At 43.6% G+C, this 217,942-nt stretch overlaps 2 protein-coding genes and 1 long non-coding RNA gene across 10 annotated transcripts in view; 2 read left to right on the top strand and 1 right to left on the bottom strand.

Moving 5' to 3' along the window:
* Nucleotides 1-211: 211 nt before the first annotated feature.
* HIPK2 (homeodomain interacting protein kinase 2) lies at nt 212-160,559 on the bottom strand. Of its 6 annotated transcripts, none has more exons than XM_083401341.1 (15): nt 159,767-160,559; nt 103,480-104,572; nt 41,254-41,377; nt 38,334-38,453; nt 37,036-37,122; nt 36,236-36,420; nt 33,924-34,086; nt 32,201-32,423; nt 27,319-27,440; nt 20,485-20,627; nt 17,507-17,686; nt 11,250-11,531; nt 4,198-4,445; nt 2,268-2,428; nt 212-1,219 (listed from the first exon to the last, which is right to left on the bottom strand). In XM_083401341.1, exons 1-15 carry the CDS (start codon nt 159,783-159,785, stop codon nt 755-757), a joined length of 3,615 nt encoding a protein of 1,204 aa, XP_083257467.1. In that variant the 5' UTR covers nt 159,786-160,559; the 3' UTR covers nt 212-754. The 6 variants fall into 6 exon arrangements, with proteins under 6 accessions (XP_083257467.1, XP_083257471.1, XP_083257470.1 ...); XM_083401345.1 differs by having other exon boundaries at nt 32,201-32,327; nt 159,767-160,409; XM_083401344.1 differs by having other exon boundaries at nt 4,198-4,361; nt 159,767-160,352.
* Nucleotides 145,054-159,836, top strand: LOC310658990. The gene is made up of 3 exons (XR_014502572.1): nt 145,054-145,099; nt 156,165-156,320; nt 159,697-159,836. It is a non-coding gene; the product is annotated as an uncharacterized lncRNA (long non-coding RNA).
* A 31,017-nt stretch (nt 160,560-191,576) lies between the features above and the next one.
* The window catches only part of TBXAS1 (thromboxane A synthase 1), a 210,556-nt gene continuing 184,190 nt past the window's right edge, over nt 191,577-217,942 (top strand). Inside the window, exons 1-2 of one of the 3 annotated variants that reach the window (XM_083401502.1) lie at nt 191,577-191,812; nt 202,537-202,731. In XM_083401502.1, the coding sequence (XP_083257628.1) occupies nt 202,628-202,731 (104 nt within the window). In that variant the 5' untranslated portion in view covers nt 191,577-191,812; nt 202,537-202,627. Of the gene's footprint in view, nt 191,813-197,376; nt 197,459-201,578; nt 201,599-202,536; nt 202,732-217,942 lie in introns of those variants that run through there. The other 2 variants (XM_083401503.1, XM_083401504.1) reach the window with 2 other exon arrangements.

The following is a 217,942-nucleotide window of genomic DNA, read 5'->3' as shown; positions in this document are numbered from 1 at the left end:
TATCCAGGGTGCTTAGAGTAAGAACAAATATTTCTGTTGCCCCTGATTTCACCCAATAGTGTTTTCTGCTTAGTGTGTGTGTGTGTGTGTTTGTGTGTGTGTGTTTTTCTCTAACCTGCCCCTGCTGCCAAGCCTGAGAATGAGGGAGCTGGAACAGTCCAAGCACCTCTCATCCTATGCTCGCCCCCTCCCAACAGAAAACACATCACACTTTTCATTGTTCCTTTATTTTGGGTTACAGCAACCAGTGCAAATGACAAAAGCGATAACCCTTTTGAAATTCTGGATAAATCCCTAATTTGTATGCTTCTTGGTTTTAATTTAAAAAATATATATACCCAAACACCTATGAAACCTTGTATTAGGAGGTTTTGAACAGCAAATTCCTAAACGTAGTCAGATGAAAATAATCTGTAAAAGTTCTACTGGGGAAGTTATCCAAAAACGGGACCAGGCAACGATGGCCCCTTCCACTTCTCCCACTATGTAGTTTGGTGCAGAATGTTTTATTTGTTTTTGTTTTTCATTTTATCTTTTTTCTGTTCTTTTTCCTTTTTTAAATAAAAAGCGCAGGACTGGCATCGACTCGACTCTCCTTCCGCCTCCTCAAAGCCTCCTCTGTTCAAGTTCCATTTGAGCCTCCCGTTGCATTGTTTGCTCGCCTGCGGTGTCCTTCACAACAAAAGCAGCCACGTTTCCCTCTCAGTGCGTGCCGCCGCAGTTTCCCCATCTGCCGCCCTCTCATTCCAGCGTTTTAGATGTAAGGGTACTGGTTGACCTTGGTTGGGCTCAAGGGGTATCCAGTGTAGACAGAGGCTGGAGACGCACTGATATAGGTCTGGTGGGCAAACTGAGCCTGGTACTGGCTTGGGTGGATGGTGGGCGAAGGAAGGACGCGAGGGCCCATGCTGACGGGAACCTGGTGGACGATGCTGGCTGGGTATGTGGTGTGCTGGACAGTGTGGCGGGCCGACCCCTGGGAAGCCACCAAGTGGGCCACCGTCCCCGTCGAGCCCAGAGCCGCCGGCGCAGTGTATGTGTAGAGATGAGGCTGCGTGGGGAGGTGAGCAGCTGCAGCCGCGGCCAGGTGGGGGTGGACCGTACCGTGGCTGGGGCTGTTGTGTGGGAAGGAATAGGGTGCCTGAGCAATTGTCGGAGTGATGTAGGCTTGCTGCCGCCGGTGACTCCCTGTGCGATCCGTCGTGATGTGCTGCTGGGCCTGTTCAGAGAGGAGCGCCAACAAAATGAGGGTGAAGTTTTAATCGCCACAGTTCTCAAGCACAACAGCATGCTCTTGGGAGGCTTAAATCTCAACCTATTTTCTATCCCTTTCCATCATGCACAGTTTCTGGGTTTCTGGCTTCCCTGGCGGTTGCAATCTCTCTCCTCTGCCTGGCAAACTGCATTTCCTGCAATGCTGCAAGCATCCGCTGGTCCCATTCCTGCAAGGAATATCTGAAAGGCCTGTATGAGTGCTCAGTTCCTAGCTGGGATGAACGAGCACCCTGGAATTGTCAAAAGAGAGGCTCCAGCATTCAAGATGGCAAGATGCTCTTCTTGGGAGGTGGACTGGCCACTGTCACTCTCGTCATTCTACCTGTGCCCCATCCCAACCCCCTTGCCAGCAGCTGGTTAAGATTTCTGGGCCTCACCAATGGTTGCAGGAGCCTGAACTTGGCACTCACTTTCATGAACATCCTTTGAAAAGATAGATTAGCTCTGTTCCCAACCTTACTTCCTAACTCTTGGGTAATCCAAAAAGCGGCAGCTTCAGGCTGAAGAACAAGAGAGGGGGAGAAGGAACACAAGGCTTTCCCACCTCGTCTGCTGAGAAACTCTCAAGCAGCAGCAGCAATTCTGTCGAGCTACCTGAACTGTTTCCCTCCCACCCAGTTGTTGCAATAGTCACTTTAATTACTAGTGGCTGGTTTCTTTCTTCCTCCACCCTCACCACCCTTTTTTTCCTTGCATGCCATGCCTTTTCAGAATGTAAGCCTGAGAGCAAGAAATGTCTTGCTCCTGCTTTGTTGTTGTTTTTTTATGCCACTCTAGGAACACATTCTTAGCTAAAGAGCATGGTGAAGATGCTTCAAATTAATAAAGAATCCCTGCGCTTGAAGCCAGATTAGCACAAAGAAATCTGCGAAAGCTGGTCTGAATGAAAATAGGCAGTCTCCTGTGGGTCGTGCCACTTCTTGGGCAGTCTTGGGAAGATTTTGCAGGAACCTCCTGCCTGCCTGTCCTCTCTCCACTCTCCCTTTGCTTACCTGGCTGAGATTAAGAGGCTGCTGCTGCTGGAAGTGTGGTCCTGGCCGCTGCTGCCTATAGGCAATGGCTCCAGACGAGCTCCCTGAAGAGTGACCGCTGGTGGAGGTCACGATGCTGGAGGACTTCGACTTGTAGGAGGACGAGTGGTGACTGGTGGTGACTGCAGCAGGGGAAAGAGTATGCATTTATGGTGTCATGCATGCCTAATGGTCATCAGAAGGCCATTCAAGACCTGAAGGGCAACTCTCTCCCAAGGCCATGCGTGGTACCTGACACACTGAGCTGGTTCACACAACACACTAACCACGAGAGCATGCAAACTCCCGGAAAGGAGCCTGTAGCCCCTACGCTCCTCTACAAGACTTTTTGCTGCTGCACGGTGGCAAGCTAAACCAAGGTTTGACTTACCACGCCGTGCCATCAGGAACTCATGGCTGAGATCTCTCCTCACTAAACATGAGCTGTAGCCAAGAACAAACGTTGGGTACAGCTTGTGGATTATACGGAGAGAACTTAAAACACTTTGCATTGCTAAGCCAAACCACAGTTTAGCCTCTCACATCTGCAAACAGGAGCAGGGAGAAGCAAAGCGTTTGCGAGTTCCCTTCCGGGATGTCTGCAGTGGAGTCTGCTAGGCATGAAATAACTGCTAGGGACTCACTCCCCCTCCAACCCCCCCCCAAAGTCCCTTGGTCTGTATAAAATGAAATACAGTGGTGCCTCGCAAGACGAAAAGAATCCGTTCCGCGAGTCTCTTCGTCTTGCGGTTTTTTCGTCTTGCGAAGCAAGCCCATTAGCGGATTAGCGCTATTAGCGGTTTAGCGGCTATTAGCGGCTATTAGCGGCTATTAAAGGCTTAAGGGATTAGCGGATTAGCTGCTAAAAGGCTATTAGCGGCTATTAAAGGCTTAAGGGATTAGCGGATTAGCTGCTAAAAGGCTATTAGCGGCTTAGATCAGCTGATAAGCGGCTTAGATCAGCGGCTTAGGGGCTTGGGAAAAAGGGGGGAGGGGAAAAAAAACCCAGGAATCGCAAGGCATTTTCATCTTGCGAAGCAAGCCCATAGCAAATTCGTCCTGCGAAGCACCTCCAAAACGGAAAACCCTTTCGTCTAGCGGGTTTTCCGTCTTGCAAGGCAATCGTCTTGCGGGGCACCACTGTATTTTTGTACCACAAAGATAGGAAACCTGTGGCCTCCCAGATGTTGTTGAACTCAAAGCCCAATCACCAATGACCATGGACCATGCCTGGGGCTAATGAAAGTTGGAGTCCGTGCAAGACTGTTGGACATTGTTCTTGTTGGTTTTACAGATGGATTTAATGTATTGTTATTGTATCTTGTTTTTACTTGTTTAGTATACCTCTGCGATATGTCTGAACCGAGAGTGATATAAAAATTCTTTAAATTCTAAATAGTATTAGGAACAACATCTGAAGAATCACAGGTTCCCCATCCCTGCTGTATGACATGAATGAAATGCAGCAAACCTGCTAATAATGGCCAAGCAGGGATGTGAAAGCATGGAAGACAGATCCTGAAGCAGAAGGAATTCTTCTCTAGGGTAATGGTTCACAACCGTTTTCCCCCCACTTGAAAACTGCTGAGGATCTTGGTGGAGCAATTAATGTTATTTCTGCCTGTTGCAACACTCGTAGTGTGCTGTGCTACATGCTGTATGATTTTAAATTGTATCATTCTTGCTTCTTTCATTGCAATGGAATTGAAATTGCAATGCAATAAAATATGACAGAAGGAATAAAAGCAGCAATAAAAGGACAATTAAAAAGCAGCATGAATATTTAATCCAGTGAATTTACCATCTCCCGTCTTCAACCGCAAATCCACAGACTCGCTGTGGAACTGCTGAATGAAGTGGGAACTCCTATTCTAAGGCCTTTGCTTTACACTGAGAGATGCTGCCAACCTACCTGGTACCAAGTTATCACATTCTACTAACACCTCGCTGGCCTGCGTTTTCAGTGGCGGCACGATGATCGTCCGAGGATTGCCGTTGCAATGCGTTTCCGGCGCTCCCTTCGTGTCGTAGCTGTTTCCGTTGTTGTTCCCTCCTCGGTGCTGCACTGCATAGGGGCTGTTGTTGCCGGAGGAATCAGAGTAGGGGGAGTCATGCACAGTTACACAGCTGATGACATTTTTCCTTTGCTTAGACAGGGGGCTGCAAAACAAAACCAGGCCCTTCCCGCGTTAGGCTTCCGCTTGCGCCAGTGCATAAATGCAAACTCAGGCTGTCCTTTCAATGGCGGCACTTGACATTTATTACATTCTCTTTATTTTGAAGGCTTGTGAGACACACAAACACACACACACACACACACACACAACCAGCTTTTAACCTAATGACTCTCAAAATGCGAATACATCTCAGAGCTGAGGTTATCAATGTGGTGCCCTCCAGATGCTGTTGGACTACAACTCCCATGATCCCACGCTGACTGGGGCTGATGGGAGTTGGAGGCCAACATCTGGAGGGCAGGACATTGGCTACCCTGAACTTAGACCAAATGTTGATTACAGGTAGGTAGCCATGTTGGTCTGCCGTAGTCGAAACAAAATAAAAAAATTCCTTCCAGTAGCACCTTAAAGACCAACTAAGTTTGTTATTGGTATGAGCTTTCGTGTGCATGCACACTTCTTCAGATACACTGAAATGCACACAAAAGCTCATACCAATAACAAACTTAGTTGGTCTCTAAGGTGCTACCGGAACAAATGTTGATTGTTTAGTTGATTTAAATTGAGTGTGTCTGGATATGATGCATTATCCCTCATTTTCTGCTTCTACATTCACTGTGTTGCCTCTCTCCCTAGGTTAGTGTGAACTCAGAAGGGCTAAGCAGTTTTTCAAGCTAATCTGCCTGCAACAATGTGAAAGAAATTATGAGAAACTAGCATCAACCTCCCTTGTGTAGTGCTAGAAGTTTGTGACACAAAACGCATTGGCCTTTTTGGATTCACACTACTCTTCGTGTCGAATGACACTGAGAATGTCCCACAGAACACCTTCCACATTTCTACCTACTTTAGAGAGTAGGCGACTGCAGAAATTTGCTCAAATGGCTCATCTTCTGAAAGACACACACACACACACAAGCCCGACTACGGAAAACAGCAGCGATGTTTTGCCAATTGCATTACGTTGTTATAGCAACTGCAATTTTTGTAAAATGACGACAAGAAACAGATCGTGTATATAAAGAACTTGGCAATTAGGTATGTTGGCGGAAGCCATCTCACGGGGAGGCAAACACTGTAAAGAATCCAAATGGGGTTTCCCCGAAGCTTTTCAGCGCTAAATTTTCGTATTCCCTCCATGCCTTTTGCTGCTGCTACTAAAAGGCTTAGTGTGATTTTTTTAAAAAAAGCTAGTTCAAGGGAAACAGCATTTTTGTTGAACTTTTAGTTAGTTGCTTGTTGCATTTATATTCTGCCTTTTTTTTTTGTCAAGGCAGTTCACAATTAAAAATGTTAATGAGTAGCGCTAAATAACCTCAGGCTGACTTCGGGAGCTGATGGCAGCAATTCCATAGCCTGGGCTTCCTAGCTTCTGCCTTCCCTCAGGGAACACAGGCCTTAAGTAGCCTCAGGGAAGGAGGGGGAGGTTTCGCCTTCCCTCACGGCACATAGGGCTTTCTTAATTAGCCCTAGGTAGCCCCAATAATTACCTCAGACCTTTGACTTTCCCTTCATGTGCTCCCTGGCCTGGGTTCCCTGGCATCTGCATTTCCTCAGGACGCAGGGCTTGAGGAACCCCAAGGTAGGTGGGGCTCACATGGCAAAGTGTAATTTTAAGTTGTTTAAAACTGTTTTTAACCATTGTGTTTTTATTGTTGTAACCTTTAGTGTTGGGACCTTAGGATGAAGTGTAGGGTAATAATAATAATAATAGTAGTAGTAGTAGTAGTAGTAGTAGTAGTAAATGCAGTTCCCACATGGGTTGGGAGAATTGAGTACAGAACCATTGTAAACCTAGAAATGTTACTACATTAACATTTATCAGCGCTCCTGGGGTTCCACAGGAGAGGAACAGTAGTTAAAAATCAAAACATTGTCAACGCATTGGACAGGTCCATCATCCCTAGCTACCAGAACCAGTGTTCAGAGATGGTGGGAGTTGTAGTTCAAAAACAGCTCGAGACCCAAGTTGGGGAAAGCCTGTTCTAGAGGCGGTTCCCTCATTGCGAGAAGCAAAGCTACAGGGAACCAGGCAGAGGGCCTTCTCGGTAGTGGCGCCCGCCCTGTGGAACGCCCTCCCATCAGATGTCAAAGCGATAAATAACTACCTGACATTTAGAAGACATCTTAAGGCAGCCCTGTTCAGGGAAGTTTTTAATCTGTGATATTTTACTGTATTTTTTGTTTCTATGGAAGCCGCCCAGAGTGGCTGGGGAAACCCAGCCAGATGGGTGGGGTACAAATAATAAATTATTATTATTATTATTATTATTATTATTATTATTATTATTATTATTATTATTATAGAGGGAGCTGTTAGCTATTTGCAGCTGTCAGAAGTAACCCAAAGGCCCAAACCAACCGTCCACCGTGACAGAGTGGATTTGCTTTCCCATGCCAGCCGCTTTCCTGAATTTGCAGAGATAAAACAACAGGACCTTTCTTGTGTTCCTTGTCTCTCATCCAACGCTGGGGAAGGAACCCTTGCAACTCTGCAAGGAAGCTATTGAAGCTATGTATATAAACACCAAATTTATTCAAAGCGGTTTGGGCTCTGCACTAGTGAGGCTATAGTCTTGGGTGCTGTTGTTTTATAGGCTGTGTATATTGGTTAAAAGTCTTAATTGAGTTTCGTGGAATTCTAGATGGAATTCTATTTTTGCTCTATTGTAATTTGATGCTTGTGTTCACTGCTTTGGAGGGGGGGTCCTGGTTCGGGTTAATAAGCAGGGTAGAGATTTGTTACGTAAATAAAAGTCAAGAATCGCCCTTCCACACATCTCCTGAAAGGGCAGGGAAAGCTCTATCCTTAACTGTACTCACTCATCCATTCTAAAAGATCGTGAGAAAATTATTGTTGAAGACCTAGCTGTCTTTTTTATAAGAGTGCTGTAATCCTCCGCTTAACTTTTATATTTCGCTTTCTAAGTTAGGCTAAGCTTTCTTTTCTGAAGAAGTAACATACAGAGTTTTCAAGCACAGAATACTGGTGAAAACCTCTGAACTGAAAGCCTAGTCACACATTAGTGATGTGGCGCTATGATAATATCACTTGAACAGCCAGCGCCTGTTGATTCCCGGGTCATTTATTTGGGCAAGAAATTGAACTATGCACTTGGCTAATTTTTAAAATTCATCTAATATAAATTCCACAGTATAGATGATCTTCAGTTTTACACACTTATCTATTGTCTCCACGAGGTGGCACTCTTTCATTACATTACACTCGAAGGCCCCTGGGTTTCTTATTGCATTCCTTGCTCTTGCTCATATCATGAGAATTGACAGCAAGTGTAAAACGCCTATTGATTTAAAAACTGTTACGCAAAATGCATGCATAAAAATAGCAGATCGAAATTCAACCTCTTCAGCACAATCCTATATGTTTAGTTTGGAGCAAGTTCCAATGTGTTCAATGAACCTATTCACAAGTAAGTGTACATATAATCTGGTGCACACTTAGCTGGGAATAAACTGTACTGACTATAATGGGATTTACTGTATTTTTTGCTCTATAAGACTCACTTTTTCCCTCCTAAAAAGTAAGGGGAAATGTGTGTGCGTCTTATGGACCGAATGCAGGCTGCGCAGCTATCCCAGAAGCCAGAACAGCAAGAGGGATTGCTGCTTTCACTGCGCAGCGATCCCTCTTGCTGTTCTGGCTTCTGAGATTCAGAATATTTTTTTTTCTTGTTTTCCTCCTCCAAAAACCAGGTGCATCCTGTTGTCTGGTGCATCTTATAGAGCGAAAAATATGGTACTTCGAATAAATATGACTGGGTTGCACTGTTAGCGAAGAAGTCATTTTTCTTAACCTTTTAAAAATGCTCCACGTATCTCATTATTATGTCACAGTAAACCATGGTTTACCATGCACATGCAGCTTACTCTTGCTTTGCTCCTCCCTGAGTGCAAGTGGCAGCAACAAACCACCATCCCTCACTTAGAATTCATGCAAACTGGGGGTCATGGGTTAATTCACTTCAACGAAACCAAGGCCCAAAGCCAAGGTTTGTTCTTGGCTTAACAACCATGGTTTGTCTGAGTGAAACAAACAATGACCTCCACTTCAGGCATAACACTAAGCTAGAGATCACACTGGGGAGCACCAAAGCAGGATCAATCTTCACATTTACAGTAAAGCATTAACTATGGTTTGCCAAAACTTGTGAACTGGGCCGTTTTCATTCACAGCTTGATTCTATGCCTGCTTAGATGGAAGTGTGTCCCACTAAATTCAATGGAGCTTACTTCCTAAAAAATACACTTTAGGGTTGCCATCTAAGAAAAGACTCTGCATTCAGAAAATCTTGGAACAGGACTAGATATTGTTTTATTTCAATGTGAGAAATTCTTCCCATATTGCGTGGCATTTGTCTGCATCCTTATTTATAATAGATTGTTTTTGATATGGAACAAACGTAGCCATATGAGCATCATCATTATGAAACCCAAAATTAAGATTTTCCTGTCCCTGTAGCGAAGTTTGGCATGCTTGACATTGTTGCAAGCCAGGGCCTAAAGGCCTGATCTGGATCCCATCTGGAGACTGAATTAATTTTCCAGGCACTCAAAGTATGTCCAGGATATTAATACAGTGACTTTGGGTTATTTCTGGAGCAAATTGGAGAGGGGGGGTGGGGAGAGAAAGAACTAATCCCTAATTATCTCTGAATAGGTTTCACAGCCACCAAGCAGCACTGTGCATTGCCTCTATGCATACACAGCCTAACCTAAACTGTAGAGCCTTCAGAATGCTGACATAGCTAAATGTTTACTGAACATAAATAATTAGGGTCTCAGGGTGTTAGTTTTTCAGAATAATGGAACTTTCAGACTAATGGAACTTTCCATAACATGGTTGGTTGTTCATACATCATGAGTCTGAGGCACCCCAAATGCATGAAACAGAGGACTATCTGTAACCAATTAGAGCCACACACACACAAAAACACAGCCTTATAAAATGCAATGCATCATTGCACTAATCCAGTGACTTGTGTGTGTTGTTATGAATATGAATTGGATGCATGAGAATTTCATCGAATCCAATTCCGCATTCGTTTGTTTATTAGTATTTCACATTTTATTTCATCCTTCCTCCATGAATCCCCCACCACGCTTACTCTCACAATGACCCTGTGAGGCAGGTTAGACTGAGAGACAGTCAGTTTTGAACTCAGATCTTCTTGCTCCAAGTCCAAAATACTTCAGCCACTACCCAGCATTGACCGGAACACATAGAAAGAATAGATGCTCAAGGTTGGCATGTTCCATTGAAATGAATGGAGAGGCAGTGTTGGATAGGGGAGCACCTGTGTGTAGGGGAGCCCCAATGCCTGGAACCAGATCAAGACATTTAATCTCAACTCATTCTTTACAGGCTTGATCTTGGCCACCAATTTCTATTGCTTTTAGTGACTTTTCCCATTTTGATATGAAAATGTGAATTTTCTTCTCCCAGGAAGACCATCACGACAAGAGGGAAATTACCCTGGGCCCATCCAGCAGCCGGAGAAACTGCAGGGAGCTATCTTCCCACCTCATTGGGAAGTTATAAAGTCCTTGTAAACATGGGCATAGCCAAGGTGGGGAAGGGAGGGGCAGTTGACCCCCTCAAAATCAATAAAAATCCATAGCTAACTGAGGTTCTGCCCCCCTAGCAAAAATCCTGGCTAGGCCCATGCTTGTAAATGCCTGAGTTGGCTAAGAACTAGTGTCTGATTTTCATTCTTCCCGTCTTCCCTCCTAATCCCTTTTCCTTTTGTGTCATGTTTTTTAGATGGTTAATATGAGCATAGAGCCCATCTTATTGCTAATAAGGGTAAGCAGATCTGGGAGCCTTTTTGGCTGAACAGTGGAGTGAAAAACACCACGCATTCAATTAAAAAAGTAAAAAAAAAAATAGTTCTAGCATTTGACATGTTTCACTAGATTTATGGTTAACCTATGAAATGTGTTTTGTAAGGTATAGTAAAGAGCAGGAACATCATGGGCCTTTCACACCTAGCACACACCAGTAAATTTGTTCTGGGTCCAGCAGGAGCCCTGCCTAACTGTGAAAATTTCCACCTTTAAAATAATATTAAGAGCTACAATTCTTAAAGAGTTCCCTGTGCAGAGTGACTGCTTGTTAAACAACTCTGAGAATTGTAGCTCTGGGGCTGCCTAAGAGCTCTCGGGATGCTCAAAGAACTACAGCTCCCAGAATTCTCTGGGAGAAGCCATGACTTTTGAAGGCACTTTAAAAGTAAAGGTAAAGGGACCCCTGACCATTAGGTCCAGTCGTGACCGACTCTGGGGTTGTGGTGCTCATCTCGCTTTATTGGCCAAGGGAGCCGGCGTACAGCTTCCGGGTCATGTGGCCAGCATGACTAAGGCGCTTCTGGTGAACCAGGGCAGCACACGGAAATGCCGTTTACCTTCCCGCTGGAGCGATACCTATTTATCTACTTGCACTTTGAAGTGCTTTCAAACTGCTAGGTTGGCAGGAGCAGGGACCAAGCAACGGGAGCTCATCCCGTCACGGGGATTCAAACCGCCAACATTCTGATCGGCAAGCCCTAGGCTCTGTGGTTTAACGCACAGCGCCACCCATGTCCCAAAAGCACTTTAAATGGCCATTTAAATTGATTCCAGTGAGTGATGTCAATGTAGACATGGTCTGACAGACCAGAGTTCTAAACCTCTCACTTCCTCTCTCTTGCATAGGCCAGCACATTCAGGCGCCCCCATGCGTGAGGACAATGTACCCACGCTCCAGCAAACACGCCCTATGCCTCCTCACCTGGTGGGTGCATGTTTCTGCTCCTCCTCCTCGTCCGTGTCACTGCTGATCGTGATAACGCTGACGGCGGGGCTGGGTGTGTCGGGGATGACAATCGTCTGCCGCTGCCGCTCCCGTGTGGTACTGGAAGCCCCATCACCCCACCCGCAGGTGACAGAGGTGCTGCAGGCAGGGCTGTTGTGCACCATGGCGCAGCGAGGGGGGGTGTTCTCCTTTACTCGCTTGGACCGCTGTGGGGAGCTGATCGTCTGAGACGAGGACACCTCGAAGTTGGATATATTTCTGAAGAGAGACGGAGAGACATTTACATGCATACAGTTCCGCCGCTGCAACATCTTTTCTCCACTTCTAGGTTATGTACACTTCTTCACAGCACAGTAAGAAACACAGAAATCTCTATATACAGAGTTAGGCCACTGGCTCACCCACCTCAGGTGAGGCAGTGGATGTGCTGGACTGTCATCTTGCCTGGATAATGGACTGGATGAGAGCCAGCAAACTAAAACTCAGTCCAGATAAGACAGAGGCACTGTTCGTGGGTGGTTCCCTAAATCGGATGGATGGGAGGTCGCCTGCTGTTGATGGTGTTACACTCTCTCTGAAGGAGCGGGCATGTAGCTTTGGGGTTCTTCTGGATACTTTGCTGTCACTTGAGGCTCAGGTGGCCTCAGTGGCATGAAGTGCCTTTCATCCACTTCAGCTGGTGGCCCAGCTGTGCCTCTATCTGGACAGGGATAATCTGACTTTCTTCTGGGAACCTCTAGGTTACATTACTGCAATGCATTATATACATAGGGCTGCCTCTGAAGTTCGGAAGCTTCAGGTGGTGTAGAATTCAGCAGCCTGGTTGCTCACCAGGGCATGAGAGTTTGAGCATATTAAAAGGTAAAGGTACCCCTGCCGGTACGGGCCAGTCTTGCCAGACTCTAGGGTTGTGCGCTCATCTCACTCTATAGGCCGGGAGCCAGCGCTGACCGCAGACATTTCCGGGTCACGTGGCCAGCGTGACAAGCTGCATCTGGCGAGCCAGCGCAGCACACGGAACACCGTTTACCTTCCCGCTGGTAAGCGGTCCCTATTTATCTACTTGCACCCAGAGGTGCTTTCGAACTGCTGGGTTGGCAGGCGCTGGGACCGAACGACGGGAGCGCACCCCGCCGCGGGGATTCGAACCGCCGACCATGCGATCGGCAAGTCCTAGGTGCTGAGGTTTTACCCACAGCGCCACCCGCGTCCCAAATGTGTTCAAGTGTTGTAACCCATCCTGGAACCTAAGAAGAAGAAGAAGAGTTTGGATTTGATATCCCGCTTTATCACTACCCAAAGGAGTCTCAAAGCGGCTAACATTCTCCTTTCCCTTCCTCCCCCACAACAAACACTCTGTGAGGTGAGTGGGGCTGAGAGACTTCAGGGAAGTGTGACTAGCCCAAGGTCACCCAGCAGCTGCATGTGGAGGAGCGGAGACGTGAACCTGGTTCACCAGATTACGAGACTACTGCTCTAACCACTACACCACACTGGCTCTCTTGAGCATATTACGCCAACTCAAAGTGGTGGTTTTGACCAAAAAATCCTAAAAGGGCTAAGGACTGCAATACCTCAAGGACCTCCTCTCTCGATATGAACCTACCGGGACCCCGAGATCATCCTCTGAGGCCCTTCTTCATGTGCCTCCTCCATGAGAGGTCTGGAGGATGGCAACATGAGAACGGGCCTCTTCTGCATGACTCCCCCGCTTGTGGAATGCTCTCCCCAGGACGTTTCGGCTGACGCATTCCTTATACTTCTTTAGGCGCCCAGGGGAAACATTTCCCATAAACCAAGGCATTTGGCTGATTAACATTCTACGGCTTTTTAAATGTGTTTGTGGGAGGGAAGTTACAGTGGTACCTCGGGTTACATACGCTTCAGGTTACAGACTCCGCTAACCCAGAAACAGTACCTCGGGTTAAGTACTTTGCTTCAGGATGAGAACAGAAATCATGTGGCAGCGGCGCAGCAGCAGCAGCGGGAGGCCCCGTTAGCTAAAGTGGTGCTTCAGGTTAAGAACAGTTTCAGGTTAAGAATGGACCTCCGGAACGAATTAAGTACGTAACCAGTGGTACCACTGTATTGTTTTGTGTTTGTTTTATTATGTATTTTGTGTTCTCTTCTTGTATTTTTATGTTGCGAACCACCCTGTGATCTTCGGATGAAGTGGAGGGGTATATAAATTTAATAGATGATGATGATACTGGCAATTGCTCACAGTTGCATAGGCCAGAGATCCCAGGCATTACTGTTATTATTGTTGTTATTGGTCCCTCTAACAGCAAAACATTACAAGTGTTCAAAGCAAGTCAAGTTTTGGTTCTGGAGGAAACACTCTGCAGCCAGGCTTTGTTTGAATTTTCAGTTCGGTCTGAGAGTGAACAAAGGGAGTAGCTGGAATGTATCAAAGGGAGGGAATTATGGACATATCACACTGCACTGAGTCCTTTGCATAACAAATGACTGCACAGTAGCATTCATGGTGCTTGCTGAATACCAATGAGAAATATAGAGCATTCTTCTCTCAAAAGAAGCATATCACTCACTGGGTTACAATAATGCAAAGTGGAGGCCGCGGGAATCGCACAGTCTGCAGGGGCCTGGTCTCCTCTCCTACTTCCCTGTGTAAACACTACAGATATGTAGGAGGGGGGTGTTTTGGTAGCCTGAAATGTGCTAGGAGAGCATGTTCCCTTTTCATTAACTAACCAGGCCTTTGCAGCCTCTGCTCTCCATTTCACGTGGGCACAGAAGGCTGGAATGCACCCAAAGTAAACGAAACAAGGGCAGCAGAGAAAGGAGGAGGATTTAAAGCAGCCGATTTGTACGGAGACAGGGACTGGCTGTAAATTCATTACAGGTCCTCTGGCCTCGGCCAGGGCAGAGCAGAAACGCACACTTCTGTGTTCTGCAAAGTGCAGATCCATTTCCACTCCCTCTCTTTCCCATGCTATTAAGAGGGATTTTAGTGTTCATTAAAAGCAATGTTTTGACAGATACGTCGATTAAATTCCACCCACAAAAGAGGCACAGCGTAGTCATGCAAATGGCTCAAACATCTGCCATGACAATGTGCCTCAACACCCACTTGGGAGGAGTTTGATTCAGTCTTGGGAGTGGCTTCAATACGTGCCCAGACATTTCGCCCATGCAGTTATATCTGCTGTGTCACAGGGCAGAACCTGGCTTGTGTTCTGGAGTGCAGAGAGCCAAACTAAGGGATCCGGCCAACTCTCTCATAATTTCTCCTTTTACGGATTTTGCATTTGTGGGAAATAACAACAGCCACCCTTCCAGTCGAAGGTATTATCCTTGCACCCGGCAGTCACCTGTTGCAAGCACAACTTAATGCATTAATTTAATGTTAAGTGTTTATAATCCACATTTCAACAAGGAGTTCCCAAAGCAATAAAATCATAAGCACTGTAAACAAATATGTTAAAAGCACACAATCTATATAATAATCCAATAAATGCAGCAACAGCAATAAGATACAGGCTGCATTTGCACATAGCATAGATTATTAATAGTGGAGAACAATCACATCTCTGACCGTAACGAAACCTGAAGCAAGGTTCATTACTGGACCTCAGGGAACGGGCAGACATATTGATTGATTGATTAAATATCCATTCCTACCCTTCCTCCTAAAGAAGCTATAGAACAGGGATGAGGAACCTGTGATTCTTCAGCTGTCGTTGGACAGCAACTCCCATCTTTTCCCTGGTCATTGGCCACGCTTGCTAGGAATGATGGGAATTACAGTTACGCAACATCTGGAGGGCCGAAGGGTCCTCACACCTGGACCACAACCTCCATCATCCTTGGCCACTTGCTGTGCTGGCTGGGGATACTAAAGGTTCACCATCCCTGTTATAGACTGGGACAGAGGAAGAACTGAGACATTTCTCACTCATTCAGTCAAAAAACATAGGCCAACCACATAAAGACAGAGACAGAGGATTCACTGGCAATCGTGATATTTCATCTATAATAGAAGGGGCCATAATTTTGAAGTTGAGGCAAGCCAGTCTTGATGCAGTGAGATTGCAGTGCTTTCATATACTTATATTTTATTTTATCATATTTTTTTAAAATTAGAGGTTCTCTCCAGCACAGGAGAGGGGAAGTGCACAGCAAAATGGTGTCGTGCCACAAAACAATCACAATAGGAATGGATGTGTTAACTGGGTGAACGATCTCATTTCCCCACACATAAGACTGGAGGTATCCAGGGGGTATTTCATAGTGTGGGTAATGGCTTCTGTTTGTTGGAATGTCACTAAAATCCCATCTTCTCAGAAGCCTATTCATAGTAGCAAGGTAAAGGACCCCTGCACGGTGAAGGCCAATCAAAGACGACTATGGGGTGCAGCGCTCATTTCGCTTTCAGGCTGAGGGAGCAGGCGTTTGTCCACAGACAACTTTCCAGGTTACGTGGCCAGCATGACTAAACTGCTTCTGGCGCAAAGGGACACCGTGACGGAAACCAGAGCGCATGGAAACACCGTTTTACCTTCCTGCTGCAGCGGCACCTATTTATCTACTTGCACTGGTGTGCTTTCAAACTGCTAGGTTGGCAGAAGCTGGGACAAAGCAACAGGAGCTTATCCCATAGTGCGGATTCGAACTGCCAACCTTCCGATCAGCAGGCCCAAGAGGCTCAGTGGTTTAGACCACAGAGCCACCTGTGCCCCAGTAGCTTTATATCCCCAGTTTAAACAAGGAGAGAAAGGAAAATAAATAATTAGAGACCATTAGCAGAATACCCTTGAAATTGAAAGATACTGATAACTTCCAAGTGTCATTAATCTGCGGTAGTTCGTATAATCCATTGACTCGTCTGCTTCTTATGAACGATACGATCATCTCAAACGTAAGGCATAAGGCATCCTCTGCCATCACACTGTCTATATTTAACTTGATCTGCTCTCTGTATGTCTGTGCATATGTGTACACACACACACACACACACACACACACACACACACACACACACACACACTCATTCACTGAAGCAGAAATAACAGGCCTTTAAAAGTGGTTCAATATTCTCCCATTTTGCCAAGACATCACTTTAATGGGTTTAAACAGGTCCAATTGCATAGGCTTCTGTCGGAGTGGCTTTCAAACTTCCTCATGGGAAACAGAGCAGAACCTTCTGCAGTGCATGTGGAGTATGCTAATACTTAATACTCAAGACCCATCAAAGAAATTCTAAGCCAGAGGGAAGGAACTGCTGATGCACCATTTGCACTCTTGTCCTCTCCCTCTGTGGCCATTCCAAAAAAGGTGGCACATCAGAAACTGTAACTGGGGCAAGTGGGACCTGAAACAAAATACCTCGGGGCAGGCTGCTCCTCTTTAGTGTTCCTCCCAGACACCACACCATCTTCCTTTGCACTTCATTCTCTTCTGCCTTGCCCCCCACTTCCCTCTCCCTAACAACAGAGTCTAAGCATTCTGGAGCTACTGACCATGCCTAGTCCATTGGGCGGTTGGGGTTTTGTTTTTTACACTCTGTTCACCCACCCCCTCAATATTTTCCCTACATCTGCAAACCTTGAGGTTCTACTGAGAAAGCTGGTTTTTAAAACTAAAAATTATTTTTTGCAAATCCACGAATTTACTTTGCAGCCTTTGTCAATTCCCTCTCAGACCTATTGCTTCGTCCATAAATAAGAATTACAGCAGCCTAAAGGGTCGTCCCAGGGCAGCGCCACCTCTTAATTTTATTTGTATACTGCCCTCCATCCATAGACTCCAGGTGCACAACACAAAAATGCAAGGTGAAAAGACACACACAAAAATAACACATAATGGAAACAAGAGCAAATGAAGAACGCCCACTCAACCCTGTTCCCACAGAACATTAATTTCCATGTTTTGGTAAAGGCAGCCTGATGTGCAGCAGGGTGGTGTGTGGGGTGCCTTTACTGAGGGTAAGAGGAAGCAGGTGGATTTAGGAGGGTCAGCAGCCCCATTCCTGATCTAGTCCAGGGAAAGGGAATCCCTCCAGATGTTGCTGGACTACAACTCCAACCAATCCTGATCACTGATCATCCTGGCTGGAACTGATGGGAGTTAGGAGTCGCAGCAACATCTGGAGGACCCCAGGTCTCCCACCCTGACCTAGTCTCTCACCTTAACCACAAGGCAGTGCAGCGAACAGAAGATAACTTCCTTGTCTCCCTTCTTTATATCATCCCCCCCTTTCCGGTGCATACCTTGCTGATGACTGGTGTTGTTTATTCTTCCGAGAGGAGGTGGTGCTGGTTGGCTGTTGCCTCATGACGTGAGCGACACCCACGTTTAAGGGCTGGGCTGCTGGAAGGGTGACGTGACTTGCTAAAAGTGCCGGCTGTTGCATGATGGGATTGTAGTGGCTTCCGTGAGCGTGTGTGCTCCTGCGAGAAAAACGGAGAGAAAGGCGTTTTGTACATTTCGAGAAGAATGCTCATGAATGAATGACAAACACAACAGCATGCCAGAAAGCTCAGTGTAGGGTACTTCAGCGCTGGCATCAGGCTTTTTTAGAAATACAGTCGTACCTTGGAAGTCGAACGGAATCCGTTCCGGAAGTCCATTTGACTTCCAAAACGTTAGGAAACCAAAGTGCAGCTTGTGGTTGGCTGCAGGAAGCTCTTGTAGCCAATCAGAAGATGCGGAAGCCCCATCAGACATTTGGCTTCCAAAAATAGTTTGCAAACCGGAAGAGTCACTTCTGGGTTTGCGGCGTTCATGAGCCAAAACGCTCAACTTGCAAGGTGTTCAGGATCCAAGGTACAACTGTATTGACTTGACCAATGGCTCACATGAGGTTTAGCCACAAGCTAGTATTCTTTTCAGTAAGACGCACTGCTCAGTGCTGCAGGTAGGTAAGTTTAGATTCTAATCAGCCTTATGGGGAGTGAATTACGGGCTCTTTAGATGGCAACACGTTTTCTTTCACTTACTGCAACATGTGGCATGGCAGCCCTGCTGCATATGGGGCCCATCCTGCTCATTCTGCTGCGTGGGTCCCTGGACATCTCCCCCAAAGTTCTGCCCCGATGGCCCCACTGACACGGCCTCTTGCACTGCCATAGTTCCTTTGATGCGCATTCGCATTACAAGGGCAAGGACTATTTCTGACAATGGATAGAGCAGAGGGAAGACAGCAATGTGGGAGGGATACCAAGGGAAGGGCGGAACTCCACCAGAATTCCATCTGCCTGCTGCAAGTTGCAAGCTTCCATTATTCGCCTCGGCACAAAGGCTTCAAAGAGGGCAATAAATAAGTATCAACTTCCCTCCACGATTCCATGGAAGCAGTTAGCGATCCAAGAACAAAACGGCAGAGAGCTTCTGCAGCGTGTGCCGACGTACAGAGGAGAGTCGTCCCTATACAGCTTTTAAGAAGCATTTAATGGGGGAAGCAAGCACGATGAAGCTCAAAGATCATAAAAGGGCTGCTGCCGGTTGCTCTTTCTGAGAAGTCATTTTGCTACAAGCACAGAGGCTCAGGAAGCACTCCTGGAGAAACGGGGGCTTTTATTAATGCCTTATTCTTAGCCTCTTGCAAAGATCAGATGGGTGCCGGATAGGAGAGGCAGTGCCAGCCATCTTAATGTTTTGTCTGCGAAACTATATTAAACGGTTTGTTTAATATAGTAATGCATCCCACAGTGTGTGACTTGTGAGAAATAACCTTTTCATTTCATTTCTTGTTCTTTTTTTAAGAGTTTATGCGCATGTTGACCCTAGCCCACGAGAGCTGATCATTTGCATCTAGTCCCATATTCAAGACTTGGCTTACAGCATGTTAAGGTAGCAGCAGGTTGAAGGCTGTTATGCACAAACTTTCCAAGTAAGCACCACGTACATTAGGTTGCTTTAGTGCTGCTGAAGCACTGCTTTTCTGCAGTTAGCTGAAAGCGTAATTAAAATGGAAGTTCTGCTCAAGCTCTTAATATAGTACTATATTATCCAGTAGCTTCCTTGCCCATTACTAATATTCTCCTATTATGACTATTCACAAGTTAAGTTCCACCCAGCAAAGATCCCCAGCAACATTAATTAAAAGCTTCCTCTTTGCAGGTCCTGCCTAACTTATGGCTACTTGCTGACTGCAGCTGGAGGATTTGTGATGAAGAACCTCTTGAATAGCCTATCTTAACTGCCCCAGCGTCAGTTTCTGTACCCACATGAAGGATTACCAATTTCTTCAAATTGCTTTTTCTTTTTCTTAAACAATAAAATAGACTCATTCTCTTCACATTCCACCAGGCCAATACTGTACTCTCCAATGAATTATGTCCAATATCTCAGCATTATTCCCAGAATATGGCAACACACTGGACATATGACTCTAGTTGTGGCATAGTCAATGTTGAGCAGAAATGGGCAAGCAAAGTACTACTAAAGCTTTTAAGGGCTCGTGTGCCTTTAATTAAACATTTTCTGTTTGCAGGTCTTGCCCAGGCAGATTGGTGCCACACCTGTGTTATTGTTGCAAAAATATTTGCCAAAACTCAGGCCTGAAAAGATACAAGACACTCCTGAAAACACTGCAATAAAACAAAACCGACAAGTTTGTCACTTGGTCACTACATAAAAAGAGAGCAAACAAATTTCGGGGGAAAGGGCTAGTGTAGAATTAACTTTCATTCGGTTCCCTGGGACAAAAAGTAGGGAAGAAATCAGAAGAGTTCAAGCCAGGGACGACTTTTTCACACAAGGTTATGGTCTTCGGAGTGAATCTTGCAATTTTCAAAGCAGTTTTCTTTATGGGAAACAGCTTCTGCTGTTTATATTTAAAATGTTATACATACACAGTAGCAAAAGGTGGGGTGGTGGCACTTAGCCGACCTTCCTGCAGTGGAGTCACTGTTGGTTATGAGGAGGGAGAGTGGCAGGGAGGTTGACACTGTGCAAACACGCCAGCAAGAGCAACATACTGGCTCCTGCTGGTGTGTTTGCACAGTGCCAACATCCCCACTGCATTGCCCCTCTCCCTCTCTGTAAGCAGCAGCGACTCCACTGTCAGGAGGTTGGATAAACATCACCACATCCTGCCATTCACTACCGTGCATACGAAACAAGCACCCGGGAGTTATGTGATTAGCTCATGGAGCCATTATGCAATGAAGATGGGATCACAGATACTGAGGCTCTCACAAAGTTGGTACCTTACAGACAGATACAAGTTTTCCTTCCTGTTTACCTCCAATCTGCCAGGGGCTGGGTCCCTGCCATGGTCTCCGGAATTACAGTTGCATGCTGGACTGAGGTGTGGGCGGCTACCCCAGTCAGCTGTTGCCAAGCTGGGGGGAGCAGGATCTGCTGAGTACCACTGGGCCAGGCTTGCTGTAGAACAGAACGATCACAAAATTCAGTGCCAACCCGTACTTTTTAAAGAAGAATGTTACAAACTATACCGCACAGAACAGATTCAATGTAAGTCGGCAGGGAAAAAATCCCATGGAACTAATTCAAAGGCAACAAGCGTAGCTCAGTCAGTTTTGGACAAGGCAAAGAGCAGCAATCTATAAAGTCGAGAGGACGTCAACCCAACTTTAAACCAAGGTCTTTTCAAAGACAGCTGTGAAGACAAAATTGCTGGTATTAAAAGCTTAAGTACAAATGCACGTTTCTTATCTGTTGCAGTGGAAGCAGCATAATCCTAGGCAACAGGACTTACTCTCTTGTAGGGGGTGCAATGCTAAGCAGACTTACTTTGGAGTAAGTAAGCTCTATTGAACTCAGTTAGCTTCTGAGTAAATATGCACAGAATCAGGCTGCAAGGGTGTTTAGGGCTGCACTCCGACCTCAAAGTCTGTGTTCAATGGGGCTTACGTTTGGGAAAGTATATACGGCACTGGATTTCACATGCACACCTACTAGGGAATATGCTTCACTGAACCCAATAGGACTTACTCCCAGGTAAGTGTGCACAAAATTGCAGCTATTCGCCCTAGCAGGCTTGCACAGGCAGCCATACACTTTTACTCAGAAGTCCAAATGAGTCCCAAGGGAGCTAGATCGGGCATGGCCCATCTAGCCCAACACCCTGTTCACACAGTGGCACCTAGATGCCCGTGGGAAACCCTCAAGCACAATGGCACCCTCCCCTCCTGTGGTTTCCAGCAACTGGTATTCAGAAGTGTTTCTGCCTCTGACTGTGGATCACTCCTGAGTGATCCTTCATAGGATCAGACTCTCCCCCCCCATCCTTTATTATTTTATTCACATAATATACATTCTTTACAACAGACAACTCCAAAATAAACAGACAACTCCAAAATAAAATCATATGTAACAAAACCATAAGTCTCGTGTTTTCATTTACACTGATCTCCTCTCCGATACCTTTACTTGATATTTCTTGCTGCTTTCTGCTTTCCTTATAGAATCTTTATGAAAATTTAAATCTCTTAAATCCTATACCAATCTTTAAGAGTTTCAATTAATCCCTTCACCTCCCTCCCTCACAGCCCAGTACTTCCCTCCACTATTCACTTTATTTGTTATTCCATCCTTAATATATTATTGTCCTATCTCCTTTTAAACGTTTGCATATTAATTTTTAAGCTCCAGCACCGACTTTTTTCATGTATTCCTTAACGCATTCCCACTCTTTGTTAATTTTTTGATTAGCGTAGCCTCTAATTGGTGCTGTTAATTTTGCCATCTCCGCGAATTCAAGAAATTAGATTCTCCATTCTAATAACTCTGGTATTTATTCTAATTTTTTGCCACAACGATTCTGGCTGCCGCGGTTGCGTAAAGGAATACATTCCTTTGACATAGGATCAGACTCTTGAGTGGGATATTTGAGATGTTGCAGTTTGACTTCGCCCCCAGAAAGCACACACTTCCATTTTCTCCCAAGCCGGATGAATGCCAACCAATACCCATTTGACACCAGTGACTTAAAAAATGTCGTGGGGACTTTTGAAGTAACATAGGCACTATATTATCAAGTAAGTGTTTGAATTGTGAAATGTTAGGTTCCATCAAACAGGTGGGAAGTCCTCTTTTCTTTTGGTATTTTCTTAAGTGGCTCTAGGCGGTGTCAAGGCCTGTTCCATGTGAGCAGCCTCACTGCCATGTAAGCATAATTCTGCACAGACTGTCACCTAAGACATGCGCAAGTGTCATCTTGCTCAAATGACTCAATTTTGGAGTCATATTATATTTTACAAGTAGGTCACATTCAGATTCCCCCTGCATGACACGGCAGGGCAACTTAATCCCTTCTGAGAACAGATTTAAGAAATGCATGTGCTAAAAGATTTGCTTGCTCCTGGAAACCAAGGGTGGCAGCTTAATACCCACAGCTGTGAGCACTCAACACTCCGAAGGCCGAAATTCTGCACAAAAGCACTTTGGATTTCACGCTCAGAAATAATGAATAATTTGTTTCAGGCGTTCAAGAATTGGGAGCAGGCTTTTTTTCCTAGCTGTTCGCATGGAAAAGCTTAACTGGGAGAATCCAGACCACTGGTTTGACTGGGGCACCATCCATTTCCATGGCTAAGCACTCATTTTGTCCTCAGAAAGCCACATAAAGACTTGATCCTATGCATGCTTAGTCAGCTTCCCTTAAAGCCAGCAGGACTTGCTTCTGAGTGAATATGTAGAGCAGAGATGGGGAACCTGTGGCCCTTTGGATGTTATTAGACTACAATTCCCATCAACCCTAGCCCTTGAGTTTGCTGGCTCAGGCTGATGGGAGTGGGAGTTCAACAACATTTAGAGGGCCACACGGTCCTCACCCCTTGTGTATGGTCTGCATGGTGTTTCTATCCAACAGTCAGCCCTAACGTTAGGCAACGTTTGGTGACCACCTCGGGTAGCTGACTCCGGGCATCATGAAAGGGGAGCACATTGTTATTCATTTGTTTTTATTATTATGCTTTTACTGCCAGTGACTTTCTCTCTCAGGTACCAAAATAACTTGGCTGGTCTTGGGTACTAAGCACCCTCACAGGGAGGGGAGGCGTTGCCTGCTCTGCCTAGGGCAGCAAAATGCCATTGTGGGCAGCATGGTAGGGTGCAGGTGTTACCTGACCTCCTGGCAGGTGAGTCGCTGCTACTTACCAGGAGGGGTGAAGCAGCAGTGAGGTCTGCAATGTTCAAACACGCTGGCTGAATGAAGTTGGCACTGCTGCTGGTGTGTTTGCATTACGCTGCCCTCCCTACAACCTCATTCCTCCTCCACTTGTAAAGTAGCCATGATTCACCTGCTGGGAGGTCAAGTAAGTGTCTCTGCCTTACCATACCACCCGTGAGTGGCAAAATGTATTGAGCTGGCATTAGTCTACATCCTCATGAAAAACCCTGATCTTGTGATCTCTCTGTGTGCGCGCGTGCACACACACACACTTCTTTTCCAATTTTTAAGGAAGAAATTCAGGTTCTCTAATTTTGAATTATGGTGCTGGAGGAGACTCTTGAGAGTCCCATGGACTGCAAGAAGATCAAACGTATCCATTCTTAAGGAAATCAGCCCTGAGTGCTCACTGGAAGGACAGATTCTGAAGCTGAGGCTCCAATACTTTGGCCACCTCATGAGAAGAGAAGACTCCCTGGAAAAGACCCTGAGGTTGGGAAATATGGAGGGCACAAGGAGAAGGGGATGGCAGAGGACGAGATGGTTGGATAGTGTTCTCGAAGCTACAAACATGAGTCTGACGAAACTGCGGGAGGTAGTGGAAGACAGGAGTGCCTGGCGTGCTCTGGGCCATGGGGTCACGAAGTGTCGAGCACAACTAAACGACTAAACAACAACAAATGCAATATTGATTCCCCTCCCCACCAAAAGGACAAGCCCTGACCAGGAATCATGGCGGTCCTACCTTAATAGGTCATATCTCTTTAAGAAGCTGCAGCTATGCTTACAAAGAGTGCAACCAGAGCTGCCTCTCACCTGTACAGTCAGGCAAACTGATATAGTTGCCTCATGTGGGTAAAAACAAATCCTAAAAGGTTGGATGTGATGACTGATTTTTCACCACCTGCTCCAGGAGTTGCATGCAGCACACTTCATCTGACTTGCATATCACATTTCCTGCAATCAACATCTCTGAAGATAATATACCAGCTTCAGCCCATCAGCCTTACCCTTCCAGTGATGTTGGACGTAAATATTTCACAGTATCGGGACCTTAAAGCAGGGTTGCTATTTCCCCCCTCCTGCCAAAATCTCAACAGGCACAGCTTTCTACCTACTGGGGACAGCTGCACCTTTTGAATTATTGTCTGTCATGTAGCTCTTAAATGCACAGCATCTCCAGCTAGGAAAGAAGGTGGCAACCTAGAAATGTTCTTCAAAGAGGTCAGTTTCTAAATTGAGAGCTGTGAGGGCTTAAGCATCCATAGATGTCACAGCCTGTGGGCCGGAAGCCCTTTTCCCAACTTGACGCCCCTTCAGATATTTTGGCCAAAAATTCCCATCATTCCTGAACGTTGGCCCATGCTGGCCAGGGCTGATGGAAGTTGAAGTCCAAAACACATGGAAGGCACCAGGTTGAGGCTGGCTGTTACCTGATAGTTTCATGTGTTACTTGGAATTTATTCCTTTGAACCTCTATATTAATTGTTTATTGCCGTGATGTTCTGAACCTCTAGATCCTTGCTGGGGGACTACCTGTTTCGTTCGAAAAGTTCAGGGTGGGGAACCTATGGCTCAACAAACGTTGCTGTACAACTACCCTTCTGTCACCTGTCACAACTATATACGATATATACGATATCTTTATTGTCACTGTCCCATGCAGAACAATGAAATTGAAAAACTACATAAAACTACATAAAACATTCAAAAACCCCTAAAAACTCTGAAACCTCATTTTAAATAATTCGTCCTAACAAACCCTGACTCCCCTCCAGGGAGCTCTCAGTCACAGCGTCTGCATGCGCCGCCATCTTGGACTTTCACCTAATCTTGGGAGTGGCCCTTTATGAAAGTGCAGGATTTGTTTTTTAATTTTTGGGGGCTCCTGAAGAATGTAAAAATCCCAGGCTGTGCTCACACTTCAATATTTAGCTACTGTTTAAGTGGTACCATGATTCTACGGACAGTCTCCACTACTCCCTTAGCGTTCGGCTTAGCCCCATGTTTTGAGTCTGTCTACTGGGATTGCCAGTTGTACTAAGGCCAACTGAGAAGTCTGGAATATGTTTGGGGTCTGAGTTTTGAAACTGTACACGCTCACAGCCAGACCATTTCACACGGTGCTTCGGTCCAAATATTTTACATATTTACGTTTGCAAAATTCACTTACTTTCTTTTAGCTTTGGGAGGAAACAAACCCTCCTCCTTTCTCGTTCGTCCTTTTGAATTGCTCCCATTTATTTTATTTTTAAATGAGATGGGTAGGTCTGTCTTTCCATCCTGCTCCCACCCCCCTTCCCCTCGAGTGGCCACTTGGAAAAGGATGGCGTGCTTTTCATGGAGGTGGACTTCATTCATGTCAAAGAGGCAGCTGCTTAACAAAGACTCTTCATGGGAACAGGAGGCACCACTCAGTTAATGAAAAGGAAATCAGGCAAGCTTCAAGTTCTTTTCCATACTGCCTTTCCCAGATAAGCTGGGCTGGCAGCAGGCAAAAGGAAAAGGACTGAACTAACACTCGCTGGAATGCTATCCAGGCAAGGCAACGCTTTGGCAGGATTTTGGAGTCTGCTGATGCCTGAGAACGCTGGAATGCTCTGGCATAGACAACGACATTCGCTCTGACGCACCGATTCAAATTGAATTAGTCTGGAATACAAGGGGGCTCATATAATGGGATGGTCAGAGTCCCCAAGGCTGCATACGCACGGCTACGTTGAAAGCACACGGCTTTCCCCAAAGAATTCTGGGAACTATAGTTTGCTATGGGTGCTGGGAACTGTAGCTCTGTGAAAGGTAAACTATAATCCCTGGGATTCTTTGGGGTGCTTTAAATGTAAGGTGCGTATGCAGCCTAAGTGTCTGGCAGCACAGCCTAAGTGTTTGGCAGCTGTGGTCGAATGCCCCGCACCCTGTATGGAGCTGCCTTATAAAGAGTCAGACCTTTGCTGCACCTGACCTAAAATGACCTCTGCTATATTACTAGTGCACCACGTTCAGTGATGTCATTATTAATATTTAGACTTTATTTCCCTAACATAATGAAGAGAAGATGTAGAACAGATCGTTCATCCTCAATGTCTTTTTTCCCCCCTTTGGGACAAGTGGATTTTTTAAGAATGGAGAGATACAAATTCTGTGAAACTGCATGGTGTTCTCAGGCGCCATTAGACTGAGTCCATAGACCACTTAATGAATATACAAATTTGTCACTGACTCCAGCCCAAATTCATAGGAATCTAAATGAAACAAAGTCAAGAAATATCAATATATAATCAACATTTTTAAATCGGCAATCACCATGAGTAGGAATCATTAAATGTGGGGGAAAAGGAATAGTGTTGTGTTGAAGAATCATCTTATTAAATGCAGATGTTCCTCACTGTATTTTCCTATGCCTTTTATTTTATGTCTCACACTCGTAAGTTTTTAATTAAAGTACTCACACTATACCTCGTAAACTTCTTCCCCACCCCTAGCCCTTTTTGAACCTTTTCTAACCCCTGGGTTTTTATTCACCCTGATCCCAGGGGGTCGATAGTGACAGCTTTGGGGGATCTGCATTAGTGAGATACTCTAGGGAATTAAAAGCTGGTGGGTAAAAAAACCTGCAGCATCATGAGCCCTTTAATAGTCAAAATCCAAATTAACATCTACACACGTGGCACTCTCCTAATTCATAAACTGAAAAAATAGTTGCTCTCTGCATCCAGTTCTTTGCGTTATGACTGGCAGCTTACAGTAAGAGCTGTTCGACAGTGGAACGGACTTCCTCGTAAGATGGTGGACTCTCCTTCCTTGGAGGTTTTTAAGCAGAGGTTGAGTGGCCATCTATCATGTACGATCAAGTTGAGATTCCTGCATTGCAGGAGATTGGACCAGATGACTCTCAGGGTCCCTTAAACAACTCTAAAATTCTACGGTTCTATTCAAATGTACCTGTGCTAAAAGTCCTGGCTGGATCTGAAGGGGCTGAGCCCCAGGAGCCTGAGTGACGATTGGAACAGCGTTCTCCATCCGGACTGAATACCCAGCATGCTTTGAAGGGGACGTCTGTAACCCTGTGCAATGAAAAGAAAAGATAAATAGTGTTAGCCATCATCAGTTGCTTTTCTAGGAACAAGCACCTTAAACTCTCCTGGGCAACTCTCCTTTCTGGCCAGGACTTTCTGGTTGACAATCATGCCATTTTATCACATCAAAACCTGCCATTTGAACATGTCTCTCCTCACATTCCATGCGATGGCCGAAGCGGATTACTCCTGGTTTAGGTGAATAAATTGTTATCACTCAGAACCATAGGCCAGAACGATTCAATACAAATAGAAACACAAAGCAAATACAGAAGCACAGGTCAACGTAACGTGTTCCACTAAACACGCATACAATAAAAGAATTGAACTATAAGGCTTCCCCACCCAAACATAGGGCCCACAGACCCTCCACATAGATTAATATATGGGTGCTACAAATACAAGGGAGAAGAAGAATACCTCGTTCACCCTACTAGGACTTTTTTTGAAGGTTGGCTCTGCTATTTCCAGCAGTACCTCAGGCAAATAATCATTAGAAAGGAAATTACTAGCTTTAGATTTCATAAAGCCTGAAACTGTAATTCTAGCATCATCACCACCACAGCTCAGATCTATCAATTTATTTCAGGAGAAATTTGATTTTCCACTAGCTAGCTTTTTCTTAGGCAGGAAGGAGTTTCTCCTTTGTATTATTCCACCTTATTGCTGACCAAACCGCGGGAGGCAGTGGAAGACAGGAGTGCCTGGCGTGCTCTGGTCCATGGGGTCACGAAGAGTCGGACACGACTAAACAACTAAACAACAACAACAACCTTATTGCTCTCCGCAATGTCTATACATGGTTATAATAATATGTCAACCTAGACTGGGCATTCAATTCCAGTTGTGGCCTAGCCAATGATAAGCAAATCTGGACCCACTAGGCCAGTTTTTAGCATCTCTGAAAATCAGGTTCTACAGTCCTGTGAATGTAGACTATACCTCAATCCAATAATTGAGGCTCTGTAGACTATACCTCAATCCAATAAAGGAGGCTCTTCTACCCAGATACTTTTTTGCTTCCCTCACCATTTGAGACAGTTCCTGCTTGGTGGTGGCACTCTTACTGTGGAATGCTCTCCCCAGGGAAACTTGCCTTGCACCTGCCTTGACATCATTTGGGAGCCAAGGAAACACGTTCTTCTTTTCATAGACTGCTTAAAATCCACTGTGAATTAATTTTATGCTGCTTTTACATCTGCAGACTCCTTTTATGCTACTTCTGCTGATTGTTTTAATGTTGCTGTTTTAATCTGCCTTATTGTAATTTAATATACGCAATAACACATTTCATACACCATACGCTCATAAAAAAGAGAGCTATACCCAACCTTACAAAGGCTTAGTGGTTTTAACTTTTTGTAAGTCACCCTGGGAAGCTGTTGGAGGGTGAGGTATAAATCCCTGTGATAAATTAAATTAAATAAACAGAAATGAGGACCTGCCAACTCAGAGCAAATATGCTGCATTCGGAAGGCTGAAAAGAGTATAGCGATAAGGATATAACTGAGTCAAATGATACTGAAACACTTTGTGAGCCTTCAAACTCTCTTGGTTGATCTTGAACTGTGATATAGGAACCACCAGCGGTCGCTTTGCCCTTTCAAGTCAACCCTGAAACCGCAATGACAGCAACAGAGGAAAGCCAGATGGTTGTGACGGTAACAGAGGAAAAGCCAAGTGATTCACTGAGCTTTCCATCACATACTGAAGAGGCCAGCTAGCTTCAGTGTAAATGTTAACACACAATCAGGTTGGCAAAGGCAGAGCTACATGTTTGTTGGGTGGGGTGGAGAAGTGTGGTACCTAGTTGAACACCAGGGGTTGGGAACCTGTGGGCCAAGACTGACCCACGAAGGGGTCCAATTTGGCCTGCAAGGTCAGTTCACCCAAACCACGACCACCCGCAGACACCACTGTGTGCAGTTACCAAAAAGAGTGCTGCTGGAATCAGCTAGTCCACCTTTTTGTCTCCTCCCCAAAATCACCAATCACCCTTCTCCCTGCCCCAGTCTGGGACATATAACCCACACAGGGTTTTGCCTCTTTGGAATGGACCACTGAGAAGTGGGAATGGTGGCTTGACTTCAAGAGAAATAAATTTAAACAATTAAAACCCCAAACAGCAACACTTCAAGACACAGGGCCTGGATATGAAAAAACAACAACAGCAAAACAAGGCAGAAGGAACAACAAAAAGGAGGTGCGTTTCCATTTCCTTCTGAAAAAGAGAAGAAATTCTGTGCTTGTGGTTTTTTTAATCTGTTTATGTTTTGTATTGCTTTGAATGGTTGCTACTGTCCTTGAGCCGTTGGGATGGGGTGGAGTAGGAATTAAACAGAGTCAATACATCTATTTTTGTGCCACTTCCCAATAGCTTCCCAATACAGGCGGGCTGAATGCCACAGCTGAAAAAGAGACATCTCCGTCTCCGGAGGAAGCGCCGCCTGTTGCTACACACAAGGGGAGAAATTAAGACTCCAGCAGCCTGTCATCCTTTCTGCCGTCCTGCCTTTTGAGCTGAAGAAATAATTGAGGATAAAAATTTGCCCAAAATAGTCAAAATGCCCTTTGTAGCTTTTGTAAATAAGACTCAGGGGACTTTTCAGGATTTCACCCTCGAGCTCTTTTATGTTATTTTAACCCCGCATAAAAAGGATAAAACGTCTGCTGCACAGCAGTGCGCCGAGACATCAATATCTGCAAAGAACTTTAATATCTTTGGATAAAAATGAGACAGAGAGAGAGAGAAGGAGCCAGGTGGCAGCAGCGCAGGCTGCCAGACGGCAGCAGAACCCAGATGTGTGCGAAGGCAGGGACAGCTCCTGGGCAGAAGAAATTGGTCTTTTCTTCAGTTTCCCTGTCCCAAATCCCACCAAGCAAACCCCCTCCCAAAAAACTGTCCATGGCTGTAGTGCATTGCAACCCAACCCATGCACATCAACCTCCACCCTTGTCCAAGACATCTGCCAAAGGTTAGGATCGCATCACACAGCAGTGTATTGGGTGCAGCTATACTGATGGGTCAGGGGAATTTTCCGTCTTAGGCAAAGCTTTGATTTACTGAGTCATGCTTTTCTAACCTGATGGCTTAGTCCTGGAACTTGCAGGGTTTCAACCCTGCCCAGATCTCATTCCTCAGGTGAGGGGCAAGAGGAGCAGAGCCCTCCAGAAGATCTCCACCCTGCTCATGATCTGCAGGAGCCATCAAATCTGGACATCCCTTTTCCCAGGACTAGAGGTCCCCACACCAACTAGCTAGGTCCCTAGCTCATGTGCATACCCACCCACCCTTTCTCCCAGGAACACAGGAGCAGAAGGTTCGGTGAGACAGGCACGGGCTTCAGAAATGGCCAGTTAGCTGCCCATGAGGCTACTCAGCATAGGAGGAAGCACATGAAAATACCTATTTGATCAGAGCCTGAATGAAAGCCAGGAACGGTAGAGGTTCCAGCTCTTATGTAGGCCTCCAGTCTAAGCTCTCACCCAAGCTCCGTCCTTCCTGACCTGAGGAAACAGGCAGTTATTCTACTCCTTTATGGGTCTGCCCAAAACCCATGTGGTTTCCCCTAATGGGGACAAAGAATAGCTTAGCTGCAGCAGCAGCACTATAAGCTTTTCTGAACCAATGCCCAGGCTGAATCTATGAAATTATCTGCAGGAGGATTATTTCTCAGTCGCGTTACTAGCCAGGAAAACGGAGTTAGTTAACATTCCAAGAGAGACTCATTTCAGACACCATACCCGTAAGGGCACCGAGCGGACCAGGTTGGCAATCAACCAAGCATTACTTTAACCCAAGCCTCACAGCACTCCAGCTACTAAACTACTGCAACATGCTCTGCATGACTTTCACCGACGACATTTCGGAAGCTGCAAAGGGCCAAGGAAGTCTTGCCTTCTCGTGCAGCTGCATCACCAGGAGCACATTTATGCTACCACTTCAGGAGATACATTTTGTCTCCCACAGACTTCTTGATTATTATTAAAATACAGTGGTACCTTGGTTCCTGAACGGCTTAGTTGTCGAACAAATCGGCTCCTGAATGCCACAAACCTGGAAGTGTTCTGGTTTGCAAACGTTTTTCAGAAGTTGATCGTCCGCCGAGGCTTCCGCTTGAGTGCAGGAAGGTCCTGCAACCGATCGGAAGCCGAGCCTTAGTTTTTGAATGGTTTCGGGAGTCGAACAGACTCCCGGAATGGATTAAGTTCGAGAATCAAGGTACCACTGTACTCAAATACTCTGCCGCGAAGCTCCAGTTCAGACTATACCAGATCTAATCTGTCTAGCCCAAGATCAACTACCCTGCTTGCCTGTGGTTCCTCAAGGAACCTCAGGAAGAGGCCTTTCCATCTTTTTACTGAGGCTCCTAAGGACTCAGCCTGGGTGGCCCTGAATGCAACACAGGTCCTCTTCTTCTGATTGGTGGCCCCTCCCTGGTTGATGCTGCCTCCACAGTCAGAGTCAGGGATGCCTCTGAACGCCACAGGAGGGGAGAGTGCTCTTGTCCTAGGGTCCTGCTTGCGGATTTCCCACGGGCATCTGGGTGGCTGGACTGGATGGGTCTTTGGCTAGCAGGGTCTTCTTAAGTTCTACCTGGGTTTCGTTTTTTGTTTCTGCCTGCCAAGCATATCTCCTTTGTCAACGCTAGGAGCATCCCAGAGAAATGCACGGGCCCGATAAGCAGAAAGGCTTCGAATGAGACAAGGGAATGGCAGGTTTGTAGCAGATCAGCAGCGTCTCTTACCTTGGAAGCCTGGAGGGCACACGATGAGGGCTTGCTGGAAGGGGTCGGGGCGAGCACATATCTGCGCCGTCCCCGTCTGCAGGGGGACGCTCCTCTGGGCCACCGCGGCCATGGAGGCTGCCGAGGGCTGGTAGAGTGCAGATTGGTAGTTTAGTATGGAGACTTCAGGGTTGGCTAAGGAAATAGTGGCACTGGTGGTGGAGGTGGGAGCCAGGGTAGTGGCCTAAAGGAGTGGTGGGATTTAAAATGGAATAAAAACATAATATGAAGGAGATGGCAATGTTGGAAAAAAGATAATAATAATAATAATAATAATAATAATAATAATAATAATAATGGAAGGTAATATAAATAAGGCAAGACAACAAGTTGCAAAAAGGAAAGGCAAACAACATAAAGAAGGGCAGCAGAAAGAGGGGAGGAGGGTATAAGTAAAAAGGTGGAAGCTAAGGATGAGTAAGGATGAATACTTTTCTAAGTGCCATTGCATGCACCACTGCTCTGCTCATGATTGAGAAATGACCAGAATACAACAACAATGGCAACAACTGGGGAACACTGAGCCTGCAGTCCCGTCCCCCCCCAAAGCAGCCAGTTGCATCAAGGTCAGGAATGTGTCACAGCCAACATCCCCTGCAGTGTGTGTGTGTTTTGTGTGTTTTCTACCAGTCCAATTCAATACATGTCTACTCTGAAGAAAGTACCACTACGTTCACTGAGACTTCATCTCGCGTAATCGGGCAAAAGAATGCAGCCTGCATTTCTTGTGTGTCTGTATATGAGAAAGAATGCAGGAGGGTAAGTGCACTGTTGTCATGCAGGTACAGAATGGCGCATATACGTTTCTGCCTATGAAAAGGAAGACTGGAAAATATTTTTATGTGTTTAATTCCTTAATCCTATAATGTGTGTGAATGACTTGATCCGCAGTTGGTGGCTTGGCTGACTTTGATGAGTTACCTGCTCGGCACACCGACTGTTTTCCGCTTTCTGAATGAGGTTTGTGGATTACATGACTCTGTATGGTCCTTATATTAGGTGTGGGTGACAGCAGGGTATTTGCAGGCATATGCAGTTACTAGATACTGGGAGAATTTTTGGTGTTTCTGCATACCAGATTTTTAAAAAAGATTTTAAAAATTATTTTTTCAAGAAACACGTATTCTGTTCAAGAATTTGGATTCTTTAAAACCAAGAACATCTGCTGAGGGTGAGTGGGAAGAAAAATATATATGCAAACCTGTCTTGTCCCTCGAAAGGCTATTTCCTTCTCCTCCACCTGTAGAGGTGGAATGACAAAGAAGGAAGTCTATCAGACTCTCCTCATGAAATTATGGACTGTTGAGGGCAGCTATGGAAGCTATGGAAGACTGAAATAATGGCCTTATAGTGAGTCAATTGATTGGTCTGTTTACTCTGACTGAGAGAAGCTCTCTTGGGCAGAGAGGGCTTTCTTTTAGGTAGAGCAGCCAGGAATTTATTGTGGGTCCCTTCGCTGACCTATCGCCCATCCTATAAATTGCAAGTGCCTTTCTTTTGCACCAAATGCCAAAATCTTGAGATCACACGGAGTGGGGAATATACAGATCCCTTTCCACTAATAAGAGTTAATCAAGAATCTGGTGAAGTCTTTGTGTGTGGAAAAGTTTCAAAGAGAGTTGGCCAAGCCTGCATACACACACGCAAACACACACAGAGACTGCATTATGATGGTTCCCCTCACCTGGTTATGAACTGTATTGAGCTGGTTGTTGAAGGTCATGGTAAGGTTGGTTGATGTGCTTGGGGCCACATGGGTGATGAATGGGGTCTTGCTCTGATTCACTGTGTCGTACATGTTCACCCGCCGCTTGCAAATCTCCATGTTCTGGAAACAGGACTTGACACTGTTTATGAGAAAGAGGGCATGAAGAAGCAAGAAAGCCAAAGGGATACTGCCCATTTCACCACTGATGTACATACACCACAAACTTAAATTGTTTGGTAGACATGACTTCTTTCTAGGAAATAAAGAGAACTGCCATTTTGGCACAGGAGTGACAAGAGGCAGCTAGTAGTCCCAACCCTATCAAACTCGCCACGCTACAGTTCCCGAGATTGTTTGAGAGCAGCTATGGAAGCTACTGTTACAAAACAGAAACAAGGATGTAATGTTGGTGTGTTCCAAGGCTCAAAAGCATCACAATGATCTGTACTATCTATGAAGCAAACATCTTGATCAGTTGTGAATCACGGCCTATTTTCTGTGCAGTTTACATTGTTGCTTGTTGTCCTCAATGCTTAAAACCATTCCAGCCCTGAAACCAAACCTCAGCAAGTTTAAATATTCTAGGAATGCCAGGAGAAGCCCCTGCTCTGAAACACACTACAGAGAGCAGTTCCAAAGCTGAGTCCCTGCTAGTAACGTTATCCCCTGTAGCAAGCAAACTCAGTGGACGCTCCTTACCATTTTCTGCCCCTTCATTTGTAAGGATCAAATCAAATAAAAAGGAATGCAACTTTACGACAGTTTGGATGTCATGCATGAGCACATTCCTTTAGTCGTGCAAAGAAGCTCTACTGCAAGAAATATATTCTCTGGGGTCAATAAGTCCAGCTTCCCACTTTGTGGCAAGATTCCAGAGTGATCAATAGCTCCTACTCATTCAAACACCTCTTAGCATGTAACTACAGGTTACTTGAAAACACCCAGCTGCTGCTGAAAGTAAGAGTCCCGTGTCTTGCCGCCCTCCTGACCTCTGTCATGTTTAATACAGCTTATCTTGTCTTGTGGTATAAAAATGGAACTCATAGCCAAATGATGTGGGGCAAGGGCGAGCAAATGCAAAACGCCACGACATCACAGCAGCAGGCAAGTTGCGCTTCACATTACAGAAGTGTGTTAATGAGGCTTGTGGCTGCCATTTTCAGAAGTGGTTTCCACCCTCAGGAAAGAAAGTGTTCCCATGACTTCCCTCAGCACCTTTGGCCACATTTACACCCTACATTTAGAGTGCTATTAAACTACTTCAAACAGTCACGGCTTCCCCGCAAAATATTCTGGGAACTGCAGTTTGTTAAGGGTGCTGAGAGTTGTTAGGAGATCCCTATATTTCCCTCAGAGAGGGACAATTCCCAGAGTTCCCCGTGAAGAGGGGCTGATTGTTCAATAACTCTGAGAGCTGTAGCTCTTGGAAGGGAATAGGAGCCTCCTAACAACTATAAGCACTTATAATGAACTACAACTCCCAGAATTATTTGGCGGAAGCCATGACTGTTAAAAAGGTTCACCTGGCGCATCTTTAGGCACCAAGCGAAAACGTCCCTCTTCAACCAGGCCTTGGACTGATTAATATTGTACAGCCTTTTAAATGTGTCTGTAGGAAGGGGAGAATATTGTGTTGTTTTTTGTACTAACTATTAATTTGTGGTTTTATCCTGTTTCTTGTGAACCTCCCTGAGATCTTTGAATGAATTTATTAAGTTTATAAATTTAATATAAAATAATAATAAATAGATAAAATAGAAGCGGCACCATAGGGTTTTAAACATGTATGGTGTGAATGTGGCCTTTCCTTTTTTCATTTTTTTTAATTAAAGGTTTTCTTGAATTACAAAAGTACATAGAGTGTCTCTGTTTTCCATTCATAGAAACTTTTCTCTCACCCTGCTAGGATGACAGACAGATCCTGGCAGTGAAACTTCTGCTTTTTGGAGTCCACTCACCTACCTTATCCTCCCACAGAGTTATTGCATGAAAATTAATCCTACCACCTGCAGAAGGTAGGGAACAGGTGAACAAGCCACTGAAACAAATTGCTCATTCCTGAATAATGTCTCACTGGCCCAGATCTGTTAAAGCAACTCAGTTTAGGCCTTGTCAGGATCAGGAGATGGCAGCCACACTTATCAAAACATTCTTGCCATGATAATGGTTTTCCTGGCATCCATGTTCTGTTGGTATTCACTCTGCTTGGCTGCGACTCAAATTCAAAGCACATTTGAGCAGACGCTGCTCTGAGACCTGCAACCCAAAGTAGAGAGAAAGGAGCTTACTGGGTGCTATGGGGGAAGTCCAGCAAGTGCGTCATGGTGACAAATGGGTGGTTGAGGGTTTCAATCGGTGTTATCCTCTTATCCGCATCTATCGTCAACATCTTCTTTAACAGATCTATGAACTCCCGCCGGTCTGCCTTTTCAACCAACATATCACTGCCTTCCAAGTCTGTTGTCATATTCACCTGAAAGGAAAAACTGAATCAGTAGCAAAACTACATTTCTGGAAGTCCTGGCCCTAGAGAAATCACACCTAGCCTGATGCCTACACGTGTTTGGCAGGATCAGGGGAACAGCCTGCGAAAGATCGAAGATTCGCAGAGTCCTCAACCACGCAGGCAAAGTTAGCATGCAGACAGTCTCCCTTTGTGCAAGTTGCTTCACAGCAGGCATAGGCAAACTCGGCCCTCCAGATGTTTTGGGACTACGACTCCCATCATCCCTGACCACTGGTCCTGTTAGCTAGGGATGATGGGAGTTGTAGTCCCAAAACATCTGGAGGGTCGAGTTTGCCTATGCCTGCTCCACAAGTTATGACAAATGCATGGAGGGCCGTTACATGTACTGTGATGTACACACATAAGGCCCTTCACATGGCACCAAAGGCATGGCCGAGGAATATGACCAGTGAGTGCAGCAGCAACAAATTGAGTAGGCCCACAGGGGTGTGTTCCCCATATTATTTAAGCATATAACACCAAAATTCTCCAACAGTTTGCACAAGAATGGAGAATACATTGTTATCCTGCGGTGGGTTATTTGGCTGGGTATTACCCTGAATATTTCACCAACGTTCTTACCTGTGCCATATCATCCAAACAATTGAAAATATACTTTCTTGCTTCTTTTGACTTGATCCCCGTCTCTGCCTCATGATCATCCGGTGTCTGTTCAGAATCAAGAAAAAGTCAGTTACCTGCATCTGCTCTGAACTCTATTTAACCTGCATTGCTACTCCAGGTAGGCACCACAAAACCTTCCACCCCTTTCGGCCGAGTTCCCAAGTAGAATTATTGGCTGTTTTACATATTGTCCATCTCACATGAAATTGCACAGGAATTGAAGTAAATCCATGAGTTTCGAGACCACTGCTAAATTTTCATCAGATGTGAGCTGCAGACTCGGTAACACACGGTTGTAGAGGGAAACGGTGGCATCCTTCCCCTATTCAATGCTTGTTTAAAGCTTTTTTACATTATTTGTGGGGGGGCAGGGAACAGGGTCATGCTACTAACAGAACAGATGCAAGGAATAGATGTTTGGTCACCCTATACTTGGAGCCCCACATGGCTTTGGGGGTTTTTTTTGGGTGCTACCACACTCAATGGACGCAGGTGGCGCTGTGGGTTAAACCACAGAGCCTAGGACTTGCCGATCAGAAGGTCAGCAGTTCGAATCCCCATGACGGAGTGAGCTCCCGTTGCTCAGTCCCTGCTCCTGCCAACCTAGCAGTTCGAAAGCACGCCAGTGCAAGTAGATAAATAGGTACCGCTCCGGCGGGAAGGTAAACGGCGTTTCCGTGCGCTGCTCTGGTTTGCCAGAAGCGGCTTAGTCATGCTGGCCACATGACCCGGAAGCTGTACGCCGGCTCCATTGGCCAATAAAGCGAGATGAGCGCCGCAACCCCAGACTGGACCTAATGGTCAGGGGTCCCTTTACCTTTACCATACTCAACAAATGGCAACCACAGCCTTTCCCCTCACTATATTTATATTTATTGTAAGAGCAATGTGGTGGTGTATAGAATTAGTTTCTGGATGTTTGGCCTGTGTTTGAAACAGGATGATGTATTAAAGGGGCTTTTGGTTTGATCCGGCATGCCTCATCTGATGTTCTTATGGAAAGAGACAACATCCTCTCCCAAAACAATCCCAGCAGGGCGGTGAGAAGGAGTCCAGCCTACTTCATTGAGCCCTTTCTATGAATCTGCAATCGTTTTGAAGACCTGAGGCATTAATTTGCCAAGCCACCCAAAAGCCACATCACGTTGTTGCAGCAACTGCCTATCAGCCCGCCTTAATGCCCACAGGCCTCAATAATGTTTCGGCATTATGAGATGCAGGCCCCGACGAAGGAAGCTGAGAAGCAACATCTTCACCTTTAGCCTCCACAGCGGATACGGCGAATCTGTATCTCTGTTGAAAAATCTCGTAGTCTTCGTCCCTGCGCTCAGTAAATACTCAGCTGGCAAGCCCTGCGTCTGCGAAATATATCGGATCTGTAAGAGAAGGATAAGAAAGAAGCCCAGATTTATCTTGCCGGGATCTGTAGTAGGTTGGGGGCTGGAATAGGGGAGGGGGCTCTTTAGGTATCTAAAGCAGCAGAAGAAATAATGGGAGGAAATGAGAGTGAGGGCATGGAAAGTTTGCCTCAAACCAAGGACTGAAAAGGAAGGCAAGGGCCCACAAACTTTAACCATTAGTAATATTTATGATGTATTAAGAGGCTAAATAACTAGGTGCTATAAAATTATCTTTCCTTCTGCAGTTAAACTCCACCGCACTCCTCTTTTAGCCTTTGAAGCCTGCGGACATACGTTGCTTTATCCATAAACTGCAAAGATAAAGGGAGAGCAGTGAAGGTATAAGAGTGTGCGTATGCCTTGCGGGCATGCTTTATTTGCCAAAGAGCCTTTTACAACTTTGGCTTTGATCCTCAAATGTTAATTTCAGGAAGACTTGTTTGAGCAAGATGCCATGAAGGCCGGGTTGCGTCCCCTCCGCCATCTTTTTCCAAATGAAAGAAGTTTAGGTCTGTATGTTCCATCCCACCAAACAGCTCTCACCACGGACAGCTGGTAGCCCCAGGGCACATCCTACATGAAGATGCAACCAACCACTTCAGTGGGGTTCAGATGAGCATCACAATGTGGATAGGAAGGCATAAGAATTATCGTCTACGCCCCTAGACAAAGAAGCTGAGGTCATGTGCATCCTTTGCGTGCAGCGGCCCCCAGGAATAAATCCCTGGAGTCCCTGGTTTTAAAAAGAAGCAGACCGAGACTCTGGAGAGCTGCTGCCTGTCAAAGTGGACAGTGCTGTGAAGGATCAATAATCCAACCTGGTACAAAGCACCTTCCTAAGTACCTATTAGCTATATGAGCAGAAATCTGTTTCCATGGAAGGCTCTTTTTTGCCAGATTGGAGCATATTTGCTGAATTTGTGGTATGACCATTAAAACTCTTCTGTCTGCTTGCCTCGTAACATGAACCTATTTTATACTGCGAATGTGTTCTATTTTTATTTGATTGGTTCTAATATTTATAGAGCTGGTGCCAATTATCATAATACTGTCTACTGGTTTAAGCTGCCATTTTTGTTTTTTATATTATTATTTCATTATTGTCAAACGAACAAACAAACAAATTTCTTGAACACAAGCAAGGAGGCGAACTGGGGCTTTGCACCGACCATCTTCCAAATGTCGCCTCTAGAAAAAGTCTCAAAGACCGTGGCAGTGAAACTGGGGAACTGGGAAAGGCAACTCCAGATTTTGAAAAACTAGATTTTGGCTGCATAGACTTTTGTGCTGGTTATAGTCGCAGATATTTGGCATTCAATGGATGGTTGAGCAAAAGGTAGGGTTGCCACCATTTTTTCTGGCCTTGCTCCTGTTTCTTTAAGGAGCAGCCCGATAAGCAGAAAATTAAGCAGGCAAAATGCTCTGCAACATGGAGAGAAGCGATGGGCAAGGCTTTATCTGCTTAATTGCCTTTGTGTCGTACCACTGCTAAAGGCACTGGAACAAAACAGGCGATAATGCCAGTAACAGGCTCACCAACTTTTTTTTCTGAGAAGCTCAACAGCTGCTTGACAATAAGCAAAGTTTTTGCAGGCAACGTTTTTCCCATCACTGTGCTACCTTCAGTGTTAAACCGAACGGTGGGCTCCTAAGAAAACAGCCTAGCCCAAGGATCTCCCTGCCCTTTGACTTAGGCCTCTGCTGCTGCCCCTCCTACGGCGATGATGCAAGAGGAGTGTTAACGTGAATGAGCGCTCACTTGCTTCTCAATCCTTAGAATGGGAATGGGGAACTTGCAGCCCTTCTGAGGTTCTTGGACTACAATTCCCATCATCCCTGACCTGGGTTGGGGCTGATGGAAGATGGAGTCTAGCCATGCCTGGAGGGCCACAGGTTCTCCACCTCTGACTCAGAACATGTCCTCAGTGGCAACAAGAGGCAACTGATACTGCAACGTAGATAACAAATAAACCTGCATTGATACTTGCTGTTACAGTGGAGTAAGGATGCCTGCTTTGTTCACTGTTTGACCAGACACCCATCTACAGAGCTTCCTAGCCACCTGGAAGTTAGACTCTTGCTTGACAGATCACCTAGGCGGTCAGCCCTTAAAGGCACAGTACTACCAAAACACTACAGACGAACAATTAAAGAGCGGTCTCAGGAGTTAAAAGTACAGGTAAGGTCATTTCAAGATAGTAAGGAAGAGCGAAGAGGAGGAGGAACATAAAGACATATGAAGACAGAAAAGGACTAGAGTCATACACAATCTTTGTCTTTATGGGTACTCCTGGTCCAAAACCAAGCTGGCTTTCCACTCTTAACTCCCAATGCAATAGATAAAGGGGTCTCACCACTGAGTTAAAAAGGTACAGAGTGGCACTACTTGTTGAATTGGGGCCATGCGGCCTCTTGGTGTTGCAGTGGGAAATAAGAGGATGTAGTCTGAAGTTACATGAAACCCCCACCTTGATGAAGGCAAGCTGGGCTGATGCTGGTCAGTGACTGGGTGACCAGTAGGAAACCATATCTGGGCTGCCTTGGGTCCCATGATGGTGGAAAAGTGAGATATAAATGCCATAAAATAGTGTAAACAGATCAAGCAATCCACCCACCTTGTTCAACACACTCTGGCCAATGAAGAATCATGACCAATGGCAGCTCAATTTCCCCCCTGAAACTCCAGCTTGCATGTCACCCTCCTCCCCTCAATCTCTATGGGAGGAAGGTACGCACCACTCTTGCCCAAGTAAATAAAAGAGGCAACAATACCAACCTGGTCGTACTCTGAAGCTCCTGGATATAGCGGCCAGCCCAAGAAAAGCTCTGCAATTACACACCCCAGAGACCACATGTCAATTGCTTCACAGAAGGGTAAACCGAGGATGATTTCAGGGGCTCTGTGGAAAGACAACAGGAAAGAGAGAGCACATTAGCTATTGCAAAACATAGCTGTTTCATTATGAGATGGACAGGGGTGAGGGACCTGTAACCTTCCAGACGTCGCTGGACTACAACTCCCATGATCCCTGACCGTTGGCCATGCTGGTTGGGTCTGATGGGAGTTGAAGTCCAACCACATCGGACATCAAATAGGCCGTTTGTGTTCTACAGGCATCCTGCAATAGAAAAATAAGGCTTATATTGCAATCCTACTAGTTACGCTTACTCAGAAGTAATCCCAACAGGACTGACTGACAAGTAAGTGCATGCAAGATTATAGCTTTAAAGCATTTATTGTGCAGATGACTATGGGTATAAATAAAAGGGGAAAAAGGACTAAGAGTTCTCAAAGGGCCACCCTCCCCCCAAAAAAGTTTATTAGAATTGTTAATGCCTAGCAAGTTTCGGGAGGAAATTACTTCTTTGATGCAATTTTTAATGCTGCAACACTACAGAAAAAAAGATACAACTGAGACTTCTTCATTGGCCAAAAGGCACAGAAAACCTGTCCATAAAAAGGAGTTAACTTCTCTTGCTAGAAACAGGACTATTATTATTATCTATTTCATTTCTATGCCGCTTTATACTTTTAAGTTAAAAAATCTCAATGTCGTTTACAACCTACATTAAAACATCCAATAATACAACAATCCGGAATAAAACATTACTGAAAAAAGTTAAATATAAACTATACATTCAAAGCAACATAATTAACGGGAAATAAAAATAGTATCTTAAAGGTTTCAAAAGGAAACATTACAAAGGAGGTCAAGTACAGAATGTACATTTAACGCAGCAAAGTTCTAAAAAGAAAACACCTTAAAACATTTCAAAAGAAAACATTCCTAAATGAAGTCAAAAATAAAATGTACATTTGAGGCAGCATAATAAGCAAGAGCATGGCCCTGAGCTGAAGGAACAACCCCTTTTAGAAACTGATAAATTACTGCACAGAGGTTGGTTTGTTTTTTAGTTTTGTTTTAGTGGCTGATATACAACTATTTATAATATTTGTTTCTGATTTGTATTATTGGAGATTAAATGTTTTTTCCTCTCTCTCTGCTGTTGCCATTATTATTATTATTATTATTATTATTATTATTATTATTATTATTATTATTATTTTGTGGGGAGGCTATCCTTTCTTTCCACTATATATGCAGCACTCAGGTTCGTTACTGTAAGCTGCTTTGAATACATTTTGGAATAGCAATGTAACCTTAGATTAATGACTACAGGCCAGTTCAGATATTTTCTTCCATTGTAAGAGCAGTCCCATTTTGTTTAACAGTGTATGGTGAGATCTCCCAGATCTCAGCTGCAGCAGGATCCACAATCTGTAAATACTGGGGAGAGGTATGCATTTGCTCAATTTTCACTGCAGTATCCATAGTTAAATTCATTATCTTTCAAACCCAGGAAGTCAGATTTCTTAAAACACACACACACACACAACCCTGCAATCAGTAAGTTGACAAGAAGCTAGACCTTAGGAAAATCCCATGGGGGGAAAAGGTCAGCTCAGCTAGTCTCCAAGCCCATTCAAGCCTTTGACAGACAGCCAAGTGTTTCTATCCCCCCCCCATCCTGTCTAGAGTCCCTTTTACATTTCTTTGCGATGAATATTTAACCCGTTTTCACCAAAAAGGGAATGTCTTGCTTGAAATTATTGAGACCCAGGTTCACACACTTGGCAGCTTAACTGCTCCTCAGACTGTAACCATGTGCATGCAAAAAAAATTCAGAGATTCTGTATCTTTAATATTTGTGCAATAGACGGCATTTTGGCCGAAGCATGCAGGAGTAAGGAAAGCTGCACCTACCAAAATCATATTGCTAATATGTAAGCCCTGTCCTCCTTTACATCTGGTTGCTCTTAGCAAAAGAATATGAATGTCTGGGATAGCTCAGTTGGTGGAGCATAAGACCTTTAATCTCAGGGTTGTGAGTTTGAGACCTATGTTTGAGATTCCTGCATTGCAGGTGTTGGACTGGATGAGCCTCAGGGGTCCCTTCCAACGTTTCAATTCTATGATTTCATGACCTGCCACACAGTCAGCTACTGAGCCTAGGAACTACGGCTGTACTCAGGTGATCCTCCAAATTACTGTTTACAAGATCCTGAAAAAGCACTGCTCATATTCTCCTCTTCTCCTCCTCTTTGGCACGGGGCTTAATTCATTGCATTCAGTTTTAATCAAACCACAGTTTGCTATCATCATGCCCCCAACAGGAAACTGTGGTTTGCCTGGTTTTTCCATACCAGGATTGCAAACCACAATTTGATCTTGGTTTGCAATCTTGGTCTGGAGCGATCACTTGAACCACAGTTTGTTGGTTTTGTTGTACAGCAAACTATGGTTTGAATTAAACAGGATGCAATGAATTCATCCCTAGGCATGAGAGGAGAAGGGAAGGAGAAATGTGCAAACAAATCCAAGTTTGGAGGATTTGCTGAAAGCAGTTCAAGCGATATTCTTTTTAGGCACTAGTTAAGAGGAATAAAAGAGAGCAGCTTTCCCTCACACCCTTGTAGCGAAACTTCACCACAGAAAAGGTTGCTGTCTGCAGCCATGGGGCTGAGGGTGAAAGCAAAAGCACAAGAGCAATTGGGTATATACAGGGTGAGTCTTTTAAAAGAGGCCCCGTGGAACATGTGTACAGTGGTACCTCAGGTTACATAGGCTTCAGGTTACAGACGCTTCAAGTTACAGACTCTGCTAACCCAGAAATAGTACCTTGGGTTAAGAACTTTGCTTCAGGATGAGAACAGAAATCGTGCTCCTGCGGCGTGGCGGCAGCAGGAGGCCCCATTAGCTAAAGCGGTGCTTCAGGTTAAGAACAGTTTCATGTTAAGAATGGACCTCTGGAACAAATTAAGTACTTAACCTGAGGTACCACTGTATATGCTCCATAGGGCTGCGTCCAGATGGGTTAATAAGGGCTTGGGTTGAGCTGCTCTTCTCTCTCCTCACCGTCACCAAAAAAATCTGGTGCTGGACCTGCCTAAAGGCACCATTACTCTAGATCTTATACTGTATGTTTCCACCTGGAAGAACAGTTTTTCAGCTTTCCACTTTGGGTGGTTTGATGTATATACACAACCCCAATGGATAGGAGCGAGACCCTCTGTGAACTGCCTGGAAAACACATCCTTCTGATGTAAAATAATCAATACGAACATCCTGTAACTATCCACTTGATCACTGTTTGCATCTCAGAAGGGAATAGAGCAGCTTTCATGAACACAGCACAGCGTTCGCTTCAAAAGGATTCGCTCGCAATTTTTCCCAGCCCCTTTTCTGTGTGTGTGTGAAATTGCAGCTTGACGCGCTTCTCAGCGCAAAGGAGGAGACTTTTCCCCACCCACTTACTGCTGAGTTATCAAGCTCATCTGACAGCTTATTTGACCGCACATGCTCAGGCAGTCTAAGCTAGTAACCAAGTCTCTGCAACCAGCCTCTGGGAACACCGCCTGAGAGCAACTTGTTCTCCTGTCGTATCAATGCAATTATGCAAAGCAAATTCCACAGTCTGGTATTCTACTGCATTTGGGAAAATACACAGGCTCCCTAGAAGCCTGGTCCTCTGGGTTGGAGCCCACCAAATCTGCACCATTTTTTAATGTTAGGAACAGTGCATTAGGCTTACATCAAGGGAAACGAGACTTTGCTGCGATACCTATCTATGCTGTGCATGCCTTCATCCACCCTGTTCTAAACTTCTTGTCCTGAAAGGTGGGAGATTTTGTGCACTGTCAACTCCTGCTTCACTTTCTCCCCTATACACACACACACACACACACTACAGCAGGCAAGAATCTTAGATTAGAATGTGTGAAAGCCAAGCTGTACAATCAGCAAACCTGTATGATCATCCTTGATGTGCTAGTTTTATATATGCAGGGAAGCCGTTCCCAGTATGTATAAAATACAGTGGTACTTCGGGTTACATACGCTTCAGGTTACAGACTCCGCTAACCCAGAAATAGTGCTTCAGGTTAAGAACTTTGCTTCAGGATAAGAACAGAAATCGTGCTCCAGCAGCGCGGCAGCAGCAGCAGGAGGCCCCATTAGCTAAAGTGGTGCTTCAGGTTAAGAACTGTTTCAGGTTAAGAACAGACCTCCAGAACGAATTAAGTACTTAACCCGAGGTACCACTGTATGGGGAACCATTCAAACATTTGATCCACCAACTGAGGGCTGAAGTTCTGCAGTCTGCCAACAGATACAGTGGTGCCCCGCAAGACGAATGCCTCGGAAGACGAAAAACTCGCAAGATGAAAGAGTTTTTCGTTTTCTGAGCTGCTTCACAAGACGGATTTCCCTATGGGCTTGCTTCGCAAGACGAAACATCTTGTGCCTTTTTTTTTTTAACCACCAATGCATTCCTACGGGAAACCGTCAACACACATTGGTGCTTCGCAAGACGGAAAAACTCGTAGAATGAAAAAACACGCAGAACGAATTAATTTCGTCTTGCGAGGCACCACTGTACATGTTATGTCTCTGCTGATCAAGCAACTCAGATCAAGCACGCAGATAGCGGGGATGCAAAAAGCTTCATTGCCATGCTTTTCAGAAGAAGGCTATTAGAAAAGAACAGCTGATTATTTCTGGAACTCTCCTGTAATGTTGACCATTACCACATTCCATGGCAATGAGTTCCAAACAGCAGTGTTGTGGTGTATGGGAAATAAATGTTTCCTTTTGTTCATTATTGCCTTGCTGTATGCTGATTGCATTGCATGCTTTGTTCAGATCAAGTTATTATGTAAAACACTAAGGAGGTTTCCACTCTTGACACTAAAAGTGCTTTTTTGTATTTTGCAGATCTGTAATATGAATATTAAAACCTACACAGCTAGAATGTAGAATCAATTTCAAATGGTCCTCTTCCTCTTTATATCCCACGTTAGCAACATGCATATAAATAGCAGAGGAGAGGGTCAAAGGTGCTTTTAGTGTCATCTGTGAAAATGCTCTGCACAATATATGTGTAACATTAATGTATTTAAAAATGTTAAAGATATTACATACTTGCCCCCCGCCAAAGTCTGCTGACAGTTTAAAATGTCTTGTTTATCCACTTGCAAGTTAGTCTGCTGTCTTAGCACTTCCTAGCAGTGCACGTCAGCTCTGCAATTTGCAGCAACCAGGAATGAGAAAGCAGGCTTTTATTTTCTTACCAAGGGACAAAATGATACCAAATTTTGGGTAGTGCAGGGACAGAGAGCACTGCTGAAGAGTAAAGTTGTCTGAGAGCACAAAAGAGTACAAAGTTTGAACACCATGTTGTGCACTGGAATTTTATTTAAACAGCTTCATCTAGGCCTGCAATAAATACACAGGATAGATACAGTCATACCTCGGGTTGAATTAGCTTCAAGTTAAGTATTTTCGGGTTGCGCTCCGCGGCGACCCAGAAGTAATGGAGTGCGTTACTTCCGGGTTTTGCCGCTCACGCATGCGCAGACGTGGCAAAACGTGACCCGTGCGTACACAGATGCGTGTTACGTTTACTTCAGGATGCGAACGGGGCTCTGGAACGGATCCCGTTCGTATCCAGAGGTACCACTGTACCTGCATATTCATTTTGGTCAAGTGCTCTGACAACTATGTTCTGAAACTAGCTTTTACCCCCTTAAGTGTCATCTCATCGTCTCAATGTATTGCTTTTATTTATGGGACACAAAGGCTGGCATGAGTAAAATGGGAGAGGGGGAGGAAGCTAAAGCTATCTTCAGATGCCTTAAAAGGTGAAGGGACCCCTGACCATTAGGTCCAGTCGTGACCGACTCTGGGGTTGCGGCGCTCATCTCGCTTTATTGGCCGAGGGAGCTGGCGTATAGCTTCCGGGTCATGTGGCCAGCATGACTAAGCCACTTCTGGCGAACCAGAGCAGCGCACGGAAACACCATTTACCTTCCTGCCGGAGCGGTACCTATTTATCTACTTGCACTTTGATGTGCTTTTGAACTGCTAGGTTGGCAGGAGCTGGGACCGAGCAACGGGAGCTCATCCCGTCGTGGGGATTCAAACCGCTGACCTTCTGATTGGCAAGTCCTAGGCTCTATGGTTTAACCCACAGCGCAGTTATAACGTACGGGCAGCTAAAATCAGCTGCCCACTTCCTCAGTTCCCACCCCTTCTACCCTGTATTCAAATCTAATTCCTGCACCAAGCAATCGGGGAAGATTTGGATCAAAGTGCCTGTCACGCTGCTGGGGTTTGGGCCCCCCGCTCCTTCCAGCCCTGTCTTCCCCTTGGAACTGAATAACAGCAGGACTTGCATCTTTGCAACAGCTGTTTCGTTTTGGGACCTGCCATCCTCAACCTCTCAAGCTGCAAAACCAGCACACCGGGCCGGCCCTGAGCTCTCCTCCTCGCTCTGCTCACAATTCCCTGGCGGAAGAAGCCTCGCCTCGCCATTGGTCGGCCCTCGCCATGTGACTCTCTGCCAACGTTCCACCTGCCTCCAGTAGAATATTTACTTTAGTGACCCTGCTTTGTGGCAGGGTAATTTCATTGTCTGGTGTTTCTGTCAGAGAAATTAATTACTGCTCCTACTCACCAGCTCCCTTGCCCGCACGTCACAGAAACATTAAAAGCAACTGCCAGGGACTTTCAGCTTCCACAGCTTGGGCTGTTTGGGAGCTAGATCCTCTCTGAATGTCAAACCTGCCTCAGAATACCATATAACACCTGCAGTAACCTAGCCAGCGCAGGAATGGATTTTATTGCCTGTTCCTAGCTGGACAAGCATACACATATTGAAAAATGGGGGAGGAATACATCCGCACACAACCCCCCTCTATCTTGGCCATCCACTTAGAGAACACTTGGTTCTCAAACTTAATCCGTTCCGGAAGTCCGTTCCAAAACCAAAGTGTTCCAAAACCAAGGTGCGCTTTCCCATAGAAAGTAATGCAAAACAGATTAATCCGTCCCAGACTTTTAAAAACAACCCCTAAAACAGCAATTTAACATGAATTTTACTATCTAAAGAGACCATTGATTCATAAAATGACATCAATAAACAATGTACTGCAGTCACACAATCAATCAATCAATCAGTAGCTGAACTGGGTTCCACACAGTCACAAAACAAAACAAAAAAAGCCACAAAAACGCAAAATAAATAGCAAAAACAGACCTCAGCGTAACACTCAAAATGGAAGCGTGGCAATCAAATCATCAGCGTTAACACTCAAATTGTCAGCATAACACTCAAATCGGAAGCGTAACACTCAAAATGGAGCGCGTTCAGCTTTCGAAAAAAGTTTGCAGACGGGAACAATTGCTTCTGGGTTTGCAGTGTTTGGGTTCCAAGTTGTTTGAGGACCAAGGCATTTGAGAACCAAGGTATCACTGTATTACACATAGATAAAGCATCCAGGGCCTCTTCACAAGTGCAATAAATGTCCGACGCAGAAAAGCATTTCTGTGTAAGGAATGGCGCACAACCTAAGTGCAGATCACCTGCAGTAAAAGACCAAACTGAAGGGGGACGTAGTTCACATGTAATGGCAAACCGCAGTTTGTCATTAAGAGAAGGAGCCTGCATGAGACCCACACTCCCTCTGCCTGTTTTGTGCGCGTGAGGAGACTTCCGCATTTCCTTTTGAACTAACCACGCAGTTCTACATTTCAACTGAACTTTGGGGTGTAACCTAAGCACAAACAGCAGCTGCCCACTGAAGAAAGAGCTCGCAAGTCCGATGATGCGGTTGCATCCTGCGTTATTGATCTTGCGTTGGGACGACATGGCCTCCAATATCCCTTCCAACATGAGGATTCCATAACAGGCTGAATTACAGTACAGATCCCAGTAATGTCTTTTGGTACATTGATGTCACTCCTGGGAAAGAACTTTGAGCCACTCTGTTGAGAAGACATGTCCATCCCTTGCAAGCTCCAGCACACCTGAATATGGCCCAAGGCTTCTTATTGGAAACCCACAAACCCCAACTTTTTCCTTGTACCCTCACCCATCCCTAGGAAGCTCTTAGCTCAGCTTTCACCACCCTGGTGCCCTCTAGATGTTTTGGACTACAACTCCCATTAGCCCCAGTTGGCACAAGCTCTCTGGGGCTGATGGGAGATGTAGTCTAAAACCGTTGGAAGGTACCAAGTTGGTGAAGGCTCTTCTGGCTTATACTGTATGTATCTGAAAACATAACAGCTAAAAATGTTTAATAAAAATGATAAGCAAAGAAATAAATAAGAAGCTTAAATTTAGTATGCTTTGCGTGGCAATTCCCGCCCCCTCCCACATATACCGGAAATAAAGACACGGACACCAAAATTAAGGTTAATGGGCGTAAATGGCCACAACTTTATTGATTACAGGTAAGAGAGGTATTGGCTTTAGGCATTGGCCCTAACAACTATCCGGTCTGACCGGGAAGGGTTAAACACCAACAGGGGGAGCCCCCCGTGATGTACATCCGTAGACGCTCCCCCAGGGGTTACCGCTCGGGGGCGCGCTTTAGGCCCTAGCCTCCGTAGGTTTCGGACGAGGCGACGCCCCTCGGAGTCCTTTAACGAACTACCCTTCGTGATGTGGGGGAGGTGATGGCGCTCCTCCCCCCCGACCTCATATGCATGACAATACCCCCTGCCAATGCCTAACCGCCAAAACCGGGAAGTTGTGACGTTTTGCTACGAGGTAGGCGAAAAAACCAAGAGGCTTCAAACGTAGCCAATTAGCCTAATGGAAAAACTCCTACCAGGCCCCTTGCGGCGACCAGCCGAAGCCCATAGCAAAGTCCAGGGCAAGCCTAAAGGGAGGGTGGGTGGGAAACTCGCAGCTGCTGGCGCGAAGAGGAAAAGGGGCGAGCCGGGGGCTGCCCCGGCCTTAAAAGGACCTACAGGACCGCCCACCGCGCCAGCTGATTGGCTGGCCCAGGGAGACCTATGCTAATGCCTGGGGAATCCCCTGAGTCCCGCGGGGCTTCCTAGCCCCGCGAGATTGTTGTCGTGGGCGAGAGCCCGCAACCCCACCCCCTCTCTACATCGGGAGTGGCTTTGCAACACTCCATATTACTTGCAGAAGTCTGGATCAATTATTTTTTTCATGTCTGAGGGTAACCAAGTTCAAAATATTGCACTGCAAACGCAACATGCTCATCAATTGAAAATTTAACATCTGGCATCTTTAGGAAAGTGATATACCAATCATGCTAATTGCATGCAATGAAAATATGCAAATTAGCTGAGGACCTCTGGTTCAAGACATGTTCCTGATGGGACCTTAAGTGCTATGCAAGTTTCTCATCTCTGCCCTGTAATCCATTCACAGGCTGCATGCCTTGGCATCTTGGTTTTTTATCTCTCCTTTGAAAATGGTATTTGTTTTGACACCTCCCCAGCCTTCCAGCTCAGCTTTTTAACCTGTTTTCCAGAGACTTGGGATTTCATAGGTCACACAGAGTTGAATTGCAGCTGCTGAGCCTGAAGAGTGAAATATTTAATAAGAAGAAACACTCTCCCGCTTCTGCTTTTGTACTCTCATACTGTCCATGAAACAGTGTGACTCCACTTTGCAGAGCTGGTGCAGTTGCTGTAAAAAGCAGTGTACTGTTGCGCCTAGAGCAGCCTTCCTGGCAAGCTGGTGCTCTCCAGACATTGTTGGACTACAACTCTCATCAGATTGGCCAATGGTCAGGGATGATGGGAGTTGCAGTTCAGCAACATCTGGAGGGCAACAAGTTGAGAAAGGCTGGGCTAGAGGAGGGTTTCCCAAACTTGGGTCTCCAGCTGTTTTTGGACTACAACTCCCATCATCCCTAGTGGTCAGGGATGATGGGAATTGTAGTCCAAATACAGCCAGAGACCCAAGTTTGGGAAACCCTGGACTGGAGCATTGGATTTGAGGACAGGTAAACTCATGGGTGACCAGCTTATGATGCCTGACTCTGCCTTTGACAGCACATTGATCAGTAGGAATGAGCACGTGATCCTGATTCACTGTGCTGTGAAAAGCTTCACCGGCCTATTTCTGCATATCAATCTCCTGCTAACGGAACAGAGTCAGGCCAAGCTGTTAAGATTGGTTGGCTGCCTTCAGCTCAAGGCTATTCTCAACGGTAAAGGTCAAACAGCACCTGAACTCTGAGCCCAACGTTTTTCAAAGTGTATTCTTGGGAACTCAAGGGGTCCTGCAAAACTTAACACGGGTTCTTCAAAAAGAAGACCACTAACGGTGCACAAATACTCCTGGAATGTAGATAGACCACTGCTAGCTGCTGCAATCACACCTTGCAATGCACACTGCACCGGAATGGCTGTGTTTCCAGGGCACACCCCGGGATTCTCGATTCCCCTTCTATGCATATTCCAACACACTGAGGGGGAAGTGGGACTGTGCCCCCCCCCCCGCAATCTACACATTTGTAGCAATATCTGAAAAAAGCCACACCACATCCATACAGCTGTACACACATAGGTTTCACAGGTTCACCAGCAATCAAAGGGTCTGATCACATGGAGAGCCTTACACATATGGATGTAGACTCTCCTATTCACAAGCAGATAGCTCAGTTGGTTAGAACATGGTGCTATAACACCATGGTCACAGGTTTGATCCCCCACATGGGACAGCTGCATATTCCTGCATTGCAGGGGCTTGGACTACGATTCTAAGTTGAACACTCAGACACTGGAGAGCACGTTCAGGAGGCAGACAGACATCAGGGATGGGAGAAGCAGCCCATATATCCAGTCCTCCCCACACTAGGTATATGGAGGAAGATGTAAACATCCCCTTTCAGAGTCCCAGTGAGGCCTGCCCCCTTTGAAGTGAGGATATAACTCCTCCTCTTTAAGCAAAAAAAGGAGAAGTCTGTCTCAAAAATACTGGGAAGGATGAGTGTTGATCATATTAAATTAGCCCAATACGTTTTGGCTCAAGTGTCTTATTCAGGGGTTTATTTGTTTCTATTCAGACTGCTAAAAAACCCCATCAACTTCAAAGGCCTTGCGGGGCAAAAACTTGGGAGAATTTAGCAATAAATATTCATCCTTTCCAGCATCTTTTTTTTAAAAAAAATATTTCTATTGAAACTTTTCAGCATCAAATACAATAAAACAGGTTAATCTAAATAAAAATGAAAAAAGGAAATAACACAAAAGAAAAGAAAAAGGGAAAGAAGAAAAAATACAAAGCCCTCTACCCGAGGTAGATCTTCAACTGTGTCTCACACAAAAGTGTGTAGACCCTCCCAGCTCTCACCTGGGAGCTTCCCTTTCTTCTGCCAGCATCTTTGAGATACATTTCTCCTTTCTGTTTATATCATTGGATGCTTCCCGGTTTTTGTGTATATACCGTAATCCTCTGTAAAGCAGACTCACAGCAGTTCTTTAGCAGACAAGGGTCCTCAGCTGGCGAAATTCCTTGAATGTGTAAAAAGGGCTTGTGTGACATAAAACTTTTTTTGGGATAGGACCACTTAGGTCCATTTAGCTCGCTAATGTCAACAATGGCAGCATCTCTCCAGGACTTCAGCCAGGAGTCCTTTCAGCCCTACCTGGAGTTGCCAAGGATTGAATCTGGGACCTTTTGCACACAAAGCATACATTCTGCCGTTAAACTACAGATGTTATCCCATGATGGGCTTTTGAAAACTACTGCCTTAACCTCTTTGACAACAGAGCTGCTGTGGGCGATGGGATGCAAATATAATAAATAAGTTGTTCCTCTCATATCCACCTCGAGAGCAGGAAGCCATAGACTTAACAGTTCCACACTAAGCAGACTTATTTGGAAAGAAATTTTCCAAAATAGAATCACAGAGTTGGAAGGACTGTATACTTGATGAGTGGCAGCTGAATATGTGAACTGACTCCACTGGAAAAATAAAACAGCGTGTGAGTTGATACACCTGGTTTCCTTTGCAGCCTTATGCTAAGGACCATTTATTGACAGAAGCAAGATGCTGCATGCATGTGTGAACCAGGCCTTGTTTTTAAGCAGACAAACCATATCCAGGATTGCAGGCCCAATGAATAATTATAGACACCCTGATAAGCATTCCAGGCTTCCTCAAACAGCAGTGCTGGGTCAGGAATTACGGCTAAAGCCTAACCACAGGTCAATTTACTGTTCTCTCCTTTTTCTTTCATTCAGAGGCTATGGGTTAAGACCTCAGAGGACTTCAATAAGCTGGAAGGAATGAAGTCAGACAACATTCAGGGGTAGGTTTGGGTTACATAGCCTAAGTATAATGTGCAGCAACTATATATTCATCACTGACATGGTAACTGCTAGCCCTTGGTTTCCATAACTAAAATGTTAGGTAATTGAGGGTGTCATAGAGAGGTGAGGGGCAGATTTAACCATGCCTTCCCCCCACTCCTCAAGTATGTGCACTGTTATTTCTGTCTTCTTAAAACAGAGGGCAGGTTACAGAGCAGTTACTTTTGGCCTTGATAAGTATAATTTTACCAAGTGGTTTCTGGAGCCTGTAATTACCACAGAGTATTTAATAGCAAATAGGCTAGAGAGCCTATGATTGAAAATTCCACCTTGGCCCATTTTGCTTCTGACACCTGCTATTAAGACTTTAGTAGTAGCCAGAGTCAAAAAAAGACTTCCCTTCATACAGTGCTGCTTCTTAATATTTGTTTGTTTGTTTACCATGTTTTAACTGACCTTCATCAAAAAAAAAGATCCCAGGGGAGTTTACACATCTCTCCAGTTAAAATAACAAAATACACAATAAAACAGTAAAGTAGAAAATCAAGCGAGAAGTCCTGCTATTAAAGAATCCAAATCATGAAACAAAACTGAAGCAGGGATCCTAATACAGTGGTGCCTCGCAAGACGAAATTAATTCGTTCTGCGAGTTTTTTCGTCTTGTGAATTTTTTGTCTTGCAAAGAACGGTTTCCCATAGGAAATGCATTGACGGTTTCCCATAGGAATGCATTGATGGTTTTAAGAAAAAGGCACAAGACATTTTCGTCTTGCGAAGCAAGCCCATAGGGAAATTCGTCTTGCGAAGCAACTCAAAAAACAAAAAACTCTTTCGTCTTGCGAGTTTTTCGTCTTGCGAGGCATTTGTCTTGTGAGGTACCACTGTAAAACAAACAAACAACATTGCTCTGCCTTAAAGAGGTGTGTTTTCAGGCCATGCCTAAAACTCAGTAAGGAAGGAGCCAATTGCTCCCCTAGGGGGCAACAGTTCCTTGGAAGGGGTAAGGTCTTCTTCTGGGGAGCCGAATCTGGACTTCTCTCTGTCCAAGTCCTACATAACATCGACTCTCATTGACACCTGCCATTTGTCTGTGATATGGCACAGAGGGCACCACAAGATGCAGCTTCTAACCTAACTGAACACGTGTTTCCACTTGCGCAAAACCACCCCTATTAATTTTGGCACACTCTCTGAGAGAAGTACAGCAGTACAAACTCCCATTTTATTTGGTGCGGCATGTCCAAAGAAATAGGCATGTTTCCATTAGCAGGCTGTAAGCAGTATGATGGCATCAGCGTAGACATACAAACAGATATACCTTATAAAGCAGGCAAGAGTCTGGAAGGGAAACACCTGTTCAATTTAAGAGCAGCTAGAGGGAAGCACACAAACACAGCTCACAAAAGACTGAAGCCTTGAGCTGGAGGACACAGCACAGCTGTTCTCAGAAACAAGACAAAAGCTTTAGTTATGGTTGTTCCCGTCTGACACACCCTTTCCCCTCTTCATGTTGTTTACTGAAAGGAAGGGTTGAAATTTCACAGACGGAACTACTGATAGTAGCTTGTGCATCTCGGGGGATGCAGTACACAGCAAAATACTTTTCTAAAACAACACCAACAACCCTAGGAAATATAGATCACAACTGCCCTGCTTAATAAACCTATCAGAAAAGTATGTGGTATGCAACCATGTGTAGCCATCATTCAGCAGCTGCTCCCCTTTCTTTCCAAACCCAATGGAGAAACAATTCAAATGGTCCCCAATTCCGCAATATTCTTAAATCAGATTTTCATTTCAAAGAGGAGCTAAGCCTAGTTGAAGTGCTCAGCCGAACCAGCACCAGTGCCGTATTTTTCGCTCTATAAGACACACTTTTTCCCTCCTAAAAAGTAAGGGGAAATGTGTGTGCGTCTTATGGAGCGAATGCAGGCTGTGCAGCTATCCCGGAAGCCAGAACAGCAAGAGGGATCGCTGTACACTGCTCTCTCTTGCTGTTCTAGCTTCTGGGATTCAGAATATTTTTTTTCCTGTTTTCCTCCTCCAAAACCTAGGTGCGTCTTATGGTCTGGTGCATCTTATAGAGCGAAAAATACAGTAAGTGAGCCAAAAGGGTACAGTGGTTAGACTGTTGCACTAGAATGAGGGAAGCCCAGGTAGCAATCCCCACTCAGGGTACTGAGAATTGTTAAGAGACCCCTATTCCCCACACAGAACTACAATTCTGAGAGTGGTTTAACAATCAATCCTCCATAGGAACCTCTGGGAAGGGGATTGGGGGGTCTCCTAAAAACTCTCAGCATCCTTAACAATCTACGGTACCCAGGATTATTTGGAGAAAGCCAGGATAATGCCTGGTGTAGATGGGGCCTCTGTTGTTCTCAGGATAACCTACTGCACCTCCCAGAGTTGTTTTGAGGACAAGGATGAGTAAGGAGAACAATGTCCATCATCTGAAGATCCTTGGAGGAAGGGTGGAATCAAAATAAATAATGTGTCTCAGGATTTACAGCACACAGAGAGAAGTGTGATCATGTAAGAGAAAGGAAAAAAAGAACAGAGCTGTTGATTGGCTTGAATAGCATACCTACCAATTCTAACTAAATAACAGTGGGTTTATGTGCCTGTTGGGTTTGATTCCCAGCATCTTTTGGGTTTAGAGATAAAGGCCTTAACCACTTGGCTAGCTTTCAAGGCCTTGCAAGTACCAAACTTGACACACCCTCCTCTGTCGTTTTTCAAGTCACCCCGATTTCCCTAGGTCTGATTGGCTTCCAGTCCTGTCTTCTGATAGCAAGAAAACAGGGAAGTTCTGAAAACCCAAACATGAACCCACATAAGCTGAGATATTTGTTCATCTCTGAACCAATACACATGCATAGAATTATACTGGTCTGACAATGGGCTAATATTCTTCCATCAATGTAGCATGATGTGGTGCTGCTGAGGCAATGGGAATAAGAGGGGAGGGTGATGTGATGGACAAAAGAGGCTATTCAAAGAGCCTCTTCTTCCCGCCCCTGAAGTGTGGGGAACTGCATAATGTGGAAGGGAGGGAGGGGGGGGTGAAATAATACTGTGCAAACAAAAGCCCTTCCTATGCAAAATCCTGAAAAGATGACTCACAATAGATTGGGTGCTGCATACTCCATCTTTCCGAGGAGGCATCTGACCACCAGGGGAAGAATAACTATTATGGGGTTCCATTCATGCCAATGCAATGAAAGCTAATTCTCCCCTGGACTGTGCAGTTCATGCAAACTTCCTAGCCCCCAAGAAAAATATCCAACAGTGCTAAACTTTTGTCTCAAAACATTTTTGTTGTTGTGTATGTTCCAGTTAATGTTCAAAATGTAAACAGTTGCAAGGGGGTGATCTAATGAACGAGCAAAGAGAGCGGTGAATGAGGGTGAATTCATTATCAAAAAAAACCACCATCATTTCAAGTGCAATTTGGGATCGGCAGTATAAAGCTTTTGAACATTCAGTTACATACAATATATATATATATGTATGTATGTATGTGTGTGTGTGTGTATATATATATATATATATATATATATATATATATATATATAAAATGTATCACAGTTACAATAATCAGTTCAAACACAGGACTCTGCTGTTCCCACATCTTCTCCTATCTGTCCTCCAGTTCTGCCTGACACACTTTCACCTCTATCTTTGGCTTATGGGTAATATGCAGAACACAGCTGACAATTCAAGTACGGAAAGCTGGCTTAGGACGTTTTAACGGAAGCAGGCTTGTCTGGTGAAATGTCTGGAGAGCTGCAATTTCCTTAGTGTCCCTTTGTTTTTCTCCCTGAACTGAGGGAAAACAAAAACAGCTGCTGAAACAGTCAAGATTTCCAGGCCCAATACAGGCAAAAAATAAAACTGAACAGAATTCTGTGGGTGACAAACTTATTTTCTTATTCTGTGAACCACCCTGCTGAGAACCCGTGATGAAGGGCAGTATAATAATAATAATAATAGTAATAGTAGTGGTAATAATAATAATAATAATAATAATAAATATTTTCAGGTACTCAAAAGGATTTATCCAGACCTACATTCAATAAGTGCAAGGGGGGGGGGGGACTACCGTTCAGCTACCCTATCCTTGAGTATTAAGTCATAGTTAAAATACATTAAGATGACGAGTAACTAATCTAAGTTAAGTGAACTTGAGTATGTGTCCTTAGGCTATGTTTAAATATCTCTCTAAGCAGCGAAGGGAAAATTTGGAAAGATTCCAGTTTGATTTGTTTCAAATTTGTCTTCCGTTTTCCCTGCAGTAAATGCCATTTCTTAATGTGACTGCTTAACAAATGGCTGATGCATTCCACAAAAATGGTCAAGAAACTGCTTTTTAATAGGAATTCTTCTGGCTGAAGGGAATTCAATTGTCACTCCACAGAAATGCAAACGACCCAGTCCAAAGTCACAAGCACAAAGAGCTATGCTTTTCATTCAGCAGGCACCCGGTTTTGTATGCATTTTTACTAACATGCGCAGTGAACACAACTGCGTGTTATAAAAGGTTGTTGGCACCAGTTTCTAACACAGTGCCTCCCCAATCATTTTGTTTAGCAAAACTCCTCCATGGCAATAAACAGAATCAAACTCATCCTCTGCCTCTCCCTGTATGTGTGTTTTGTAAAAAGTGCCAGCTGGGGAGGAGCAGGGAATGCATGTGGCTGCGACAGAGTTCTTAAACCTCATCTGCAGGCATCACAAGAAATGTTGCTTGGGAGAAGCAATTCAAAACTGTTGAAGCACACACAGAGAATGTGACAATCCAAATTCAAAAGGTCAAGCCGAGTCAAGTTCAAACAGCAGGTGATTCGACTGGAGAGTTATTTCTCCATGGCGACCTTTTTGTATTTGGGGACCACATCATATATTCTGGAAAAAAACTCCTTTTGTTTCTTAATGTGTAGAATGCCTACACTTTTCCCAACCTCCTTTTGGCATTTAGTATTTCCACTGTCAAATGAACTGACCAGTTTGATTTAGAATCCCCACCCACTTCTCTGATCAAAATACAGAATATTGTGTATTAATCTGACCAGGGGCTCATCCTCACTTCCTCTTGTCCTGTGCCTAGAAAACACAGGTCCTAAAGGTTTTTCGCTTGTCTCATGCTTCCTAGGCACGGTCAGGTCAGATTTTTGGTGGTCCCACTCCTTTCCCCAAGGAAACCCACAGCTTACTGCTGCATCAGAACGAATGTCCATCTGCAGAAAAACCAATTGACATAGTGGGTTTTCCCAGGGAAAAGTAGCAGGACAAAGCAAAAGTCTAGACGAGGCCTAATAGGAGCATCCTGGTTTCTCAGCACAGAAGTTTCTGCATCCTGTCTACACCATCCAATCCCGTAAGAAGCTGCTTTCAAGTTTGGGGGTGGGGAGAGGACTGGAAGCGCTAATCATGAATGCCACCCTAACCAAGATTTTTTTTCTCCCAGAAGACGAAAGGACAGACAGCTTAAATTGCTACCGAAAGATAAATGTTATTGAAAGATAACTGCAGAAACAAATTAATTAACAAGAAAGTTAATACGAGAGTGCAATCTGGCAGAATCATAACACTGCACAATGCCTACTGGAAAACACAGTGTGGAAACACAATAATTGTTGATAAACTTGAAAAGGGCCGCATTCAGATTTGAGGTTTATTGTGCAAATTTTACTGGTGCTACTGCTTCTGACCCAGTTTTTAACATTCCTTTTATACTGCAGTACCTGTTGCCTTGTGGAATTGTGGCTTTTTGATTGATATATTACCATGCTGTCATATATTTTAAATGGTGGAAAAGAACCCTATTCTTTCCTGCATGAGTGGCAGTGGCATAATTATGAAAACCATGGGAAAATTAGTGAAAATCTCCCAAAATGTTCTGTGTAATGATGGTTGCAAATAGGTTTTTCCTTAAAACAATTCACATGCAAATGAATGCTAAACTTTCCCTTGATTTCCATAATTTACTTTTACATCATGTGAAAGATCACATAAAACATGAAAATGAACAAGTAAGAAAGTATTGGGAAGATGGAATGGGCACCATCTGAACACAGTTTTATTTTTTCCTGTGCCATCATCTCTGGTCAAACTTTGAGGGCGAGGTTGCAACAAACTTGGTACATGTTATCATTTATGGTGTGGCTGTTGGTTCAAGACTGTTTTGGAATTAATTTTGACAGAAATGATAAATATTGCTAAGGAAACTTGTTTGTTGTCCAAAATTAATGTTACTGAATATTTGTTATGACACCAATGTAAATATATTGTCAAAAGAATTGGTATTGTATTTGATCTTGGTAACAGACATAGTAATAACAACTCCATGGAAAACAGCCCCAAATCTTACACTGGACTGGATGTTTGGTAACTCTGGAATATAGCTGTAATGGAGAAAAGCACACCTAGAGATTTCAGCAAGAACTAGAAACTCCAGACACTTATAATGTGTTTTGACATTCCTTTGAGACATTTGCAGCAGAACCCACCATTTTGAAGAGGACCCTCAGAGCAAGCCTAGCCAATCTGGAATTATACCTGATGATCTGATAAAGTTGATAGTCCTTACTTGGACTTTGTTATAGTTTTGTTTTTTCATCTTTTAATTTTTGTCAGTTGTTATCATTGTTCTCTCCGTTTTATATACATTATAAAATGAAAAAAATGAAAAAGCTTTCAGGAGTTCAGAAGCACAGAAGAAGAAACAGGTTTGTAAGAATGGGGTGAATATATTTGCGCCAATGATATTGCACCACCTCCAGCTCTCTCAAAAAGATATCCTCTGCCTCCAGTTTGATGTTACTGTTATGAAGTTAACTGTCACTAATGGCAATGCATGGATGAATAAGCAATCTGGAACTGTTTCCATAACTCGGGAGTATGGGAGGATTGGGACTTTTCTTTAAAGAATGCCAAAAGAAGCTCTATATCACTTGTACATAAGAGACCAGTTTTCATATTTCACCAGTCCAGGCCAGCAAATGCAGACATAAGAACACTCTCTGAAACACAGGAGTTTCTCCACCTTAGTCTGAGAAAAGGGGAAACTGAAATGCCCATTTTGCATGGTTAAAAAAGGTAAAGGTAAAGGGACCCCTGACCATTAGGTCCAGTCGTGACCGACTCTGGGGTTGCAACGCTCATCTCGCTTTATTGGCCGAGGGAGCCAGCGTACAGCTTCCGGATTATGTGGCCAGCATGACTAAGCCACTTCTGGTGAACCAGAGCAGCACACGGAAACACCGTTTACCTTCCCGCCGGAGCGATACCTATTTATCTACTTGCACTTTTACGTGCTTTCGAACTGCTAGGTTGGCAGGAGCAGGGACCGAGCAACAGGAGCTCACCCCGTTGCAGGGATTCGAACTGCCGACCTTCTGATCGGCAAGTCCTGGATTAAATGAGATGGTGATACTTTGCATGCAGAAGATCCCGATTTCAATCCTTGGCATCTCCAGGGTACAGCAGGATGAGATTCCCTCCCTGAAATCCTGGAGATCTGCTGCCAGTTGGTGCAGCCAATACAGAGCTGATCTGATTCAGCGTAATACAGCTTCTTATGCTTACTCCACAAACAAATGCCACACAATTTTTAACAAAATGTCATTCGGTGAGAAATGAATATAATCAGGATTTTCCAACTTTTTTTAAAGGCAGCTAAAATGTAAGAAGCTCCCAACTAAACCCATTACTGGAAACAACACGCTGGTAAGGAATAATTATATTTCCTTTATCGTTCTAAGGGGAGGCTTATGATAAGGTCAAAGTGAAAATGATGCAGGCTATTGATCACAAGTCATCTATCCCAGAAAGGTTACTATACTCAGATGTCATTTTTAGAGCTGTAACGACCTCGCTGTCTCCACCCTGCATCAGAGCTGTATCTCTTTACTCACAGCTGAATATAAACTACCACAAACTTGCTAATTAAGCCAGGCTGGGATTTTTTAACCACTTGCAGCACCCCATACTGACAAAGCAGTGGGTAGATTTTGCACCGTAGCTCTTGTTAATCTGGAAGGGTGGAAAAAATAATGAAAATGGATCTGGTGTATGGGTTACTACTTTTGGAACACATTTCAGGCTGAAACCAAAACCAGGTGCTTCATATGCCTCATAAGACTTATATGCACAGACATATTTTGACAGAAACTACCCAATACTGGTGAGTTCAATATTCCAACCTTTTTAGCCCTTGCTAAAGTATATCTGAAGGAGCGTGTCCACCCCAACTCCAGCTCTGAGGGCCTTCTGGCAGTTCCCTCACTGCGAGAAGCGAAGTTACAGGGAACCAGACAGAGGGCCTTCTCAGTAGTGGCACCCTCCCTGTGGGACGCCCTCCCATCCGATGTCAAGGAATAGAAACAACTATCTGACATTTAGAAGACATCTGAAGGCAGCCCTGTTTAGGGAAGTTTTTAATGACTGATGTTTTAATGTATTTTTAATCTTTTGCTGGAAGTCGCCCAGAGTGGCTGGGGAAACCCAGCCAGATAGGCGGGGATGTATGTATGTATTTAGGCATATGTAGTTATTTATTCCTTCCCCTTTCTACATTCAACAATCCTACAAGGAAGATTAGACTGTGAGATAGACTAAGGTCTAAGGCACCCTCTGCCAGATTTATAACTGCCTTCAACCTTAGCTAGCAAGTTGGCAAAAGCTGGTCGGTCACCCAGTGGACAAAATAAACTCCCACCCCCACTGACATTGCATGTCAGTTTTATCCTATTATGCATGTGCACCGCATTGTCAGGGCTTCCACAGACATAGATCAAAGGGAATGGGTGACTGACTACAAAAGATCACAATGTAACAAAAGGGCTAAGTGTTGAAAGTGATACAAGACTCACTGTTTCTGGCAGAAATGAACCATATCCAATTCCCTTACTACTACTACTATTATTGTTATTATCTTATGTATTTGTAGCAGTGCTTGGAATGAACCAGCTCAGCTCAATGAAGTTCACCGAACTGGTTCAAAAATCTTTGAACTAAGCCTGAAAGCAGTTCTTGATATTAAGTTCATTATGGGGTAGAACCTTGAACAATTTCTAGTTCATCTTCATAATCATCCCCCCACCTCACTCCCCGAAGCAGAGGGCCCAGAATCTTAGCTTAATTTTTTTTTAAAAGTCAATTACGGAAGTTAGAAGACAAAGAGTGGAGGCAACCGTTCTAAGGTTTGTTAAACAAATATGGAGGCACTGCTGTTGCTAAAGTTGCTAAGTCACTTAATCACTGTTGCTAATCAATCAGAAGGGAGGGGTGGGAGGCATTTTCTGCATCCTCCCCGCTGAAGAGATGTCCTCTCTTCCAACAGGAGTAACTTGCAGTGAAAAGTATAGGTACAGGAACAAAGCAAACGATGCCTGTGTGGCAGGCAGAAATTAAACAGGGTAAGCCTGTTCTAGTACGGAAATGGAATTATGGGGAAAGCTTCACCTGTTAAAATTCTGTCTGTCAAACATCTTATTCATTGCGTGTGACCCCTAATTTGCTTTTGGAACCTATAGCAGCCTATAATATTCTTAGCCTGCTGCCAAATGTTTTGTAGTCAGTTCCAGACATGTCTTCTTGGGGAGGACATTCCAGAGTCAGAGAACTACAGTGTACCAGGACTCAGCTGAGGAGTATGGCTTTAGTACGGGGCTGAACCCTGTATTGCAGGGGGTTGGACTAGATGACCCTCAGGGACCCTTCCAACTTTACAATTCCATGATTCTAACCCAGAGACCCAAGTCCTTCATTCTGAACCAAGAAGACATCAAACAGTTAGAAGTATCCTCTAAACACAGGAACAATGGACATGTTTCATGATGCAGCCGTATTTTTAACGTAGATACATCAGCGTAAAAAAGGACAAATTGTCAGGCTTGCTTCCACCTTCCTGCTTAGCTAGCCCTGATGTAAAGAAATCTGCAACGCTAGTTACCACCTCTGTCCAAAGAAGCACACTAAAAGCAGCGGCTTGAACAACCCTGAAGCTGAAGCGGACAAATCCATGGTAACAACATATTCTCAGAAGCCAGGAGAAATATGACAGGCAACATCAGAAACAAAAAGCAGCCTTTGGTTCTCTCTTCCATTCTGTATTTGCCTTGTGTTGATTTAGGCTGGGCAAGACGAGATATCAAGAGCAATGGCAAATGAAGGCCCCCTGAACTTCCTTGTCTTCCCAAATGGACAGTGAATGCAGCGGAAGTTTGGAGAAGTTTTGTTTCCCCCCTCAACTTCTCTGAACAAAATAAAACTGCAGTGAGAGGAGAATGAATCAAATTAATTTTTTCCATTTCTAATTTCCTCTCTTACGATTTATGTGTAGGTTGTTTTTTGTTTCGCTTTCTGTTTGTACAAAAGAATAAAAGAGCCAGACAAAAACAAGCAAAAGATACTGTCTGAATGCATGAAAAGAAAAATTGATTTTAAAACTATCTCTTTCCCCCCTGTTCTTTCTTGAAGCGGGGAACTGGATGAGAGGATTCATTATTAAATGCTTGGAAGTACTTCTGAGGATTAAGGAGCTGAGTTTTATCTTCATTTTCAAGCCCCTCCCCCCTTTTTTCCAAAGAAATGAAGACCCAAGTGCCTTCTAAACATAGCTGACAAAGTCTCTTCAATAGACATATAGCTTTATATTTATATGAAGGGGTTGCTTATTCTGCTGATAAAGTGCAGAACAGATGTTATTTCACCTGACAACTACCATTTTATATTGACGTTATCCAGCTTTTATTTACAGTGCCTATGCAATGAAATGCTGAAGGTGTGTAACTCACTGATGGAGCACACAGAATCATAGAATTGTTTGCATACAAAAGGTTCCAGATTCAAGCTCTGGCATCTCCAAGGCTCTCAGATAGCAAGACTGGGAAAGACCCTGCAGTGATGCTGGCGTTCAGAGTAGGTAATACTGGCATAGAAGGACCAAAGGTCTGTCCCAAAATAGCCAGATCTAGATAAGAATTCCGTCACAAGACAAGTGCCTGGTCCAGATCCCATGGCTAAGGTGTGGTTCGCCGCTTTAGGAATGTGCTAAAGGCGTCTGCCCTCCCAGTTCCTTCCACTGGTTTACAATAACCAGGTTGCCATGGCATCTGAACTGGACCTATATCCTGCTCCCAGGAACAAGAGAATATATTCCACTAGCGTGCTCATATCTTAAGACCTTCTACAGAAGCTCTTTCCCAAGTACCTTGTTTAACAGAGGTACCCTATATAATTAGAAGATCAAACCTATCCATTCTTAAGAAAATCAGCCCTGAGTGCTCACTGGAAGGACAGATCCTGAAGCTGAGGCTCCAATACTTGGGCCACCTCATGAGAAGAGAAGACTCCCTGGAAAAGACCCTGATGCTGGGAAAGATGGAGGGCACAAGAAGAAGGGGACAACAGAGGACGAGATGGTTGGACAGTGCTCTTGAAGCTACCAGCATGAGTTTGACTAAACTGCGGCAGGCAGTGGAAGACAGGAGTGCCTGGTGTGCTCTGGTCCATGGGGTCACAAAGAGTCGGACACGACTAAACGACTAAACAACAACAACCCTGTATAATTGGACAGGAGAGGGCCTTTTCAGTGATTTTTCCATGACTTGGAATGCCTTCCCCAATAAGACATCTCTGGTACTGACTACAAAACACTTGGCACCAGGTTAAGACCTTCCTATTTGCTCAGGCATTTTAGGTATTTTACTTAGAATTGCCATCTCTGTTCCTTAGTTTTTGGCATGCTTTTGGTCTTGTTTATTGTTGTTTTTAAATATTGTATCCCTATGTTGTGTGAGTACTTTTATTCACACGTTTGTCTACCACCACAGAATCTTCCAACTGAAGGGCAGTTAAGTATTGCAAATAAATTTAGGGGTGTTGCTCAGGCTACAAATGCGGAAGTCCTGAGATCACCATATGACTATTTGCCAATTTTTTTAAATAAGGGGGTGGTGCTTGCAAGCTCTCCATTTCCTGTAAAGTGTGGTTCAACGCATCTATGCAAAGGTGTGCAATAACTGCAGGGAGCATTCATTTACACAGCACTGGGGGGGGGGTGTTTTCAATTGGTGGTTTTATTATCTAGTCAGGTGGAAATGAAAACAAAGAAGTGAACCTATTAAAGCTGAGGGCCAGACTTGATGCCCATGCCAGAAAATGCACGATCAATCTCCTAATGGCTTATTCTTTTCACTGACATGCAGCCGCAGGGGTCTGCATGCGAGAGAGAATCTCATCAATATATGTGGATCTCATCAAGTAATAGCAGAAAAAGAGAGTGGCTGCTTAACCCCTTTCCCTTGTAACTTTTGTCCTGGAAAGGAAATCAACTGGGGAGAGTTTGATTTAATTCGTGGGGTATGGGGAAAAGACCTGAGGGGAAAGAGTGAAGCATCTCCTCTCTCAGAACTGCTCCAATCACATTCCTATCTTACTTCCCCATTTCAGTTTTTTAAAGAAGGCATTAGAAGACAGACAGGCAACATCTATCCAGTGGTACCTCGGGTTACATACGCTTCTGCTAACCCAGAAACAGCGCTTCAGGTTAAGAACTTTGCTTCAGGTTGAGAACAGAAATCATGCTCTGGCGGCACAGCGGCAGCGGGAGGCCCCATTAGCTAAAGTGGTGCTTCAGGTTAAGAACAGTTTCAGTTTAAGAACGGACCTCCGGAACAAATTAAGTACTTAACCCGAGGTACCACTGTACTGTTTTGGGTTTTTGGCACCTACTGAAGACCTCTTTCAACAAGTACAGGTCTTTATCCCAGTCTGTAACTCCTTGGATTAACTCCTTCGATTAATTTCATTTATTCCTTTAAAAGAAATCAAAACTAATAATGAACTGAAATCTGCTTTTACACGTGAAATGGCTTTTAATTGCTTTTACATACAGACTTCCTTTTATTGCTGATGTTTTTACTGTGAAATATTTCAGATAGATTATGGGAAACGATGCATAAACGGAATCAAATAATAATAAACAAAATTATGCACCCCTGACATCTTGTTATTTTGAGTCTGGGAGAAAGAGATGGCCTTCTTTACAAGTTGATTTATTAAATGTCCATTTTTGCACTCCTCAGTAAACAGAGTCATTATAAGCTGAATTTAATGAAGTAACCTGTTGTCCTTTCATCAGGTTTAATGGGATATCAAGCAGCCGTGGTAGCAAAGCGCTCGTGTCCGCCAGGTAGCCCCCACTTGACAGCACTTTGCAACTGCACATAGAGATCGACATTACATTTCTCGGGCCGAATGCAGGAACGGCTCCGGTTTTTTCTTTAAGAGCAAAAGCAATCTTTTTTCCAGAGGTCATGATAATAAGCTCCCTCTGCAGTAGCCATTTACCATTCCAGCTCCTGGGGTCTTGTAATCAGATTACTGTCACTAATGGCTAACTACATGCAAGATGGCGAGCCTCTCGCGGCAAGGTTCCCTGGCCTCTCCTCTCTCTCCCTCCAACACCATCATTTCTGCCTGCCTACTTCATGCTGTTCCGTTAATACACTGTCCAGGGATCTATCTATCATCCCTCCCAATCTCAACCTGTCCTCGTGTCTGAAATATATTAGATAAGCCCCCAGATAGCTGACTACAAAGTAATATGAAAATAACATTAGCTTGATTAGCATATGCCACTACCCAGTTCTGCCGGTAACACCAAACAGATGTACCAGGCTGGGACAATACAAGAATATGAGGAAGGATCTGAATTTTGATTGCTTCCCAGGCTGGCACACCTTAGGGAGGCTATTTCTCACTTGGCGTTTTGGATATGCAAGTGTTCTTCCAGGCAAAAATAGTCCACGCTGACAGATGCTGCATGTGCATAAAGCTTCATTGGGCTTCCTCCCTACACCCCTTTTTTTCTATAGTAGTGTAGTGGTTCCCACCCCGCAATTCTTCTCCTTCGATTAATTTCATTTATTCCTTTAAAAGAAATCAAAACTAATAATGACAATTGTTACAGATAATGGGGCTTCACCCAATGCCAGTCATACTCAAGAGTTTAGCAGCATTAAACACAATACAGTCATACCTCGGGTTACAGACGCTTCAGGTTGCGCATTTTCGGGTTGCGCACCGCACCGAACCCGGAAGTACCGGAACTGGTTACTTCTGGGTTTCGGCGCATGCGCAGAAGCACCAAATCACGGGCCGCGCATGCGCAGACCGGTTGCGAACGTGCCTCCCGCACAGATCACGTTCACAACCCAAGCGTTCACTGCACACCATTTGCAACAATTTCTCTTTGGAAATGTTTTGTCTTTCTTTTTGTCACTGCACTTAAACCTAGAATTGGTTTTCTCTACTGTCTGTCTGACTGTATCTGCATTTACTTCTCTCCAATCCCTTCTTAGTTTCTCCGTTCCCCCCTTTGTCCTCCTAAAGTCCTTTCTCTCTCAGTTTCTTTGTTTTCTTCCCAATGCTGTGACAGCGATCTGGGCCCTCTCTTTCAATGTGGCCACAGCCCGTCCATTACGTAGCTGTGGTGTGCATCCAGAGTAACCCCCTGCCAACATGTCATTTCACTTCCGGTCTTCCCATTTCCCTATCCAGTCAGACTGAGAGATGAGAAACACCGAGACCTGCATCTAACTAAAATGTTTGACTGGCTGGATCAATGCAATAACAACAAAATTTAACAGCAAGAAGTCATTTTTATTTTTAGCTGCTGGAAATTACCTGCTTTAAAAAAAAAAAAATGACTTCCATCTTTCCTACCCTAACTCTCATCTCCTCTTAAAAGTAGTTGTACTTAAACGTTTTGTTTCTACATACCACTTGAAAAGTGATGGGTGTGTCAGCCGAGCACTTAATAAAATTTTCACCGTTGTACTCCAAAGCAAAACACATACATAACTTATATTTTTATAACCACGGTCATGCCTTTTCAATGTGATGGGTATGCTTGTGTTTGTGAGCAGAGTCCTGCAAAGTCAGGTGTTATGTTTTTCAGCTTTAGCTGCAGGTCAGGTCCAGCAGTGTGGCAAGTGATGGAAATCGTGCCTTGCATATATGTATGTGGCCCTGGTCAAAATGGCATCCATCTCAATCGTCAGGAAAAATAAAAATAGAAGTGAAGTGCAGGGTGAGCTGCAAATATTCTCAGTTGTTACACAGTCTTTCTGAGAATCACCAGAAGGGAGCCTGTGGGCCACCAGTGGCCTACAGATCAGGTTGAGCCCTCCGCTGGAGGGCAGTCCTACATGGGCACCTATTGTACTTCCAATGCTGCTCACGTATGCCAGTTTTGTGCAGTGTCCGTACAATGTCACCCTGTATGCTTCTGAATACCACTTGTTGGAAGCCACTGGAAGAGCGGTAGCTCTTGCTCTCAGGTCCTACGTAAGGGTTTCCCATAGGCCACTGTAAGGATGCTGGACTAGACGGGCCGTTTGCCTGATCCAGCAGTGCCCTTTGTACGTTCTGTATGTGTAAGAAGGCAGGATATATCCCAGAATTAACAGCAGGGGAAATATAAGATGCTGTCCAGTATTATTTCTCCATTTAATCCAGATTCGGTTTCCAGCAAAGCGGAAATGGTACAATGGGGGAAATGAAATGGGTCAAAGTATGGGTTGGCGTATTTTGATGAGAATGGCATCAAGAAAAACTTTCATGCATGAGGATGCTGTGAAAAACTTGCATGCATGAGCAGCACCAAGTCTACAATAAACTGTTGTGTGGAAGTGCCCCAGAGAGGAGACTGTTTGGCTCAATTAGCTCTGTTTTACATTCGGTTGAGTAGTTCCATGTACTGTATTATGAAATGCATTTGGATACTGCTTTTCTCACATTGCCAGTTAACTTGCTGATTGACGGCATCTAATCTTTACATAGGCAGAGACTTTTTTATTTTTTTGGCATGTTCTTAATCCAATAATAGGCCCTTGTTTTCCTGGAACAATTACAAGCTGAACATGTACTATATCTCTTTTGTGTCTAGTTTCCAAACTCACACACACTCAATAGTTGGACTGAGCTTCCCATGACAAGCTCTTAGCTTAACTTCCTCATTCCCTAAATACAATTGTATAATCCTACCAAATTGTAAATTAGTCTTGACATTTAGGCTTCAGTCCTAAACTCATTTACCGAGAAGAAAACCCCACTGAATCACTGGAATTTGCTTCCAAGTTAACACATTTATGACTACCTAGATTCAAAAATACCACCAGTGGTGTCATCAGTCGTCAAAACGTCCCGAGCAGAACATCTAGGACCACACTCAGCGTAAATGAGGAGGAGGAGGAGATCCAAAGGCAACCGACTTCCCACATTTTGAAGTGACTTGTGGCATTCTGAAGTGAAGACCTACACATGATCATCTAAAGCGGGTATAGGTTGTAAGACCATTAAGCTGAGGGTCTAAAATTACCTAACTGTACCAATGAATCCATTACAATTAGTCCATTAGTTCCTACAGAAGTAATCCCAATGCAGTGACGTATTTTCTTCTTGCATCACGACAATGAATTTTTTTCTTTACTGTGACAGCCATGCACATTCTTGGGGAACCTCATACCCAGAGGATGCATTTGGCCCTCCTGGCCTCTCTACCAGGCCCTCAAGACTCTCCCCAGCCACAGCCTTCATTAGCCCAGCTTTGCAGCATAGAATCAGAGAATCATAGAGTTGGAAGAGACCACAAGGGCCATCGAGTCCGACCCCCTGCCAAGCAGGAAACACCATCAGAGCACTCCTGACATATGGTTGTCAAGCCTCTGCTTAAAGACCTCCAAAGAAGGAGACTCCACCACACTCCTTGGCAGCAAATTCCACTGTCGAACAGCTCTTACTGTCAGGAAGTTCTTCCTAAAGTGTTTTTGCCTGGCTAGAATGTGCCTCATACTTTCCTGGCTTGGAGATACGGGGGGGGGGGGGGGGGGCTTATCCGCACTTTTGCCACGTGCTTTCCAGACGCTTTAACTCTTCATTTACGAGCACTCTTTTTTCCCACCCCAGAGCTTTCCCCACAAAAACCCTCCTTTGAAAGCTAAAGTGCAACAAACAGCAAATTGGATTTCCCACAAATTTGTGTGTGCTGGGTTCTCCCAAGAATCCTTTCCCACCCTGCCTTCTCACAGCATCTAGATGCGTTTACTTTGGGGTTTCTTGCTTGCAGGAAAGTGGCCCAGATAAGAACACAGGAAGCTGCTTCACGCTGAGTCTGATCTTGGGTCCATTTAACTCAGTACTGTCTGCACTGACAGCGGCTCTCCAGGGTTGAACCTGGGACCTTCTGCCTGCAAGACAGATGCTTCACCGCTGAGCTACAGCCCTTTCCCGGAAGGTTTGCTAGAGCCCATAAATATGCCAGAGCACCTGCTAGAGCCAATAAATACTCTGCTGCAGGCGACTGTCTTTTGGACCAAAGAGCCAGATAGGAATGTGGGGAAAAAATAATGGCACATGTGGTGATCATACTGAACTTATTTCCCCAGCATTCAGGATTTGTTTCTCATAGCCCTTCACTCTGCACGATATTAATCATGCAAGAAAGCTACCGGAGTTTCCGCTTTTCAAAACATTTTCTGATGCCTCTGCTCTGCCTCGCTCAACAGTCACAGATGAGACTAGCATAAAAAGGCTTCTTTTTAAATAACGGCAGGTCTCCTCAGGCTTTCAGTGGGAGGCAATTCCAGACTTTTCAACATTTGACAGAGAGGCGGGAAAGGCAAACAGGTTTATACTACGAAGAAAGGAACTTAAGAGAAGGGTCAATGGACAGACCAGATGACCGAGCCCCAGGGCAGGTGGCCTGGCACATTTTGAAACATAAACCTCAAATTTTACTATTTCACATACTGTAACCAGGAGGTCACAAATGTCACCAGCGCTTCGCTTCCAAAATGCAACCATTTCAGACTTTGTGAGAGAATGACCCAGTGCTCAGGTCACTGTAAACCATACCTGCAGTCTTCCCCAAACTGGTGCCCTCCAGATGTTTTGGAGTACAGCTTCAGACAGCATAGCCATACTGGCTAGAGGGCACCATGTTGTGAGGAGGCTGGTTTACCTCAGAGAGGCCTGAGAGTCTCCTCCCTTCCTCCCTCATCCTGGAAGGAAACAGGTCTTAGCTTAGCATTATGTCCATACCAGAGGTTGCACTTTGCTTTGCTTATTGTGATGTGTGAACAGAACCAGTGTCGAGGAGGGTTTGTAGGCCCACCACAGAGAACATCCTTTGCTTCCACAAGGTCCCCTTGGCCAGTGAAAGGATCTCAAGCAGGAGAGCAATGGAAGACATCCATCTAAGACAGGTGTAGGTAACTTTTCGCCCTCCAGATGTGGCTGAACTACACCTTTCCATCATCTCTGGCCATTGGCCACACTTTGCTGCATGAAGTGCAGCAGAAAATGGGATTCCCTGCTTCCAAGGCTAAGGTGCATAGAACTCAAGGAAAGTCATCCTATTTTGGAAACTGAGACAGAAGAACTTTCCATCTTCATCCTCCATACCACTAAAATTTGATAACAATATGCTGCCCTTTCACCATGACACCCAGTATCAGCTGCCTGAGGCAGCTGCCTCTTTTGTTCTAATGTTAGAACCGGCCTTGGCAATAAACAAAAGTACCCATCTGGCTTTTTACCAATGTTAACTACTCTTAGAAGGTTTTTATCTGTTTTCATAATAGCGTTTCACTTGTTTTGATGTCGTTTCTATGTTTTTAGGACGCAGTTTTATATGTTGTGTTTTTGTTTACAGCTTAGAGATTTTAGAATATTAGGCAGTTTAGAAAGACTTTAAAAGAAAAGGAAATTATCAGAAGACTTTGTTTTTTGATGAAATGAGCATTCATTTCATCTTGAACGTTAGATATTTGCACTACATGCAACAAGTGATATATATAGAAAGAGAGAGAGAATAGTGTAAGTGACATGGTGAGCAGGTAGATGACATTATGGAAAAAAGGAAATGTAGAAATTATTAGCCTCATTGGGATCGTAAACATGGAAGGGAAGGACTCTAAAATAATTAAAAGCATATTTAGAGCTGAGGTCCTTACCAATCGTTTCCAGTTAGGGGTTTGCAGGGGGGGGGGTTACATTAAGAAATAATTAATAACTGAGGCTTGTCAAATCAATTTGCTTTTCTGCACAGAAGTATTTTTCAAAACCTATTTTGGAGCTAAAACTTCTTCTACTGTGACCAAATGATCAATATGGTTCTCTTAACATCCCTGGGAAGAAAAGTAGCACCCAACATTAGCCCCAAACTTAATGTTTTCTTTAGCCAATACTCATTGGAACCACCGCCACTTTATTACAGGAATGATTATCATTGTTATTTTTGCTACCAGATGCCGCATGTTGTTATATTTATAGTATTGGAATGTGGCATTATATTTTCTTTTGTAGTGTTTGTTTGAAATGCAATCTTGTTTGTTGGTTGTAAGCCACTTTGAGCATAACTTCTTTTGTGGAAAAGCAGCATGCAAATAAAAAGAAAGAAAGAAATATTATAATGTGCACACACACACACACACACACACACACACACGGTAAGAAATGACATTATCACTTTGAGAGTGGTGGAGGCAAGTTACACTGCTCGGTAAACAGACCTGCTCTGAGGTGTTCTTTTATTAATAACTAGTAAAGCAGAGACATCACCTTGCCAACAAAGGTCCGTATAGTTAAAGCTATGGTTTTCCCAGTAGCGATGTATGGAAGTGAGAGCTGGACCATAAAAAAGGCTGACCACCGAAGAATTGATGCTTTTGAATTATGGTGCTGGAGGAGACTCTTGAGAGCCCCATGGACTGCAAGAAGATCAAACCTATCCATTCTTAAGGAAATCAGCCCTGAGTGCTCACTGGAAGGACAGATCCTGAAGCTGAGGCTCCAATACTTTGGCCACCTCATGAGAAGAGAAGACTCCCTGGAAAAGACCCTGATGTTGGGAAAGATGGAGGGCACAAGGAGAAGGGGACGACAGAGGACGAGATGGTTGGACAGTGTTCTCAAAGCTACCAGCATGAGTTTAACCAAACTGTGGGAGGCAGTGGAAGACAGGAGTGCCTGGTGTGCTCTGGTCCATGGGGTCACGAAGAGTCGGACACAACTAAACGACTAAACAACAACAACAACAGTAAAGCAGATTTTGTACACTGTGGTACTTGAATGGGATCAATCTGTTTGTGAGTAGTGCCAATTGGCTGGAGCTTGTGCATCAAAAACTCATATTACCACCCCAGTCATTAGAGCTGTTTTCAGTTTTGATGTAGGTCAATGTGTATCAATGAATCATTTTTTTATAAGAAGGGGAAAATTACAAAAAGGGGGAAACCCACCTTGACCATGAAAGGTGGGGCAGCTTTATTATCTGAAGCAGTGTTCAGTTTGTTGGTATTTACAACTGTCATTCAAGTTCTGAAGCCAGGAAGACACAATCCTCACACTACATGTGAGGAGGATGCTAATTTCTTCCATGGAGCTCTAAGTGGGAAATATGATCCTCTCTCTCTTGTTTAATTTTTACTTACAAAAAGTTTATAGACTGTTTAATCAGCATGGTTCACTTGGTCAGCTTCCACCCCGCTAAGGTGAGATTTCATTCAAAATTATGATAATTATTTCTAAATCTATCTTTCAACCAGACGTGGACTAGACAGCCCTTCAAATAACCAACACCTTCAAATGTCCTTTGACCACCCTTCAAGCAGAGGGTGGGCTGTCTTCTGCAAAATCTACCACCCTAAATCAAAGGTACGTACAGCATGACTGCGGTCAAATATCAGCTTAAATCCAGATAACTTTGGTTTAACTAGTTTCTCAAAATCAGTCAGTGCCTCACAGCTCCAATTTCAGCTATGATAGATTATCATCTTTCCTTCACAGCACCACCTCTGAAGGAACGGGCTTGACAGAAGCAAGGGGTGATGGATGTGGTGCTGATTATCAGGGGGCGCACATCCTTTCCCTACTTTCCCATCGCTCCTGTCTCCTACCTCAACCACTCTCCGCTCTTTCTCCCTCTTTCTGCCTTCCCCTCCCCAGTTCAAAGTCACTTGAGACCTTGGTTCTTATCATGAAGTGTTCTGCCAAATCAAATGTAAACAAATGACATGCACGGTTGACATGGCAACACAGCAGCACCGCACGCAAGGGTGGCAGCGGCAGAAGCTGTTAAGGCTCCAGAGCCGGGCAGGGCTTTCCTTCAAAAAGCCAGAAATAATCAGTGAACTGAGAGTGAATCAAACAGGAGCACTTTTACTTAAGGACTGGGTGATGGAAAGAAATAGGGCAATCCAGTGCCCTGCTATTTTGTTGGTTCCACAAAACAAGAGGGCACTGAAGAATTTTTTAAACAGCCAGATGCTTTCTCGAACTATTTAATTGGCGCAGTTTTCTAACAATGTGTTTATGTACCAGGTACTGCTGAGGACAACAGTTACAGGTTACAGACTCCGCTAACCCAGAAATAGTACCTCAGGTTAAGAACTTTGCTTCAGGATGAGAACAGAAATCATGCTTCGGCGGTGCGGCGGCAGCAGGAGGCCCCATTAGCTAAAGTGGTGCTTCAGGTTAAGAACAGTTTCAGGTTAAGAACGGACCTCTGGAATGAATTAAGTACTTAACCCGAGGTACCACTGTAGATCAGTACAGGTAGCTACCATGATAAAATTTAGCTCTGAATTATTATTATAATTCTATGTTTTGGAATTCTGAGACACTGAAAAACACACAGCTTTGTAGTATCTGAAAACAGAAAACATGTTTTCTGGGAGACTGGGAAAATGTACATTTCAAAGTTAGAATTTACTCTTTTCTTTCTAGTTAGCCCACTCTGCTTGTTTTCCCCCTCAGATACATGTGAGCATACCTGCAAAGCTGATCAACCTGTTGGAAATTCGAAACTCTTTTTGCTGCCATCAACATAACATACTTTCAGTTAAATCGAATTACTTTTATGGACCAACAGAACACCTTTAACCAATCTCTAAATTATTTCATAGATGGCAGAAGTAAAGCATTCAATATACTACGACCCCCTGCCATTCCCCCAAACCAATAAACCACTGTAAAACAAACAATTTGGTTGATGCCCGGCTTGTGAACATCTCGTATGTTTAGAACAAAGTGTGTCACAGAGACATTTTGCTGTTATTTTCCACGGTTTGGATCACCAACTTGGCAACTTGGCTGTTCAGCTATCATGAAGGGTTGTGAGTAAATGTGTCAGCTGGCCCTATCTGAAAGATTATTTTTCCATCAGGAAAAGTCACAGAAGCTGTACTGCACACACGCAAAATCTGGTCCTGTTCTTGTTTAAACATAAATTTGACATAGTAGTCATCCATTTTGATTGTTCATTTAAGTAACCTGTGGTTGCATTATAAAACAGCACTGTTTCTCTCCTACAGCAGCATGCACCTGAAAGTAATTTGTGAATAAAGTTGTCTGCTGGATATCAGTTTATGAGGCATTGCTATGTGAATGTCTCTTGATTCATTACAAAGGGCAACCAAGAAAAATGAAGCAAAATGTAACAAAAAGTAATTCCTGTACAGTACGTGGATGCATATTGTTTACTTTTATTATTTTATTTTTTAAATTTGGATGGTGCGCTTGGTATCAGGGTGGTTCACAGAATAAAAATACAGGATAAAAACAAAAAAATACATAATAAAAGCAAAAACAAAACGAACCAATAACCTTCACTTCCTGACACTTTCTCTCCCAAACACATTTTAAAGGAGAGCAGAAGGTAAATTATGCTCTATACTAATTTGCTTAAAACTGAGGACCTCTTACTAAACTGCACTAAACTTCTTAAAAAATTATTTTGTTATTTTTTGAAGTAACTGTATAACATAGCTGTAAACTAATCTACCCAGGATGGTAAACCATTTGATAGTTAATAATACTCACTGAAAGAATGAAAATCTGAGCACTGTTTCTTGCCTGCTCTTGTGACCAATCAACACTTCTTATTGTTCCAGTCACCAACTATTAAAAGTTTTAAATGATTCAAAATACCCCATAGCAACATGGGTAATGGGTTTCATCTCCCAACAACAAATGCAAAATAATTTTGAAGAGCAAACTGTTTTCAAAAAAACAACAACACAACTGAACTTATTTTTTACATCTCTACATGGCTGGGGCAAATGTCTTGCTCTCCTTCTAAAAATCGTATCTCAGTCAACAGGCCCAAAACAAAACAGTTCCTGACTTACAGAGTCCATTAAAATATTATCCCGATAATTCACTTCTTTTTCTTTACCAGTGTACTTGTTTTAAGAGGTGATCAATGAAATCAACAAAGCAGAAACCCGTGGCCTTCACTAGAAAAGACCATAACTCAGCAAAAAAGTTTAACTCTGCAACAGAGCTGGTACACGCTGCAGTATTTATGAAAATACTGCGCACAGCCTTTTCCACATACAAGTACACATGAAAAGTTTAAAGCACACACCCCCCCCCGAGAATTCTGGGAACTGTGGATTGTCTAGGGTGCTGGGAATTCTAGCCTTGTGGAGGGTATACTACAGTTCCCAAGATTCTTTGAGGGAAGTCACAGGTGCTAAATGTAAGGTGTGTATGTACTATACAGTCTAGGACTAGGTGCTTTTTTTGACCTAGCTACTACTGGCTTTTCCTGGAGCTCCTGAGTCACACCTGCCCTCGGTCCAGCCACTCCATCACCACCTTCTGAGGTGGTCATGGGGATACTGCCTCCTCTGTGATGGTGCCACATGTGCCGAAAGTCCCAAACCACATCTGTTCCAAGGTGCTTACTTCCATGGATTTCAGGGACGAGCTGCAGCCTCAGCAGCCTGAACCTTGCCATCCCACTATGAGGCAGCAATGCCAACATTGGAAGCTTGTGATTGCATGGGTGACTGAAATCGCCACCCGCACTTCCCCTCTTTGCCCCTTCCTCCGTTTCCCTGTACAAAAATCCCAAATGCAGTTTCCACAGGTTGAGGGTGTTTCCTTTATGCTCGGTAAAGGGATGTGCGCGCAAGCTATTACAAAACGTTGCCTACATTTCTGTATGGTAGGGATAGGGCTACAACCTGTGCCATTGCAGATCACAGAACACCCGCGCGATCCCCCAGCACCCGGCAGCCAAGAGCGAGTGCATTTTTGTAAGGCTGACTGACGTATAGAATAATGGAGAAGTTCATTAAGGAGGCAAATGAATGCAGCCTATATCCCTTATATACACAGATCTGAGGAAGCCTGTACCTACTGATTTGAGCCAAGAGAAGACTGAAGCTGGCATTGCAATTATAAAAGGTAATGGAGTCTGATTTACATTTCAGAATTTATTAGCTCATTTTTAATTGGGAAGTCATTTGAATTGCAAGTGAAATGATTAGATTAGAAAGCCACTCAGCAGCTTAGTACAGTGGACTGCAAAAAAAAAAAAAAAAAAGCTTCGCTGAGTAGGTTGCATATTTTGCAAACTGATTTCTCCCGCTCGGGTGTTCCCCTCCCCTCCATTTCCCACTTCCCCCTTGCCCTATTTCGCTAATGAGTTGTCGCTGGAGGTAAAGCTGCATCTTTGTTAATGAATGCGTCTTGGCAAATTCTTTGGGGGGGGGAGATCTTTTGTAAGGAGCTTTCTGACAATTCATAAGAAAGAAAGCCTGCCTGCATGTGAGTGAGTGCCTGTGAAAGCAGTAACTCTTCTCCCATGCAAAATTTCTGCCAAGCTGCAGCAATACTCAGAAAGCAGCATCCTATGTGAGGTTCTTTCACTCTGTGGAACAACTCCCCCCCCCCCAAAAAAATACTCAGCTTTCTTTATGTTCTGATTCTATTCACAATTAAATTTGCTTGCAAGTAAGTCCTGTTGCTTTCACTGGAACTTAAAGTTATTATAAGTATGCTTAGAGTCACAGAGTACAGAAATGACAAAGAGCTTTGTCACCCCTTTACTAAGAAAATTAATTTTGCCGTAAGCCCATTTCATCAGATGCATTGAGTTGTTATCCCGTGTTGGAGTACAAAAGAAAAGAAAAAGAAGGTTATTTATACAAAGCACTGAATGCTTTAGCTTCTGCTGAAGCAGCCACCCTCTTTGTGCCCCAACTGCCCTGCTCCAGTCCAGACACCAGCTCAGCTGATAAAACTGCTACAGCCATAGTGAAACAGATTCATCTTAGCACATCAATGCCTTAGATCAATTTGCGTCACGGCCGAAACATTACAGATTATTGACACTGTGCTGGAATAGTTATTGCACCCAGGCATCCTAAAAGTGGATTTATTGGTGCATCGGGTTAACAGCTGCATGCCAGTTTTAAATGTTTATGTCCATGTATGCAGTTCTGGATTTGGAAGGGAGATTTCAAGAGTGAAAGTAAAGTAATTAAAATGGTTCCCATTGTCCTCAGATGAGCAGAAATTGCAACAAGAACCAACTCAGCATGCCACTTCAAAAACTGCTTTGAACCTCTACTGAATTTCAAACACCATTCATGGAGCACCCAGTAGGGGGTGCCTAAAGAAGCCCAAAATTATGTTGGGGGTACAATCCAGTGTGCAGATCTCTGAACTGTGGTCATGGAGTATCCTCAAGAGTAGCTGGGGGTAGAACATACTGTTGGGGGAATGCAAACACATAAGTCACCATCTGACTGTTCCTTGGAGGGGAGTATCAACACAAGGTATTCTTTATTGTTCACCAGAAAAGGGATAGGTTGTCCATTGACACTGCCTCCAACCTTTTCCCTCCATGAAAGTGAATGTGGACCACTGTTCACGTGCATACAGCAAGCTCAGGGCTCCAGACCAGCATCTTGTAAAGATCTGGACTTGCATACAGCCATTCAGTTTTATCTCCTTAACCCACACAGTGTATGCACAAATAAGGATATCCAAGTGTGCATTATCAGAGTCAATCTGTCAAATTAATTACAAGTCTACCTTTAATATTTATCATGTATATGATTTATATTCATTTCATGCATTTTAATTATGTACACATGCCTCAAGGTCTGTGAGTACTGTGCACATTTTTTTTAAAAAAAAAAACTCCTAATGATGATAATTTTGTCAGTCATGCCAGCATTGAATACAGCCTTCTTTGAAAAATAATTCTTTAAAGTCCTTCTGATTTATTAACCACTAAGGAAGGTTTTATGAATGTAGTTATAGCTAAGTATTTACTGGTTTCAGAAACTATATATGTATAACCCATTACATATTACAAAGATCTTATTAGGGAATTCATCTAGAAAGCAATCTGTTACTGATTTGATTACTTGCATCTTCCTTATTGAGCTAATTACTGTTGATTACTTACTTCAGCACTGACACAAAGAAACTGAACTGTAAGCCTGAGACCATTTTCAGCATCATAATCTCCTTGCCTTTGCTAAGTGGCAGAGATACCGAAAAGAGGAACTGAAGGTCAAACCTCCCAGCTAGAGCCCAGATGGCACTATGAAAAATAGTAATTTTGGTAATCCATTCAGCCCATTCTTGCCTGTATCTCAGAAGACAACAGAGTAGACTTATAGCAGGTGAACAAGTTCAGATAAAGCAATTGATTTATCTCCATCTGAACGAGTAGATGTATGAACTGACTCTACAAAAGCATTGCATATGGGATGGTATCTTCAAAGGCCTATTCACACATGGAAATGGCCACTTGGTGTTGCAGTTCTCGTGTGGTAAAAATCACGCACAAACTTGCAATCCTAAACACCACCTTGGCAACCTAGTTCTATCCCTATTTATTTTGAATTAAACCATACAGATTTCAAGGCATGCTTAGGACTGCAGCCTTGGTGTTACTTTACAATGTGATTTACAGTCTACCCAGTTCTCCATAGGTAAAAGGACCCCTGACCATTAGGTTCAGTCGCAGACGACTCTGGGGTTGTGGCGCTCATCTCCCTCTATAGGCCGAGGGAGCCGGCGTACAGCTTCTGGGTCATGTGGCCAGCATGACGAACCAGAGCAGCGCACGGAAACTCTTTCCCAGGGTAAAAATATACCTAACTCCCTCAACCATTCCTCATAAGGCTTGGCTTCCAGAACCTTTATCATATTGGTCACCTTTCTCTGTACACGTTCCAGCTTGTCAATATCCTCCCTAAACTGTGGCATCCAGAATTGGACACAGTATTCCAGGTATGGTCTGACCAAGGCAGATGCACTAAATCTGCTGACTTGCTGAAGGACACTTTTGTGCCCCTTACTGAATGGGAGCCCATAGGATATTATGGAGCCCAGTTTCCCCACCCCTTTTATTAGGTGTGCACATAGACATTGTGCTAAGCTGATATAGTACAGTCCATCTTACTATGGAGTGGACACACCAAACTCATGTTCTTTAACAGAGGAAAGGCTAGGCAAAAATACGGGAGTGCCCAGAAACCTCCCATTCCTCATACAGGCATGATGAGTTGGGTGCCTATATTCACCAGCAGCAAGGGTTAAGAACTTAATTCGTTCTGGAGGTCTGTTCTTAACCTGAAACTGTTCTTAACCTGAAGCACCACTTTAGCTAATGAGGCCTCCTGCTGTCGCTGCGCCACCGCTGCACAATTTCTGTTCTCGTCCTGAAGCAAAGTTCTTAACCCGAGGTAATATTTCTGGGTTAGCGGAGTCTGTAAGCTGAAGCGTATGTAACCTGAGGTACCACTGTAGTGGAAACTTTGCCCTATGGGTGCTGCACTTGGGGTGGACTGAATTCAGCCCTATAGGTATACACAAGCCACTCCTCGCATCGCGCATCCAGCTTGCAGCCCAAGGTACAGAATGCAGGATGTGAACGTGCTGGGGAAATACTGAGCAGTGAGAGTTATTCTTCAAGTCTTTCCAGAGCGCAGATCACTCTACTCTGCTCCCCACCGCCCTCCTTTACCCCCCTGAAGCGCTCCTTCTGCTCAAGTGGCTGTCGGGCAGCTCAATTTCCTGGAAAGCGCCACGTTTTTTGCTTAATAGGAAATCTTCTTGGGGAAGTTTAGTTCGGTGTTTGCCCTTCTCCTTCCCACAACCTGACCTCCACCTCGGTTCAGGAAATTCACCTTCCTGTGGCACGTCTCCTCACACAGCTGCCAGTGTCTAGTCTCAGAATTAGGTTCCTGTTTTCCTTCTCTCGCTTAAAAAAACAAAAACCATTGCTTCTTGAATCATTGTCATTTTACGGTGAGTTAAGGCAGGAACAGAAAAGTCCCCTCAGAATACCAGAGAGTTCACAGCCACACACACACACACAAACCCCAAACACCACCACATACATACGCACACACTTGGCAGGTTTGTGTACGCATTCAACTGATGCATCTGTGTGCAGTGGTTGGAATCAAACGCAAGCCTTTATGCAAGCCTATTGAAGGAGAGTCTGATAACGCTCTCTCTGCCTGCCTGTCTGTCAGCCTCCCTCTCTTCTGCACCGAGTTGCTGTCAGGCCACGTTTGTTTCATTCGATAAGCACTGCCTTCCCGGAGCCACTTGAAGGAAGTTATTAGGCCTGCTTTGGTAAGGGGGAAATCTCATTACCGTCATAAAAGGAGAATTCTGAGGTGCTCCTGCCTAATTTCCTTATAATTCTCTCTCTTTTACAGTAAACAATACACAGTGCTGCCTTTCAGGTTTCACGGCATCGCCAATTTTGTCAAAAGGCATTATCCCTTTAACCTGGCAAATTATGGACAGTCCAACCATTCTGGGTATCAAGGCACTTCTTATACCACCAGTGGAATCATGGATCTCTGCTCACTGCTTTTAAGGCAGTGTAATCATTAACCATGGAGCTGAAAAACAGATCAGTATGTCTGGTCACTGTAATCTCTTCCTAGTTTACTTGGCAACTTTGTTTTTCTGTCAATGTCAAAATTATTATAGCTCTACAAAAAAAGGCATGTTTTAAAATTTTCTGGCTATTTCTAGAAAACAAGTAGCGTTGTTTTCTTTTCTTCTTTTTTGAAAGATTATTTACTGTAACTTTGTGTTCCTTCTGGGAACTTGCCCTGTTTCCAAAATTATGCTTTTTTGAAACCGAAGACAGCTCATTTTAATGTTTGCATATTCTGCCTTCACACAAACAAAGCAGGCAACTCTGCAGCACAAAATGTTTTTCTCCTCCTCCTCTCTTTTAATGGACAGAGTTCTTGAACTAGTCAGCGGCCTATAAAAATTATGAACGGATGGATGGCAACCCTACCCTTGATGAACCCTAGCTCTTAGCAAACCCAGTCAGATTATGTGCTCCTCCCAAAACAAACAGATTTCAGCCATTTCTCATCATTGCCTTGCACCATGGGGAATCCCTGCTTACTTCATCCTTTTCTGTTTTATTTTGTTACTGCTCCTGTCACAGTAATAATGAGCTGGTATTTCCCACATCCTGCTCTTGCTATGCATTCTGCCTCTCTTACGGTAATCACAGCTTGCAATCTTTTTATTTAACAAGTCTGCTTTCCAGTACGTACTTTAGAAGCACGTCAGGCCCTGTGTTTCCATATAATGGTACATAGAACTTGATTTTGCCCTTTCCCTTTTTCTTTTAAAGGTTACAAGCTTGTCCGTTTTCCTTGCCCTGCACTGGCAAGTTGAGAAATCATCACGCTTGTATCCCAGGCATCTCCTGTGTCATGTTTAGATTATAAAAAGGGAGTGCTTAGAAGCAATTGGCTCTAGGGACTGCTAATGGAACACAGAACCATTCCCCCCCACATCACTGGTCAGCAGCAAACAAAGCACCATTGTCATCTGATGCCTGCCTGCCTGCCTGCCAGCTACAGGGCTCCTAACTAGCCTGGTTTTGCTTAGTCTCATGATACGAGTTGGTGGTTTTGCCTCCTTCTTGAAGTTCCAGCTCCCAGAATCTTGTGACTATATATGAATCTGAAGTTTTAAAATAAAGTTTCCACCCACAAAAGTGGGGCGGTAGGGGGTGGAGAGCTATGTTTGTGTGTAAAGCTCGCAGGGGAAAATAAAGAATGATACCCCAAAAACATCAGTTGTCACCACCCACAGCTGCCTTGTTGACATTCTGGCTTTCATCACACAAAACTTTTGAATCTTCAAATGGTGGAAATCTTATTGGTCAGCTGCAAAGAAGAAGGGCCTCATGAGGAGAAATCATTCAAGAGTAGTCCAGACCTAAACTCTTGTGCCACATGCTTCCAAAGCTTGCAGATGCCTGAGTCTGTCCTCACACTAACAACATCTAAAAACATTTTAACGAGGCATCCCCAAAGAGCAAAAATAGGGGTTTTTCCAGGGACAGCTACATGCCAGGAAATGGGATCTGTCTCATATAGAGAGGGTCACAGTTACTGCATGCATGCAGTGGCACACACACAATCTGAATCCTAAACTTGCTCAAGTCAGAGGTTCAGAATCAGCTTGGACTTGACTCCTGACAAGCGCTGAAAAAGTGAGCGCATCCTTTTGTTCTCCATACCTCTTCTACTCCATCAAACCATTTCCTTGTTCTAGAACACTTTCCTCCACATGCCATCAAGCCATTTTGTTCTACTCCTTGGAATTCTCAAATTGGCAACTTCATTTCTGGATGGTAACAAAAGTTACCTGCTGCTACTAATTAACTCCCCCCCCCCAACCCACCTTTAGCTTTGCTGCTGGGTAGAAAGTCCATTTGGTGTTCAGAACAGCTAAACAGACTACTTTCCTGCACCAAACTGACATGCATTGCTGTTTTTTTTTCTGGGACTTTATCCAATGTCCTCAATATTATAGTGGTCATCTGGGGCTGCCCATGAAGCCTGGGGACATAGTGGAGAATTGACCCACATCTCTGATGTACGGGTAATTTGCAAATGCTACTCGTCCAGCACAAAAACCTGCTCCCCTCTCTTGAGTGTGTATCATAAGTGAATGACCATTTCATTGCACATGAAATAAAACCTGCTCCTTCCCCTTCCTACCAAGATATACACACAGCTGATTACTAGAGCACTCTCAAAGAACGATTCTTTCCCAATATAATTTCCCATGATGGCTCTGCAGCAGTAAGCTTCCTCCTCTGCATAAGAACAGCACAGGTAGGTAAGTTCATCAGCTTGATAGTTTGCATACAACCTTCAAGTTTTAGGAGTGCCAAAACCCCTTGCTACTGCTTTGTACCACTAGAGATCTTGACAAGAGAGTATCCAGCAATGGCTTGTAAACTTGGGGAAGAGCCTTTGTCATGCACAGAATGCAGTCGTATGGCAATAGATTCGTAAGTTTAAACCTGATTCTTCAAGGTTCCTGATTGCACAAAGAAATTACGTGCGCAGAACTGGGCAAACATAAATTCTGTCCTGACCAGTAGAACACATAGATGTCATGAGTGTGGGTCAAGACATGCAATCTGCGACTCCCATCGTCCTATATGTTCACTCAATGCTGCATTTCATCTGAAAAAGGCTACTGTGAAGCACACTTATGATCCACAAACTGCTCCATCCCTGTGCATTTGGACTAGAATAGCAAGCATACTTAAGGTATACACAACTCATCATAGCTACTGAACATAAGAACTGCCTTGCTGAACCCTAACTTTAAAGGCCAATCAACTTTACCATTATGTCTCCAACAATGGCTACCCAGATGCAAAGGAAGGGGATGACTGTTCTCGGTTGTTTGCCCCAAGAATCTACTGCATATTGTTCTTGAAGATGGAGTCTCTTTTTAGCTCCTGGGGCTAAGAGCCATCAGAATCTCCCATGAATTCAACCAACTCTTGATTTTGGATTTCCCTGCATTAGCTCCCTGCACCTGATCACTTGGAAGGTGCTGTAGACATCACTTCCCAGACTATGGCCTGCTGGTTGTGTAAAACTCATGTAAAACCTAGGATTAATCCTTCTGCACACCACTGTAAACTTTCAATTGTTCGGGAGCCAAGGTGTTTGAGATCCAAGGTACAACTATACTGTACAAGTGTGCAGTGGTGTGTAGAAGGATTAATCCTAGTGGGTGTTTCGGTTTTCAAACGTTCTTTTGGAAGCTGAACGTCCAACAGGGCTTCTATGGTTTCCAATCGGCTGCAGGAGCTTCCTGCAGCCAGTCACAAACGACAATTTGGTTTCCAAATGTTTTGGAAGCCGAACAGACTTCCGGAGCGGATTCTGTTTGACTTCCAAGGTACGACTGTATACAGAATTTTTTAATAACCTATCTAGTGAAGCTCTGTAGACCTTATATAAAAAAGCAAAAGGTTTGTGCGTCAGACAATGAAATCAAACAACACATGCAATCGTACTAATAAGATTTATGACCCTTCCTCTTCTCCCAAGACAACAAACCCTGCTGGCTTTGTACAGTTCTTATAGCTGTATGGATTCCTGATAAAGCTATTCTGCTTGCAGAGACAAAGAATAACAGAGCAAAATAACAGAGCGAAGAATAACAGAGCAAAATAATTTGTTTATTACAATAGTACCTGAACTTCACACACGGGGGGGGGGGGGGGCAGTTATCATAGACTGAAAGCATCATATGGTTGTACTGCCTTGATATTTGCCTTGATATTTGTTATTGCAAAACATTAAAACATAGCCTATTTTCCCAAATAGCTATCTGGCTGATTAACCTGTATTCTCTTATAGTACATTAATTTAATCGTTACCAGTTGGACCATGTTTTTTCAATCCACTAAATGGAAGATGGTACAGTACTTTTTCCACAATTTACAGCTATGGTTATTTTTGTAGCTGTTAATAAATAAATTGCTACCTTCAAATTTCTGAAAGTATGTCTTTAAATATCTAAGCAAAGCAATCTTAGTGTCAGGACTGGTCTTCCCTGACACTTAGGTCCTTGATATATATATAATAACATGACATTTCTGTAAGGGCATTACACACTGTATTCCAAAAAGAGACAGTCCCGAATTATATGCATAAAAGCTACTCTGCTTTCCCCTCATCAACACTTATCTTGTCCTATTTTATATGTCAGATTCAGCTTATATGGTGTAAGATACAACTGACATTAAAAAGTAAAATTTTCCTTTAGGTTAGCTGAAATCAGCCAGGATGCAAAGTGGCTCCCTAGCCAAATCCAATAATCATTATTAGTTTCTTGCCCAATGCCTCTCCCAATTTCTTACAAAAGAACTAGCCCTTTGTTCTTTCACTGAAATTATATGTTCTAATTTGCTTATAATTCCTTTATCTTTATTAAACTTAAATACCATTTTGCATTCATTTTATTTTTTTAATATTTTATTCTTCCTTATCAGAGAAGGAATTGTGTCCCTAATTTGATAAAGAAAGCACTGAAACAAAAGAGGCCTTGTTCCCCCATAAACCCTGTAGCTTCTTCAAAGGTATAATTGATTTTTTATATTGTCTAATCATGCATTTTTCGATTCTATGAAATCTCTGGTTATGCCCAACCCATTATTTAAACATTCATTAGAAAACAGTGAAGTTAAAGGTGATAAATCTGGACATACTTTATTAATAGAAACTCATTTTGATAACTAACATCCCCCCTATCTGTGATATATAAACAACCATCTTTCCAAATCCAATTTCCTTATATAGTTTCTCATTATTAATTGTTACTATTTCGGTTAAATTATTCATTATCCAGACCCCTAAGTATCTCACAGTGCTTTTGTTTTGTTTGTGGAATCTTTGTTATGTATACAAGTTATTTCATTACATCAACATCATCATCATCATCATTATTATTATTATTTGAATTTATTTAGCACTCTGTACCTGGAGGTCTCAGGGAGGTTCACAGAATATCAAGGTGGTTCACAGAATATATCGCTTGTGAAGTTGTTCCCTAGCCACTCAGATTTATTTATATCCCGAAATATGCCCATATTCAGTCATATATATATATATATATATATATATATATATATATGAACTTCATGGATGAGAGATCAATACTATATCATTATTATACAATAGCATTTTCATATGCAATATCCATACCATGTTCTTTGAATATTAACTTTTCCTTTCCTCTTATAGGTCTAGCTAAAGATTCTACAGTATGGCCAACAAAAGAAGTGCTAAGAGGGCCATCTCTGTCTAGTCCTGCTAGTGAAACAGTGAAACAGTGAAACAGAACCTATCTTCTAACTGTCTGCTTGCCAAAATGTGCACTGTAGGCAATGAATATAGAAGCTTGATCCAGCTTTTAAAGTTCCCTCCATATTAAAATATTCTGTTTTAAATAGATGTACCTATTCAACCCAGTCAAATGCTTTTGGGATATGTCAGTCAATAAGAGCACAAGACTCTTATTCCCAGGGTTGTGGGTTTGAGCCCCACATTGGGCAAAAAAGATTCCTAAATTACAGGGGGTTAAACTAGTGGTCCTTTCCAACTCTACAATTCTATGATACTACGAACCAGAAATAATAATGCACATGGTTGCTTACTTTCACTGATTTCATATATCAATTAATCTGTTTGTATTTTCAGACATTTTTCTCTCCTTTATAAATCTTGTTTAATCTATATCCACATATTCCCCAGTGATACTGTTTAGTCTTTTAGCGATTATCTAAGTCATTGCAGCAATTTCTTTAAACAGACAGCATCATGAACAGTACAAAATAGCAGTTGTTCTATTAAGAAATACCTTATAAAACTATCCAAGAAGTCCATCTGTTCCTGGTGGTTTCCCATCTTTTGAATTCCTAATTGTTATTCTTAACTCATCAAGCATTATTGGTACTTTTAATTTCCCCAAATCTGATTTACTAAATTTGGGAATATTCAAGTTATTTAGAAATCCATTTGTCAGAGTCAGAGCAATTTTTAAAAAGTCAAAATGATTTCTTAAATATAAATCTGTTATACTGGATGTTTTGAAAGAGTGCATGATCCTGTATTTTCCAGACTTCTAAAGAAAGAAAAAGTGACTGACATGCAGCTGATTTGCTTGAAAATGTGTCGTTAGCTTCTTTTCTAAATGCAACATTAAAACTGTTAAGTCAATGCCAGATGTTCCCGATTTATTTATTTCAATTTTGCTTCCCTGGGACTGTATTTTGTACTAAGGGCATGGGATATAAATAATATAAAGAAAGAAATAATCATCCATTGTCATATGGAAACCAGAGCTTTGTTGCCCAGATACCCCACAGATTTCTACAGTGCTTGAGACTGTTACCTACTGTTGAAAGCATGATTTGGCTAAATTAAGCCAGAGTCAGGGGGTAACCTAATTTGAGTAGTAATGTCACTGCAATGCTAGGCACTTCCATGGAATCCAAACTTTGCCCCAGATCCGCAGTGATTTGTATTTCCCAGAAATGTTTGTCTCTCAATCCTAGCCAAGATATGTAGATCAGAGATGCAGAACTGAATATACCCACCCTACTCAAGCATTTGACTCTCATTCAATGTAAACACGCACACAAATGTGTGTGCACACAAAAACACAGTGTGACACGGACATAATACAGGAAGAAAAAGAGGCTTGTGAACAGAAGCCCTATCTGTTTTGCCATTCTGCAAACTAAACAAATATATAGACAATATATAAGCGGTCAGGGAGTTTCTTTCTGCTATTGCTAAGGCAGCTGCATAACAAATGATATAAAAGTAAGAGTACTATTACTCTTTGGTGACTTCTCTTTTGGACATATTGTACTGATCTATAGACAGAAGGTTTTGAAAAGTGATGTGGAAGGGAGCTACCTGAATTTCTGGTTTGACACAAGGCTGCTAACGAATAAGAAGCATGCAGTGTGCACCCTGAAGCAGGAAGTGAGGGGAAGCCAAGTGATTTTTGGTGGGCAAAGTCTTGCAGCACAGCTTATGCCAGTTCCATAACCGTTGCCACCCATTATGTGTAAAGCAAAGAAGCCCAAGCAAATATTTACAACAACAAATATTTATAACAAGCAAATATTTATTGTTCCGTGAACTGCCCTGAGACCTCTGGGTATAGGGTGGTATATAAATTCAGTTCAATTCAATTCAATAAACAATAACCCAGCCAGTGAAACTTTGCAATATGTTATCTCAAAATGTCTGTTAGAAAAGTGAAATCAGAAAACAAAATGCAGTCATACTAGTAAGATTTATGGCCCTTCCCTTTTTCCTGAGATAACAAACCCTGCTGATATGTGTGGACTGCGGGAGTAGTGATATGCATCCTCCTAGGCTGAGAATGGCATGTTAGACGTAATGTGTGAATGGTGATGCAAGTATCTATTTTGGGGCACAGCACAATCATCCTAAAGCCAGTGTGTGCAGTCTTCACTATCAGTGCATTAGAGGAAAACACAACAAAGAAGAGCAACAGTTCCATACCCTTAATAAGCACCAGGCAAGGCCATGATGTGCTAACAGATGAATGTTTATTGATTTGATGTTTGCAGCGTCAAGTGATGATTTGTATATATGAATGGATCAAATACTACAGACTGAGCTTTCGTACCACCATGTCACCTCAAGCACTGTGAGATGGACCGGATGACACTGCTCTTCAATCAGATTAATTACACATGGAAAGGAGTGAGTACAGGCTTGCTTCTCCCTGCCAACCTGCTGCTGCTTCTGCCCCATTCCTGATGTCTTTGCAAGGCTGTGATGCTTGTAAATTCCAAGGTATGTAGGCTGGGATCATGGAGTTAATTACTGGATGTTATTTGGGAAATCAACTGTGCAAAACTGGCCTGTGCACATTCAATTTTATGTACATAGGCCTTATTTGAAGATTACAATCCATGAGGACATCTGGGGAAATGGGAGGAAGGTTAGGTTGTAATGAGTTTATTCATCTTCCACTTTTCCAACGTGGATCGTGCCCAAACGGTTCCCAATATGCATCAAATAAATATCAAAATACAGGTAAAGGTAAAGGGCCCATGGATGGTTAAGTCCAGTCAAAGGTGACTATGGGGTGCGGTGCTCACCTCGTTTCAGGCCGAGGGTGCTGGCTTTTGTCCACAGACAGCTTTCCAGGTCAGGTGGCCAGCATGACTAAACCGCTTCTGGCACATGATGGAAGCCAGAGCACACGGAAACGCTGTTTACCTTCCCGCCGCAGCGGTACCTATTTATCTGCTTGCACTGGTGTGCTTTTGAATTGCTAGATTGGCAGAAGCAGGGACAGAGCAACAGGAGCAGACCCCGTTGCGCGGATTTGAAGCACTGAACTTCCGATCAGCAAGCCCAAGAGGCTCAGCGGTTTAGACCACAGCGCCATCCTGTTCCCTTTGCATCAAAATACAACAACATATTTGAGCATAGTTACAAAAATGTCAACAAATTAAAACGAAACAAAAGCAGCAATTCAAGAAGTACACTGCAACACAAACCCAATATTACAATGAAATCTAATCCACTAACCAAATCACACTTAATTAATATCTAACAATCTAATACAAAAAGATTTAGCGTTAGTAAAAATGCTAATTCTGATAATGAATCAGGGGAAGTTCTGAGGAGAAAAAGAAAAGAAGGTGGGGGAAAGGTCAGACAAAGAAAATTAAAATTAGAAAAAGGGCAAAGAAACTGAAAACGCATGCTAGGTGGCTAGTGAGTGGAGGCATACTTTTATTCTGGCTCAGCACTTTTAATCTGAAGCCATCAAGAAGTGAGCAATCTAGTGATAAAATATACTTTTGGGACTCAGTCCTATGGCACCTTATTGCTGAGAAATCATCATGCACCTATACCCTTTTTGAAATGTTTCTACCTCTTTTTATTTCCATAGTGCTTTCCTATGACCACAAAACTGAAATCAATTCTGCACAGGTTAACACAATAGATCCAGCTGGGAGCCAGATGTCGTGACTTAAAAAAACAACAACCTTAAATTCTGTTCTGTGCAAAGTGCTATGAGTATGGATACACTACATAAATAGCCAATGATGATAATTCTAAATAATGCCACATTAATGTTACTAATGAAAGAGAAAATTTCTGGCCTCATTTGTATAAGTATTGTATCTAGGACTAGCAGTGAATTTCTCCCCTGCCCACCCCAATTGGACATTATTTATTCCTAAGCAAGATGGTTAAATAAATATTCAGGAATACTTTGCTAGGTGGTAACATCATTCTGAATAGTATACATTTAGCCTGACAGAAAAGATAACCAGTGTTCTGTTGGAAATAATAAACTGTACATTTTAGCGACTAGGAGAAAGCATCTCTTAGGATTAAAAGTAAATAAATATAGAGGCTCAGTGTCATCAACATGTTCCTTTGTTGAAATAATGTTGTGCTTCATCACTCACTTCTGAGTTTTGTATAATGTGGGACTGTGTCAGTTTACCTTTCCATTTTTATTTGTCTCTGTTAATTTCACAGGGAAACACAGTGGAACACGACATTTTCCTCTTGGCTCAATCTTCTTAATCCCCCAGAAGCAATGAGCTAACAGAACGGGGTGATCAAGAGGAGAGAGGGCTGAGTTGTGCTTGTGTGTGTGTGTTTGCTTAAAGATCCATTTTCCCTCAAAAAACCCAAGATACAAATTGCACAGCAGAGCAGTGAGACTTAAAAGTCTGGGGTATTGATGACTACTGACTACTGTATAGCTGAACATATTTACCCACTGTGTATACGTTTATTATCTACTATTTACACTATTCTCACATCTGCACCTCCAACCATGCCAGGTCTTCCCCACCCAGCTGCGCACCCCCAAATTCACAGTTGATCTGCAATTTCCTGTCATCTTTCAGTTCCCGGTAAAGGTAAAGGTACCCCTGCCCGTATGGGCCAGTCGTGTCTGACTCTAGGGTTCTGCGCCCATCTCACTTAAGAGGCCGGGGGCCAGCGCTGTCCGAAGACACTTCCGGGTCACGTGGCCAGCGTGACAAAGCCGCATCTGGCAAGCCAGCGCAGCACACAGAAACGCCGTTTACCTTCCCGCTAGTAAGCGGTCCCTATTTATCTACTTGCACCCAGGGGTGCTTTCGAACTGCTAGGAAGGCAGGCGCTGGGACCGAACGACGGGAGCGCACCCCGCCGCGGGGATTCGAACCGCTGACCATGCGATCGGCAAGTCCTAGGCACTGAGGTTTTACCCACAGCGCCACCCGCATCCCTTTCAGTTCCCGGTAGGGATGGGCAAATCTTACAATTTTCGGCTTTTCTTGGTTTCTCACTTTTCCAATCTTAAATACATTTTATACCAATTTGCTTTTTAAAAAAAAGTCCTCATGAAAATTCATCAGCATTTCGTGCGAATTTCTCCTAACATATGTATGTTTGTATGCATTTTTGCCTAATATACACATTTCTGCAAAGCACTGTTCCCTAACAGAGTGTTAGAAACTGAGATACGAAAGCTAGAAACTATATTGCACCTTAAGCCTAGGTTATGGGTGCAACAATGGAAAGTCTAGGCACACTTTTTTATAACAAGAATACAAAGCTGAAAATGAATGAACTGCAGTCAAAATATTATGTTCATTTTTCACTTGGTCTAGTCCTTCCCCTGCATACACCCTCTTCCCCAGTCTTCAGAGAGTAGCTGGAAGTGGGGAGGCAGAAAAAGGCCCTACTTTCCTTCCACTCTGCAGTCTTAATCTGAAATCTTAGGCACAGTATTGTGCCCAGAGCTCAGAATCTGCTCGTGCTAATGAGATTCCCTGTTGCAGAATGTGCCTAGAACAATGGGAGTTTTGAACGCTGCTAACAGAATGCATCTTTATATGTTGTTTTCAATAATATATGCAGTTTCTGCACATTTTATTCTACCATTTGCATTTTTGTACATATGACTTGGACGGGGTGAGCTCCCGTTGCTCGGTCCCTACTCCTGCCAACCTAGCAGTTCGGAAGCACGTCAAAGTGCAAGTAGATAAATAGGTACCGCTCCAGTGGAAAGGTAAATGGCATTTCCGTGCACTGCTCTGGTTCGCCAGAAGCAGCTTAGTCATGCTGGCCACATGACCCGGAAGTTGTCTGCAGACAAACGCCAGCTCCCTCGGCCTATAGAGTGAGATGAGCACCGCAACCCCAGAGTTGTCCATGACTGACCAAACGGTCAGGGGTCCCTTCACCTTTACCTTTGCATATGACTTGACTGGAAAACAGCATTGCAAAATTCAGAGAAGTGCAGGTTTCAAAGAACTGCTGTGGTTTGGTTCATTTATTGTTTCAGAAAGTGTGAATTAGGTAGGTTTACCTTTAAACGTGAACTGAGTGGATTTTCTTCCCCCACCACTAGTTCCTAGGTGCACTGAAATGTTTGTGGCTCACAGCACATTTCTATATATGTCTGCTCAGACACAAATCCCACTTAGCTAAGTGGGTATACAACCGCTGCCTTAATTAATGTCATCACCTCAGTACAGGCCTACAATAGCAACATGCAATTCAGTACATACTATATAGTTTCAGAGATTAGTTATCCTTAAACTCTGTGGTGGAGACGTTCTTTTTGAGTGTTTTACTTGCTGAAGATTTAGCCGCCGATCTCTTTCCTGACGGGGAAAGAAAAGATAAAAAGCGCAGGGGCACCTTAGAAACTAATTGGTTCACAGAGCCAGGCACTCTAAGAGGCACAGCCTGCTTCTCCTGAAGCTCTTGTAACGTTTCATTTCATACAGCAGGTCATACACAATCGTGTGTTTCTTTTCCCTTCACACTCTCAGCTTGTCATGTCAAGGCTCTTATTGATAGCTCCAGGAGAAGGCAGGCTGAGAGCGATTGGAAAGATTCTCCACATATCTGTATGTTATCTGGCTTTGTGAAAAAGGGCAGGTCAAGTGAGTAAGCTAAAAATGTAATAAAGCAGGGGAAGAACGCAAAGAAAGACTACTGGGTTGCCTTCAATAATTTATGTTCCGCTTGCTTCTCTACAAATTGTTCAAACCACACGCCTCACCACCAAAGAAAACAGGTTTCTAAGTGGCTGGCATGCCTAGCTAGACTAGAATTATCACAAGAGTTAAAGGGAAATGTGTTCTAAGCCACACTGCTCTGGTACGTTAAAATTGAAAACCTGAAAGAAAATGTGTGTAAAGAAAAAGATGGTTAAAATGTTTGATTGAGCCTTTTGGCATTTACAGTGGCACCTTGGTTTTCGAACAGCTTAGTTCTCGAACGTTTTGGCTCCTGAATGCTGCAAACTCGGAAGTGACTGTTCTGGTTTGCGAAATATTTTTGGAAGCTGAACGTCCATCGGGGCTTCCACAGCTTCCGATTGGCTGCTGGAGCTCACTGCAGCCAATCAAAAGCCATGGTTTGGTTTCTGAACGTTTTGAAAGTCGAATGGACTATTACAACTATATTAGGGGGTTTTTTTTTGGCTTGGGTTATGTTCTTTTTTTCCAGTTGAAGACTGAGGCCTGTTCTCACAGCCCCTAACACTGCCGTGCCCTGAGGTTGACTCTTCCAATGGATTTGCATCTTAAAGAGTAAACAGAAACAGTGGGCCCAAATCCCTACACATTAACTAATTTCTTATTTGCTGCACCAACATCACAGGTGGTTGGTGAAAGGAACTGCAAATCCTGTAATACAGCCAAAAGCCACATCTAGCAACTGAGCTCTGCTCTAAAGATCCCACAGCCCCTTGGCGTTTGACAAAACTGCTAATTTCTCCTCCTAGACAAGTGGGGAGCATGTAAAGGCGAGCATGTAAAGACAAGTGGATAGAGTCTGGATTCATCAAACACCACTGCAGAGCTGACACAGGAGGCAATGTAATCTGCATTTTAAAAAGCATCTAGAACCGAAGCAATGGAAAGGGATGGTACTTGAGTGTACTTCCTTGCTAAAAACTAATTATGAGCTGACACACTTTTCAAAAAGTCCTCAAGCATTCTTGCAGTAAGCTCCCTAAATAAATTAAGAATTAAACCTTTCCCAGTGAAAGGTTGCTTATCTTCTGTAATACAATTCATGTAGAGTCCAGAATTTGGACTACTAAAAATACAGTCTCTTTGAAAACAAGTTTCCAGGTATCATTGGTGTGAACATATATTTGAATACATGCAGACAATAGGCATTTATTTGCCTGAACACGTGAATGTATATCCATTTGGAGGGGGGGAGTCTGCTCCCACCATCCCAGTGCATATCCCCCTGCCCACTACACAGACGATCTAAGGTCTCCAATTTTTGTGGCTATGTAGGGTTTTAAAGCTGGATATCCATGCTCTAAAGTCCAACGCTCTAACCACGACACCACACTGCCCCCTGGGCAATCTCCTATCATGGCAGCGCTTAAGCTGAGCACCCTCCATTCATTTCTAGGGGACTTTGAGCTGCGCCCCACTGCAGTGAATGGGAGTGGTTGAGTCTGAAACCCCAGGGTCTTGTGGGTGGCACTCGGTACCTGTCAGCTTCTCCTTGCCAGTTGGCTGCCATTAAGCCTCTGCTAGTCCATCTGTGGTTAATTTAGAACACTGCAGGTGCAGTGAGAGCAGGAAATGTGGCAGAAACTTACAGGTGCTGAACAGTTCCTGAAACCTGAACCTTTCTATTTTTTTAAGTATTAATGAAGCTCTTGTTCAGGCCATTTACCTGCACTTGTTCAGACGCCTCCATTTACAACCCAGCTCCACTCATTTGGCAAAGTGCAGTGCCATGGAGTTCCAAGCCCACAAATACACTACAGATTTTCTACCACAGCAGAATACCCTGTAGCCTCTTGGCCTCCAAATATAGAGAAAATGCCTATTTACATACAGCGACGGGTGTTGTTAGGGAGTGGCCCAGAGGCTCCAAACCCCTAGCATCCTATCCTATCCCCTCTTTAAAATACAGTGCTACCTCGGGTTAAGAACTTAATTCATTTTGGAGATCCGTCCTTAACCTGAGGTACCACTTTCGCTAATGGGGCCTCCCGCTGCCGCCATGCCGCCAGAGCACGATTTCTGTTCTCATCCTGAAGCAAAGTTCTTAACCCGAGGTACTATTTCTGGGTTAGCGGAGTCTGTAACCTGAAGCATATGTAACCATATGTAACCTGAAGCATATGTAAGCATATGTAATAACAATACAGTGGCACCTCGGGTTAAGAACTTAATTCGTTCTGAAGGTCTGTTCTTAACCTGAAGCACCACTTAGCTAATGGGGCCTCCCACTGCCACCATGCCACCGCTGCGCGATTTCTGTTCTCATCCTGAAGCAAAGTTCTTAACCCGAGGTACTATTTCTGGGTTAGCGGAGTCTGTAACCTGAAGCATCTGTAACCCGAGGTACCACTGTAATAATGTGTTTTTACTTTACTTATTGGGTGACCTAGAACACTACACAGTTTGAGACTCCACCTTCGAGCCCTAGTGCGCCCTAAGAATTAAACACAGGTCTGAAAAGAGAATTGAAAGTACAGATTGGCAGTATACTAGCTATGTAGGCTATGCACTACTGTGGAAAGGAGAAAGGGAGCATCACCTCCTTCCCACAATCAGAGATGGCTTTCCTCTGTAGCATCTTGAAATAAGTCACTGCAGGAAGCTGATTGCAGAACACATACATTTTTGTTTCTTGCTCTTTTTTGGCTCCAGACCCCTTTTTTTTTAAAACAGCAGCAACTGAACTTTCTAATGCTTTAAGTGAGAGGAGGAAAAACGTCTAAGGCCAGCCCTGCTCCCATTTTACATACTGAGACGAAAATAAATTAAGGTGTGTGCTTTGAGGATCACATGGCAAGAGAGATGAATGGATTGAAGTGGGAAAGGAAGGAGCCAGAGTCCCAGTTTCAGCAGGAACATTCTTGAATATGCATTTGCTCTGAAGCTTGAAAGGTACCGCACCTGCTTCACAGGAAAATCACCAAGAAACATAAAGAGCTGATGATGCTTTCAGGAAGACATTGATGCCTAGGAAAAAAAGGTATATGCATCCTGCTTTCTTTCTTCCTTTTTTCATTTGTTGAAGCATAAGAAAGAAAGAAAGAAAGAAAGAAAGAAAGAAAGAAAGACTCCTTTTCTAGAAGTTCATTATCTCCTACTGCTTATTTTCTCACCTGAACTTATAATTCTTTAATTCTGTGGGTTTTAATATATAGTATATCTGTTAACCGTCTAAAGGACATTGCTGTTGACACGGAACAGAGATCGTGCAAATAAATAAATAGTCACAGCCACATCGGAAATTCTAATGTATTCCACATGAACCGATGGCATGCCACGAAGTGGAATGGCCGTGACTTCAGGTGTGGAAGATAAGCAGCTGGAAATTATGAACTGTAAGAAACTAACAGTCCTTTAAAAATGCAAATAACTTGAGCACCAAAGAACAAAGAGAAAAATGTAGAGTTACTGGTAGCAGCTGGGCTAAAAAATGGCAACGGCGAGGCCCTAGGATGTGTCTGGAGCTCTGTTTGCTTTGGGAGCCAGAAATCCATTTCTCCCCATCTCTGCCTGGCAGAATGTTGACAATCGTTTCCCTACCATGACACAAGACTAGGAGATGGGGAGAAAGTTCAGTTTAGTTCATCTTTTGATGCAAGCCTACCTAATTTGCACTACCTTAAACAATATGTAAAGTGAAATGCAGTTATCCTTCAAAATTCTCCAAACGTTGCGATGCATTTCTCCAAGCGAACGAAATAAGTGTACGGAAATGTGTCTAATAGGAGAAGGTGTGCATAAAAATCTATGCTATTGAGAAGCATTGCTTGCAAAAATGTGTCTATTGTATTGGGACAAATGGGTTCTGAAACATTAATTTTCATGTGGACTTGACAACAAAAACAAACAAAGCTGATGGAGAAGCGGGGCAAACTGAATTTAAGACTAGAAAAGCAAGAAACGGAGAGAGTGACAGGTTCGTCCATCCATACAGGTGAAGCAATCTTTGTGTTTCACTGAATTAATACAATATGCTCATTAGGAAGTGGCTTCTCTGCCTGTCCCCAAGGGCTTTTGGCTGAAAATAACAATATGCTGTGGTCAAACTGTTTGGACTGAGACACACAAAAGAACCCAGGCCATTTGAGGCATGCTTACATTCTGCAACCAAGAACACATCTGCAAAGTCTGTATACCCATCTGGTTGCAATAAGATGCTGGTTTTATAAAAGGGATTATGGAAATGCTTTCCATGGAAGAACTCTACATGACCTTGACTTCATATTCGTAAGTTCAATAACAAAATCAGGGAAGCAGACAGGCTTTTTCTAAAATAAACCGCTTGAGCAAACTAAGCAGCACAAGGTCACACGAGGAACACACGGAGATGCCTTAAACCAGGTCAGACTATTTGTCTGTCCATCTAGCCCTGGGATGCCAGACTGGCAACAGAGCCTCAGCAGGGAGGTCTTTCCTATCTCACCTCCTACTGATCCTTTTTAAAGGATGCCGGGGATGGAACCCAATGTCTTCTGCATGCAAATGTTGCACTCAGTCTTCTAAGGCATGGTCCTTCCACAGCATTATGCTTCAATCCCAGTCACTGTTGTGTAAATGGCTCCAGTAGCCCATGTACCGTAACTGAGGATTGCAGAAAATACCATCCATCCATCTGAGGTGTTAGGGAGAAGTATTTCAGTCAGAAGGTACCGTGGCTTGGGAAACCACCGGTGTACATCCTGCTACCCTACAGGGTGAGTCACTGGAACTGCAAGCTGAGGATGTTCCCTGGGTTGTGAAGTGTTCCTACAGTCAGTGGTGGACCTTGCGGTGTCAGATTTTAGTGGTGCCTTGTGCTACACCAAATTTTGGCACCCCTGCCTCTTGCCTTCCGTTGTACATAACAGTTGCAGCGCTCCCAAGGCTCCGTGCCCAAGTGCAACTGAATTGGTCATGCTCCCCTACATCTGCGTCTGCTACAGTCCAGAATAACCAGCCCCACCCTGCCTAGTCACTGGTTCCCCCTGTCCTGCGAGTACTGTAAAGGTTTCTAGATCAAGCATACCCACTGTGGCTCCTGAGCACAGACTCTTGGTTCCAAGTTTTCAATCCACAACTGCCTAGCTTATCACTGACATTTCCCCAATCCCTGCTACCAAAGATCATTTAACTCAGGGGTAGGGAACCCAAGAGAGATCCTTAGGCTGGTACACACTCCCTTTTATTCTGCATTCGGTACACTTGCACTGCTGGTTTGGGAAGTACAGTGGTGCCTCGCAAGACGAAATTAATTCGTTCCGCGAAGCACGGTTTCCCATAGGAAATGCATTGACGGTTTCCCATAGGAATGCACTGACAGTTTTAAGAAAAAGGCGCAAGACATTTTCATCTTGCGAAGCAAGCCCATAGGGAAATTCGTCTTGCGAAGCAACTCAAAAAACAAAAAACTCTTTCGTCTTGCGAGGTACCACTGTATACATAAGATGTTAATCACAATCCATATCCTGTATCTATCCTGTTGTTTCTTGAGAAACACTGCATTTTGATGCATTCTCCCCCCAAAAAACCTTCAATCCAAACTCAGAAAAAGAACCACCTCACTGCACATTAAGCTGGCAATGCGTACACATCAATAGTCTGTCACAAATGCAGCCCAAAAATGTGAATGGCTAATTTTAAGCAAGTCCTGGTGCAGTCCCTTACAGGCAAGCTACATTTGAGTACAGTAACTTGAGAGGGCAAAAAGTTCACGTTCATAACATGCCACGTAGTACAGGGACATTTGAGTCGTGACCCTTTCCCTTGGCAGTGGCCAAACAGTGACAGAGGAGGTGGCGGGGAAAGCTTGTTCCTACACCACCAGATGATTGCCCTGCCTTGTCCTCCCTGCTCTAATTACACCATCTTGACGGCCAGAATGGGCTAGCAATGAGGCATCAAGCATTCATGCCACAGTGGAGCGCCTGTTAATTAAAATACTTAGGGTGAATGCTAAGGCTCATTGAATGCCAGCCAGCCTCTCTATTGGTGGGAACCAACTTCAAGTGATGCAAAGAGTCTGTCTGCGATGGTTAATATTCAATGGTCCTTCCTCAACGCCAAGCAAACTACATGCTGCAGAGACAAATCCATCCTTGGAAGTTCATGCCTTTTGCCACTTCAGAATCAAGATTACCATTTTCTCCAAGACTCTGTCAAGCAGGGATTTAAGTATCTCAAGCTACATCATATATATATATATATATATATATATATGCTTTCGTAGATTTTCACGGGTACAGGAATGCAGGTTTTGGTGTCCTCGGGTGTCTTCCCGTGTAAAAGTTGGGGTGTCTAGGCGACGTTTCGACGAGGTCTCACTCGTCATCTTCAGGCTGGTGCTTTCGGCTTCTTGTTACTGGAACAGAGCAGGATCTCAGTGTTTGAGTTCCTATAAATACTGTTGAGGAGGTGTGGTGTATAGCCTCCAATGTTCTGGGCAGAGAGGAGGTTCCCAGGCTAGTGTGCCTTTTCTTCTTTTGTTCCTTAATTACTTGAGGGATATCTTGAGTGATTTAAAGAAGAAAAGGCACACTAGCCTGGGAACCTCCTCTCTGCCCAGAACATTGGAGGCTATACACCACACCTCCTCAACAGTATTTATAGGAACTCAAACACTGAGATCCTGCTCTGTTCCAGTAACAAGAAGCCGAAAGCACCAGCCTGAAGATGACGAGTGAGACCTCGTCGAAACGTCGCCTAGACACCCCAACTTTTACACGGGAAGACACCCGAGGACACCAAAACCTGCATATATATATATATATATATATATGAATGACCATTTTCTCATCTAACAGGACTGGTTGTTGGGAAGTTTCATTTTTTTAATCACAGTCATTTGCAGTTTATGTTTTCCTAATACTACCCCATCCATCTTCCTAATGGCCTGGCAACAAAAACCAGTGTAAAACAAATTATTTTGTTTTCAATTTTTTTCAGCGTTGCAAATTGCCTCTCGCCTAAAGGTCTCTCTCTCTGGCAGAGAATGGAGCGTTGTTTCACCAGAACCCCCTTACACTCCCCTCCACTGCCACCCTCAGAGGCAGCAATATTAATTTTCCTCATGACTTTGTCAGAAACCCCCTATTGTGGCAACTCACCCCAGCTCCTTTTCTTCTTCCCCATAAAGGGAGAAGGATTAGTTAAGCTGAGTCTGATGATCTGAAAACTGGCTGCCTTCACACATCATTTCAAAATCCAAGACACAGTAACCATTATGCATTTCCCAGACACATTACAAAACACTCCCTTCCTCTCAGAAAACCAAACACTTCCACCCTTTTCATTTCTGTTGCCTATGGATGCCCATCCTAGGTCTATATGGATACCTGGGCTGGCTCTGCAGCATCACAAGTAATGCAGTAGCAAAATGCTCCAATTATGATGGATTCCCTCTCTCCCCCCATCCCATCCAGCCAGCAAATTAAAAGCCTTAAAGCTTTCGTGTATTTGCAGCAAAAACATGTCTGCCCTAAAGGATAGGACTGTTGAATGTTTTATTTAATAAACCTTTTCTAAGAAAAGAAAGCAGCGTTGTTGTTTTCTCCTTCTCAGAACAAAAGGACATACAGATAAAAATCAGCTGCTGCAATGCTACACTGTCAAACTTCCACATTCTGGAAATTAACTCTTCTCCAGCCCTGATTAGGTTCCCCCCTCTAGTGTCTGAAATCTGCATTTTAAGAGACAAGGAGAAGCAGCGCTGCTGATCCTCTGTGCATCCTGTAAAAGAGTCTTTCATAAGTGCCAAATGTTACCTGCATTTTTATACGCAAAACATCTGTTGCATTTAACATACGAGCCACACTGGCAACTCGCACAGCGTATTTTGATCAAATCCATCAGCATAAGGAATCACGTCAATCAAGAATTATGTCGCTGATTACCTCCAATAGCATAACCATGTTAAGTCTACCGCAGCAAAAATAACAGAAAGCCCTTGACATGCAAAATATTCTCGCGGTAGGAGCCTGCAAAACATCACGTGACAAGAAACATCTTGGCAAAAGGCAACAGGAAGGGGACTTGCAGTGGGATCCAACCTTCTTATTATCTGCATTATCATAGGAGAGCATGCTAGACAATGGAGCTAATGGCCAGCTCTGACACACTACAGTGCCACCATGGCAGGTGGCAAGAAAGTGGTATTGCATCTATCAAGTCAGTGGTATCAGGTGACTCAAAGGGCCAATAGGTTTCCTCCTGATCTCGGGTTGATTTCAGTGCTTTCTATAGTATCACAGCAAATGCCTTTATGGAATAGAATCACAGCCATACAATTGCAAAGTTCGAAGGGATCCCAAGGGCCATCCAGTCCAACCCCCTGCAATGCAGGAATCCTGCACACAGCCATCCCTGGCTGGGCTCAAACCACCAACCTTCTGGTTATCAGCCAGGTGACTCAAAGGGCCAATAGGTTTCCTCCTGATCTCGGGTTGATTTCAGTGCTTTCTATAGTATCACAGCAAATGCCTTTATGGAATAGAATCACAGCCATACAATTGCAAAGTTCGAAGGGATCCCAAGGGCCATCCAGTCCAACCCCCTGCAATGCAGGAATCCTGCACACAGCCATCCCTGGCTGGGCTCAAACCACCAACCTTCTGGTTATCAGCCAGGTGACTCAAAGGGCCAATAGGTTTCCTCCTGATCTCGGGTTGATTTCAGTGCTTTCTATAGTATCACAGCAAATGCCTTTATGGAATAGAATCACAGCCATACAATTGCAGAGTTCGAAAGGATCCCAAGCGCCATCCTGTCCAACCCCCTGCAATGCAGGAATCCTGCACACAGACATCCCTGGCTGGGCTCAAACCACCAACCTTCTGGTTAACAGCCAGGTGACTCAAAGGGCCAATAGGTTTCCTCCTGATCTCGGGTTGATTTCAGTGCTTTCTATAGTATCACAGCAAATGCCTTTATGGAATAGAATCACAGCCATACAATTGCAAAGTTCGAAGGGATCCCAAGGGCCATCTAGTCCAACCCCTGCAATGCAGGAATCCTGCACACAGCCATCCCTGGCTGGGCTCAAACCACCAACCTTCTGGTTAACAGCCAGACGCGCTGACCCACTGCGCCACAGGCTCCACTTAATCCTGATGTTTTTATTTGACTCAGGTCACTTACCTGTAGTATCTGGACTGAAGGTAAGTCGAGCACACAGCCTTTGACACATGACTCGCAGAACCAAAGTCGATGACCTTGACCCTGTATGGCTGCCGAGATGGATCCACCAGCATGATGTTCTCTGGCTTGAGGTCTGCATGAATCAAGCCCAGGCTTTTCAATTTCATTAGGGCCGTGGCTACCTGCTGCAGAATTGGTCGGATGTATTTAAGGGGCAATGGGCTGAACTTGTTTTGCTTTAAGAAATCATAAAGGTTCTGTTCCAACATTTCAAAGACCAGGCAGGTGTGGTTCTTGTGCTGGAAACATTCGTAGGCTCGGACAAAGTTGTAATCATCTGCGCTTTCCGTGCTTAACCGGGCCAGGATGCTCACTTCAATTTGACCTTGCCGGGCATAAGATGGATGGTTTTTAAGGATCTTGATGGCCACGATTTCATTGGTGCCACGTTTCCAGCATTTGACCACTTGCCCAAAGGTTCCGCGGCCCAGAAATTCCAACACTTCGTACGTGTTGGTCATGGAACAAAGCACTTCATGTTGCACCAGCTGGTAATCCCCTTCGCTGTTGGAGCCACTGTTTTTGGATGTGGCCGTGGATGTGGTTGTGGTGGCTACCGTAGCCCCACTGGCATTGTTCTGAATCATTGGTGGGTGCTCTTCGATAATCTGCACGCTGCTTGTGTTCTCAATTTCCTCACTCTTGCGCTTAAGTCCACATTTTTGGTAAGTGTCCAAAAGGCTCACAGTGCTTCGACGCATCAGGTTGTGTGGTCCGCCTAACGCTTGCCCAGATACTGCAACCACACCAGAGGTGCTGTTGGCGGATGTCACCACAATGTGCCCCGTGCTGGCTGGGAAGATGATGGTCTGTTCGTAAGGGATGCTGGGGTTGGGGATCTGGAGAGAGGCGTTGATGGCGGCGGCGGCTTGAGAGGACTGCACGTTCTTGCTCTGACTGTAGACTTTGCTATGTGTGCCGTACCCAGTCATATCCCAGTTAGAACTTGGTTCCACTTTCAGTTTCTTCACGCTACAGAAGGCACTTGATTGAAGGGTGTGAGGGGAGAAAACTTGCACATGTGAGGCCATACCTACACCGCAACACAAGAAGAAAACAAAAGTGTTAAAACAGTTAGCCATAACAATACTTATAGGTCACTCTTACACCCATGGCATTCAAGAAAACATACAAGAGTTTTAAAACATCAAAAAAAACAACACAATGTTTAGCAAAAGTCCACAAATATATAAGCTTTCTAATGGTGAGAATCATTTAAGATTATTTATTTATTTCATAAAAAATTATACCCTGCTTGCTTGCAAAAAAAATATTCAGAGTGGTTTACAAAAGTTTCTTAAGACAAGTGTTCCAGAAAGTGGGTGACACAACTGAGAAGACCCCGTGGCATGTTATATTTGTTTTCAGCTGAGAACAGGGTGAAAGTAAAGCTTTTCTACTACCTAGTAGTGTAAGCCAATGCTTCTCATAAGACAGCCTACCTGCATTGAAAGCTACAAAATGTAAATCTGTGCAGAAGGACAACAATTGTTAAATTAAGGATTCCTGTAAAGATGTCTCTGTACACAAACAGGAAGAATGAACAAGAATAATGATTTGATTAAGCGTAAGGACCAAGCTAGATGAGACATCAGAGAATCATGACTGTATCATTTCTCTATTATTATTATTATTATTATTATTATTATTATTTATTTGATTCCATACCCACCCTTCACTATAAGGCCCCAGGATGGGTTACAGCCATTTAAAAATATAATATTAAATTTAAAACATATTAAAGTCCAGAGAAAAAGGTGGCTCCTAAAATATATACCATATATTTCTGTGTATAAGACTATATTCCCCCCCCCATTTTTTTAAAATTTAAAATTGGGGGTCGTCTTATACATGGGGTGTTTAAAATATTTATTTCTTAATTTGGGGCTCAAAAAATAGGGGTTGTCTTATACATGGGGGTGTCTTATAGACGGAAAAATACGGTATATATAAAATCTGCAGCAATGTGAAGAGAGGGGTTTAACTCTTCCTTTGGGGCATTTCCTGGACGTAAATCCCTCCCTCCCCCAAAAAACAGCCACTTGCCCCATTAGGGAAAACATGGGTTAGAAGGCATAGGTCATGCAACTGGCCTCATCATCCCAATTACATGAGAATTCAGGAGTCATACTGTCTGAGTAGAATTGTCAATACTAGCAGTCAGTAATTTGAAAAGATGGGTAAAGAGGAATATTAGTTACAGAAAACTGTGCTAGGTAATTTGCTAGGCCTGGGTACTGCTGGGACAATTCAACACAAATTTCTGACAGAAAGCATCTTCCATATCAGATATGAAGCTAGCAGATGCTTCCACTGTCAAGTCTGTACATTCTTACTGTTCAAGAAAAACAGGGAGAGGGGCAGTTTCACTCCTATATATGATTATTTCTCCAGAGTGCTGCTCTATTTGTGGCCAGCTTCCTGAGCAGTAAATTGGCGCTGTATTTGAAAGTTCAACAGCACTACGTACTGTGTATGCATACCAGCCTCCACCACACAGAGCCCAACAGACATTTTGTATTACAGTTCCCATCAGCCCCGGCTAGCACACTCATGCTCGCTGGGGCTTATGGGAATTGTAGTTCAAAATGTCTAGAGGACAGCAGGTTGTGGAAGGCTGCCCTCTGCTTTTAAATAAAAAAGTGAATGACCTCTTTTGAGAATTCACTTGTTAGGAATAATAATATAACTATGACAAATGTTCTTAAAACACACAGCTTTGCTACAAGTTATCTATAAACATACTGAAAATTGGACCATTTTGACCTTTATGAATGCACGTACAAACACACACAAAATGTCTTGCCATTCTCTAAATCAAAATTGAAATCACCCCTGATGGTTGGCCCAACATAGAAAATGTGTTGAACAAAGAAAGCCACACTGAAAATACACAATAAGCTAGACTTCCTCCGAATTTGCATAGTTCACTGGCATGTAACTAATGTAATCTGCATATCATTGTTATTTATCTGACAGATGCCACACAACATTCATTCTACACTCTTATTCTGAGGACTGTCACCCTTAAACAGGAAAATATTCTTTCAGCTATTGAAAAATCTTGACTGAGTGCTTAAGAGGTGGTGAGTTCACACACACAAGTATGTTCCTCACCTATCAAGTGATTTGCTTGCATGTGTGAATCAACCATCCCTACTCAAAACACCACAAAGAAATCTTTGTGATCATCTGACATCACCCCAAACAAAATACTTTAGGTTTAGGTAGTCCCTACATTCAAAGTGGGTCATCAAGTTGTAATTTATTAATTGCTAGAGTGCCTCCATTTATGCCCAACCCTTGTAACGGATAAGACACACATCAGTGTACATGCATGTAAGAAAAACCATGGAAAAATTAAATAATGTGACTTCTGGGTTTTCTTTATTTTGCTCCTCCCCACTGCACCCTGGATCCTTTAGGTCATGGGTAGGCAAACTAAGGCCCGGGGGCCGGATCTGGCCCAATTGCCTTCTAAATCTGGCCCATGGACGGTCCAGGAATCAGCGTGTTTTTACATGAGTAGAATGTGTCCTTTTATTTAAAATGTATCTCTGGGTTATTTGTGGGGCCTGCCTGGTGTTTTTACATGAGTAGAATGTGTCCTTTTATTTAAAATGCATTTCTGGGTTATTTGTGGGGCCTGCCTGGCGTTTTTACATGAGTAGAATGTGTCCTTTTATTTAAAATGCATCTCTGGGTTATTTGTGGGGCCTGCCTGGTGTTTTTACATGAGTAGAATGTGTGCTTTTATTTAAAATGCACCTCTGGGTTATTTGTGGGGCATAGAAATTTGTTTGTCGCCCCCCCCCCCATATAGTCCTGCCCCCCCCCCCCACAAGGTCTGAGGGACAATGGACCGGCCCCTGCTGAAAAAGTTTGCTGATCCCTGCTTTAGGTGTTGTTTACTACTGATTTGTAACACCTTAAAGCTAGGGCTTAATTCAAACTGGTCTGGTCCATGCATAAAGAATGTGGAAAGCAGTTTACAAGATTGAACACAGAGCTGTGGAACACGTTTAAGAATGGGCCAAGGTTCAGTGGAAGAGCAGATACTTTGCATGCAGAAGTTTCCGTCTCTGGCACCTCCAGTTAAAAAAGGCTGGCACAGCAGGTTATGAGGACAACTCCTCTCTACCTGAGGAGCTGGAGAGCTGCTGCCCATCAGAGCAGACAGCAGTGAGTTAGGTGGACAACTGGTCTGACCTGGTACAGTGAGGCAACTTCCTTTGTGAAGCAATGAGCATGTTTGTAAGAGATTATTCTGCTAGAAGGCAGAGTAGAAGAAGAAGAAGAAGAAGAAGAGTTTGGATTTGATATCCCGCCTTTCACTCCCTTTAAGGAGTCTCAAAGCGGCTAACATTCTCCTTTCCCTTCCTCCCCCACAACAAACACTCTGTGAGGTGAGTGGGGCTGAGAGACTTCAGAGAAGTGTGACTAGCCCAAGGTCACCCAGCAGCTGCATGTGGAGGAGCGGAGACGCGAACCTGGTTCCCCAGATTACGTGACTACCGCTCTTAACCACTACACCACACTGGTGTAGATGAAAACTGAAAGTGAAGGGGAATGCAATAGGTGGTATTTGGGGAATTATGTCACCTGAACGGAGCTTCGGGGGGGGGGGGGAATCAAATACCCTGCCTCCCTAGGAACTACATTCAAGACTTTATCAATACAGAACTAACAGTCATTTACTAGTGGTCCCCAACCTTTTATGGGCCTGAAAGCATATTTGAAAATCTGGGGAACTTTTATGGGAACCACAAAATACACATTTCACAGATGAAAAATGTGATTGCAAACTTCCTTCCCAAAACAACAAAACAACCTACACCCTAAAAAATGTCAACCCTCACAAACAACGAAAACTCAGTGTAGCATTCCAAAACCTTGCAAACCTCTCCCAAACAACTGAAAAAAGAAACTTCTAAAAACCACCCAAAAATCCCTTCTAATTAAACAAAAAACTGGAAGGGGCAGGGAGTTGTGGGTGTACTAGGGGTATTGTGATGCCATTGGAGGTCCCAGCAATAGACCAATCCTTTCTGTTTTGCTTTTCCCTATCTGCATGTTTAAAATTGCCAAGCTTGGTATAATAAAAATCAGGAGCACGGAGGCTGATAAAATTCAAGCTGAAATTGAGAGGAAACCCAATTTAAATTCTTTATAGATGGTAGATGATACCACAGGAATTGAATAATCTTTTAAAACGAAACCCTGCTGTGATTGATGCTAATATTTTACAATGATGAGTGTGGTTGCCGAATAATTTTTATAAATACTGGGATACGGTTACTGAAAGCAATTCATGAAATAACAGATCATAGGTTTGGAAAATGGTGGAAAGTGATTCAAAATGTCAACAGGATTTAAGGTGTCAACACCAATAAATATTTTCTGTTACGCAACTAAGAGCTAAAAACGTCAGACATCGGAAGTTTAACAAGAGTGCCACTGCAGAGAGAGCATCTGTAGTTAAAAATCTGGCAAATAGGGAAAAAACAAATCATAGTCACTCAGAAAAGAGACAATATATGATTTAACAGTGCTTACAGAAATGTGCTGCAAGATTGCAACTTAACTAGAATAATAATTAAGGAACAATTAAATTCATTTAAGTACAGATAAGCACATGGAGAGGGTTACATTCCAGAGGTGGCGTGTAAAGCCAAATTTGTGTATAGTCAAAACACACTGGGTGCAATAGCAGGTGGGATTGCCAAAGGCCCCTGCCCAAGGGCTGCCTCCTTTCCGCCCCCTTTTAATTATTATTTTTAATTGCCAAGCACATAAAGCTGAATGTGCACAAGTTAAATGTGTGCAAGTTGTAAGTTACCTGTACATACTGTATTATGTGAAGAACTGCTTTTTCAGTCCTGATCCTGCTATCAATCAACTTCACTGGGATCCCATATTTGCAGAGCACAAAAGAGAGAGAGAGAGAAATCTCCCTTGTCTCCACCCAGCCCCATTCACCTCTTCTACCACATTGCAGGCCATGCCTGCCGTACAACGTGATGCCTTCAAACATCCACAGATCATACAAAGGTACAGCTTTGGAGAACGTATGAAGCAAATGACACAAGTTAAATTAATGTTAAAGTGCACTCAGAATAGCCTTGTCAGGCAGATTTGTTGCAATGCAGAAATGCCTTCTGGCAACTGAGAAGTAGTAACGATACTGCGCTCATATTTTATCTCCGATGTCTCGACTTCAAAACCCTAGCAGAGGTCACATGCAATTCCCATTTTCTCTCCATAAGAGTCCCTGGATGAGGTCAGCTAGGGGTGTCAGATCCAAATTAAGGTGCATTTGCAAAGCAAGGTAGTCAACTCAAGACAAAAATAGCTGGTGATGCCATATGTGCTGGAAATGAAAACCTTTGCCCGCTCTTCATGTGGCTATCTTACACAAAGCTTGACACTAACTCTGCATTCCCCTTGACTAGTTCTTCTGTTTTGCAAATGACTTCAGGTCCATTTTTAGGTACTTAAGAGGATTCTGAGCCCAGGCCCACAATACAAATTTGCATAAATGTTAAGAGTGCCTCTGGGCAATTTAAGATGGCGAGTGCCTGGGGAGACTCACTGGCAGCGTACTTGGCAAGTCACCCACATACCCTGGAAGCAAAATGCCATCCCCCAAGTCTTTTACTAAAAGCAGGGAGAAAGGGTAGGAAATATTGTGGGACAATGCAAAAGACTCATGTTTTGGGTCTCCTGGGCCACCAGCAGGTCAGGCTCTCATTACCTGAACTGCTTTCTAGTCAATACCAGGTTTTCAGTTTTTAAAAGAGGACAAGGAAAGAAATAACACACCACTCTTTCAGTATAGTGAAATCTGGTCCTATTACTGCAAAATCTGCAAGAGCAAAGGGAGAAATTCAACATCTCACTAAGGTGGCTGTCCAGACAGGTCAAATATTTTGGCTTGACAGATGAAATCCCCCCCTCCCCAATTTCCCCCCTTGTTCTGCTCCAAGGATTCTCCAGCCCCCCACATGCCAAATGGGGAGCAGGCGCATGCAGGGGAAGGAGATGGGTGAAAGCTCTGCTGCACAAGCAGTAATCTTTGCACTGGCATGCCTCCTTAGTTGAAATCCACCCACAGTCTTTTACTACCACTTTAGATTTTAAAAATCAAATCAGCTTAAGAATAACTTCCTGAACCATGGTAACTAGACATCAGGCTTGTGGGATATACCTTTTTCTTTCTTTTCTTTTGCTAGAACCCTGAAGTCCACCAGAAGGGACCAAGTGAGGAATACTGTCTCAGTTGGGCGACAGTTTTCAGCACTCTTAACCAACTTCAATTCCCAGGGGAATCATTTTCTGGTTTGCCTCAGGCAGCAAAATGTCTTGAGCTGGCCCTGCCCTCAAGTTTCCTTTTAGTAGGGGAAATCTTTTCAGCAGTTGCTATTATTAAGACAACTGTGAGCCAGAAACTTCTGCTTATCTACTTCAAATTTTCCAGAGATCTGGCAGTGATCCTGATTGACCTTCTACTCAACTCTGTTCTAGAACACTATGGCCTGAGGAACCCTGCTCTTCTTCAGAAGCTTCTAAGGAGATCTCAATGAAAAGATCAATAATGGCGGAACAACTTCCCTGAAAGACAGTTTGCCCATCATCGCCAAACACTCACAGTTTATCTTGGTCAGCACTGATGGAAGCAGCCCTGAGTGAATTTACAATGCATCTTCAGCCACATTCACACAATACTTTTAAAGGGCAATGATACCACTTTAAAACAAGACTGACTCCCCGCAAAGAATTCTGGGAGCTGTAGTTGGGCTAATGGTGCTGAGAATTGTTAGGAGGTCCCATTCCCCTTTAAAAGGTAAAGGGACCCCTGACCATTAGGTCCAGTCGTGACCGACTCTGGGGTTGCGCACTCATCTCTCTCTATAAGCCAAGGGAGCCGGCATTTGTCCGCAGACAGCTTCCAGGTCATGTGGCCAGCATGAGTAAGCCGCTTCTGGCGAACCAGAGCAGCGCACGGAATGCCGTTTACCTTCCCGCCAGAGTGGTACCTATTTATCTACTTGCACTTTGATGTGCTTTCGAACTGCTAGGTTGGCAGGAGCAGAGACCGAGCAACGGGAGCTCACCCCGTTGCGGGGATTCGAACCGCCAACCTTCTGATCTGCAAGTCCTAGGCTCTGTGGTTTAACCCACAGCGCCACCCGCATCCCTTCCCATTCCCTTTACAGAACTACAATTTCCAGAGTTCTCTGGGAAATGGGATTGGTTGTTAAACCACTCTTGAAACTGTCACTCTGTGAGGGGGATGGGATCTCCTAACAACTCTCAGCACCCAATTCCAATTCCCAGATTTTTTTGGTGGGGGGAGCCATGACTGTTTCAAGTTGTTTCATAGCGTGTTCAATGTATGGCATGAATGTAGCTTTAGAATGAAGCCGCCAGGGATCTGCTGCAAATCTGTTGGCTTTTATCGGCAGATAAATCTGTGTGGAAAGGGTTTCCTGAGGGGCCAAGGTTTAATTTGCAATGCCATGGTTAACCCCTTAGTCAATGAAACAGAATCCCAGGTCTCATAAATTCATGAGGCGAGAGAACCTAGCCAAATTGCCCCTATGTCTAATTGCCCCTTATGCCTTCAGTCACTAGGGGGAAAGAGGTTAAATCACCCTAAGTCTCGCTCCCTTCTCTGCAGGTTTTCTCCCCTGCTATTTCCCCCTGGCTAGCTTATGGACGGACTTGACTGTTGTCCTACCCGTAATGGCATCCTTTTACACATCCAAGTTTCCTAGCAGCGGAGGAAGGGTACTCATCACCATGACAACAGAGCCTTTCCTCCTGGTCCTCTTGCTGTCTCTCCTAGTTACCCTTGTCTGCGGCTCTACTGATGGGGGAACCAGGACACTATCAATGGCTGTTGTGGGCGAGGCCGCAACCTTCATGCCTCAGCTGGCATGAAGAGACCATAGCAGAAAGATCCCCAGTCCTGTCCAAATATAGCCCTGTATATGAGAGAAAAGGTATCTCTAGGCGGGAATTTCCTCATACACTCAACAGACAATGGTGAAGAGAAGTTCCTGGACTAGGCCGGAGACCATACAGGAAATAAACAGAAGGCCTCCAGTGATAAGATCCTATTCCCTTCCACAACTCTATACTTACCTTTTAACAACTCTCTTTGCCAACTTCATAATGCTTTTTGAACTCAAGGTTGTTGTTGTTGTTGAAAAAGTAGTTTGGTAGCTTAGAGATGGAAGAAATGTCTAGAATGCTAAATGTGGGGTGAGAAACTGGAACATGCATGGGAAAAGGGAACTACATGAAGCAACTCACGATGTATGAAGGAGAAAATATTGTTAAATAAAGATAAGAATGTCACCATGCATGTTAGATTTCTGTCAATTAAATATTTTATAGCAATTAACCTGGTTTATAAATAAATAACATCTCTTCCTTCTCTCACCACCCCGGGGATAAAAAGGACAATGTGCTGAGCTGGCAGCCTCTCGGAAATTTTAAGAGCAAGCATAACCTTGACTTGTTTCCAACATTCAAAAGAAAGGGGGAAACAATGACCAAGGCTAGATAAATACTTCAGGAGTGAAACACAGAAACAACAACAAGGCATTCACAGAACAGCTGAAGTAGCCTCCAAGCTAGAGTGTGTTTGTGTCCCATATGCCCACTTTCATTCCTCCACAACAACACACAACCCTGGTTCCAAGGAAGCCCATCAAGAGAATGCATGCCACCTTCTAACAAGCCTTTAGATCCCTATGTCCTGCACCGTTTCAAAACTTTAACAGAAATAAAAGACTCAATTAAGCAAATACACACCTTTCAGTTAATTCATAACTGCTGGGACCAAGGAAAGGCCCTTTGGAATAAGCATTCTGGGTTGCTGATGTGTAAACTGCCAACCCACTAAGTGTGCCGATTTATCCCAGAGTTCCCAAATTCAAACTCACCTAGATTATGCAGGTAGGGCCAATCCCTTCTTAGGGAGAATGGGAGGAAAAAGAACCCTCTGTGTGCTTTTAACCTGCTATGCAAAAGCCTTTGTGTATTCCAGTACAAAGGACAGTGTGAGCAAACCCTGCTTAGTGTAATTTCCTAGCAAGCTGATGAAATCCAGTAAATATATATATATATATATACATATATTAAAGCGCGTGGGGGGGGGGGACCTCTGAAGTTCCAGTGACTCAGATACCAGTTTCCCCTCGCTTCCCCCCTGACTTTCCACAGGGTGATGATGTTGCAGTAATGGATTTTAGCATGAGGCATATGGTGAGCTCAGAGAACTGCAGCAATATTACTCAACTTGTCATCCAGGACACAAACATCATATCTGGCTAAGGCTGCAATCATGATTTTTCTTCCCACTGGAAGAGAGTCATAGTTCCCTTTCTGGCATTAACCTTTCTGAGCTTGATGTACATTCCCAACCACCCCCGTTCCGACAGCCCCTCAGTATTTCTCCAATAATAAATAATAAAGGACTCCTGGTGCTACGCAGACACAACAGAGGAACAATTTTGCCCATCAGGTGGCCACTTTGGTTCCAGGCTTTCCCAGACATCATCAATACAATTTTATTTTATTTTTAAGCACACCTACGGTCATGATCCAGATTGCACACACAATGGGGGAAGAGTGCAAATGATGGTATGCTATCTGTTGAACCTTGACTCTTGGATTTAGACTCCACAGGACAGGTAACGGAACAGGTTTACTATGCAGGGTCAGACAGAGCTCCTTGGCAGAGCTACAAACACAGGCCTGCAGCAGAGTTTATGCTGGGCTAGGGGAAGGGTCTCGCTTTGGAGCTTCTCATAGGCATCTGGTTGGCCACTGTGAGACTAGGATGCTGGACTAAGATGGACCACTTGCCTGATCAAGCAGAGTTCTTCTTATGAAGAAAGGGGAGGGGAAATCTGAGGCTGTGTTGCACTTAGGGAACAGGGCAGTTAATTGCTGTGCCTGAATACTGTACAACATATGACAGAAGTCAGGAGAGTGGGTGGGGAACAAGCCTGGAAAGGAAAGGCGATTCAAGAAAATCCTCCTCCATCAGCTTTGCTGTGTGGATCAGTAGCAAAGGGGACTTGAATTCTGAGGCTAAATGAAGCAGAGAGATGAGGATTTCCTATGCTGGAAATACTTTTCCTTTCCAGATTGGTGTGGAGTGGAGTTCTGGATTGTGTTACCCATTTTTTAATATTCACTTATTTTATTTAAAGTAAAGAAGGGGTTAGGTGAAAAAGAGAGGATTTAAGAACCCCCCAAAGGATTTAAGATCCTATGGTCTGCTCTTGATAACGTAGACCACGTTTAAGAGATATCAGTCTTGTATTTGTGTCAGCCTTAAAGTGGCCCTAAGCAAACTACAGTGTCTTATCCTCCGTCTCTGCAACACGAGCAATAATAATATTGCAGAGGAAGTAGGGCGATTTCATTTCAAATCATGCAAAGCTCAACTGCCTGTGGTCCATTCACCATCTTTATAATCACACAAACTCTTTACATCTGTAGGGCTAGTTGTATCTTCTAGGCTTACCCAGACCAGAGCTGATTATGAAGCTGGGAGAAGGCAGCAAGCAGGTGGCCAGTTCTTGGATAGACAGTTTCATCTCCCTTCAAGGCTTAAGTCCATCATGCTTTTCCCCCTAGCTCCACAAACAGCTCTGTGCTGAGACAAGTAGCTTTTCCCAATACTGGTGTAACTTTCCTCCATGCAGTACCCTGGGATGAGGCAGGATGGTTTTAACTCTACCTGAAAAGATGTGGGATTCCACCCCATTCCACCCACTTTGAGCCCGACTCACCAGCGTATGTAAATCAGATATAGCATATACAGTATATCAGTAGTGGGGAACCCGTAGCCCTCCAGTTGTTGCTAGACTCCAGCTCTCATCATCCCTGACAATTGGTCATGCTGGCTGGAGGCTGCTGGGAGTTGGGACTCCTGAAACATCTGTTATGAGCCTGGTGGAGATGCCATGGAAGGGATGGGAGATCAGGGAGCAGGAGCAGGGAGGCAAAATTAGGACCTCTGTAAATGCTGGAGCTGGCAGAGGGAAGAGGGGATCAGAAAAGCCAGGGAGTGGATTTTGGGGAAGATGGAAGCAGGTTGTCAAGAGAAATGTCCTTCCCCTGCGATATCAGACACCTACAGCCAGCCACCATCTAGCTGCTAGCTCCTTCTGTCACTTCCGTCAGTAAGGGTGCTGCTCTGAGGGGCGCCTGATAGTAATACTGATACTCAGCAACAGTGGCGTAGCGTGGGGAGTGCAGGGGGGCCGGCCGCACCGGGCGCAACATCTGGGGGGGCGCGCTCGCACTCGCAGCTCTCTGCCCCTACCTGGCTCACTCACTCTCTCACTGCAGTGCTGGCTGTGCGAATCCGATCTGAGCCGCCGGGTCGCCGCCCACTGTGGAGGGGAGGGTGCCAGGCGTGCGGTGCGGTGCAGAGAGAGAGCGAGGGACTATCTGGGGGAGGGACAGTGCAGCGGGGGGGGGGGCGCAAATTACTTGCCTTGCCCCGGGTGCTGACAACCCACGCTACGCCACTGCTCATCAAGCACCTCCGTTGCCAAAGACATGGAAACACAAATGTTGACCAACATGAGCAAACCTCACAGGCCCAGCCCAGTCGCAAAAGTGCCCGTTGGCTTGCCCATAGCAGAAATGGCTGCCATGTACCATTCTAAAGCTTGTGGGACAAAGAGGTAGGAATCTTGCACCAACGGCACCTGACCTTTTCCTTAATGTAGTTTGCAATATTATACTATCCTTCAATTTGATTTAGCAGGTTGTGCTTTAGCTAAGGCCCTTGTCTAGAGTTAGCGAAAGAAGAGCTCGTTTTGATTAAAGTTCATACATTGACAAATGTCACTAAATAAGAGAGAAAATTGGATCTCTGAGTCGGAAACATTTGAAAGAGACTGACACAAAGCAGATAGCATTTTCCAAAGGGAATGAAAAAGTGTGTGTAGATGATAAGGTCAATAACAAAGGCCCTGAGTGCACCGGGTTATATTTTTCCAACACATGAATAATATGAGGAATGATTCAAGACTTCACTAAATGCCCCTTCCAAGTTTACTCATGCGGATGGTAAGCTGAAAGTATCATGAAATGAAGGTACAATGTCAGGGGCAATAACACAAAACTCTGCACAGATAGTAGGTGCCTGATGTGTCTCAAAAGGAATGCTATTCCACACCAAGTTACTGTGGAGCAGGCTTTTGATATTTATGGAGCATATAGGAGAAACTGTCCTATGAACCGCAGTGATCTACTGGGCGTATAAGAGATAACATTTCTAGCGAAGTTTTCATTTTTTTAAACAGCTCCATGATAGGCTGCATGATTCAAGTGGTAAAGGTTGTGAGGAAATGTTGTCCCCGTTGAATTTCTGCGTGTCAAGTAGCTGTTACAGACACAGCAGCTCTGCCAGAGAAAAGGAGGGGACATTAAATTGTCTGCCCTTTCAGTGAGTTAGCTTCAAAGGGTTTTTTATTTTATTTTGTATCTTCTTTTGCAGGCTTCTCTCATCCCAAGCCTGACCAAATATAAATTGTGCAGGCACTAATTCCTGTATGAGGACTGCTTTTCATCATGCAAACGCGCTTTGCATTTACACACCTGCATTGACGTCGTCCACATAAAATTCAGAAGAGCACAGAAAGGGCTTTATAGTCACTGCCTCACAGAATGGAAAAGAAAAAGGAATTGCAGCTGGTGGCTAAATACGGAACCTGAAAGTCACTGCAGTGCTTCCTCTTCATTTGTACCACTGACTTGTGATTTATAAACTGGGCCTAACGGGTGGCAGGAGAGCGAGGCTACGCTCCACATTAACCAGGCAATGAAACCTCGCACAGTAACTCACAGAAACCCCTGACTAGGAGGATGACACTGGCTGCTTGAAAAATATTGTGGACAGCACGAGGCTAGTTGTTCAGCATCCCAATGATGCACAGAAGCCACTTGAAATAAATGCCTTCAAGTTTACCTTGAAGGAGGAATCTGTTGTTGTTTTAAAACCTGTCTGCTCCTGAAAGTTAAAGAGACAGAGAGAGAGAGACAGAGAGAAATTCCAGTTGCCTCTCTCCCCACCAGATAAATATATCTGCAAACGAAACTCAGTCCTCTTCTACATATTCCCAGTTATACAGCACACGCACACACACACACACAAAGTAGCACTAGTGATTAGGAATGCTCTAGAAAAACAATTCCTGCTGAGGTTGCCTGAGGATCTCGTCACGGCACTGAACATTTAAGTTGAATTCATGGAGGGCTTCATAATTCCAAACTGCTTCAGCACCATTTTTAGTCTAATTAGTGCCCATGTCACAAACCGCTGGGGTTGTCTTTAAAAAACAAGATTCAAAAAGTTTCCCTCTCCCTCTCTGCTTGCTTTTTAGTAGCGGTAATTTTCTGCTAAATATTTTTTGGGTAGCTTGGACAGATATAGGAATGCTGCAGGATAAAAACCATTCCTCAATCACTTTGCGATTAAGGAGTCTCTTGGGTAACGGGGATGGGCGCAGAAGTGAAGCAAACCTTTGAAGACCACAGCAAGGTCAGAAGGGACAGCTTTTGCAATAAAGCGGCTCAGAGCTGTGAGAGTCAGGTCTCAAAAGTCAGGTCACCCCAAAACTCACTAGAAAAGTAGTCACTGCCCTTCATCCTTCCACCTGCAGCTGGAATAGCCAATGTGGTGCCTTTAAGGAGTTACTGGACTACAGGTGCCATCATCCCATGCTGGCAGAGTTTAGCAGGAGTTGCAGTCCAAGAACTGGAAAGCACCACATGGGTAAGCCCTGACCTACAGCAGGGAGAATAGTAATGTACATTTCAGAGCTGACGGGACTACTGAAATAATGTGTTTAGCCTTTAAAACACTTGAAAACAGCTCTGTGCAAAAATTAAGGGTGAAACAAAAGCTAAGGTTATGGAGAACAGCAGCCGAAAGACAGGCAACAAAACGTTCAGGAAGTTCTGAGGTTCAGCTTTATCTGAAAAGTTTATTATCTGGCTCCCAGGGCGATCAGGGTGGGAGCTGGGGCTGAGCGGGTAGGACAGCCTGTAAAACGATGGGGAAATGTGTGCCGAGTACTGTACTTGCTATGTGTTGCAAACTAGCTAACCGGGGGGAGATCCCTGGTTCTGGTTCCATGAAAGCAAACACCCAACAGCTTCTGCAGGAGTTGCTTCCTAAGCGAGTGTAAGATGTTCCTGTACTTTTCACAAATCTAGTCAGTAGCAGAAGAAAACTGGGAGGGAGGGAAAGGAGAAATGGGGGGGGGGGGGTTTGGAGTGCTGAGGAAAGGAAAAGATCAATAGACAGATTAAATAAAAGTAGAAGAAAGGAGAACAGTTTGCAATACTGTGTAAACAAACTATATAAGCAGAGGTGTTTTAATGCGAGGGCAGGTAGACAAGAGTAGTGAGATGGGGGACAGGAAATGCAATTATCTCGCAGTCCCTGTTATTACACTTCTCCATGAAATCCTAAATGCAGCCCTTCACTCTTCCCACATAGTGAGGTGGCTGCATATGCTGTCACCACATAACAAACACTTGTACAGTGGCACCTCTGGTTACGTACTTAATTCGTTCCGGAGGTCCGTTCTTAACCTGAAACTATTCTTAACCTGAAGCACCACTTTAGCTAATGGGGCCTCCCGCTGCTGCCGCGCCACCGCCACGTGATTTCTGTTCTCATCCTGAAGCAAAGTTCTTAACTTTTTCTGGGTTAGCGGAGTCTGTAACCTAAAGCGTATGTAACCCGAGGTACCACTGTATCTCCTTTGAGATTTGGATATGGAAGGGATATGAGAGACCCCCTTTGGCCATTTGGGAGAGAAAGAAAGGTAACTTGAAGCATCTCACTTGCACTTCCTGTTTCTCCATAACCGTCATCAATACACGATTCAACCAAATCGCACAATTAAAATGAAATTGTTTGGGCCATATTTGGTTCTCTAATGAGCACTGCAAAACTGAAGTTCAATTATGAATGAGTTTGTGGCTTCCCCTCCACACACACTTATTTGAGTATGGGTTTTGACACCGTTGTGATTCGTTTATTTCTGCACTGAAGCAAAGTTATTATTTTCTTTGATTCTGCTGGCCACCAGATCTTACGAGTCTGTGATGTATTTCATGAACATCTTCCCACTCTGCTTCCCTGTTTTCAAAGCCAGCCATAAATTGAGAATAAACTTGCTGTGTGAATCACCTTCCTTTTGATACTAACCATCAGACAAGTACAGAAACACCTCAATGCCTCTTTCTTGGGACTGTGGTTATAAAACAGGGTTTTGCACTTTCTGGAAATCATGTTAAGTTCAAATGTAGTTACTTATTTACCACAATTATATCACTTTCACCACTTCTCTGTTAACCCCAAGCAAGGAGTCGTTTTTGCATTTAATGAAAATGGTGCTACTCAAACAAGAGGGGTGAATTCTTTACTTTCAAGGAGCCTCACCGCCATATTAAATAGAAAGGTGAATATATTGAATTGTACGCTTTCTATTGAATTCTTATCTTTCAAAAAAGAATGAGGCAGGTCCCAAGTAAATTAGTCACAATCTGCTGACCGTGCCTCAAGACAGCAGGCTATCCAGAACATTGGTCTCTAGCCTGAGCCTCAGTTTGCATTGATTTTGTATGTGACTTCATCCCATTGCTCAACTTTTATGAGTACGTTTTCCAGCTTCAGAAGAAGAAGAAAAATGGATTCTTATAATAGCTCTTTGTCACACAAGGGTGTTTGGAGAATTAATTAGTACATGGGACAGATTTGTACGAACTGCACCAGCTGATGCCCATACGCCCCACCGGGAATTCATCCCGAGGGAAAGTAAGTTCTATTTTCCATAAGAGATGTGTCAGCAGAGGCTTTGAGGAGCAGATACACTGTACTGCTAGCTCCCCCTGTGTCTTCTCACATTGCAAATTCTTGCCACAGAACCCCAAACCTTTCTTACAATTGCTTTAATCGTCAGCCCCACCACACCAGTGGGCTGGGGGCAATCCCAACAGGTTGTACCACACAGAAGACTTCAGGTTGTAAATGCAGCAGATGTTGGGGCCAGAGGAGCAGAGGTGCTAAAGGCTAAAGTGTGCCAGGAAGGTGTGTCCACTGCTGCTCTCAGGTGCAGTGGAAAATGGGTGTTAGTGCTGAAGTGAAAATTCAGCTGCTAGTTGAACAGGGGAAACGAAACACTTTGTCCTTTGTTTCAGGCAGCAAAATATATTGGGCCGGCCTTGAAGAGGAACAGACAAAGATACCCTGTTTCCATAATCTTGGACTCCAAAGGCCCTTTCCATGATGAAGTGGAAAATCTTCTTTATCTCTAAATAGCTTAGTTTAAACCCTTGGCCTTGATCTCGTATACACTTCATACATTTTACCATGAGCTTCCAGGTCGAAGGGGGAGTGTCCTACAGCAGAAGTGAGCACAAAGCAGATGGGGCTCTGCCAGCAGAATGAACTGCCGTATTTTTCACTCCATAAGACGCACCAGACCATAAGACGCACCTAGTTTTTGGAGGAGGAAAACAAGAAAAAAAATATTCTGAATCCCAGAAGCCAGAACAGCAAGTGGGATCGCTGTGCAGTGAAAGCAACGATCCCTCTTGCTGTTCTGGCTTCTGGGATAGCTGCACAGCCTGCATTCACTCCATAAGACGCACACACATTTCCCCTTACTTTTTAGGAGGGAAAAAGTGAGTCTTATAGAGCAAAAAATACAGTAAATACTCAGCGGATTCTGTAGCAATAGCAATAACACAAAAGCTTTCTCCTCTCCTAAATTAAGCTGTTAGGATTTCTGATCTGGGGTAACCGAGATGTAGGTGCGTATGAAGGGTTTCCTAGCGCACCGTTCACAGGCGAAAACAGGCCATTGTCTCTGCCCCCTGCGCTACCATTTTGTACCAGACTCTGCCCCATAGCCATTATTTTACATCTGGCTCTGGTTTGCGGTCCTCAAGGATTAAGTAAAAATAATCTTGCAAGACTGAAAGCTGTTCATGAAAGGTTTACAAAGGAGGTTTACTTGGTGACTGCCCTATAACAAGCATTTCATCTTCTTGAGGGTGCACCTAATGGAGCCTAATCATATTATGGATGTAGTTCTTAATTGGGCTAGCTTTTAAAAGTTATATTTGGTATTGTCTTAATTCAGAAACAGAGATTTTTTTAGTGACAGTACTCACCAGTAAGGAGTACCAGCACACACCCCTTTTTTTGCTGCCCATGGCGCCATTTTGTGCTGCCACCCACAGCATTTTTATCAACATATGAGTGCCAGTGCCTCACCCCTTCCACCACAAAAAAGCACAGGTTAGAAGCGTTTTCAGAATGGGTCAGGCAGGAAATCAAAACAAATGTATAAGTAACAGTCTGCTCCTCACACATTTATTCTCAATCACTTTTGCAAGGACAAGGTGTAGGAACAGATTTATATAATTCCATGACTGAGTCTCTGAGTCAGTTAACATTCAGAGTGTTTTTATAAGTGTTTTGTTTATAGCAAGGCTGTTGCGTGACATTCAGCACTTTATTTTGTAGGTGTCACTGGAAACTCGTATCAGCAGCAGGCTGGGCTGAAAAGGTCAGCTTTCCTGTCAGTGAGCTCTTTCCTTCATTTTGCTGGGACCAAGTTAGCATGGCTTCCTAGCTAGAGTGTTGAACTAGCACTGGGAAGCCCCTAGGTCCCAACCCTACCATTAGGCAGAGTGAAGCAGGTGCCTGAGGCAAGCTGCCTTTTAGTGTCATGAAAAGGTAGCAAATCAATTGCTATTTTTTTTATTACTGCATTTTAGCTACATTTCAGGAAGAAGCCAGAGGGGAAACCTAGGCATTAACCCCTCTCCCCACAAAAAAAAAGAGAGAAAAGGAGACACCAGATTTGCACAAAATTTTCAAATGCCAATTTATATGTATTGATGCCTATTTAGAAACAGTTACAATAATAGAAGTTATATAATCATTGTGGGAAAGACAGTGGCATGTGTGCCTGCCCAGTGTTTCAATGCCCCTCCTATCCTCCCTAGGGTTATTTACCTCTAAACCAGACTTGGACCACACAGTCCTTCAAACAGAAGCCCATTTCAAATAATCAATTGGATTGTCTCCGATTGCCCTTCAGATAGATTGCCATCTGTGAAGTAGGAAACATGGCCACCCTTGGAGAGGCAATTGTGACATTTTCTGCATCGGGTGCCCTAATAATTTGGATACTATGCACCTTTGATTTGGAGAGGGAGACTCCTTATTACCACTTCTCTTTTGGCGGGAAAAATTATTGGGCTGGCCCTAGAAGTCTCATATTCAAATCTTCGCTCAGCCATGAAGCTGGGCGACCCTGTGTAAAGTTTCTCTCTTTCTCTCAGCCTAACCAACTTCGTAAGTGTTGTTGTGAGGATACAATGAGCTGGGAGATAACAACATACACCCCGCTCTAAGCTCCCTGGAGGAAGGGCTGGATAAAAACATAACCAGTAAATAAGCAGGTGGGCCTTCTACCTTCTGGTAAACAGAAGATCGTAAACAAAATGCTGGCCATACAAATATACAGGTTTCCCTCAGAGCAAAAATAAAGTGAACCAAAAAAGAGAAGGACAGAACTCTCGCCGATTCCATTATGGGTGCAAAAGATGCTTCACGTCGTCTATACAAACAGATAAATAAATCTGTGTGGCATGAAGGAGGGGGGAGATGTCACACCCTATGCTTCAAAAATCCAACCACAATTGCTTGGATCCCGACTAAGTGAGTTGAACTTGCTTCCCATTGAAACCAATGGAGCTAAGTCCTGATTAATTTGTTGCAAGTGGGATGCAATAATATCAGCCCCAGCGTGAGGTAGGCAGCAAAATCAGGGCTTGAAAACATGCTGGAGCTGGCAGGGGACACCAGTGACCAAGAGTGCCAGAGGCTGGATCCTGGGGAACGTTCAAGTGGGTTTGTACCACCTCTGAGAATTCCAACATCTCTAGTCAGACATCTCTAGACAGCCCCGCTCCTGTCATGCCTTTCAGTAAGGCGGCTCCCCTGAGGGAAGCTTCTAAGTCAGATACTGAGCAGGTACCTCCATCATAGAGGACCCAGAGATGCCAGCACTGACATGAAAAATCCTCACAGGCCCCACCCACTCACAAAAGGACCTATTGGCTTGCCTAGAGCAGGGACACCTCCCATTTGCTATGTTAAGAGTTGTGCCCATCCCACAAGGCAGGGGCCATGTAGCTTGTTGGATCAACGTCTCAGCTTGCCCTACAGCAAGCAACTCACCTGCTGTGCCTACAAGTTGCTCAGATCTATGCATTAAAGTGTTAGGAAGAAACAGAAACCTGAGGTTGAGTTCCTTCACCAAGCAGCAAAGCCCAGGACACAGGCTTTCCATGTCCCATGGTGGGGTGTAGATGGCGATCAATGCTCTGTCATGCCCTCTGCTCATTCTTACATATGTAGACCCTGCACCCAACACTGGAAGGGATGGTGCCCCAATAACGTAGCCTGGTTGTTCTTACCAACATGGCTGTACATATGCCAGCATAGTTACAGAGTCATGAAACTTGCCTAGATGAAAGTCCCTATTTATCTAGTTATTAGAGTGAAATTAAAGGATCTTGCACCACGTTATGCATTTCATTCTAATTATTCCACTGACACACCTCTTGCTGTTTCTGTTTTAAGCACACCCAGTCTTTAACATTAGTGCCACTGCTGAATATCAAAATCTGAGTTTTGATTTCCTGGGGTGCAACAGCCTCTTCTAATCAAAACAGTAAGTGCTCTTCAATGGGAAATCCTCTGTACTGTGACGATGCATAGAGGAGAGTTGGACAGCAGTGGCAAGTCCTCCATCTCCACAAGTTCACTAGGCCCATTTATACGATTCCTACATGTACAATTTGTACATGTATATGGACCAAACAGATGGTATATGCCAGGGTTTCCAACTGCAATCTCACCCCTCCATGCACACCCCATCTGCATTCATTGTACACACTATGTTCTTCTTAAGAACTGGGACGTGAAATCAGGAACGTGCAAAATAGTTCCACATGAATTCAACAACGCCAACAACTGTGACATCATCCAAGAAACCCATAAATTCAAACACTGATTTCTGCATTGTCTTTGAAAATGCCCTTACAATCTACACTGCACTCTTCCTTAAAAATTGACCCTATAACAAATAGCACAAGCAGGCAATTGGCGTCACAGCTCGCTATCTGTTCCAAGGTTTTTATCTTGGCCACGTTTGGGAGGCACAAACTTTAAGAGCTAACAGTAACTCCCACCCAGTCTGCATCTAACAGAAGGCAATGTCCACCCCCTCTGCCCATTGAGAACTGGCCTTCCTTTCCAAATGCTAGTTCCTTGGAACCTCCTGGCATATCAAACAAAACACCGATTAACTCAGCTGCTTTGAAGAAGCATTCTAATCTGTACGAAACACAGCACTGCTTCTCTGTGTACAGAGCAGGTGACTTTTGCATGAATGTGGGCCTGTGCTTTGTATTTGAGGCCTATTGTTTCCAGAACAAAGGGAACAGGAATGTTTCATATTTGTGCCCAGGAGATGAATATGTCTACTGACCTCTTAAATACTAGAAAGGATGTTTTGGACATGGATTCAGCACTGATGACTTTAGCAATAGGTTATTTGTGCAAGATCTTCCGTATCCCACCTACAACTTCCTCAGGAGTGTATTCCTGTCTGTCCTGAGCGAACCAAAGGAATCTAATCTACTATTATGTCCCTCATGAAGAGAGCAAATTGTACGACACTTCTGTGATCTAGGGAGCAGTGCCCGGACTGACTCAGTGGCCTTGGACCACTTGCCGAGTTTTCACAAACAGCAGATGGATAAATCTGTTTATGGACTGCACCACTTGAGAATGTAAGTGGAAGAGGCTCACCTGATAGAAGCTGCCTACATTTAAGGAAAGCCCATGCACACACAAAAATGGCATGTGAACTCGAGTCCACGGCTTAATGAATCCACGTAATCAGAGCATTTCAAAATCCATTCAAATATTCCTATTTCCATGGAAGTCTCCATCAGTATTCCACACACAACAAAGAGAAGCAGCTTAAACTCAATGCCACTGCTCTCGCATTAGACATTTGCAAGAATTACAGCTTTTTACACAGTGAAGCTCTAAAAGTCACAAGCTCTCCTTTTCTGCATTTTGGCAAGCTTGTTCTTCTGGGTGAAACAAAGGTGGTTTAGAAATATACAGCAAGCATAGTTAGAGATGTAGAAAGTGTGTTGGAGGATTCAGGGTAGACAAAAGAAAGACAAAGTGCAAAGTATGGAATTCGCTCCCACAGTAGGCCTTGATGACCACCAACTTGGAGGGCTTTAAAAGAAGATTAGACAAATTCATGGAGGATAGGGCTATCAATGGAGGCACTCTTGAATACCTGTTGCTGGAAAGCACAAGAGAAGAGAATGCTCTTGCACTCTGGTCTTGCTTGCAGGCTTCTCATAGGCTATCATCAGAAATAGGATGATGGACTAGATGGGCCATCTTCTTCTGCTGGTGTGTGTGAGTGGTGTGTGTGTGTGTGTGTGTGTGTGTGTGTTAATGGATTGGAACTATTCATTTCAAAGAGAAGGAAACAGAAGGAGCCTTTAATAAAATGCACTAGAATAAATAGTAAGTGAAAGGGGTGAGATGATTGCTCCTTCTTCACCATTCAAATCAACTTGAACAGATAGATGTGAAAAGAAATGTTATGATCATTCCAGTTAATAACAATGAAGGAACACTTTGCATCCTATTTAAGCTTATTGCTCCTAACACAGCATTTTCCTACTGTTTACAGACTTCTAAAATAAGTACAACTAAATGAGTGGTAAGAAATACAACTTCCTTCTGTTTTTCAGTTTGCTTAATTTCAGTTTGAAAACATTTTACAGTCTTAACCTAGGAGATGGCCTAAGTCCATGATTTGCATATGTATAAGACTCCAGGTTCGGTAATTCTCCATTAAAAGATTGAAAGTAGCCCAGAGACCCTGGGCATTCACTGCCAGTAAAAAAACCAAACAAAGCTTGGCAAGAAATTGGAGTAAGCCAGTATCGTTTATTTTTTCCAAAGTATAAACCAGTAAGAATATTAGATCTGTATTAGATCATCCCTATGTAACAGCTGGCGAGGGGCTGAAAATGTGTGTTGTTCACAACTGATTTGGTGCTGCTTTGGAAGTTCTCCAGAAGCAGCAAGAAATGAGGTGTGAGTGACTTGCATGTCATAGCTGAATGGGGATATCACGATGGGGAGATATGTATTCTGTTGTCCCCATCGTCTGTGGAACAAGCATCTCTCCATTTTAGAAGTGAGACGGATAGGTTAACGTTTTAGAGCAGTGGTTTTCAGAATGTTCTAGAAAGCCCTGGGGTTCTCTGGAAGGTTTCCAGAGAAGGGTTCTCCAACAAGAAGGTCAGTAACGTCAGGCAAGCATGCTTGGCTGCTGCTCCCAATCTCCCTCTGCAATGTGCAGCACCAGATCTGAGAGGGCCATTGACAAAGTGCGCAGTGGGTTGGGGCACCCCCTACTTTAATGGGCCCCACTAGGGTTACAGGAAGGCAGCAGTGCTGCAACCAGGGCCTGGCAGCTTGAGTTGCCATTTTAATTACCCACAGTGCTCCATGGCAAAGCTTTCTTAGGGGCACTGAAAAAGTGAACTGGTACCTTCCAGATGCCAAAGATTAGCACAGTGTTTCTGGGTACCAGGCCCTAGTAAGTACCCAATGGGTCTACCAGCTACAGAGCGATGGCATGACCTAATAGGCTAGATTTGTGCTTCAGCTGAGAGGCCTGGTGACATTTATCAGTGTAAAAGCCAGTGCTGAAGACAGAAAGTTCTGTAAACGACTAGTTTGCAGAAACAAAGCCACTATTTCAAAACTGGCAGCCCTCTTGGTAAGAACATTTGTTGTTTTTAAAGGAAGTGACATGCAGAGTTGCTGAAACTGTGGACTAAAACAGCATTTGCTCTGATAAGAATGGTTTGTGAATTCCTATATTATTTTTATCCTCCTTAGAGGAGGAATGCCAAACTGTCTCTGTCAGGCTAGAGAATCCACCTCTGATGCCTTTTCAAAAGCAGTATTAAGAGACTTCGGTATTTTGTCAGCTTCCTAGAATGAGAAAGCATTGTTGCTGAGCAAAAGACACAGCCTTTCTGAAAATCACATACAGTACATTTCCAAGGGCTTCATAAATCCAAAGGCAAGTCTGCCTGAATACCTACAACACGTTTTTCACTTATCGATGTACGGATAAAATAAATAATAATCCACACACTCCCAAATCCCATATGTATGCTGGAAGTTTCAATTAAAATAAACACCGGTTAGGAGAGGCAGGCTTTCAAATAAGACAGGTCAGGATGAAAAGCAGATCCACTTCTATATGTACATTGGATAAAACTCTTGACCAAACCCCAAGTTTGGCTGCGGCAACTGGGATACGAGTGCAACGTTCATAAAAATGTTCCAGAGAGGCAGTCATGGAATAGTATCTCCCACACATGGTCATATTCTGCAACTAGGGTTTCATAAAACTGTTTCAGGGGGAAAAGATCATGAAATAGAATCTTCCACACCGACTCGTATTCCACATATTAAGCCATTTTACACATAGCACTAGGTCAGTTTCTTCCTCAGTCCCATGATAAGGCTCGCCAGTTGGCTGGTTTTGGAGCAAACCCAAATGGTTTTCTTTCACTTTGAACTCAGCCTATATGCTAGTGCCCGTCAGTGGCTAATCTCGAATTTGTGTATGCTTAAAATACCCGTAAGAGCAAAGTCTGTTCTCTGCGTGAGCGGTAGCAACTGTAGGTGCATCAGATACTTTTTTCGAAAGCACAAATTAAAAATAAATCACAGAAAACAGATGCAGAGAACAAGTTATTAACGGAACAGGTACATCATATATTGATCGCAACCATGCATTCTCTGTGAGGGGAGAGCAAAGCACTGAGTGATTGTCTGAAATCCTGAAGAGCCCAGTGGACAATACCACATAAGGCCCCTTCCAATGAGATGACAGAGGCTCCTCATGTACTACATGATTGTCACAAGTCTCTGGGATAAACTCCCTTTCCCCCACTACACTACTACCTTCCCAGCCCAACACTGTTGGCCAAGCAACCTCAGGATGAGGAAGAGAGGTTACACTAAGAAGCTACAGAAGCCATTTTGCCCCCTGCTCAAGGGGCCCATAGGAAGGTGCTTTATACTAGTGGTCTTCAACCAGTCCAGACCTGAGACCCTCCTCTGACTCCAAACTGCAACCTGGGAGACCCACCTTCACTTTTGATTTATACTTAATAGTGCTAAAAATGCACATTTTAATTCTAAAATAGCAATTCACAGAGCTATATATAGCATTACCTCAGTGTTACTGCTAAATGAAAACTAGTCCTGCAACATGGCAGGAGAAAGAGAAGAGCGTGTAGCTGACCAGAAATATGTATCTTATTTTTTAAAAAATAGCCTGTGCCTTTGCCCTACTACTAGGGCCGGCCCACCCATGAGGCAAGGTAGGATGTCCGCCTCAGGATCCAAACGCAATTATTATCAGGTGGGAGAGATGGTTTGTCACTGGTGGTATGTGAGAAAGAAAACTGCTTTCAACATGTACGACCAACATGGCTTGGTTACACTTGCAAGCAAACCAAGAGAGAATTAAATGACCAAAAGATGAAGCAACGGACTTAAGAAAGACATTAGGAAATGTGAACTGACAGTGGAGCAAGCAAGAGACAGAAAATAATGGCCAATGAGGAATGGAGCAGAGCCTGAATAAATTCAAAGAATAGGGGAATTGTGGATGGGAAGGAAGGAGAAGAAAAAGCAGGCACGCAAATCAGCTGCACACCGTGCAGACAGAAATAGCTCAGAGCCTTCCAAAGCCTGACTTTATAATATTAAAATTAATATCAGTCATGGATGGCCAAGAGTGATAGCACTCTCTCTGTGCAACTGTGGGGAAAGCTATATGCCTTACACTAGCAATTAAGAGTGGTAATCAATTCAGTTCAATACCCAAAAATACCAAAAAAGACGGGGGGGGGTGTAATCCCCACGCCCCTTGGAGATCCTAGTGTTAACAGGAAGCAGAACTCAAAACCTTGCAGCCCCAAAGCACAGTTGCCTAGTAAGTAAGTCAACGCAATGCAACTACAGTCGTACCTTGGTTCTCAAACAGAATCTGTTCCGGAAGTCTGTTCCGACTTCCAAAAACGTTCGAAAACCAAGGCGCGGCTTCCAATTGGCTGCAGGAGCTTCCTGCACTCAATCAGAAGGTGTGGAAGCCGCGTCGGACGTTTGGCTTCCAAAAAACATTTGCAAACCAGAACACTTATTTCCGGGTTTGTGGCATTCGGGAGCCAAAAAGTTCAAGTCACAAGGCATTCGAGAACCAAAGTATGACTGTACAGGTGATGGGATTAACTCCTGGATTGGCAGCCAAACCAGAAAGAGGACTGGTCTTAATATGTCCGCCTGTCTCACTGCCAGAGCCAGCCCTACCATTAGGCAGGGCTCTATGACTGCCTCAGGTGGCAGATGCTGGGATGTAGCTGTTCCTTCTGAGTCTGGTGGCTGTTGGAGGACAGAGCTGTGTGTGCCATGTGGCTTGTCCCACACCCCTACAAAAAGGCTGCCGCCCTCAGAGAGAGAGCACTATGCCATTGCCATAATAAAATGCAGCCCCCAGTCTAGTTGGCTTCTGCATGTGGGAATAGGGGAAGGATGTGTCTTGTCCTTCACCTCTGGCAGCAAAATGTCTTGGACTCACTGTAGACAACTAAATTTTAACCCAGCAAGAGCTGATCTGATTATTTTGTCATATCGCCTCTTTTTTCACTCTCATAAATTTTATGTGCTGCCAATGGACATGTTATTTCCCCCAGTGCTTATATTTTTTTTCCTGGAAGCTTTTTTCATTTTGTTTTTAAAGGTGTATACTTTAAGTGGCAAGGTTCAATAATTTCTTAAATGAGTTAGAAGCAAAGGAAGACACAGAATCCAATCAGAACCAGTCCATAGGTCTGAATCTGTCAGGATGAGCCAGGGTGTCTGGTCTTCAGGCTAGTCCCCTTATGCGAAAACATTCGAGGGTACAAAATAAAATGCAATCTTCGTAAAGGGGAAAGGGGCAGCATTATCCACTTCAGGTTCTAGTGCAGCCAAACCTCAGATAGTCCATTGGTTCTGTCTGGCCTAGCTTGGCTATAAATACTTCTGAATCAGGTGGTCTCTAGGTGGTCTCATTTTACATCCAAGCTGATAGGTAATCAGTCACCTGAGATTGAGCACGCGCACGTGCACACACACACACACACACACACAAATTCATAAATACACTGACCATGAGAACTGGCTGCTTGTAAAAGAGAATAGCTAATGTCGAAATAGGAAATTTGTTTTGTCCAGATATTCTGGGGTTATTCAAAGTCCAGTGTCTGTGGGCAGGGGCAGTATTCTAAACTTCCTGAATAAAAAGTAAACACAAACTTCAATTCTTTAATACAGCCAAAATTCTAATATCCCTGCTGAACAAAATGGTAAAATATAGTGATTTGGAATAGTACATTCTAATGCTGGATTATGATTGTTATTTTTAGTAAACCAGGACAACTAAGATAGGGTCTCATAAGAAATACATTAGCAATAGTCATCCTTCATTTTTCCTATGTCTTGAGAAGCAGCTATTTTCTGGTATATTTATATTCTTAATCTCTCCATAGAGAGCTTTGCCAAGAAAATGTTGCTAAACTGACAGAAGGATCAAGGCCCCCAGACAGTCTTCTGCTCCATAAACAGCACTTGTATATATTTTTGTGCTTATTGATTTGTGCTATCATACCAACATCATCATTATTGTGGTGGTGTTGGTTGCTGTTACTGTTGTTGTTATTCCATTTCTACCATGGACTATGTGTTATCCAGCTATAAGAAGAAATCTCTATTGCCAGATGCTACCCAGACACAATGAAATGCAGCTTAGATGCAAAGAGCAGATAAAGCTCTCTTTTTATTTCCTGGATCCATTCAGGTAATCGGGATTCATTTATTCCTTAATCTTAATGCACAATAACAGCATCTTGTTACTCAATTCTGAACAGCAGCTCCTGCTTTGCAGAATTAACTCTGTCCAGCCTCGTGTTTTCGGAGACAAAGGAACTCAAAACAAATGGACAGTAGACAGCATGCTGGTGAGCTAGAAAGGGAGAGAAAAGCTCTGCCCTTGAAAAGGGACCAAAGGAACTACAGAAGTAACACAGGCATGAATAGCAGATTTCATTAGGGTGTACCCCCCCCCATTTATTTATTTTTTTACTTCAACCAAGGAGGCAGGGAGGAGGGAAACAACAAGACAAACAAACAAACAAGGACGAGGAAGAGGCAAAAAGCTAACAAAACAACTGCAAGAATAGTCAAGAAGCCAAAACAGGAATTTTTTCTTGCATAGAAAAAGACCTATCACAGGGTGGATCTGTAGGACCAGGGGTGGGATGGCTCCTCGCGCCCCCACCCCACAGATCTCTCTCTGCAAAAGGTAGTGAGCAGAGCTCAGATAGATTAAGAACCACGAGACAGATGCAGGCAGAAGAAAAAGGCTGGAATGGATGTGCCGCTTCTGCCTGCATCTATCTCTGGAAGCAAGGGCAGGGATGCTTGTGAAGTTGGGTTTCCCTTGTGTACATACGCAAGCCCTTCCATATGTCCATGAGGTCACTGAAAGATGACCCTCGTCTTTATTAGTTTCAGGGTGCTTTTAGTTTTCACGTGTTGTCCTGATTCCAGAGTGCAGTAACAATTACACACAGACTTAGGGATACACAGTTGCTTCCAACCTAAAGTAGCGTAATGCATTTACAGTGGAACGGTGGCAACAACTCAACTATATCGGAAATTGTCCAGGGCAAAACACATTTTTTTGAGTCCACTGCAAGGATGACTCCAAATCACAAATGACTCACTGCGATGTGGCAGCCCCTTGTGCAAGTTTATCATATGGGACTTGCAACTATCACTGTAACATAGTGAAGCAGTCATTGCAGTGACCCGTGATGTCACATTTCCAGGTGGAAATTTCTGTATGGGGCACAGCACTGGTCATCTGGTCAAACACTGCAGCAGACTGACTCCTGACTCATTGCTGATAGTTGCAAATGCCCTGGGACTTGTTTACTTAATGGCAGAATGGTGCTTTTGCTAGAGTGGAACTAGACAAACAGAACTGAATGGCTACACATAAAAGTTGGGCAAAGTTCATGGATCACCTTTGTCCTGACCTGTCCTGTGATCTAGGGGTGCAAGTGCTGGGGCCCAGTTTAACCATACCATCTCTGGAACAAGCTACTATAGCTGTGTCCATTTCCCACAGGACTGCTGATAATCCGCTTCTCAAGTAGGACAAGTGAAATACTTTGCAACAATGTGAAATAAGGGATTACAGTGGTACCTCGGGTTAAGTACTTAATTCGTTTCGGAGGTCCGTTCTTAATTTGAAACTGTTCTTAACCTGAAGCACCACTTTAGCTAATGGGGCCTCCTGCTGCCGCCGCGCCGCCAGAGCACGATTTCTGTTCTCATCCTGAAACAAAGTTCTTAACCTGAAGCACTATTTCTGGGTTAGCGGAGTCTGTAAACTGAAGTATATGTAACCCGAGGTACCACTGTAGTAATAGTGGTCAGAGCCAAAGAAAGTGATAAAGCCAGAAGCAGTGATGGATGGCACAAAACTTTCCACAAGACACAAAATTTTCCCTCCCCCCCCCAATAATTTTTTTATTTTCAAAATTTTCTGGGAAACCCACAACACTGTTCAGAAGAAAGAGAGCCACCTCTGCAGCCAGAAACACCAAGGTGTTTTCTCTCTCTGCAGCTGTTATCCTTGCTGTCAAAGAGACAAGCCCATTTTTAATTTCTACAGTGGCTTGTCTTATTGGCGAAAGATGCTCTTTCAATGAAACCACTACTCTGGATCTTGTGTAAGATGGGAGATGCATCAGGGTTGTTTCATCTGTGGACGGTTAAAAGGTGTTGTGGTTTGATCCTGTTCCTAGTGATAAAACTCAGCAATGCGGCGTTCAGACCCCAGGAGTGATTAACAGCACTGCAGATCCATTTTTGTAGAGACCACAGGCACCAAGAGTGACTGCAAAATTAAACAAAGAGGAGTGGATTTATCCTGGTAAAAACATCAAACATGGCCCTGACAGGCTTGTTAAGAAGAATGCTCATTGTTTAACATGAAGGGGGAATCCAGCTAAGATCAACTACCAGAAGAAAAAAAGGGTGGATGGGAAGAAAGAATGTCTCTCTGGCCAGCCTTGCTCAGAACACATTGCCATCAGCTTTTATTTACTTTTCAATTAAAATGTTTATATCCTACCTTTTTATTTATAGCCACGAAGGAAATCCAAGGGGGCTAACAATAACTGATTATATATATATTTTTTAAATCAAAAATGAAAATGACAAAATTATGTCTCCAACATTTTACCCTGCTATGAAGCCAACCACCTTGGAGCAAACACGGTTATCAGCGCAACATTGCCATCTGCCTCTCTGAGAAAAGCATCTTTCCTGGCTCCATTCGCATTAATATACATATTACTTTGGAATTATGTGGCTTTTCAGGCCACGGCATAAGCACACCCCTTTATCTCCACATTCTGGTTACCCATTACGCGCATGCATAAAGTTAGATGCTGGCATTACTCATCCAGAAAAATGCTGCTCTAGAAATAGTAGCAGACCTCACAGCTAGAGTATGAGCTGAATGTGTCATTAGACAACGAACAGGAGGATATTTACCCTCCTCCCTTTTTTCCTATTTTAGAAAACATATTTTAGTAGGATATGAAGGGTTCCCTACTGCCTTTGCACCAACATTCTGCTTAATTCATCACGACCCATTTAGTGGGTGCCACTAAGACATCCAGCACACCAATACAGCTGACCTTGGAGAAGGTTGCAGGAGGGCTAGGTTGTACTCTCTTTACTTGATGAAAGGAATGGTTGTCCTGGAAGGAGCTTGTTCCAAGGGAAGGGGCCACAATTTGGGTAGGATCTCTAGCTGTTTTTTAGACTACAGTTCCCATCATCCCTGACCACTGGTCCTGCTAGCTAGGGATGACAGGAGTTGTAGTCCAAAAACAGCTGGAGGTCCAAGTTTGGGAAACCCTCCTCTAGCCCAGCCTTTCTCAACCTGTTGCCCTCCAACTTTGGGAAACATAAACTTAAAAAGAGCCCTGCTATGTCACAAAAAGGGCAGTCTAGAACAACGTTCTGTTCTTACACTGCCTAACCTGGTGCCCACAAAAGCACCCTCTTGCTCACGTTGCCAGGAGAGAATTGTGTTTTCCCCCCACCGTGGGCCAGAAGCTGTTAAAAAATAAGATGCTGCCATATATCAAGATAGGCCATTGGTCCATTTTGCCCTGAATTGATTGGCAGGGGTGCCCAGGATTTCGGGCAGAGCTGTTCCCCACCACCTCTTACCTGATACTTTTATGGGGAGATCTGAAATCTAATGTGGGCAAACCACATGCTCCTTAACACGGAACTATGCCATGCACTGGGATTGTGCAATCCCACTGACATTAAGAGAAGTCTCAACATCTTTCAGGAGCAACGACGTTAATCCTCTTTTTTGATTGGCTTTTGCAAACGAGGGAGAGCTTGCACGAGAACCTACTTTTTATATGTGCAAAAAAAAGAGAAAGAAAGCAGTTTTATGTGTTTTAACATCGCAATTGCCCACCCTAAGCCTCTGGAACTAGGGAGTGAGCGGGCTGAAAATTGGATGAATAAATATAAAAACACAGGAAAACACAGCTTCAGCTTCTGGTGGCATTGGCCCTTATAGGAGAGCCTTTCACGACATTATTGGGAAGGGAATGAAATGAAGCCACCCATTACCCAGCCACACTCCCTCCTGGCATATTCAGTTCTCTTCCCTTAATTGTCTGTGAGTGCTTGGTTCTTTTATAATCCCCCATTGAGCATTTCATTAACTCTTTACTTTGCTAAACCCTTCCTCCCTCCTGCTTGCAAATGAAAAGGGCACAGATAGAAGCAAACAAAGAGAAGGAGGGGGAGAATAGAGAGAGAGAAACCTGCATCTCAAATGAACAACAGGGATTAATTGAAAGTGCTGCATTATTTTATTTTTTTAATGTACAAATAATTTGCTTGTTGCTCCTAGCTTCCTCCTAATCTGTCCTTTGGTAAATTATTCTGTGGCCATTTGCATACAGTAGCAGCTTACTTCTCTGCCCAGCTAATCTTTCCTCGCTTATTCGTGCCATGAGGTCATTTGCCTTTGTTGGCAACGTGGAACTGAATCACCCTTTGAGGTCTGAATTAAAGCCTCGGTTTTTTAGATCCATAAGTGGAAAGGAACTGGATGGATCCTGCCCTTTGCCGTGGGGTACTCTGCGCTCAAAAGGTGTCCACAAACTAAAACCTCTTAGCAAGATGTACAAGCAAGGCTTCATATCAGTAATTCACATTGCTTCATCCTATATATACACATTGACCTGTTACAAACATTATGCTAAGCCAGGGGTGGGGGGTGTTTTTCAGCCTGGCGGCCAGAAGTAGAACCAACCCATCCCTCCACAGGCCATTTTTACAGGTGAGTGGTTCACCTACCCACCAATGACCTGGTAAAACTATGATATCAGGTGACAGCACACAAACGGACCACTTTAGTTGAGATTTTCCTGCATTGCAGGGGGTTGGACTGGATGACCCTCAATGTCCCTTCCAACTCTACAATTCTATGGTTCCATGTTTCTATGAACTTCAAAGGGGTTCACGACAGCAAGCCCTGCCTGCCTGTTTATGCTCCCGACTTTTCTTCCACAGCTGCATCTTTATAGGCCAACATAATATACAAAATCTGAAGTAAAACAGGTGGGCATGGTTTGAGGAAACATCCTTAAAGGCCACAATAAGACACCTGCTGGGCCTAATAAGGACGACAGGCCAGCGGATCCCCATGTCTCTGCCAAGCAAAAGCATGCCTTAGCGCAGGCATCCTCAAACTCGGCCCTCCAGATGTTTTGAGACTACAACTCCCATCATCCCTAGCTAACAGGACCAGTGGTTAGGGATGATGGGAACTGTAATCCCAAAACATCTGGAGGGCAAAGTTTGGGGATGCCTGCCTTAGTGCAAGTCTGTGGGATGCTGGAGAGGAAATAGCGGCCACTTTGCTCCTCGTCTGTACTTGTTACCACTGTGCTTCTGTGAGCTAAGCCATGGTTTGGCTTAGTGCGCCATGGAAACCCGGGTTCATGGTTTGTCTCACTTGAGAAAAACTGCAAGCAGCAGCCAAGCTTTATTCCATGGCTCATGGTTTGTCGGGAGAAGGCAAACCACAACACACTAAGCCGAACTAAGCCAAACCATAGCTTAGCTTAGTGGTTTCAACTACACTCTCCTGTCCATCTCAACAAAATGCTTTGTTCTAAGGAAGGGTCGCCTTGATGCTTTCTCAAATGGAGGCAAAGAGAAGGAAGGCTCTCAGGTTTTAGGGTAATAACAGCAGCACGGCTGGCAGGAGGTGAGGCAAGTGAGCAGGGAGTCCAGGGGGCATCAATTCGCCACTCCTCTGCGCCTGCCACCCGAGACAATTGTCTCGTAATAGCTCTGCCTGACAACAGTGTACAGCATTTCACATATCGTTCAGTAAAGACTGACAATCCAAGGGTGCCTTTCCTTCCAACTTAGTAGAGCTTTGATTTAAACGACCCCCTTCTAAATTTCACGAGCCAAATCAATTGCATGGTTCCATGGAGAATAGGGGTAACCGAGAACCTCCAAAGGGGTTCTCTCTGGCAGTAAATTATGTGGGCAGATGAGCAGAGAATTGCTTGTCTATCAAAAGTCAGGTCAGGGCCGGCCCAAGACATTTTGCCACCTGAGGTGAATCCCTGGCCGGGGAAGAAGGGGTGAGTGAAGATCTACATCAGGAATGAGCAGGGAATAAAGATCTAGATCGGGAACAAGTGTGGGAGGAGACCAGCAGCACCTTCTATTCGCCAAGAGGCTGCTGAAGCAGCATGGAGAGAGCAGGCAAAGAGGTAGCGGATCCAGCCTCCAAAGAACATCAAAGAACATAGGGCATCTAAGAACATGTTTCCTGCTTGGCAGGGGGTTGGACTCGATGGTCCTTGTGGTCTCTTCCAACTCTATGATTCTATGATTCTATGATCTGCCACTGCAGCCGCGGCAGCAACAGCAGGCAATGCATTCCTTGGAGGCTGGATCTGCTGCCTCTGTGGGTCCTGCTGCCTGAGGCCATTGCCTCACCTTCCCTCATGGGTGGGCCGGGCCTGAATCAGGTGTTCTATGTTAAAATTCAGAACGTCTGCCCACCTACAATGGAGGATTGCCTGCATATGTGTGTCAGAATCTATAAGAGCCAAAGAGAGCGTACATGGTGTTCAAAGAATGATTACAAGGTCACATCACATGCAGATGATGCGAATTTCTTTTTAAGGAAACCTTAGTTCATCTCTGATAAGATTAATGGACATACTAGGAGAATCTGGAAGTGTGTCAGGGCATAAGCTCAATCAAACTAAATCAGAGCTTTTAGGAATTAACATGGAGTTGTATAACAAAGATGAAATACGGCAAGTGAACAAATTAAGTGGAAGGGTAAAAACATCAAATACATCAGAGGAAAATTATCCAGGGATGTTCAAAGATCTGTTCAACACTGACCCCTTAATGATCGCAACAAATCAAAAGATGCACCCGAGTTGTAGTGGTTAAAATGACACGTTTTGCCAATATTTCTACTTTGCTTCTTGAGCAAACACAGTGTCATAAATCACCACAGAAAGAGCTCAACTTGGTTAAATGTAGCATAAACCAATATATTTAGTATTACAAAGCTCTGGGAATAAAAGTGGGAACGTTGGAAGAGAAGGCCAAGGAAAGCTGTGGAGGGCAGGGGTGTGGCAATTCAATATACTTCCATTCAAACTATTAGGGTTGCAAAATCTTGAGTGCTTTGTGCCACTGGCTGGAGCCAAGTGAAGTTAATAAACGCAAGAGCATTGGGAATGAGCCATGCTAGGGAATAAAGACAGTTTGAAGGTGAATGTAAGTAAAGCTTGATGTGAAGCACAGTTATACATGTCTTGGGCAAAGTTTAAGAGTGATCTGACCCAATCCCCATCTCTCATGGTCTTGGTGATTTAACACAAATACTTCACAGAAGCTAGGAGAATTAGCAGCTTCTGTAATTACATAGTAGGTAGCATACCTGTCTAAATTCTATGATGAGCCTACAGGTAACAGATTCACTGCATGTAAACCTTTGACTTTTCATCTGCTTTGACCCATCTCTTATCTGCATTCTCATCTTTCCCATGTTTTTATGAGTGCTACTACAGGTATATTTAGATTTTGTTGGTTGTGAAAAAGTTGCCAGTCACCTTGGACATCTTTTTTAAATGGAAAGGAATGCAATGGATATTTTAAATAAGTAATGCAATGGAATTAAAAACGAAATGCACCACCACCCATCTACCCTCTCACACACGTATTTTCAAGTCTTTCAAGTCTTTGCAAGTCTTGAGGACTGAGAGAGAAAACGTGAATAATAGGGAAAACCTAACTTCATTTTTGACATAATTTGCTTACACTGAACAACACAGCAAAGGGCAGCTCACCCACAAAATTATAATACTTTGATAAATTTGATAAATTTGTTGCCATAACAAATTCTGTTGAGAGACCAGCTGCCTTGACTTTCCTTCTCCCTCATCCATCACCTAGAAGAATTGATCCACCCTAGCTGGTTGTTAAAAGGACTGTAACATTAAGAAATTGTGCTGGAGTTTGTTTGCTCTCCCCCTTTCTTTTTTTCCCCTTTTCTTGTTGTGTCTTTTAGACTGTGAATCAAAGGAGAAGAACGATAGAAGATGAAATGGAAAAAGACAAGCAACAGTACAGTAGAGATATATCTGCAAGAAGATGACCATTTTAAGCAGCAATGGATTCCCACCCCCCTCCAAAGAATCCTGGGAACTGTAGTTTGTTAAGGGTGCTGAGAGTTGTTAGGAGACACCCTCATCTGTACTCTTCCCAGAGTTCCCTGGGAACAGGGACAGAAGGTTAAAACTCCTTTTGTGACCAGCTCTTATGGAAGATTTGTAACCAGCTGAGAGAGCTGAGGTTCCCACCCCCCTTGCACAAAATCCCTGTCTTTGTGAGTAACTCTCTCAGTGTTTCTATTTTCCATTATTTTCCTTTTCATTGTAGTGTGTTATGTATGTATATATGTTGGTGTTCTTTACCACTTTGTCACGTTGAGTTGTCAAAATGGCATAGGGGAAATAAGAATCTGGATGCTAAGGAAACTAAACAGATGTAGACTTTAATATATTGTGCTCCACGCATACACACACACACAGAGAGAGAGAGAGAGAGAGAGAGAAGAGAGAGAGAGAGAACTCTACTCTAAAAGCCCTGTCAGTCTACTATAAATGCCGAGAGTAGCCTGTAATTAACTCAGAACGTTCTTGAAAACTGGCTTGGATGGCACATTCACAAACACAACCTGCCCTATAGCAGCAGCTTGGTAATATTAAAAGGGAAGGCCACTGTTCCCTGCATGCTGACACCTGGAATTCTCACCCTGGCAGCACCTCCTACCTTACCCTGTAGTCTGCTGGCAGGTGGCCCTTATTGAGACTGGTCCATTGAGAATGACACTGTGCCATCACGTGGGCTACTCTCAATGTTGCTGTATTGCTGCGGCTTAAGTGGTTCGGTGACTCTTCATCTCAGGGTCATGGCTTTGAGCCCCACACTGGGCAAAGGAGTCCTGCACAGCGGGGGGTTGGGAGAAGATGCCCCTCGCAGTCCCTTCAAACTCTGCAAATTCTACAATTCTGAACTTCTCCAGCCACCTGGAGCAATGGCAAAGCTCCTCCCTGCCTCCCAGCGCCAACAGGATTGTAACCCTCTGCTTCCATGCGCAGTATCGATCACGGTAAGCCAGTCTCCTGAAAAACGCAGGGCTAAATGCATTTACCTCCCCACCTTCGCCCCGTCCTTTCCAGCAAAATCTCTGAAAATGCCCCACACACATTCGTCAGACAAATGGCTCTGCAAAATGGAGGGGGCCGTTTTCACACCCAACACTAGTACTCAACGCGTCCATGTGAGAGCAGCCCAGTGAGAAGTAATTTGAGATCTTTTGCTCATCACTCAGTCATTTATAACAAATGTTCCCATCAGTGCCATGTACTCTACAGCCCTGCTAAGAAGTAATTTACTTGGTATGTGCAGAGATGACATAGGTATCCTAGGAATTTGACTATTAGCATTGTCAGGCATTAACGAGATGATATGAAAACAAATGGCAAGCTACTGAGGCTTTTTTTTTTTTTATGATTAACTCCAGGCACTTCATTTGTCTTTTACCTCCTCGCAAAGCCAGAGGAGGAAACGCTTACATTTGTATCCATTCTCCCTCTCCTTCCTTCGTTCCCTCTCGCATCCTACAGCTTTGTTAATCAATTCCTTTATGCAACTGAAGGCCCGTCAACATGAAGAATTAAAGGATATCCACATTTTGTCAGACAAGCGGAAAACGTGGAAATAACTTGATTCATGCTTCGGTTGCACTGTGGAGGTCGCATCCCACTGCCTCCCAGGAAGAACATCACAGCAAAAGGGAAACCAACCTGCTCCATCCATCAGCCAGAGATGGAGCAGTTTCTCCCTCCCTCCCAACTGCCTGTTGTCCCAGGACTGTGTAGCTAAAGGGAAGCACACTCTGCCCCCATCCATCAGCCAGTGGCTGCTGGGCTGTATGGGCTTGGGGCATGTTTGTGTACAGTAATGGCGGGTCCCCAATGGGACTGGCAGGCAGTAGGTCAGCCTTTCTCAACCTGTGGGTCCCCAGATGTTGTTGAACTACAACTCCCATCACCCCTAGCTAGCAAGGCCAGAGCTCAGGGATGATGGGAGTTGTAGTCCAACAACATCTGGGGACCCACAGGTTGAGAACCGCTGCAGTAGGTGGAGCCAGAGTCACTGACTGGCAGAGCAACTCATTCAAGTCTTGTTCCCACAGGGATGTGTGCACACACACACGTTTGCAAGAAACTGGAAGCTGGTTTCAGGATTGTTAAATCCAAACGCTGGGTATAAATCTTCTGCAGTTAAATGATCTAATTCTAAATAAGTAAATTAAAACAGCCAGTGCAGAAACTAAATTTTGGGAGACACTTGCTGAGGTTTCTTGGGGGGAAACAAACTGATCAATACAACACACATATATGGACAATATGGATCTAGATGGACCAATAGCCGGATTTGGTATAAAATGGCTTCATATTGTGATCTCAGAATATTCAGCTTTCAATGTTGTTAAAAAGAACAAAAAATCAGCACCAGATCAGCCCCAACAAATCTACAACATCTGCAGTTTTAGGTTTGCAAACAGAAATCAGGATCAGATGTCCGTCACTGGCTATGAATTGGGTTTTGCTCTGGCCAGTTGCCTTCATTCAAAGGTAGGGTTGCCATACGTCCGGGAAATCCCAGACATGTCCATCTGGGTGGATTTTTACATTTTAAAGGAAATGTCCTGGTTTCTCAGCCTTGGGCTGCTCTGCACACTAGGGCTGCTGCGAGCCCAAGCCTCTTTCCCTGGCTCAGGTTGGCAGTGGCTCAGGCTGTCCTCTTTTTTGCTCTTCAAGGTATAGCAACCCTATTCAAAGGCTAATTGTCTCTTAGGAAAACAGCAGCAATATTATAAGACAAAACCATTTATTTTATTATTATTGTGAGTAAAATGTTCTGTTGAGAGATATTATCTTTACAAATCCATTTATGTATTTTAAGACATTTCTATAAACTATTCACCCAAAAAGGTGATAGGGTGGCTTACCAAAAAAAGGGCAATACATAATGAACAAAACAAAAAATTATCATAAATAGCATAATTAACAACCCCATAAAACGACTTAAGCCATCAGACACTAAAAGCCTGGCAAAAAGGTGAGTTTTTACCTGGTGTCTGAAAGAATACAGAGCTGGGGAGAAACACACTTCAGTGAAAAAACCATTCCACAGACATGACTTTCACAGGCCCTTGCACTGCATACAGTGGTACCTCTGGTTAAGAACTTAATTTGTTCCGGAGGTCCGTTCTTAACCTGAAACTGTTCTTAACCGTGCAATTTCTGTTCTCATCCTGAGGTATAGTTCTTAACCCGAGGTATTACCACTGTACTTCCATTTATTCATAGTCAACTCCCTCCCTCTTTTGCCAAACTAAACATGACACTAAACATATTTTACATTTAAGGCGCACTTTATAAAAATGGAAAAGGCTGTGGCGGAGGAACCCACCAATATAAATGCTGTGACAAAAGGCTAAGGAGGAGCTTAAACTTTCATCTCCGCGACGGTCTCTACTATAATTGTTCCCTCCCCTCCATCACTACGCAAATGGGAGGGAAAACTCGCATTACCACCAATGTCTCTAAAAGCAAGGTAGTAAGTAAACCTGTTCAAAACTGCTTCCAAATGTTGGCTGCCTAAAACAGGCAATTACTTCTTGCTCCTCCTTTGCTTCTATACATTGATAAATCCCTAACTGCTTAGGACTTCTAAGGAGTCACTCAACACTAGGCCAGTTCACACCTGCGCATGGAAAAACTCAACGGGCACAATGCAAAGAAAGTTAAGTGTGCCAAAGAAACAATTTATGGCAACCAGCTAGCATTAGGGTAGCATGAAGGTTCTGGGTCGAGCCCTATAGACCCTTGTGCTGTGATATCTGGGCCAGGTGGTACTGCCAGCCTTGGGCTCAATGGTCTCCTTTTCACCAGCATTAGGCTCAGAGTCAGGAACCTGGTTTGGTTCATTAGGTGGCAACGCTATAGACCCCAACTCAAGTCACTGCTGGACTCTGGTGTCATGACACTCCAGTATTTCAGACAAAGGTCTTTCCCAGCCATACCTGTAGATGGCAAGGGTTGAAACTAGAGCCCGTTTTTCATGCAAAACACATCCTCAACCACTAATCTGCAGCCCTTACCTGCCTTTCTTCCAACTGTGACTGACACACAGAGCACGTTCTATGTGCATGTTCTCACCCTCCCTGTTCAGTAAGATCATTTCTATTCCACAATGTTTGTACTGCCAACAAGAGAAATTAATCTACTGCAGTTTTTCTTTGCTATCCTTCCACCCCAATGCTTAAGTATAGTTAAAAAGGTAAAGGACCTCTGACAGGTAAGTCCAGTAGCGAATGACTCTGGGGTTGCGGCGCTCATCTCGCTTTACTGGCAGAGGGAGCCGATGTTTGTCCGCAGACAGTTTCTCTGGGTCATGTGGCCAGCATGACTAAGCCGTTTCTGGCGAAACCAGAGCAGCGCATGGAAGCACACTAACCGTAAGGTTAGTGACTGTCTTATTTTACTAGCCCAATCAGATTAATATTATCAGGGGCTCAGCTGACCTGATAAAGGGTTTCCTAATTTGTTTTTTAGTATTGACCCCTATCAGTAGGCACTGTGACTCATTCCCTGAACAATTCCTAAAGGAAACAACATCGTATCGCTGCTGTACCTGCTAAAGGTAAAGGTAAAGGGACCCCTGACCATTAGGTCCAGTCATGACCAACTCTGGGGTTGCAGCACTCATCTCGCTTTATTGACCGAGGGAGCCAGCGTACAGCTTCCGGGTCATGTGGCCAGCATGACTAAGCCGCTTCTGGAAAACCAGAGCAGTGCACGGAAACGCTGTACCTACTAGCAATGACTTTATGGGCCATTTTGCACCTTTTGCAAAGGTAAATCCAGATTTGCCACAGAACATGTACTGTATGTTCTATAAGGAGTTGCAGCCAATCACAGCTCCCCATCTTCCTGTCCTTATGTTCACTGAATCCACACTTTATATTTTCAAGTGTAAATCTGAAATGTTTTCTGTGTAGGTTAAAAAAAAAAAAAGACCATGTGAAACAACCCCAAAGTCAAACAACTGCCAGGCAAGTTTATACCTCAGACAGCAGTTTATCCAGTTGTAGTTCTGGCAATAAATTAAGTAAATGTTAGTGCAGCTCCTGGGTTATTTCATGAATAACAAAGTCCTAAGACTTAATTTGAGGTTCCTGTGAATTACTAACTATCCAGAGAAGTAGTGCATAATACCTTTGGAGTTGCAATTGAGTTAAATTACATATGGCAAGAGAAGATATCAACAGTAAATGTGTGGTCTTGTTGCTTCTTCTTTTCTAACAGAAAAGTGAAATAGAAAGGGAATCTGTCTGACCGGCCCAGGAATAAATTATGATACAGGGTTATTATCATGCACTGTCACACACAAATACTGTAACCTATTCCCTCCTCCCATTTGACATTATCCTTTGTTCCAGTATCATAATCTGTTGCTACGGAAACAACTGTGATGTCAGGCAGCGAGGATTACGGATGCCTTGAACAGATAGGAAAGGTAAATTGGGGAGGTGGTGGACTATACCTACAAAAAGCTGTCAGAGCATAGTACTTTCAGAAACCCCAAGTGTTAGAGAGGGAAACAAAGCAAAGGCTTTGCATAACCAAGAGTAGAACTCTGTACAGAAAAGCACTTTTGTGCCATGAACTTTAATTGTGTTTCAAACATTCGCCTCGGTCAGAAGTGCTTTGCAATTTCCCAGAAACCAGTTATTTCCTTAGCCTTATTACTCCCGTGTGCACAAATGTTTTGTGCACCTTTCTGTTCCATGACTAAGTACTGCGTCACATTTGTATGGGAACTCTTTTCACCCACCAGCACTTAGGAGAGACAAAGCACATATGGTAAATTCAGACCCGGTACAGTATCTGTTTCTGCCAAAGAGAGGTTTGGGAGCTTCTGCAGCAAAGTAACACTACTGGAGCGGATTCAGAATCATGAAAACTTTTCTTCCTTCCTTCCCTATGTGATTCATGGCTCTGCTGACAGGTGTGTTTTCGGACCTCATGTAACGGGAGAAAAATCCATATAGGACTTATCCACACTTACCTTTCACCTCGCTCTTTCCAGGAAGGGGGTCTACATTTTATGTATGAGTGTGGTTGTTGTTATTATTTTGCCCTGAGCTTTGCCTCTGCAAAAATACACTCTTTAAAGCTGAATGAAGCAAATAAAATTTTGGGTTTTCCACTGATTGACGTTTGCTCTGATTAAGATTTAAAGAGCAGGTTTTCGCGGGAAAAGCTCAGAAGCAAAAAATGAAATAAAATACGGGCATTCAGACACAGAGCTTTATATTGCGGGCTGTGCCTGGAAAGAGCGGGAAAAAGGGAAGTTTGGCTAAGCCCTCAGTCTCAAATTAGTCTTGCCAGCATGGAAGTTTGTATGGATGCAATGAAATCCACGATAGGAATTCAATTTTTGGTTTTACTTAAAATATTTCTATCCATCATACAAGATGGTCCCAAAGTGGGTTACAATTGCAACCAAAAATTCATAACCAGCAATAAAACACAGCACATAAACAAAGCATATATAGCAAAAAAAAAGAAGCCGCTCTAGTGCAAAACAATTGAAGCACCACACAAATATTCCTCCTTGTGCTCATCTTAGCCTTTAGTAAAATATATTTTTCTATATTTTCTATATTTTTCAGGAGGGTGGGAAGAGGTTGTTATATTCTTTAATGTGTGTTTAAGCTGACTGCAATCTTACACACAAACCATCCCCATTTAACTAAATGGGGCTTACTTCTGAGGAGGCATGCATAGAGGTGCACTTATGGTAAGTATATTATAAATAGATACCACTGTTCTAAAAAATCTATCCTTTAGCTGCCTTTTCACCTGCTAGGAGAACTTCCCATACCAGATTTCCAAATACCACAATTTAATTATCGGTGCTTCTACCCGATTTCATTTTAACCAGTGGTTGAGAGGAGTTGCAAGTTGTTGTGTGAGAAGAGACAGGGTGAAACTGGATGCAAACTTCTTTTAAAATAGAAAGAAATACATGCCTTTGCGTCAGATACTAACTTATGTGACTATGGAGAAGGACAGACTAGACAGGCTGACACTCAAAGTAGGAACCATAAACTTCAGAAAACTGGCTGCGGGAAATTTCCACAGCCAATTACTCTTTTCAGAGTATCTCTCCCATAGGGCTAATAAGAATTGATTCCCAGTTGGCATGTCTTAATATGGAGACATAACGTATGGAGCAATTCATAGGACAAAGGTTTCATAGGACAGATTCAGTTCAAGGAAACATCTTCCCTATATTCTGAAGCCTGCCCTATGCTTGTTTACTCAAAAGTAATTCCCTGTGAGTTAAATGGGGATTATTCCCAAATAAGTGTGTATTGTACTAAGGCCTTTACTGTTACGCAGAGTGACTGCCTGCCTGTTTACTCAGAATAAGTCACACTGTGTTCGGTGGAGCTCAGGTAAGTATGGACAGCTTTGTTGAGTTTTACAGTGCAGAGTCAGAAAGAGCTTCGTCTCTCCATTCCGTCTCCTTTCCTCATTAACCGTTCTTTAAATGTGTTCAGTTTCTTAACCTTTCCGTGTGTTCTTTCCTCTCACTAAATTACAGCATCAGGCTCCTAATTATAGTTCTAAATCTTTTAAATGAGAATCTTCTGTATGTAAATTTCATGAGTAATACCTAGAAGGGATTCACCTGTTGTCTGGGTAGCAACTACATTACATGTTTTGGTGTTAGAGTTGAGTGAACTGAGAGCCAGTGTAGTGTAGTGGTTAAGAGCAATAGACTCGTAATCTGGGGAACCGGGTTCGCTTCCCCGCTCCTCCACCTGCAGCTGCTGGGTGACCTTGGGCTAGTCACACTTCTCTGAAGTCTCTCAGCCCCACTCACCTCACAGAGTGTTGTGGGGGAGGAAGGGAAAAGGAGATTGTTAGCCACTTTGGGACTCCTTCAGGTGGTGATAAAGCGGGATATCAAATCCAAACTCTTCTTCTATTATTCTATTTCTAGGAACACGGGAAACTGACTTATACTGAATTAGACCATTGGTCCATCTAGCTCAGTAGTGTCTCTATGGATGGAGATCTCTCACAGCCCTATCTGCACATTCTGGGGATTGGACTTGGGGCGTTGTGCGTGCAAAGCAGATGCTCTACCCCTGAGCTACAGCCCTTCCTTTGGAGCCGAAAGTGGCTTCCTACTGCCGTCTATCATGTTTTGCAATGCAGGGACTTCCTGGCAGACAACAGAAACATTTCCTCATGTTTTCTCTATCTGAAGTTTATGAATGTGGCAAGCCAGAAGGTCAATGCAACAGCAGCAGCAGCACCATCACCCGAGTTTTTGGTACAGTGCTTATTTAAACTATGACACTGCAAATCTAGTTAAAAATCAGTTACCTCTCTTTGCTATTGCACATTCTAGTATCCAGCTGGCTCTCTGTCCCATACCCCATGTCTAGGTAAGGCAGGAATAAAGGCAGAAGCAGGAATAAGGTTGCATCTGTACAATATAATGGCTAGCTGTAAACCTGGTCTCTTACTATGATGTTCCTGTTTGGTGGGTCTGGTCTTCATCTTTTCTAGCCTCTATTAATGCTGACCTTGCTTAACTTTGTTAAGTGCACATCTTCAACTGATAAGAGTCCACATTTGGATGATCCTATCTTGGCTTAATAGCCTGTTGGCCACACACGGAGTCCCTTTGTTTCCCTGTTTGTATGCCTGTGCAAGTGAACAAACTGAGGAGCCTTTCATAAACTATAGTTATCCATTTTGTCCAAACCAGGTAACTATGGCTTCAGATGAAGCCAGGATTTTAAGCCATGGTTTTAAGTTGGCTTCATATCCTGGTTTGTTTCAAAGCCATAAACCATAGTTTCCCAGTTCAGAAAAATATGGGAAACTATAATAAGTGGAAGACTTATTGGTTTGCTTGCTGGTTTGTGTAAAGGGGTTGTGTGCGTGCCTAAAAGGTTCTTTTTTTGTCTTGGTTTATTATGTCCAAAATACATCTGAATGCAGACAGTGATTTAACTAGGACCTCATATTAGCGTACAGCCAAAGTTAGGAACTTGAATCTACTTTCCAGATCTAAGTCTGGCTTCTTACACACTGGCTATCTTTCCTGAAAGTGACCTTCATTTTGACCTTATGTAAATATTTGACTAGGGAGCCCATACTTCCAACCTGGGCCTTGGCAGGTTCAGAGACTGTGCCTCACACAAGCCTACAATACTCAGTAGTCAAACCATGTATTGGAAGTGGGGCATTCCTATCTCTCATCTCGCCAATGTCAGGCACTTTGCACAATTTACAGAAATTACAGGTATTAATTCCACAAGCCGCCCACACACAAAAGCCTACTGACTACTGTTGCTAAAAATATGCTGCAAATCGCAATAAAAGTTGTCAAGGAGAAGCAGTAAGCAAAGGAGGGAGAGAGAGATGCCAAAACTAAAACGTAATATAATAATCTGTCTCTAATACAAAGATTAAAGCACACAGACATCCCCTGACACACCCACAGGGCCCAGAAGGCTGCTGAATCCAAGCTGTGGTTGGTTGAATGGATTACCAAAGAACAGCTGAAACTCACCCCAAGACAAAAGGCAACCAGAAACTTGTAATGCAACTCAAGTCCTTCTGAAACCTCTTTATACAATGAATGAGACTTAAGCAGAACACAACTCTTTGCTCTTAGGTGGCCATAAAGTTGTATTCATAGATTTTCTTCACCAAACTTCCGTCTGGATTCAAAAGAGTTTACCTGTCTGGAATACCTCCAGACTCACAGTAATGTTAGTGGAACAAGTTTTATGTGCCAGAATCCCAAAATAAGTGAAAAAGCTGCAACTTCTGCTGAACACACCTGAATACTATAGCAATGAAAGTGTTTCTCATCCCAATATGGGTGTGTGAGAAAGAAAACAGGGAAGCATAATGCATTGTGATTGACAAGCAATCTTGACTTAAAATACATTTTGGAAGCTATTAGGTTGATGCAAATATTCCACTTACCCAGGGTTAGTACTAATCCTGGTTTGTTGCCCTAACCCTGGTTCAGTGAAACCATCATTTAGATTGCTGAAACAGGCCCTTACCCTCCTTCCCAGTTTTGTGTGTGTGTGTGTCAGAAGACCCCAGAAGAGGACAAAGCTTTGTAAGTTATTATGGCCACAGGGGGCCTATGTAAATACAGAAAAACAAAGCAAGCAAACCTATATTGAAATGTGCAAAACTAGAGCGCTTCCTTCCTGTTCTTGAGAGCAAAATTCCTCACTTCCATAAAACAAGTCCCTCTTCCCGTTCCTTGTAGCAACATTTTCCTATACTAATGGAAACTTCCTCTATATATGAACGCAAGGTACAGAACTAGTAAGTGAAGCATATTGCAAGAGGCCCTCCCTTCTCAGGTTATGTGCAAAGGGTCACTTTGTCCTACTTGATGTAAATCAAAATGGTTTTACTGAAAACTGGCCTATTGATTTTGAAAGGGCCATTGTGATCATCTAGTATAAGCCTATTGGATTTTGCCCCACACTTGCTGCATCATGCCAATATATTTTCAGCTCTTGATTAAGAATAAGGCAGCTAAAAATCCAAAGCATGCACCATTAGCTTCAGTTTGGCTTTCCGGTTTATTTTTTGCTGCATCTGTTTTATACCCTTCCATTTATCTTCTTGTGGAAAAAAGAGCATTTATCAGAAATGCCCGATTATCTGAATCCATTGCATATCCACCATGCAGCCCTGTAACAACATCCTGCTCTGTAAAGAGAGCTCCTGTTTACCTAAACATCAGGCTCATGGCTGCTTTATATGGGCTCCAGGCAACCATTTGGTAGGCAGGCAGATGAGAAATTTAACAAACAGACAAATATACAGAGCATATTTCAAATGTGCAAAGGGCTTCACATACATATGCAATGTTGCTCCTATTCTCAGTATAACCACTGAAGAGACCTGATTAACCAGGTCCACTGATTTCAATGGCCCTATGAACCATACACTCCTGCCAACCTAGCAGTTCGAAAGCATGTCAAAGTGCAAGTAGATAAATAGGCACCGCTCTGGCGGCAAGGTAAATGGTGTTTCTGTGCGCTGCTCTGGTTCACCAGAAGCGGCTTAGTCATGCTGGCCACATGAGAAGCTGTACGCCGGCTCCCTCGGCCAATAAAGCGAGATGAGCACCGCAACCCCAGAGTCGGCCACGACTGGACCTAATGGTCAGGGGCCCCTTTACCATTACCTATGAACCATACACCGTGGTTGGACACAGTTTACAGCTTTTACAGCAGCTCTTTAATGAAAGGCAGCATTATTATCCCCACACATTGTTGAAGCTTATGAGGATTTTTTATTTATTTATTTATTCTGTTATCATTTATTCTGTTATCACCAGGTTGGGCATCGCTTTCCTTTTCGGTGAAGACAGAGGCAAAGTAGGTGTTGAGTAGTTTCGCTTTTCCTCTGTCACCCAATAGTATTTCTCTGTTTTTCCCACACAGAGGACCTACCACGTGCTTGTTCTTCCTCTTACTTCGGACATAGCTGAAGAAACATTTTTTTTTAAAATTAATTTTAACCTCTCTTGCAAACCTGAACTTTTTCTGAGCTTTAGCCAGCCTGATTTTCCTTCTGCAACTGTTGGCTACTGCAAGGTGTGTACGCAAAGAAATTCAGCGCGGGGATCAATAACAAATCCCATTACAATAACAATTGATTTAAGCTTTCATTATTGCAAACGCAGTAACAACTGCAACATACAATTTCCATAAACTAAGAAAAAAAATCTAAACTATAAGATTATAACTGCATAATCTAATAATACTGAATTATTCGATTATAAAATCAGGCCACACATCAGCTTGAACACATTTTGGCAGCAAGTCTTCCTTAGCAGCTGAAATGTACAAAGTTCAATTATGGAGCAAACTTAGGAATCCTCCTTTGTTTCCAAAAGCTGCAGTATAGATCTTCCTCTCTTAAAACAGCCTCATTTCCCTCATTCATTCATATTTCCACAGTTCAAATGTAGAGCCACCTATATCCATAGACAGTTGCCAATTCCTGTCTAAAACTGGAGAAAAATGAAATTGGGTTCAATTGCACCAAAGTGACTTCATCTCACCCAGATGGCTGCAAGGCTAAGCTTTTATCAAGACTGGCTGGCCACCTAAACAGCCGTTTCTCGCTTTGCACAGGAGACTTTAGCAGTAGAGCACTCCCTTTGCATGATAAAGGACGCAAGTTCAATCACAGGAATCTCCAGCAAGGGTTGGGTTGGGCAAACACTGACTCTGAGGAGTTGCTACCAGCTCCTGAAAATGAGACAGCACTGAGCAGGATGGACCAACTGTGTGACTCAGGATATTGTACTAGTTTCCTCTGTTTAGGTGCTGTGCAAGAGCTCTGTCAGAGACCTTGGAGAGCTGCAGAGTCAAGTCTGCATTCCCCAACCTGCTTGCTCTCCAGATGTTCCCATCAGCACCAGCCAGCATAGCCAAAGGACAGAGATGATGGGAAGCAAGTATCTGGGATTTCAAGGCCTTTCTCGCACAGTCAGTTTAGAAAATTTAGAACAAGAGAACCTTAACAAATTAAAGAGGGAGATTAAGGAAAAGCTGAAGGGGTATAAGAAAATTAAGCTTTCGTGGTTTGGAAGAATACAGTGGTACCTCGGGTTAAGTACTTAATTCGTTCTAGAGGTCCGTACTTCAACCTGAAACTGTTCTTAACCTGAAGCACCACTTTAGCTAATGGGGCCTCCCGCTGCCGCCACGGCGCCGCCGCCACACGATTTTTGTTCTCATCCTGAAGCAAAGTTCTTAACCTGAGGTACTATTTATGGGTTAGCGGGGTCTGTAACCTGAAGCGTATGTAACCTGAAGCGTATGTAACCCAAGGTACCACTGTAGCGATAATTAAAATGAAATTTTTGTCTAGAATAATTTTCTTATTTAGAATGTTACCAATTAAGATAAACATAAGATAAAGGGTTGGCAAGGTATGATTTGTAATAGGAATAAGAAATATAGAATTAATAAAAGAAGATGGTATAAACCCCAGAAAACTGGTGGACTGGGTCTCCCCAACATAAAGTTATATTATATAGAAAATCAGTTAAGATATATCATAGACAGGATAACAGAAAGAGAGTTAGAATGGTTAGAGAGTGATACACAGGAAATGAAGGAGAAGTTAGTGAATATGTTTTTTTATCAAACCAAATAGGCAATGGTGGCAGAATATTGAAAATACCTTATTAAGAAACATCACTGAGATATGGGCGAAATATAAAGGAAAATTGATAGCAGTAAATTCCCCACTAACTCCGGTGGTGATGATAGAAGACTTCCCAGTAAATTTAAAAAAGGAAATTTAAAAAGAAGCAAAAGAGAAGAAAATAAATGAATGGGTGGAGAAAATGAGAAGCAAAGAACAAATTAGAAAAGCTCCAACAGGAAGTAAAATAACTTGGTTTAACTTTATACAGCTGGAACAATGGACAAAGAAGTGGTTAAGGGGAAACAAGAACTGCAAAGAATATACAAAATTTGAAAAAAGAAGATTATTAAAAGGGGAGATAAAGAAGACAAGATAGTTATAAAAGGGGAAACCAGTGAAATTTATAAAACAGTAGAAATAGAGGACCAACAAGATCAATTAAAAGAGCTGTGGGAAAAGAAGACAACAGGGCAAATAGTCAAAGCTGGGGGGAAATATGGGAGAAACACAATTTGAAAATGTTGTCTATAAGGATAAAAGAAAATTACTATAAGTTAGTATGGAGATGGTATTTAACACCAGTAAGATTAAATCAAATAAACAAGGAATATTCAGTGTAATGTTGGAGGGGAGGCCAGGAAACAGGTACTTATGTTCACATGTGGTGGGGGTGTAAATATGTACAATTTTTTTTGGCAAAGGGTGTTTAAGGAGATAACAGAAATCACTGGATTAAAGCTGACCAAAAGTCCAGAGGTAGCATTGTTATTGATTTACGATGGGGTGGAAGGTTCTGAGGCTATGAAGGACTTGCTCACAAACTTATTGATAGCTAAGACGTAGAAGGGGCAAGGTGAATATAAAATGGAAGAATGGTATAAAGAGGTGTGGGATATAGCCATTAATGATAAATCAACATGTGCTAATAAGGTAAGATGGGGACTATTCAGGAAAAATGATTTTGAGGAGATATGGAAGGTATTTTTATAATTTGTACTGTTAAAACGGAAAGGAGTTAAACCATCGCAAGAGATATTGAAATTTTGGGAGGTTGGGTAGTTTTAATGTAATGGTCTCAGGGGCAGGGGACATCTTTTCATTTTTATTTGTTTATTATTATTACTTTGTTTAAAAAAAAAATTGGCATAATGAGCCCATAAAATAACAGCGACTCAGCCCCTTTCGTGTGAAAACGGAAGATTGCTGGGAAAAGGTGGCTTCTCCCAGATTTCATCCACCTTTTATCAATAGCAGTGTCATTAACATGTCCAATTAACAGCATTGGCATCCTGCAGTGACGATACCAGCCTTCTAGGAGTTCTGCTATGTACAGAAGCTGAGAATAGCATTGATCCAACACATCAGTAACCTAGCAGCATCTGATTCTTGGAGGAGCTAGAACTGAAAAACTTTTGTTATTGAAAGTAAGCTGAGAAGCAATGAGTCTCACTGTAATTAGAACATCGTCTGTAATGAGAAAATACAGCTCTTCCTGCTCCAGTTCCAAAGGATGTGATGATCTGCAATACAGGGAGGGAGGAGGAGGAGGAGATGGTGGAAATAAATCCTTCACTGCGATCGAAGTCCAGTTGACCAGCCTCTTTAATGCAAGGCGGATTAAGATCCTTAATATTTTGCATTGATTTTAGCACTCTGGACAAAGATGATCCCCCAAGAGGTAGTAATGGCCAACAACTTCCATGGCTTTAAAAGAGGTTTAGACAAATTCATGCTAGATAAAGCTATCAGTGGCAACTAGCCATCTATGTTCTGCCTCCTCTGTTTGAGGCCAGTTCCTGGGAATCACATCTTGCACTCAGGTCCTGCTCTCAGGCTTGCCATAGACATCCAGTTGGCCAATGTGAGAACAGGATAAGGAGCTGGAAGCCCTTTGGCCTGAACCTTCAGGGCCATTGTGATTCCTAAAGGTATTAGTATGTGTACAGGTAGAATCTGGGAAATATTTCTACTGCTTCGTTCTCAGTGTAGAGAACAATGGGAACATGAACACGTTATCACATCAACCTGGGAAACTGGCATGTGTCATCCTAGGAGTCCTGCCTTTTCAAGTAAGCATGTTTCTTCACTGGTAGGCTATGGAAGTATCTGATCAGGCTTAAGCAAAGAGGGTTGTTTGGCAGAGCGTCAAGCACAGTGGTAACAGGAGTGAGCTGAAAATGCCCCGTTCGAAGCTCAATTCAACCATGAACACATTGGGCACCCTTAGGTCACAATCTGTCAGTCTCAGTCCTCACATCTCAAACATATGGATTATAATTCCAGCCTACCTTACAATGCTGCTGTAAGAATGGCCAAAGCACATAGTACATGCATTTTTAGCTAAACTGCAAAGTGAGAAGAAATGGTTCATTTACCAGCAGGTGATCACTGTTAAAAATATTGGAATGCTTCATAAGTATCCAAAGACTCCTATGTGCTCCTATGCTCAGGGAAACTAAGCACTGCAGTGCTGAGGGTTTTGTACTTCTTATACTGATTGTTGGGTACAATCTACCTGTAGGGTTTCTCTTCCAAGCCCTTTTCCTAATGTTAAGACTGTTTATATTGTGGCCCCAAACAGAAGGTTTGGTTTTGTTCTCAATGATCAGTATGATTTGGAGCAGTTCAGATGAAGACCTACTACTGCAAGCTGTAAAGGCAATAAGTGTCTATGCCAGGGATAGGGAACCTCTAGATTTTGTTGACTCCAAGCGGCCTCAGCCTCAGCCTCAGCCCGCAACAGCATTAGTCAAGGACGATGGGAACTGTATTTCAACAACATCCGGAGGGCCACAGGTTGCCTGTCTCAGGTTTACACTGTGATTCCCAAGGGCCTCTTCACACATGACATTTTTTAGTATAAACTGAAAGGCATATACTAAGAAAAAGTAATGTGTGAATGTGCCAAATGTAGTTTTTGGAAACAAATGTATTAAAAGAGGAAAACCATCAAGAATGTGGTTAGCTGTAGGTGTATATGTGGTAGCACACCCACGTTTGCTGCTACGTTAAGTTAACATGTGGAATATTCACAAATTAAGACTAAAAACCAAAGAGCAAGCCTGGGTCTAGTAGTTCCCATTAGTCATGTGATTTCCTGAAAAGAATATTCAGATGAGAGGCATATTCCTGAGCAGCATTTAAGAATCACACTGAAGGTTAAACTCTTGTTCATGGTGCAGAAAGCAGCCTTAATTTACATGCCTAATTTCTGGAGATTTTCCGCTCCTAAATTTAAATTGCAGCCCACTTTTGCTGAGGACATGGCCCTGGCTGATTCATCCCAGCGGACTTGTTTCTGTATGCTTTCTGTAGAAGAAATGAACTGATCCAGCATCAATTGTCAGTCTCTCTTTTTAGCAGTCCTAGCACAAGCACACCATCAGCATTGTGGAGGAAAGGCAAGCAGTTCCAGAATAGAGCAGCAAGGAAATGGCAGACCAGTACTTGGATAAAAGGGCCCACATCCAGTGACAAATATGTGCAGGGGCCTTGGCTCAGTGGTAAGCACATGATTTGCGTATGCAAAGTGACAGCTTCCATGGGATTAGTTAGCAGGTGATGGGAAGACCTCTGCCCAAGGCCCTGGGGAACCTGCTATCTGCTAGAGTTCTAAGGCTTCCAATGTCTCATGAATGAAACTCATTGAAATCAATGAAACAAGCTTGGCTAATCTTAATGAACTTGCCTTCCCTTCGATTTCATCATAACTCAAGAGTGACCAAGGGCTGGTTCATATATACATGGGCATCCGGGTTTTTCTCTCTGCACTTGTTGGGCCCAATTCACACATTCATGTACATCATCAAGTGATGGCTTGCATGTCAGAATGGACCATAGGAGAGACCGCTTCTGTATCTCCTTGCATCATCTAAAACACAGGCGCTTTTTCCTGGCATCACCTATGCACTTGTCCAGGGTAGGAAACGCAAGTGATCTGCGTGCGTCGAGGAACCAGACCTGAATGAGCGGCGGCAGGAGGTGTCAAGTGACTGTGCTGTTGTCGGAGGAGGAGATAAGGAATATTCTGTCTGTGGTGATGCCCAATTCACATATGCAAGAACCCACTGTCACGGCACATGTGATCCGGGCTCAACTTTCTCTGGATTGGGGTCAAAGTCAGGGCCCACCCAAGATATTTTGCAACCCAAGGAGAGGGATAACATGAAGTCCTCCTCAATTCCACCTACAGAAGCCACCTGGACTGGGCACTGACTCTTGCTTTCACATGGGATGATACCTTACGATACTTTAAGCTTAGAGGCCCTAGGGAAAGGGGTCCCTAACACCTCAACATTTTGCCGCCACATGCAGCTCACCAGCATCTGCTTTATATAAGGCAGCTGCCTCATGCTGTTCAATGGTAGGGCCGGCCGTGCCACATCCAGTGCATAATGCTGGAATTCTTGGTGTGAGAAGGGTAGGGAGAGACAGAAGGTTCTCTCTCTCTCTCTCTCTCTCTCTCTCTCTCTCACACACACACACACACACACACACACACACTCCCAAATTCAGCCAAATAATGTCCTTCCCTATAGCTTTCTCAAAATAATGGCTATGAAGCTGACAGAAAGGGGAAGGCGCTGTAATTCAAACCGAGAGCCACCACCAAGGGTATCCAAAAGCCAGTGTGGCATAAAAGTTAAGAGAGTCAGACTAGGACAGGGGAGACCTGGGTTCAAATCCCCTCTCAGCCATGAAGCTCACTGAGTGACCTTGGGCTACTTTCGGTCTCTCTCTCCTTCTATCGCAGCCTAACCTTACTTTGCAAAATGGGGAGAGGGAGATTAAAGTGTGTCAGTGTGAGCTATTGGGATAAGGGAGGAGTGAAAGCGAAATACGCAGTAATTTTAAAAACGCCGATCTAAAATAACCGGCTCCCATCCGTGCCCATTCAAAACAGCCTTGCAGTCTTTTCCATTCACGTGCAACTTTCTTTCCTAGAGTAGACCGCTGCCACCCGATAGTCCAGCAGAGGGCGCTTTAGGGAGGTATTTAAAGAGAAACCTTTCTCTCTTTTTTTTTTAACACGCCAGGCTGTTCTAGTTGCTGCAGACTATGCCCCCCCCCCGCGCGCCCCCCCCCCAATACAGTTTTTAATCATATAAATGCCACTCTCGACTGGCGGACTTTTCCAGCAACAGCAGCTCCCCCCCCCCCAGCCTCCCCTTTTATGGAGACAAACGAGCTGAATACTTTATTAATTTTTCTCTGCTTTCTTTTTCTTTCCCCCCAGTGGTTACCTTTTGACCTGAAAGGTTCGCCATCTGGAATTTGGGTGTGTGTGTGCAATCATACAGTTTTTTTTTGCTTTCCGCAGAAATCTATCCATGTGCGCATAAATATATATATATATCCCGCGAACGCAACAATAAATACATTAATTCATTAGCAGCAACCCAAAACGCACGGAGACGTCGCACTATTCCAGACTCCCACCCTTTTATTTTTTTTGCCACCTCGGATGCCATCAAGCCTTCAAGATCGGCAACTTTGCAACATCGAGGAAACCGGCTGTTAGGGGTGCGGAGGAAACCCGGCTCTCCCAACTTACGCTGGTTTCCCGTAAGTTTTATCGCCCTCTTTCCGCGTACGAATAATAATATAAATAAAAAGTACTGCTTCGCGCACTGAACAGAGAGAGACGGGGGAGACTCGCCGGGGTTTTGCAGCGAAACCCAGCTCTTTGCTAATGAACAGGATCGGGCGAGGCCATTATTGAATATAGATAATAGCGATATTAATATAAGGAAACTGGATCCCTTTTGGCCCCCCATTTATGTCACGCTTTTTAATCAATGCCAACCCCCAAGGCGAAGGGAAAGGGCTGAATTATAAAAGCGCAAGGTGGTTCAGATTAAGCCGGACTGATTTATTTATTACACTTTTTTTTGGGGGGGGGGCAAAATAAAAACCCAAACAGGGGAAAAACCCACCCACCCTTCCTCTGTTTCGATTCCAATGAAAGCGCCTGGCAAGCCAACTTCATACACTTCTCCGTAACCTCAGTCCCACCCATTCACCCCGGCTTGTTTTAGCTTGAAACTGAAAGAACTACCCAGCCGTCTTTGGGGAAGAAAATAGGTTGCTGTTGTTGTTGTTGTTTTAAAAAAAAGCCTCTCTCGACACACGGGCAAATCCACCGATACGTAATTTCGATAATATACCTGTCTGGATCCTTTTCCCGTTTCGTTCTGCTTTTGCAAAAACTATGCAAGCACGGTGCGTCCCTGGCAAAGCCTTGCACGACAGCAGAAAAGCACACACAGAAACCCATACACACCGCGGCACCTTTTGGGTATTATTATATTTTTATATATCTAAAAAGACTTCAAGATGAAGAGTTCGGAAATCAAAGTACCTTTCTGTTTGAGGGTGGGCACGCATTATAATATATATTATACTATATATATATATAAATTCTACACACCACCGGCGACTCCACGGCAAAGCCTTGTCAGTTGCATTGTTCCAAGCCGGCACTGAAATAAGACTTTTTTTGCAAAGCACGACCGGCTGGGGAAAGGGGGCATTTTGCATTTGCAGTCCCCTCGGCCATCGGAGGAAGAGAAATACCGAAGAGACCATCGCAAAAGGGGGCGGGGAGAAGGGACAGCGAGCAGCGCTTTAAAAACCCCAGGCAATTCGGTCTTAATAGTAATATGCGTACATACAGATAGAGATATGTATACAGTATATACTTCACGCGCACCACACAAAGGGGAGCTATGTGACATCTCTTTCCAGGCAATTGCACTCCTATATAATAATTATTGGTGCCAAATCGGTGGTCATCATTTTTTCTCTCTCTCCCCCCTTCTTTTAGCTTGATTTCCCCTTTTTCTTTTTTCTTTCAACAACCCCCACCCCCCCACCTAGGAGCCTGGGTCTGAGAGAGAGATGTCTAAGCAGGAAGAGGAATAAAAAGACCCCAGAAGTCTGCCCTTACCTTCGTACATCGGGGCCATCGGTGCAAGGATGTCTGTTATTCATGGCAACGAAAGATAAATGAAGCAGGATTTCAGCCCCCACCCCCCTTTAAACTCAATAGAAATCTGCCATCTTGAGCCTGTGTCTCTCCGAGCAGCCGAAGCGGCCAGCAGCCTCCCGCATATCTGCCGCTTCCAATCCGTCGAGGGGGGCGGAAGACCCACCGAGCCCCCCCATAAAAAAAACAACCAGGAAAACAGAAACGCCGCACCGGCAGCAAGCCGAAAACAGAAGATGGGGGGTTAGCTGGGGGGGTTGGAAGGGGAAGGGAAGGGAGAAATGGGGTGGGTGGGGGGCTCGATGCACAGTGAACAGGTCAAGGGGGGAGGGGGAGGGGGCGGCTGGAGGTTCCCCCCCCTGGACTTGGGGATTTTTTTTTTCAGGGGGGTGGGGAGGGGGGACTCGAGGGATCCCCCTAAGCTCTCAGCTCAACATGTCTGTCCGCCTGCCGGTGGTGGGGCGTGTGTGGGGAAGGGGGGGTTTCTGCAAAAGTTGCATTAGAGAGGAGAGGGAGAGGGAGACTGAGAGAGCCGGAGACAGAGAGGGAGGGAGGGAGGGAGGGAGGGAAGGGGGAGGAGAGGCGAGCGAGCAACAGCACAGGGAGTTTGCACAATAATCAAGTGCCGATGGCACGGATCGCAGTTTCCCAGAAGGAGGGAGAGAGAGAGAGAGAGAGAGAGAGAGAGAGAGAGAGGCGGGGGGGGGGGGAGAAGGGGAAAAAAAACACCCTCTGCTGAGATTATGTGGGATCTTGTTTAACAACACATTTCAATCAGGAGGAGGAGGAGTGGCGAGGGGGGAGCGGGAGGGAGAGAGAGGAAAAGAGAATACAGTGCAAGTTGGAGAAGCGGGCTCTTGCCTCGCCTTAAGTTCAGGATGCCTGGCAGAGATGCAAAGGCAGGTGTGGCGTTTTCCAGTCGGAAGGCAAGCTGCCCGGGGCAGAGACCCCCTTGTGCGCATTTTGCAAAGCGCCAGGCACACCGTAGAATTTCAACGTGGTTCTCATGGGTTGTGGATCTGGCAGCAGCAGCAGCATTTATTTATTCATTTGAAATATTTATATGGCGCCTGGCCGCCTCTTGTGTTTCAGGGCGGTTTACAAGGCGTGGAGACAATACAGTGGGTTGCTGTGTTGTTGTTATTTTGCAACACAGGGTGATTGTGTTCGCCCATGCCTCTTTCGTTTTCAAATAAGTGTCTTTTTGCATTTTACAGCCTTGCTTTACTGACAAAACGAGTTAGGTTGTTGTTTCTTTGCTATTTCAAAAATGTGGTTTGCTGTAAACAATATCTTTAAGGGATGCATTTTTGAGATAAACATACACTGTTGCTTCCGTGGCTCTTTTTCCTTCCCCCTTTGAAAGGAGCCGCATCAAAAGAGTGTTTATGTATTGAGAATGACAGGCAGGGAGCCCCCTCCTGTGTTCGTTTTAAGTGATCCATCCTTTTCGCTCCGTTTCTGCCCTGGCACTGCCAACTCTCTTCTTGTAAGTTGTCTTCAGGACATTCTCCTGGGGCTGTTGGCAAAAGGCCTTCTGTTCCTCTTGCTCTCTGAAGAACTTTGATATTATAGAGGGCTCCCAAGTACAGTGCAACTACTTTTTTCACACAAACTGGCCCCAGATTGACCTCAGGCAGGGCTTTGTTGGGTGATCTTACAAGCATAAAATCACTCTATCAAATCAGACCCTATTTGCATAGCAATATGCCACTGACTGACATATATATATATATATATATATATTCATTGTCTACCCTTTAAAGTGAGTAAATCAAAGAAGCTAGCTATTAACTCCACCTGACACATACTGCTCCTGCTCCTGCTGTTGTTGTTATGAAATACAATTAAATAAGATTTAATCAGTTAATCATATGAATTTTGGTCAATTTATCCGTCAATTAAATTTGGGTAAAAACAATATTTCAGAAGCAAGAAGCATGCTTTCTTAGTGTTTAGAAGATGCATGCTTTTCCTATTGTTGTGGGAGAACTGAGTATTCATCTAAGATGGTAACTGCCGCCTGAGAGGGTTTTTTTATAAGCATGTGCATTAAAACTAAAATAAAAAATCTACTGCCTGATTAATTGGAGGCAACATTTTGAGGGAAAGGTGTTTTTAAATTTATTTTGCCCATTGCATGTGAATCCAGCACTGCTCCAGGACCATGCAGTACAGTGGTACCTCGGGTTAAGTACTTAATTCGTTCCGGAGGTCGGTTCTTAACCTGAAACTGTCCTCAACCTGAAGAACGACTTTAGCCAATGGGGCCTCCTGCTTCCGCCGCGCCGCCAGAGCACAATTTCTGTTCTCATCCTGAAGCAAAGTTCTTAACCCGAGGTACTATTTCTGGGTTAGTGGAGTCTGTAACCTGAAGCATATGTAACCTGAAGCGTATGGATGAAGGTAGGGATGCTGTATTTCAAAAAAAGTGAAAATCGGGACACCAAAGTTGTGTTTTGGGGCCCAAAGTTGTTGAGCTATTGCCAAATCTAAAGAAAAAGAAGTTTTGGAGCTATTTTTAAAGGAATTCGCCAAAATCTACACTTCCAACATGGTTTACCATACGTCCGGACTATGGGAAATTCTGGACATATGGCAGTCCTAGATGATGGGTGCTATATAAATTTAATTAATAATAATAATAAAATTCTCCTCATCATTGACATCACAAGAGCCACTCAGAAGATGTCCATGATACCAAATAAACATTTGGGATGACTATCCAAACTGCATTGGACCTAACCTGCTGTGGAAATAAATCGCATTTCCCCCAAAACAGTATTGCTGTAAGAGAGTTGAGGAAATCCAGCATCCCTGAATAGGGAAGCACTTTCTGGAGGAAACATGTTCTGCAGTGCAGGTATGTTGCTGATCGTCATCTGAAGCAGGGGCCCATTAACACTGCATTTTCTCAGGCCTCTGGAACATGGTATCTGCCGTGCCCCTTCTCTTCAAAGGAACTGCAGAAGGTCTGGCTGCTGCTCTGTTCAGCTGGCTGAATTCAACCCGCCTAATACAAGACGATAAAAGGGGAGCTGGAACCCTGAGGCCGTTATAGCCTTTTTCTTAACAATTTATTAATTGACAACCTACCTGCTCCGTCCCTCAAGAGGCACTTGGAGTGATGTGCAACAGTATTTTTAAAGCAGCCAAAATGCAATATAAAAACAACAACAAAGAAAGCAATTATAAAACATATTGAAATATTGGCTAAGGGCAGTGGGGGAGAGGAATTATTGTTTCATGCACGAGTCCTAAATGGAAGCTGCATGTCTCTCTGATCACCGTGACCTGCACTATGACTACATACTGAGATCATGATGATTTCCTGACTTCCACTTCCAAGCATTTTATTAATCCCATAACTCTCTGCTTCGCTAATAACGGGCAGTCAATTGTTCACCCAGGTAGCCAATATTTTATATTTAGCTCTTACTTCAGACACCTCCTGGTTCTTACAACCTATCTAGAGCAACATCAATTAATTTTTTCATATAAAAAAATTATATACCGTCCTTCGTCAAAAGACCACAGGGCGGTTTACAACACTGAACATAATACACCTATGTATCAGTGATCTGTATAACATGAAAAATTAAAAGCAGTTGTATAAAAACAATTTATAATAATAAGCAATACAGGGTGATAGATAACACATAGCAGTGCATAATACATGAACATAATCAATGCTAAGCAGCAGTGATACAGCATCTGAAATCATGGAGAGGTGCTGCCAGTCAGTGTAGACAGCACTGAGTGAGATGGACCAGTAGTCTTAAGGCAGCTTCCTGTGTTCCTGAATAATACATATTTAACATCTGGAAAAATAAGGGAGAAGCTATCCATACTGTCACAATGAGAATTAATGTGTCCTGGAATGTCGTTGGGAACAGTAAGAACCAAACGAAAGCTCTCTTCGGTTTGCTATTTCTGTGGCGTGATATCAGCGAGCGTCTCCTTATTACTATTGTAGTACTAGTCCTGGTACAGCCCATAAGGGTTTTAAGTCAATGAAAAGGTGACACTAAAAATAATCACTTCACCAAGCCGTATAGTAGAAGGGGGATGGAACTGGGAGAACAGCCCTGTAAGGTTTTTTTTTTCCCAGATCGGGATGGTATCATCTGCCAAAATACCAGGATAATTGACCAACTCTCCTTTTTCTGACCAATGAATAAAGTTATAACAAGGCTTTCAAGTTTCACCATTGTCTGTGGCACATAAGCCAGAGGATATGGAAGGTTATTGAGCAGAGTCTGGATACCGCTCTCCTTTTCTTTGATGGGGTCTCAGCTTCATGCTAGCAGCTTAAATTGTGACATTTCTTGCAATATCGTTTGCATTTCCAAAAAGAATCCAGGTCTCACTAGCCAAAGTTCAGTACAGTCGTACCTTGGATTCCAAATGTCCTGGAAATTGGACGTTTTGGATCCCTAACGCCACAAACCCGGAAGTGATTGTTCCAGTTTGCGAATGTTCTTTTGGAACCCAAACGTCTGACGGGGCTTCCCATTGGCTGCAGGAACTTTCTGCAGCCAACCAGTAGCCGCAATTTGGTTTTCGAACATTTTGGAAGTCTAACAGAATTCCGGAACGGATTCTGTTCGACTTCCAAGGTACCACTGTATACATTACTAACAACTTCACCACCCCTTGCCAGTGAATTGTAATAAATGCTATACTATATTATGCTCTGCAGCTCTTTTGGGAGTATGCATGTGTGTGCTGTGCGTGTTTACAGTGAGGGGGGAAGTATTTGATCCCCTGCTAAATTTGCCCGTTTTCCCTCTGACAAAGAAATGACCAGTCCATAATTTTAATTGTAGGTTTATTGTGGCTGTGAGAGACAGAATAACAACAGGAAACCCCCCAGAAACCCAGAAGACAAAAGTCAGAGATTGATGTGCATATACAATGGTACCTCGGGTTAAGTATTTAATTCGTTCCGGAGGTCCGTTCTTAACCTGAAGCTGTTCTTAACCTGAAGCACCACTTTAGCTAATGGGGCCTCCTACTGCCACCGCACCGCCGGAGCACAATTTCTGTCCTCATCCTGAAGCAAAGTTTTTAACCCGAGGTACTATTTCTGGGTTAGCAGAGTCTGTAACATGAAGCGTCTGTAACCTGAAGCATATGTAACTCAAGGTAGCACTGTATAGCGTATATTGCTGTTATTATTTCTGGGAAGCCTGCTTGGGCCAGGATTCCTCATCCTGTGTGGTTAGCTGGTTAAAGATTCATCTGCACATCTGCTGCCTTATAATGAGTCATGCCATTGGCCCATCTAGCTCAGTATTGCCTACACTGACTGGCAGCATTCCTCCAGAGTTTCAGGCAGGACCTTCTGCATGCAAAGCAGATGTTCTAACACTGAGCTGCAGTCCTTCCTCCGTGTGTGATGTGTGCACTTCACATGCTCGACCGAAAAAGAGAAGAGATAGGTGTGCCTCTAGTTCCGTACTTGATGTGCTTGCGGGAAACGCCAGTGCTTAATGCCAGTCTTTTCCAGCAGCAACTGCAGCTTGTGGAGATGCCCTCAGGTAGGCACAGGAAAGAAAGAGAACAAAGGAAATGCAGCAAGGAAATAAAGAAAAAGGAACACATTATTAAGGAATTAACTGGGGCAGGAGGGTGTCATTGTGGATGCAGCGTAAGATGGAACAATTTGTCCACTGCTTCATTAAGATGAGCATAAAGTGGCCATTGTGTAAACACACACACACATACACACACACACACTTTAAATCCCAAGCAATAAAAACCTCTAAAACCTGTTTGCAAACACATGAGATTTTTCCTATTAAATATACACAATCTTTTTATTTAAATAATCCCTGCAGTTAAGAGTCTGGATCATTTAATGAAATTGGAGTTATTACACAAGTGTCAAGGGAGCCTATTTTATTTGCATCAGAGAGTCTCATATTTTTAAACAATGATTCATCTGCCATTTCAGTTTCTGTCTTCATAACGCAATCGGCACACAAAATAGTTACTGTTGTACTGAATGCATTGATTGTGATTTTCCCAGGCAGAGAGGGACGACTGCTGTGCATTTGGCTTGCAAATGCCAGCATAGCCAGCTGTTGTGGACTGATAGCCAGCACAAACCCTCTACAAATGGGATAAATAAATAGCAAGGAACAAGGGGACTGGTTACTGCAGCCTAAATGCCTTCCATGGAGTACAGAAACAGCCCAGGGTATCCACCCGAGTTCAGATATGGATTTGGGAGGAAGGAAGGAGACGAACTGGTTGGCAGAACTGGTTGGGTTTATCCATCCCAACCAGATCAGTTCGGCTGTGTTGGAAACGCAATAGCAAGGACCATTCAGTTAATATCCTAATGGTTAATGTTGTTAATGGTTAGTCAGCCAACCAAGGATGGCGTCACTTGGTCAGACTGACATGAACCTTGCTGAGGTAACACAAGTTCTGGTTGGCTTTGTGTTTCTGAGGGAGTCTTTCCCTGTGAGTAGTTGTTGAACATCTAACTCTGCTCTGAACAAGGCCTATTAAGTAAGAGAAAAACTCTCTTTTTATTTCTCCTCATATCATGTACTGTTTCTGTTCAGTTTATCAAGTTAAGTATTATCAGTTTCTTTTCTCTCTGGACTCCATCTGCATTATTCAAGTCACTCTGCTAACAAGCTGATCCCTCTCACCAGGAGGAAAAAAATGGGACCGCCATTGCTTAGGCATCCACAGGGCAGGGAAATGGAGAAATGAAGTATAATTCCCAGATTCCTAGCTCCATTTTAAAATACAAAGAGAAAGTTTTTTTCTAGTATTTGTAGAAGAACCCAGTACACGAGGCAAAAAAAGAAAAAAGTGCAGGCACTATTATCCTTTGCTTTGTAAGAAGCTAGCCTTCTCCCACCCGTCAGTGTTTTTAGCCAATGAGTGGAGCCATGGCAGTGATTGGCGTTTAAGAAAGCAGATCTAGTAGTCAATAAGGTACAGAAAGCTAGGGTGAAACACCCATGATCTAGCTTAAGGGTTTGTTTTTAAGCTTTTTCTGCCAGACTTTTCTGGTGGAGAAGTGATCGCTGCCTCACAGGAAACAGTTCAGATATCAAGGTGTTCTCTGATGCTAGTTAAGAATGCTTGTTTATTTTTTGGAAGTATTTACATAGCTCTGGGAAAATTCCTGCTGCTGCCCACACACCATAGGTCTTCCTGCACTTTTGAAGGTGATTTTCTGTAATACTCAAATATTCTCTTTTTTTTCTTTTAAAGAAAAACACTTAGCTTAGTGGAAAAGCTTTAACATATGTGTCTGATGAGCAGTATGGAAATTGTGATAGTGGTCTACTAGAATACACAATCCTTATAGACAGCCACAACCGGAATATTGTATCATCCACCCCTCCTCTTTCCTGATATCACTACAGCATTGCTTGGTCCTGCTCTCTGTCCATTTTATTTATTTTTCTATTTAACCCTGCCTATCCGACTGGGTTGCCCCAGCCACTCTGGGCAGCTTCCAGCATAATATAAAAACACAACTGAACTTCAAGCATTAAAAACTTTTGTGTGCTTATATAAATCCTATAAGCTCTCCAGGTAAACAAGCATGGAAACTGCAAAGCTGCATATATCTGAAGACACAAGAATATTGACCATTTTCTCCCCCGAGCTTCGACATCTGCAGCTGACAATATGCATTAAAAATGATAGAACTGTGACATAACATATTATAATCCAGATGACATAAGTGGTTATAGGTACCAGGTATGGGCGATTCTTCTTGAGTGTATTGTATTGAGTGTGACATATTATATTTCTATTTAAATTACAGTAATTATTTAAAAATTTGCATCTATACATAGCAACTTGCATATGAACATTTTATGCAAATGTGTATTCTCTGTTGTCTTCTTGGTGATGCATTTCCGATTTTTAGGTGATGCAAGTAAGTGCATCTACTTGCATCTAATCTACTTTCCCCCTTCATGGTAATGCTTCACAGCTGTAGATTTAACACTACCACTAGTGTCCCATGAGCCCAAGAATATTCCTGCGGGTTTATTTTTTCTGCTTGATTTAATGCTGTACTTTGCCAGCAAATGGGAACTCCGAAGTGATCTTATCCTGCTAAATTGGCATAATTTGTGGATAGGATTGTTCTATTAGGACAAACTTTTATATACACTTACTAGGGAATAAGCCCTATAGAACTCAGTGGGACAAAATAAACAAGCACAGTATTATGGACTGTTGTTCCTTAACAACAGCAACTACTACTAATTATAATAATAATAATAAGGAGGAGGTCTTTCAGAGAAGGCTAAAGTAATTTGTCTGTCCCTTAATTTAGCAGTTACTTCATTTAACAGTATTGAGGTTTTGAGTTCTTCACACACATGCACTTTCTAGTACAAGCAAACTTTGAAATGTGAAAAAAAAGAAAGCTTATCAGATTATGGAATTCAAACTGTGGTCAAATCATTCAAACATTAAGGGCCAAAATTTAATTGAAAGTAATTATAGACTTGTCTGAAGTATAATTATAGAGTATTTTTTCCCCTGACATTTCCACTGAGGAAATGAAAAAATAAAATGATGTCAGAACTGTGCAATTTTAATCGTGTGATTCCAATCTGCCTTCAAACAATAACAGGGGCCAAGTGTCAGAGGAGGAAGAAAGTATGGGGAATTCTTTGAAGATAATTTCATAAGAGAAGATGGTATAAAGGAGTTTGTTCTATATCCAAGAACAAAGGGAGTGATTTACATTTTTCAGAGCTTAGCAAAAAGGTCCTCGTAAATAAAACAGGACGAAAGGGTGGGCTAACTCTTACAGCCTTTCTGATCAGTCAGTTTTTGCACAAGGATGTACAGTACATTTGTTACTGATTTGCACTCACATGGTCCAATGCATTTGCTTGTTCATTTAAAGCCATAGCCATTCCACTTGTGAGCAAATGCATACCCTCCAATATTTCTCCACTGAAAATAGGGACAGCCTATTCAATAATAGAGGGACGCGGGTGGCGCTGTGGGTAAAACCTCAGCGCCTAGGACTTGCCGATCGCATGGTTGGCAGTTCGAATCCCCGCGGCGGGGCACGCTCCTGTCGTTCGGTCCCAGCGCCTGCCAACCTAGCAGTTCGAAAGCACCCCTGGATGCAAGTAGATAAATAGGGACCACTTACCAGTGGGAAGGTAAACGGCGTTCCGTGTGCTGCGCTGGCTCGCCAGATGCAGCTTGTCACGCTGGCCACGTGACCCGGAAGTGTCTCCGGACAGCGCTGGCTCCCGGCCTCTAGAGTGAGATGGGCGCACAACCCTAGAGTCTGTCAAGACTGGCCTGTACGAGCAGGGGTACCTTTACCTTTATTCAATAATAATAATAATAATAGCCCACTCATCTGATTGGGTTGCCCCAGCCACTTTGGGCTGTTTCCAACATACATAAAAACATAATAAAACATTAAACATTAAAAAAACTTCCCTATGCAGGGCTACCTTCAGATGTCTTCTAAAGTTTGTATAGTTACTTATCTCCTTGACTTGGAGGTCGCATAACTCCATAACCCTCCAGCATTTCTTAGATGAAAATAAGGACAAACTACCATACCCTCCAACATTTCTTAGATGAAAATAGGGATGTCCTAAAGAAAAACGGGACATTCCGGGATCAAATCAGAAATGCGGGTGGCTTCTGTAAATCTGGGCCTGTCCATGGAAAATAGGGATACTTTGAGCGTCTGCAAATGACTCCACAGTCTACTTCTTCAGTATCTTAAAGGTGTCCAGCGGAGAGATGGAGCTTACTTTTCACAGACTGTTCTTTAAAGTCGTTCTCAATAAAAACACAACAAAAGGCATCAGCATTAACAATCATTGGCATGGCTGCTTAAAACAGGACTGACAAACACATCGTTCAAAGGCTTTGCCAATAAGGGAGAAATGACCTCGGCATATGGCAGAAGTTCATAATAAAGGGTCAAGGTGGGTCTGTCTCAAGAAAGAGACCCAGCACATCACTGGGGCTACGAAAAAGGCCCTCACTCTAGTCCCAGCTGAACAGACCATTGGGATCAATATAAAAGGGACACCAACAATATTTTTTAACAAATAGGCAGGTTCATATGGTGGAAGGTCATATTTCAGTTATATCACTTTTCCATACCATGAAGGCCTTTAATGGTCATTATCAGCTCTTTGAATTAAGAACCTAAGAAGACCTTTGTCGGATGGGACCAAAGGCCCTCCTAGTCAGCATTCTGTTCTCGCAGTGGCCAAGGCCTTGTCATGAACTGGCAGGATGACAGGGAGGAGGAGGAGTAAGAAGAGAAGCCCGGTTAGGGGTGTAGCTGGGACTGGGACACACTGGGACAAGCAGGGGATGGGGAAGGGAGTACTCTTAGGGTGGCAGAGGATGACGAGGGGATGGAGGTCAGTGCACAGGAATCAGACCAGCTGGACCAGAGCCAGAGAGGCCCCTGTCCCCACAAACATGGCGGACTATGAGGCATAGGGAGCAGCATGAGGGACGCTCTAGGAGGCTGAGGCAGGCATGGGCCCACAGCCCAGTTTCCTAGCTGGCCAGGTGGGGCTCCCAACTCTAGGAGGAGGCGTGTGATTCCTCAGCTGGAGTAGGCTCAGAACAGGTGCGGGTCACATGTGTCATCAAGCCCAGATGCTTCAAGCAGCATGCAAAGTACAAAAGGCAAGCAGAGTGGAGGTGCTATGTCTGCTCAACTGCCCATATTGAAGGACCTAACTTGGATGCTTCTGGGCCTCTGCAGCACTGTGCTTTGGGTTTGACCCTGGACTGCGTTTCCTGACCTTTGGACTTTGCTTGTGTGGTTTGACTCCTGGACTTTGGACTTGACATACTGACTTGCTGCCAGGTAGGCCAGGGGTTCAAGACAGGCGTCTAGGAAGCGGGACTTGAGTGCAGTAGCCTTCTCCTCACCTGAGATTGCAAGCGACTGGTATTCCGAGGTATGCCACCTCTGTTACTGGCGGTAAAATATAGCAGTCTTGGCTAGCCATAGATAGTCTTACCCTCCATGAATTTTTTTCTAATCCTCTTTTGTGGCCACCACTATATCTTGTGGTGGCAAATTCAGTGTCTGCCATGGAACTATGGCTGCAAGCAATGGTAAACGAAAGAGTTTTGCCCTGTGTGAATATTGCCTGAAAGAAAACAACCTCAATGTTTCAGAGCTGTACCTGGCTAGAATTTACCCTCAAGAATCTGAAAGCTGCTGCTGTTCTTTGCATGGAGGGGAGGCGCCAAGGTGGGTAGCGCTACCTGCCCATACTGTCTGTCGGCTTCCCACCTGCTCAATCTGTGCAGTATATTACAAAACCTCCCAGTACTTTCTCCTCCTGATCGAATTTTTCCGTGTCAAGCTGCCTCAGGAACGTCCTGTGGCTGGAGAAGTGGGGACTATGAAACACAACCATCCCTGACGGAGGCTGATTAAGATTCCATGATGAGACTATCACATCGTGCTCCACTTTTCCTTTGTAGAAGCCACCGGAGTGATTTCTTGGAGGCTGTTATTGAAGGCAAAGAAAGAAGAAAGAAAGGGAGCTGCGCTAGCTCAAGGTAATTTGCCTCATTTTGGCAGCAGATCTGCATGGCCGCCTATCAGAATTCATCCCACATTTAACTGCCTTTTCCAATAAGGAGCAGCATTATTTACAGTAATGAGACTACCGGGAGGGGCGCAGAGAGAGGAAAAGGTTATATGGTTGTGTCCATTTGTTTTATGTCTCTCTGCTCGGCAACAGGCCCTTACTTCAAACAGTGCTTTGTTGTCAAAGGTGGGCATGCAAATTCTGCTCTCCCTTGTCCTATGGAAAGGCCTTATGTATGTTTGTGTCAAAGCAAAGCAAGCTGTAATGACTCAAGTTCATGCATTGTGGCCTAATTAAGTCAGCTCAGATCTATAAAGCTTTTAGCTGACCAGAAACTAGCTGTACTATGCGTTTTGAGTCCAGACACACAACATACATTAAATGGGAAAGCTTCACAATCTGCCGGGTCTAACTTTTAACCATTGGCCAAATGACGGTAAATGCAGCTTTAGGGAACACACTGCCAAGTGCGCCAACAGGATGGAGAAGGGAGTGTCAGCAGGGTGTGAAGAAGAAACTTTCCTGTGTGATAAGCAGGGTGGTCAGCATGAGTCCTACAATACAGTGGGGCTGTCCAGTCCAAATCTGGACACTCTTGAAGGATTGTGCAGTCCAAGACCCATGTAAAGGTAAAAAAAAACCCACAAGAAGGGACAGCAGGGCCATTGAAGGTGTGACCATCAGCAGCAGAGAAGACTGAGCAGGCAGGTACACAAGTCACCTGGTAACAGTCTTTCCTCCCATATGGTAAGATGCATTTCTATTAAATAGTAGTAATTATTATGCCAATCTGTGCTGTCTTTTGCCCTCTTTTTTTAGAGATGCGCAAGTGACTAGTTTGTTGAGTTGCCACCAACCTCTGCCTGCTTTCCTACTGATCGCCAGCATTGTTCTTGCATAACTTAGCAGTGCTAATTGTTGAATGTGGCTCCAACTACTGATGGCCTCTTTACCTTCTACCCTACCAGCCACTGCAGAGTAGGAAGCGGCCTGCATGCTGATAGCACTGTGTAAGTAAACACTACACTTCTTCTTCTTCTTCTTCTTCTTCTTTGGCAATCACTCATATTGGAACAAGATTGTCTTCCACAAACATGGTCTTAATGGTGTGTCCATAAGGGACTGTGGAGGTCAATTCTGGATCCACATGTCATTCCACAGTGGGGACATAGGTTTCCAGGCAGGAGTTGATCAAAGTGAGGGTTTGCCAAACATGCCTTCCTCTGCTCATTTTTCCCTTTTTGAGTTCATTTCTTCAAAATCCATGACGCCTTTGGTAAAAGATTTTCTCCGATTAAAGTGCTCACAGGCCAGTGTTTCCCAGTTTTCCATGCTTATACTGCATTTTTTAATATTTGCCTTGAGACAGTCTTTAAACCTCTTTTGTTGTCCACCAGTATTTCGCTTCCCATTCTTCAGTTAGGAATAGAGTAGTTACTTCGGAAGATGATAATCAGGCATCCGAACCACATGACCAACCCAACAAAGTTGATGTTGAAGAATCATTTTGACACTGTCTTTCCTGGTGCCAGGCTTTTTGTGCCATAGGCAAGCCTAACTACTTGCACCCCCAAATACACACCCCAAAATTGCTAACTTCAATTTTCAAAAAAAGATGTAGGAAAAAAATGAAAAGCACAAAACTTGAAACTGCTAAAGTTATTTTAAATTGCAAGCATAAGCAATACAACCATTTTTGATACCTTTCTCAAATATAAAAGAAAATGTTCTAGCGCACAAATAATTTTCAATAATATTGTGAATTGTGATGTTAACATCTAAGTCTCTTAAAAGTTTCAATTTCAGGCGCACCAAATCGCAATGTGTGTGCCTTTTCCTTTGCAAATTTTGTCACTGATTCCTTCAGGTCAAGTGCTAATGTTTGGGCAGGTTCAATTGAAATACTTGCCAAGCCAACTAGTATCTTTTCCAACATTGTTGAGCGTATGTAAGTTTTACAAGTTTGAGTTTTGAGAAACTGCATTCACCACTTATCACTGACAAAGTGTGAGAAGGATCCAGAGCAACAGAAACATTAGGCACATTACCCAGGAGTTTTTGTTGTGGTATGAAGAGAGGTACTCCTTGTGGCAGCATAGACTTTGGAAGTCTTCAAGCTATTGTTATAAGTTTACAGCACAGATCTTCAGCATCAATGGCTGTGTTTACATTGTGCATCAGTGATCCCCCCTCCCCCCAAAAAAAATTCTCAGGCCTTAAGTACATTTTCAGTAGACTTTTTGTTGATACTGTATATATAATATAAGAAGCCAGAAGGGAATTATATCGTTGGAATCTTTCTCCAATAGATTGCATGGCCATGTGTAAGACAGCATAGAAGAAACCTCATTTGAATTTCTGCTTTGGATCTTGTGGTGCAAAGTAATTCTTGGTGACTTGTGATTGGTTTGTAGCTGAATTTAAATCGGCTTCCTTATTTTGTAGTAGCTTGCTGGTGAATTTGACTCCAAAAAGGATATTGTACCATGATGTAACAAGGGATACTACAAATTTGAACCAATAAATTATATCAGCAAACACCTTAGTTTCATTTCTGAAAGCATGTCCAGATAAACCTTTTAGGCTTGCGTCTTCAAAGATCTATATTAAAGCATCATATATACTACCACAATGGTATATCGGTGCTTTCAAAGCATCAGTCTGACACTGCCATCTTGTTTCACTCAATGGCTTAACAGTTATGCCTAAGTCTGATATATGGCTTGTTAGAATTTCCAACACTGAGTCACTGCAGATAAATAATTATAGATCTGTTGAACCAAACTGAAGAAACTAGTGGCTTCCAGACAACGCTTAGCAGCATCATTGACTACAAAGTTTAGAGTGCATTACAGGGCACAAAAAGTGTGTGGGTTTATGCCCAGGACACTCTCATGTGTCATTTTCTTTGCCTTTGATGCTACTTTCATTATCATAACTTTGACCATTTGGTCAAGCTGTCCAATAAGAGATTCTGTCATAAAGACACCTGTAGACATCCTTTAGTGGAACAAATCCCAATAAATGTTCTCTTATGATGGCTCATTATCTGATTATTTGATTACATCAACATTTGTCATTTGTTCAATATGACTAGCATCAGGTGTGCATTACAGAATAACTGAGTCGTATTTGGCTGAGTTTGAATGTGCTATAATTTTCTGCTTTGTAGCACATGCTAGAAGCTGTATGAGCTCATTTTGGATATCTTCCCCTAGGTAGTAAAACATTGTTTCTTGAGCTCTAACTCAAATGTTCATTCATGATAGGATCAAAAAGGACTAGATACTCTATAAACTTCAAAAATAAAAAATAAAAGAATCCATTGCTAGCACTGTACAACTTTTCAGTTGTACCACAGAATGTCAAGTTTTGCATGCCAAGAACTTGCTGCCAGTATTGTCATCCTTGCCTAATTTTCTGCTGGTTATTATCAATTCTCTTCAGAATTGATGCCTAAGATTTGCTGCCAGTATTGTCATCCTTGCCTAATTTTCTGCTGGTTATTATCAATTCTCTTCAGGTCTGATAGGTTTCTAAATGGTCAGTATTATTTTCATGTGAAGACAGAATTGCTCCAATGTTTTCCCAGTCTTTTGAACCTGTTTCTTGTAGGGTTGATGCGCCAACGAACACTCCCCACACACATCTTTTCAGGTTGAATATATGAACCATTGACGGCACATTTTTTCACCATTTTCTAGTCTTTTCTGTAGTGCATAGGAGGGGATATTCTGTGTTTTGAGTCTTTGGGAAAATAATATGATACAACCCGTTGTGGTCTATGTTGCATGATAAGCGGTCACAAATTATCATGGCAATAGTTGAGCCAGTTAGCAAGGTCACAGTAATTCAAGGCAGGCATAATACCATCATCTTTGGCTGTTTTCAGTACTCTCTTTTCTTGACATCCTTTTCCTCCCCTCTATATGTTTTCCATAAATATCTCCAATTTGTGAAATTTCTGTCTTTGAGTTTATATAATATTTAGTAGGACCACCACTATGGTTTTCCCAGTAGTGATGTATGGAAGTGAAAGCTGGATCATAAAGAAGGCTGATCGCCGAAGAATTGGTGCTTTTGAAATATGGTGCTGGTGGAGACTCTTGAGAGTCCCATGGACTGCAAGAAGATCAAACCTATCCGTTCTTAAGGAAATCAGCCCTGAGTGCTCACTGGAAGGACAGATCGTGAAGCTGAGGCTCCAATACTTTGGCCACCTCATGAGAAGAGAAGACTTCCTGGAAAAGACCCTGATGTTGGGAAAGATGGAGGGCACAAGGAGAAGGGGACGACAGAGGACGAGATGGTTGGATAGTGTTCTCAAAGCTACCAACATGAGTTTGACCAAACTGTGGGAGGCAGTGGAAGACAGGAGTGCCTGGCGTGGTCTGGTCCATGGGGTCACGAAGAGTCGGACACGACTAAACGACTAAACAACAACAACAAGAACCACCACATTCATAGTTTTGGAAGAGACTCCATGGATTATCTAACCTAACCTCCAGCAATGCAGGAATATGCACTCATACAGGGGATCAAACCTGTGACCTTGGCATTACCACGCACAAGCTGAGCTAACCGGCAAGGCTGCCTCAGTGCTAGTTTCAACAATAGTACAGTCATATTCTTGTTCTTTAGTTGCTTTCTGTGTACAAAGGTATTGCAGGAAGAACCCCTCTTGCTTTGCTTTCTCCTTAGTTTTTTTATGCATTGCTGGAGTGTGCAAAGTGTGCCCTGCCCCATTCCGCTCCACTCCATCCTGCCCCCCATTCTACCCTCTTCTGGGTCCAAAAGGACCCACGCATTGGTGATCAATGGGACACGCTTAAAATGGTCGTTGCATGGTTATTTCTTACCAGCCACAGCTCACTAGAAAATGTATTCATTTTCCTACTTCATATTAACACTTGACTGTAAGATTTAGAATTAAGTGCATTTTCACTTTGTGCGTGTGTGTGTGTGTGTGTGTGTAGGCAGAAAGAGGAACTTTGATAACTGAGACTTGGTTCCGAGTAAACCTATTGTAGGATGCTGATGGGGGGGTGGATGTTGCTGAATTTTTGCGGAGAATATACTGCTTTGTGGAACCACAGTATTAATCCCACTACTAGGGGATTGCAGCAGTACATGTCAGCAGAAAATAAGCCCTATAGTGCGGAAGCAACATTTGAAATAGAAACATATCTAACTGCACTCACTCTTCGGGGTGGGGAGCCTTCTGGTCCAAAAACAAAACCAGAGCTCCTTGAACTTGTTTTAAAAGTGAAGCATTTTGATGTAATGTTTTAAATATGAAACATTTAAGCACACGTGGGCAAAACCAGCTTTTAATTGTTTGAAACATTCTAGATTTACAGAGTTGGAGTGAGGCAAGAATCGCAATCTCTTTTTAGCTCAGTTATGGTGAGAGGAAGAATTCCTTTCTTTCTCTGGCAGCTCGTAATCTCTTGATTTGCAGTTATGGATAGAAACTGATTATAGGCCTGCAAAGAAAATATAAATACAATCACATTAGGCAGGAACTAAAAATACAAGTGAGAAAGTGCCCTGTAAACTCTGGGTGAGCTCCTTGCTTATCTTCTAAAGCTATTCCATCAGCCAGAAACTGTCAAAGAGACGTCAAAACATTTCACTAAAAACTAATACTTGATGGTTATGTAAGGCCATTCAATTAAGCACATTATCAGAGCAATCCCATACTCAAATTACATCAGCTGAGGAACTACTGCAGAGACAGGAAACCCTTTTTGGCCAGAGGGCAGCATTCCCTGGTACATAACCTTGACCCCGCCCATGTAAATGGTGGGTGGGGTCAGAGGCAACAGTGGGTGCAGCAATGGGTGCTACTTTTAGCTTTGAGCAGTGGACTGCATTTCAGCCATGCAAAAGCTGGGCATCTATACCCTGCACACGCAGACACACGCCAATCTCCATTCAGGCAAGCTACAAGATAATGCTTGCATTGTCTAACACCTTTTCACAGTAACAACCAGGCAAGGGGGGGGGGGGCAAAGCAGAGGGAGTGTAGTCTAGTGAGATGGGTGTGTGACTACAGTATTTGCTGGATGTCCCACCATGTCACCAGTATGTGACACATGGTGCTCCCTTGATAGATGCTTCAGCCGAACAGCTAAAAGAGGTGAGTCATGGAAGGAAAGGATAATAAAAAATGATGCTATGTCAAGTCTGAGTGTTATTCCAAAGGACTTCATTGGTGTGCCTTAACAAAATAAGCCCACTGAGTCCAATAACGTCTTTGCTAAAAGGAGTGTTCTATATGCAAACAACCGGTGCTAGCATTAAGCCTTTCCAGAACAAAGTCACTCACCAATGATACCATTGGCTTCTATAATTTCCAGCATCTGCCTTCTCAGGGTAGAAGTGGAAAATGGTTTGTAGCTATTTGGATAAACAGCAAGAAAAACTATATTATTCCCTTAACACCTGTGTTATTTGGCCATGCATGAGCCATCAAAGCATGACTCAAGATAGCCGTCCCCTTCTGGAAATGGACACATGAAGGAATTACTGAAATTAATAGTTAATGGGTTGAAACGCGCATAGCATATCTGCTAGGTGTTGCTGTTTGCTGTTGTTCAGTATTTATGTGCTGTAAACCTCTTCAGGCATTTTTTTGTTGTTGCTGCTGCTGTGGAAAAGTAGTATATAAATTAAACAATGGTGATGATGGTATTATTCTTTGTTCTTGTGAAATGGTCAGTCTGATCCTATTAGGGCTTTGACTGCAGTAGTTGAAGTCCTTGCTTGTACCACAACAGCTGAAGAGGTTTTGGGTGCAGGACAGAGGTCCTCAGCTGCTTCCAAAATGCTCTTAAAACTCGATTTTCACTGATGCAGCCCCAAGTAGGGATTTCAGGCTGAATGTTAGGCATTTGGTACTGAGCAATGAGAGAGTTTGTTGCTGCCAACAGCAAGGCTGCAAGTAGGTAATGAGAAAAGGATGCTTTTTTCACTTTGTAAACTGTTAGATGCTGTCAAATTTTATTGGTGGCCATTTTCAGGTATGGGCTATTTATACTGGTCCTGTCACAGCTTTAAGAACCATCAGAAACACCTGGAATCCCCAGGCTAAGAACTGGGGATGGAGGAGAGATTTGATTCAGTTTGCAAATTCACACTGTCGAAGACAATATGGAAACTGGAACACAACCTTTGAAATTTGAACTGCTCCAAGTGCTGCAGCTAAGGAATGTGCACAAAAATGCATACATTAGTGTAAAGTGTGAATGAAAATGCATACATTAGTGAACATTAAAAGGACATACAATAAAAAGGACATACAAAGACACATTACATTAGGCGAAATTGTTTTGCAAAGTTTCGTATATCGGGTACTACAACACTGACAAAATTTCATGAGGATTTTCTTATTAAATACAAAGTGATGTGAAAATGTGAGAACTGAATTCAAGACGGGAAGAATGATAATCTGAGAGAAATTGAAATTGATGCATTCCCCCCCCCCGCCCCCCTTTTCTGCTGCATGGTTCTGCTAGAGCAGGCATGGGGAACCTGTGGCCCTTGGATGTTGTTGAACTACAACTCCCACAATCCATGGCCATGGGCTGTGGTGGCTGAGGCTGATGGAAGTTGGAGTCCAATAACATCTGGAGGGCCACAGCTTCTCAATGCTTGAGAATGGGCCGAGAGAGCAACCATGGGCGAGGCTTAGATCCGTGGCCCAAGGAGGAGAAATGATATCCCTTTAACTGCCACCTGCTGACAGGTTTCCTGGGTGTGGCACTGTGTGGGATTGAGTAGGATACCAGATGAGAGCCAGCAGCCATGCTTGGAGGAGCCTTCAGTGGACAGGAGCTGCTTTGGAGACCTATATGGGTGGAATGGCAAATATAATTATCATGAAAACAAACACATAGGTAATAACTCGAGTGTAGTATGGACAGGAACAACTATTAAGAAAGCAGTGTAGCCTGGAAGCAATCGAAGCGAAATAATACCACCAAGTCAACTATCTGTAAACAAACAATAAGCGCCCATAAAAATGGCAAAAGTAGTTTCTTTCCCAAATAGGTTTTATCTTAAACAATTGCAAACGCAGTAAATAAAGAGTCCACTTGTGATATACTAGTGGTTCAGTGCTGGCATGTCGTTCCGGTAAGCAGACGTTTCGTCGCTAAAGAGCTTAGTCATCGAGCTGTCAAAAATCAGCTGTAACAGAATTGCAGTGAATTAACAAGTAGAATAAGGGAAATTCAAATTAAAAATACAGTGAGAATGCATAATTAAGACATACCTTTGTAGTAAATAATATACAAGAGAAGACAGTATGTAAACAACTTAAAGCAGGGGTATATCTACAAGAATAAAGGTGAGACAATAACTAGTCTATTTGCACATACATAGTTAATGTCCTCAGTCCCACTGATAAAAAATCTCTATAGAAACTTACCTGTCCCCATCTACATGTTTCCATCGGGAGGAGCTTAGAAAGAGGACAATGTCCTTCAGTTTGTTAAACCTTCTTAGGAAACATGGGTAGGGCTCACAAATTTAAAGACATAGCGGCAGAAAAGTCCACAAGCACAGCTGCATGTAATTACATGAATCCTGCGAACTCTAATGTTGAACTTAAAATCCATGTGGAACTAGTATATTGAGCTTATGAATATACTTGGACTCCATCTGGGAAAGTAATCTGGATACATTAAAACCAGTGAAGTGAGTTGAAGGTATGTTCTTTACGACAAAAAAGTGAAAGTCATCACAAGTGTGGTTTTGTTTAATTAAGTGTTCAATCAGTGGAGCCTCTCTGATTTTGCCTCTAATGTGGGATCCGTGTTCTAAAATACGAATCTTAACAGGGCGGGTGGGGGCACCAATGTATATCAACTGACAAGTGCATTCAGTTAAATAAATCACATTTCTGGTGGCACAGTTAGTGAACCCATTTGATTTCAGAATCGTGGATCTGTTAGGGACATGATAAGAGGCAGTTTCAGTAGCTTGGTTTCAAGCTAAACAGCCTCCACACTTAAAGTGTCCAAATAGTAGATGAGAAATTTTCCGTGGTCTTTTAAAATCACCGTGAACCGGAAAATCTTTTAAATTGCAGGTTCTATGGAACCCTGTCAAGGGAGGGAGATTACAACCAGCAATGTGAAATACAATGCCCCAGTATCTGTTTATGATTTGTCTTACCTCCATCGTCTGTGGGGTAAACTCAAAAGAACAGGTAATACATTTTTGAGGTATTTTGTTTCTGGGTACAAGAAGGTCCCACCTGACACATGCATCTGCTTTCACCTGGGGTTTATGAATCATATGCCAGGGAAATCCTCTATTTACCAGGGCAATCTCTAGCACACCTGTATGTGTCCAAAGTAGAGGAATTCATTTTCCTACACAAAAATGGGCCCAAAGGTAGGTTATGTTTAAGATTGTACGGGTGATGTGATTTAAAATGTAGGAAAGTGTTACAGTCGGTATCCTTTTTATATTGGGGAACAGATAAAAAATTCCCAGTGGTCCGTGTAACTAAAGTAACCAAAAATGGTACTGTTGAATGACTAGTATTGGCAGAAAACACCTATGAGGGGGATAGTTGATTAACCCAAAATAAAAAGTCAGGAAATCTCTTGGCACTTTTAAAAATCAGAAAGATATCATCAATGAACCTTTATAGAAAACCAGATCTGAAGCAAAAGGATTATTAGGATTGTACACAAAGCGCTGCTCAAAATCAGCCATAATAATAATAATAATAATAATAATAATAATAATAATAATAATATTTTATTTATACCCCGCCCTCCCCAGCCAAGGCCGGGCTCAGAGTGGCTTACAAGCAATAATAAAAACAAGTTGAATGATTACAACTTAAAAACAAAATTAAAATACAACATTAAAATATTGAAACATTAAAATATTAAAATGTAGCCTCCTCGCAGGAGGAGAAGGAAACGCAGTCTGAGGGATATAAAGCAAACTGTTGTAGCCTATAGGTTATCCTGTATCATGTTCTGCATCAGGAAAGGTCTGGCTGGTGACATATAGTATGAAATTCTGGCCTGAAATCCCTGCTGTTCCCTTCTCTGACTGTACCCTACTAATGTGTACAATCTAAAGGTGGGACTTTCCTGACTATACTGAAACCTACTGAAGTTAAGTTGCTTGCTGTTCAAAGGTAAAGGTAAAGGGAACCCTGACCATTAGGTCCAGTCATGCCCGACTCTGGGGTTGCGGCGCTCATCTCGCTTTATGGGCCGAGGGAGCCGGTGTACAGCTTCCGGGTCATGTGGCTAGCATGACTCTGGCGAACCAGAGCAGTGCACAGAAACGCCGTTTACCTTCCCACCGGAGCGGTACCTATTTATCTACTTGCACTTTGACATGCTTTTGAACTGCTAGGTTGGCAGGAGCAGGGACAGAGCAACAGGAGCTCACCCTGTTGCGGGGATTTGAACCGCCAACCTTCTGATCGGCAAGTCCTCGGCTCTATGGTTTAACCCACAGTGCCACCACTCCTTTGCTGTTCAAAGGAGGACCCTTTTTTGGCACCTGTTTTATGGAGTCGGCTCGTTGTGGAGATCCGGCAAGCACAGGCCATGAGGTGCTCTCTCAGACAATTATAAATACCTTTCCGTCCCAAAGCCAGGTGAGATTACCTGGCTTTCAGAAGATACCCTCTTCGGCTGCGTGCCCCTGCCTCAGGCTGAAAAAGGTTCCCACTCCTAGAGTCATCACTTGACTTCTACTGTTCCCAATCTGATTCCTCCATCACCTGAAGTCTGCACCTGAACCTATTATGCAGCCATTATCCTGCACTGACTGCGAGGTTTCCTAAAGAAACAGAAGGCAGGGGGAAATGAAAACAGTGGCACTTTAAAAAGAAAGCAATACCACGGTGTTCTTTCAGTGAAGGTCCTTTTGGAAAATTACAGAAGACAAGGGCAAACTTGATGGCAAGCGTTGGCAAGTCGTCCCCCTTGTTGAGATTCCACTCCTCTTGTGGTCTGGTTACGCTAAACACACTTGTTCTTTTCACTGCAGGGCCCCATTCCATTCCTGTCTTCCCAGTGCCAGCCTGGGCTCTCAGGCTCAAAAGCGTTATTTATTGGGAAAGCGGGGAGGGGGGGCAACTCACAGACCCCCAAGCCTCCTCCTCCCATCTAAAACCCCAGGCACCGTTGGAGGATCGTAAACACATGCTAAAGTTAGCTCAATCTGATAGCCACAAAGAGGAAAAGCATTTTCCTACTCCACCCACTGCTGCAGTTAACTACTTGTGCCCTTCACCCCGCTCCTTCCCATCAGGGGAGAGCCTGGGAAAAGTGACAAGGCAGTGCTGGAATTCTGCTGAACCAACTAATAAATGCTGCCACTGGGAGAGGAGGGGAGGTTTCGTAGGCTCCTCAGTGTAGTGGCTTTAAAAAACAAAAACACTCTTCTTGAAGCAGCTAAGCCCTTGATGTCTTTATTGGGGTTGCAAACTCTCTGGAGAAATTATTTCCAGAGGGATAAAAAGAACAATGAGTCCTTCAGCACCTCGAAAAGCAACACATCTAGTGTGGCATAAGGTTTTGTGGGCTGGAGTCCATTTCATCAAATGTATAGGTAACACTAGTCTATTAAAAGTTTACATCATACAAAATTTGCTAGTCTTTTGGGAGGCCACAAGACTCCCCCCCCCCATGAGCAATTCATTGATCTTCTTATTGTCCTGATCATAAGTCAGGGATGTGGAACTTCAAGCCCAGCTGCTGAATGCAGCCCTCCAGGCCTTTCTCTCTGCCCCACCCCCCCAGGCCTCTGCCTAGGACATACCCATTTTCAGGATATGTCCTTCACTGACCCTGCTGAACATCCTTCCAGCTTTTGCATGGTTGGAACATGTACTCTAACCATTATAATGCCTCTTGCTTGCCTGGAGATGCCTGTGTAGAAACCTCTGTAGCCAACTGTACCAAGGTTGGAGTCCTGTCCATTTCTCTGCTCACCTTTGCCTCTGGCTCCACCAGCACCACTAGCAGGTGGGCCCTAGAAGGATGCTCATAAGGGAATGCAAACCTTAAGCCCAAAGACATCCCCAGTCCTGCCTTAAGCAACAAATTTCTGCTCCTTATTTCCATCCCAATTCATAGATATTTATGTATTTACTGCATTTAAATCCCACTCTACTGCTAAGAAGTTCAAGGTGGCATAGATGGTCCCCACAGCAACGTTGTCAGGTAGTTTCCAGAGCAGTAGCTGTGTTAGTTTGTTGCAGCAAAACCAACAAAAAAATTGCCGCCTTAAAGACTGACAGATTTACTATAGCATGAGCTGTCAGATAGATAATGCTGGTGGACAGTGAATGTTCCAAGTCACTTACAGTGCAGCCCTATATATGGCTTCTTATACAGAAGACCCAGTAAATGGGGCTTACTCCTAGGTGAGCGTTTAAAGGATTGCAGCCTCCATGACTGGAGATTTAAATAAAGGTCTCCCCATTACTGTATCAAGGGGCATAGTTTCCACAGGTCACTGTATATCTCAAACCAATAAAGAACCTACTGTTTTGCTACCCTGGGGTTTCAATGTGTGGGATAACCAGCCCCATATAACCAACACACATAAGTCTAATTAATGCATGAAGGGGTTAATACCATAGAGTAAGCTGCCCTGCCAGGCTTAGCTATGTCCACTTCCTCTCACCTTGGGAGGCAATCAAGTCTTTGTTATCTTCCAGTCTACCCGAGAAGCTCAGCAGGTGAAGAGGTTTGAGCTGGTTGGGCCAGCTGAACTGCAGTCCACTCTTGAGTTCCTATACCAATAATTTAGGAACTTTCACCACTTTGTAAGTAAGCTACGTTTTACTGCCTGTGTAAACTTTTCTGAATCACATGAATCTGACATTTGAAGAGTTTGTAAGTAATCCATTTTTAACTTACCAAACGTGTGGTCTTTTCCTATGCTGGGTGAAGAGGGAAACTTTGGAAAGAAACCTTTTTAAGGGCACATTTTGAAATTCACTTTAAAGGGCACATTTTAAGGTTTTACAGCCTATATTTCCACACTTTACTTTGCTGCATATTTTCTGGTTATAAATCTCTGCTGGGGTTCTTTCACACCAAAGTGTACTTGCCCCAGATTTGGATCTTGGCATCCAAGAATTCTTCTGTTTATATATTTGTTTGCACCAACATTATGCATCTTCCACAAATGTAGCTATAGTCCTGTTAAAGATATTCCTTTCTAACCTCCTCCAGATCAATTTCTGATGGCTTCCTGCACATGAAGTTCAGAGACAGAAAATCCAATAACCAATTTATTAGCAGCAGATTAAATGTGTTTCATTTATTCTGGCGTAGAAATTAACTTGATCACACAGATAGGGACACGTTTCAGCTCACAATAACAAGCAACAAGCAGTCTTGACCAACAGTCAAGAGATCGGGGCCTGTGGATCTAATACAAAGATCCTTGCAGGGCTTTGTGGGTAGCCTGAGAGCGAAAGACAGTGAGCAGACCCCATAGCAGCAGCTGGGTCAGTGTAGGCAAGGTGGGGCCCCATAGAGCAGGTGCTGGTTGTTGCAACATATTTTCTTCCTACTTTTCCTTTAAAAATTTTTAGTTAGGTCATGGATGGCCAGCCACATATATGGTTACAAATGCTTGTTTTATTATTTTTACTTTTTGGAATGTATTATCTTTTTTCTGCTATGAAATGCTGCCTATTCTACATTTAATGTGGGTTCTGCTGCCTGATGCTGAACGCATCATCTTTTAGCAACACAGTCCCAATGGCACTATGATAGAATCAGAGAATTGTATAGTTGGAAGGGACCCTGAGGCTCAGCCTGTCCCTTTTGGAGTCTACGGTGTGTTAGGGGATGGCAGTTTGAAAGCATGTCAAAGTGCAAGTAGATAAATAGGTACCACTCCGGCGGGAAGGTAAACGGCATTTCCGTGCGCTGCTCTGGTTCGCCAGAAGCGGCTTAGTCATGCTGGCCACATGACCTGGAAGCTGTACGCCAGCTCCCTCGGCCAAGAAAGCGAGATTAGCACTGCAACCCCAGAGTTGTCTGCTACTGGACCTAATGGTCAGGGATCCCTTTACCTTTACCTTTACTCTCTGGTGAGGGTACACATCATGCTCTTTCTGGGGGAGTTTCTCCACCTATGGTCCCCACTCTGCTCTCAGTTCTCACCTGTGGCTTCTAGAAACTCTCAGTGTGTGACAGCAGCCACACCTCGGGGAAACGGCTTTCAGTGGCTGCCTAAACCAGGTGAGGGTGGTCGATGGGTTTCAAACCCTCAGTGAGTTAGGGACTTCCCCTGCATGCGAAGCCAGACTCTGGCAGATTGAGCGGACAAGACCAAAAAGTTTCTCATCCTAAAAAGTTGTTGTCATTTTAGTGTACATTTCTCTGCATCTGCATGTTTGTTTGTGCGATTTTGCTTAATAGACATTTAGCTGCAATTAATTTCCCCTCATACAATGCATTTTTTTCCATGTTATTTTCACACGTATTTGAATTTTTGTGTATACTGCCCCCTAATATACGCCTAATTTGTGTACATTCTTTGGTTGTAGAAGTTCATTTCAAAATGTGGAGGTGTGATTTTTGAAGGCGTTCACATTCTAATGCCAATCAAACAATTTCTTTCCCATACACCCTACAAAACCGTCTTCTTATTCCTCCTGCAATATGGGCACACATAGCCCTCTCCCAAAATGTAGATGAGGCCAGTCATTCTTAATTTGCTGGAAAGATTCACAAAAAAGCCTTATTTGAGTAGCTCTCCTATTAATATTTCCCCTCTACAGCCCTGTTCTTTGGTTAGGGTTAAATAACATCTGCTGTCTGCACATAATCAAGATGAAAAGCTTTCATCACAATGTAAAAATATAAACCAATTCCAGTGTGTTATTTCAACCAGTCACTTGGAATTTGCACACTCTCCCAACTCTCAGCCTTTGCATTTAAAGGCATCAACCCCTTATTAGTATTACTGCAAAACCTATTAACATTCTTCATTGGAAAATAAAGATCAGCGAGATCTTATGTTGCACTACACACACACACACACACACACACACACACACACACTTGTTGTTCCTAATCTTTGCTAACGTTTCAGTTTCTCCATAAATCTGTGCAGGCAGACATTCAGTCCAGGCATGTCAAAGAAATTGTTCAACAAATAGTCACAAGGATAGTTTAATATATCCAGTGCTTTTTTCTGGGGGGACACAGGGGGTGCATACCGCTAAACATTTTGTGAATCTTTGTACTTTTGTCTATTTACTGTATTTATTTCCCCCAATTTGAACCATAAAATTGTGATTTTCTTGAGTCAAAATGAGAGTACCCCTAAACATTTTTTAAGGAAAAAAAGCACTGAATATATATAATCACTCCCCGCACTGAGTTGTTTATAAAACGGTATCCTTTTCCTTTCACCAGAAGGGCACGCGTAAGCTGCAGTTCAAGAGGTATCGGGTGGGTGGTTTTCTTTCCTTGCCCCCCCCCCATCCTCCGTCCCGCTAGGATGTTAGAGTACAACATAATTTACATTTGAGAAATAAATATTTAAATAGGAATACAACAGAAATTGAAACAAAGAATCTCTCTTTCACACGCTCATGAATCAATTAGTCTTCTGTGGTCCTATGCGTGCAGATGTCGCCTCAGTTCAAACCCTTTAATATTTTACTCCATTCCATGAGAAAACCTGCCGACGCTAGTTTTTTAATACCCCATAAAAAAAAACCCTATAAACAATGCCATCACTTATTGTCTACTCAGCAGCTGGGGTTGGGGGTAATGTCAGGATTTGCAGAGTGTGGGGGTGAGTTACAGGCTTTTTCTTAGCTGTTATTCCAGTAACCTGCTAAAACTGTCCATGCATTCATTTTGCAGGCACTTCCTGTTGGTTGTTTCATAGATCTTATGTTTAAGGTTCCCCGCCTCGCCACCCGCATGAACCAATATGATATCCGATTTTCCAAATAAAAATGAATAAAAGGACACCCGAGGAACAGCTAAATCAATATGCAAGGATGGCTAGCTGCATTTTGTCCTCAGACGCATGGACTATTATGAAGCAAATGAGAGACACTAGCGCAATTTTCCATTTCCATTTCAAAAGCCCTCATTCACCTTAACCAGGCCATAACATAGGGCAAGACCTTAATTGAAAATGGTTGCGATCAGAATGGGTAAAACACAAAACAGCTGCTTTTATTTATTTATTCATTTAATTTTAAAGTGGGGAGAGGGGAGGGAAGAGAAAAGCACTATAATTCCCACCGTTGAGTTCATCGTGGTACAATACACATTTATGGGACAGGAAACAAGCTGCAGCGGATCCAGTTGTTTGTATAAAGGGGTTGCCACCCAAAAGTCATGGGGACAAAGTATGAATATCAAAATAATCATTAATGTCTGCTCCTATATGATGAGCAGCAGGCAGCCAGGTTGGGGAGCAATGTTAATTTCACTCTGGGACGCTGTGGAAATTAAAATGGTGTAGAATCTTAAAAGGCAAACAAACTGATTATGCCGCAAGCTTTTTTTTGGACTCGAAGTCACTTCCTCAGACGCACAAAGTGAGATCTTAGTTGGCAGCTGTATAAAAGAGAAAATAGTGAGGTAGGAGTTGAATGGCAATGAGATGTAAGCATTAGTCAGTGATAACTGGATATTAAATATATGTGTAATAATGCACTCTGTGTGAGGCTGTCTTTGAAGGTGACTTGGAAACTACAACTAATACAGAATGTGGCAGCTAGACTGGAGCAGCCACTGAGACCACATAACCAGTCCTTAAGGACCTACATTGCCTCCCAGTACGTTTCTGAGCACAATTCAAAGTGCTGGTGCTGACCTTAAAAGCCCTAAATGGCCTCAACCCAGTATACCTGAAGGAGCGTCTCCACCCCCATCGTTCACTGAGGTCCAGCGCTGAGGGCCTTCTGGTGGTTCCCTCACTGCGAGAAGTGAGGTTACAGGGAACCAGGCAGAGGGCCCTCTTGGTAGTGGCACCCTCCCTGTGGAACACCCTCCCATCAGATGTCAAGGAGATGAGTATAACCTTTAGGAGGCATCTGAAGGCAGCCCTGTATAGGGAAGCTTTTTAAGGTTTAACTTTAATGTTTTACACTGTTTTTATATTATGCTGTAAGCTGCCCAGAGTGGCTGAAGCAACCCAGTCAGATGGGTGGGGTACAAATAATAAATTATAAGCAACCCTTTCATCTTTTACAGTAGTAAATCAGGGATCACTGACCATAGCAGTCAGCCGTCCCTTATTTGACGGGAAAGTCCCTTATCCCAGTGCTGTGTCCCGCTGCTGTCCCTTATTGATGATGTCCCTTAAATTTCCCGGTTTTCGAAGGAAGCAGCTTCTCTCCCTCCCTCCCTGCCGGCCAGGGAGGAGGGAGGCTCCAACTGTGTTGCTTGGCTGTGTTGCTCGCCCAATAAGGAGTCGAAGAACAACTGGGGGGTGGAGCTTGCATGCCTTGTGGCAATCAAATTGGCCGCATCGCCTGGGGACTCGCCTTTGCTCAGCGCTTCCCAGCTGAGAGGTGACAGTGGTTTTCCTTGCTGCATCCCCTTTGCCGGGTTGCTGCGCTGTGGGAACCACCGCTTGAGGCTTCGTTTGGCTGCTGGCTGGGCTTTCTGCCTTTGGCTTGGAGGGGCTCAGAGGTCGAACATACCTGTGCTCGGAAAATCCCTTATTTTGGCTGCTGATCCCTTATTTTCAAATCTGTAAGTTGACAGCTATGTCACTGACTGTAGTAACACCATTGTTGGGGGCAGGGGACCTTTAAATACAATCACAGGTAGCACTGACATCCTGGCATCGATAAGCTGGTTAGCACAAACAATAAAGACCCTGCCTTCGGGCTTACAATCTCTAAAGACAGGACACACACACACACACACAGAAAATGGATGGGGAGGGAGGAGAAAACAAGCAAACTTAGGTATATATTAACATAAAACATTTTTTTAACTTATGCCAACCAACGTTTATTGGAAGCCTGACAGCCAAGACAATATTAGTAAAAACACTGGAACAATGCATGTGCGAAGAGGCTCAAAACCCGCTTAATCAATACATTGTGCAGCAGCAACCTTTTTCACGGGGCTTGTGATTCTGGAGGTCCATTCAGAGTGTTATTCTTATTGATGCTACTTCGGGAGAAATTTAACATTGTGGCTGCAGATCCAGCTTTCCAGCACATTCTGGGAACTGCCTGAGGTTGCCATGTGCTGCTGCTGGACCTGGCTTTGCTAAATATCTGGTAGGCCTTGAGAACAGCTTTGTGTAGTAACTCATTATTCTCCAGAGTACATATAAAGGAGCAATATATTAATCACAAAAATCAGATTAAAGAGAGAGGGAGGGGCATTAACCACCAGTATTAAATAACTGGAAGATGAAATATCTAATTATGCAGTTATGTCTAAATTGACTGATTATACTAGCACAGAAGACGGGAGACAAAACCAAACTACATTCCTATTTGGATGGAAACCTTACCTTGAGTATTGGCAGAATAAGGTGCCAGGCTCTAATGACAAGCAGAGCAACCCTACGTTGGATAGAGGGCGGGGGGGGGGGGGAGTGATGTGGCACTGCCTTGCGTTGGCCAGGCAGGAGGCGAGGGGCCAACATCTGGCATGAGGGAGGAAGGCACAGTATACAGAGTTGGACCATTGATCCACCAAGCTCTGTATTGCTTACACTGACTGGCAGCATCACTCATTGATTTTTTTTGGGCAGGGTCTTTCAGGGTCTCTCATCTACCTGCAGATGCTGGGGATGGAACCTGGGACCTTTTGCAGGAAAAGCGTGGGCTCTGCCGCTGAGCTACAGTTCTTGTCTTTCTCCGTTTTCTAAAAAGCCTGCCCTTGCTGGGAATTAAACAGCTAGGTCCAAGATAGTGTAGTTGAGAGGTCTGGTCCTGGGGCATCCTGGAAGAGCAGAGGGGCTTGGGATACAAGGGATCCTAGGGCACCTTTAAGGGACGTGGGTGGCACTGTGGGTTAAACCAAAGAGCCTAGGGCTTGCCTATTAGAAGGTCGGCGGTTTGAATCCCCGCAACGGGGTGAGCTCCCGTTGCTCGGTCCCTGCTCCTGCCAACCTAGCAGTTCGAAAGCACGTCAAAATGCAAGTAGATAAATAGGTACTGCTCTGGCAGGAAGATAAACGGCGTTTCCGTGCGCTGCTCTGGTTCGCCACAAGCAGCTTAGTCATGCTGGCCACATGACCCGGAAGCTGTACGCCGGCTCCCTCGGCCAATAAAGCGAGATGAGCGCCGCAACCCAAGAGTCGGTCATGACTGGACCTAATGGTCAGGGGTCCCTTTACCTTTTAGGGCACCTTTGCCCCATTTCAGCATCCCCCCTTCTTTGCCCCATTTCAGGATCCAGTACAAGCTACGGCTGGTTCAGATGCTGCCCATGGTAGATCCATGCCTGCAAATTCTTCAACAGGCACTGTCAGGGATTTTGTGGTGGACATATCCCCCTACTCCGAATCAAGTTCCTTTCCATTAGTGGAGGGGAACCTGTGCCCCACCCTAACCCCTTCCAGCTAGCAGATCTGGGGGGTGAGGATGCACTCCCAACTTGTTTTCATTCATATATTAGAAAAGCATTTCTTTCTTTTCTGATTTAAGACCTCCGGGAGACCAAGGTTCAAATCCCCCCACTCAGCTACAAAGTTCACTGGGTGACTGTGGGCCAGCCACTGTTTCTCAACCTAGCCTACATCACAGGGTTGTTGTGCGGGTTAAATAAGGGAAGAAGAGAACTATCTCAGCCGCCTTGAGCTCCTTGGAGGAAATGATATAAATGGGTAAACTAAAATAGTTAAAATTAGTTTCATAACAATAAAACACAAATTAAAAATAAATATATATTTTAAATGTAGAAAGGTCCTGAAAGTGAATTGCGCCATCGCCAAAGCAGAGTATTGCAAAAATAAGCCAGTCTTTATAAAACGCCAAAACAATGGAGATATCTTTTCTTACTGTAAAAGAACACGTGAAACAGACCGACAATCTCCCTTATTCACGCAAAGATGGATTTTTGCATTTACATTTCTCCTCACCCACCCGCCTAGCAAAAGTCCTCTAGGCACAGCGTAGAAAATAGAACTACAGCTCCCACAATCCATTGTGCCCTGTGGTGGCGGAAGAACAGAATGCTGGGAATAGTAGTTCTAGCGTTTCCTTGCGCCTGGTTTCTTCAAGTTAGGATTTCGAAACACCTGTACCTCATCTGAGGAAGTCCACCCCCCAAAAATAAATACCAGCCCATAGCCTTCGCCCCGCCTTCAAAGCATGCAACTAATGCATTTCCTACTTGAGAGTCAGCCAGCCAGAAGAAACTTGTGGGCAAAGCATGTTCCAACTGTAAAGGTAAGGAGCTTTTAGTGTTTCTGTTGAATGAATCGTGCATTGGAGAGAGACGCTGTTGCCTTAGAACCTGAGCTCATTCAATCGGTAATAAAGTTAATGATATTTTAAGGGAGCGGGGTGGTTGAATGCCTGTTTTCTTATATAAACACGTGGAAGAGGGTCTCTAGAGATTCAGCATTCCTAGGAACTGGGGGAGTATCTGTGTTCTCCCCGCAATTTCTAAATGAATCAAGAAACCTCATTTGCGATTGCAGCCTTTTGACCCCGAGAATGAATGAAGCTGACTTCTGGCTGCAGCTGCACGGTATAGTTTTTGTTATGCCTCTAAAATTGCTTTTGCTCTCCTTGCGGTTCATTTGCTGGGCTTCCAAATGAGGAAACTGACGACACGTGTGTGGTACCTGTGTTCCTTCCTAGCTGGCTGTTGTATTAGTGTCGTTTTAAGAGCAGCATAATGGGAGGTATTTGGAAACGGAGCTGAAAAAGGTGCTGTTCTGATCCACGGAGTTTAATGTGACCTTGTGCACACACACCCTGTGTTATGTACTGAGTGGAATATATTTCACCCTGGTTGTGGGGGGGGGGGGCTTCTCAAATTAATTACGGGGGCAGTGAGGAGCAGTGAGAAATCTTTTCCAGTCCACCTTCTGAGGGTGGGGGCAAATGCCAGTGGTGAGCAGGGTTAAAGGCAAAAGTAGCTAGGGTAATAAATTTAAATTTTGTCTTTGTACTGTAGGCTAGTTTCTACATGTTTGCACATATCTCTCTGTCCTGCATCCAGGTAAGCAAAAAAGGGCTATTAGTTTGTGGCAACATTCCAACCAGGCAAAAATACTTGAGCTGAGCTTGTGAGGGGTGTGGTCTGGGGGGAGGCTGTGGGCCTGAAAGAGCAGCTTGAGGGGCAGCCTTTGAGGGTTGAACTAGGACCTCCATACCTGGGTCCAAGTCTTCACTCATCCATGCATCTTAGGAAGGGCAACCTTGGGAGAAGGGTAACCTCAGGTCATTTGCTGTCTCTCAGACAAGATGACAGCACAATTTTTATGGAATTGCGTCAGGCAAAAATACCTATTTTTTAATTAATACATTGTTTTCTGGAGGAGTGGTGTTGGCACAAGGATGGGCTCCTGCCAAGCAGCGCTCAAGTTTTCTCAGGCCATCTTTGGCGCTGCGGTGGCTTTCATGCCAGGGTGATAACAAGAGAAGAGTAGCTCACAGGAGTGAGCTGGTGGTCATGAGGTTAAAGGTCTGCTTGCCGGGAAGCTGAAACCGGAAGTCCAGAAGGTCTGCTTCTGGCCTTCAGTTCCTCCTCTGCTTGCATCTCAAGTTGCCTTTCAGCAGAAAGCGGTCCCCCGCCCCCGGAAGACTGTAAATGTGGCCAGGCCAGCCTCCGCTTGCCGGAATGGAAGAGTCTTTGCTCACTTGTAGAGGTTGTGCTTTTCATCTCCAGGCAGAACTAGGAAAGATCCCTATCTGAAACCTTGGCGACCCATGGCCAATCAATGTAAACAATACTGAGCTTAGATGAACCACCAAGGCAGCTCTCTGTTACCTGCATGGGCTGATGGAGGATCAGGTAGGCTATGACGTGTCAGGGATCTCAACTCTTAAGCACTTCCTCCAGGATCAAAAAAATTAGCTGTCTGCACAGGCCTGTCTGAGACTAGTTGATCATTTGGGTTTGTGACACAGGTATGTTTCCAAACCAAACACACAAATGAAAGGAAGCCAAGAAGCTGTCTTAGTCCAAACGGGGCCATTTGTCAGTTCAGTATTGCCTCGGTTTGACTGGCAGCCTCTTTTCAGGATTTTTGGCAGGAGCATTTGTTAGCAAATTCATTTCAATGGTGCACTGAATTCACATTGCTTTAGAGCAGGGTTCCTCAAGCTTAGAGGGTCTGCAGCTGGTTTTGGACCACAACTCCCATCCTCCTTAGCTAGCATGACCTGTGGTCAGGGATGATAACTGTAGTCCAAAACCATATGGAGATCCAAGTTGGGGAAACTCTGCTTTAGAGCATCTTTCCTAGCAGAATGCCCTCCACATGTTTTGGACTAGGACTCCCATCAGTCTCAAGCAACATGGCTGTGCTGGCTGGGGCTAATGGGAGCTGAAGTTCTAAACACTAGGTTGGGGAAGGTTGTTTTGCAGTAAGGCTGACTCTGGCCAGTTGACCTACAAGACACAAGTGCTGAGTACCAGCTGAGTACATAAATGAGGAAAAGTACCAGCTGCAGCAACATAGCAAGCATTGTCTTGAGGTCAGAGAGCGAGACACGTTTTTAACCAATGACAGAGAATAATGTGGGATCACTTTTGCTTGTTTGGCGGAAAGCAATCTATGAGATCTGAAACCAAAGCAGCAATGCTTAAAAGAATTGGTGTGGTTCTTATGTTAAAAAATGTGTCTACTAGATTTGACTGCTCTGATAGCTTAATTGTTTTTGGTATTAAAATGCCAGAGGGCCGTAAAATAATATTTGTGTGAGAAGTTGGCAAAACCGGCCTAAAGTGCCTCAGATACCCTAAAGTATTAGTGCTAAGGTGGCAGCAGCAGTAGTAGCATAATAAAAATAGAAATAGTAGAATCACAGAACTGTAGAGTTGGGAGGGAAAACCAAGGGTCATCTAGTCGAAATTACAGGAATTACAATCATACCTGGGTTACAGCTGCTTCAGGTTGCATTTTTTCAGGTTGCGGACTGCTAAAACCCGGAAGTACCGGAACGGGTTACTTCCGGGTTTCGGCAGTCGCACATATGCAGAAGCACCGCATCTCAGCCCGTGCATGCTCAGGCACAGGTTGCGAACATGCATCCCACACAGATCACATTCACAACCCGAGTGTCCACTGTACAGCTAAATAATATGTGAAACATTTGCATTTTCAAACATAAACATATGCTAGTTTGATTCATGTGCAAAAGAAAGAACAGAAAAGAAAAAGGCATACATTGGCTGCTAGGCCATTTCTTTGCTGAAAGGAGTCCTGTTAAATACCCCCCATTTATACACACAACCTACCTGTGCACCCAGCGTGTTTTCCTTGCTTAGCAGGATCTGACAAGGAAGCATGAGGGCTCTGGCATGCTCAGGGGGTTCCTGACTTTGCATGATTTTGCCTTTGCATGCAGACCCCCGGAGCTGAACTTTCACGTAAGTGGTGCCCAGCTGTAATGGCAAAAAGAGGACCAACTGCAGTGAAGTTCAAGTGCACTTTGGTGCTTGAAGAGAACTCTGGCATGCTGCATAATGATTAAGGTGCCATGCCATAGTGCTCCCCTGCAGTGTGGTTTCATGTGGAAATCTGCTTGTTAAAAGATATTCTACATATACCAGAACAGGGTTTCACCAGGCCTTTTGGAATGGTGTTCACATTTGCGTCATAACTCTCTTTCTAGGAGGGCTAGAGACTGACTGCTTTTGTTACGAAAGCTTAGAGGTTGGTACACCAATGAAGGCCTTCATGGGTCACCGGTACCAGCAGTTAGAATTCTGGACACTCTTATATCAGTTCAGGTGCAGGCGAAGAAGGTGTGATATTTTCTGAATGCATTTCCTGCATGTGATAAAACTAGCGCTTCAGGGAGACTGGCATGATAGACTTCTCTTCTAGAGTACCAAGACAGAAATATATATGAGAAAATTAAAGAATAGGACCCAAACTATGGTGGTTACAATTGGAAGGGAGGAAAGCCCAAATTCAGATCCCCACATGGCCGTGATGATTTCTGGGTGCCCTTGGGCTGATCACTTGCTCTTAGCCTAAACTACCTCAAAGGGCTGTTGTAAGGATAAAATGGGATGGGATGAATCCTGCATGATGCCTCGAGAAAGAGGGGATATAAATCCAATAATTACATTCTAGACACCGTGTGTCAAGTGTAGCTTTCTGAGTCTACAGAGGTCACCATTTCCATGATACCTCGATGTGTTCAGACTTGGTGCTCCGAGTTTTATGGAGGCAATAAACCTGCTGATTCACTTTGTCCTCGCTGCCACACCTTTAAATGGACAAAGGCGAACCTACCCTAAATTCTGTGCGTCAGATGCTCAACCCAGTGGCATTTTTTTCCAAGTGGAGTTTGCAGGGTTTTTGGATGCAACTGGGGACAGTGACATTTACCGTATACATACCTGTGAAATAAATGGCAGGGTTTCTTCTTTTAAGTCAGTACCCTGGATAATATCTCCTGCACCTGGTGACCGGGTAATGTATTTGTCATTTCTCCCTGCAGCTTCATTCATGTATGGAACACCCTCCCTGCACCTTGAAAGGGAATATATGGGGGACAAAACCATATTACCAGCCAGAGTTTCTCCACACTTGCTCTTTTGTTGACTGCAGGGGATTCTCATTGTATACACTTGCGGCAACTCCGTGGCCCTGATCATACCCCTCGAGGTGTGATGGAAACAGTAAATGTTTTATTAGCGAAGAACTCCATTGCAATTTAATATTTGAAGCATAAAGAGTGCAGCAGCTAGAGTGATGGGGCCTAACTACTTGTTACATTAATTGTGTGGCCTGCGGGAGTTAAATGTTTTAATCTGAGGTATATAGGGGTGGATTTTCGCCGTGAAGCGAGGTTTAACTCCTCCTTTTCTAGGGAGGGAACGTTGAGAGGGGAAGGTCTGGGTACCCCCTCTCTTGTCTTTCTCCTGCCCGTTCCCCAAATTGTGCCTGGAGCCAGGGGGCTGAAACCTCTTCCCCCCACAACCTCCTCACGCAGACCCAGCTTCAGTCTGATTTATTTATTCGAGGCACCCGCAAAATGGCACCTTGAATTCCTCCCCGCCAATTACAGTAGCTGATGCTGGGAGGGGAGCCCCCAGCTTGTCTCCATGTCACATGTATGATGTCATGTGTGTAACACTCCCCCCCCCCCCGGTGGAACAAGCTGGCGCCTCAGCTCCCAGCTCAGTTAATGTCCTGTATTGGAGCCTGGCTGAAGAGAAACTTCTTCCTATTTTATGTCATTCATTGCTGGTGTACAATTAACTGGGGCGGTCTATATTTTGTTGAATGAAAAAAAGACAAAACCGTTTTCAAGCAGCAATTTTGAATAACAAAAAGTTGGTGGGCGCTCTCTCTGCAAACATGTTTTTTGATTTTGTCTTGTTGAAGCCTTTGTTGTCAAGATCCGCTTTGGCTGACAGTTTGGGGTGTATACCGGAGAGTTGGCTTTTGCAACCCTGCCTTGAACTTTAGGGCATTTTACTGTAAAATGAATAGTTTAAAGTAAACATTTGTCCATGGATCCATGCTGGTAGCATGGGAAGAAGACTAACACAGAACCTCTGGCTTTCGGTTGATTGTATAGAAATAGATCATTATAATGCAAACTGTTTTGACATTTACTAGCGCACTGCTGTCTATTTGCCAAGATTGTTATTTCCAGCAACCCAAAAACAAGATCTTACTTCTCCCTCTGCCCCCTCTTTCTCTTTTGAGCCCTTTCCTTCCGCCTTTGAAACAGGCTGATAAGACTACATTCCTCTGGTGGAAAGGAAAATGTAAGACCTCTGTATGTTGGAAGTGTAGAAGCTGATATATGTCGTTCATGTATTGTAAATGCATATGCTGGGAAAGTGAAGCGGAGTTTATGGCAACATCTTTTCTCCCAGGGCTGCTATAGTTAAAGGTGCGTTGGTGTTTTAGCTCCATTATAAACCTGTGTTCTCCAAGGTTTACAATCCTCTTTAAGCGTCGGCGTGCTAGTCTTGATGTGTAATATGTTACGGGGGTTGGGTGGGCAATTCACATGCAGGCTTATTCCAATTGATGTTGAGGCAAAGGAGTCGAGTTGGTGCCAGTGTTGCTTTAACAGCGCGGCAGCCAGCGCTGTAATCTCAGCGCACACCTATTTTTCCAACAGATTTAATTGGAGTTATGGAGCTTATCTAGGGGAGCACATTGATGCAGCCATTCCTTTTTACCTTCAGTCCCCTTGTTCAAACTCTTTTGAGCCCAGCACATGAAGGTGGGTGCTGAATGGCTGTGTTCGGTGGGAAGCTTGTTTGCTTGAAATAAGTAAACAACTTTATTATTTTCTTGCATGCAAACAGATCCCCTTGTGGATATGGGGGGTACAGTCTCAGTATGAGGATTTTGCATCCTCGACCAACAATGGCATACTGTGACATTTTTCATAGGGGAACAGTTAAGGCCAGAGGTGCCAGCTTGTGAAGCTGATTAGGGAGGGAGGCATGATGCTCATGCGCGGGACATCGTGCGCATGAGCATCACATCACCCTCCCTAAGCTGGGCAGAAGCTTCGCAAGCTTTGGGAAGGAGGTGCCAGGGGAACATTTAAGGTATACTAGTCTAGTCCCCCTAGTCCACTGACTGCTTACTACTGTCTGTCAGCCAGGCTTTAGTCATGGCTACCCATGAATGAAGGATTATTTCTTAATAATAATTTTATTATTGATACCTCTCCCATCCGGCTGGGTTTCCCCAGCCACACATCCATATCTTACTGCCTTTCCTCCAAGACATGCATTGAGCTGCCTTAGGGCCAAACTAGAAAACCCCTGGCTCTTTTGGCACTGGAAGAAAATCCTACATTGGCTCCACTGAGCTCACCTCCAAACCATACATTTAAAGCACTATTATACCACTTTTAACAGTCATGGCTTCCCCCAAAGAATCCTGGGATCTGTAGTTTCCCCATCACAAAACTACAATTCCCAGGATTCTTTGCAAGAAGCCACGCACTTTAAAGGCGCTTTAACAGTGACCTAAGTGATTCCCCACACCCCACATCCCAACAAGTACTGGTTTGAGAACTCACATTCATATATGTCTGTTCTGTCCTGCTTATGCATTAATCTGTTTATCCACAAGGATAAAAGCATGGTTTTTGAAGACCACCCCCCACAAAATACACATTGTACCCTGAGCTATTTGAATGCCTTCTGTTATTTGAATGCCTTCTGTCATTTTTTTAATGAAGATTTGTATTATTATTATTTTATTTTATATACAGCATAATGCTAAAATAGGTTTCTAAGTGGCTTACAAAATATAAAAACCTCTTACGCAAAATAAAATGATCCTGTGAACACATAAAAATATAAGCATTTATAATTTTAAACAACCAAAGGTAGTGTTAAAATGAATGGCTCTGGATCATAAAATAACTACTTCTACATACTAAAAAAAGAGAAGAGGGTTTACTAATTTGCATACACTTTTCAAATGCTAATTTATATGTATAGAAAATATGTATATGCAATTTATATGTATATGTATAGAAGCAAATTTAGAAATACTTCATAGAATCATAGAGTTGGAAGGGACCATGAGGATCATCTAGTCCAAACCCTGCAATGCAGGAATATGAGGCTGCTCCATACAGGGATCAAACCCTCAACCTTGGCATTATCAGCACCACACTCTAACTAACTGAGCTATCCATCTTATTCTTACTAAAACACTCCATCTCACCATAGTGAAGAAGACTGTGACCTGGTGGCCTATGTGCTGGCTCAGTCTGGGACCCAGATGCTGACTCTTGAGGGATCAAGGCTCCTGCTCACCTTTCTTAGCAACCGTACATTGCTATGCAAGATCATAGGATGCTGCCATTGGTCCATCTGGCTCAGTGAATGTAAAGACTGAAGGAAAACTCCCTCCTTGCTGAGAGGGATAGTCTGCTGTAATTTCCCTGCCTTCGAGTTTAATGCAGTTGCTTTCTGGACAGCGGTAAAGTGGCAGAGCATGTATTGATCCAGAGTGACTAGCATCTGGAAGCCGGTGCCATTATTAATACAATAAAGTATGGGTGTCTCTGTGAACTACTATGCAGAGCTGGGGAACTGGATAACCCTTTTAGTAGTCTCTAGAGAATGCTGGGGTGGCATTCATTTTGTTACACAGCTCAGGGAGCATAACATGATTTGGTAATAGCAGGGCCAAGTCACCTTAGAATTAAACTTTGTTAGCAATTTTATTTTTACAATAAGAGTAGAAAATGCCAGATATTAGAGAAGCCACAAATGTTAAATCAAAGCTGTTCCCTTGGGAGAAACTATATATTCTGTTCTTTTATAGTTCTGGGAATTTAGGCTGTTGAGTGCCCATTTCTCAGAGCTGCTTGAGGAAAACACACACATCTAATTCTCAAGAAATATGGCCAAACTGCAAAAAAACCTTTGTGTTTAATTCTTTTTAAAAAGCCATCATCACTAGACTTGGGCTTGTTCCAGAAGCTGGATATCTACTTTTACGTTCTAGCTTTCAAGCAACCTGTGACAACTAGTAGGATTTTGTTGAAACAATGTGCTATGTTAGAAGAAGGTTATTGGTGAATTTGTACGGTGACTAGATGTCTCTCCTCAAATCTGGGTTGCAGGTATTACTGCAAGTAGTTTGTCTTGGTGCATGGCTGCTGAAGTCTACATGCATGAGCAGTGGCCTGTTAGAGGAGGGAGAAACTGGAAAAATCATCTGCTATAGGCTCCCTCTATGGATAAAATGCCTTAGGGTGCTTCTAGAGACTGTCTGTTTTTTTGGGTGTGATTCAGTCACAAGCAGGCAAATAGAAGTGGCACACGGAAAGCTGATTTGGTGCTGTTGCACAACAAACCCACTTCTCCCCTTGTCTCATCAGATTTCTTGCCAGAAGCAAAGTGACGGGGAAATTCAGTGGAAAGTGGGATAATATATACTTGAATGCCACTGTGGATGTGGGGTAAGCAGAATGGAGGCTGTAGAATGTGGTCGTGGTGGTGGTGGTGGGGGGGGGGGTTGCTCAGCCCTGGGGAAAAATCATATTCCCCCTCCCCATAGGTGCTGCTTTTCCCTGAGAGAGAATCTTCTGTTGGCACTTAGGGAAGCTTTCCTGTCAAGACAGGTAGCAGTTTGGAGAAGGTGGGAGTGAATTTTATCATGACTGCAGCAGCGGAGGGGAAAGGGTTAAGCCTCTTTCCCATGTGCCACAGTCCTGATTCTGCTCACCTATGCAGCTGCTATTTACATTTCAAAATGGAAATTAAATTGCTTTCCGACAACAAACAACACTTACAGATTGCCCTTTGTATTGATTTTAAACAGTGTTTAAATAATGTTTATCTGCATCCCTTCATTTTTAAGATAGATAGATGATAGATAGATAGATAGATAGATAGATGATAGATAGATAGATAGATAGATAGATAGATAGATAGATAGATAGATACTCTATCTATCTGTCTTAGGGTGAAGTGCTGGAAAACATCAGAACAAAAACCCATCAAACCCCCAAATTTACAGTGCATTACAAAAATAAGGATGCCTCAAACTCAAACAACCGTCCACAATACAGCACCATAAACAAGTCAGTAAAAACCATCACTCAGAATAGCTGAGTAATAAAAGATAAGCAAATGCTTTTGGTGAACAGGTAGGTCTTTCAAAGGAATCGGGAAGGTGTTGCAATGAAGAGGGAATTTCAGCTGGATGTTACTTTCATTCACCCTGGTTGTAAGATAACTTGGTTCCCCTCCTGCCTGAGGGGGGATAGAGATCAAAGGTGGCCACAGTTGCAGACCTAACTGGAACATTTGGGAAAGTTTTATGGAGTTGGGAGTCAGGTGTGGCTCACTACCAGTCCTGATCTGTCTCTCTCACACTCACACATTCCTTCATACATTCAGGCTGGGTTTGATGGGAGCTATAGTCCAAAACATCCCAAGGGTTGGGGAAAGTCTGGTCTTCACCATCTGTGATTGAAAACTCAATGATTGGTGGGAGTGTCGCTTGGTGATAGAGCACAAACTTTGCAGGCCAAAAGTCCTAGGTCTAGTCTCCAGTGAAAAAAGCCTTGGGGAGGGCATTGGGGGAGGGCAGGACTTGGTTAGGGGGGCAGGACTTTTGTTGGGGGGGGCAGAACTGACGTGATTGGTCAGTTAATTAAGTATTTATATTGTTTTACTTGATCTGTGGGGGGCAGCTGTCCCCCCTTGGCTACACCCATGGAGGAGGGCCTTGCTGGCAGAGACCTTCTGCCAGTCAAAGTTGGCAGCACTGACTTTGATGGATCAAGTCTTATATTTATAAGAAGAACCTGCTGGATGAGGCCTAGTCTAGTCCAGCATCCTGTTCTCACAGTGGCCAACCAAATGCCTATAGGACTTAATGTGAGGCCCCCTCATATCTTCACTGGTCTCCCAATCGAATGCTAAGGATTGCATTGCCATGGAGACTGATTCTTCCTTTCCTTCCAGAGATGAACCTTGCTAACACATATTAGCAGTTCTGCGAAGAAGGAAACTTGCCCTCCCACTGCCTGACGGAGTCTTAATCTTTGAGTAGCACATTTCTAGAGCTGTCTGTCGAACATCGTTCCTATTAATCAGCAGAGCCATCCCCAAATCTTCATATTGTCTAGGATATTTTCTATTAAAAAGTGATAAAGAAGTTCCTTCGATTTCTCACCTACTGCCCTCCAGGCTTTTAAATCTATAGGTCACGAGAGGCGAGCTGGTTCTTATCTTTTATTCATCCCTTGCTGCAAAACCTGTGGGCCAGCTCTGATATCTCAGGCAGCAACTATGTAAATATTTATTGATGCTGCAGTCATTAAAGGGGGTGGGGGAGAAGGAGTTGCTTGGGCCTATTGATGCCGGAAACTCTCAATTCTGCATCTGTTAGGCAGCAAGAACAGGAAAAGTTGGCGTTTTTGGTTTGGAGTTAGACTGCGTCAAACTGACGTTCTTGGTTCCTCTTTCGTTGCAGATTACCATCTGTATAAGAGTTGGACGGCTCTTACCACCTAAACTGAGACTTCCCTTCTTTTTCCTGCTCTACCGGTCTACAGCTGCTGTCGATGGAAATGGGACTAATGTCTGTCTCTGGTCTTGGCTTTGTGGAAATGAATGGTACAGCACTGTCGGTGACCTTACTGGCAATTCTCTTGATCCTCTTGGGCTGGTAAGTGGTTACGTTAAATGTTCAGTGGAAGTTTGGTATGAATACATTTTTAGGCAGCGCGAGTTTAGTATTCAATGGGTTCTGGGTTAAAGTTGCAGCCCTGAAGACCAGTTTGAACGGTCTTCAGTGGGACTTAGCACATGCATAAGTGAGCCAGACCGCAGCCAGAATTTTCCTTTCTTTGAAGATAGCAATTCCTGCAGTAACTGTATGGTTGCAAGAATTAATTGACAAAATTGATTGATTCCTTGTTTTAAAAATTTACTCTTGCATTTTAACTGGGCTCCCCTTCTGTAATCCCCTGGTGTTGTACACCATCTGTATATCTGTTGAGTAAAGTTTCACTAAGAGCATTTCCATAAGGTGTTATGTGTTACTCACTGAGAGAAACTGTTAGTGTAATTAAATACCTTGATGTGCTGTAATATTGACATCAATTAATAGATGGATAACAAGAAGGCTGATCGATTTAAATGTTCAACTGGCTGACAACTCTAAAAAATGTATTGGAAACACACACTGTAGCTAACAGAGAAGAAAGCTCCAAGTATTTGTTTAAATTGGGTAATTAAAACACATTTTAATTAAAGGCTATAGATCGGTTCTTCTTCCCCTAAAGAATTTCCATAGAAGTTTATTATATTTTGTTTTGTTCCTGGATAACATTGTAATGAGGCTCTTATAGGTAATCAGCTCTTTAGTATGGATGTGTTTCAGGACTAGAATCCCCTTGGCAGTAAAAAGTTACCCAGGACAAACTTCCATAAGGTTGTATGGAAATAATATGCTGAAACAAAGGCAGACTCTTTGTAGATATAGCCATGGGGGAGAAATTTGATTTGAGTTTGCATTTAAAGGTGAAATTGCCTAATTCATACTTTCTGAAATAATACCAGAACTGAAACACAGCAGTCCTTTGAAATTTGCCCTTCTCCAAATATAGCAATGCAGTTTTCTGGCCAAGTAACACGTATAAAAACGCATATGCTGGAGTAAAGTGTTCATAAAAATGTACGCAATGGTGAATATAGCTTACAGAAATGCTTTACTTTAGGGGAAATTGCTTTGCAAAAATGTGTGTGTGTGTGTGTGTGTGTGTGTGTGTGTGTATAGTCAAAATTGTATACATTTGGAGAAACACACCTTAAAATGCTGGTGAATTTTCTGAAGGGCTTTAAAATAAAATTTCAAACTGATGTGGAAATGTACAGAACTGAATTTAAGATTAAGAAAAACAAGAAACTGAAATTGACCGTTTTGCCCATTCCTATATATGGGTGTGATCATGGTGCTGCTATGTGCACTGTGTCAGACGCAGTAATCCTTGGCTTATCCTACACAATGTAGTTTCCCTTAATGAGTATATTCTAGTATGAGATGGTTCACACTATGGAAGTGTTTATCCAAGGCCCGGTTGCAAATTCAGGATCTGTGATCTGAATCGTCCCATGGACGAAATTGGATTGTGCCCATAGTAGTAAATTAAAAAATCACACACACCCCAGCTATTATTTATCTTGTGAGCGAAAACATGCAGGTACCATAAGGACATAAGGAGGAGAACCCTGCTTGGTCAGAGCAGCAGGCCTATCTTTTCCACCGTTTTGTTTTCCACCATGGCCAACCAGAAGACCACAAGCAAGAGATGAACATAGATTCTATACGGCCAGAATTGACTTCATCAATGGCTGCTATGATTATGTATTACTTCCAGTATCAAAGGAACTATGCTTCTGTATACTGTTTGCTAGGGTTCATGAATGGAAGAGTGCTTTTGCATTCATATCTTGCTTCTGGACATCTGATTGGCCGCTGTGAGAATGGAATGCTGGACTAGATGGGCTTTTGGTCTGATTCATCAGGGCTCTTCTTATGTCTAGTAACCATTGATAGCCTTATTCTCTGTGAATTTCTCCAATCCCTGTCTAGGTTGGTGGCTAACTCAAATCGGTACCTGTGAATAACCACTGTGGAGCAAGTATCTTTGGTGGAGGGTATATGTAGCAAGGTTAATCTGGGCAGGGGAGAAATAGTATGAAGGAAGGGATTAACCATGTTACTCCATCATCATGGCTGTAAACATGGATTTTGAGGACTTCTTACATATTATTTGTGGTTCCAAAATCAAAGCGGAATGCAGGAAGCTCCCTTATACTAAGTGAGATCCCTCTAGTTTTGCATTGTCTACCCTGACTGGCAATGGCTCTCCATGGTTTTCAGGTCTTTTCTTAGCCCTACCTGGAAATGCCAGAAATTGAACCTGAGACATTCTGCATGCAGAAGAGATCTTCTTCCACTGGGCTTCAACCCTTCACCTATTGCTGTTTGTAGAGTGTTGCAAAGAAAGATTTGTATACCCCTGCATAAAGGAAAGACTGAACAAAATAGGTCTGCACATCACTACCATATGTCAAAAAGGAGGGGGGAAATAATCCAATGGAATAAAGGACTATGCTTATTGCTAGTGCACAAAGAAAATGCAAAAGTACTGGAATGGCTGCTTCAGGTGGCTATCAGGAGAAAACCTGAGGCATTCTAAAATTATTATTCCTGCAATTAAACAATGAACATCATCATGTGTGGGTGTTTTGATATCATAATGTTCGTTGGTTACAAAAAATAAAAATTTGACTGAGTATCAATATTGCCACATTTAAGCAAATGTTCCTGAAGACATTTGTATGCTGGGTTTTAAGAAAGGGCAATAAAATTGGTCCTTTGCATTCCTGGGTGATCTCCTCACCTTTATTTTGCATTTAGTTTGTTTCGTAACAGATTGGTGTCAGCTGAAGCTACAACCCAGTCATGGCTCTTCTTGGTTTTTAGATATACATCTGCAAAAACTCGGTCCAAGCTCTGGCCATCTCTTGTTTAGACTGCCTCAGTGTTCTCTCAGCTGACTGACTGGTTCAAATTATAGGAAGAAGAGTTTGGATTTTGGAGTTGATATCCCGCTTTATCACTACCCTAAGGAGTCTCAAAGTGGCTAACATTCTCCTTTCCCTTCCTCGCCCACAACAAACACTCTGCGAGGTGAGTGGGGCTGAGAGACTTCAGGGAAGTGTGACTAGCCCAAGGTCACTCAGCAGCTGCATGTGGAGGAGCGGGGAAGCGAACCCGGTTCACCAGATTACGAGTCTACCGCTCTTAACCACTGCACCACACTGGCCCATCCTTCACATGTAGACCTAGTAAAATCAAATTAAAACAGCAATAATATAAAAAACTCTAAATAACCCATCATTTAAACAAGAGTTCTAGCAATAATATACAAAACAACTCCTTATAAGTTGGACTTCAGTAAGGAGGTTGAACCAGATAACTCTGTGGGTTGCTTCCAACTCTAGAATTCTATGATTCTATAACTAAAACTGAAGCAGGGTAACTAACCTGTTATGAAACTAGCATATCCTTAACAGAGGTCTTCTGGTCTCAATCTTGGTTCTTTCATGGCTGTCTACCAGTCTGCTGCCAAAGTCATTCACCTCACTACTCCTTAAGTCCCTCTTTCCTGTTCACTCCTGGATCCAGCACAAGCTCCTAGGACTGGAATTCAGGGCAAATCTCTACTTGGCCGTCAAAGTCAGTGGCTGACCTTGGGCCAGTCACCTTGTCTCCCGGCTTGATTTACAAGGTTCTTATGAGGCTAGAACTGGTGCCTGGGTGAGAACAATGTGTGCCACTCTGAGCTCATTGGAGGAAGGGTGAGATAATTAATAAGTATTAATTAATTCAATACATAATTATAGTGCTCCAGAGGTACATTTTTAGAACTTGTCGTAATGTTGCAAAGGGTTCTGGAGCATCTTCTCAGCTAAAGTGCACCCGCCTCCAGCATGGAAGGAAACTGGTCCATCACTCTCTCTGATGTTGCAGAGGATTCTGGGATGTATCTCCAGGCTTGCACTTAATTTTGCCACTAGAGAAATATGACGCCCCGCAGATGGGGGTTCACTTCAGGATTAAGGTCACCCAGATGTTGATGTTGCTCAGCAAGGTTTTAATATCTATTCTTGGATATTATTCAAGATTAAAACTGCAAAAGAAAACTCCAATGTCTTTAAAAGTGCTTGTTGCTTACTTTTTATTCCTCATAATGATTTATAGTCATGAAATCCCACATGCTTTCAGCTATGGAGTCAGAGGTGGGGGTTCAAGACCCTTCTTAAATGGTACTTTTGCCCACAGAACTGCTTGGGAGGTTTTGACTCTGATCTGGGAGTTGCGTAAGAATTTTATTTTATGAGGTATGAGTAGGGACCCTACAACAGTATTTGAAGATGCATACCTCGCCTTCTGAACCCAAGCAGTGATTGATCAGACAAGTTAAAGTGATTTTAAAGATTTATTAAGTTATAGCTATAACACGATAGACCAGATCCTTCTTGCTTCTTTCCTCCACTTAGTTAGACCTTGAATGGAGGGACTAACTTACCTGTCTTTCTCTGCTTGTCTGTTTGACCATAGCCTTTAATCCCCTCTCCATCCAACTTGGGGTGTCTTTTTCTGATTGGCTCCAAAGATCTTTGTCTGCTCCTCTGCGATAACATCTCGCCCACTTCCTTATCTTGCAGTTCCAGCCGATCATCAAATTTTGTCTTCTTGCACCATCTCCCGTCCTTCGATTCCTTATTTAGATATTTGTCACACTGCCCTTACCAAAAAACCTTGTGTTCATCAACTTTATCTCTTGCTCAAGCATACTTCACGCGCCTTGCTTTGCTTCTAAGTTCCCATCTGCTTTTAGCTATGATAAGCTGCTAGCCTCCTAATTCCATGTCCTCATCATGCTGAAGCTTCATACCTGTATGAAATATGTGCATGTTACTTTAGCCCTACTATTATACCCAGCACTAGCACACGTGCCTACTGCAGTGCGCTTGGACAGATGCTTTTTGTCGTTGGTCCCTTTTGCTAAATTCAGATCATGTTGAGTCTTTTTCGAGAAACCTGCCTGCTTGGTGAATTATGGAGAGACACAGATTGTCTGACCTTGCTGTGGTTTTAGAGAAATGTGGAGCACCAACTAATCTCTACCCATCAAGGAGCAAATGCTTCCAAGTTTCTCAAATTTAGACCAGAGCTGATTTCACTTTTACCCCCCAAAGGGTAAGCTAATTGGAGGTGGTTTGGTGACCTATCTTCCAACTGGGATACAGGGATAATGGTTGCATCCAGTGAGACGGTTTGCAGCTTTCATGAGGCTTTAAAGAGAGAGTAAGTGTGGGGTTTGCAAAACTTAGTATCTTTGGATGGCAGATGCTGTGGTTCATCATGCAAAGTATTATTATAATAAATATTTTTTTTATCTCTAGTTGCATATTGAGTCGAGTCTTCCATGCCTGGCTATGGATGTGCATATTCCTTTTGTGGCTTTCCTTTTTGCTGTCTGTGAAAGTGTTGATAAAACGAATGTAGGAACTTAACCATCTTTTAGAAGTTTAATGTACCAGAAGCCTGGCATTATGAAGAAGCTGTCAAGCTTTCAGACATCTTTGTTCAAAGTGGATCTTCACTGCCTTGTCTAAACAAACCTGAGTGTTGGAAATGTGGAAATGGAGGGGTAGGTGTCTGTATATAAATGTGGGGGACACACTTCAAACACTGTCGTTTCAGAATTCTGAAACAGGCACTTAGATGCTTGGCTGGAGTTGTTATCTCACAGTCATCTTCGGGGTATAGCTACCCTCATCATTTTCGACCCTTCTTCTAAATCCACATACTGACTCTGGCCTCATAATTCATGGCAAAGGTAGGATCAGACTCCATTCTCTTATCTGATCCTTTCTCTCCCCCCCCCCCACACCTTCATTTGGAGTTAATAAGTCCGGAATGTAGACATCACACAGGGCACTTGACCTAAACTCGCTGCTGCTTCTTCCTAGTTGAAAAATAAACAATGGGCAATGGTGAGATGTCTCTCCAGACTTGTCTTTTTTGGGGGATTAGCACAAATAGAGGGGGGCTTTCAATGGTTCCTTTGTTGGGGAAGGACGCCGCTCCCTTGATGTGCCAAGGACTCGCAAAAACAACAACAACAAAATTTACTAGCTTGGCTAATGCAGGTAACAAAACATTTTGCACCACTGCATAGATAACATTCCTCCCTGCACTGTGCTATCATGTCTGAGCTGTTTGCTTACAGAACTGAGGTACCCCTCCTCCCCAGCCTCTCCTTTTTATAAAAAGGAAGTTTATAGTCCTCCTCCTGCATAGGAAGATAGAATATGTGCAGTCAATTGCCAGTTTTCATAGGAGCACAGGGCTGGAAGAGAGGGCTGGGGAAAAAACAAAAGGGGCTTTTCTCTGTTTTTGCAAAAAGCAATAAACAAACCCGCCTTATCACCAGCTTCTCACAACATTGAATGACTGGAGGGAAGGACCATAGATCAGGGGTGGAGCAAATGTTTTGCAAACAGAATGCCCCAGGTGCAAGCCCTGGAGTTGAAAGGATCAAAAATCAGAATGTGGGAAACACCTTTGCCTAAGACTCTGGGTTAGATTAGACAAAGGCTGCCCAACCAGGAGTACATTTATAAATCTGAGATCAGTTGATCACCAGCAGTGGCGGAGTAAGCTGCATGTGCGCCAGGAGCGGCAGCCATGCAGTGCACTGGGGGGGGGGTGATCTGTTGTGCAGGGACGGGACGATCCTCGACGCACCTGGCATGATCCTCCGCCCACAGCTGCGGTGGCGCGATCCTCTGCATGCAGCGACACAATGGTGGCGGCTTGCGCTGCCGTGCCAGGGGGTGGCGGGCCAGCCCCCCAAGGGGTGCCTTTTTGTCACCCCCCTCAGAGATGGCACCCTGGGCGGCCCCCCGCCCCCTTCCTCCTCCAGTGATCACCAGGCCTTTCAAAGCCCCACACTCAGTGCTTCACAAGACTCAACTACCAGCGGATTTTTGATGCTTTGCAGATTGTGCCTTTCCCCACCCATGGCTTCAAACCATGCCAGCAAAAAAAAAGTTGCCTGGAGCCAGTTGACTGACAGGTGGGCAGCTCTGCCCACTTGTCAAACTTGGCCCATGATGGATATGGAAGATAATGATCTTACCTACTGGCCAGATCCACTTCACCACCTCTGGCTCTGTTGTATTGTGAGCCCTGGTCAAAACAATGGCTAACCTAGTCCGAGGCTTTACAGATTCTATGGTTTGGATTCCAATCAACAGTTAGTGCTTGCTATGTAGGGGCAAGCAGCTACTTCAAGCTAGGAATAACCTGTTTCATGTACTCTCTTTTGCTTGCAACAAAGCTGTGGATCGGAAGCTGTTACAGAACTACTGGCACTGAAAGAAACTGGACTCCTCCTTTTCAATGCTTGTTAATAGGTTGCTTTCTTTATAACAGGGGTAGGCAACCTGTTTGCCCTTGACACGGCATTGGGTGGGCATTCAGGGGCTGCCTAGCTGGTGCTGGGTGCAGTGAGGAACACACATTCAGTACAAAGATATATTTGTTCAAAAACACACACACACATTTGGGCTGCATTGGATTGCGCTCTCTCTCTGTGTGCCTTAGCCTTCCCTCCCAGCAAATCCCAAGCTGCCAAAGACCGCTGCCCCTTTGCTGCTATCAGCGGAGACAGTGATCTGGGGTGTATCATTACTGCAGGATGGGGGATGCTTTAATAGCAGTGGCAGGAAGAGTTATCTTCTGCCCGCTGCCCAGCTGGTGACTGAACTGATCAGTTGGGGAAGTGGACAGAGCTCCCCAGGGCACGGTGGGCTCCACAGGGAATGGATGGGGACCACATGCAGCCTAGACCATGCCTTGCCCTCCTGCAATTTATAAAGACCCCTGTTTTCCTAAATCCCACTGGGCCTATCTTTTCACTTTGTGTGTGTCCACGTGCACAAAATAGTCGTCTCCCCTTTCCTTTACGCCTTGCTCCTGTCTACCGACTGCTCCTCAGCCTCAATATCCGTAAGCAGAGAGCCCTGTGCCATGGCAACATTTTAATACTTTGAGTAGAGGTATCTTTTTTGTGATTTTTTTTAAAAAAATCTTATTCCATCTACAAACCAATCAACAAGCGAGACCCTTGAGAGCTATTTCTCTGTAGCCATATTCTTCCAGCTGCTTTCTCTTCTATGCAGCTTGTACTGCAAGTGTGTTTATATATAAAAAATATAGCCCAGTCTACCTGCTTGGGTGCATGGAGCATTTATTTTCCCCGAGACAGCAGCGCTGTCATAAACACTGTGGTTTTTACAATGTGGGTAATAATAAGATTACTAATAGCACTGAGATGTTTGCTTATTTAATAGACTATCATTTAGTCTTGCTGTTGCAGCTGCTGACACTTTACTGGGAATAGTCTCTGTTGTTATATGCTTTGGGGGGGGGAGTGGGAGGAACACAGGGGGCATGTATTTTAAGGAATAATTTTCATAATGCAAAGGCTGGGAGGGAAAGTAAAAAGGACCTCTTTGCCCGAAGCCAGGGGTGGGGGTGGGGATGGCTGGAACCAAGCTCAGCTCGGTTAATGGCGCAATGATGTCAGGTGTCTAACCTTGCGGGCCAAAAAAGTGTGCCAAGCCCCAACAACCAGCTGTGAATCCTTGCAGGCCAAAGCAAACTAAATTCATTTCTTGCAACTTTCTCTTCACCATGATGCCAGTGGGTGCCAGTAGGGTCTCTGTTTGAGAGAACATTCCATAATGATGGCACCCTAGTTGAGAAAATGCTCTTGTATATTTTGATTTGTAGAAATTTACTTTATATTCCATCCCAGGGTAGTTTACTGATAATCTCAAGTGGGGAAGAGTCGTGAAACCTCAGGATCTGCTTGCTGGCTATTGCGGATGCTGGACCAGATGAGTTTTTGGTCTGACCCACAAGACTCTTCATATATTTGTAAGCCAGCAAATGTGCAAGTCTTTGTTTCCCTTTGCTGGATCTGGTTGTTTCACTTGGGATGTTGTGGGCGACTAGTCTCTAGAATGGCCTCTTCTAACCAGCAGCCTTGGTAATGCAGGGATGAGTGACACAGCTCCACCTTGCTTGGCTCTATAATTCTCCAGTTCTCTCCTGGAGGAACATCCTTTCAGGGAAAGCAGCTTGTGTTTCTATTACAAAAAAGTAACCCTGCTAGGATCTGGATTTGGGTTTCTTTTAAATGGCAGCCTAGTGATAGGAAGAATTAGCAAGCCGGAATAAAGCAAAGCAAGATAAAATGTTTCTTATTTATAAAAGGGCTCTGTGTGTATTTTGGGTGTTTGAGGCCTTTCCATATCTGGCCTCAGGCATGCAAAATATTTAAAAACCTGACATTCAGAGAGATTTGTCATTGAGGCTTTGCTGGTGTCGGGTGACATATCCACAGGATGGAATAAAACAAGTCCGGCTCTGGTTTAGCTCTCTAAAGTCATCAGTGGCCAGGTGTTATTTTGGATCAGTGTGTTTAGATGAGAAGTAAGACAAGGGCTGCTTTATGTCTGGGGAGTTTTGAATTTTGTACTGACCCTAATTTTTTTTTTATGCCAAACAATCCCTCCCCCGCATCCCCCACTTAAAAATGTTGCTAACCATAACGTGTTACTATGATATGAGGCAAATGAACAAGATTTCCTTTTGGGGGAAAAAATGAAAGAAAACAGTTCCTTGGAAGCTATTTGCAACAGTTCTATAAAAATCAGGGTCTACTAACATCCTTTAACAGATGTGGATAGTTGCAGAATCAACATTCCCCCCCATACAATGGCTGAGATTTGGCTTGTATCCTGCTTTCCAAAGACTGGTTAAAATAAAATAAATAGGATCTAGAACTTACTGATGTAGTTCACCTTTTGGTTCTGTATACATGGTATTTTTAAGGTCTTTTTTTTCCAACGGGGAAAGGAATTTCTGACATGAGTTGATGAAGAAGGGTTCTATATTTTGTTTTTACTGAATCCAGCTGTCCTTGTTTCTTATTCCCACATTTCAATTCAAATAGTACTGATTGTGAAATAAAGTATGTAGCACAGCAGGGTATATGTAGTGCTTTACAGAGTAACTCAAGGGGAAAATGTGGATCCCTGTCCCAAACAGCTTCCAGTCTAAATGTTTACCGCAAGTTTGGTTGCCAGGTCAGAACCATCCCAGGCTCTGAGATTTCAGGGCCCAGACTTGAGACCCACAGGTAGACCCTGGTGAAGTCACAGGGGTGGGGGCCTGGTAAAGTCATTTTGCATTAACCACAGTTGCTGAGAACATGCCATTTTTTAAAAGTATACTAAACGAGCAAATATGTTATTGGTAGGAAATTAAGATAGAAGCTGTCACTAAAGGGGGTGTTCTCAGGTCCAGCAGAGGTGAGGGGATCGTTCCTTTTTCACCTGGATGGAACATTTGGGGAGAAATATTTGGGGACTGTGGAAGATGGCAGGAAGCCATCTCTTGTTGGCTCTCATTGATCCATTTCTTAACCCTCAATTCTTGAAGCTAAATAATGTCTGGTAGCTTCCAATGGGAGTCACCTGGGGGGTTTGGAAACACCTGTAACGTGCCCATTAAAATACAGGTGTTGTGTCCTTCTGTCCATATTATGGGGGAATGGATGCATTTATGTTGCATAGCTTTCTAAATTATGATGGCATCCATCTGGAGGGGAGGGAACTATCTATAAACGCAATACTGCGCTAAATTAAACACTGGCCGACTTGTGAAGAACAGGCTGAGTTATTGGTGTCATTTCTCTGAGAATGACCAAAAAACGACAAGAACTTCTACTAAAAGGGTAATGGGTTGGAATTTTATCTTTTCTCCCATGTTGTGTGTGTTTAACAGCACACATATTTTTAAAATGCTATTCTTAAGACAATTGCGAGCAAAAAATAAAATTATAAGACTTCCTTCCTTGGCAGCAAAAAGCTGTTTCTTGTGTGAAAAGTATAAACAGTGAAAAAGACTATATCTAGTCGCAGAGGCGATCCAAAGGCAACAAAGAACTGAAGGTCAAACAATAATAAAACAAAGGAGGTGAAATTATAGCCTTTCTTCTTTTTTCTGTTTTGTGATGTGCTCCTTGGCAGCTGTGAAGGTTCTGCGCTTAAAAGAATTTGACACATGACTATTTGTGATTTGTACTTTAAGGCAAGCGAGGAAGCACGAAACACATGTATGGTGGTGGCAGCTGACAGAGGCATCTTTGCAGGGGTCTTGGGCTCCTGTGCCTTTAGGACATAGCCAAATATTGATAATAATTTATCAATTATTTTAATAAATTATTACCTTAAGGTATTATTCAGGTATAATACCTGGAGGAGCATCTCCACCCCCATCATTCAGCCTGGACAATGAGGTCCAGCTCTGAGGGCCTTCTGGTAGTGGCACCCTCCCTGTGGAACGCCCTCCCACCAGATGTCAAGGAAAAAAGCAACGTTTCTTCCTTTTAGAAGACATCTGAAGGCAGCCCTGTTTAGGAAAGTTTTTAATGTTTGATCTTTTTTTGTGTTTTTAATCTTCTGTTGGGAGCTGCCCAGAGTGGCTGGGGAAGCCCAACCAGATGGGCGAGGTATAAATAAATTGTTGTTGTTGTTGTTACTACTACTATTATTATTATTAAATCTGTGTATGCATGGAGAATACCAGATGTATTTTATCACTCCCTTCTATTGCTGATGTTCAGGTTGTGCACGCAGCTAAAACAGTACCACCCATGCACAAGAGGGGGACGTACAGTTTTTGGAGTTGAAGCAGACCCACAACAGCTTAACTAAGTGTGCTAAGGGGCCAGTGAGAGCCAGTGTGGTGTAGTGGTTAAGAGCGATAGTCTCGTAATCTGGGGAACCGGGTTCGCCTCTCCGCTCCTCCACATGCAGCTGCTGGGTGACCTTGGGCTAGTCACACTTCTCTGAAGTCTCTCAGCCCCACTCACCTCACAGAGTGTTTGTTGTGGGGGAGGAAGGGAAAGGAGAATGTTAGCCGCTTTGAGACTCCTTAAAGGGAGTGAAAGGTGGGATATCAAATCCAAACTCTTCTTCAGTGAATCCTGCATTGTAGGGGGTTGGACTACGTGACACCTAGGCTCCGGACGTGGGTTCCTGTCCCGGAACGCAGTGGGAAAGGGAGGAGGAGGGAGGGGGAAGGATGGGAATGTATGTAGACTTGTTAGACAGTGGCGGGTTCTGCCATTGCCGGGCGGCATCTGGCCCGCGGGCCATAGTTTGAGGACGCCTGTATTGAAACCTTCTCTACACCATACATAACGTTATGCATTTCTATTATGTTCTCACTTGCTCACCTTTTCTCCCAACTAAAAAGCTCCACATTTTGTAAACTTTCCTCAAAGTGTAGTTGCTCCATCCCCTGGATTGTTTTGATTGTAGAGCTGGTGGGAGTTTAGAAAAAAAAGAGCAAAGAGCAGTCTGCGCTGCAGCATTTTGTTGCAGGCCCACCTTACTGCTCCAGGGCCTTCTCTGCAGTGGCTCCCCGCCTATGGAATGCTCTCCCCAGGTATGTTCACCTGGTGCCTTAATTATACACCTTTAGGCACCAGGCAAAAACATTCCTTTTAAACTAGGCCTTTCGTTGATCTTATTGACATTCAACACCCTTTTAGAATGGGGGGGAGGGGGTTTATCGGGTTAGTGCTTTTGGTTTGATTTTATATGTTGTATATAACAAGAAGCAAGTTTACATGTCTGGAATGTCAGCTTTCAGCTGGATGATACTGTTGTTGATTGGCAGATGCTGCTAATAACGCCCAGGCTGTCGTTCCAAGCAGAATTTCACCATGTAATAACTGGTAAAAGTAAAAATTAGACAGCATTCTCTTTCTCAGCAAAATAAAAACAGCCTCTCTTCCCCACTACCACCACCCTGCAACAAAACACCATTTCACTTAATGTCCTATTTCTTTCTGCCCAAAATTGCATATGCACAGTTAAATTACAGACCTGTCTTCAAAGGGTGTTGCCAGTTTATGGCTGTGCAAAATTTAAAAACATGAGCATTGCGATGTTCAGTTCAGGGACAGCCTGTGTCTATCTAGGCACCTTATCTATCATCTATCTATCTATCTGTCTATCTATCTATCTACCTCTAACTTAAACCAGCTTGACATTTGTTTTGCAAACAAAGTTGTATTGTTTGAAAATCTGGTTAACCACAGATTACTTCTGCATTGTACTGCAGCTAAAGCCTAGCAGCCTAAGTCACGCAACCGGATGAAATGACAGGGTATATTCCCTCAACTGGGTGGTTGTTGTTTTCTCTCTCTCCCAGCTATCACTGTATTTATTGAAATATTTCTGTCCCAGAAATTTCATAGAAATGTAACAAGGCAGTGTACCACTATAGTATAGTGTATTTTCTAGTATAGTATAGTGTATTTTAAAATGGGGTTTCAGAGTTTTTAGGGGGTTTTGAATGTTTTATGTAGTTTTTCAATTTCATTGTTCTGTATGGGACAATAACAATAAAGATATCTGTCTATCTCTATCTATCATCTATCTATCTATCTATCTATCTATCTATCTATCATCTAGCTATCATCTATCTATCTATCTATCTATCTAATCTATCATCTATCTATCATCTATCTATCTATCCATCTATCTATCTATCTATCTATGACATAAGGCAGTCCCACACACCAGAACCACCCATCCACAAAATTTCCCTCTTTCCAGGAGTCAAGCTCACTTGACAATACCCCCCAAGGAACCATAAGCAAATATACTTTCTGATAATATACTTTCAAACGGAGGACTAATCTGAATGCAAGCCAGTTGCTTTTTAAGGCTTGTTGAAGTTGCTGGTTTCCTTTTAATTTGTTTTTAATGAACTTTTATTATGGAGATTGGGGAGAACTGTTTCAGGATTCTGTAGTGCCTAAGAGAACCCAAAGGGGAATCATACTACTTTTGTACAGTGCAGTGACACTGTCATGAGAAATGATTCAAAACATCCTGTTTTCTCCCCCTACAAATGTGTTCAATGATAATAAGGGTGGGGGCAGGGGAGTTGGAAGGAACATTCCATACCAATTATGGCATGTCAGTCAAAGTGGCTTATTTTTACACAGTCTTCCTGTAAATGCTGATATATGCATGTGTATGCATGTTTACTCGGAAGAAAGGCCCTCTAAATTCAGGGGCACTTATTCTCCAGAAAGCATTCATAGGACTGTACCCAGAAGGAAACGGTAGTAGGATGAGAGATTCATCTCCACAATTTCCCCTTGCAATTAATGGGAACATAAAGACTGGAGGCCGTTTTATGGGTTCCCTTTTATTGCAGAAATTTAAAAATGAAGCAAAAAACTACACACAAGTTCCCGCCAATATTGAGATACTGCTGCAGAGGAAAGAGGAGAGTACAAAGGCTTTTAAACAGTGGCAGCCTCCCCCCTTTTTCTTCTTCTTGTTTTTGTGGTAGTGGTATAAAATTGGTGGGAGTGTTCAAAATTAATTAATTTTGTTCAATTAATAAAGATGTTTTTTAAAAAAAGAAAAAAGAGCAACAGTGAAACCACCAAGCTTGCCCTGGGAATTCTCCACCTGAGATTTTGATCTGAGATGGAGAATAATTTGGAGCCTTATATAGCTCATGTCTTCTTAGTGCTTGGAAACTTTTACTGGTGTGTCTACTTGCAAATGCCAGGTGTGTTGCAGATGTCATGGGCTTCTATTTAGGGTGGCCTAACGGCCTTCTTTACAGAGGACAGTGCTTTATTTGAAGGTGCCCTCTATTTGAATGAAGGGCTGTCTGGTCCAAATTCAGTCTAAAGGGAAAGAAACATCAAGAAAGGTGAGCAGAGACCTTGAAGTTGCCCCTCAAACCTTTGTACCTGGGCAGCGGACTGAACAGCCCCCTAATAGCAGTCCTCCTCACTGTGGTAAGATAAGAGATGCTCTGAGATGGCACAACTTCCCTGAAGTCGCTGTCCCAAGTAAATTTCAGAGAATGCCTTCCCCCTTCAACAACTGATAGCCGCCTGTGAGCCCCGGCTGAGAATTCCATCTGGAGGTTAGATTAGCTTCCCCAAGAAGCAGGGCCTTTTTGGTTGTAGCCCTAGAACTCAATGATGTTCTGTCCCAGAACACCCATGATGCCTTTTATTTATTAACCTCTTGCTGGCAGGCCAGGACATTTAGTTTTCTGTTGTGCATTCATCATATGATGCTGAGTTGCTTTTTTCATTGCTCTTGCTTAGATTCCATTAATTGTCACTTTTATATATTGTTATAATTCGTAAATCATTTGAGGATTTACAAAA

The sequence above is a fragment of the Podarcis tiliguerta genome, assembly GCF_965153285.1.
Source record: "Podarcis tiliguerta genome assembly, chromosome: 10".
NCBI lineage: Eukaryota > Metazoa > Chordata > Lepidosauria > Squamata > Lacertidae > Podarcis > Podarcis tiliguerta.
The sequence above is the reverse complement of the archived record's forward strand: the minus strand, read 5'-3'. Positions and strand labels throughout refer to the sequence as shown.

What these genes read in the sequence shown, in the direction of transcription:
- HIPK2 (XM_083401340.1), bottom strand. Translation starts at nt 159,350, where the DNA reads ATGCCCCCTTTCCCCAGCCGGTCGTGCTTTGCAAAAAAAGTCTTATTT. An exon ending in AGCCAGGACTTTTAGCACAG is followed by an intron (nt 20,628 to 27,318) that starts GTACATTTGAAT and finishes TCTGTTCTACAG; the next exon opens with CAAGCCTGGCCCAGTGGTAC. An exon ending in CAGAAACATGCACCCACCAG is followed by an intron (nt 4,446 to 11,249) that starts GTGAGGAGGCAT and finishes TTTGTTTTGCAG; the next exon opens with CCCCCTGTCTAAGCAAAGGA.